At 43.2% G+C, this 216930-nt stretch overlaps 1 protein-coding gene across 6 annotated transcripts; it reads right to left on the bottom strand.

Moving 5' to 3' along the window:
- Positions 1 to 8281: 8281 nt before the first annotated feature.
- On the bottom strand, positions 8282 to 153200 carry LOC114792472 (roundabout homolog 1-like). Of its 6 annotated transcripts, XM_028983648.1 has the most exons (32): positions 153043 to 153200; positions 139882 to 140037; positions 118622 to 118708; positions 85125 to 85451; positions 41387 to 41544; positions 34759 to 34879; positions 34047 to 34185; positions 33500 to 33627; positions 28549 to 28557; positions 27233 to 27357; positions 26942 to 27113; positions 24979 to 25184; positions 24734 to 24815; positions 24384 to 24552; positions 24107 to 24273; positions 23458 to 23579; positions 21362 to 21596; positions 20380 to 20501; positions 19926 to 20097; positions 19136 to 19330; positions 18163 to 18189; positions 17257 to 17290; positions 16159 to 16313; positions 14365 to 14775; positions 13873 to 13989; positions 13296 to 13437; positions 12654 to 12881; positions 11940 to 12451; positions 11555 to 11683; positions 11111 to 11350; positions 10836 to 11032; positions 8282 to 9443 (listed from the first exon to the last, which is right to left on the bottom strand). In XM_028983648.1, exons 2-32 carry the CDS (start codon positions 139973 to 139975, stop codon positions 9429 to 9431), a joined length of 5037 nt encoding a protein of 1678 aa, XP_028839481.1. In that variant the 5' UTR covers positions 139976 to 140037; positions 153043 to 153200; the 3' UTR covers positions 8282 to 9428. The 6 variants fall into 6 exon arrangements, with proteins under 6 accessions (XP_028839481.1, XP_028839478.1, XP_028839479.1 ...); XM_028983645.1 differs by lacking the exon at positions 8282 to 9443 and having other exon boundaries at positions 10118 to 11032; XM_028983646.1 differs by lacking the exons at positions 8282 to 9443; positions 153043 to 153200 and adding an exon at positions 150996 to 151038 and having other exon boundaries at positions 10118 to 11032.
- Between the last annotated feature and the right edge of the window lie 63730 nt (positions 153201 to 216930).

Here is a 216930-nt window from a genome sequence, read left to right as displayed (position 1 = left end):
CTGTTTATTCAGTCGAGGCGTGGGGATGATTTGTGGACACTGTTAAACAGTCCACACACACACACACACACACATGCATGCATGCAGAAAACAATAACAGGGAGGGAGGGAGGGCAGCAACTACAACGTCGCCCCCTGGTGGTGGAACTGACAGCTGCCGTCCTTCTGCTCATCAGCCATCCTTTTCCCATTCCTCGCTTCTTTATTCACCGAGGAAAATTATCATAATGTGTAATGTGTGTGTGTGTGAGAGAGAGATGTCCACACTTCCACCATTTCAAAAAAGATTTTCTGGCACAGGAAAGAAGAAGGGCTCTCTCTCAAGGTCAGAGCTCTCTTTTGATGTTTGAGAAAGAGCTGCCAACACACACACACACACGGTGAGAAATGTGCGGAAATTCTACATGCATGAAAATCCACTCTTGTACATAATCACAGATTCATGTACAAAGGTGTGCAGGGACAGACACACACACACACACACACACACACACAGATATGCACTCACACTGACAACACACTGGGAAATTGAGTTCGGCTGCAAACACCACTTTCTATTCACAGGAAATATCTAGTACGAAAGCGGTTGTTGAATGGGAAGAAAATTTCCCTCCAACGCCACTGTCACTTTTGCATCCCCTCGTCCATTTCTACCAACCTTAAAAAACATGCCAAAGTTTCAGAAATCTTCACCCCGGTGACAAAGGGAAAAAATAAGAATAAAAACATGAATAAACGGGTGGAGAACCCCATTTGTTGGGGGTGTTTTGCCTTCATGGTTTGATTCCACTTGCCCCCTTAGAGGCTCACTGCAAATCAATACAAACTGATTGAGAACCTGATGGGGGTGCTGTCTTCCAGGAAGACAATGGCCTCATGGGACACGGGTGTCACTGAAATGCTGGTGAGCGTGAAAATGATGTAAATCACATGATGTGAAAGCTCAAATTGTCTCAAAAGGAACTGCTCCCAGTTCCCTGTTCTGTGGAGGGTGGAGGCAAATATTTATTCTCAACATGCAACTTTTGGCAAAATATACATTTTTGGTAGCATTGTTTATGATTATACATTTTTCTTGCTGGTTATAATGCCTGGATTTCTTGTGGTGGTTATTATATTTAAATGTCTATAAATGTAAGGACATATTCTGTATATACAGACAGATATTTAGCAGTAATCCTAAAATGAATATATATATATATATATATATATATATATATATATATATATATATATATATGTGTGTGTGTGTGTGTGTGTGTGTGTGTGTGTGTGTGTGTGTGTGTGTCTGTATACCATCAACACTTTTACAAATACAAATAATTTTACAATTCAAACAGTTCACATCCCTGGCTGAGACACTTCAAGTTGATATTTCCTTTACTTTGGTGTCATTTGCCAGCTGCCATGTTACTGTCTGCCTCGCAGTGCAGTGGTCCCAGGTTCAAGGTCAACATCATAAACACAACAGATACAACAATGAAGAGCCGGCTGAGATATCCTTCTCAGCAAGAGCTGTCTGGTACTGTTCTCATTTTATAAAAGCATATCAAATTATATATCTCTTTAATTTATCTTTTATGACATTACTTTCCACTGTCTGATGGGATCTGATGCAATTTCGGCAAGCTTTCATTTTTTTTTATTTGCTTTTTTGGAATCCTGTGAGATTTGCGGCTGTTGCTGACAGATAGAGGTGGTAATATAAACTGACACCCAGAATCCTTTAAGGAAGGGAGGGTCTTTCTCTGAGCCACACACACAGTATTGACCCCCACAGGGAGGAATTTTGCAGTAAAGCCGGAGTATTAGCTTGGCCTTTACCTCATAGGTAAAGTGTAATCCCTTCGATACAGACAAAACTGCAGTTTAAGATTTGCTAATTTCTTTGTTATTTCTTATTTCTCCATCCTCCCACATGAGCTCAGGGGCCAAAATCCCACAGGTAAGGCAGTCCTGACAGGTATTTTTGCAGATGTTTACTGCTCTTCTACAGGAAAAATTGTCCCAGAGCAGTGTATTCATGCTTAAACCATCATTATATTGTCAGAAGTCAGTTTACTAACCTGGTCCTCAACAGAATTAGCAGAGGCTGGGATGGTTTGGGCCAAAGTGAAGCAGGACCCATTCTGACCCATACCAAACAACATTCAAAAGTTTTACTATTTGGTGTTTTCATATATATTTTAGGGTGCCGCTTTTCAAAACTGTACATTCCCACCCCCAAAATGTTTTTATAATGTCAAAATAACAAACCTGGAAAAATGATGTATTCTGATAATATTTACTGGTTGCTCAACACTGACAGTTTTACATTATGTTTAAAACATTATCATAATCCCATGGCATCAAATATCAGAAATTATTTGTGAACAAAAATGACTGCATAGGAGGCGAAACAACTGCTTTGAACATACAGCACAGCACAATAGAACCTTCCAGAAGATATTAATCTTCAACAATCAACTAGCTAAGACACGAATTATCACCGGTGGCCAATGATACGTCTACCAGCGAGGCACCGGCTGCATTAACGGCAGCAGTAAAGGTGGCCTTGTTGGGAAAGTCATGACAACGTTTGTCTACTTTTTCTGTTCCTTTTGAATGGCTAAATCAGGGCCACTTAGCGCTCAGCTTTCACTTTCTGTTGACCAACTACATATCAGTTCTTGCGGTTCCATGTATCTGGATTCTTTGTCAGGAAAGTGTTCTGGTAAATCCAAACCCAAAGCTGTGAAATTTTGAACTGAAGGCAATATGGCGAGGATAAATTTGTTGTTATTTCTTCAGTCGCTGCAACCATGGCTGAATTCATCACACGTGAGAGTTTGATGTAAAAAAATACAAAACCAACCATGATTTCAGTACCATAAGTGTCCAGAAAAGGATATGATTGCTGCTTCAGCAACAGTATCATTCCTTGTCTTTTCAGTTTTCCAATCGATGGAGTAGCTGCAAATCATAAAATGGAGCATATGTAGCACTGTTCTGATTACAGTAGAATTTGATGTAAATAGCAGACTAAACAATTGATAAAGCAGAATACTGAGAGAAGCAAACTATATATATTAGACATTGATGTGGAAATATAAAAAAAAAACAATAATTTCCTCCAGAATTCAGTTGTTTTGGTGAATAAATCTGCAATGCATGCTTTTATGAGAATTTTGCAACACATTTATGCAACAGAAACATTTGAATCCATTGAGCTACCAGCAAATATCAATGTATCTGAATGAATCTTGGTGCAATTACTTAACAAAATACGAAATAGTAGGACCAAGAGAATTTAATGATCTATTTTTCCCATTTTCCCTTTTTATTTGTTTAAATGTCTTAGTTTTGAGTGCATTTAAACATTTTCATCTGGTTCAAATTCTGACAGTATAGCGAAAGGCAGATGCATCATAACAGTGAAGCACTGTGCTAAAAAAAAAAAAGGCTGCCCAGGAAATGATTCAACAATTAGCAGCATTTGCTCTTGCTCTGTTGTTTTAATTGTGCAAGGTTTTTGCTCACAAGCGGCCTGTGGGGGCTGTAAATCTCTTGTCATTGTTTAATTGACTCTGCGTGGAGACGCGCCGGCAGGAGACGATTTAATCCCATGCGCCGGCGTTTAATTGTGCAGGCAGCGGAGGGGCGGAAGTGATGGGGGGGGGGGGGATTAGCCAGTCTCCCGCAGAGTGGCGTCTCACCACACGGCAGATCTTCTCCCATTTCTGCACACACACACATTGCATTTTACAGGCTCTCCAAAAAAAAAAAAAAAGGGGCTTCAAATAGTTCTGCATTAAACTTGCCTGCCTGTCTGCCTGATTGCTTTTCATGCTTTAATGTGTGGTTGTCTGCGTAGGTCTGTCTGTCTGTCTGTCCATCCCGACTGACTCCACACCTATCCGTCCGTTTATTTGTCTGTTGGTCCTCCTGCTAGGTTTTCTTATCTCTTTCTGACCTTCTCTCTGTTGATCTGTCTGCCTGCCTGATTGTCCCCTGGTTGGTTTGTGTGACATCCTGTCTCCTCACCTTGTCTACCTGCGTATTTACTACGCTTTCTTGCTTTCTGTCTGCGTCTATCAGTCTTCGAGTGTGCACGCGCATCTGAGTTGAAGCGTCTGTTTGTCTCGCCAGCTTCCTGTCAAATTTTGATCTAAATGCCTCCCTGCTTTTCTGTCTATCTGTGACTGTGCATCCCAGCCGTATACCTGCCTCAGTCCACATAATCTTTATCTCTTTATACACCCGCCCACGCTGCTGTGCTGGGGTTGGAGTTGCTAAGTGTCGTGTGTGTGTGTGTGTGTGTGTGTGTGTGTGTGTGATGATGATGAGGATTTCTCTCTGTATATCAGGGCTGCAGTCGGGGTCTCTGAGGACGGGAGTAAAGCGTTGTGCGAGCGGCCGCCTCTGTCTGTGCCGCCTCTAATGAAGACAGATCGGCTGCGTTTATTTGCTGATGCTGACAGGAAGAGAGTGTTCATGAGCCACAGCCATCAATCATCAGAGCTCCTTTCACCACATACTCAGAGGTGGCCAGTCTTGGTCTTTTTAACCATGCAACGCACCAAACAAACAACAATTATGACAAAAGTGACTGTTTGTTATGTCATCATACATATGAATTAGTGAGGAAAACCTTCAGTGATGTTCTAGATCCATTTGGTAAACTGGCGAAGCGACTGGAACAGGCCTGACATGTGTGATGCAAACCACCTTATGGTTTTAATGAAATGAATTAATCAGTGGTCATTGGGCATGCAGCGGCGGGGTGCCGCGGGGGATGCTGTTGCGTCGCCATGGGAGACCAGGCTGTTGAGGGCAGAGTGGTTGCTGTGGTTATGGGAAGTTAATGACTGTGACCCTTCTGGCATTAAATTAGCCTTTTTACATGCCTGAGGGCCACGCGTGTTAATGGATACAGCTTCCACCTCCCCGCTGCTGGAACTCCAGTCGCACTCACAGCGACAGTTGCGGGCCATGCAAACCGGAAACATGCTTACAAAATTAACACGTCAACACAAACAGAAGAAATGTATCCCCTGGCCCTGGTGCCCAAAAGAGGCTGGTGTATTCCAAAAACTGGCCAGCACCAGTCAAAAAAAAGAAAGAAAAAAAGAGCATGCATAATTACTCCAATGGACCATTAAATGAGTGTAATTAATTCTATGTGGCAGACAATTTTGTGGAAAAAATCAATTAGTGACAACGGACTATTGACACATACACAGACAACAGCTGTTCTTGTGTTAACTGTAACAAAAAAAAAAAAGAAAAAAAAGAAACAGATTGAAGAGAAGTCTATTTGCTCACTTGTTAACCCCACCCGGCGATGCAGACACAGGTCTTCCAGCCAAGACTCCGGCTTCGAACAAATAAAAAAATTCTTCTAGTGAAATACTGAAAGTTTTTATGGTTGAGTTAAAGTAACAAAGTCTACTTTTCAGAGAAACAGGGAGAAAAGAGAAGGAACTAAACATCCCGCAAGCGGCCAGAAGGGGCGCCAGAGCTGTGGTAGAGACAATATGGTGTCCATGTTGTGGACAGATGATTGTTGGCACCTGTCAGTTAATGGTTACCTGAGGTATAAACTAATGTTATTCATTGCTGTGCTTAAGTATTTTTTTTGGGTAGCTGTACTTTACCAAAGTACATTACATTTGTGGAGACTTTTTATATTCAGTCCCGTACATTTCAATGTCAAAAATCTTTTCACTTAAATTTTTTTTTAAAAGTCTGTCGTTCCTTTTTTTTACGTTTAAAAATATGACTTTTGACCGGTTAGAAAACTAAGATACAGAGATGCGCGGATGTTCCGCGTCTCCTGCGACGCATCAGAAGAGTCCGACTATGGCAAGCCATCCGGCCCAATAAACCACACGTTCACCACAAGGTTTAGAAAAAGCAGTTCAAACATCCTCAACGACGTATTTTACGCCGCTTAGTGGGAATACGTGGTCTGAACACGCCTTCAATGTCGTTTTTTAGCTGTCGCGATTTACCCTTGTTGCTGTTTTCTTGTAATGGTGGTCCAGCGGTTAAGGAAGCGGCCCCGTAATCAGAAGGGTGCCGGTTCGAATCCCGATCTGCCAAGGTGCCACTGAGGTGCCACTGAGCAAAGCACCGTCCCCACACACTGCTCCCCGGGCGCCTGTCATGGCTGCCCACTGCTCACTCAGGGTGATGGGTTAAATGCAGAGGAAAAAGTTCACTGTGTGCACTGTGCTGCTGTGTATCACAAGTGACAATCACTTCACTTTTTTTTTTTTTTTTTTTTTAATAAGGTCTCTGCCCTGTGTGCTTCACAACCAATAAATAAGGACAGACTGATAATCTGTCTGCATGTTTTGTGCAGCCGTGTACATCCACAACATTGTTTTTTACGCTGCTTGGTGGTAAAACATCCTTAAAAACAGCTTTCATGTGCATACCCAGGATGGGTAAAAAAAATGCTATTTCCTTACATTATAATGATCTCCGCCCTGTGCGCTTCACAACCAACTGTTGGGACCCAATCAGTAACGTCAGACCACACCAGTCCAGCACAGATCTCCTACACTCAGAACAGTTGCGCTCTGATTGTACAATTCTCCCGTGTTTATGTGTGCAAAGCCTGAACAAAGGCATACAACAATTAGACAATATCATGTGTGCAACACAATATTATGTGTGCAACAAATAATCAAAATATGCCCCTTAATGTTGAGTCCTGCATTTTATTTATTTCTTGCCTATTGTCACCAGTTTCCATGAGAAACACTCTTGTCACAAACTCATTCACTGCTTTCAAAGGAGTGTGAGCATACATGTGTGTGCAGATGATTTCAAACTCTCAGTAGAAGAGAGGTTAATTAGACTATGTGACTCTCTAAAGTCTATCAAATGATTTATTAAAAATGTCCTTCCACTTATAAAACGAACCAAACTTACACATAATTACTTTGTGACAAAAGCCCCCTAATAAATATTGACTTAGGAAAAAGGGACTCAGAAATCTGGTTGAAGTAATTAGTCACGAACCTCTGCTTCATGGGCATGTTTGCTAAATTTTTCACTATTTAATTTTGACACAGTACATGTCAATTAAACATATGCAGGCCTTTGGTTTTGAAACAAAGGGGATTAAATAAACAAATGAAATTTGAAGTTTAAACATTTTTGTCTATTTTTGAATACAACACTGTTTTTAATATGTTGCGCATCTCTGTATGCTCTTCAAGTTCATAAGATCTTTAAAAGGTTCCAGATTTCTGCCTAAAATACCCCAGAAACTCTTCAGATTTTTATTCATCCTCAAACTAGATAAAGACTTATTACTTAAGTCGCATATTCAATATTTGTCACCTGTTTATCGAGGGAAGTATAAAGTAGGCAAAACATCTTAGATGAACAGTTAGTTTAGGAGTAAAATTAGAATTGGGTGTTTTATATTAATGTCTATTTAATAATAGACATATCAGAGCTCTGATCTTGTGACACATGCTTGTGGAAATCCATCGTAGCCTGAGAAGAAGAGATTTCTGAAGACCTGAGAAAATTAGTTACTGATGCCCATCAGACTGGAAAGGCTTACAAAACCATGTCTAAAGAGTCTGGACTCCACCAATCCCCACTCTGACAGAGTGCACAAATGGAGGAAATTGAAGATCACTGTTACCCTCCCCTGAAGTGTTTGACTAACAAAGATCACTCCAAAAGCAAACTGTCAGTAGTCCGTGCAGTCATAAAGGAGCCCAATATTGCCTCTAAACAACTACATGCCTTTTTTTTTTACACCGGGTAATGTTAGTGTTAATGGTTGTAGTCTCGCCTATGAACAAGAGGACCCAGGTTCAAATCGCACTTACTACCATTAAATGGTTCTGTAAAATAATGTAAAATGAAGTGTTTTCATCGTTCTGACAACTGTTTTAGAGAAGATGTAACTTTGTGTGTATAGAGACTTTCAAATTTGTTCAGACTATAATATTCAGACACAAGCAAACTGGCATTTTATTTTATTAAGTTATTTTAATAATAAATAATATGGAAAAATGACAATGTTTATTTTTTAAGTACAAGATCATCAGTAATGAAAAGTTATGGCTGACATTAAAGCGTTTGTCTTTTTTTTTTTCCTTTCTTATTCTTTTTTCCAAACATGGTAAACTCCAAAGACAGACACCACAATTTTCCCAAAGAAATAACATCTGAAACATCGTATTCATGAGCAATTCATCAATTATTTTACTGCTAAACGTGGACCACCCTGTCCATTAAAAAAAAAAAAAAAAAAAAAAAAACAGGTCTCTCACATACACAAATAAACTCCCGCAGGCAGGAGACCTGCACTTCTCCCGAAGACTAAATCCAGCCCAGCAGCAATGCTGACGGGATCTCATAATGTGCTATTCGTCATATGTTTACTGTCACCCGCCGTTCCTTCACTATTTGGATGAGTGTCACCACCAGGTGGGGGAGGGGTGTACACCTCCAGCACCTCCGCCAGCTTCCTCCCCTCCTCTAAGTGCATGTGTACACAAACACACTCCTGTCAAGATACTGCACCATATACAATGAGAGACAATCATTTTTTTGTGCTGTATCCATGCTTATACCAAAACTCTTGACAAGAGTCCAATTAGCTCCTTTGTCACTTGCAGAAACAAAATATAATAAGACAATACTCTCATCCACACACACACACACACACACACACACACACACACACACGACACACGCGCCGCACACAAAACATACAAGATTCCTTGGGCTCGTTCCTCAACTAATGTGGAACATTCAAATAGATTAAAAAATGGTCTAAAATAAAGTTAAGTGATTGTGCTTTTAAAACCAATTTAAGACAAAGGAAATACATCAACATTAACATCAATAACAGAAAGATAAACAGTGCTTTGCAAAAAAAAAAAAATTTAAGTAAATGGCCGCTTTTTAATTATTATTATTAAATATATATGTATATATTTTAACATTGGTGCAATTTACAAAGATGGCCGGATCCTTTACACAGTGTGGATAAATGGGAGAAATGTTGATTAAAAAAGGAAGACCAATTTTGAAGATCTACAGCACCGAGTGAGTCTGAACACTCTTGTTGTTACAGCAGCGGCCGGCTGCTTCAAAATGAGCAGAAAATCCAGAATCTGGATGCTGCAATGACCAACAGGCATCACAAGCAGCATCGTACCAACAATTAAAAAAAAAAAAAACTCCTGGAGTCTAAATTTTGTGTTTAACAAGGACGATGAGAAAGTACCATTCAGCAGCACCTGCCTGCCACAGTTCAAAAACACTAAAAAGAAAAAGAAATGGAAATATTATGCATTGGTCAGTTCTCTTCTGTTTTTTTTCCTGTTTCTGCGTCCGCACTTGGAATACAGACATTCCTGTCCTGTCCTGAAGGCTGTCAGGACTTCTCCAATGTGTTACGCCTCGCTTCAGCTTTCCAAAAGCTGTGGACAGAAAGAATATAATTAAAAAAAAACTCTTCAGACTCAAACTCTACACTACTTACAATAAGTTAGGGATATTGTTATGTCCATAAGTGCTTTTCACATGAGTGAATTTTAATAAAATAAGTAAAAGTTCCCTTTGATAATACTACTAATGTAAATGTATACCATTTTCATTAGTTTATTATTTATTACCCCGAAAAAAATTTAACAATAACATGGATAGCCCCAAAAAACAACAATTGACAATGTCAGCAGCGGCTGTTTCCACCATTTGCCGCAATGACAGCTTGACAGCGACGCCTCATGCTCCTCACTAGACTCATGATGATGTTCTGAGGCAATGCGTTCCACTCTTCCACAAGTGCTTCATACAGTTCTGCCAGGTCACGTGGGGGTGGGGTACGATCGTCCAGTCTCTGCTTCAACTGGTCCCAGACGTGCTCTATGTTGGTCAGGGGACATTGATGGCCAGACCATATGAGGCACTCCAGCTTCTGGAAGTCGAGCTGTGACAATACTGCCACGATGTGGTGGAGCATTATCATTCATGAACAGAAAGTTGGGGGTGTACTGGCGGAATTGGGGGATGATGATGGTTCTATGATGTCTCTGAGGTAAGAATTTGCAGTGACTGAGCCATATACAATAAACACATCTGTTTTGCGCTGACTGGTGAGGGTTGCCCAGACTGTTGCATCTCCTCATCCAAAGGAAACCCTGGGGACCATGTTGATTTCAGCATATCACTCACCTCGCCTTCTCCAGCAACACTGACGCAACACTCATCAGGTGACGCTTCTCGTCCGTTAAGTGACGTTGTGTATTCATGGCTGTTTGAATGATGATCTTGGAATGACTTACTTATAATACCAGCTTTTTATACCAACAGAATGTTGAAATTAATGCCACATTCAGAAAGGTTTCTGTTGGTATTGGCCCCAACATAAGGCAAACCTGTACACAATTAGACCATTACAATGAATGAGGTGTGTATCGCCTCAATAAAATTGCCTCCCTATCCCAAAAATGTCTGAAGTGAAACAAACACCATATGTATTAAATCCACTAAGTCTCTCACAATATCCCTAACTTATTGTGAGTGGTGTATGAGCCAATGAATTTAGACCACCCAAACCTGCAAAGTACTGAGGACGGTCTCTTCTCTTGGGGATACTGCACCTTAGTGTAATCTACAGCAGTGGGGTGTGAGTCTCATAAGCATAGAACAATTTTCTGTATTGAAGAAAATTCTGTGAATGGGAAATTAGCAGGGAAAAGCCAGAAAAGCCCAGAATTACGATGGAGTTGCTGATTTTGTTTGTCTATGATTTGATGGGAAATTACACAGATCACTGGAATTTGACTTCATGTCAACGTGTAATATTCTACCTCCAACTCCTCTTCTTCCAGCTGGAAGGACTCCATGCTGGGCATTCCGGCATCAGAGGCATTCCTACGTCCCACTGCGGCTCCCTCTCCCCTCTTGCGGCTCCCCGAGCTACGGGAGGATGCCGAGCTGGAGTTGCTGGGTCCTCCGAGTGCAGGGGGGAACAATGGCCTGCTGTAGGGGGGGATGTCATCGGAAACTGTGGGACAACAAAAGACTTTAGTGAGCAATTCAAAACACCTTACTAAACCTAAACCACACTCATGGCTCTTTATACCTGGGTGCTGACGGGGCTTACCCGCCCCTTTACCCTGCGGGCTCCGGTGCCTCTCCTGGCTTTCTCTCCGCTCCACGGATCCCTCTCTGGTGCGGTAGCCCCCAGCGCTGCCCCTCCGATTCCTCCCCTCTCCAGAGCCAACCTTGGGTAGGGTAGCCCCTCGTACCTCATAGCCACCCCGGGAGCTGTGGGGTGGTGAGTTTAACCCTGCTGCTGAGGAACTCAGGGGGTGAGATGCGTCTGTGTAGAGAAGAAATCAGTCGACATTACTACACTGCATTATCATCCTGAAGACACATGATGAAGGCTGTAGTCCACCAGAAGTCTACAGCCATGTCCATCCTTGCCCAATTTTGTAACAATAATCTTCTATGCTTGATAAATTGATTTGGCTCACATGGCTTCTAAAAATGAACTATGTCACAGCAGCGACTCTTGTCTCACCATCGGTGAAGTCCTGCTGCTGCTGTCGGTTCTTGTGTTTCCGTGGCGGCCGCTTCTGCATCACGGCTGTGCTCATGTTGCTGTCGGTGGACACAGGGCTGCTGGGGCGGTGGCTGATGTGGTATCGACCTGCGAAGCATGTGGACAAACACAGAATATGGAGTCTGGCGATAGCAAAAGATTTTATATTCGGAGATTTCAGCAAGTCCAACCTCACAAAACTGAAACCTTAACTCCCAACACAAAATACCACATAGTAACTCTGATATCTATGCAAATATTGAACAGTTTCTTGGATAACCATGTCCCAATATTTATGGACCTGACTGTATTCTGTGGACCTATTTGGTGATGCTGCTGACAGTTCTCTGCGTCCACCTCTTACCTCCTTGACCTGCTGCCATCTTGAGGGCGGCATACTCAGATGCAGATGCAACAGCACTGGCGAAGTCTGCATCGGTGAAGAAGGACCCGTCGGAGGAGCTGATGGCGCTGGAACGGCTTGATGAGACGTTGTCCTCCTCGGACGCGGAGCCCCAGCCGTTGATCATGGATCCAGTGACGGAGCTCTCCAGGTCCCCGGTGCTGGAGGCCGGTGTCTGCTGTTCCAGCCCACGGAGCTGTAGCCTTCGCTGGGCAGGATGCTGAGACGACTGCTGGGGCGAGGGGCTCTGGCGGTGGAGCTGCTGTTGGTGGTTGGGCTGGTGGTGGGGGTAGTGGCTGTGGCCCATGTCTGTGTCTGTCTCCTCCCCTCCTGCTTCGTGCTCTTCATCATCACGCTCCTCATAGTCATCGTCCAGGTCATCAGTGTCCAGCGCTAATGGACTGGAGATGTAGTCGTATGTGTGTGGGGGAGAGTGTGGGTGAGGTGGGGGTGGTGGGCTGGCTGTGTTCCGTCTAGGAACAAGACATTTTCCATTACCCATCAGTCCCTATTATTGAAACACACCACCTCCCTCACAAATGTTGAAGATTTTTTTGGGTGGTTTGATTGATCGTAACATGATTTGATTGATCATAAACATAATTCTAATATATTCAACATATTTTGAGATACGCTAGTATGTTGCTCATTGATGTCTATGTAAAAAGCACCAACCTCCGCTCCTCGTGTCCATTGTGGAATCCCCGCTGCACCTCCCCCTGAGGAGAGGGGGTGAGAGTGACTGTGGACTGAAGGCCATAGGAGACTCCTGCAGGGGAGGAGGCGGCCCCTCGGATGGGTGGAGTGGGGCATCTTTCTACCCTCTCTTCCTCCTGCTCCTCCATCTCTCCGGGGTGAAGGTACATGCGTGATGGGAGAATGGGGCAGGAATCTGGATCAAAGCTGAGGATGTCAGAGGAGAGGCGTCAGTGTGTTTCTACTGTAGATCCATGCTGCCATGTGTAACAATGTATGCATTTATGAAGGCACATTAATCGCTGAGTGTGTTATGTGTAAAAACATTTTTACATTTTATGTATTCGGACACTACATTTATACATTTTGTGTCTGAATGTATGTGTGTCTGTGCGCAAACAGTGTGCTGTTTCTGCAGGGTGGTAGTAGCCTAGTGGGTAACACACTCGCCTATGAACCAGAAGACCCGGGTTCAAATCCCACTTAATACCATTGTGTCCCTGAGCAAGACACTTAACCCTAAGTTGCTCCAGGGAGACTGTCCCTGTTAATACTGATTGTAAGTCGCTCTGGATAAGGGTGTCTGATAAATGCCATAAATGTAAATGTAAATGTAGTCACCTGTCGGCCTGGGTCAAGTAGTCTTCATTGATGTGGCTGGGTGGAGGGATGGCAGGAGCAGGTAGGAGGGGCTCCGCCCAGTTCACTGAGCTCTGTTTCATCATTTTGGGGGTTCGGGTCCCCTTCTTGTGACCCTGACTCCCTGAAACACCATATCATAAAATGAATACGTAAGTCACAAAAAGAGATTTTGCATCTGAATAAGATAACAGCTTCATTAAACTTGCAGCAACTTAGATTAACGGGAAATTATGGAAAACAGCCAGAAAATGGTCCAAAAAGTCCAAAGACCTCATGTTAAACCTCAGCAAACCCCACCACCGATTAACCACCAGCATAGCGTGACTGTACTGCTAATGTAAATGCTAATATTAGTACCTCATACACAGATACTGAGCATGGCAATTAAAGCTAATTAAAATAAACACTAAGCCATTACTAATGCATGTCACGTCAAATTTGGAGTGACATGAGGTCCAGGGCAGTGTGCTGCGTGTGTGTGTGTCACGTTCTTGAATAAGACAGATCAGTGTGTGTGTGTGTGTGTGTGTGTGTGTGTGTGTGTGGATGTGTATACCGGAGGTGCTGTTACTGCCTCTGTCAGAGCTGTGGTAGGACCCTGCGGAGCTGAGCTCATGGGTTTGGCTGTAAGGGATGGTGGATGGCAGCGTGGTGTCACCTCCTCTGTAAAGATCTTTACAGCAAAAAACAAGGGCAAGCGATAAATAGATGGATAGAAAGAGAGAAAGATGAATCCTAAAATCCAAATTAAAAGTGTTTATTTTTATGCCAAAAACATCATCCTAATTTACAACCAGAACAACACAAGGCCTCCTCGCCTTCAAAGTACTAAAAAAAGTACTCACACATACACACACACACACACACACACACACCCTGCAGTTTTCAAACCAGTTACGGACTGGTTGCAGCATCTTTCTGTGAATTGTTTTACCCAAATTTGAACACAGAAATGCCGTATTTTGTGTTTATTGTACACCATTACAAATTGAACAAAAAATTGAGAAAAAAAATTGACACAGACTCCAACCCCTGCTGCCTAACTCACCCTTGTTTAGCCTGTTCTGTTCCATGATGCTGTACTGAAGCTGAGAGGTCATTTCCTGAGGTTTTGGCTGATGCTGTTGCTGTTGTGGAGGTAGCGGGAGAGGTGGCTGCTGGGACGCAGGGGGCTTCCAGGCCCGTTTATCGTTGAGGTCAGGTGGAGACGGACCTGACCCGATCATCCCGGCGTTCTTGCTCATGATGCTGGACTGGATGAGCTGGGTGGTGGCGTAAGGGGTCGGCTCATAAGGCGTCGGGGGGCTTCCTCCTGGTCCCATGTAGCAGACGCTGTTGAAGGTCTTCATCTCGTTGAGCTTGTTGGAGAGGTCCACGTCGCTGTACACAGCAGTGTCTGGGCACAACAGCGCCCCCTGCTTGCAGTCCATCTGACTGTTGTAGTTGGCAATGCAGTCAGCTGCAGAGGCGCAGAAAAGAAAAAACTGTTTCAGCTTAAAAGCAACAAAAAAGCTTCCAGCTCTGGCAATGACACCCGGTGGGATTTCTGCCACTCAACAAATTAATTTCTGCGACTGCAGATTGTCAATGAATGGGCGCCACTGATACCATGAGACAATACGTTCTGATTATGACAGAACTTTCCCCCAAAAATATCAACAAACATACCAAAAGATTTCTACTAGCTCAATTAAATCTGATTCCATTAACACATTGGGGAAGTGTCTTGATTTTATTATGCTACATGATTTTTATGCTGTAAGAATATAGAACAGTTAACAGTTCAAGCTTACACAAACAGCAAGGAACATTCGTTTAACCTGTCAACATTGTGTCACACAATATTATTACGGTACACACATGTACTCTAGAGCCTGGGCCTGACACAGAATCCATCTATCCATTAAGCTCCGGAGCTGTTTTTTCCCACCTGCCCGCCCACACAATAACCTACGCCCCTGCTCCCACACTGATCCCTGCCCGTGCCTCACTGTCAATAAAACAAAATCTTATTCCACATCCACAGGAGACAGTAGGTCAGGATCAGGTGGTGAAGAAACCAGGAGGATCCAGCAGGGCTTACAGCAGCGCTTATCTTTGGTTAGAAAACAGTCTGGGGATTATGACATAGGTCGGCAGTGCGGCCGGTTCATCTGGTGCCTTGCACGGAACTTGCTGCTTTCCTCTCTCACCTCGTGAAAATAGAGTTTGATTTGTGACTTCTACTGCACCGCACTCAAAGTGTAAAACAAGGTTAAACTTAACTTAAATGAGTGTAGTATCCCATGATGCACCAGTTTCTACAAATTACAACCTCACTCCCGATTCTAAAGAAGCCATATGCATTTATGGAAAGTGCTGATGATGTGTCTGCATGTTTGGTTTGATAACGGGTGTGTTCCTCAGCGCACTATAACAGAGTCTTTTTTGGTGGGGGCACTGTGAAAAAAGGTTTATTATGAGATAAACAGAAGAAAAGCGACCCATGACCTTAGCGGCACCACATGTGGAAATGCTGTTTGCATTCATTTGTAAATGGACGTACAAATGTAAATCACTCAGAAAGATGAAGTAGGGTGTGTGACATTTGACATTTTAAAGCTTGTTTATTAAAAAACATACTTTAAGATTTCACACACCAACAACATATTTAGTTAGTTAGTTAGTTTATTCAAGATACATGTAACTAGCAAGAAGTTTTTATTACTTAATTTTTTATTTCTAAATCCAGAGGTCACACTTGACAACAGTGAACATGCCCCACAGATCCTGATGCTGGGACAAATACGTGACTTGGTTTTGGCATTTGGGAGGTTTGTTTTTTCTGTGTGTGTGCACTGACCTGGTCGGCTATAGGTGGTCATGTTGCTGTCGCTAGTTCCATTGCCCCCATTGCAACAGTTCATGCTCCTCTCTTTGTGATTGGAGCAGGCATTGGGCCAAGAATCGGCCAGCCACGGCTGATTTGCCGTCTCTCCCATGTTCAGCAGGCCAGGCCTGCAAAGGTACACACAAATCAGCACTGTAAACTACACACACACACACACACACACACACACATACAAACATGCAGACAGATGCTAAATTAACCAAGGCACACACTGGGATCTAAAACTTACGCATCTTTTACACATCTCACAAACTCTGAGCTTGTATTCCCAGAGGGATTTTAAACTGCTGGCCCATGGAGACACCAGACCACACACAAATAATTCTCTCCTGATTATTTAGTCTGAGAGCCAGAAATAATTCAGCCAGGACATAAGTACACGGTGAGATCCCAAAGGACATTCTGTCCAACAGCATCATCAGACCACATGATCCCATTCCTGGGCAGCTGAATGTTTTTGATAAATTGTTACATACATGTTTTTGATTACATTTGATAAATTTTGGACATTGTGATACACAGCAGCACACAACACAGTGTTACACAACGAAACGTGTCCTCTGCTTTTAACCCATCACCCTTGGTGAGCAGTGGGCAGCCAGTGGGCGCCCGGGGAGCAGTGTGTGGTGCTTTTGCTCAGTGGCACCCCGGCGGATCGGGATTTGAACCGGCAACCTTCTGATTATGGGGCCGCTTCCTTAACTGTTAGGCCACCTCACCTAGCGGTTACCTAGGCCACCGGTTAGGCCTCCAGTTGTTTTGTGTGTTGTGTTAAAGATATATAAAAAGGGATTTGTGTGGTTTTAAGTGTCAGTGCAGAGGTCAGGACTGAGCCTTGAATGATATGCTTGAACCCTGTCCAACACAACACAACACACAAAAACAACAGGAATGTGTGAGTGTGTGTAGAGTGGTGGGGGGTGTTCAATGCTGTATTATTATTGTTAGTTCAATAGCTCCCTCTGGTGTTCAAAATAAGGCAGTAGATTTAAAACAACAACTCCATCTCTCCCACAAACAGAAAGAAATACTTCTCAGACAGGCTTTTACCTGCAAAGTGCATCCCCTCCTCTCTGATACGCAACTGCAGCAGGAAAAACAACAAGCAAACATTAATGTGTATATTTCTTCACAAAACTCACCAAAGTGAAAGTGAATTGTTATTGTGAAATACAGCACATGGTGCACACAACAAAATATGTCCTCTGCATTTAATCATCATCCTTAGTGAGCAGTGGGCAGCCATGACAGGTGCCCGGGGAGCAGTGTGTGGGGACGGTACTTTGCTCAGTGGCACCTTTGGCGAATTGGGATTCGAACTGGTAACCTTCTGATTATGGGGCCGCTTCCTTAACCACTAGGCCACCACTGCTCCCGCATGTCATATACATGCATACACTCATACACATCTGCTCCAAAAAAAACAAGATATAAACGTAATAATTAAATCCAATTCCTCACACCCTGAGGCACCATGAGGCAAGATTGGTGAGCCTTCAGATGACGCAAAACCCCATCAAACTGCATTAGTCACGCCAGCAACACCTATGCAATGGCTGACAGTGGGGGCTTTCAAGGAGTGACATTGACTGTCTGGTTGGTGTAGATGGATATGAGCAATCCAGAGAGTGAAACCACATCAGAAAGTTGACTGCTGATTTTACTGATAATCTCACACAGAATCCGCCAAATAATTGTACATTCTCTCAAAACTGAGGTCACATTATTCTGCAACATCAGACATAATGTTCATATAATGTTTAGCATGGAAAGTATCTGAATATGTTGAAACCAACTAATTAAGGTATTATCCTTCATTTTTTCTTCATCATTTTATTATTATTATTGTATTGTTAAGCAATACAATCTTGTATTGCTTGTATTTGCATAAAATGTGCCATGTTGATGCTGTGGAAATAAGGACAGAGGAACACAAATAAATAAAAGCATACACACCTGTCGGAGTAAAGGTGAAGGATGGGACTGTGGTGAAAAAGAGAGATTACTGTTACTAAACCTGTCCACATCAATGCATTATATTAACACACACACATACACTCTAATTCGCACAGTTCCTGTGTAAACTGTAACAAGTTCATGTTGAGTGTTTCTAAGAAGGTCAGAAGGCCTCCACTCTTCAATTCCAATTGTGCAGCTGCCTTTCACACAAACACACACACACACACACAAAGAGAGAAAGAGCAATTCCCTGTGGCATTGAGGAGTAATGGAGGTTACTGTGGCTACAATGGTGGAGAAAATTGAGTTACAATCACACACTGGGCCGCAACACCAAAGGAGCGGGTGAATGTGACAGGATATGTCACCCTCTGGAAGTCAGGACAAGAGGAGGCGTCTGATCAACAGTGACAACTTCTGTGCTGAGTTGCTGTGAAGATTATCCTGAAAGCCGTACTGCCCAAAAACGGGTCTTTTTCTCTCATCTTATCAGGAAGCAAAAATAAAAATAAAATACATCCACGTCTATTACACATCTTCAGAGCTAGCCTAAACCACCTTCACCTAGATTTTTACACAATTAACAGGTTGCTCACTCATGATTTCCCAGATGAAGTCACATGCTTTTAGATCTGATAGCAAATTTCAACTTTCAGTTTTCACAGTTTATTTAACCTCCATCACAGCTCAAGTAAATGCTAAAAAGCTAATCAAGCTCTAACTTCAGGTGCAGGAGGACATTAAAAGTGAAGAGCATCAGGAGAACAGCTGGGTTCCCATCATGCAGTGTAGGGGAACGGACCTGATGAGAACATTATCAATCGCTGACAAAGGGCCAGTATTTGGGGACTAGAATCTGGAATTGCCTCCATCCAGCTACCATTACACACAGATGCAAAACGTATATGAAGTGTGTGTGTGTGTGTGTGTGTGTATGTGTGTGTCGAGAAGACTAGGCAGGTGATCTCACCTTTACGTATGCCTGCATAGCTACTCCTCAGGCCACTCCTCTTCTTGCGATGGCGGTACAGCCACACACTGAACACCATCAGGACAACCCAGCAGGTGGCGCCGATGCCTGCGATGAACGCCGGCTGCTTCACCACGTCTGATAGGCTCAGAGACTCCTTATCCAAGGCCGGCTCCCAAACCTGACCTGTAGAGTCTGAAACAAGCAATCTTCATTTCACTCAGCTCACACCACACCAGATTGTGCGATATTGAAAGACTGCACAGAACTAACAATGGTTGGTTGCAACCAGGACATCAGTGGGTCAGCTTTGACAATAGCTTGTAGGCTCTATCATGCTGTTGATGAGATTAACTCATTAGCCTCTTTAATGGCTGTTGACAGATCACAAAACAACACAGAACTCCCAGACCCTTGGTGGTCCGATCCTGCCAAGTCTGATAATAACCTATACAGAGCTCAACTACTTATGCCTACACACACACACACACACACACACACACACACACACACGGATGAACATGAGCACTTACAGTTTTATTAAGATCATTTACATGTTTTATGAGACGCCCCAGCTGTTTCCTTGTATTTGAATTCAGCGCGTTGCTCTGTATGCTCAGATTAAATCCATTTACAGCAGCTGCAGCCAGTGATTCAATGAGGAACTAATGGATAACATCACCTTCCACAACTAGCTCTATTAAGTACATTTAAACGATTAAAGAGTATGAGCTTGCAGTACACTCTGCATGAGAGAGTGTGTTTGAATGAAAGAGAAAGGCATCCCTACCCAACTGAAAGAAGGTAATGTCACTCTTGACCCCTGGACCAGCGCCATTACTTGCGGCAACCTCCACGCTGTATCGTATGCCGGGTGAAATGCTGGGGATAACAACAGAGAATGTGGAGCCGTCCACAGTACGGTTCACATGATAACGGCTCTCGTTCCCCAAACACCATATCTGATTGGAGAAAAAGCACACATGCACACACATCAAAATGACTATATTTGTAGTTCTTTAAAAATCATTAAATCCTACAAATCTTAAACAAAGCGAATGCAGACAGTAGTAAATACAGTAGTAAATCTCCCTATAGAGGGGACACCATAACTGGGTTAGTGGGACAAGGAATCGACCAGTAGAGGGTGGTGTGTCACCATTCGGAGCTCTGATCCTTTTTACAGTCCTCCGTGGAGTCATTTCAAGAATGAGAGAGAGAGAGATGGTGCTGTCTCTGTTCACCTTGTACTCCTGGACCACTCCGTTCTGTTGCTCCTCTGGAGGCGGTTGCCAGGCGACCAGAATGGCTGTCCCATTGGTGTCGCTCTTTGTCACGGTAACGCGACGTGGGGCACCACTGGGGGCTGTGACACAGGAAGAAAGATAGAAGGTTCAGCCTGGCTCCATATCCAAATGAAATTTAAAACAGTACACATCAATTAAGACACTAAAAACTATTATAGGAAGGGTCACATGACTTCACTGTGTATACGGCTCAAACTCTCACCAGGGGCCTCGTTTAAAAAGCCATAAACAGTGACTTTCCCAGCACAAACACACACACACACACAAACACACACACACACACACACACACACACACAGTGTGATCAGGAAATGTCTGGAAGAGCTGTTTGCACTCTACAGTCATGTGGTGAGTCAGTAAAGTCTGGAGTCTCAAAGATTCTGTAATCCCAGAGGCTTAAGGCGGGGCTGCTGCTTAACAATTAGCTGCATGACGTGCAGTTAACACCGTCGCAGTAAACGGCGCACGCCAGACATCACTCGCACACTCCCACACACACACACATGAGATCTGACACTTCCCAAAAGTTGTTTACCAGAATAAACACATTTCATATTCCCAGAATCAAAAAAGTTCCGTCTGAATCATGTGTCACAAACAAAAAAGTGTAAGACAGTTCTTACAGATGCCAAGACAGCTTATGCTAAAGAAACAGACATCCACCCAAAAAGCATGCGGTGCTGAACTCGTTTCACCATTTTAGCTCACTGACAGCACTGAACACTAATTCTAGCTGGAAAACTCCAACCACCCATCTATGGGCATCCCCTGGACTGGGCATCAGTTCAACAGAAGCTGCCCCAACCCATCTGCTAACTCTCACATTGTTTTTGAGGCGAGTGTGTGTGAGATTTGTTGTCAGTTGACTGGATTTCATGTCAAATATAAAGAGCCTATTGAGGAAAAAGTCACCACGAACCTTCTTCCAGGGTCCTGGCCACCTTCACCTCGCTGTCGGCTCCCTGGAACTCGTCGAAAAATGGTCGAACCTTAAACTCATAGGACACGCCTTTTTTCAGCTGTGGCACCACAGCTCGGTCTTCCCCAGGCGTACGCACCTCGAACATGTCCCATTGTCCCCGTTGCTGGCCAGTTTCAGAGGTTGGACGGTACATCACCTTATAGCCTTGGATGTACTGGGACTGCTGCTCCACCTGGAGGAGTGGAGGAACAAGAACAGTTAAAAGTTGCAAATCTGCATACGCATACTCAATCCGATTCCGACCAAGTTCTTGACTTTTACGAATCTCATCTAAAGAGGACAGGTATTACGATACGACAAGAATTAAATAGTTGCCTCACCATATACATATTAAAAAACAAACAGTAATTTCTATGTTCATCCCCCATTGACAGGTACAAAAGACATTTGTTGCCACACCTGGCGTTCCACAAAAGCTCATTAAGTTAATTATTGCTAAGATAATTAAATAATTAAAAACTCCTGTTATAACTGGTGTGTGGAAGTTCTGTGTTGTTAATATGTATTTATATTACAGTAAGGGACAGATGATGCTGGTTTCAGAAAGTGACCGTTACTCATTTGTGCTCATTATTTCCATTTCAATTGAAATTTTTGCATGTCAAAACAAAATGTGTTTTTTATTTTGCATGCCAGAAACCCTCAGGCTGTTTTCATTGTTCAGACACCCAGAGCCTCTGAAAAAGAATTCTGGGAAAGGTTCTGTGGCTCGGTAAATAGCGGCAGCAAACAGGGATCTCAGAAGCAGTAAACAGGAGAGCTGGTAACCGTGGTGACAGGAACATCTTGCTCGCATCGGCTTGTTCCTAGATTCCCTATCCCCACCCCCACAAATCATAGCACCCACATATATTTGTGTGATTCCTGTGCAAACAGACGCACACACAACTACAACTCCAACCGCTCTCTGTCTGACACATGGCCAACAGGACTTTCTTCTTACATTTACGGCATTTATCAGACGCCCTTATCCACAGCGACTTACAATCAGTATTTACAGGGACAGTCCCCCCCTGGAGCAATTTAGGGTTAAGTGTCTTGCTCAGGTACACAATGGTAGTAAGTGCGATTTGAACCTGGGTCTTCTGGGTGTGTTACCTACTAGGCTGCTATCACCCTGCCACGATTCTTCTCTACTGTTCACCAACAAACCACACCATGAGCTCAGCATGATCCATCCACTTCCTGCCATCCAATTGCTGGGGTTTGCTGAGGCACATCGCAGGGCCTATAGGATCACTGACCTTGAGCTTACCCTCCATTATTCACACCCTGACTTCAAACAACATGGCACCATACTCAAGACGGTTCATGCAATCCTAATGCACTGGTACCCAATGGGTGTAATTAGGTGGATATTTAAAGCTATCAGCTGGTTGCTTGTCCTTCCTGACATCTAAAACATCTCTCCTCAACATCATTTCCCCCTTAATGCCTTTAAAACCACGATGTGACCTCCAGTGCAGATGTGAGTGGTGAAGCTAAAGCGTCACCCAGCGAGCCAAAGGAAGTGGCTACTCAGCTCCAGTGGTGACCACCCTGCGTTTCATTAAAGAGCTTTGGTTAAACATTCCAGAGGCTGTGGTCATCCAGATGCTCTTACTACAACACCCCACTCGCCGTCACCATGGCTCAGCTAAACTGTTTACACTGGGATTCGGTGTTTATAGCCAAAGCCCTGACGTGTGTCTACGTTAGTCAATGCCGGCCCAGTCTGGCCCGTTCCTTGGTGGGGGAGCAGAACGAAAAGAATGCTTAAGATTGTTTAAGGTTGGCCATTCGGCACAACAGTAAAAATGTGGTCCTACAGCGCAGGTGGTCCTAATAAAACTACACGTCCACTGTGGCCATGGTCCGGATGCTGACGGAATTTGACAGTCCATATGTTCCTCGTATGAACTCTTACATATCCAGCTGCAGATACTCTGAAGATCTCCAGTTGAAGGCACTTTATATGCATGGGAGTTTTAGGAAGTGTGTACAGATTTGTATACATGCACAGCACATGTAGTGCACAGATTAAATTTACTCACAGTCCACTGCACCCTGACGGATGAGGAGGACAGGATCGTTGGGTTGTGCAGGTGAACCACCATGTCCCCCAGCTCCTTCTGAATCTGACGGTGATCCACGCCTTGTATGGTAGGAGGAGTGTCTGCAGAATAGGGAGGAAGGGGGTTACTTTAGTGAAAGTGAAGTGATACAGAGCACAGCACAGCACACATTGACACAACAAAATGTGTCCTCTGCTTTTAACCATCACCCTTAGTGAGCAGTGGGCAGCCATTAAAGGCACCTGGGGAGAAGTGTGTGTGGGGGGGCGGTACTTTGCTCACTGGCACCTTGATGGATCGGGATTACAGGGCCGCTTCCTTAACCGCTAGGCCACCACTGCCCCCTGCCATGATTTTAACCAATCTTAAATTATACTAGCTAGAGACAATGCTCAGAAAAAGAAAACATAAGTCATTTTAAGTTTATTTTATTTCCGTTTTAGTTATGGTAATGGCAGGATGTTTTATTAATAAAAAGACCAGATCATCTCCCTTTCACACCTCTGTCCCAGCCTATTTCCGACACTTATCTCAGAAATACTTTTAAATATGCATTATAGAAAAATGGACAAAAAGGTAATTAGGCAGGAGAAATGTTCACATTGATGACACCCCCATTTTATACCACCTTGTGTTCGGACTGCTTCACTGATGGGGCTGGGGTCACTCAGGCCATACGCATTGACAGCTCGCACCAGGAACAAATACACAGCACCGGGCTTCAGGCTTTTCAGCACAAATGACTCAGTCTTCACGTGATCAGCCAGGGTCACCCAGCTGCTGCCAGAGGCATGACTACATTAGACATTGGGAGAGCGAGCGAGAGAGAGAGAGAAAGATTGAATGTATCTGATACATTTTTAAAACAGAACAAAGAGAAACACTGAATCTTTTTCTTGGCTAACCTAAATGCTTCTATAATGTAGGATGTGGGCGTGGCCCCTGAATTTGAATTAGGCCTCCACGAGAGCGTGACAGACATGCGTGTTACGTCGGTGACCTCCGGTTTTGATGGGGCGCTGGGGATAAGATTGGGGTCTGTGGGTCTTCCAGGTTGAATAGCAACTCCAAACTCTGACAGAAAAACAAACCAGTTTAACCTGTACAGTTTTTATATGAAAAGTTCATAAAGCAAAATATCAAAACAAAATATGATATAATAAAAAAAATACATACATATTGTTTAATTTTATTAATAATATTATTTTGATTAGGAAAAAATATCACAATTGACATTATCAGTGAGGACCATTACCTTCCACCTCCAGGTGCGCCTTCCATGATGCCTCACCACTGGGGTTGGAGGCGATGCAGGTGTAGGTCCCAGTGTCTCCCAACTGAGTGGCAGAGAAAATAAGTTTTTTTTTTTTTTGTATTTTATTAAGAAATTATGACTTTCATAGAGACCTTTAGTGTTTACATAACTAGGATGGGTAATGAATTTGTAATATTCAAATTCACAGTTTTTGGAAGATGGTTAACAGGCCACACTGTCCCTACCTTTGCATAGCGTATCTGCAGAGCCCCATTGTCCATTTGGGAGATGCGGGAGTCGTGCATGGTGACAATCGTCCCATCCTTTCGCCAAAGTACCGTTGGGGGAGGACTACCCGTCGCTAGGCAACTCAGAACCACTGTCCCATCCACAGCAACCGTCTGATTGCTGGAACCTTGCTGAATGATTGGGGGTGGTCTGTCTGAAACAACTGTTTAAAAAAATATTCATTAATATCTGAAAGAAAGATAGACCAAATGAATCATTATGATACAGACAAAATGTGACAGATCCAGATAAGATCCAGGAAGCAAAATTGAAGCAGAAAATTAGGGAGTCAAGAACAAAAACAATGGAAACGGAGGAGGAAACAGGAAATGTGGTTAATATTCTGACCTTTACCACCAAACAGCTACTCCCTGGAAGTCTGTGCACATTAGTAGACTCTCACATCTACACATAGTTATAAAAAGTGCAAGACCACAGCCGCTATTACAGATTCAAATGCTTTTTAATAATAACAATAAACTTATTTAATTGGGACTCATAACATTATATTCTATTCTATACTTACTTATCTTCTATAATATTTTTATTGTTGGTTTATCATTGTTTTAATCATGATGCTCACTTCTGAACTCCAAGGACATCACAACACAATGTACTAATCCTCCTTTTATCAATGTTAAGGAGTTTCAAGGTACTTCACTTAATTATATTATATTATGTTATAATTTATTATGTTTGTTGGACTATAAAATGATTAATTAATTGTTTTTAAATACTAATATGATTATTAAAAAAACACATGAGATGAGAGGAGGCCTTGATCTTGGAAAGAGTAGAGATGACGCCAGACTCAGTGGCTGGCAGATTAAATCAAATAAGCTCCATCCTTGTTTCATTTCCATTAAGTGTAATTGAGTGTAGAGTGAGTATGTAACTCTCCCCATTCCAAATTTCCACTGCGGCAGGCAGTATTAATATGGCCATATCATTACCCATGAGCAGAAAAAATAATGATAATTAGTCTTCTGCTGTCCACCCTGCCGGTTAGGACTACAGGCAATTACTTCAATTAGATTACTACACAGACACACTCACTTTCTATTTGTTTATACAGAGATATGCTCTTGCTGCACCGTTGGCAGCAATGTGATGGAATTACTTTGGTGAGCCTTGCAGCAGAATTCTAAATTTATATTCTTCAGGAAAAGTAATGTCTGAAATTGTTTCTATTATCTTCACCATCCATCTGTTGGTAGCCTGAGAGGTAAAGCAAGGTGTCAATCATCAACCAGGGAGTTAGAGTGGTGATGTAGTATATGAATGAGTTTAGGTTTGGGACATAATGAAAAAGAAAAAAAAGATATTTACAACTTCCACACCATGAAACAGGTTGTTTCTTTTCTTTTCTTTTTTTATTATTTTTTCTAATCTTCAATTTGCAAGCAAACACACTCAGTCATTCCAAAAACAATCAGCAGCCAAAAAAATACTTGGCACAAACAGCGAAGATTGGGAGGGACCAGAGCAGTCCACAGAGGAACGCTGCACCATAACGCCTCTCAGATCATCTCTATATAGCTTTCTCCAGGTTCCATGAGGGACTCCAGTGGCCTGTGAATTTTTGTTTTGGAAAAGAGCAAACCAACATGCCAACATTCCTCATTTATGTTTTGAGGCACATTTGATTTGGCAGAAAACAAGATGACCGAACTGCTTCTGAACTCCAAGGACAAAATTTGATGGTGTGGCCCACACCAGAACTCTGGACTGGATCGTGCAGAACCGGATCAAGCCAGCCCTGTGTAGCCCTGCTATCACCACGGAATGCAGTGGTTCCAGTGGTGCTGGCCCACAGGCCGTGGTTCTCAGGAGAAGGGAGGTGCAGGACATTCTGTGTGTGTTGAAAGATCTGCTATATATTCGATGTGTGCTGACTGTGCATGTCAGTGACCTCCTCACCGTCAGTGACCTCCAGCAGTGCCTTGGTGATCACACTTCCGGCGATGTTGAGGGCCTGGCAGCTGTAGAATCCAGCGTCAGAGCGCTGAGTGTCAGTGATGGTCAGATCACCCGTCTGAGACACGGAGAGACGGCTGGATGGCTGAGGAGGCTGGTATGAAAACAACAGGTTCTGGAAACAAAGATGAGTAGAAGACACAGGACTGAGGACACGGTTATTAAATCATTTAAACATAAAGGCCAAAGTGTCACACAACCTGCATCAAAGAGAGACATGATTGGCAGGTTTACCTGGCTGCCCTCTCTCTGCCAGAAGATGGCTGGCTGTGGGTTTCCCGTAGCTTCACACTGGAACGTGACAGTTCTGCCCACTGCCACCACCTGGTTCCTGGGTCGCACCACGAATGCTGGAGGAACTGCAGAGTCACAAGCACAATTTTTGTCACAATTTTACAAAACTACAGCAAAGTAAAGAATTCTTAATGTCAATTCAATCGATTCAATTTGTTTATTTATTTATAATTTACAACAATATTCATAACAAAGTTGTCAAACATTGGTGACCATCTCCTTCTCACCCATTGAAAAAACATAATATTGTACAGGTTCAAACCTGGTTGAGAGAATTTTTAATGTTATTCTGCTATTTAAGGTCCCGACTGCTGACTGCTAGATCACAGATTGGCCTGATAATGAAAGGAAGAGAAATGCTTTTAATCTTTATGGTCTTTATGGTCATATTATTAAACTGTGATCTCTGGTTTCCAGAACCAGACTCTTAGGGTGGTTACTATGGTTACAGTGATAATTTTGATGGTTTCTGTTTTAAAATTACCTTGAAGGTCCCACTACACAATTAAATTCAATGTGTAGCTACTGTAAATCATTTTAAAATCATTTAATGAAAATCTAGTGAATCAAATGAACATTATGGTTACGCACAGATTTTCTACTCTACTCTGCTGAAAAGTAATGGTGAAAAATAAGGTCTTTTTCTACCAATAACACAAACTAGGTCCTAATGAGGTTACGGGTCTTAAAATGCATATAGTGGAGGGTTTAAATAAAAGATCAATACAAAGGAGGTAAAAAAACATTAAAACCTGCCTCTTCTGTTTACAAAGGCAGTGCAGTGGCAAACTAATGGTCTCATTTTACGACACCCTAAAAATCTACTTGCTAGTGTTTACTGAAGCCACGTGGCACCGGATCCTGTGCTATTTACAATCACAGAGGTACAGGGCACCAGACTTCACGATTATTTAATCAATTCTAAACTTTTTTAATTCAAAATACACTTTATATGATTTTCATATATCTTTATTCAGCAAATGTATGTTTTTCATCTTACTGATTATATCACGAGAATGAAACAGAGGGAGACTGATATCCATTTACTAAATGTTACATATTAAAAAAAAGATCATTTGTTCTACTCCCTTAATTACCCTCCGCTGTCATTACCATTGCTCATGACAACCAGCACAAGCATAGTGATTGGTGGATGAAGATGGGCGAAGAAGGAAGCAGGGCCGGAGCAGCGGCCTGAGAACTTCCTGCAGCAGTCAGAATGATGGATGAATGAATGGAGGATGATGAGGACTTACCAGTCATGACTACAAGAGAGGAAAGATAAAGAAAGACACAGGATGAATGTGTGGCTATTACAGGACACACCCACAGTCAAACTTCTGTCAAACAGTCACGTCACATGATTTTATTATAGTTTTTTTTATAGTAGTAACTATATATTCATTATCATTGCTCATACAATTATTGAATAACAATGTTACTAAACTAATTGCTGCTACAAAATCACCCCACTATGATCCCAAATAGATGATCCAGGCTTTCTTAATCTGTATATCTGATAGGCAGGTTGTATCCCTGACTGGCGTATTGGATGGAGAAAACAATGAAAAAATGGATTATGGAATGAAGGATCATCATCATGACATCAATATGTATTTATACATGATCTTGTAGCGACACAACATACAACTTACACACAGACACACCATTTGACAGGTAAAAGGTAATAAATGAAACTCTGAAGCTAGCAGTGGATGAAAGGCCTTGAAAATCCAATTATCTGTCGGAGTTGTGATTTACTGTGGACGGCGGAGTAACAGCTGAATCAGAGTCAGTCAGCCTTCCAGCACCGGCAGTCAGGCTGTAAAATAAGTTAAACGATAACTGCCAGACTCCGGCCCTAAATCTCCCCTCTCGCGCCCATCGTCTCCTCACGTCACGGCCAATGCGCTCTGGAGATACGACGCCTGAATTGTCTGAGTCGACCGCTGTAATACTCACCACCGACATCTGATCTCAAGAGACCAACATCTCACCCTTAAACACTCTCTGCAATTTTATCCTTGGAGGGACTGTGGACAAATCAGCCTGATCTTAATCACTGGGTGAATGTGAGTGAAAAGGTGCTGTAATCCAGCAAGGACAACAGTCTACTGATCGGTCAGTTTGCGACAGGAATATCACATTTTGTTTGGGATACTTTTGAAAATATGATTTCTGCTCATTTACAGCATTTATCAGACGCCCTTATCCAGAGCGACTTACAATCAGTAGTTACAGGGACAGTCTCCCTGGAGCAATTTTAGGGTTAAGTGTCTTGCTCAGGGACACAATGGTAGTTAGTGGGATTCGAACCCGGGTCTTCTGGTTCATAGGCGAGTGTGTTACCCACTAGGCTACTACCACTCCTCCTATGCATGTGCTTACATGCATACATTTGAAATTGGAATGGTGTTCATTTTTCAGTTCATTTTTCATTAGGTTATTACATACACAATAACCTAATGTATTATGTATGTAAAATGTATGTAAAATGTTATCTAAATGTTTGCATATTTATTTACATGTACAGATCGGGCAGACGTGTGTGTGACAAATGTCTTGCATTCATTAATGGAAATGACTGCTTCAGACATCCATAAATTTGTACATTTTAAAATTTGCCCTGTCTAAAACTGTCCCAATTGTTTTGCATTACCCTGCATGCAGACAGAAAATGAACAAGTAAACTTGACACAATGTGACTTGCTGGCTCGCCAGGTAGGCCACATGGTAAACAAGTGTCCAAATTAGGACTGGTGACCAGCAGTGATGATATAAAGCATCCATACACAACTCAGCGTGAACTCATGCAGTGCAGCCTGCTGCCAGCACTACTGAGTATCAAGGATAGAAGCAGTAGGGCCAACAGGAGGCTTGTTGTTCTTTCTGTGGTTGCTTTGGGATTTCCTCTAACCTCTGACCTCTCCCACTCACCCTGGATTAACATGCCCGTGGCAGATTCCCAGCATGCAACCGTTTGGGGTAAGGGCCAGGGCAGATTTTGACTGAGGCTGCATGCTGCTCTCCCTTACTGTGAGTTTCCACCATATTTCAAATCTCACTGGTCCCATTTAAACCCCACCTTCCACTGCGCAGCCTCTGTGACATGTTTTCATTGGATAAAGACCATCCCAGAGTTCAGCTTTTCATATTTCTTTCTAAAGAAGTTTATGTAGTAAAGTTCTATGGGATGGTAGTAGACACTGACCCTTAATTCATTTTATTGAGCCAACTGCAGCTTTATGATGGGGTCTAGTGGGGTAAAGGGACGAATTAGCAACTGTCTACAGACTAAACCACCAGAAGTGGTGTGTATGTTTACTTTAAAGGAGACCTGTTGGCCCGGCCCAGTCCCATCCCACCCCCAGGTGACAGGGACATGGTTGTGCTACGTGTGTGAAAAGTGTTTTGTTGGGGTGGGTTATGAGCTCGATGTGACTAAAAGAAGCAAGAGTTACTACCTCCCTTAAAGAGGATGACATATGCTGTGTCTGTGTGTGTGTGTTTTATCCTCTCTGCTCTCTCTGATATTAATGCTTTTTTCCTGACATTTCTAGCTCTCAAAACTCTCTCACACTGGCATTCCCACAATATTTGTTTATTTTGTTTTATTGCTATCAGTACCCACACACATGGTACTCTGGCATTTAAGCCTCAAGGAACAACATTTAAAGACATTCACTGAAGTGTCGTAGACCCCCAACTGAGCCGAAGTCTGAATGAAGACAAGTGCTTGCGCATAAGTGCCGAATTTCGTGAGAGTTCAAATTCAGTGGGTGTTACAGCGACATGGCAAGTATTCCCAAGATCAGAACAAGGGGCGCGAGGGAAACATTTCAGCAGATATCTGCACGGCCTGCAAGAGTTTGGCTATAATGGAGCGCCCTGTGACGTGTTTTGATATCTGCAGCTGATTGGCGCCAACCGTGACATGGCGCCGACCCCAGGATCTCTGCGATCTGGGATGTTTAGGCTCTGAGGTGAAAGTATCCAAATTATCTGAACGAATCTCAAAATGACAATCACAGAACAGAAAAATTCGGACAAGGACGTAATATTACATGGTCCACGGAAGAGAATCGCGATATATGAAACAGTTTATTGACTGAAGGCTGCAAGGTGTTTCGTTTTGAAAAACTTAGTTTTCATTCCTGGCGGCCTGAGCTGAAATGACTAAAACACAAATGCATTGGGAGAAATGGATTGTTCAGGCTTGCACTGATTCTGCATTATTGTATTAGATGCTTATTGTGATTATTATCACGTATGTGCATACAGTATATAATGAAGCCGATCTTTGACAAAAGAACCCTTGTCACGTTTGAAGAATGTTCAGCTGCAGGTTTGTGTTTGTTCTTTATTTACACTGAGCGAAGTGAATGAGGAAGCTGCTGCTGCTTTTATCTCTTCATCACAGCATCTATCTCTCTCGATGTGCCGACGTTGTTGTTGTGTCTTTTTTTTTTCCGCTCTACTCCCACCCTCTCGCTCTCTTAGACACCCCCCCCCCCATCTGGGCTGTGCAACACCAGGTAAAGAAACAGGACAAAAATGAGGTGGGGTGTGAAGGTAATGACTGCCCCCTCCCCCATTTTACCCCAAATCACACTCATCTGTTATCTCTCCTTCCTCTTCTTCTTTCAGGGCCTAAATTACCCCTATGTGCTCCCAAAGTCCTCTCGTGGGGGCTGAATTAGGCGGTGTAATTGGAAACATGTCGCATCCCAGCGTGAGCCAGGGTTGGGGCTGCCTTTAATTAGGCTGAGAGTATGGGCCGGGTTGTTGGAGGGACATGGTGGCTGAGGAGATGGAGGGAGACAAAATATGTTGCTTCTCTTTTCTCCCTACATATGTTTTTCTTAACGTGTCCTTATGTGCTTATTTATGATTTTTCTTTTCCTTTACCTGAATCATTGCCTGTATTGAAATGCATCCACCTAATTCATCATATTTAAAATGATAAATAAACAAAGATGTACAGAATGAATACTGAGGGTTGAAGACTAAAGAACAAAATATTAAATTAATAAGACACTTCTTTAACAAGGAGTAATGTGATTCGTATACGCTACAGATACTGTACATCATTAACAGAATGCATAGAAACAAAGCTTCATTTTACTGATACCCTTCTCACATGGTTTCAAAAGATTGATGATAAAATTTTGCTGTTTACTTGAAATTGAAATATCACGATTAGGGGAGTCAAAAATGTACACAGCTATGTCTATATATAATATAATATAATATATATATATACACACACACACACACACAAACACACACAAAGAGAATCAAAATTCATATATTGAATTTTCACCAGATTCTTACACAGTTGCACAGACCTAAACCTTATTGTATCAATAACAGCAATAAACTGAGCATCGCTGAATCAGCAGTGTCATTGAAGATTTCCTTTTTACTGTGTTAAGAGGTTAATTTTGTTGAAATGAAGGCGCTGTGCGGGACCTGTGGGAGCTGTATTTTAATTTGACTTTAATGATGCATTAGTAACACTGAATCTGAATGTGGGCACGAGGATAATTGAATTAAGCACAACAGAGAAATTAAGGGCTGAAAGACAGAGGGAGGGAGGGGCTTCCTGCACATTTCCTCTCTTCAAAGACCGCTGTTGTGTCTCCTCTGTCTCATATCCCTTTGCCCACGTGATCAGAGACCCCAGCATACCAGTGTCCTCCAGTAGACTCAGTTCCATTATCCTGCCCTAGTGGCAAATGTGTGCGTGGGTGTGTGGGAGTGTGTGGTGTCGCGCAGCGCAACTTCGGTGCCGAAACAGCGGGGCACTTTGCTCTGCTGGAACAGCTGTCACCGCCGTCACGACAGCCCAGACGGTCTGAGGGCAGAGGGGCATCCAGCTGGTCTGGGAACAGATCACCGTGTTTATTTATGTAGACGTGCCGCGAGCACAGCAGCTGCCCGCCACATTCGCCCCAGTCGGCACTTTTCTGCACATGGTGCAGCAGGTGTATGTGGGTGGGTGAGTGTGTGTGTTTATGAGCCGTGTCCACTGTGAAACCAAAGAGGTGTGTGAATGACAGAGTCCTACAGTATTTGTGCTGTGTATGTGGTCAGTTGCACAGCCTCACACAGGTAGACAGGTATCTAGATCTGTTGTTGTGTGTGTGTGTGTGTGTGTGTGTGTGTGTGTGTGTGTGTGTGTGTGTGTGTGTGTTATTTATTTACCGTGGACAGTGAGTGACGCAGATGCTTCTGCCTTCCCCACCATGTTCTCCGCCAGGCAGGTGTAAGACCCGACATCCGCTGGGGTGACTCGTCTTAGGTTCAGGGTGTTGTCTTCTAGGACCTCGTACCTAAAACAGATACAGAGAAATCATAAGAAATGTCCCCCTCACTGGCAACTTGAATTTCTTTTTGTGGGCACACCATGGCTCTCAACATTCATTCAAAATTTGAAATACTGGCAGCAGTTGCCCCTCTGTTCCACCCGAATTGCTTTATTTTGCTCCATAGAACAGCTGTATTCAATCTATTATTCATAAATCTACAATGTCCAAATAGATAAACCGCTTGTAAATACTGATAAGAAGCGTTTCATCAGACACATGTCTGATAGGTGGCACTGAATTTGGTCAACTGTGAAGACGTCCCGTGTCACAAAATCAAGATGAAGCTCAAGGACAAGTGGCCAGTTGGTGAACAGTTTATTTCTATAGACTGTATAAGCAATATGTGTCCGTATATTGCAGTGGTAATCGTGGAGATCTCCTACCTCCCTTTGGGAAGGTCCCCATCCTCCTTCCTCCAGCGCACGATGGGAACAGGGTCGCCCCGAACCTCACATCGGAACTCCACATTCTCGTCCGCCAAAGAGACTTGACTGACTGGCCGCTTGACAAAACTGGGGCGCTCTATAAAGGCCGAACAAACAGTGGTACTGCAGATGTTAATTATGTGGCTTTATCAATCATGAGATTAAAAACACACCTGTTATTTATCTTCACCCATGCTCCTTGCATGATTACATGCAGAATTTCCCAATCTCAACAATTTACACAAACATTTATATGTTTTTTTTAACAATCATAAGAAAATCTGAGGCCCAGAAAAAGGGGAACTTGCACCAAAATCCACTTCATAAAACTTTTAAAAGCTTGTTAAACTCTTACAGTGTTTCTTCCCACAGGCCCCGAGGAGGGGAAAAGATCTGTTTCTGCAATCAGCAGCATTTTTCTATTGCAGTTTACAGTTTCTCACTCGTGATCATGTGATAAGATGTCTGGAAGGAGTTGGTGGACAAGAAGAACAGAGCAAATGGGATGGAGACAGACAGGAGGCCATCAGACAGGAGAAGGACAGGAGGGGTAGTTGTACTGAGGGGGCTTGGTTGGTGGCAGAGGGGTTTCAGGGAGTTGGTGTCTGCGGGGTTGGTGTCGCACCCTAAAACGAATCCAAGTCTTAAAACTGATCAGAACAGCTCGTACCCAGCACGGTGAGTTCAGCTATCTCGCTTTCCCTCTCCCCAACCATGTTGGTTCCCACGCAGATGTACTTTCCCGCGTCACTCTTCCGAGCGTTGGTGATCATGAGTTTTCCACCTCGAATCTGAGAAAGAAACAAACAATGAAAGTAAGTGAACAGGCAAATAACTAAGTGTTTTTCTCCCTCAAATGATCTATGGCAGCATTATTTTTTATTTTTCCATTACTGAACAAATATTTCATCCTCTTTTGACCTCTTTTTATAACATTATTTAACATTGGGCATAAACTTTTTTTGGTTGTTTGCATGGTTTTTAGATTTATTTTTACACTATTTTAAATAATAAAATTGTTTGATGACAATTGGAATGTTATAAATATGAAGGAAATACAGTATTTCATAATATATGTCAAAACATTTTATATAACTGTATGCATGCAAGTCATTTTGGATTATTGTCCTGAACAGATTCCTGTTCTGTTAGGATTCCTTCCAAATTTTATATAATCTAAGTCAACAAAGACTGACCGAAAAAACTGTACTGACAGAGGAACCCTGAGGACCGGGTTGGGAGCTACTGATGTAGACGTCAGAACCTCCACAGCCTGCAGCTCTACCTGCTGTGAGCGGCTGAGGCCACAGGAAGGGAAGCAGCAGGATATCTGGGACAGGGAAAGAAACTATTTCTCACCTCCAGAGCTGTGACAGAAATACGACCTACAACAGCCAAGCAGACAGCCACCTGACAAGTTTATTCCACTGTATGTGTGTGTGTGTGTGTCTCCCACATGGTGCCTGAGGCTGCAGCTCAGCTCAGTTCATAACCTCCATAAAACACCGAGCCTTTGCACCCCCCTTGAGGCGGCACCAGGGACCCTTATTCATGTGCAGAGAAGCAGGGTGAACAAACAGAACCCGATAAAGCTCTGCTTTCTAAATATTTAATACACCCGAAGTAAATAATTCTGGCAAATATCTACCTGATGAACATGATACAGGAGGGCCACTGTACTCCGTATATATCTCACATAGCTGATATGAGCTCACCAGACTACGTTGCTCTGGATTCCTTCATCATGTTTCTCAGAATCCACCTCTGCTGTTCAATGTAAGATCATGTTAGATCAGTGTGAGAGGATGAGGCCTTGTCAATCGATTCTTCCATCTATGAACCATGAATTTAGAAACACCTACTGACACCCAGGTATTTACACGTATTTTACAAGTATTGCACTGTCTGAAAATGACAGACCAAACATCACTCACTCACTTTAAATAAACAGTCACCCTTGGACCCGGAACCTCACCTTCAGGTGTCAGGTCCTAGTTCTACACCATGTGGTTTCAGGTCTAGTATCATTGCTGGTCATCTTCCAACATGACAACTGGTCGGGATGTTATAGTGATGTAAAAGTTGAAATAACGGATGAACAGTGCTGTGCTGTATCTCAGCCACATCCCAGCAGCAGAAACCAGGAGGGGTTCAGCAGCGGGTCAGCAAGTGGGACACACACACACACACACACACACACACACACACACACACACACACACACACACACACACACACACACACTCCAGCAGCATCAGCAGCAGAAGCAGTGTGTGGGAGCTCAGGTCAGACTCCGAACACACATGAGTGTGTGAAGAGTCTCTGTAGAATTGGGGTCGAGCTATAGTTCTCCTTCTTTCATCACATGTATGTGTGGGTGAGATACTACAGTATTGCACTGTGTGTGTGCTCTCGTGTAGGTGTGAGTGTGTATTTAGATTTAGACTGGCAGATTTTGTGGTTGTAGGGTCGTCAGATGCATGGTGGGATTTATTTTCCTAATAATCTTACAGCTGCATACACTTATATGATGGAGGAGAACCTCTCACTGAAAGGTATCCCTTTAACTCCTCAAATCCCACTTTCCTGGAGCTATACCACTTCCATCAGACCCTCCAACCCTCTTCAAACTCAAGATGCTCACCAAATGACACTCCCACCTTCTCAAGCCCATGCCTAGCCACCTCCATCCTCCTCTCCCACCTCCTGTAAACCAACTCTGAATTTGTTCCACCATCTACAGTCTGGATCATGCAATGTGTGTATGCATTTGGGTTGGTTGTACTGAAGTTGAATCAGAGAATCAAAGGAAGGAACTGAAACATTTTAGAATCATAATCATAATTCTGCACAGGTGAAATTTCTTTCTGGGTCAGAATAAATAAAGATGAAATAGAGGAGCGATTGCCTAAAATTGTGTTTTTTGCTCATTTAGCCCCATTATGTATTTAGTAATATATATTGTTGCTATACGGATCAGCAGCATGCATACATTACTTTTTAGCCAGTATTTTGGGGATAAAATGCCTCTATTTTAAAGAGAAAATTGTACCTTTTAAAGATTTTGGTAAAATTACTTTTGTAATTGTCCTTTTCTTCTATGTGTACAGACATATTATTATTAAGTGCATTACATCAAATTTCTCAAAAATCTGCACGTGAGTTCATTGTTACTGTATAGAAAAAGTTGTTCACACTTTTAGTACTGTGTGTGTGTGTGTTCATGTTTGGGTGCTGTTAGGGGGCACACCCTCACCCTGCACTAACCAGCGGTGCTTTCTCTAGCACGAAAGAAAAGAGGAAAAAATGATGGCAAAAAATGAGATAGATACAGAGAGAGAGCGAGAGAGAGACCATCTTGAGATCTGCTTTGTTTACAGGGGCTGTAATCTTGCTGTGATTAATTATCTGATCTGTGTAATTACTGCAGCGCTGCTCACTCAACTGGGCTCTCAGCACCAGATCCGAACACATCCAGCACCGCCGACCCTACGACCTTCTTTCTATCCACCTCATTAAGGTATCCAGAACAATACAAAGCAAACACAACCTGGCCTGGCTGAAAAGCCCCAAATGCTTCAGAAACAGACAAAGGAAACAAAAAGAAACGCAGCGGCTGTCCCCATGGATACGCCCAAGCATCTCCTCCTCCAGCTGTCTGTCTGTCTGCAGCCAGCGTCTGGGCATCCATTAAAGAGAGCAAGCGAGAGAGAGAGAGAGAGAGAGAGAGAGAGGGGAGGAGGAGGAATCCTTTATGCTGTTTTTTAAACTCTTGCAATGGGGGGGTTATATTTCTTTATGCTGATTTTAAAAGACTGTCTCCCACAAACACACTTTAGTCTCTCCAAAGGAGAAAAAATGACAACGGGAGGAAAATGGTACAAATGACAGAACAGTGTGTCCATCACCTCTTCCCAGAGGGAGAGAAGGAAAAAACGAAGTGAGGACAGGAGAGAATAATACTTTGTAGATGAATGCAATGTCTAACTGTCTGAAACATCTGAGCTCTCACACACAGACACACTGTATACTCAAAATATACAGTACTTTGCCGTATAGGTCAGAATTAGCCCAGCCTTGGATTGAAAACATGACATTTCAGCACATTTATATAAAAACATTAGAAAAACTATAGATTTTTTGATACAAATATCCTGTGCTGATGAAGCTATGACATACTTAAAATGTTTCCATCATACTTTGCATGCAATTTACTAAATATAATCATGCATAAAGATGGAAGTAAAGACTCCCACATGCATGCACTTAAGTACTAACACAGTCACATTCACTTATACACGCACACACACACACTTGTATGTGCACAAATCATTAATCTGGCCCAGCCCCCCACTTAAAATCCCGCCTCCTCTGAGGTCCATATGCTGGCCTCTGCCACCACAGCAGATGAACACAGGAGATGATGTGATTATATTTATAAAACAGATTACTTGCTTGTTTCTTTTAATTACGACGCATGTCTGCCAAGGAACGGACTGGCAAGAGAAGTGGAGATATTGAACAAATTCGCTCTGCCGCACACGCATGCACTCTCTCTCGCTCTTTCTCTCTCTGACACATACGCACACATCTATCAGATGCATACATACATACACATGTATGCATACATTCATATACATGCACATGCACATACAGTACAAAAACACAACACAATCACATACTGAAAAGTGATCACACACACACACAAACACACAGTCCCACAAATGCTCATATTCACACCAGCAAATGATGAGATGAAAGTAGTGACAATTATTTATGTTGATATATAATGTTATACACAAACCCATAAGCCCACACAAACACACATGCTTACACACAGATTCGTGCACGCACGCTTCCACACACACAGATCCGGTCTGTAAGCATTGCTCTCCAGCCAAGAGTCGCTAATCTGTCTCCTTTCATGGGTAATTACAAGCGGATTTATCGGCTCCTCGGAACAGCACGACTCTCCACACACTCACTCAGCTTCAGCCGCTTTCCTGTGGTGCTAATCGAGCAGTTTTCTGTTTGTTTCTTTGTTTACATGGACCCGTGCGGGGGTCTCAGGGGGTGGGAGGGGTGGCATGCTGGACCGAGGCTGCAGGCCAGTGGCTCTGCCGCCTGCTGCTGCCGCCTCCTGCTCTCTACACTGGAGAGTCTGGACACACATACACACACACCTGTGCATCAAGCATCTCTGGCCATCCAAGACAAAACCCACTCACATACATTCACAGTTGCACATATAGAAGGACAAGCACACACAAACACACTACATTATTGCTAATGTTAATTTATATAGAAGAATTAGATAATAAACATGTACAAACATAAAGACAAATATATATCCAAAGTCTGTGTAACAGTTAGTCATTTTCATAAATATCCAGAAAAATTTTAAGATAGATTATTTTATATAACTGAACCATGTCACAATGAAACTGACTATTTAAAGGAAGTGACACAAAAATCTGTTTTAAATGTATGAATTTAGTAACAGGTTATATATAAAAGAGCAGATATTATGAGGACATACAACTTGGTAAATATGTTAATGATAAGCAAAACACCAAGGCAAGCATCCAATTTACACTGATGTTGTTGAAATGGCAACCCATTGTCATATAATACCTTGTCACATGACCAAACCAGGGAGTTCATTCAGTATGTGTCACTCAATTAGTTACATTTACAGATAAATCTGAATAAAGAACATTTTATATTAAAATGTATTTGCCTGCCATTGTGGTAGCCAGTATAATGAGGACACACATAAAACACGCCCATAGCAGGAAGCATTTCAACAGAACACACACGCTTCCATGATTCAGATGATAGACAGACAGGCAGACACACTCACACACACACAGACACACAAAGAAAGTCAAAAATGCAGACAGACACACACAAGACCTAAAGGTGCACGCACACGCACACACACACGCACACGCACACACACACACACGCGCACGCGCACGCGCTCACTCTGACGTGTGAAGCCCCGGCGGGCTTGTCAGTGGAGTCGGGATCAGTGCTGCCGGAGCGGGATGAAGGGGCGCCGCTCGTTAAGAGAGCCTCCGCTGTCCGGCGAGGTTACTCGCTCTAACGAGGGCCAGGTGTGATTGATACCGCCCACCCGTCGCCGTGGCGCTCTTAATTAAAAGCCACTAATTGGCTGCTGGCCTTCTTTCTGCCTGAGAAGAGAGCCCTGGAGACCCCTTCCCTCTCTCACCCGCTCTCATCTGTTGACACTCTGCCTGTTAGCCTCCCGTTTTCACGGCCTGCAGCGGTCACACCGTGTAGATTCCCACACAGCCCACGGCCGGCACACACTCACAAACACACAAACTACCGTAATTAAATCACCATCAGCAAGCAATTAAGAAAAATGAGAGACAACCCACCCCACAACCTCTTACTCTCCTCAGTGCTGTGGTCAGATCCCCATTGGCTGGGGGACAGTAAAAATCCTGACACCCATTCTCACCGACTGCAGGTCAAATGGTAAAATTATTTAAGGGACCACAGACATATTCTATTATTTTTTTCAATTGATGCCCTTGTCTGTGTTTCGTGTAAAACCAAATCCATAAAATCAAATCCATTTGTGAGCCGCATGGGTTCTCCAATTTCCTCCCGCCATACAAAGGCATGGACACTAGGCAGGTGTGAGTGAATGGTGTGTTGCGAGTTCCTGTCCTGTGCCCAGTGTACCGGGATAGTGAGAGCATGAAATCCAATCCTCATCAAAAACGTGTATTTTATTACCTGGTCAAAAACAGGGACAAGGCAATAATGCTGGACCACTCACTATTACTGATAACTACTGCATTATGTAACAACAACATAACGCTTTAACAGTCAAGAGTGTTAAATCCACAGCAGTTATTCTCAGACATTTCCACGTTTAACCAGACTGACATCTTTCCAAGAACACATTTGCCCATGTTGTCATATGATGTTCAATATATCATTGAACATGATAAAAAAAAAAAGACCTAGCAACACTTTAATATTCAGTAATTGCATGTTAATAGTGCATTAATTATGTAGACATTGTGCAGAGTCTCTGATTGGTCCCTGGACACATTAAGACTGTTTACAAGGTGACAGTAGCCTAGTGGGTAACACACTCACCTATGAACCAGACGATCACAAAAGTTGCAGCTTCAAAAATTAGAGCATGAGATTTTATCTCAATTTCCCCAGTGAGGACTGTTCTTGCAATTACTGACAGGGCATCTGCCAAATGGCATAAATGTGAATGTGGATGATTTCTTATTGATCTCTCTCACCGTGATTCGCTCGTCTCGGTCATCCAGGTTGGTGCCGTCCTTCCTCCAGGAGATGGTCGGCTCTGGGTGTCCGCGTGGAGGCTGGCATTCCAGCAGCACTGGCTCGCCTGCTGCCACCACCATATCTGATGGGTTCTGTCTGAAGTCATCACGCAGAACTACACATTAAAAAAAGAGGGGACGAAGTTATGGAAAAATTTCTCTCTTTATCGAAACGTTTTGGCAGAACAATGAGGACAATTAAACATACAAAAATCTCCAATAGCGTGAGTGGACAAGAATTCGAGGGCTCAACTTCAAGCATCAATGTAAATGAAAAACATTATGGGAAAGAAGAGCACAGATGTGAGGTGACAGAGGCAGGCAATGGGGTGCTTTACAAGATTACCACCCTTGATAGAGAAATTTGAGTGTGAACATTACATTACCCAGGACCCTTGGTCCTGCTTGGCTGTGACTAGAGGCACCAATGGCCAGTTATCCGTCTGGCTCCCATTAAGCACCTTCGTCAACTGTCCCATCCGGCGAAGCAGTCACTCCGGAAGCGTGGAAGAGGGTGCACACGCATGAGGTCAACTTCTTTGTTTTTCAGAGGCACATTTAAAATTGCACCCGAGATGCTTGAGGATGATTGTCACACCACTTTGTCACGGCATCTTTTATTTCATGGCGCACACTGTTTTATGTGAGATGCCAAATGTCTCCAATAGTTTTTTTGACAACAGTTAGCAGCCACAGAATAAAAAATAAAAAAATAAAAATATAAAAAATGAACAAAAGAAATGCTGGGAAACAGGAGCCGAGAGAACGGGCTGGGATAGGAGGACTGACAGCCCTGTGACCATCTGCTTCTCGATACAGTCCGATACAGTCTTAAGATGAGAGAAAAAAAAAAAATTCAGGCCAATTATGCAAACGTCCCAATTTCATGCCGGTGAGCAAATTGCATCATGTAGCGGTGACACCGGACTACTATGACATTTCCCAGATTTCTGAGAGGCGCTATCAGCACAGTGCTGCGGTTAATGAAAAAAGATGATAAGTATATCTCAGACCAAACCAGGACATGAGTAATTGCCTTTATTTACATTTAATTTTAGAGTGACATTTGAAAAAGCCCACTGTCCCCCGCATCGTTGGGGTGAAAATGCGCCTCGTTGATGAAAAAAAACTCATTTCATCCAAACCCTTTTTTCATTTAATCACAGAATTGAGAAGTCAATAATCACAATCCCCAATTGTGAGGACGCAGGTACAGGCCCGGTCCCACGGGACAGCTTCCCCACATCCATCCCCGCTCCGCACCTCTTCATCTCCTCTCCCCCTCTCCGGCGTCTCCCCCGACACCAGATTACATTACGCTGCTGCATTAGACCGCGATGCATTACCTTCCATTCAATTATGCCGCACTGTACCATGCGGCATGCATCTCTGTCGAGGAAAAGAGGCAGTGCTGTGAGAGTGTTCTGTGCCCGGTGGTTTCCTCATGTCTGTGTGCAGTTATGAGTGTGTAAAATGTACACATTCATCAGAAATGCAGAAAAAATGAAGGCACTTTTACAGCACACAAGGCTCACCAGCACACATGCTTATTTATGACAAAAACATTTTTTGTCATCTAAGTTTAAGTTAAGGACAGGCATGGATTTGTCACATGCTCAGCCCCTCTTCTGTCCCTGTATTGAATGTGAATTTTCTGTTGGACAACTGCAGCCACGACACAAAGCACTAGCAGGCAGGCCTCACGGCAGAAGGTGTTCTACATAAACCAGCCGATGCAAAGCCACAGCAGATGCAAAGCAGAGCCAGCGCAGAGAAATTACGATTTGCATACCAGTTAAAGTGAATAAAGGGCTGTGAGTAAACTCAAGATGGCCGATTCTCAACTCACACTGCAGTAAAATGTGCTGGAGTGGATCTGCTTCAGACTGTTTATATCTCAGAGGCTATAAATTATTCCAAGGGTTCGAGTGTTATGTGTGTTTGTGTACATTGGTCTTCTCCAGTCTCAATGGTCAAACAATCCCAGTTGACCAATGTTACACCTGGTGTGTTTTAGTGTGTGCGTGCAGCTACTCTGATTGGTTGTTCAGGATGTCTAATGTCTAACTCTATGCACTTTGGGGTGCAAATGAACTTGGTGCCTTGGCTGAATGAATGGATGGATGTCATGGGTCACACTGCGCCTCCACACCTGCAGGGGTGCATGAACACAACTCAGCTCAGTCCATGAGATCCCACCAAGAAGTCAAAAAGAAGAGGGAACAAAAACAGAGGCATTCCATGCTGATTTCAGGAATGCCTTCCCATGTATGACCCTGCCTGTTTTTGGATTATACCTACTGCCTATCATGGCTGCCCACTGCTCACTCAGGGTGATGGTTAAAATTTTCATTGTGTCACCATGTACTGTGCTGCAGCGTATCACAATGACAATCCCTTCAGTTTCACATGTCTAACAAATTCAAGATCTTACGCATTTTAACGTGGTCTCCCGGATGCTGTGTTTATTCACAGTTAGTTCAGCGAGTTACTGATAGACATCAGAGCGGAAACTAGACATTGAGCACAGCTCAGATTTAATAGAAAATCTCTCCAAAAACACAGTAAATCCAGCTGATCTTCCCAAATCCTCACTAGTGGAGAACATCTCCCAAAGCCCTGCAACAAAGCCCCCTGGCAACCGGACCCACATAACCAAACTTATCTGCCACTTTCACTATGGCCTGTTGATGTCTTCCTGTAAATATGAGTGTTGCTAATATGAGCGTAGATTTCCCCAGATAAGGAGGACAGCCTGGGCCCAGATCAGCTAGAAGATACATTCCAAATGCACGCAGTCATACATTCTGACGCAGGACTGGATCGGACATTTAGAGTGATTACAAAATGTTGTATTTGACTTGTCACGCCCAAATATCTTCTCATTTCTTCATGTTTGGCTAAGAGTTCGTAAACAGCACTGCAATGGTTAACAGCACTGACTTCTTTACATTATTAGAAATGCTTTTGGGACATTTTGGGAGGTTCTGAGTGCTGATTTGACCCGTTTATCTCAATGCTCAACCCAATTTGTAAGCAGCTTTGGGGAGAAGCCAAGAATATAAATGGAAATGCAAATAGATGGACAGTATATGTGATTTATCTGGCTTAAAGACCATCTATATACTGAACAATGTGTCCAGTCCTGCTGGGTTGGTGGAGGTGTTTTAAAATGGGCCCACCATCACATAAATGAAACATGTCAGCACAAACTCAGATTCTGTCTACCAAGATGCTTCTTGAGAACCTCATACACTTTCTCTCCTAACCAGGATATTGAAGGCAGATGTTGAAACATCAAATTAGGACGAGATCCCCCATCTGGCACAAAAAAACGCCCCAGACAGAGGAGGAGGAGCGAGGGCTACACCCACCCCATCCTGCACCTCCCACATCATCCAGCCACGAAGCAAGATGCAGCAGCGGAAACGGTCTGGGAAAATTTCAACACATAACTGTGAGGGGAAGGAACCATCCATATGCTCCCAGTGAACAATCCTAGATGAGAGAACTGACTTCAGTAGCAAATATTTAACCCTGCAAAATACCCAGGACCTACCCAAACATGTGATATTTAACAAATGCAGTGTTTTGCAGTGATTACTGCAATTTTAAAAAATGAATAATTAAAAATGAGCTGTCTGTAGTGCTGATCGCCATGGTTTTAAGGGTTTCAAAAGAAATATCATTATTGCCCTTAGCCAATACTAGTAGTAACATCATTATAAAATATGGAAGAGCATGGGACAAATCCCTAATTAACAAATCTTAAATAACGTGACAAAAATGATTTATTAAAAGGAATAAAAGGGTCTTAAAATCATTCGCAAGCAGGCGAAGAAATAATAAGGAGAAAAAGATGCAGCAGAGAGATAAAGAGAAACAAAAAAAACAAAGGCAGAGACGGCGAGAGGAGAGAAAGGCGGGGAAAGGCGGAGAGAGCACAAATGCGAGGGGAAGCGTTTAACACTCCTGCGGGGTTGAGTTGGGTGCGCTGCGCTAATTCGGCGTCTCTGCGCCGAACGGGTCGGGGCTGTCAGCCACTCGCCGCCATAAATAAGGAGAGGATTACAGCGCCGGCCAACAGGCAGGCGACGGCACACAGCAGGCTGCGAGCTCGCCGAGAGAGCAGTGCCGCGGTAATCTCTCCCAGATGTGCTGCGCAACCCCCGCCCTCCACCCACCCACCCATCCCTATCTCGCTCCCTTCCTCCCGACTGGAGGGAATGGAGGGGCGCAGCCCAGCCAGGGAACAAATTGAGGTGACCCTGTGATTGGTGTCTGATTTTGCCTATTCACCTGACTCGTGGCTCCCTTTGGTACAAAAACGTAGAGAGAGAGAAACCAAGTGAGAGAGAGAGAGAGAGAGAGAGAGAGAGGGCTGCAGAAACGGGATCCGGCCTGGTGGCTGATGGGAAACAGCTGGTTGGCTTCTCCCCAAACACACACCCCACCCCCTCTTTTTATGAACAGAGCATCTCCCCCATACATGCACGCACACACAGCATGTATGCATATACCTCCAAAAGCAAAGAAACAAAGTACATGTAATATAGAGATAAAGAATTATATTTGCACAAACACACACTCACACAAAACACAAACAAGAATGCATAATACACACAGACGTATTACAGACCAAGATAATGTATAAAAATACGCACGCACACACATTCATACTCATACAGGCACACGGAGGGTCAGAACCGAGACAAAACTTTCTCAGCTTTTCTTCCAACAGTCTCCAAATAGATGAATCCCCCCATCAGCAGTTTTCTCACTCACACACACGTCTACCTCCTTTTTCTTCTCTCGCATCACATTCTCTGTCCTCCCCTCTCTCCATTCATCTTCTCATCAACCCCCCCCCCCCCCCCCCCCCCCCCCACCCCCCCCCCCCCCCCCCCCCCCACACACACACACACACACCTCTACTAGTGTCCTGCTCTGATTCCACTAATCCGGAGAGTCTCTTCCAGTGAAATAGTGTAATATAAACCTGTCTCCTGCCAAATCCCCCAGCCCTGGTCTGAACAGGAGAAGAAGCGAGAAAACACTGAAAGGGAAGTGAACATGAGACTAAAAAAAAAAAAAAGAGAAAAAGAAAAAGAAGGGCGGATCAGTGGACAGTCTGGGAAAGAACAAACACACACAGAAAGTGAAGGGATTCACAACTGTGCAGATAACCCTCAGGTTACTTAGCCAAACTTCCATCTCTCTAAACCCTGGCCCAAGAGTTCCGTCCCACCGCCCAGCTCAAAGCACTGATCCCCTCTGAGAGCATTCGACTCTGAACCAGAGGTTTGTTGGGGGTTATGTCCCCTTAAATGGAAGGGTCACTAAAAATCAATAAAACTGATGGTGAGTGATCACCTTTATTCTACAATGAACCATTTTCATCCTGATGGGAATGCTGTCTTCCAGGATGAAGCTCATTCAAAGGAAACACCGGCATTACTACAGGAGTATTAAATAGGAACCTTGTGTCAACAGATCACAAGTTGGATGTTTTGGTGCAGCCTCTCAAACAGATGAATGATCCCACCAAGTTTGTGGGCTTTTGAGGTTCATTGCAAATTAATATGCCAACTTTCCTTAAAGAAAATTTAATTGCAGCATGCAATGTAGCGTAAGCAGGTGAAAATAGCAAGAAAAGTTGTGAAGAGTGCTTTTTTAATTCTCATGTCTCCTAACTGCATTCATGTGTGCAATTCGCCAAAATGTTATATAATATCAATACACAAAATGTCCCTGTGGAATATTAACATGGTGCAGTGGGATAAGCTCAATATGTTTCAAATCAGTGCTCGTCTGTTTTTTTATATACTCGATTTTATATGTTATATCCAGCATTATATCCAGGTGCTGGTCACCAGTAAACATGGTCACCAGCTGATCACCACCAGAAGCAGGGAAGTGGGTTTGCCTGCAATGTGGCAGACTGTGGATGCTAGACAACTGGCCACTGGTCGCATTTTCGGAAAGTTTGCGGTGATGGGATACAAGATGCAGAATTCGCAGGTAGGCTTCACAGGTTTACATTGAATTTACACTCGACACAAAATGTGGTGTTAAGGAGAATTAAAGCAGATTTGCACAAACATTACATTACTGTTTTTTTTCCCTGAAATTCTTCAAATGTTTTCATTAGACCTTTGCTCAGTGGGAGCACAGAACTAAAGATAAAGTGGTGCTGTTATGAGTAACTTTTAAATGAACAATAAAAAAAAAAAAGAAAATCTCATTTGTTATCTCAGTTTTTCCTTCACTTTTTACTCTTTTTCTCTTTTACACAGAGAATATGTGTGCAAATACACATACACACACAACATATGTGAACTTTGCATGCCTGTCCTGCTGGGCCCATTTTTTGCTGCTCACATTGTGATGTTGGCTTAGAGGTTTTCAGCAGTAGCCAGAACTCATAAACACAACGACTCACCATGGACCAATCACAGTGCAGGAGACTAATAAAAGCCCTCGACTCAAAAAGAGTTTCCGGGAATTGCAGACGCACCTCCAGACATCACTTTAGCCACTGAGCTGAACTCTGCCTCTTTCAGCAGGGAATTTACCGGATGTTTATTTGGCAACTGGCTCACAGACACACACATACACACATATACCACTGGGTCCCTTGAGCAGATGGCAGTTTCACTTTGCTCCGTGCCTTACCAGTTGGCACTGGCATTGTGCCACCGGTCACAGTGCCAATTAACACTCTGCATGAAGCTGCATGAAGAGGGGTGGTGGCACCAGGGACCAGAAACTGTGGGTCTACGCACGCATTCTGACTCACCCACACTAAAGACACGGAGCATACTGCAAACCGATAAACTGGCATGACACACATTTACATTTATGGCATTTATCAGACGGCCTTATCCAGAGCCATTTACAATCAGTAGTTACAGGGACAGTCCCCCCCTGGAGACACCTAAGAGTTAAGTGTCTTGCTCAGGGACACAATGGTAGTAAGTGGTGTTTGAAGCTGGGTCTTCTGGTATATAGGTGAGTGTGTTACCCACTAGGCTACACATGCATACAAACTCTTTTCTCCAGAGCGCACACACACACACACACACACACACACACAACACACATCTGAATACAGCACTAACAGAAACAGCCACTAATTTGGAGTTGTTGCATTTTTTTTGTTAGGTTTGGGGGATACTTGGCAGTTTAAATAAACAAAAGGGGAAAAGGGGTAGAGAGAGAGAGAGAGAAGAGAGATGATGAGAAAAATGCAGCGTGGATGAGCTGAACAGCAGGCGCAGGTCAGACAAACAGGCACTTCTCCAGTGCTCCGTTAAAACTGCGCTGGCCTCTCACTACAGGGGCACAAGCAGAGAGCATGAAAAGGGCTCCAGATTGATAAATGGTCTGGAAATACTCACCGGTGCCTGTACACACATAACCACTTTACTAGTATTTAAACCAAAGTCGAACTAACTGGATCCAAAAACTGGATCTATCTATAATCTGATAATATTAAAATGGTTAAATGTTCATAAGTAAATACATATTAGATGCCTAGCAACTGGCAGGTTTTTTTTTTTTTGGGGTCATGAGAGTGCAATGAGATCTCTTTTGTTGTCAGTGGACTAGATGTATCCACTGTAATCTGACTATAAAGAAAATGTAAAGACATTTTCTGTCTAATTTTAAGTGACAGTGCTTGTATGTCTGGTAGCAGCTGTGTTCAGTGCGCCGCTTCATAGTCCGATCTCGACCACACAGGGTGAGCCCTCCTAGACCCGCCACGGTTAGCCTGCGGCTGTTCTGATGGGGGCATTGCATGGCGAGTTATGGCATCATTGCCATGGCACTGGCAGAACTTGGCTTTTCCGACCCCAAAATTATGGTTAGTACGGTTTTTCCTGGGCACGTTCTCCACAGGGACTGTACCGGTACGACTAAGACACTGTTCCATTAACGAGAACCCAGAAGACACTCTGGAGCCTCGGTAAGCTGGAGATGACTACGGTTTTCACCACTGGAGTTATGGAAAAAATCTGGGCAAAAATCTAGTCAAAGAAGAGTAATTACAACCTTAATAAGGATTTGGACTGAGGTCTCCCTAATTCCATCATCACATAAGTCTCCAGCCTTATGCAGCACAGTCACTATTTTATTAGTAATATAATATGGAAAATGACTGTTTCCAATGCATTCTTGTCTAATATCACATCTACTTATAACAATATTTTCTATATTCTTCACAATATTAACTGAAAAATGAAAAATGAGGAAGTTTCATCATTTTGAATCTTCATCCACATTGCTCTTATTCCACCATTCCCTTGACGTCTTTTTCCCGCTTTATAACTCTTTAATCCTTCCACCACTGATCGCTTTCTCCTTCTGTGCTGTGCCGTTCCTCCCCAAAATAGGGAAGAGGAACATCTCAGGAGGACAAGGCTTCAGGAAACACAGATGCTCCCTGATCACACACACACAGGATGCAAGTCACATAACACACACATATTCATATAAAAACTGGTGGAAAAACAGCAACAGAAAATAAAGCGCAGACAGGGAAAGAGGGAACCTTGTGCTAGTGCTATTGATTTATATTGATAAAGGGAAAAAATATATAAATGCATAAGGGATGGGAGAGGAGAGGAGAGTCAGAAGAGGAAGCAGCTGAAGACTATGTCCATAAGGGACACACACAAAAAGTTAACCCCACCCCCTGTGCTCCCAAGAGACCCAATCAAAACTGGCCAGACAAGCAAAAAAAACGTAAAAAAAAGAAAGAAACAAGCTGAAAAGCACACACACTGTTGCACACAAGCACGCGCACATTTCCTGGCAGTTATTTGACTGGTTGGCCCTGCTGCTACTGTTTACAGTGAAAACATTCTCACACATGAACTGCATCCAGCTCCTCGGAGACGCTGAAGCGGAGGAGTGATGAAAGGTGAACTGCGTGGCTACTGGTTGTCGGCCAACAGAACGACTCTCCCTCGGGCCGGGAGGCTGAGGAAGGTTAGATGGAGAACTGCTGCAGGTCTCTACCACCCGCACACACTCTTCCAACCAAATCCCAAAACTTCCAAAGAACTCCATTCCAAGTGCCGCTTTCTACAGATTCCGGTGTCGGTGTCGCTAGCCCTATTGCGTACTGTCATTGCCGCAGGATCCTTCCCCTGATGAGCGTAGATGGAGATGATGGAGATCGCAAGGTGCTTGGAACTAAGACATGGCCGGCCAGGAGAGGGGCACAGTAAGAGAGGGCGTGGTGGCAGAATGGCAGGAGTGAGGGCTGGCCCGGATGATGCCAGGAGACCACCAGCATCTATTGTCTTGATTGGCTTTGTGTAAGCAGCAGGGAACTGAGCATGTCTGGATCACAACAGAGGGCTTCCTGCACAGTCACCAAAGCTTAGACAGACAAATAACAGAAAGCAGAGTGGTGAAGTGCACACATGTGGCTGTGAATGGATGTCTGTGTCTGTTTGTGCGTATATTCATATCTTTATGTAGACAAACCAATTTACTTTAAAAAAAAAAAATAAAATGTGTTAAATGGCAACACGCTAGCCTTCCCAAAAGAGAAAAATGTGTAATAAAAAGTATATTAAGATTAATATACATATATGTATTAAATGTTGGCTTAAGTGGGAAAATTTTGGGAAAGATTAGACATTCCTTTTAACACAAATGTTACATATTTACACTCCGCAAAAAAAAAGTGCCCATGTAAGTACCTCTCAGAATGTCACAACTTGTTTAGGCACACAGAATCAAAGTGAAAGTGAAGTGAATGTCACTGTGAATCACAGCACAGCACACGGTTTTAACCCACCTTTGCTTTTAACCATCACCCTTCGTGAGCAGTGGGCAGCCATGACAGGCGGCAGGGGATCAGTGTGTGGGGACGATGCTTTGCTCAGTGGCACCTTGGCGGATCGGGATTTCAACCGGTCACCACAGCCCCCACTGCCAGACACAACACAGAATGATATCTGTCTATTTTGAAAATGGAGTATCTCTCTGTTGTTACTGTTCCATCACCCTTTCTTTAATGGACAAACTTGAAGCACGCATACTGACTCACATGAACTCACACATACACTCCAGACACCTATCTATACACACACACACACACACACATATATACACAGTTACTCTGCTGTGTTAGTGCTGTCTTAGAACTTCATCAGAACTTTTGCTGCTTTTATCAACGCTTGTCCTCATTCATTCAGTAGTCTTAATTATCTCCATACTGATGAAGGGCCAGTTAGAATGGTAAAGGAGTCAGAATAATAAAGCATTAAACAGTGACAATGGTAAGTAACAGATAATCAGAAAAAAACAAAAAAAAACACTATGCCACCGCTGACTCAGATTAAACAGCTAACAGAGGTGACGTCATTAGAAGCAAGCAGGTTAGAAGGACATTAGTGTGAAGAACATGAGGTCTCATTACTGTGGCACAGGCCACCGGTGGCCCATCCCAGCATAGCCACTGCTCTAGTGATGACGAGCCTGGACACAATGATGCGTTTGTTCTTCCCAGACATTGTTTTCTCCATCTGTCATTTGCATTTGCTGCCCAGTAATCCAGGCCTTGGGGAAACAGAGGCGGAATTATGAAGTAAACACTTTTTTTTCCACTGTTGTGGGTACAAATGATGCCTTGGTTCTCAAGGTTATTTACTTCATTAAAATGGAACCGTGGCTCCTGCTTCCTGTCAGTCTTCACTGAGGAAATTGTCACTTGGCTCTCAGCCTGTCATTGAAAGACCTCTACAGGTTTCAGCTAATTGTCACAATGGGGTAGACAGGCATGCCAGTCTCACACACACACATTCTTGCCTGGGCATCCTGGCCTGGTACAGCAAAGGGGATGAAAATACAACATGTCCAGTAGCACGACAGACCTACATTTTAACATGTCCCAAACATGAGTTTCTCCAAACATGTCCCTACATGAAAGTGTGTTGGTCTGTGTGTAGCAGTCAAATTATCAGTTTGTAGAATGGGTCAAAAATGCAACTAAAAAATGAGAGGTCTATAATTTTCATCATAGGTACACTTCAACGGGGAGAAAATAAAAATACAGGAAATCAAATGGAAAGTGAAAGTGAAGTGATTGTAAAGGTCCGGCAACCTTCCGATTAAGAGTCTGCTTCCTTACCAGCTAGCAAATGTTCACCTCAATACTTTGTAATGTAACCTTGGCTGGCAATGACAGAGATCAAACGTTTCCTGTAGGTCTTCACCATATTTGCACACATTGCAGCTGGTATTTTGGCCCATTCTTCCATGCAGATCTCATTCTTCCATGTAGATCTCAAGAGCTGTGCTGTTTTGGGGCTGTCGCTGGGCACAGACTCTCTATTGGATTAAGGTCTGAAGACTGGCTAGGCAGTCCTTTATTGCCAAGGCTGTGTGTTTGGGATCATTGTCATGCTCCAGCCACATTACATCTTCAAGGCTTTCACTGATGGAAGATGGCCACATTAATCTTTTCCTTAATATGGATCAGTCGTCCAGTCCTCTTTGCAGAAAAGCATCGACAAAGCATACGACCCCATGCTTCACAGTGGGCTTGGTGTTCTTACTATGCAACTCAGCATTCTTCCCCCTCCAAACACGAGTTCTATTTTGGTCTCATCTGACCACATGACATTCTCCAAGTCCTCCTCTGGATCATCCAGATGGTCCCTGGCAAACTTTAGAAGGGCCTGGACATGTGCTTGCTTAAGAAGGGGGACGTTTTGTGCGCTGCATGAATTTTATTCTATGATGGTGTTACTAATAGAGGACTAGAATCCAATCAATTCAGCCAAACTATTCAGGTGTCAAAGTGCCATTCCAGCAAACAAAGGGATCTGCCATTAAAAACAGGCACAGCGGACACCCTGTCCAGATGCTGCAAGTCCACATGCCGCCCGCACACAGGCACAGCGGCCTTATTAGAATAATGTAGTGCAGCAGCAGTAAATGGCTGAGAAGGAGTCCACTTCCAGGCTCATGAATGAGAAAGAGGCTCTTTGAGAACAGCAGCATTATCATTTCAATGGCCTGACCATACGCAGCCGTGCCCGCACCACATAATTGGATGCATTAACAAATGGATAAATTAGGCGAGAGCTTGTATAGGCGCACTTGTGTGTACACGGCATGAGAATGGGTATGTGTTTGGGGTGCTCACTCGGACACAGCGGTAATGCATCATTATGACATGGAGAGCAGTCTGTAATTGGCTTTTATTTCTTGTGACTCAGGCTCTTGGCAGAGGAATTGTTGAGGTGTCGGAGCTCCGGGCTCACAGGGCAGGCAAACAGTGGCCTTTGTCAAGACTGACCTCTTTCTAATCTCTGAACTTACTTAACCTCTGACAAATAACACAATACAAGCAAACACACACAACAAACTACTGTACTGTACCACAATCAGACACTCTGACATGAACTCCAGACAATAATAGAGCATTATGAGATGTGTGTGTGTGTGTGTGTGTGTGTGTGTGTGTGTGTGTGTGTATATATATATATATATATATATATATATGAGATATATCAAATACATCCACACACACACATCCACATACAATTAACTGATCAAAGAAAACTATGAGACAGACAAGCTACATATACAGATCAGCCTGATTTCAGGTAAACACTATAAATCTCACCAAACAGCCCATACACACCACTGAGCATCATCTAAACAGGAGCCTATGTTATGCTTCCCCTCTTATTTTCAGCCAGGGTTTTGATTTGATAAAACTTCATGGGTCCCACAGGTGGGAAATTTGCATAGTTTCAGCAGCAAAGAAAAAATATAAAAAAGGTAGAAAGAAATGTCAGATGTCATAACTCAGTGACAGCATTTACATACCTTTGCATAAAACATCACCACTAAAATATACAATATGAATAATAACTTAAAATAGAGATCAAATTGATATTGTATTGTGCTCAATAGTACATGCATTGACATTGTCATTTATTTATTTATTTTTAAAACCCCTGCCCTCCATTCATATTGTATTTTTGTATTTTCTCCATTAATTAATGTTGTTTATTTATCATGCTACAGGGCACTAATAATGGATTGTATGCATAAACACAGCAGAGGCGAATCCTTGATTAAGTGCCTGATTTTCGGATGACCTCGGGAGCGGGTGATTAGAGTTGCAGACACCCCCTACAGCAGCAGACTGAACCAGTCCCACTAGCCTGGAAGATTTAAATATGGCTGTGGCGCGCATAACTCACACACTAAACTGGGACACACACCTCAGGGCATATGAATATCCTCCCACCAAGGGCCCTTCATTTAAGCAGCTCCAGACAGCACAGTGTGTATGGCATGTGTATGTGTGCGTGTGTTCATTTCCCTTGTGTGCCCAAGCCTACCTGCTCTTTGTGTGGATTGGAGTGGAGGTATTAAACACACTCCCTCCTGCTCTGGCAGAATCGTGCCCTCTCTGGGGCAGGGCAGCTGGGGGGTGGGGAATTTGAGATGGAAAGTGTGTGTGCCTGCTGAAAAAAAAAAGAGGGAGACGGGGAGCAAGGGAGCGGCATACGTGTGTATTCGTGAGACAGGGAAAGTGGAAAAGAATGTCTCAAACACTACCACATAAAAGAATCAAGAAAAGAGTGTAAATGGAAAAAAAAAAAAATAGGCACTCCATTCTGACTCAGTATCACATTATTCTATTCGATTCTATTCCAGCAAATACAGTAACAATGACCACTGAAAAGGCTGGACTCCTCCCACAGCCAATGAGAGCCCAACACAGCCTCCAATTACCACAGCACACAACCGTCCATCTGGCTCAATAAAGAGGCCAATTTAGGAGTAATGAGGAGGATGCCTCGGCTTGATAAGGTCAAGATATCGCGCGGTCTGTTCCACGGTGAGCTGCAATGGTCTGACTTGCAGTCAAAAGCAAAAAAAAAAAAAAAAACAAGGAGACAATGCAGAACAAAGACAGTGAGGTCTGCTGTTCACACCCCTGTACATTGCGACGCGCTGAACACAGTGCAGGTGTAAAAACGCTCCAGCCAGAGATTAAACAGCAGTGCCGTGTGTGAACGGGCGTGGCGTCATTTATTCATCCTCCAAGGAAAAACAGAAAGGTCACAGAATGGGCTATCAATGCTGAATGTCACATATTCAGCCCTTAATGTCACACATGTTCGACTCTGATCCCGTGTGTGCGTGCGTGCGTGTGTGTGTGTGTGTGTGTGTGGTGAATGCAAGTGTGCATGTTAATAACGCACATGATGCCATGGCACTGTGAAAACGATGGTTTCTAACAACTGGTGTGAAAGAAAGAACGATTTAGTGTTGCTGCTACCCATCCATGCACACATTATAGATTCTGGATTTCTGGCCATATTAGTTTCAATCAGCCTGGAATCGGGTAATTATATATCAAGCGAATCAATGGAGCAAATCGGTGTGTCTGCATGAGATTGTGTGTGTGTGTGTGTGTGCAGTGATTAAGTGGAAGTCTCTCTGTCTCTCTTTGTACACCATAAACATTTCTTTTCCATCTCATGAATGCTTTTTGCTTTGTTGGTCTCCCTTGTCTGACTTCCCTTCATCATCATCATGCCTCCTTTTAAATGGAACTCCTCACTACCCACAAACTACCCTCTCTCCATCACACACACACACATAATCATACGCACTGGATCATTTGCAGCATAGACATATAATTACCACATTCCAGGATTTCTCAGACTGATGGAACCGAATATGGGGGAGGGGGGAGACACCTCGACAGAGAAAAGGAAAAATGTATTTACGGTAATATCTTTCATCGCAGTGAGTCGCTCTTTCTGCCTTCTCTCTCTCTGAGAGAAGGAATAATCGAAGGTCTTAACACTCCAGCTCGCCCACAAAACGACTTCTCCACGGCGACCTCAAAAACCCCAAACAAAGACATGTCAACGGCTGCATTGCACAATCATCCACTCCTCTCTCCCTCTGATGATGCTGCCAGAGAGAGGAGATACAGGGCCAGATTCAGCAAAGGAGCTGATAATAGAGCTCTAGAGCCCCGAGCGTCATATTCAAATAAGGAGGAGAGGTCATACGGGTCATTCCTGAGCAGGAAGTGAAGGTCGGTAGAAAACAAGAACAGCAACAAGACAAAAGAAAGTGAGGCACAAAGACAAAAGTACGAGTGGGAGTGATTTCTAGAGATGGATTGATTGACAGGAGGCTCAGTCCCCTCATACTGACAGAACTCACGAATTGCATTTTGAAAGGAAAATGTAAAAAAAAGGTAGAGCAGACAGGTACCATACCCCTACTGCCAATCAGAACGTTAAACCTCTCTCACACAGACACACACATCCACTCTACCTCTCTCTATTACAGACATACCCCTCAACATTCACCAAGAGATTCAAGATCAAACATGACATAGTGGTCGATTCCTTCCCTGGACAGAAAACCCAACCCTGCTGCACACACACGGGCCTGCCTTGTCAAATGCACAGTAAAGTCTGGACATTGAGGGAAAAAAACAACTCTAATGTATGGATTTCATACAAAATCCTATGGATATAAAATAAAATTTAACATAAATCAGAAGCTCCGCCTCTTCTTTGCTTGCTCATGTTGAAGCTCCTAAAACTGTTAAAATACAAAAAATTGTTACCTACGCTAAAAAAGAACATTAAAATATGATTCAAAAGAACATTTACAAACATACACCTTTTCCCCTCATGTTATTGATTTAATGATTTATTGCTTTTTTTTCCCACTTTTGTTAAGTTTCGCTTTCATGCCGGGTATCCCCAGTCCCCTCCCCAGACCTCCTGCTTAAGGAGACCTGACCTGATGAATAATTTCACACCTTCTCTCCTTCACCCTCTCAGCCCAAAATTGATTATGGTAGCGCAGGCCTGCTTTTCACTGGCCCACAGGGTAATCAGCTCTTCAGAAGGCGGAGTGTGTGAAAGAAAGGAATGAAATGAGGGGTGAAGTAAAAAAAAACATGAAAAATTGATACGGGGCGCCGCCTCTGCCTGGTCCCTGCTACAGTATTCTATTTGAAGTGGTGGTCAAAGGGGCTGTTTCTGGGTAAAGCGAGGTAGTACACACCCTGAGATCTGCAACAAAAGACTGCTCTACACTCAGCTTGCGTATGGGTACATCTGTCAGTGTGCATGTTAAACCGCATATTTGTTTTGGCTCAACGATGCCAAGAGAAAGGTCGTTCAACATCTGAACTCTACGATCCTTCCAAAAAATAAAGGAAAAGGGTCAAATAGACTCTCTCTCACACACACATTAAGAGAATTCCACACAATTTAATGATATTTAGAAACAAGCATCATAAATATGCACCATGATTGGTTGTTTGTAATGGTAAATGTGGTGCAGATATGCTATCAATATCAATAATATAAACACCACACATAATGGCGAGGTCATCCCCAACCTCCAGGTCCAAGACATATTGTCCTCCCTGATCTCCATGAAGGTTCATATCAGTGCACCGTGTCTATTTACAGCCCTGTCATGCCCTGTCCTTGTCTTCCTTTACAAATGCATTGCAATTGGCAGTTTGTGTGGCAATAATTGTATATTTTGCAAATTTGTTAATATTTGTGTCAGATTTTCACTATAGAAGTTCTGAAGGTGGCGATGAGAACAGGAATGCATGGAGTGGCTGAGAGGTACAGGTCCACGCTCCCGACCTGTGGCTAATATACAGGCTCCCCATCTTATTCCAGCTTAATCCTGCAACAGCCCCCTGGGAGGCAATTACAGACCCCTGCAGACTTTTCATTCACATTCACAAGATGCATTCACTCAAACCCATGACACATTATTTATTTAATTTCATTTTTTTTACTCAGTCACTGAAGTGTGGAATGATTTGATACAGACGCGGGAAATCAATTTCTTTACCAAAATGGGCTTTTCATACATGAGGAAGATAACTAATTAAAAAATGCATATCATTAAATCAGTGATCTATGAAGAAGTATTGATTTTGAAAGGAGGAGGAGAGTGAAAAGAGAATAGAGGAAAGAAACAGTGATATACAGCCGTTGCTTGGGTAAAATGTTTGGACCAAAAGGGTTGAAAGTGTAATTGATAGCTGCTGCACTTCTATTATGTAGTTGCACAAAATGAAACCAATGTTGATAAAACACAACCACAAAATGACAGTTTTCCCCATGAAACTGTCCTCCTCTGTCCAGACATACCACACCATGTACAGAAAAAAAGGTGTTTCCATTGCACTTTTTTGGGGTTTTTTACATAAAACACAGATTTTATGCAAATTTCACGTGTTTCCATTGTACATATTTTTATTTGCAACTGAATTTGGACAGGGGTTGCTTCAAACTAGATTAATAATTTAAGTGTAAATTAAATGTCTATACCATGAACTGTAAAAAAGACAGTCTGGATAAAGTAAGATTTGAAAAACATCCGATTTTCAGATCTTAAGAATTTAATTATGACTGTTAATGTTTCCCAATGCAGAGATCACTTTTTTTCTTCTTGATCTGTTTTCCAGCAGAAATTTGTTTAAACTGTCACAAGCATTTGTGGTTACACTTGGGAATGCAGGAACTAACAGCCTTCTGGAACCAAACAGAGTCTGGAACCAAATTTGGGGAAATATTTTTGATTCATTGCTATAAAATGGAAGACGATGGGAGTCACGGCAACCATGCTTTTTTTCTTATAGTTGATAGTGTATAATCAAAAACTAATTTCCAGTAAAGGTGTGTGTGATTGTCTTCTTGAGTGTGCGGTTTCATAATTTTTTTGAGGTCAGACACGACTGTCTCTCTCCCAAACCCATTTTTCTTTCCCTGAAAGGTGAAAAACTTCACTGGCATCCTCAATGTGTCCATGTCTACTGTACACTGTCTAATTTCCTCAATGCTGAGTCCAAACAGAACAATATGATGGTGTCTGAATGACGCTTGCAGTGCCCCAGTCTCCAACATCTTAATCTAAATGGCTGAGAGGAGATTCAAGGCCTTGTCATTATCACCCATTTGTGTAGGGGTCTTGGCAGCTGCAGGTACTCACAGGCTCACAGGCTCACATGCTCACACACACACACACACACACACACACACACACACACACACACAGTTGTGAGGTATGGATCATACCAGATTCAGCCACATTCTTATCCTTTGCTGTCCTTTTACTTAACCCAGCCTCCATCTGCATTAACCATATATTTTCAAGTATAATGAGTAAAACAGTAAAATCTCCAACTGGAAACTACTTCAGCACAAAAATGTTTTTAAATGTGAAAAAACTCCCTTGGGTCCTCATCTGAAAGAAAGCATAAGCCCACACACACTTTGAACAAATGTTTTGAATGGCATTTTGGCTCAGCTTAAGATGATCCTATGTTCTCTGCAGGTTTTTAGTCAGTTGTGTATTACAGAGGTCATCATCAATGGCATACTTAGTATTTTGTGCTCTTTCATACTTAAAGTATTTTAATACACAATCTGTGAATGTATCAGGTAAAAACAACCCATATTACAAAAAGAAAAAAATCACTCAGGTGTCACATATACCACAACACTGAACATTAATAACAAATCCACAATTTTTGTAAAAGAAGTGGCTGCATAAAGGCACAAATCCGACAATTCATTCTATATTTCAATACAGGCGTTACATTTTAATATAACACAATGTGCTGAGATACTGTAGGTAAGGTGATATATAGCATTTAAAAAATCTAATTATGTGTTTTTTGTGCCCACTATGTGCATGAAGATATGACTATATATTATATATTTTATGATCCGGTGTCCAGTTGTCTTTTTGAAAATCCATATCATAGTGAATTTGAATCCCAGCTTGAACCATGTGTGATGCAGGTGTTGGTGAGGTTTTCCTCCGGGTTCTCTGGTTTCCTCCTCCAATCTAGGATGTAGACCAGATTGGAGACTTTGAATTGTTCTTAGGTGTGAGTGAATGCCCTGGGTGAATGTCCTGAGATGGGCTCCGATCTCCACGGCCCTGAGTAACGGGACTAAGTGGTTAAGCGAGATAGTGAGCGAGTGAGTGAGAGAGAGATATGTGCATGAAATACAGGGATGTATTGCTCCCATTCCCAACACATGCTTTGTCTCAGTTTGACATTCATTCCATTCTATCCTCAATTTCTCTGCTTTGTCTTCCTTCTGACTGGTTTCTCTTGTCTTCCTCACCTCCCCTCACCTTTCCTCTCTGATACTCTTCTATACTCTCTCACTCCCCTGACTCTCTTTCCACGGAATTCCTCTGGAAACTGAACAGCTGTTCTCTCTGAGCTCCATGACTGCCATTTCCCCCCTTTTCTAAAAAGATTGAAGCAGAAAGAAAGAATAGCAGCGATCGCCTGTCAAATTAAAAAAACAAAAAAACAAAACTGAAGCATGCTGACAGATGGTCCTCGCTGTTTATAAAGTCTCACTGGTGACCCCATGTCTGTGCAGTATGCGGCTAATGGAGAAAAGTCTACACGATAGTAAGTGCGCCACGTCCGGAGCCATTCATAGACAAAACACCCGAACAATTGGTGTTGCCAGGTATCGTTGGTACATGTTCCTGCTTTTTAGTGTTTTTTTAAATGAAAATAAAGCTTTAAAAAATCTGCACACTCAGCTGCGCACACATGCACGCACACACCAGGACTAGTCAAAAAATAAGGGACAAAAAAGACCTCTTCAAAACACTTGATTGAACAAATTCATTAAAGGAGGAGACAAGATCTCTGCCCGCTCAGTGTGTGTCTCCTGAAGGGGGGGGAGCAGTGGGAAAGCATATGATAGACTCGGTCTCTGTGTGATACTGACTGTGAAGCTGCAGGAGTGTATTTGCATGTGTGTATAATAACACTGATGCCAATTAAAATGGCTGCTCCATTCAACTCTGAGATTCTAGCTGTGTGTGTGATGTGTGTTTTGTAGTTATGACAGCATGGAAGGAAACACACACATGCAAACACACACACACACACACACACACACGTTCAACCACACAAATACACATTGCTGAAAAGAGGATGTAGCCTATTGTTATCTGTTTTTTATGTTACTGTACTTGTACTGTAATATTTAATAGATTGGAATGTATTTCCCAATTTCATTTATAGTCATTTTGCTGATCTTCACAAGGAGAAGAAGCTTATAAGAATAAGATGAAACTAATGATATTTTGACAAGATGTGCCTAATTACATATTTATAATACACATGTTACCGAGTTATTACCCTAAGTCGTATTATATACAAAAGTCTCCTAAAATATTTGTTTCCAACATCCTCAGCCCTTGTTGTAGCCTCACCGATCCGTAACCCCGTCCCATCTCGGCAGTCCCCACATATAAACCATATGGATGTGTGTGTTTTTTTCCCTGGTGACCCCTGGCTCATTCATCTCACCCAGGCCGATCTGACAGCGGGAGGAAGCGATCACGTAAACGAGTGCGGCTGCAGAACTGAAACGGCTGCTGCTGCTGCTCCATGTGTGTGTGAGCGTGACTGAAGGCGTGTGTGTGTGTGTGTGTGTTGGCCTGAGATTACAGTCAGGTTCGTAATGGGCTCCGATGTCTGTCTACACGTCTGTGTTCATGCGTGGAACTGTTTACATTTGTAGTGTGCATGTTAGACTGCTTACACACTCCTGAGGGGATAGATGTGTATGTATGTGTGTGTTCATGGCACTGGCAAGAAAATGGTTCCAAGAGCTGACTTGTCACATGGACCCTACAGTATAATAGCAGTGAATTAAGGACTATGGGAAAATCACCGGGAAAATCACCGGCATACAAAAAAAAATAATAGGTGCTCACAGCCTGTTGTGAGCCGTATCTGTGGAACTGTGGGCGGGGAATTCTCAATGGAGGGTCTGTAAGCTTCCAATATTATCAGCACCACTCATCCCTACCCACAATTCCATATTCCCTGTGTGGGGGAATATGTACCTCTGTACATTCAGTAAATGTATTATGGTGTGATCAATGATTTTCTGCATATTACATACTATCCATACAAAAACACCGGAAAATATATATTAACTGAATCCTGAACATATGGAATAAGCATAAACTTGCTTAGGGAAGTTTAGGACTAGTGTCCTACAAAAAAGTGTGTCTGTGCATACAAAAAGAAGAGGACATAAAAAGAACAGAGTGCAATGCCTCATATCGACCACATCACTTCTTTATTCCTTCCCCCTCTCTTTCTGCTGCACTGACAGCAGCATTAAACCCCGTCTCCAACAGGACAGGTGATGCTCTTGATGTACGCCTCTTAATCCATACGTTTAACCTGTGTTGGATCGCTTCACGTCCAGCTGAATAAATCTTAAATAATGCAGAAAAGCGTGATGATGTGTAAGTAGCCCGGTATGCGAGAGAGACTGTGCGAACTGCATGAATAATTGAATAAGCTCTTGTAAATTATGTATAGGTGATGTGTATGAACCCACAGTCGCTTTCTCTCTCTCTCATCTGTAGACTGATAAGTCTTACTAGACTCTTCACAGTTCACTTGGCCTAAAACACCACACTCCTTAATAAGCTGTCAGCAGAATTCACACATGCCCTTATGGGAAAACTAAAAATATATGAGGTCCAGCAAAATATTCCTCCTTTTTCTTAATTCCATGTTTTCCTTATCTTTGTTCGGATGTGTGGTCCTTGCGACACACACACACATAAGCGCATTATCTTACATGGACACTTTCTCCAACTGTAGACGACGCTTTGCCGTCACTGTGGGGTAGAGTTGCACTGAATCCATTCACAGCCCTTCAGACGGGAGACAGTTCCCTATGACATCATATCCTTTGTGAGCGAGGGAAAGACAGCGTCACTGTCAAGCATTTAAATCACAATTACAGATGTGGACAATTCAATTCAGCACAGTTCCATACTTCATAGACTGATGAAAATATTTACAGATTTAAAATGACACCATAAGGAGACAAATGAGTGTAAAGACACACACTGTTACCCATCCAGCAAAGACATTACTTTGGTCTTCAAACACTTCCATGAATTGATATAATGTTAGAGGGATGAATGGATAGCTAAGACTTAAATGCAAATTGAAGTATGGGCAATATGAGCAACATGCACGTCCTGTCAGTGACATCATGTCATCGTGTGAGTGCCACACTGTTATACAATTTGCATTGACTATTTCATAGAAATGTTGTGAAATGGGGAAATGGGCGGGGCTAGGCTGAACTGCATGTAATCAAGACTTCTATCAAGAATCTACTGAGAATGTAGCAGACTTCTTTTCTACAGTTATTTTGTGCATCATGTTGGGTGGGGCGCACCAAAGCAGGCTAGAAAGGCCACACTGAAACAAAATGCACGTTTGCTAACAACTTGCCAGTAAACTTTTTCAAAGAATGAGACCCATGCGCTTTGTACTACTATCGATCTTAACCCACACACTCACTCATTCACTACCTTTCCTTTCATAACCACTTAATCCACAGTACGGCTGTGGATTCTGGAGGTCAAACTTAGCGATGGGCAGGGACTTATGGCCAATTTTGACATCCACCTTCAGTGCATGCAAACTCCACTCAGACCAATGATAACCGCCATGCCGGCATGTGTCCCACACTGAATCTTGACCCTATTTAATAAACTCTGGTTCTCGTGACTCCTATTACCTTATATCTGCCATGGCCAGTCGGGAAACCAGGTTGAATGTGCTCCATGAATGGTGATGAAATTTTACATGCATGAATGTCTCTTCCGGCTGTTGCTAGACATTTCACTGATGCTCAGCCTTCAACAGTGCATGTCCGGGGGGGACTGGGTGTGTTGCAAATGCATAACTACAGATGTGGGGTCCCTAACCGCAGCTGTTAAGCCGTGATTGTTTGGGGTTCTGCGCTCAGCTCTCTATTAGAACCCCCCTCAGCCCCCCAGCCGGAGCAGGGGAACACGGCAGGTAAAAGCGGCGGTGCGGAGGCAATATAAAGCGAGCATGTCACTTAAACAGCTAAAAGCCAGCCGAACACATCTCCGCTGCCGCTTCCTGCGGTGCGACTACTGAGCTGTGAAGGAAATAAATAAAAAAATAAAAATGTCAAAGCTGACAGCGGCTGAACTCGATTACCGCCGACGGATGGGAGCTGGGCCAGAAGCGAGGGATGGGGTTTTGTTCGCAGACAGCGAGAAGAGGAGCGCTCTGTTTGGGGTGGGGGGAGAAGACAGTCCGGCGGAGCGCGCAAGGCCTGTTCTCGCTTCGGAAAAAAAAGTGTTAACCGACGGCAGACGAGCTCCTCGTGGCGCACGCAGCGAGCGCGTTTAGTCAAATCACCGCGCCGGCCGGTTTGTTGTTGAGGAAGCAGCGGGGTGCTTTCACTGCGACTCTGCCAGAGCATCGGCAAAATACATCAAAACGTCCTTTGAATTGAGGTACCCCCGACTGGAGATGTGTCAAAATCAAACTTCAAAACACGTTTCGCCAATTATGTATCAAAATGCAGAATTTTGTATTGCAAAAGTGTACAAAATATAAATATATATATAAATACACGTCCACTGAGACATGAGATTTAAAGCTTCTGTTGAAATCAGAGCGCCGATTCTCACATACACATAAAAACCTGTCATTCCCCAAGACAGCAGAAATTATTAATATATTAATATTTTGGCTGTCTTTCTAAACCTTTTTTATTTTTACTAGAATTGTATCCAAAATCCATCTATTCATCCATCAATCCACTCATCCGTTCATTAATTCATATTTTAGACCGGTTTGTAGGATCCTTACACTAATTTAAGATCCAAAATTTTATTAAGTTTATGAAATGTCACATTGGTCACCAGTCCAACTATATGCAGATGGGAGAGTGAACTTTTTAATTTGATCAAACAAAAAGAGAAGAAAAGAAAATAAAAATCATTTTGGATTCTTAACTGTTAAATTTGAGGTGCATCGCGTGCTTCCAGTCTCCCTTCCACCCCAATTATCTCAGTCAGATTTGTAGAGAAATTGGAGTCAATCCCAGCAACCTTCACCAGCAAGGTAGAGGCATTTACTGGTGTAACATATCCCCTGCAGTATTGTGCCACACAATTACACTAACAATTTAACCATGACCACAGAAGAGGAATGACAACCGTGGCTTTGAACAGAAATGCCTCTCGTGGCTGATTATTCTTCTCTTTATTCTGCACTCCGTTGCCCTCAGCGAGGAAACACTTTTCAAAAAGCGCTTAAAAATTACAGCACCGTACAAAACTGATTCAATATTTACAGAGTCCCATCCTTTACACAAACACTGACGGGTGGAATATGCTTTAAAAGGAGTAGCTTGGGACATTTTCGGTGGAAGGAGAGGGAAATTCAGCAAAACAAGTGGTACAGTGAGGAGAGAGGAGGATGAAGCGAGCCTGCAGGCTAATCAAACAGATTGTGTTTCAGCGTTCTCCGGTTCCTGCCTGTGGGGAAACACATTTCCACCAAACCTCAGGAGGAAGGAGGAGGAGGGGAAGGAGGAAGGAGAGGGCAGTTGAGGAGCTCCTCCGCCTTAAACATTCGATTCGAGCTGCAGCTGCACCGTGTAAGCTGGTGAACATCTTCATGCCAGGGAGGAGAGCCGAGGATCCGGTGGCGCGGGGTTACACCTAAACACTCATGCAGACATAGACACCTACACGTGCAGAGGCACAAATACACACACACACACACACACATGTGCACGCAGAGCCATACAAATGGGCACACACCAACACTGTACTGTAACAAAAATGATGCAAAATAGGAAAGTGCACAGTTTCCTTTTGCATGATGTCCATCACCGAAAGTGCCTACAGTGGCCACGTGGCATCAGAGCTGGACCACAAAGCAATGGAAGAAGGACGGACAGGCAGCGTTCTGCTGGGAAACTGTACCTTCAGAGGTCTTGCAGAAGAGGGAGGGAGACCATTGCCACACCAGGCAAGTGGTTTTAATGCTGTGGCTGGACGCTTTATTAGCATGCAAACAAACTCACACGTTCACAAAAAAAAAAAAAACAGGACTAACTATTTGTAGTTAGAATGTACTCACACACAAACAAACACACAAATGAAAGTGGCTGGGGGACAACTAATCCCTGTTGCCAGGATCGTATTACCACCGTCATACTGGGACACGAGCACAAACGCACACACTTTTATTTTATTTTGTACCACCCTGTTCAACATCCACGGGCACAGGCGCTGCTGATGTGAGCTGTCTAACAGGCATATCCACCAGGGAGAAGCACACAGATCTGAACTGTACCCTGCATCTGCCTTTCCCTCTCTCTCTCTCCCTCTCCCTCTCTCTCTCTCTCTCTCTCGGTGTGTGTGTGTGTGTGTGGTTTAGAAGTAAGGCTTATTTGTGCTAATGAGAGGATTAGATTATTGCCCTGCAGCTCTGGGACCAGCAGAGTCTTCAAAGGCCCCTAACCTTCACCCTCCCCGTTCCCCATAACCTTTCCTCAACCTCCCCTCAGCAGCCAGTGGGAACCCAGAACCCCCAAACATTCCCCTTCTACTTTAATATGGAAAAATCACACAAAACAATGGGGCGTAGGAGCAGCGTGTGTGCGGTGCCGCTGCGGAGGCTCGCGTGTGTGGGGCGTGTGACCCCTGCTCGTGTTTGTTTTTGATTAAAAGACGAAGGCTCCGAAGGTGTGAGCCGCACTGGCCGGCTGTTCCTAATCCGGTTAAAAGCAGATAACAAAGGAAGAAAGATTCCCACTGCGTCAGAATGTCAGTCGCACCTCAGCAGGTGGGGAGGCCTTGATGGATGAACTGAATCGAAAAAAAAAAAAAAAAAAAAAAAAACGCTCAGAATTGCAGACTGGCTGTCCCCTTCAGAACAGACGTTCCTTTCTGTTCGCAGTTTTATTCTTCGCTTAGTGACAGGTTTCTCGGGTTAGTTTGATGCCGTGATTTCGCTGTGACGGGTGGGCGGGGCCAGCGATATCCATGCTGTTTTTCTTTCTGACAATTTCAATAACAGGCAGGAAACACCTTTCCCAACACACAGTGCCCAATGAAATCAAACTATTTTTTTGTGATAAAGATGCAGCATCTACTATGGGTCCCCAGTTAATTATGATTTGGTAATTTGAGGGACAGACCCCTGCCTGAGGTTTAAGAATCCGTTGAATGTCCCGACCATGTCTTAAAAGAAGAATCATGCTCAAGCAAGTTTCTGAAACATCCCAGTTGAAAATCATTTAATAATGTGCCACCGACATGATGGTCAAAAGGATTTTTTTTTATTCCTGTGCCTAACTATAGCAATATTACTATAGATATTGTGCCCACAACGTATGTGGGCAGTGGTGGCCTTCGTGAGCAGCGAACCCTTTAAGAAAGTGGAAAAGGAATCGAGAGGTTGTGGGTTTGAATCCCGAGCACGCCAGGTCGCCACTGAGGTACTGAGGAGCAACAGTACTCTTTCCACACTGCTCACCACGGTTTAGGGCAGTGGCGGCCTAGCGGTTAAGGATGTGGCCCCGTATTTCAGAAGGTTGCCGGTTCAAATCCCGATCCGCAAAGGTGCCACTGAGGTGCCACTGAGCAAAGCACCGTCCCCACACACTGCTCCCCGGGCGCCTGTCATGGCTGCCCACCCATCACTCAGGGTGATGGGTTAAATGCAGAGGACAAATTTCACTGTGTGCACTGTGTGCTGTGCTGCTGTGTATCACATGTGACAATCACTTCACTATACTTCTAATTTTCTGGCCGGTTGCCAGACTTCAATGCGAAAGTATGCTTGCCTGCGCAGAGGGTGTCAGTGGAGTAATACAAGAAAGAACCAGGTTAATCAAACACAAAACAGACCTACTGAATTAAAATGCATTACCATCAGCAGCAACGTTCTCTCTCACACACACCATACAATAGAATCGATTTTTCCATGGTTTCATCCAGTGAGCGCAGTGAACTGTCTATACTGTAGTTAATACGTGCAGCCCCCATTTCCACCCTAAATCACACAAAAGCGTGAATCTGTGATGTCCTGTCAGCTTCTGTTTAATTACACGTTAGTCGGCCAGAGAGGGCGTTTAATAAGGAGCCTGTGGCTGTGTTGTCTTTGTGTGTGTGTTTACGTGTTGTTGCTGTACATGCCAGAATGCAGTGGGAAAGCCCACAGAGAGCAGGTTGGACTAATGGCAATGATGAGGGTGTCACACAGATGTCAAGCTGTGTGTGTGTGTGTGTGTGTGTGTGTGTGTTTGTGTTTGTCCAACTGTCCTTTTTAATCAACTCTCAGTGATGAACAAGCTGAATAATTAGAGCAACTGGACACACACACACACACACACACACACACACACACTGACCAGCACTGCAAATATTTACACAGAAAATGTCAGGCCCCCACAGACCCTGTGTCGTGCAGAATGAGGCGATAGAGTGAGGAGTTATATTAAAGGCTAATTTGTCTTTATTCTGTCTTTGTGAATGTGTGAATGCATGTGTGTGTGTTGTGGGGGAGGGGAGGGAGATATCTCTCTCACTATTGTGCAGTACGCATTACAATACACACCCTAATGCTGCTGACAGTGGGTGAAACTATCTGTCTTTGTCTCCTGATTCTTCTGGTCCTCATAAGGCTACGGCAGCGGTGAATGACTTTATAGAAGAAGACAAATGAACAGTGCTGGAAAAAAGGTGCTCCATATCTGCAAGAAATTAAAGAAAAAAGTGAGAACAAGAGAGTGAGACAGAGTCTGCAGAGGGGAGATAATTAAGCAAGGCCAATATTTAAGGCAAGACCAGCTGCAGCTATGGGATCTATTATTTCACATCCACACAATAAATATCTCTTACAAAACACACAAACCCCTCCACTCACCCTCCATGGTCTCTCACTCTCTATTACACACACTCCAAAACATACAGGCATTAATTAACAAGGCTACAGAATACAGAATATCCTGTTCACGATTAAGATAGAATCATTAGATACATCTTGTGGAGTTAACAAGATGAAAATCCCAGCATATTTGTGAATGTTTTTGTTCATGGTTTGCCTCCTTCTCTATGCGTCACTTCCGGCTCATTCCCAGTTACAACAGTGTGACAGGGGGTGAGGGGGTGGATCGGGGAAGGTTTTATGCCATTTGGTGCTTACAGCCCTATGCTGACGTCTGCTGTTCCAGGACTGCAGAAGAAGATGCACCAGAGCCTGTTAAACTGTAAGAGCCAATGGGAGAAAGCCCTCCCAATAAGTTAATATCCAAGCACTTGACATTTCTGGACCAATTTCAAAATGAATTGCGAACCTGAAATCCTGCGGTCCATAACGGTATATTGGACGGTGACGTTTGGTATTACAATTGCACTACACTACACACTAGTGTGTATAAAACAAATGATTTCCAAATCAAACAAGGGATTTCAAGTCGCTCTGGATAAGAGTGTCTGCTAAATCCTGTGAGTGTAAAATGTAAATGTAAGTGTATGCCCTGTGTTGGGATGGTGCCCCACTCTTGGTGTATCCCCATCATAGTATGGGTTCTGGCAACCGAGATCCTGAGTACCAGGACTAAGTGGTTAGGGAATGTGAGTGAGTGAGTGAGTGAGTGAGTGAGTGAGTGAGTGAGTGAGTGAGTGAGTGAGTGAGTGAGTGAGTGAGTGAATCTAAGCCCTTGAATCTAATTGAAACTAACATCTAAATTGAATCAGTACAAATAATAATTACACTTGGTCCACATACAGATATAAACGTACAAATCGATGTGCATCACCCACCATTCAGTCCCAACAAAAGCCCATTTAATTTTAAGTATCATCTCTCTATGCAGACACAACTAAAACTGAAAAGCAGAATAAAGACAGAATTGGATGCTCTGCATAAATCAATTGGTTTTAGCTACACAAAAAAAAAACGGTGAATAAAAGATGTAACGCAATCATGCAGCTGGTCTGTAGCAGATCTTTGCAATACACATATGCTTCAGATTCCATCAGAGCCGAAAACTCACACACGCACACACACACATACACACACAGAGAAAAAAGCAGGCATGCCTGACAGCTGAATGGATGTTTTGGGTGCCGCCAGGTGAAGGTTGGCGTGGTGGCAGCTTCCTGCCGAGAGACGCCATCCTTCCTCTTCTTTCTCCTCTCCTTTCCTGAAGAGATTACACTAAATGACACTAATGGCAGTCACTCACATGCCCATTCAGACCCAAACCAGCCGCTGGCTGTCTACTATCGCTGTCTACCCCTCTGGATTCATTTAGAGGGGTGTCCACATCTCATTTCCACACACACACACACACACACACACACAGACACAACTCACACAAAAAAGATAATGCTTGCAGGAGCTCATAACCCATTCTGTGTTATTATCAGGTTAGAGTTGCACCCAGATTTGTGTATGTGTGTGTGTGTGTGTGTGTGTGTGTGTGCGTGCATGTGTGTGTCTGGCTTCATTCTATGCCTCTAGCCTGTAAAAACCCAAGAGAGAAAGCGGTGAAGCAGCTGGTCAAACAAAAAAAACAATGGGAATATGAATTATTAGAATCCCTCTATATCCCTGGCCAAACCTCCTGTCCTCAAGACGTAGACACACACACACACACATATACCCCCACATCTTCTCTGCATATATGCATTCCACATCAATGAGTTTCAATACAGTCACTATCTAGCAATCGCATCACAGCACACACACACACACACACACACACACACACACACACAATGCCCTCTCACCTCACCATCCCTCTGCCTATGTACACTCCCCCAACACACCCCACTGGGGCGTTTCAGTGCAGTCTATATCCACAGGCCTCTCTCTCTCCCTTTCTCAGTCATACACACTCACACACCCTCCTTTGGGACAAACTCTCCACAGAGAGATAGATAAATGAGCTCTCTGCAAATGCAGTATTCATGTGAGCTCTCTGTTTCTTTATTTGTTTTTTAAAGCTACTTGTCAATCGACCTCTATAGACATAAAAAAGGGGGGAATGCAGACCAGAAGCGTAAAAAATAAACCACAGGATAAACCTCATCTTTCCTCATAAAATGCATGCTGTAACACAACAACACCAAACCAATCACTACACAAGCCCAAAGTAGGCCAGATCATAAATCACAATGTGTGTGTGTGTATGGCAGGATTCATGTCTCTGTGGACCAGTGGGAGACAGCGTTGCCCACAGCTGCTGTGTCTCAGGGTTTGTGTGAAGACATCTCACCTGTGATCCCACATCCCCCACCCCCCGCCTGAAAAAAATCCCCCCACTCCCCCTCTCAGACCGCGCCTACTGGGAGATCTTCTGCCCGCTTGTTTTTCCTCTGTGCTCGCTCTGTCTGTTCTATAGCATCTGAAAAATGATGGATGTTTTAATCCAAACGATATCATGGGAACAACAATTATCACATTGGCAAATTACTGCACTGAGAAGTTCAGTTTATGTCACTTAGGGATTTTTACAGATAAATCAGCATAAAGAAATTTGCGGCCAGAGAACATCCAAACTCCCACAATCAACTCCTGTCCTCCGCAGGACAGCATTGTGCTCCATATGTCCTTCTGTGTCGAAGTGACATATAGAGGAAATCCAGGGCCAGCCCCGCCCTGCTCCACTCTGGAATTTGAGACACGAAGGCCAGTGCTCATGGGAGACCAGAGGAAGACTGGGGAGGAAGCCTACCCATATCATTCAGCACAAAGGGGCAGAAAGGGCTACAGAACAGACAGTGACAGTCTCTATGCCTGGGGTAAAATTCACAAATGATAGGGGTTATATTCTCACTAACATCTATCAAAAAAATCTCTGACTGCAGTCAACTAGGACAGGCTCATATTGTCAAATTAAAGTTCTTAAAATCTCTGGAAGGATGTGCAAAGTCTGCTTAAAGGTGAACATTTTAACTAACCTCCAGGTCACCAAGAGGAAACATTGGAGGACATGCAAACTCCTCACAGGGACCAGTAAATACAGCAGAGATGGCCACTGCATTACTGCGACTCCTTGGCCACTCCTTGGACAACATTATAACATGATATTCAACAATATCAGAATACATCATATTTCACAAAGTGTTTTAATATTTAATATGTACTGCACAGTCTCAGACCTCAGCACAGAACTCGACTGGGTTTCATTAAGTGTCTGGTGCCAGTGTAAATGTCTGGGAGCACCCTCATCCACTCATTAATACACTACAGTAAAAACTGACCAGGTCCGGCTCGTGCCCATTACACCAGGAGAGCCACTGTGTTGCAGTGCTAATGCCTGCTGGAGTGGTGATTTTTCCACTTACTTAAGCTAACAATGCAAAAGTGAAGCATTCTCAAGCGGCTCGATGGCTCTCAGCATGCTTGTCTGCATCTTCTTTTTTTATGTTAAACCACAAATGTGAAATGCAGAAGGCTTCTGCATTCCTGGGTAATTTAGGTGTCTGGAAATGCTCGGAAGCATGCAGATGGGGGCGGGGATGAGATTTAATTGGTCCTTCGGTGCAATGACATGAGTTTTAATTACAGTAACAGTAGCTTGTGAGACTACAGAGGCTGCGAGTCACACGCTATTATTGACGCTTTGCATCAACTCGCGGTGCCTTTTTTACCGGTTGAACCGAATTTGGGAATCCATGCATGGAGCAGCGACCTCCCGGTCAGTGGAAAAGAACTAATGTTGTGTTGCCCTATCTTGTCGTCACATTGAACACTCCCTATCTGTCTCGCTTTAGACCCTGGCCACGTTTGCTTGCACAGAGATGAAACTGTAGATGTCACAAGCCCCGGGCGGAGACAACTTTGGCAGAGACAAGCATGACAGAGGTGACAGGCCCCTGACCTCCGCCACAGATAACAACAGGCCCACCATCATCACCGGTCGGACGCCGGCCTGTCAGGGCTGTGTGGGATTCTGTGGGAACCGAAGATCTGGTGCACGGGGTGGAGAGGTTAGACGGGGTCATATGATGTGGAGATGAGATGGATGACGGCCAGACCTGGTGCCATCACTGCTGCCCTATCCGGAAGGTTAACCAGCTCTTGCCCCGGCGCCCATCCATCAAACATGAACATAAACTACTGCTTGAGTGGAGGGACTGATATAATGGCTGAAGGGCAAGTAATTCACATGCAGACTTTTCACAGACCTGTTTAATGAATCACAGAGAAGTGAATAAAGTGAAAGTGATTATTTTGTCATTTTGCCACGGTTCCTCTTTCCCTTCCCCACCTGCAGGGGGCACGCAGGCGCCCTCGAGGATGACCACCAGGAAGTAAACGTGGAACCCACGCCAACCCATGCCCAAAGACTCCTCTCTCTCCTGCTCCTTTCGGAACTATTTATCTCACCGTGTGCTTGAACCGCCGCCCTGCCCTGCATGCCTGCTGTCCCTGTCCTGCCTCTCCAGCATTTCTGGTCCTCCCCATTACACATGTGTGATCACCCTTATTGAGCAGATATTACTATACCGGCCTTTACAATTCCAAGTGCAATCCTACTCTGGATCTGCATAAAATTCATCCACTGATTGAGATAAATAATGCAACACAAAGTCAAGTTCACCACTCAGGGTTAGAAATGTCAAGCACTGTGAGTGAAGCGGATTCCAATTAAACAAAATTTTATTGATTACACAATTGATTATGTTTATTTAAATCAATGAAAGGGTTTCTCTCTTCTCACATTTACCTTTAGGCTTAAACATATTCTTTTTTCTTTATTCCCCCTCCACTGTCCTAGCTGATTTATGTTGATCGTTTGTCCATCGCTAGTCTGAAAAGTCGGGGAAAAGATTGAAATGTGCTTTCATTAACAATGAAATGCATACTTTGAATTCTTAAGCAGAGCTTATGTTTTACCGCCAGGCGAGCACACAAAGCTCGGCTCCGTAAACACAGATGCCCTCTCCTGATAAGCTACCTTCTGATGTCCTTCCAGACCTCAGCTGCGCTGGGTTTGAGTTTGGGTTTAGCTCACGAGCGATGAACAAGCGCTGCTATTTCAGCAGAGGGAGGTCCGTGTCCACAGTGGTTGAAATGCTCTGGAAGACCACCAGGTGATAAAGGGGTGAGCCGGCTCCCCGTGGCACAGTGCAGACACCAGCCCTCGTCTCATGGCGACCCGGCGGTACCCATATCGTCGCCCGCGCACAGACACCCTATTGTGCTGATGGCTCCTCTCGGGCCGAACCAGGGCAGATATGCAAGCAGGAGGCTCCAGTCTTCTGCCACCAGCAGATAACCACTGCTGGCACACCACTCCACACCGCGCTTACGCTCGCTCTCAGCCCTCCCACACTCCCTCACTTCTTTGTCTTCTTCTCCCTAATGCATGCGTCTCACTGTATCTCCCGGCGACAGAATCTAGTACGCATTCCACTGTCGGATGGAGATGGGGGGGGGTGAGGAAAACGGTGTTTCAACAAAAGGAGGGGTGGAGTGGCACGGCGTCAGCGCCAGATTCTCATATTCTGCACACGCAACAGTAACACAACAAAGGCTGCGAGAGTCAGTGGTCCGAGACAGAAGCTCATTACACAACAAAACATTCAGACTGTTTTTCTGGGGACAAATTTGCATTTAGAAATAAATGTGACTTTTAAATCCACACTCCTAATTTCATGGACGTTTCATAAAATATTGCAAATACGAATGTATCGTGAAATAAATTAGCAGACTAAACTCTAAAACTGGTGCTGATATTAAAGATTCTTTTTTCCTAACTCCTAATTGAGTTTAGTAAAATATTGATCTGTGGACTCTTCCTATCGACACTGTGATAATTAACCCAGCTGGCAAAATTGAATTTTTTTTTTTTTTTTTTATCCTAGTGCTTCTGAATTAAGACCACGACTGGGATAACAATTACACATCTGCAGGAAACAGACCAACACAGGCAGACGTTTCACCCACGCTTTCAGCTTTCGTGTCTCATTTGCTGAGGCAAGGCATCTTTTGTGTCTGTGTGTGTGTGTGTGTGTGTTGGGTCTGTAGACAGGGCTTACAGACAAAGGCTGAACCTACAGACGAAAAGCAGTCCTCCAGCCGCAAGGCCAAGCTTTCACTCGTCCCGTTTCTACAGAACAATTTTACTGTCCGTTCACCAACAGCCTCAACAAACAAAAACAGCCTTTCCTGTAATAGACCCCACCGTTTATATAAGACCCCATTTATATAAGATTCATTATTTATTTTGTACCAGCCGTTCCCCGGCACCCTCTTCCAAGCGCGCACACACACAAAAAATATATGGTTTAATTGGCAGGGCAGAGCACGAATCCCACCTCTCCTTACACCACTTCCCGTTCCCCTGTGGCGCGCCATTCCCTCCCTGTCAGCAATTTATCCTCCAAACATGGAGAGCACAAAGACCCGAGCGGGAGGAAGAGGGGGGTCCGCCTCCACGTTTTTCATGTGCACCCTACACCAACCAATGCCGAGAGGAGTCCCACACTGCTGATAACTCACTATGCACAATGCCGGGCCATCTATCTTTATAGTGCATACGCTGCTGTGTGTGCGCACGCGTTAGGGCCAATTTAATAGAACTAATTCGTTACTGCTGGTCCCGGAACTCAGAGCAGTATTTATATTTTTTTTGTGCGCTGTGAGGATATATGGATATATCTTCAAAATGAATGTATTTCCTCTCTCTCTCAATCCCCCTCCTCTCTCTCTCTCTCTCTCTGATAATGGATTTACCAACCCCTCCAATTAGAGCCACACATGCCATGTAATGACTGCCACACCCACAGCGAAGTGGGAACAATTAGAAGAGTGAGACGCAAAACACAATCTAAAGCTCTGCTGATAGGCACCACATTGTGTGTGTGTATCATGGGAGGAATGAGATCTCTGCTTAAATACTGATGAAGGGGGGTGGGGGTTCTAACAAAAACCATTGAAGACCACACACACTCGCCACATGCCCTACATTCAACAATTTGGGATTCTCTCTGCACATAAAGCACAGAGAACCCTGAAACTGAGACAGTTGGACATAGGGGGAAGGACAAAGAGAGCACAAATAGTCAGGAATATATCTGTCTTGCTCTCTCCTGAGTGTGTGTGTGTGTGTGTGTGTGTGTGTGTGTGTGTGTGTGTGTATATATACACACACACACACACACACACACACAGCTTGCTAGAATGCATATAAAGCAACTATATTTAAAATACTGACCTGATCTGGATTTTATTATTGAATAAAACAGCTGGCAGAGTATGACAGTAAACATATATATTTTTTTAATTTCCTTTGATTTGTGTTCAGATTTCCATCTGGTCCCACCTGATTTGCACTGTCTGTGAACCTGAAAAAAAGATGTGTCCATCTGTAGCTCTACTTGAAAATAATGTAATATCAGGATTAGATTGAGACAGGAAGGCCTCTGGTCCCTCTTTCAGGACTGCATAGTCATAAAATGTTTCAGTGCACCTGAAGATCACGCAGGCAAGGTGACAGCACACACAAGCAAATTAAATGGGACAGCGGAGAACGAACTAGATCCACTCCCCGCGGCATCTCCTTCCATTTCAATGCCATTCACCCCCACCTGCCCTGCCTGCTGCATTCTGGAGACTTCGTCCAGAAAACGCAAACAGGCGTACAGCAACCACACAAACATGGAGGAGTCGATACAATCTCCCGTTCTCCTACTCTCCTAATCTGCGTGTGTGACTGTGTTAGTGAGGGGGGTTAAAAAGAAGACAATCAGAGAGAAAGGCACACAGACCAAAAGATAAAAAGACAGTGGTAGATGGGGGCCAGAGGTTTTGAAGGATTTCAGATGGTTTAGAGGATTTGAAGTGGATCAAATTAGCAAAACCTTGTGACTTAAGGTGCTGAATTCTATAGTATTTGAGATATTGTGGATAAAAGGTCAATCTGACAGTAGACAGCACTGTGAGAGACACCTGCAGAAGCAGGTGCACTAGGGCAGAAAAATCCCTACAACCTGCTGAGGTTCAACAGGGTTTGACCCAGGGGCTCAAGGCAATCAAGTCATTTCACACCAGAATGAAAATGTTGAGAGGCATTTAGCCTCAGAATTCAATTCAGCTCAATTCAAATCAATGCGATGATGATCCGTGTTCGCCCAGCGTGATCTCAGAATGTTACACACTGGGATGTCCCAAATTCCCCAATTTATTTCCTCTACAAAAAAAAAAAAAAAAGCAATAAAGGTCCTCATCTCCAAAGATGCCCCTTCTCTTTAGTTACCGGGACTCATGCACACTAAAGTATAATGTGACAGGGGGCTTCATTCTCTTATGGATCATGTAGCATGAATAATATTGAGCAATGGCCCTATTCAGCAATGAGATAGATGTACTGTTATATTATATGTATATATGTTCTTATTACTGTACTAGAAAGCAGGTGGCTATGCCGTGTGCAGGGTGACTTACCACGTTAGACATGGAGCCCTGCAAGTGCCACCATATCTCATAGTTAAGCTTTAAATCGGTGCGGGAAGCCATGGTTTGTGTGTCCTCTGTAATGAGCGCAGCCGTTTGTTTCCCGATTCGCCTGGGCAGCGCAGTGACCGGTGGCCGTCATCGGCGGGGCGGACCGGCCGTGACTTTGCATTCACCTCGATAAACAGCCGTATGATTGAATCAGCTACGTGAGGTCAGCAGGACACGCGCTCATTCCCCCCCCTCAACCCCACCAAATCCCCCAGGCCTAGAAAACGCTGAGCGTCCTTCTCTGACATTTATTGGATGTGAACTAGGTTACGCATCCCCTGCTCTTTTTCTCTTTTCTCCTCATGCTCCTCTCTCTTTTTTTTTTCTTCCTCTCCATCCCCGAAGAACAGATCCTCTCGTCTTGGTGAGCGTTTCTGCTTACCCTGCCGGATCTCGTCCTCGCGGTCACACTTCAGGCTCTGCCGGCCGCCACATCTGTCACTGTCTGCGGCTGTCGCTTCTGATCTCTGCGGCGCTGAGAAACGAGTCTCCTTTCTCAGTTCAGCAGAGGACAACGTCTCTCTCTCTCTCTCTCTCTCTCTCTCTCTCTCTCATGCTCACTCTCCCACTCCATCTACTCTGTTCCCAGTTATTGCACCCTCCACGCTTCTCTTACGCTTTTCGTCACCCTGCTCAGGTCTCGCTCTTGCTTGCTGAACTTTTTTTCTTGGGCAAAGGGGTATCTGACAATACAGATCGTTGAAATATCTTCTCGGCACACACACGCGTAGACACACTCTCTCTATAACCTGTGGATACCATCAGATCCTGCTGCTCTGACTCGTGTTCGATTTGACAACATTTCTCTTTCTGGAGCCTTGAAGATGAAATCCTCACACACAGACCCCTCTCGAGATAATCCGAGATCACGGCGACACACACAGATCATACACGTCTCACACACACCACTCCCGCTTTAACACAAACTCACACAAAGACAGGTGAACTTTGTTTAAGTGAGTTTGGTGGAGCAGTAAAACTGATGTCATCCGGGTGAAACCTCACTCCTACAAGTCAACAGCGGCGCAGGTCACTTGTCTGCCAAGTGTGGTTCATTAACGACGGGTTTGTGTTCTCAAACACACACATACACGTACACACAGGGTACCTGCCACTTTGACACTTTGTGTCTGATGAATGTTTATAATGTATGTGATACAGTTCTGGGCAATTACACAATCTCGATCATCGATTATGCTACAATTTTACACAGTTTGGGCATTTTTCATGATCACAATAAAAAAAAATAATTATTTAAATTGCAACTGTAACAAAAGCCCGCGTCTGAGACAATTCTCTGGAGATAGTTTAGTTTCAAAATTCACAAATATATATCACACCATTCACAAACATATTTCTTGATTCAGCAACAAATGTAACAAGATTCACAAACATAATTTATGACTTACAAATAAATGCAACACCATTCACAAATACATTTCTCGACTCAAAAAATGTCAGTGCAGTTACATATATTCACAATCCAATGACACTGCATTTACAAACCACCATATAAATTTGTGAATACTCCTACATCTATTTGTGGATTTTAAACTTCCCTGACTATGCATGATGGCTATGTACAATTTTTTGTTTCCCAAAAGGTAGCCAATCAAATGTATCCTGAGTTTACAGCCAATCACATTAACTGATGTTCAAGAGTTTGATTCAATGTATACAACATTGAGCTACGTTCGTGCATTGTTGTGGTCCCTTGGAAGGATTTGCAAAAAATTATTCATAAAAATTATGACAAAAGTCATAAATATGCTCCTCATCCAGGCAATGGTCATCTCTAAACTCGACTATTGTAACTCTCCTGGCTGGAGCTTCAGCAGTAACCATAAAAACCCCTCCAGATGGTCCAAAATGTGGCAGCCTGCCTCATTTTCATCCAGCCAAAACACACCTATGTCACGGGTCTTCTCACCTCTCCCCACTGGCTCCCGGTAGCTGCTCTCATTGAGTTTAAATCCTTGATGCTGCCTTGAAGCACTGTAAATGGAAGTGTACCCTCTTATATCAATACACTACTAGCTACACTCCTGCACGCCCTCTCAGATCTGCAAACGAAATGAGACTGAAAATTCCCTCTTCACGGGGTCTCCGATCCCAATTGAATCTATTATCCTTTGTTGTCCCTGGCTGGTGGAACAACTTGCCCTGCTACATTCGACTAGCAGAGACAACCACCACCTTTAAGAAACATTTGAAAACTCACTTGTTTAAAAAGTATTTCAAACGAGTCTAACACACACACACACACTCAAAAAAATAAAAAATAATTGTCTAGCACTTAACAATTCCATAGCATGTTCTATTCCTGACAAGTTAGGCCTTATCAATGCTCTTAGTTTTTTGACTCACAATCTATGAAAACCGAATGAGAACTGCTGGTGTCTTCTCCTTGTAAGTCGCTTTGGATAAAAGGGTCTGCCAAGTAAAGTAAATATAATGTAAAAGTAAATGTAAGGTAAAAATAAAGTGTTTTGTTGTGGTAGTAACAGTGTTTCTGCTGAATCGAAATTAAAGTTTCCCTGCTCTCCCAAGTCAAGTGTTGTCCATTGGTCAAACTCTGAATGCAATAATACGATTGGAAATTCTCATGAGTTTCCATGAACAGTCCATCTTATATTGCGTGTATTCGCTTCTGTATGTGCAGGGTCACCAGATTAAAATGTGACCCGACACAAGTTAACACGGGCACGTCCCAATAACCACGCAGCAGGAATCACCCACTTCACACCGACTTGCTTCATTCCATTTTTGGCGACTATGTGGTACAGCGCAGCTTTCGGAGTGCTTGCCACCATGCTCCCTCCACCATGTTTAACTGTGGGGACTGTGTTCCTAGGGTTGAAGTGGTGGGGCAGTGGTGGCCTAGCGGTTAAGGAAGCGGCCCTGTAATTAGAAGGTTGCTGGTTCGAATCCCGATCCGCCAAGGTGCCACTGAGGTGCCACTGAGCAAAGCACCGTCCCCACACACTGCTCCCCGGGCACCTGTCATGGCTGCCCACTGCTCACTAAGGCTGATGGTTAAAAGCAGAGGACACATTTTGTTGTGTGCACTGTGTGTATCACAATGATAATCACTTCACTTGTCTCTTGAAGACCTCTACCTTTCTTCAACAAACATAAGCAAAATCCAGTTCCAGGTTAGTCTCATCAGACCACGGTGTGCACCGTGTGCTGTGCTGCTGTGTATCACATGTGACAATCACTTCACTTTAAAGCACAGACTTCCAAAACTTGTCTTTACCTTTCAAATGTTCATGGGCAAATGAACATTTCAGTTGGGTGCTGATGTGCTGCACTTTGAGTAAAGGGGTTCCTCTGGGAAGCCCACCATGATGATGAGCCCTCACAACTGTGTTCCTTGAAATACTGACTCCTTGCTGATATCTCTGATTATTTTCCTCCCCACAGTTCTCGGGATCTTGAGCTTATGGTCTCCTTGTACTCGACAACAGTTTTAGACACGGAATTGCTTGGAGAAGGCAGCCTTCCCCTTACCATAAGTCTCTAGTATCTTCTTTGTGAGCTCCAGACTGGTTGCCTTTGTCTTCGGCATGGTGAGCAACAGTTGTCCCTCTCATGTGTTCAAGTACCCTGTTCTTTGGAGTCTTGTTATGCTGATTGAACGTTGTTAGGAAGGCAATTTCAAGTCTGATTTGTCACATCGCCCAGCCCTAATATCATTTAAACATGATTTCCACCAATTCTAGTACATTTGACACGTTAAGACTTGTAAGACTGTAACTTGTAATACTGTCTTAATAACTGAACATTTCATCCAATAATATCAAAAGACCCAAAAGAATGCAGTTTCATCCACTTTGTGGTTCTTTTTTGTTCACCATTCTGATCCAATCAAAGAGTCTCCAGGCAGTGGAGTCATCAGTCACACACGGTGACCCGGCGACTAATTTAGCAATGCTGCGCTCTTCAGTGTCATGGCACTCTTCAGTTAATTAAGCCTCGTTAAATCCAATTAATCCCCCCCCAGCCCCATTAGCAAACCGAGGTCAGCAAGAGTTTCGTACGCTCTGCATGAGCACACACATTCACACACATTCTGGTTCCAGGACCCCCCTGCACGACACTTGACCTCACTGACCTTTAAGCAGCGACCGCCTCAGCCTGAACCCAGTGTGATCGGCTGGGTTATGAGAGATCAGCAGGCTGTGAGCTGAACTTCCTCAGACGAAGGGCCCTGCAGACAGATGCCTGCAGCTGCGCTGTGTTAGTAAAGGATTTAACATTGCAGGCCTTTCACGTCACATTCACCCTGTGAGGGGAAGTGGCTTGACATGCTACCAAATTTTCGTGATAGTGACTTTTTCATCAAGCCTCACAAAACAGCCTAAAAGAAATGTAATAAAATATAGAGCAAAATATGAAAGACCATTTACAGATCATTTAATGTTTTAAAATACATGTCACAGCAGGTCTTGAAAAAGGGGGGATGATTAATGTGTTGCATTACATCACTGAGCATAAACGCAGTTATTTCCCAATGTTGTTTTGTTGACATTTTGAAAATATTGCTTTAGTTTTGCACAACTAATGTGGAAATGCAGCTTGTGTGAAGAACAAACACTGAACAGATTTTTTCCACATTCTTCTTTCAGAAATGCTGAACTAAACATGCACAATATTAGTCTTTTCATTACTTTCTTTAATATTAAGTAAACACTTACAGCTTGTGCTGTTTATATTTCACTGTTACACATTCGCTCGACTTTACGAGACAGGGTTTACTAAAACAACTTGGCACAAGAACAACACACAGGACACAGGACACAGACACTGACGTAGACAGGGAAACACATTCAATGACCAACAAATCTTATCCAAGACACGACAGGTGAACACACTATCAAGGGCACACATACACACAATACAAAACTCTGGTCCGTAATATGGGACCATGGGCACCTCCCAAGTCCGAGTCCAGACCATACACTATGTTATCTATGTGGATACTGTTAATACATCAAAACCACAGAAAAGAAAACTAAATTAACTGTGTGATATTATACTGAATGTATGCTAATTTTAAAACATACCATTAACCTGACTGGCCACTGCCCTTTGACCTCACAGCCCTATTTTTTGATCACACAAATAGCCAAGTACCTGGTGTTCTGTATTATTAGCATGCAGGGGTGCTCATTCACTCGACTTCAGAATTTAACTGGGGTGAAAGCTTGACCTTTCTGTGGGACGTGACCTTTCACTGGACCACAGTCAGCACAACACCCACCTGTTCATGCACAGACCCCACCCATCCCCCCGAATAGTTAAATCTTATGGAAATGTAAACATACACGAACAGATACACACACACACACATACTAATGTTTTTTTTGGACAGCTGAGCTGAACCTTTAAACAACCCCAAACTGACAATCAGTTGGAGCAATTCTCAAAGTCTCAGAAGCCTAAGAAGCAACTATCATGCACTAAACTGCTACGCCTGTCACACCAAACAACCTAACCAGCACTGCCTGGCCCATCTGCTGCTCGGTCTTTCTGTCACTGTGTACCCCATTTTATCAACGGTCAGAACGAAGGGCCTCTGCAGACCAGATCTACAATTCAATTGTGAGATGTTTCCACAGCTGTCAACACTGGTTTTACCAGTTGTACATCTACAGGTATGTAAAAGTATGGTTTCCAACATACACAATAGGGTCAGAGTGCTTAGGTAATAGCATTAATGAAGGCAAATGTCCTGGCAAGCAAACAATCACCTTCTATGATAATGGACCTGGGGGGCTGTGAGATAGGCCAGCTTCAGGCTTGGGGGTAAATTCAAAAACACGCTTTTGTTCCTTTGGCTAGAGAACTTACACATTTCCTCCCTTAACATCCCTGCATAAATCCTTTCCCCAAAGCCGCTTACAAAAATGCAGATACATTATAAAGTGCATTGAAATGATTATAATGACATATAAGTAATTCTTTGTTTAAGGCTGCTACGAGGGACAGCAGCAGACAGAGGAACAAATGAGATTCTAAGAGAGGGAACAGTTAGCCATTTGTGCGTTCCCGGTTACATTGCTATTATATTCCAATATTCTGCCTCATACAGTTTTCAATTTATTCATGGTCTTTTATCATGAATAAATATGAGAGTGAAAGAGAAAGTGAGAGAGAGACAGAAAGAGGATGGAGCCAAGACAACCCAGGGATTCTTTGAGTTTCTTATTCCTTGTTTCTATAAAATGTCATCTAGCCAACCAGGCAAAGATCAAACGGCTATGTGGGTCTCTAATTAGATTTGCCAGTGTTTCTATTAGGTGCGGGCTGCGGTGAATTAGCCGTCGATGAAAAAACATTCCTGACATGTGAGCGCAGGAAGCTCCCCTCAGACTACGGCTCTTGGTACCAGTATGTGCGCCCTATACAATCGTGGACATTGGAGAGACCTAACTTGATACCATCTGATGCACTGAATCCAGCATGTCACTTTTCATAGATGAATTTTTTTACCAGCCATGTTCTCCATGCATCTCCTTCAATTCACAACTAGTTAAAACCATCCATTTTATATTTAAATAAAATCCCAAAATATTATTATAAATTTAGAAAAAGAACAGGAGTAACGCAAGGATGCTCTACTAGATTGCCTGAACGCCCGTTTGAGAAAATGCAAATGCTGAGCAAGGTAACTTGACATACAGGCCTCTAACTTTTTTTTTTTACTCAAGGACAGAGCTGACAAAAATACTTTTTTAATAGTCAAATACCCCACAAATTTCACTTAACAGTGTGAGTGACTGAGAGCCATTTTCTCCATGCCAAATAACAGAGTTCAAACCACTTTAAAAATCATCCCACCCTATTTATCTTGTGTTAAAGACATGTTCTAGATCAAAGATAAAAATGTAGGTTGTGGTTTGGTCCTGCTTCATTCCAGCAGTCATGGGCCATGGGTTTAGAGTAAATTTTAGGCCTGTGGTGTGTGAACGTGTCATTATGGTCAGTTCGGCTTCCTACCTTTGTGACTGCTTTCACTTCACGGCCATGTACAGAAGCACATCAGAGCACAATGTCAAGCCGCTGTTTGTCGCAAGGACTTCTGAACAACAAGGAGCTGATATTCACTGATATTACCTCTGTTCCTCCATTAACGCACTGTCGCAGCAGAACAGTACCAAGTGTGTAGATTTGTGTGTAGACTCTAAACCCAAGAATGAACTGTAAAGGCCAAGTCCACCAGCAGACCAGAGAACAGACGGATGCACTTACTGGCTACTTCCAGCGATGCGTTGTGGCTGACGGCCTCTCCCAGGTAGTTTCTGGCCACGCAGACGTAGCTGCCATCGTCAGGCTTGCTGCGGCGGCCGTGGACGATGCGCAGGAAGAAGAGCGAGCCGCTCGGCAGCAGCATGCGGTGCGAGCGTGGGTTGTCTCGGTCCGTCTCCACCCGCTCGCCATCCTTGTACCACTCCACCGTGGGCGCCGGACGCCCCTCCGCCTTGCAGTTGAGGGTGGCCGGCTCCCCCTTGGACACGATGAGGTCCGAGGGGTGCTCCACGATCCGCGGGGGGGAGTCCTCCTGGCGCAGCCGAGACCCTGAGAAGGGAAGCGGAGAGGAAATACATTACAGCGGGCGTAATGGGAATAATATCATCTGCATCTCAGTCCATTTCATTATGATAAGCACTGCCTAATTGGCAGCACATGTCCTAAAGTGGTTTTCCCAGCGTGGCAGCGGCGTCTGGATGCGGTGCTCCCATCCCCCCCACTTCCCCCGAAGAGAGCTTGCTGACGGGGGCACGTTTGAGACCCGCTTCCTTATTACGGCGCAGTGTGTCTGGAAGCTGTGCGTCGGTTAGATTAATCATGTCGACTCGCGCGCCAGATAACTGTGATGTTTAAGATTAATTAAGTCACCTCTTGCGCTAACTCGGTCGCATATGCACGCTGTGTGTTATTCTTCTTCTTCTTCTTTTCTTCCTTTCTTTGCATCTTTCACATTTCTGCACACACCCACACACATGTTAAGGTCGAACGGGGTTACAGCAGCACAGATAACTATCTTAATAGCTACACATTTGTTGAAGCATTAATTAGATTTATTGCTGCCTCCTCAATTTTGTTTTATGATTTAAGACAAAAAAAAAAAACAATTATCCATTCAGTCCTTAGGATTCTAAAGTGAATACTTTTCCAAATTTAGATAATTCAATCAAATTTTCTAAATGCCCTCATTGTATATTTGAAATATAAATGCTAGGGAATTAAAACAAGACCTTATTTCTGTACTATTTCCAAAAAAAGTTACAATCACCACTTCAAAAAATATCCTAAATCTTTGGTCAAGTTTGTTCCTTCCTAAAGGCTGGTGACAAAATAATAAAAAGTCCTGACTGAACAAGCAGAGGAAATAATTTGGGTGGGGGTTTCAAAGAAATTTGGTCTGCAAGAGAAGTGTCCGAAAGTGTAGTATTTTTTTTTCTGTGGGAAAAATATGAAGAGTTGAATGAAAACCTCTCCCATGTTCAGCTCAGTTTTGCTACTAAACTGCACGGATCACTAATGATATCAAAAAGCAAGAAAGCAACCCACGCAGAGCACTAAAACTACTCAACAACATCTTAATTTAGACATTTGTCTCTTTTAAACTCATCTGATATTTTTTAGAACACATTAAAAGCCCCATCTTATCTCTGGAACACTAGGATCCTAGGAATGCTAGCATCACCAGTGGTGTTTGTTTCTACTGCGATATTCTCCACTTTGTTAAATGATTAGCCAGTATCTTACAGGTAGACAGCTAATTAGCAGAGTTGGGTGGTGGGAACGAAAATCTGCACTCAGGATTATCAGCACTCGAGGAGACTGACTAGATGCATAGTTATAATCTCTTTAATCCTTAGATCTTCCATAGCTCCTCCAGATCTCCGATATTCTCCTCCATGTTACAGACACCTTCTTCTCTCTGAACATTTTATTTGATCAAACATTTGAAACCTCAAAGGCATGTGAGGCTTGTTATGAATGCTACTATTTCAAGGGGCGGAGAGTCCTGGAGCTTCGAGAGAGGTCACATGCAGACCGTAATGGAACAGTTTCTCACTTGATATACATTTTCTTCAATAAATCTGCAAAGCCTTTCAGGGTCTATTTCATTCTGGCAAAGCACGAAGGCTCCTCTTTCTGCCCCGTTAATCAACTCCAATTTGTAGAAAGCATTCGAACGAAGGCTTTGATCCACCCCCGTGGATGTGGTTATGTGGAGATGGCCTTTGGTTGAAAACTTTGAGTAAGCACTAAGCAGAAAAGAGAACCTATGCCTGCACCGTCCGCTGTATCTTTTATTAACGAGAGCTTTGAAGCAGAAGTGTGCTCTGCTATCGGTCTCCACCTCCAACTAAATTATTTCCTTTTAAAAATACATATTTCTGCTGGGACGTCAGGCAGGGCTGCTGCTGGACATGCATTTATATTCCGCACAGTAAGAGCGGGAAAGATGCAGAGGACAGCACATTTTTCTGGCTGCTGGCACGGACAAGCGGGTCCTCACTGAAGATTAATTATGACACAGGAGCGGGTACCACAGCACACAACCAACACACACAGTGGTTCACTGCTCAAAGCTACATCCATCACCACTGAGACCAGCACACATTATACTGCCCAGTGCTTTACAAGAAAAGTGTGTCTGTCTTTGTATTCATTCTGTTTATGTACTGCAAACATAACTTTCTATAAGACTTTTTATAGGTTCCATATTAGTTCCAATTGGTTCCATTGGTTTTGTACTTTTTATAGGATCCAAGATGGTGGCGCAACAGTAGCTTGCTGTGGCCTCTCTGGTTCCACAATGGTGCTTTTTTTGTGTATTCTGTTTTTCAGCGCACCAGAAAGGACACATAGACATCGGGGAAACCGTCTACAATTGGAATAAGCCAGAACTAGTCTCTAGCTACTGTTCATCGCTGGTGGAGTTTGTGACTGTGAGATGCAGACCTTTATTTATTCACCTCAGTTTTTATTATTGGAGTGTACATTCCACCCAGCTCTAATGCGAAGGAGGTGCTCTGCATGCTGTACAGAGCTATTAGCGATCTGCAGAATGTACAACCTGATGGACAGTTCATTGTCGACGAAGATTTCAACCATGCAAATCACAAGTCAGTTATGCCTAAATGCCATCAACATGTGGACTTTGCAACGAGAGGGCATAACGTGCTGGATCTCGCTTACACAGATATTGCCAGTGCATACATGGCGGAGCCCCGCCCCATCTACGGCCAATCAGACCACATTGTTGTTATGCTAATTCCCGGTATATAGACCGCTCATCTGACACACAAAACCGGTTCTGAATCAGGTGAGAACCTGCCGGCAGGAGCAAGTTCTGCTCTTCAGGACTGTTTTGGGTGCACTGGCTGGCAAATGTTTAGGGAGACAAGTCCATCACCACACGATTACACAAAAAGTTGTGGATGACTGCAGAGGTACGTGAGCTGCTCAAAGCACAAGAATCCGCCATCAGGAATGGTGACAAGGTGGACCTAAGATCAGCAAGGGCCAAACTGTCTTGAGCCATTAGCACAAAATCCACAGCCACTTCCAGGACAGTGGTGACACAAGGCACATGTGTGGCAGGGCATCCATGCCATCACAAACTACAGGACCTCTGCCTGTGACAGTGACCCCTCCCTACCAGACGCGCTGAATGATGCGCTTCTACGATTCAACACACAGAACAATGTGACTGCAAGGATATCCAACCTTCCTTCCAGTGATCAGGTGTTGTCTCTAACCACGGCGGACGTGAAAGACTGCTGGACCAAAAAACATCCCTGGAAGATGCTCAGATAATGTGCATACCAGCTGGCAGATCTTCTCACCGACATCTTCAACATCTCACTGAGCACTGCCATTGATACAACGTGTCTCAAGGCCACCACCATCGTGCCCGTGCCAAAGAAGTCTTCAGTGTCTTGTCTCAATTACTACCATCCCGTTGCACTTACACACACCACGAATAAGTGCTTCGAGAGGCTGGTCATGAAACATATGAAGACCCTGCTGCCCTCCTCCATGGACACTGTGCAATTCTAGACGTCAGTTCAGCATTCAACACAATCATTCCTCATCACCTGGTCGAGAAGCTGAGACTGCTGGGCCTGAACACCTCCCTCTGCAACTGGATCTTGGACTTCCTAACTGAGAGACCTCAGTCTGTCCAGATAGGGAATAACATCTCCAGCACCACTATGTGCTCAGTCCAATGCTGTACAGCTCCAACCACATCATCAAATTTGCCGATGACACGACTACGGTGGTCGTGTTTCTATTTCTATTTCTGAACAAAACAAAGGAAATGATTGTTGACTTCAAGAGACAACAGAGGAACCACTCTCCACTGAACATTGACAGATCTTGTGTGGAGATTGTCAAGAGCACCTCGGTATTCATCTAAAAGAGAACCTCTCCTGGACTCTCAACACCAGCTCAACAGGCAAGAAAGCCCAGCAGCGTCTCTACTTCCTGTAGAGGCTGAGGAAAGCCCATCTACCACCACCCATCCTCGACATCCCTGTGTTGATACAATATAACCACATAAAATATAGCAATATATTATTGTATTGATAATTTCTAACGGCCCTACCAACTGGGTATCTCTACAGGGAAGCCATCTACCATCATAAAGACTTTTACCCAACCTCGAACCCTGTGTTCCTCCATATGGCTGCCATTGCCATTCCTACACATAAGGAAATCCCAGTCCAGACTGTTCTTGTCTGAAGTTTGCAGATGATGGAATGAGCAACATGAGCCATCTCCCTTCTATACTCATCTCTTCTGAAAGCAACTCTGTTCTTGAAAACCCCAAGATGCCTACTGAGACACTTTTTTTCTCTTCTCTAATTTAATTTCAAGTAAAGAAATGACTTATTTAGGTGTGAAGCTGCAGCTTTCCTAACTAATTACTAAACTAAAATGCATAAGAGGCATGCAAATTTCAAGCCGCCCATGCAGAATTTTTCATTTTAGTTTCGAAACACATATAATTACGTTAATTAACTGTAGATGTAGTTGATATACACTTTGCTTTCATACACTCTGACATTCAAAACACTGCAAATCCAATGTGACTCTTCTGGTCCTTATCAGGGCAACATTTAAATGAACGTCTGTTATGCAAACGAACGTGTGTTGTGGTTAAAGATTATTATATATAACGATAATGATTATTAATAGACTCCTGACACACAGAAAACTGCTAGCATTGTCCAACAGATTTTTCTTGGCTCAAGATAATTTGAGTGTTATTGGACTCCTAATTGGATCCCGCCCCTAAGTGTATAAGGGCTTATGTATGTAAATGTGTCTGAGAGCAGCAGCGTGACCACATTGTCATATAAAAAGAACTGGGAAATTAAAGTACGGACACCAAATGATGTCTGAGAGAGATGCAGGAGACTCCTGTCTGGTAATTGCTCCCCACCCCCGTGTGGGGGTCTCACCTGCTTCACAATGTACTGTTTAATGTGGTCGGGAGACTGACTGCACTTTAACATCCGCGGGGAAGTGCAGGATGAGATGCTGCGAAGCGGGAAATGCTTTTAACCTCAGACCTGTGTTAGAGAACCTTCTCCTTGTTACCGCAATGGATGTGTTTGACTGCAAAGGTTGTGTTCTAAATGTCATTATTTTTTGGAATGTTAGTGAGAAAAAGAAATAAATGCCTCCATTCCATTGTCTCCAGATAGCTCCTCTAAGCATTAAAATAGGCTGTCATTTGATTTAACAAATGAACAAATGAATCTAAATGAATTCTTAAGATATAATAATGCTGTGAACCTCATGGCACTGTGTTTGATTAAATAATTGTGCTGTGCAGATATGCTGTTTCAGGTTACATTCAGTAATTATTTGGCCTAATGTTTGCATGGTGCTTCAGTGGGACTGAATGCTTGGTTCTATTATGTTGTGCATTTCACATAAAAAGTCAGTTTTCCCAACATTTTCTCTAAAATGCAAGACATGCAACCTAAAAGAGCTTGCCCCACACACACTGAACTCCCAAATATAGACTCGACTAAAATCAGCTCTGCTGCTCCTCACACCCATCTACTGAGGGACCACGGCGGGGAGCCGGGAATGAGAGAGCGGCTCAGATCGATTCACCTTGGCTTCCAGTCAGGCTCAATATATCAGATTCTGGGACATGGGACACACACATAACACACACATAATATCTATTCAACAGGATGTGGTAAAGCTTATCTAACCAGGTGGTCGAACAGAATATTCACACCCTCTCACACACAGACAGTTCTCTTTTATAACCCACTGTACAGACAGTGTATCCACTAGATATGCGTCAGGAAGGAGGGAGTCACCAACAAGGGGTTTTAATAAAATAAACAGGGCATGCGGCCCTCACACAGACACCAATAATGCAGAAGAAACAAGGCAAAATGACAAATGACAGAACATGGACAGGACGCAGAAAGGATACATTTATACTAAAATTAACACATGATCACAATCAGGGAACACAAAACCTGGCAAATTCTAAACTCTGGGCATGGATACACGAAACCAGAGAACCAGGAAATGTCCAGAAAGTGACAATATGGTAATGGTGTAAAGTGTGGAATACCTAAAAAAAATCATAGCAACAGAAGCACCTATGAAAACAAAATAAAGATGTATGACAAAATAATAATAAAAAAAAAACTTTCTGGATTAACTACACACATATTTGTCCTTAATTTGTTTACTCAATGACAAGCGATCAAACCTCCCTCTCCGTGGGTGAATGGCAAATTATATATATATATATATATATATATATATATACACACACACACACACACACACACACACACACACACACACACACACACACTTACCAATTTTCTTTTTTTTTTTAATTACAATTAAACAAGTTAATCTGGCCCAAGGGAGAGAGAGAGAGAGAAAGAGTGTGTGTGTAGAGGAAGCATTTTCCGTCTGTAATTGCATTGGGACACAGCCTGGGGAAAACAGAGGTGGCGTTACACTGATATAGCAACACGGCCACAGGTGGCAGCGCATGCGCTCACAAAACACACCTTATCTTTAAAGAGCCAGCAGTACACACACACACACACACACACACACACACACACACACACCTTCAATGCATGCAGACAGCTTTAAGCAGACCAGACACACATACTCAACTACACACAAAAGACACATATAAGCGTCCACATCAACACATATGCACAGACAGGCATGATTTAGGTACAAATACTACTTTATTCATTAAACACACAATGAGATCATCAGCCATGGTTTATATGGGCATTTGAGGGAGACAAACACACACAGGCACCTGGACGTGGCTTTGAGAGATAAGTATGGATTTATACTTTATTCAACACAACCCCAAACATGTAGGAATCGCTCTTAGGTTCAAACATAGACTCAAACATGCATGGGTGGTGGTAGCCTAGTGAACCACAAGACCACAAAGCCACAGGTTCAAACCCCACTTACTACATTTGTGTCCCTATAAGTTGCTCTGAAAGTAAAGTGATAGTCATTGTGAAACACAGCCCTGCACAGCCCTGCATCACCCTTGGTGAGCAGTAGACATACATGAAAGGTGCCCGGGGACTAGTGTGTAGTGTGTGAGGATGGTGCTTTGCCCAGTAGCACCTCAGTGGCACCTTGGTGGTTTGGGATTCGAGCCTTCCAATTATGGGTCTGTTTCCTTACCTGCTAGGCCAACCCCTCTGGATAAAAGTGTCTGATAAATGCCGTGAATATAAATGTAAACCTTTTTCTGGACACACAGACACATTCAACCACAACCAGGAAGTAGCTGCTGTCTCATTTGTAGGATGTCCATAGTCAGGCTGAATGATAAAAATGGCTGCTTGACTCTCTGTTGATTGACAGGACTCTAATTGATGATCTGACAAATTCTGAGGGCAGCTTCCAAAGTAAAAAAAAATACCAAGAGTACTAAGAGTAGTCCAGCAACACAAGCCAGCCCGGAAGCACAAAGCTACACACCAATATCCATTACAAAACGTCCACAGAAGAATCTGTGTGTGTGTGTGTGAGTGTGTGTGGGTTTGTGCGAGAGAGAGCAAGAGAGAGAGAGAGAGAGAGCAAGAGAGATACTCGGTGGTCTTGGACCTGTCCCTTAAAACAATTCCTTTGTTGTTTTTTTTTTTATTTTATTTTAACAGATAAAATATCAACCGCAAATGAGTGCTGTAGCCATCTCAACCACACATTACCTTTTCCTTGAGGAAAAAAGACTTTCTCTCTCCCTCTCTCCTCATACACACACAAATGTCAGGAAATGAGACTTGTAACATGATCTGCCAATAAAAAAAAGAAATGAAGAAAGCGCAGCCCTCTGACAGGTTTGATCGGGTTTCGGCTGTGGCCGAAACACCTTTTTCAGCCCCCCTGGGAAACTGCTCCGCCCTGCACTGTGACTGACACGTGAAATGCCCTGACCCACTGGATACGCCTTGCGATGTGACATCATGCCTTTACAGAGCACAGGCGAGCCGATCAGAGGACAGCCGATGAGCAGAAAGAGGCCTGAGATGAGGAAGGGCCAGGCCCCTTTGCAGAGCTGGTGGGTGTAATCAGATCTCTCTCTTTTCTCCCTCCTTCTCGCTCTTCCCCTCTGGCAAAATGTCAGTGATGCTGATGTGTTTGACAATCAGCTTTAAACTCCTCTGCCTCTGCACACACCTCATACACTTTGTTCCGAGGAATTGATATGTGTAGGATAATGTAATCTACATTCGTAACAAGTAATCTCCCTGTAACAAGCTGCTTCTAGGATGATGTTTGTATGGCCTGGTTAACAAAATGTCAAGTTTTCCTACATTTTTGACCCACATTATTTTTGACCCACAGAAGACAAACTTTAAAAAGCAAAGGTGAAGATAAGAGAGCTAATTATTGGCCTAGTTCATCATTTAGGATGATTCAAACCATTTACATTTACATTTACAGCATTTATCAGACGGGCTTATCCAGAGCGACTTACAATCAGTAGTTACAGGGACAGTCTCCCTGGAGCAATTTAGGGTTAAGTGTCTTGCTCAGGGACACAATGGTAGTAAGTGGGATTTGAACCCGGGTCTTCTGGTTCACAGGTGAGTGTGTTACCCACTAGGCTACTACCACCCTTACCACCCAAACCCCCTCTTGTCAATCAGTCATACTAGTGAGGTATCTCAAAGCATCTCAACGCGTCCTCCACCATTTCCATCAATTTTCCATCAAGCGTTCAGATATTTGTGAACACGCCCCCAGTTCTTGAACAGCTCTCCTAAAACAACCCCAGTCAACAACTAAACAGGCAATTTCTGCACAGCCGAAGTCATGTCATGTAATGATGGATTAGAATTAAATCACTGAAGATTAACACTGCGCTCCGCCATCTTGATGATGGTCTATAATCTACGCCTAAGCAGCTACTTCTGGCGATGATGCAATGAAGCGCATAAAAAAAAAAAAAAAAAAAGTGAAAAGCTTTAAAAGTTGGCAGCAGGCTGTGCGCAAAGCTTGCTTCTCAGACCAGACAGGTTTCTCTTTTAAAGTACATTTTCTCTTTAAAAAGTCATTTTTGCTCTGAATGAATTGTATACAAAAAAAATCTTTAAAAAGTGAGCAAATGTTTAATGTACCTCTTCTAATCTTAACAGCCAAATGGTTTTAGAAGGCATGTGGCCACACCTCTATAACACACACACACACACACACACCCTGTAGCCTTGACACTGGGGTTAACGACCATCTGACACAATTACCGCTGCAGTAAAACACTCATGTTTCACTTTGAAGGAAAAAAAAAAAAAAAAAACATTAGTGCCAGAACAGGTCTAGTTCGAAACAATCCAATTTGTTAATAAAAACCGGGCTTTATCCAGTCGCCTCAGCCCGCTTTTAATGGAGCAAAAAGGGATTTACGAGCAGCCGCTGCGGTGAGATCACCTGGCAGTACAGATACCAGCAAACGCTCCGGCCGTAACGCCCATCGCTGAAAAACAAAATGGCGCTTGGGGTGAGGCTGCACACCGCTGTGAGGTAGAACACCCAGGCGCTTGGTCTTGTGCCACAGAGCAGGAGCGCCTGGCCGCTGGCGAGGGTAATGAACAGGCGGCCCCTGCGCCCTGTACTTACATGAGCTCATGCCGCTGGGAGTGTTTATGGAGCCGCCGTCTCAGCGAAAGGGGAGCGTTTCTCGCGGAGGAGCCGCGGTGCAGTTGCGTTAAGTGGTTTGTGTAAAGCGACCACACAGAACGACTTTCACTAAAACAACTCCCGCCACGTCAAGTCCAGTTGGGAATTATGGCATCATAAAGTAAGCTGAAGCACATCAGGAGATCCTGAGGACAGACTTGATTCAGATTTGGCGTGTGATGACGGAGGCGGAGTCAGGCGGAAAAGGCGCGGGTGTCAGTACAGTAGCGGAGTCTGCGTGCTTTGTGCAGAGTGGAGATTACAGCAGGTTACTGGAAAACAAGGCAGCGGAGGACGAGGCCGAGCTCGACCCCCACACACACACACACACACACACACTTCTCTTCCTGGGCCAAGTTTTTAATGAGTTTCTGCGAGTGTGTGGATTCAGCGGAAAACATCAAAGACTAGCAACTCGCACGTCAGTGGGAGCAACCGCACAAAAAAAAAAAAAAAAAAAGAGAAGAAGAAGAATCCACGTCCTTGGACAGAGCTAACCACGGCCTCATTACCCACAGAAATCACCTTTACTCTAAAGTCAGAGGCTTTCGGAATTGACACCAACGTTCATTCGAACATGCAAAGCTGCTGCAGCCATAAAGACAGGCGGCGTCCCTCGATGGAAGTTGCAGTTGCACGCAGGGGTGTTTCATGGCGGAGGGCTGAGGGGGAGCTGCGGGCGCCTGGCATTCCTCTCGAGGCAGTAAAAACTACAATTAGATGACAACCGAACAGAGGCGCCGAACGCACCCTCTTACTCCAGTGTACGCAGTGCTGGAAACACGGGTGGCCCACCGGGAGTGGCCGTCAACACACTCACAAACACACACACACTGAACTAATGCACAGTGACACCTGCACACAAGGACAATTTGAATTAATAAGAAGGTCCCCATTTAGCGGATCTTTCAACTATTTCTTTGAAATCGTGAGGGGGTGCTTCCATGGATCGTTCCTATTTCCAGTTTTCCTGTGCAGCAGGATGTGATATGCTGCTTAAAGAGGGCACTACGCTCAGAGAATGCTGTTTCCATCAAGGGGTCTACTTTCATAGCTGAACGATTTTACGGAAAAATCGAATTACGATTATTCGCTATATTATGTGTATTGAAAACTGTATTATAACCCTACATTGAAATATGAACTGGGCCGTAACTAGCATACCACGAGTTGAGCGCAAGCGTCCTTGCTCGCGTTTAGCATGTGCCACATCTGATTGGTGACCATGAATGTCTATCTTACAGGACCATCAGGGCAACGTGACTGCCTGCATCGCCCCGGGGGGGTCACCAGCGCTCATATCTCGACTTATTGTGATACTGTACATATTGCGATATTCTACAGTTCCCTAAAAATGTAGAAACAGAGATATACAAGATGTTGTGTACAATCTGTGTGGATCATATTACTTTAATAATTCAGCAAAAACAACATGACTCAGAACTGAATTTTTCTTTATTGTTTTTGCATTTTAACACACTAAACTAGAGGACAGCAAAAAGATAAAATGCATAAGGTTGAAAAGAATATTATTAAGAGCCCAGTCAGTTATCTAAGGCTGGTGTAATGTTTGTAGAGGACTGCACCTTATTTTTGTATACAAAAATATCTACATTTAAAGTTAAAGTGAAGTGATTTGTCACATGTGATACACAGCAGCACAGCACACGGTGCACACAGTGAAATTTGTCCTCTGCATTTAACCCATCACCCTGAGTGAGCAGTGGGCAGCCATGACAGGCGCCCGGGGAGCAGTGTGGGGGGACGGTGCTTTGCTCAGTGGCACCTCGGTGGCACCTTGGCGGATCGGGATTCGAACCGGCAACCTTCTGATTACGGGGCCGCTTCCTTAACCGCTAGGCCACCACTGCCCCAGTGTCCCTGTATTGATACAATATCACCACGTTAAAATATCGCGATAAATTGCTGTATCGATATTTTCCAACACCCCTAATGTGCAACAATGAGTCTTTGCCACCCATGAACCGGTCACCATTTCACTAGTTGTCCTCCCATGGACCACGTTTTGTAGGTCCTAGTAACTGCTAAGAAGGATCACATGAGCTGCGATTTTTAAAGTCTATGAGAAATCACTATCATGTTTCTCATGCAAACATGTCTCTCTGTGCCAGCACTAAATGTCAGAGGCCAACACAGACATGCTGCATCACAGATTTCACTCGAATGATGTTTAATCTACACTCAGCTCTGAGTCTGCTAAACACTGCGTGATTTTTCACAGTTCGGAACCTCCAAAAAAAAAAGAGCTGTGACTGGCTACCATACTTGCCCACCAACACTCCCCTTGAGCCACCAGCACATTTTCTGCCCAAACTACTATCACGAGCAACGCCATTTGGCATGGCAGACGGGGGACACAGGATGCAGACATACGGCTTCACAGAGACAAGGGGTTTGACTTCAGCACAGCATACAAGACGACATACAGCGACTGGCAGTAGAGACATCGGGAGAGGACTAGATACAAAAGGACTACTTATGTACAAGCAACGACGGCTGAACACAATTTGGAATTAGTCACACAACATGGACACCACAAAACCCCAGACCGGCACACGGATCCGGAGTAACCCCACAGTCAGCTATTCAGACTATAAAGGTTAACTAAACACCAGACAGATACATATCGATGCATATCGATGTTATTGAGTAAAATGTGAGGACAACAGAAGTTCTCTGTTGTCTTTTCCCCCACTCGTTAACTCGATCTACAACTCTACCCTCCACTCCGGAGTATACAGCCAACACAAAGCACAAGAGAGAATACACGCGCCGTCCTGAAGTGCTTTTTTACGAGGAAATGGCACTACGTCACGGTAAGCGGGAAGGTGGCTACAGTCGCAATTTACCATTGTCCCCACAACAGCCCGAAATCAATAGTAAGCACTCCTCCGTACCGCAGCGGCTTCTTAAAAGAACTCGGTGTTTTTAAGGAACTCAGTGGATACTGAAACTCTGCAACGTGGGTCTGTGCGACATATAACAATAAGCTCGGCATCAATGACTTTTATTGGAAGGTTCCCGCATTATCGCCAAGAAAGTGTGTAAAGAAGTAGTAGTTATACGTTCTGGCGGTTCAATTTCCAAACAACTTCAGTGCTGTTAAAAGCATTGTTCTGAAAAAAAAAAAAAACACTCAGCATGTAAGTTGTGGATATTACCGGATATTTCTTTAATGAACAGTTTTAAAAATCTTTCCTGTAACATCCTTCTTAATATCGCATGTTTCAACTGGGACATCTGCTGCTTTTAGACAAGTGCCTCTTATGTATGTACAGTTTCTTTTTTCTTTCAAAATTTGTAGGTGTGGCTTATATACGGAATTTCTACACAGGGAATGTACTGCAGTGTTATGTAGTTCATTTTACTTCAAAATCCTCAACTGAGCCCCTGACCCGCTGGTCATAGCGACACAGATGTTACACTTCCTGTCCTTTCTCTCTGTCTCAGCACGACACACAAACCGCATCCACGCGGCACGACAGCGGGAAATCCATTACCTCCACCCCCACCCCCGCCTGCCAATCCACCCCACTTCCCAAGGGCATTTCCACAAACACCGGACTGAATCAGGATAAATGGCCACCACGCTGGATGTTATTGGACCGAATGGGAATTAAATGGGACCATAAATCCCGACCAGGTCTGAGATTCCATGAGACGGAGCTGTTTTTCCGGGCCCGGCACTGTTCCCAGATGTGGGGGACCTGGCAAAAGTGAGGAGGGGGGAAGGAAAATGATCCACTGAGCTTGGGAGGACCTTAGAGAGAACAAGGAAAAATGGCACTGATCACGTTTACAGAGGAAAGCACGTATCTGTAAAGGGGAATAAATGGGATACTTAAATCCGTTGTTAAAGAGACATTTCTCTTTATCTAAGGAAGCGAATCAGTCTCTGAGATAACAGCAGGACCATCATCAAAATGCATCATCAGAACCAGGTTACTACTTAAATTGTAAATTGAAGAGGTGGAGCTCAACAAGACAAATTTCTCTGTCTAAACGTCACTGGAGCTCTACAGAATTAGGCAGAATATTAAACCTGATTGGATTACAGGCTTACATTCAGTGAAATGATCCTCCCGCTGACCCCTTCCGCAATCCAAAATGGTGATATTTTTTCATGCTATATTCCAATGCAGAATATAAATTGGATTGAATGGTTTAAACAGTATGGCACAAATCTTACTATAGCTTAACTAAGACAGAGGAGACCAATGTTCATGGCTTTATAATAGCATCATCCCTTGTGTAAACTCGTAGGGTAAAGCAGTTTGGATGTGGTATCCCTCTTGTGGTACTAATAAAAGAATTATCGGATCTCATCTTATCTTATCACACACTGCATACCAGTACTCAGTATACAGTACAGGTGGCATGGCCTCGGGACAATTTTTTCTCAGTCTGCATTCATTTCTGTCATGATCCGGACCGGCAGGGGTTACTCCGGATCCGGAGTCCGGACCGGAGTTTCATGTTTGTCCTGTGTAATGTTCCCTGATCGTGTTCACCTGGTGTATATTTATATAATTCCCCTGTCTCGTGTAGTTCGTATTAAACCCCTGTCCTGTGATCGTGCGAATGCGTCCTCCTTCATGCCATGTCCAGCCCACCCGTGACAATTTCGTTACACTAACATTCCTGCAAATACTACATTAAACACAATATCAAGTTATTTTCTACCACTTTGATCTATGATATAACAGGGATGTACTTCAATCAAAAAATGTAAAAAATATACACTGCTCAAAAAATAAAGGAAAAACTAAAATAAGACATCGTAGACCTGAATTAATCAAATATTCTTATTAAATATTTTCTTTTTTAGATAGTGCTGACAACAAAATCACTCAAAAATGTATCAAGCCAGATTTGGAGTCACACTCAAAATTAAACTGAAAAACACACTACAGGCTGATCCAACTTTGATGTAATGTCTGCAAAACAAGTCCAAATGAGGCTTAGTATTGTGGATGAGCTGCACTACCTGAGCCGCTTGTGTGGGCTGTGGACTCCATCTCATGCTACCACTAGAGCGAAAGATAATTGTCGAGAATTTCCTCCTGATGTCTATTCCATTTGAACAACAGCATGTGAAATTGATTGTCAATCAGTGTTGCTTCCGAAGTGGACAGTTTGATTTCACAGAAGTGGGATTGACTTGGAGTAACAGTGTGTTGTTTAAGTGTTCCCTTATTTTTTGTGAATATATAGAGCACAGTAATTAAAATAAAATTTCAGTCAAATAAATAATACAAAAACATGATTCTGAACCTCTTTGTCCAATTGAAAAAATTGACAAATTTCTCTACGATGCGAGCTGTGTAACACGCCCCGCATGCTTGATATTAAGTTGATCCGCTAACGTATATCCTTTGTATGTCAAACGCCTGTGAGGACAAACGACCCCCACATATTTAATCACCCCAAAAGCATAACTGCAGTCGCTTCATTAGGAGGAACTTTTCCAGAGGAATCTGGCAAATGTCAATCACCACCTCCGGCAACTCTTCCTCCAGATGGATGACATTTCCTGTCTTATTTTTCTTCCTATCCTTTCCCTGGCTTACAGTGAAAGTTTGTGCTGACATGACAAAAAGACAGCAGAAAGAGTAGACATGAGACAAAGGCCAGATTCGCCAAAACATTGAAAAAAAGGAATGCAATCAGAACAGGCCAGCTCAGAAGCACCCTGACTGTAACACGGTGAAGCAAAACTTATAGAGGAGAGGTGACGGTGTCTTTTGGTATCAGGCACAAGGAGGTTGGACTTTCCCAGCATGCCCCACTGCTTCACACATCATCCTGCTGAAAGGGGGCACTGCCATCATGGTGGTGGTGCGTGTCAAAGTAACACCCACATTTCCCAGTAGAACATTTGTTCAAGGCATCAGCTGTTCGGCGTCTTATCGCGGTGAGTCCTGTTGCCAATGCCGACACCAGGACAACTCAACATCCACATGTGCACCGTAACCCACTGCACTATTGCCTAGCTCTTAAACCCATGTGCCAATTGATGGCACTTTTGGTGGCTGCCTGTGTACTTGCTGTCTAATGAATCCCACACCATTGTCAAGAGATAATAAATGCAATTTACTGTTTATTGGGGGCAGTTGGTGGCCTAGCAGTTAAGGAAGCAGCCCCGTAATCAGAAGGTTGCAGGTTCGAATCCGGATATGCCGGGCGCCTGTCATGGCTGCCCACTGCTCACTAAGGGTGATGGGTTAAATGCAGAGGACACATCACACCGTGTTCACCGTGTGCTGTGCTGCTGTGTATCACAATGACAATCACTTTAATCCTTGAATTGTTTGCTGATGGCTATTTGCACATCAGTACAGCAGAAAAAAACCTATAGCGAGCTGTGGGGCATTTTGACCTTGTCTGTTTTTGTCCTCCATACGTGCACATTTGTGCACTGTGATCATCAAAAAAGTTTTCAAAGTCAATAACAGATCACCTTCACCATCTCCTCCTTATTAGTACACGTCCGAGATAAAACTTTACACACAGCTGATGAGAATCTCAGGGCGCCAGGCGGTTGTGGTTTGCTGCGGCTTCTGCAGTAAATGTCAGCGAGAGTAATGATGACCTGGCTGTTCTACACACCGCCGCCGAGGGAATCTCACACACATGCACATATCTGCTGATCTTCTGCCAAGATCTCTTATGACTTCATTACTTCCCCCCGGCAGCCCTCCGGGGAGCTGAAATGTCAGAGACTGGGGCCAAAAGTCAGCCGCCGCCCCGCCCGACCCCCGCCTCCCCTCCGGTTGTGACCATGAGGTGAGGTTTCTATTTCATTCCCATCACACAGGCATCAGATTCAGGCTGAAGTGGCGGTTTCAGGGCCCACACCTCCGCACTGGATGCTGGCGAGGAGCCACGTGCTGCGGTCGTCTCACAAAACCTTTTCCCACACGGCAGCGGCAGGAACTAAACCGCCCCTGGCGAAGAAGGGATGGAGTGCAGGGTTAAAATGCGGATCATGCAAGGAGCTGCATGAGCTACAGAAGGGCTGTAATGTGGCCAGCATGCAGTGAAGAGTGAATTGTGTATCTCGGGTACCGCGAGCTTCAGGGCCGATGAGCCGCACTAATGGAGTCAGCATCCACAGGGCCGTGCTAAGCAAACAGACCCATCATCTTCTGCACATACACAAACCGAGAATAAACTGAGTGGAAGGGAAGATATTGAGGCATCTAGCTGTCTAAATATACCTGCATTTACACACACACACACACACACACACATACACATTTCCGGCTTTTTCAATCTGTCCACAGCAGATGCACTCAAAGCGTGCACATCCCACCTCATTAATCCAAAGGTAATCAGATCCTCCCTTTGACAACAGCAATATTCATTTTTACAGGCTGGCAAAACCCTGTTTAAAGGCAGATGTGCACATGTGGGTGCTCAGCTACAGGACATTTAAAAAATATCTGTTAATGTGTAATTAGAATTTTATAGGTGTGTAGCTCCACAGCTGGGTGTTCAAATCCAGGTCCCTGCCAGGGACCTCTGGTTTCCTCTCACCAGGCCGTGATAGACCATGATGTGAGAGTGTGAGGGAATGGTGTGTGTGCCCTGTGGATGATAAGAATGAGTGAGTATAGTATCAAGACATGTTATTTATATGGCAAAAAAACTATCCGCTTACTAACAACAGAGCACTTCCAACAATGCAGAAACGTTCAATCAATCAATGATATTGGGCTGTATACTGCCTGCATCGCACATTGAGCTCATTCAATATTAGCAAATTATGCTCAACTGAAAAAAATATCAAAAAGTCATTTATTTATAACTGTCATTTCCATCATGGTCCATTTTCATTTGCATATTAAACCTCATATAAATTTGGGGCAGTGGTGGCCTAGCGGCCCCATAATCAGAAAGTCGGCAGTTTGAATCCCGATCTGCCAAGGTGCCACTGAGCAAAGCACCGTCCCCACACGCTGCTCCCCGGGCGCCTGTCATGGCTGCCCACTGTTCAATAAGGGTGATGGGTTAAATGCAGAGGACGCATTTCGTTGTGTCACCATGTGCTGTGCTGCAGTGTTTCACAATGACAATCACTTCACTTTCACTTTAAAGCGTCAACAAGTATTAATGTAAATTCAGAAATGCAACTAGCCGAATTTTCACACATTTTTGTCACACATTTTGAAAACACTTCAGGACCAATTGGCCACATATGAAATTGTGCTTCACAGTCCACTTTGGCATAAACCACTTGTGTTTTTTCTCTCAGGAGGAAGCTTTTTTGGCAGACCACTAAGAAAAAAAAAGAATGAACCCTCGCATCAGTTCATTCTAAAGGGGGTAAATTAAGCTGTCGCTCTGCTGATTTAGCAACGATAATGTTTCAGTAAGATAGCAATGTTGAATGACTGAATCAACAAAAATCTGCTTGATAATTAGGATGTCTCCAGGCATGCTTTTGTAAGTGTGATTCAGAATGGCAAGCCTTTCATAGAGTTTGGGATCATCGTGCCTCTTTTATTTCACCCACAACAAGCCAGCTGCCATTGTACATCCGAGTGATTTTAGTTGAGTGCCTTTGCTTTTATAACCGTTTTATAACCCATGGACACAGCAGGGACTGTTCACATAGGACCATAAAGAATAAAATAAAAAGCTTGCACACATTGCGCGTCTTAGCAATGACAGACAACAGATGATAAATAAGATAAAGAAAATTGACCATCTTCAGCTCTGCCTTGAGGTGCACAACAAGCCTCACCCACATACTTTTTTTTTTTTTTTTGGTTCACATTTTTATGTTCACACAGCAATATCTTTATTTTGCCTGGCCATAAATATAAACACACCACAGATGAACTCTGCAAGCCTGCCAACAAACTTTTCTCTATTATAAATTGTTCTATTCATCATTGACCATTAAGTTGGTCATAAACTGCATTTCTACTTTAGTGGCATTTTTTGGGGGGGGGTCTTATTCCATGTCTGATTCAATTTTCAAGTTTCTTATTCACATTCGACCAAAAATATTGCCAATGAAAGCAAAAGTGAAACAAAAACACCTGCTTTCAAAAATGATTGTGTACTCACATAGAATTTTTTTTTTTATTAAATTATTATTTCTGCAAATGAATCCACGACCCTGGGCTCCACATCGAGTCACAAACCACCACTGGAAGGCACCATGAGCCAAGGGAGGGGATATGAACATTAATTTTAAGCTCAGTCGTGCTTGTGGGAGATCAGTAAAATCGGATATTAAATCATTTGAGTCACTAATGACTGATGGAGGGAGTAAAAGAGAAAAAAGTTGTGAAATTCTTCCTTGACGTGCGCTGCGTTTCACAGTCCCTGATTAGAACGAATCCCCATTGTATGCGCGTTAGCGTCTAGCGTTAGCAAGTGTAAACGGTTGGTGTTGGCGATTGGACGAGTGAAAACAATTAGCGTTAGCATGCCGTTTTACGCCTGCGTGAGCATGCTGTGAGCATGTTCCCAGACAAAGGAGCATCCACCTGCAGCTAAAAGCCATTGATTCCAGCCCCGGCTCCGTGTCGAGCTAAACGGCCGCCCTGACCCCTCACCCCTCATATGCCTGACATTTCCAAGCTGCCCTTTCGCCGTTATCGAGTGAAGCAGCGTGGAGGTTTGTCTCTGACACAGTGGCCACGGCACCAGGCAGGGAGCCAAGCCAGGGGATAAAGGGGGGAGGCGGGCGGCCGATGTGGCCGCGCCGGGAGCGATGGGTGTTAATTGGGGCTCGGGGGTCCCGCCGGCCCCGCTGTCCCGGGCTGACAGGTGCTACGTGGGGGGAGTGAGCGTGGGTGAGAAATCCATTAAAGAAACCGTTATGAGCTTATCTGTGACTTTCTACTGTGAGCCGCTTCCACATGACATGACCTAATGGCTGAGGAGCAGGTTGAGTGTGTGTGTGTGTGTGTGTGTGTGTGTGTGTGTGTGTGTGTGTAGCAGTAGCTTAACCCCAGCACTGACCTCCGGCCAACAAATTATCTCTCCATTATTCTGTCTATCCATCTACCCCTTCAAAGGATATATATTAAGTCCCTAGACAGCTGACATTTCTGTTGGAGCCTTCCGTGGTTTATTTTCATAATTCCCATCTCACCTTCCAGGGGTGCTGTTCACCTGGGGTCAGGAACTCTAAAGGAAATCCGGGATTGAGCTGCATTAGAACACTCGGGCCTGTGGTTCCCCCCCGACGGTTTGAATTACCCACATAGTCCAGACTGTGCCTTCTGCCTGCAGGAGGCTCAACTCGGGTTCTCCGCGAGGTACGAAAAAAAGAAGAAAGGCTTGAGCCACGAGTTCATCTCGGAGAAACGCTCCATCTCTGAAGCACGGGCATGAGAGGAGGAGAGGATTACGAGATCATAAGCCTCACCAAAGAAGGACGTCAGCTCCCACTGGCACAGATCTCAGCTTCAGAGATTCCCTACGTTCCCCAGGCTTTATGGGTCCTTTAGGATGGTTCTGGCTCCTTTTTCAGATACTTGGAACTATTTGATAAGTTACCAATTGATGTGATGTGTTCTTCTTCTGTCCAAGTAGAACACATCGAAGGAACAGTTGGGGAAAAAAGGCATTGCAAAGGGACAAGATCTCATGTTGACTTGATCTGACAGTGACGCTGTTAAGACAGTCGAAGATCATACAAATTCCTGCTACCACCACTGCAGCATTGATTACTTTCAGTGTTTTTTCTACCCAGCAACAGAACACGTGCCGTTCTAATGCAGCCGGTCAGAATGAGAATCCTTCTGTATAACAGCATGAGCTAAAGAACACATCGATGTGTTCAGTGACTAGAAAGATGTCAGATTTACATAAATATGCTGAAGAAATGTGCACAAATTGATAATCAAGGGAGGGCAAACTTTTAAGCTCAGGGTCCACATTGACAGAATTTGTTCAATTTGTTAGCCAGCACCAGATGCAGACGTATCAGCCATAAAAAGGCATTTACATTCAGTTTTTACGGAACTGTGTTGCTTATCAGCCTTCACTTCGGAGAAAGGCTTGCTAGATTAAGAAAGAAAAAGAAAATGAGCGTGTTGGATGTAAATAGTTGAGATGCGTATTGCATGGCGGTAAAACACAGTTTAGTGTAGGTGGGCGGTTGGGCGCCGTCTCCATTGCTTGGCACCAGAGAGTAAGAGCAGCCACGTTCTCGCTATTCAGTAAGCAAAAAATGGGCGTGTTGTACTGTTGACTTCGGCTCCCAGCTTGTACAATATAAAAGGTCTTATTCCAGCCAGAACAAAAGCTTGCCGCATTATACGAATGCGCATGCACGCCGCTCTTTTACGTTGTTAAGAATATAACGTTTATAAATGAATTAACATCTCGTTCGAAGTTATCCCACGCCACAGACATTGCTTACATTGCCGGCGCAAGTCAGTGTAAAAATCCGTCGGGTTCGGGCAAAGATCTTCAGCGCGGAACGGCATTCTTTACAGGACAAGTTCAAATGAGAGGCGTCATAATTATGACCTTATTTCTGCAATTCTAACACACTCGCCTATGAACCAGAAGACCCAGGTTCAAATCCCACTTACTACCATTGTGTCCCTGAGCGAGACACTTAACCCTAAGTTGCTCCAGGGGGGGACTGTCCCCGTAACTACTGAATGTAAGTCGCTCTGGATAAGGGCGTCTGATAAATGCTGTAAATAAATATCTTCAGAGTGCTGGATAAAAAGGACCAACGGGCTGGATCTGGCCCGCGGGCCGTAGTTGGCCCATCCCTGGTCTAAAATAATGTGTTGCACAAACTGACAGATTTCGCTTTTACGTAGTGAGACACTGGAGAACCCACCACAAACAAAGCTCTTCTGCCAACAACGGCCTCTCTTTATTTACAGAGCGCATTCTTGGTAGCCGGCAGGACCTCGGGGCCAAGATAGAGCCATATCAGTGACAGACCACGAGCACTCAGGAAATGACAAAACAAATAGCCCTTGGCAGGGATAATCCTGTAAAATGGTCCTGGCATCAGGGGTCCGACTCAGTTCAACATCGCTGATCCAGCGGGGCAGAACAGCCCTCTCCGTAATGCCAGCTGTCATACACGCAACACTCAATCTAAATGAATTGGATGATTGGATGTGCTGTAATTAGTGAGAAATGAACTACAAAAAAAAAAAAACACAGCTAGGTCTGTTTGTTGAAACATTGTGCTGCCAATGGTGACAAATGATAACTTGAAAAGTAAAGTGGGTAACACACTCGCCTATGAACCGGAAGTCCCAGGTTCAAACCCCACTCACTACCATTGTGTCCCTGAGCAGGACACTTAACCCTGAGTGTCTCCAGGGGGGGACTGTCCCTGTAACTACTGATTGTAAGTCGCTCTGGATAAGGGCATCTGATAAATGCTGTAAAGCTTTCTCTGACGCCAACTAAAAATAAAATGACAAGTTATAATATAATTGCAAATGTATATCTAGTTTTATCTATGCCTTGACATGTTTAAGCCAAAAACTTCCCAATATATATATTTTTTTACCAAAATTAGCTAATAAGCGTGTAATTACGTTTACAAAAGGTTTTAAGGAAACTATTAGATTTTAAAAGTCAAGTGTAATTACATTTGAAAAGCAAGTGTCCAATGTCACAGTGGTAGGAGGAGCATGCAGAACAGCTCAGAAGGACCCAGGAAAAGAACGAGCAACCTGCGGGGCGGCGGACTGGGATGGAGCCCTGAGGTGCAGATGTGGGACGACTGGCGTGCTGACAAGGAGAGAAGGGCTCAGCAGGGTGCTGAAGAGAAGGGTGGTGACCTCATGACCTGGGCTGTTCGGAGGCATGAACCGCCAGCAGTGGTCTCTTTATTTCACACATGCACATCCTGCCACGGCTCGCTAAGCACAGCAGGAACAGGCACGCACAACACGTTGCAAAATCTGAAATTCATGAATGTATGAATGAATCGTGGTTTTAGTTTAGTTTTAGTTCAGCAGACACCCATATCCAGATCAGTAGTTACAGGAACAGACACTCAGGGTTAAGTGACTTGCTCAAGGACATGATGGTAATAAGTGTGGTTTGGACCGGTGACTTTGTGGCCTTCTGGTTCATAGGCGAGTGTGTTACCCGCCAGGCTACTACCACAGTAAATAGGCTGGGAATGGGTTTTAAATTCCAGTCACAAAATGTGTAAAAGCGTGTTCTCAAAATACTTTTAAACCCCCGACAAGCAGTTCACGGAACACGATACTGCATCCAGGGGATCAAATATTGCTCCTGAACAGCGGTTTAATCAAACCATGTCCTCTCTCTGGCTCTCTCACTCAGTCCCCCTCTCTCAGTCTCCATCAGGAATGTAACAGTATGTCTGGAGTAATGAGGTGCTGGCAGTTACATGTACGCCGGTGACGTCGGAACATTTCAACAGCACAAAAGCTGCTCCTCCTCTGCCTTAACTCTCTCTCTCTCTCACACACACACACACACACACACACGCAGAGAACCAACTCCTTTTAAAACCATCACGATGAGACCAAGGCCACAGTGATGGAGAGAAGCCACTGGCAGGAGGCAGGGAAGACAGACAAACGAGTGAACGCTACATTTAACATGAACCCCGCGCATTTCCTCCGAAACAAACAGAGCCGTTCCAGCCAGCCTGAATGAAAAACAGCTTAGGCAGAGTGGAGCATGAACGTGATTACGTGCGGAGAGCCTGCAACCCGTCAAAAACACTCATTCTGTTCTCTGGATCGACAGGAAAAAAAAAAGATTTTTAAACTGAAAACGGTTTTATGACGAAATTATCGAATGTTTTCATTAAAGCCATTTTATGCAAACTTACAAAATGTGGAAAAGTAAACCAAACCTCAGAACAGTTCCCGACATTCCAATATCAGAAACAAGCCAGAGTGGGTTTTCTAGAGAAAACTACCACAACCTTTCTTAAATTCATAAATGATAGAACATAACAGAACAAACGGCAACAAAAAAAAAACCCGCATTTGATTGGCACATTATGAAGTCTGTCTTCCCTTCCCAGAAGGCTGTGCTCTGATTGAAGCCATTACACCATCTGGAGCAGCGCAGTGAAAGACCATCAGGCTCCTCTCCCCATAAGCCTCACAGCATTCCCAACAAACGAGGCACAAGCCAGTCCGCCCACTCTCTCCCTCCCCACAATCAAAAAAAAAATCTCTCCCCCCTCCCTTCCTCTCTCCCTCTCGTCCTTCCTGTCTCGCCTTCCCTCGATTCTTGCGTTCATCTTCACAACGTTGGGGTTTTAAACAAATGGATATAGACGGTTAGGGTTAGGGGTTACTCTGGTAAGGCCCAGGAGAGTCTACTCAATCAAATCAATCTACTAAAGAACTCGGGTTGGTTCTATTACAGCCTTCAAATAAAATCTAGATCTCGTGATGTCTGACCAGGCTCAGTATAATACGACTGATAATAAGAGGTCGATACACCTCGTTTGGTTTATGCGTGCCGGTGACATTTGCCACTGGCACATGCTGCAGTGTTTTGTTCTTCTATGGTTCCTCGCATCGTAGCCTATGATTCAATAGGTGTCATCACCGTACAGGCATTTAAGTAACCAAATGTCCCAGTATGGTTCCACATTTTGGCAGAGGGTTCCAATTCTGTTTTTTGCTCCTAATAACCGACCCAGTCAATATATATTTCCTGCCTGGGAAGTCGCGGAAGTGTAACTTCTACCTTTCTACCGCAGTAATGAGATTACAGATGAAGTTCGTTCCCCTCAAGGACCTTAAAGCTGTGCTCTTTTCATTTAAATTGACCTTCAAAGACGCCTTTAAGCAGATGGAACATTTGACACCATGTCAGACATGTATTGGGTTTTGGAAAATGATGTTAAGCAGCTTGCTGGTTGCGAGTTTCTTGACTTCCCGAAGACCACACTGAGGACGTGCACTGGCTCTCAGCAGGGACAAATGGTTCCCCCTCTTTTTATTTTTCTTTTCTTTCTATCCCTGTGGGCGCCGCACAGGTCCCTGGCTGGATCGTAAGATCTATTTTTACCCGAACTATTCCTGCAGAGATTTATGAGTGCGTCTTTTTCCCGAAATCCCATCCATAACGACGGGGACAGCGGAGGGAAAACTCCAGAGTGGAGGAGTCTGACTTTGCTGTTTATATAGCAGTCATTAGGAGAGAGACGGAGCCACTTCCTATCAACTGTGGAGCGGCGGGTGAGGAGATGCTGAATGATGATGGGAAATAAACATCAGGCCTAATACATCCGCGTCCGCAGCCTTGTTTAACTCGGAGATAAGAGCCTCGGGAGCGGCGCGGTAAAAGGCTGTTAAAGCGCCGGCGCAACACACCTGCACACAGGTAGCCCGCCTGGGTCCCACCAAAGAGTCGCTAGGCAGTTGCCGGGGCAACAGGCCTTGAAATGGGCTCCGAGCAAACACAGCTGAAAGGGCTATTTGTTTAGAACAGTCAACGTACGGCGCTTTGAAGGAGCGGAATATGAAAGGATCGGAGGGCTGAAGCATTGCTAACACACACACGCACACACACACACACACGGTCCACCGGCCCCTGATCTCTGCACCGCTCTGCCATCAGCACATTGCTGTGACAACAGGTTACGCGCTGATAAGGGCCTCCAGCTGTCACACACCTGATAAAGCAGGTGGGCCGCGTAAAAATTCCGACACACACTCACCTGAGAGCCGTGTGAGAGCCATATCAGACACACACACACACACACACACACCAGCAGAGCTAACACACGCTCATTAATTCACACACAGAGTGAGGAGGTCGCGAGTCTGATCTGTTTGGAATCACTTTCGAAACTCATCCGCACGCTCTTTATCTCCCTCCTCCTTCAGCCCAGGGTGTGAGAGATAAATGACGTGTTGAGCAGGTAGTAAAAGCAGAAATAAAAGGCGCCTTATCGGTTTTTTTATCCCCCGTAATGTGAGTTTCGGCCTGTAAATCACACGTGGCGTGACCTGTCATGAGCTTTTAAGTCCAGCCGCAAGTGGCCCAGACACGCGGAAAAAAATGAAATCAATCATATTCCACACACACACTTCCAGAAGTCTACTTATCACTGTTCCTCTGAGTAAGCAGCGTTTAAACTGCCTCCGGAATGACAACCCGGGGCAATAAACATTTCCATTCGCAGCTCCCGGCCACTGCTCACGGAAAAACCCATCTGGGCCACTTCGGGCTGTGATTAGAGGTTCTTCACACTGAGCCACGGCCCTGGAGAATGATCACGTTACGATAAACCGAAGCCCCTTCCTCAATACCTTCGGCTCTGAGACGCCGGCGCAAATAAGCTGTCAGGTTTTATTGATTCACTCGGTGAAGCTGCACCCACCCCGGCCGATGGTGGGGTTTGAGGGCTCTTCTACTCGATCTCCTGTGAGATTAAACCTTATCTGAGGGATCTTGTTAACACATCTTCCCTTACCACACTTTAATGGTCCTTTATGACAGCGCTGGATGTTGGCAGCTACTTCACAAGGTAGATCACAGAACATCACAAAATAATGGTTTAAAAATGACAAAAATCAAGTAAACAGGACTGTGCAGGACTGTGACAGAAGTCACAGTTTCGATCAGTGCCACTCCCCTTAATTACATATAGAGCCTGTGCGTCACTTACAGCTCAGTGGCTGCATAGAAAAAGGTCAATATATCGACCCCAGATCTGATAGTCAGCATTAGTCTATGGGCACAAGTGAACTGGAAGGAGGTGTCTTCTCTGGGTTCACGTCCCGTAAAGTAGTTTCTGGTCAGACCCTTTACCTGATGAGAGGTGCAGTAATCCGAGCAGCGCGTAAACTCCAGTCCAGCGCCGAGCCATCGTCCGAACTCCCCTAAATTCCAGGCGCTAGAAATAAAGAAATAAAACAAAAGAAAACAAAAAAAAAAAAAGCGACTGTTCAAGTCTCTGAACCCCACGAACACGGAACGGGAGTCGGATTTAAGTCATGGTTCGGTCCCCTCCACGCCGCCGCGGCGCCCCAAATTTGCACGGAACAAATCGAGGCGGAAAACGTGCGCGTTCACGAGCGTCCGGTCCAGCGTCGCGCCCGCGTCCCTTGTCCCTATCCGGCGACGCGAGCGGCGTGAAGTTTGGGAGGAGACGTGGACCCGGGCAGAAGTCCTCCTGTCCCCGACGTGTTAATCCGCCGTTACGCGCGTCCGGGCGGGAGCCCCGAACTTAACTTCTGCGCTGCTGCTGCTGCTGCGACGTGGGTCTATTCACGCGTGGAGTAAAACGCACGAAACGAAGCGCGACACACTTCCACGTGGTCCTGGTACGTGGCACGGGGGCGCGCAAGGGTCCGTCCCCTGTTCCCGGTGAAGGGGGCGCGGATACTATCTTAATCCGACCATTAAAATGAGCCCGCAGCCTCCGTTCTTTTTTATTCAACCATTAAGTCTTTAGAAGAAGATTTCCGGGTGACCTTACGGACCACGGTGTAAACTGGAGGACATTGTGGAAGTTAAAACGAACATAAATGAGATATTCAATACGTACACAGAAAAAAAAAGACCCAAAAGATGCGTCTTAAACGCAAAATGCTTTAAAGTAGGGTTTAGGTCTGTGGTAGAAACACATCGCGTAATTGTTTTCGAACCCAATGTACAATAAATGTACCGACCCAATTAGTTTAATTGAGTAATTATAACCGCGGCATTGTCTCAGTCCCGCGGAGGCAATTTAAACTCAATTCGTCTCGGCGCCCGCGTCCAAGCTGACGTGCGCCCTCTATCGGCGGACGAGCGGAGGCGCAGACGATTCCAACGGGAGGATGGTTGTCGAACGAGGACAAAAAAAAGATGATGGCATATTTTCTATGGGTCATTAAACTGTCATTGAATGTTACATGTGCTGGTTTGCATCATATATGTACGATTTTATATACATATAAATGTAAGATTTATATGTACTTGTGTTAGTACTCCCCACTTACTACCATTGTGTAGTGGGGACTGTTCTTGTAACTATGATTGCAATTCGTTCTGGATAAGAATGTCTGATAAATGCCAGAAATGTATATGTATGTAAGATAAATGTATAAACTAGAGACTATCCCTACGATTTTAGCCTCATGGCCAATACAGAGGACAGGATGGCTTTGCTCTTCACGACCACAGACACTTCTGAAAACTCAGAAACATACACATGTACAAATATGTGGGCACAAACTTCAATCTCACACCCATAAATGCCCTCATGCTTTAGCTTTACAGAAATGGGAACTACCTCACATCTGAGTCAGAGTCGAGGTCTGTGGCTGCCTGTATTCATTCCTCATCGGAGGTCTACCATCTCTCTACCATTTTTTTGTGTGTGTGTGTGTGTGTGTGTGTGTGTGTGTGTCGGGGGACGCTCTGCTTTGTGCTGTTTGCCTCAGCAGCAGCATCCATATGCAGTGCCCAGCGCTCCCCTCAACCCCCTGGCATTCTGCCTCGCACTGGAGACACAGAGGGCATCGGCCTGCTCCCCCTGACCAGGCCTCTCACAAATCCTTTTAATTGCCTCCAGTGCCAGGGCCACTGGCGGCGGCGCTAAGTGCTCTCAGATGAATCGAGACCAGATCTGGAGCCAGAGGGCTCAGCGCGGCCTGTAAACAAATAGTAAAATACAGGCGCTTGTTTCCCGTCAGCACATTCCGCGTTTCTCTCTTGACGTTATTCAATTCCGCCTCCCCCAGGCAGTCTGCCTTCGATTCTCTCAAGGATGAAATCCTGCACACCCCCAGCGTGGCTGCCAGAAGCCAGCCAGCCAATAAACAAAGCCACAGACACACATCATGCATGGCACATCGCTGGCAGTGCATGCTGGGATGTGTACGAACGAGAACCTCCATCATTTTCGCATGCTTCATCTTCTCCCTCCTCGTTCTCTCTCATAGAGTGCCACTCAGAGGGGACAGCATCTTTGGAATCTTTGCCACCCCTCAGCATAGACCCCCCCCTCCCCCATGTTCTCTTTCCCCAGGCTTGTCTTCCATCCCCACTGATGGCATCTTCCTGTCACAATCTACAGGGGTAGAGGAAAACATGCTGAGCTGGGTTCAAAGAGAAAATACACTACCATATTTCACTCAGAACAGATGGCCGGCTTCCTCACACCTTGAAAGACACACTCATTTATACACTCACACGTTTATATAACACACACATCTACCAATATGTGTAAGGACACTTGAACAAGCTAAATGTCCAATTTCACACCTGTAAATGCTGTTTTACAGAAACAGGAATGCTGTAATGGAAAACACACTCCTATATCTCAAACACATTCATACAAACTCACACATATATGCAGGCATCACAGAAGTTTACACACAATGTCCAGTAAATGCATCAAAAATCAGATACTTGCTCACCTCAAAATGTGGCACATCAAGCACTACAGACAGTAGAAAAACTCTAGCACTAACTTCATTAACCACCCTCTTATTTCCAAAGAACATATTTAATATAAGTAAAGGGATCTCAGTCACCATATACAGTACAGGCCAAAAGTTTGGACACACCTTCTCATTCAATGTGTTTTCTTTATTTTCATGACCATTTACATCAAAACTATGAATGAACACATGTGGACTTATGTACTTGTGGAGTTATGTACTCAGGTCACCGGACCTGAACCCAATCAAGATGGTTTGGGGTGAGCTGGACCGCAGAGTGAAGGTAAAAGGGGCCAACAAGTGCTAAACACCTCTGGGAACTCCTTCAAGACTGTTGGAAAACCATTTCAGGTGACGACCTCTTGAAGCCAAGAGTGTGCAAAGCAGTAATCAGAGCAAAGGGCGGTGGTTTTGAAGAAACTAGAATATAAAACATGTTTTCAGTTATTTCACCTTTTTTTGTTAAGTACATAACTCCACATGTGTTCATTCATAGTTTTGATGCCTTCAGTGAGAATCTACTAATATAAATGGTCATGAAAATAAAGAAAACACATTGAATGAGAAGGTGTGTCCAAACTTTTGGCCTGTACTGTAAATGAGAAAACTTGTCATATATTACATTAACATCTGTAAATAACAATCTGAATGTGATAATGACCCCATGAGAGAGTTTCTCGTTAGTCAGAGGTTCACAGTCTGTAGACCAGTCAATTATAAAGCCATTAAATTACTAATGAACTTCAGGTCTCCCATTTTTCCCACATAAAACTATTCATTCTTGACTTAAGAGTTACCTTCACCCTGATTAAAGCACAAAAAAAAAGATCGCTAATTACTTCCATGGTGAGATCCATTAAACATTATTCCTGCTAGAGTGGGTGGAATCCATCTTTGATAATTGTGACCAGGGGGCCACAAACCACAACAGAGAAGCCAGGCCTTCCATCCCACCCAGCAGCAGGAAGCCCAGCCCCTCGCCCCGGGAGGCGGCTGCCAGATCTCACAGAGCCGGTGTGGCTAACGGGACAAACACTGTGGAGTGGGGTGATGGCGCGTGTGTGTGACGGAACGTGGACCTGGAACACACGGTGTGCGAAGAACAGCAGGTGCGGCGCACGTTCACGCAGCTCAACGCTTAAAGAACTCCCCGGAACGTCGCATCTGCGCGCCTCGCTTTTAAAACGCTTTACAGAGCTCTAATGTCAACATAGCACCAGATGGTGATGGAGACAAAGGGAACCTGTATTCAAATCACATCTGTATTGTTGTTTTTTAAAAAATAATGCTCTTATGCAAAAAAAGAAAATGGATGCTGTTTTTGTCCATCAAGGCGTCTCTACATTCACACTCACTCTCCAGTCAGAACATCTGCTCTCCTGGATCCAGAATTTCCCACTAGGCATCAGTTCCAAGTTACCATGTAAAACACCCAATTACAGCAGAGTGCTACGTTAGCATCAGCCATTCCCATGTTGGTCAGTCATAGTGCAGTGCGGTAGTCAGGGTGGCGCCATGGTGACATTGGGGAAGCAGTAACACTTCCTCTCTGTCGAAAACGCGGCCGGGACACAGTGCAGCACAAGGTCATATGGGAAAGGCGAGTATGTAACGGTGAAATTACAGCCAGCGGCCTGAATTATGGCCGGGCCTGGAATCGCTTTTGATGACTATGATGCCATCACTTGAGCTCTGCCGTCTTGTTTAGGGCTGTGCAATATGACCATGACTGAACAGTTTATAGTTGATGCAAGTGGAAATTACAGTTTTTTTTATATCTTACTCTTATTATTTATACATACATCCACACTGAAATGTTAACAGATCAGAATTTTGTTAGATAGCTGGATCTATCTAACTCTAGTTGTGCCACAGAAGGTACCTGTTATGTCCAAGCATATGCTAATCATTAAATTTTTTTTTAAATTATATTTGTATTTAGTCATATTGATTGTATAATCACTACGACCAACCCTAGTCCGGTCATTAATTCACTCCTTTGCTCCATCATTCTGTTTCATTTCATTTAGTCATTTATAAAGCACCTTTAAACAATCTCAGTTGACCAAAGTGCTATACAGGCTATAGCTTAAGGTAACATGACATAAATTAAAATGACAGAGCAATCAAATATACAAGAGCAATCGACAAAAGTGAAATTATACAATTCATGGGATCAATAAATCCTCATGCAAGTCTTAAAAAAACACATTAAAACCATTATGTCATCCTCTACCTGAGCCGAACACCAATTATATACAGATGTGGTTTATAAAGTTGTTTTTTTTTTATCTTCATAGTCCTGAACAGAACTCATTTGCATAAGGAGAATGTTCCAGAATCCCTGTCCACTTTTCAGTCTGGACCTGGACCTTGGTTTCATGACCTCAGTTGTCTAGAAGGCTCATGAGAGATTAAAAGATCTGCAAGATATGATGGTGCCTCTCCATTAAGACCTTTATAAAGCAACAACAAAAGCTTAAAATCAATTCTAAAATTGACAGGAAGCCAGCACAGGGAAGCCAACACCAGAGCAATAGAAGGAGGATCCGGTTTCCTGTTATATCCTTCCATCTCTCAGATTGCTATTACATTTCTCTCATCTCCTTGATCCCCGGTTCTTGGAAATGCCGACAGTCTCAGGGTCAGGAGCGTAGTCGGGTCGTGATGTGACAGGAACAGACCGAGTGCCGTTTTCCCTGACACTACAGCTCTACTGACTGACAATGCACATCATTCTCATTCCAGCACACTGCACTTCTGGGAAATACAAAAAGCAGCTGCTTCTGTGACGCTCCTGTTAATCATGGCGTACGCAGACGTGACAAGAGCGCTGGTCTGTAGGCCCGTCAGACGTCTCTCCATTTTTAATCCAGCAGGTAGCCCGGCGCAGAGAGGCACATTTCTCATACTTTGAAACCTGTCTGCTGCAGAACGTAATCAACTCTACTGCCAGGAATCCTATTCTGAAGATCCCCAATCGTCTGAGGACAGGAAGTTAAATCTTACTCCAGTTTGTTGTCCCTGGAAAAGGGGCTTTCTGAAGTCTGTGCATTCGAATTGACAGCTGTTCATGTTTGCTTGTGGTGAGGCTCCTAACTGTGGTAGCCCTGGGCTCCGTGAAACTCAAAAAAACCCGAACCATTTGGGAGGATTAACGTCATTCCTTGCTCTTGAGTGACGTTATTTCTTTTGGGCTTTTTAAGACACAGCAGCAAGGTTAAACCTGAACCCCCAAAGCACCAGTAGGCTTGCAAGTCTTGGACCACCAGGTCACCCCTGCCTCTCAAACAGGAATCAGCAGCTGGCAGCTTTATCCACTCAGGATAAAACCACTTTTTTTTTATTAAATCAGTCAATCTGGTTAACAGCAGGGGTTAGAATTTTTTTTTTCTCCACTGGCCCCTGTAGATGCTGACAGCAGCACAGCAGAGCTGGCCAACTGTCAAGTCTGAGGCCTGTGAGCCATGGGACTCACCTTCTATTTAACACATCAACACTACAACAACACTACACAGAAAATAAGGCTATTCTGAACTGCACATACAGCAAGGCATGTGCACTCTCTACAAATATTGCAAGACCTGTCAAATTAAGCAATATTTCCTTCTTCTAGTAGCATCAAGTCAAACATTTTCCTGTTGCATTGTGGCGAGAATGACAGTGGACAGTCAATAAAAAAATGAGCCTTTAACATTTTCAGTGACATGAACATAATATTTCATGAAGCAAGGTTTGGCCTGACCTTGTCTTTTCAGTATGTCTCATGGTCAGCCCAGATATTTTAACGTGCTGCTTTCCAAAGTACCAACAGCCCTACTGAAGACATGTCCCGGTGCTGCTGACTTGCACTTTCACTATGCATGCATCCATAATCTGTGCTAGCAACTGGATTAATATATAATTTACCCAGCATGTACAAAGCACAGACTTTGTTTCTTTATGGTAAGGGGAAGGCTATGCAGCATATCCTGCATAACAACGATGATTTCCATTCAGGATACTCTACGAAGTTGCTTTCACAGCTCTTTAACTTTGCATCATATCAGTTTACTGCTGTTAAAATGCTGTGCTTTTGTGTTCAGCAAATGTGACAAAGATCACCTGTATATCCTGGAGAGTTGTCTTCTTCCTGCTCAGCAGTCCTTGTGGGTGGGGCCACATCACCTGCCCCGCCCTGCGTGTGAACATCTGTAAGAGAGAAGGTAGGAAATCAGTTGGCTGAGACTAATTCTCACTCTCATAAACCAAAATGAATCAGAATGAGTTCCAACTGTGAGTAATTTCTCCTTTCTGCATTTTGCAGGAAAGCAAATTTCAGAGCAGCATGGGTCCTCTTGTAGTCCATAAACATAGAGGAGAGGAGAGAGTGGAAGAGACCCGGCTCTGCATCAATGACAGAATTCCTGGAACGTGACGTTCCTGCTGGTAAATGAATCTGGACCCCAGACATCAGCATGGTGCTGAACTGGTCCAGTGGTCCGGCCACATATCTGCTTGCATAATAACTATAATCACTGTTACTATTACTTGTAAAACCCACCATCAGTCATTATTTGTGGTTCTGGAACGTTTCAGTGGTCTAGAAACACTGATTCAGAACGAATTGCGATGGAGACTACCAGTGGCCTCAATTCTATTTTCTGCCTGCCTGGGAGTCTTTATGGTTTTTCTTTGGGGAAGAAAGACCATCCATTAAAAAACATTCCAGATTATAAACAAATTGTAGGCGATTGGGATTTGGTCTTTCTGAAAATCACATCCCCTTGGATTTCCTGCTTTTACTTACAACTCCTGTATGCTTAATTGTGCATTTGAGATAAGTAGCTAAGTGCATCCACAGAGATTTGGCTGTGGAACAAGTGGAAAACTTGTTTTTTTAAAAAGAGCGTGAGTAATTAACCTCCCGATGACTGACAGGGCTTGACATGTCAGGTACAGTAATGAGCATTTTAAACATCTTTCCTGGTTATGGTCAGGGTATTTCCATCTGTTTGCATGACTCAGTTATGAGTGTTGTTGTGATGAGTTATGTGATGAGGTTTCTGTCATTAGCTGTTTCTTTCTTCCTCATTTAAAGGCCTCATCTCCAGGATACAGTAATAAATACGGTATCACACCAAGCAAGGGGATTTTTTTTTTTTTTTTATCTTGCGCCGGGTAAATTACCCTGCGGTGACAGACATATTAGAGATTCCGCTAATCCTTTTCACTTGTCAGGGATCTGGTGTTTTAAGGCCTGACTCACGCAACATTTTCTCCCCCTTATCATGGATCGACAGCCAGGGTTCTCATTAGAGCATACAGTCACAACTCCAATCAATCAAATCTGCACATAATTGTCCTTAAATACCAGGGAAAAAGACCATTACTTATGGAGAAAGTATGGTGTTTCTCATGCTGATGACATATTTAATCAAGACCTGCAAGGACCTTGGGGCATTGGAAGATGACTAGACTTGCACTGAGGCTCTCTCAACTCATTGTCTTCAGTCCTAATGCCACAATCTCCCCAGGAAACAGCCCATTTGTCAGCATAATGAAGGCTACAGGCCTCGAGTGGAGTTTATTGTCATAAAGAAGTATACTGTGGCATGAGATGTCATTGTCTCCTGATTATCCTACACACACTCAAACCACACACAATCCCACAGATACACACAATGGTTTCAGATGACACAGCACAGGTACAGAACATAACACTATTTAATGCATATTTTATTAACCCTAAAGTGAACAGGCAAGTGCCAAAATATGAACTGTCAACATTTTAAACATCAAAACACAATGACCTCTCATTCATTTAGTGCATTATATCATTAGCACATTGTATAATTATCATTCAGTACATAACGCACTACAGAACAGTAGGGACTGACACCAAAAAGAAGTGTTCAGAAGCCGTACCCTACATTGGTCAACGGAGACCATCTTGTATTCATTTCACTAGTTCTACTCATCCAACAGATGGTGGATTTAAGAATCTCACTCAAACATTCATATTTTACAAATTATTAATGAATTACCAACAGGAAACAGAAACATTGAGATTTTGTTCCTTGGGAGGAAAATAGGTTCAGTTTAGAAGCTCCCTTTCAAGACATAGGTTTGCTTTTGACATTGTTGTGTTAACATTAGAAAAAACATTAGACTTTTTTTTTTTATCAAAATGATCTCTACACCATTTGCATGATCTTCAAATACCTGCTATAATAACAGCATTGAATCTTGTCTGGACATACAGTACAGGCCAACAGTTTGGACACTCCTTCTCATTCAATGTGTTTTCTTTATTTTCATGACCATTTACATTTGGTAGATTCTCACTGAAGGCATCAAAACTATGAATGAACACATGTGGAGTTATGTACTTAACAAAAAGTGGAGACCTGGCCTCCACAGTCACCGGACCTGAACGCATGGTTTGGGGTGAGCTGGACCACAGAGTGAAGGCAAAGTGGCCAACAAGTGCTAAACACCTCTGGGAACTCCTTCAAGACTGTTGGAAAAGCATTTCAGGTGACGACCTCTTGAAGCTCATCGAGAGAATGCCAAGAGTGTGCAAAGCAGTAATCAGAGCAAAGAAACTAGAATATAAAACATGTTTTCACTTATTTCACCTTTTTTTGTTAAGTACATAACTCCACATGTGTTCATTCATAGTTTTGATGCCTTCAGTGAGAATCTACCAATGTAAATGGTCATGAAAATAAAGAAAACACATTGAATGAGAAGGTGTGTCCAAACGTTTCGCCTGTACTGTATGCAACAAATTAAACACAAATAAAAAAGCGATATGACAGCCACTGTTTGGCCCGCATATTGAACCCATTACAGCGAGGCAGCGGCCTCTGAGGTTCCTCCCCCTCTTCCTCATCTTCCTGTGTAAGTCTGTACAAGCACACTGTAGTGTCTTAGTGAATTAGTTAATCTTCATCTTATTTCTTTCTTGAGATTTCCTTTACTTGTGTTTGGTACTGTATTCTGCAAATGAAAGTTTCACTGTTGTCCATGTCATTTTGAGGAACGTGTTGGAAGCCTAGGGTTGTGGTGGAGTAACTGACCTTACAGGAACAAGGCATATTATCATATATTCCACTTTTAGAACCCACTTCAGATCTATCAGCATCTGCTGGTAGGAGACCTGAAGACTCAGACCAGATCAGATCATTCCACAGTCCAGCGTTGCCAGAACATTATTTTAATCTGTTAATACATCCAATGTTATCCAGCGAAATCTTCTCACTGCTGGCTCAAGGGCGCATCGGCGCCTCCAAGAATTCTTGGTAAAGAAAAAAGGCTTCACACTTCATCTATCATGAGTCTGGGGCTCAAACCACAGTCTGCCTGTCTCCAGATTTCTACACAACCCAAAATCTCACTAAAATACACTTTTAAACACACTCTTAAATTCACACACTCACATCCACCAACTACCTGCCACACACACTATATGCAGGTTATATTCTTATATTCACAATGAATTACTCAAAAACAGATAAAAAACACACACACAAATAATAATCAAAGTCAAGAATGTCACATGGTCAGGTTGCCTGTGACACTGATGAAAACACGGTGCTTGTTTTGCAGCGTGTCCATAAGTGACATTGACACATTTTACATTCTTCCTCTATAATTAATGAATGTAAACAGAACGTCTTTGGCGCAGCGCGAGGCTGAAAACATCCCCGCTGTGTGAGGAACGGCTGAGCTTCCAGTTGAGCGGAAGACGGCTGACGGATGAAGCGTGATCTGCATTCAGAAAACCACTGACTTGGTCCGCAACTCCGGACTATTCTACCTGCACAGGAATCAGGGCTGACATGGCCGTCTCGACAACCCAGACACCGGGTCCTGAGGACAGTCGGGCCTTTCTGACACCGGCTGATGTTCGAATAACTCTCGCTGTTTCATGGAAAAATAAAACATTCGGTTTGGTTTGGTTAACCACAAACACTAAAAATGTCTTTCTTTCTCTTTAACACACACATGCACACATATCCTGTCTCCTTACTCAACACAGAGCTGGAGTCTCAGCTTTCCCAGGCCGTGTTTATTAGGCCACAGCAGCCCACATTTTCCAGCTGCTGGTTCAGCCACAGATGTGGCATTTCCTCACATACTTTACACATTACCGCAGTAAAGCTACCACACAAAGACAATCACTTACGCCGTTGCACACTCGCATCCTGTTATATGCATCCTGCTACATTCTGCCTCTACAGAATGCAGCAAAAGCAGATGAAAACAGAAAGGTGATGTTTGGGCCATTTATATGCAACAGCTCATCTCACCCATTCAGTCACTTACTCACTATACTAAACTGCTTTGTTCTACTCAGGGTCGTGGCTGCTGGAACCCAAGACACTGGGCGCGGGGCACACACACACACACACAAAAGCACAATTCAATGGACGGCGGGATGGAAACTGGAGAACCTGGAAGAAAGTCGCACCAGCACAGAGAGAGCATACAAAAATATTTGAGACGGGATTCGAGCTCACATCCTTGGAGGTGTGAGACCCCGTCACTAACCACTGTGCCACCTGAGACGATGTAGGAACTAGACATACCCTCATATCCAAAACGCAATTTCACACAAATCTACAATGAGCTGCACTATGCTATAGTGAATGAAATGATTATACCATGAAGTGTTCCATTAGAACATTGAATGCAAAGTGGCCACTAGATGGAGGCACAATGCCTATATAACTTCTCAAGGGCCCTCACCCTGCCACAGTCTTGCTGAAACAATGTTGAAATATCTGCATGTCACATTGGTCCCACACCCCTTGCCATCTCCAATTAAAAAAAAAAAAGACACCATGGATGTGACTCATGTATCAGCAGATTCCTGCAGCTGGACCAACCATCTCACAAGTGAAGTGATTGTGAAACATCGCAGCACAGAACACAACAAAATGCGTCCTCTGCATTTAACTTAGTGAGCAGTGGGCAGCCATGACAGGCACCCATTGATCAGTGTGTGGCAACGGTACCTTGCTCAGTGGCACCTTGGCGCTTTGGGATTTGCGAGGCCAGATTATGGTTACAGGTTCGTTTTTTCTTACTTGCTAGGCCAACTATTGCCACCAGGGTGCTGCCGCAGCATTTTGCTCAATTCAAAATAAGCAAAACTAAATAAAATTAAAGCATAACATGTGTCTAAAGTACTTCTGTTTATTTAGCATTTTTATTTTTATTAGTTTTTACTCATGTGTCGTGTCTAAATATGGCCACTAGAGGGCGACGGAGCTCCATCCGTCTGAACTGTTTCAGTTACAGTGTACCAACATGAATCCATCAGAAGCTCAGATCAACCGCAATCATTTTTGGCATAATGGGTCTGATAGTGCTGCACTGCTGCAATAAAAAGACAGATTAATTCTGTGTCTGTGTAAATGCGGTCTGTAAGCGAGTCTGCAGAGACCATATTCACACAAGGTTTTCTCATTACCACAGGCTGTTACCACACACGAAGATGACATGAATGATAAATATAAGCAATAAGCATGTGAGTGTGGTAATCCACATGGATTCACGCCGCAGATGAACCATGGCCCTGCATGTTTAATGAAAAGAAGTACGAGAGAGAAAGAAGACAAGGCAGAAAATCACTCAACAAATTACGGGAGCTGTAAACTGGCCCCCCTGCTGAGCTTATCAAAACTCCAGGCAATCTGTCACGTTCAACGTGCACATCACACAGAGGGAAGAGCTTGTTCCCGGGTTTGCGGTGGAAAGGTGCATCCAGAGCCAACTTCAGATTCCGCTCTCAGCTCTGACTGGGGATGATAGGCTGGGCAAGATGCTGCAGGCCCCCTGAATCAAACATCTCAGAGGATGGCGGTGTCAGAATTTCTGCGTCTGCAGTAAGAAGTAGCTGCAGGGCTCCAGAGAGAGTGAGAAGCAGAGGAGACAAAAGATTGAAGAATTTCATTTGAGGTGTGTGTGTGTGTATGTCTATTTATAGCTTAGTGGAGATCAGATGTACTCACTAAGAAAAACCTGAAGTTATAGTGTAAATGGGGACTTTTTTTATAGTAAAGATCATTTCTGACTTCAGTTATATATATGATTCCTTCCATAAGTCCATGTGTGTGTGCTTGTCAGTAAGGTCCAGGTACAAGTGCATTTATGAATCTACAAGTGACAGCAACAAGGATGTGTGTCTGTCTGTCTGTCTTTTGGTACCATATAAAATGTATAGTGTGAGTGTGTTTGTGTGTGTGTTAGAAGAGGGATGGAGGGGTTCCGTATCACGGTGTTGACAGCCGACAGCAAAGATGAGGGAGCTGCACAGATGGCTACTGCTTGCACACATCCCCACACACACTCACACACAGCCAAGAAGTAGGAGTAAACGCTTAATGTGTCAATCAAGACACACTACAGCCACATCTGAAGAAGTGCCCAACACACACACACACACACACACACATCCCACCATCCAACTGTGTGGAACTAATAAACGTGAAAAAACGTACACCAGCACATTACCACGCACAGGAGTAAACAAATGCAAACACACACACACACAAATTATGACTGATGACATACTACACGTGATATCATTTTTTTTCACTACCCAATTAGTAACTGCACCTTGTGTGTGTTAAGAGGAAGACAATGTGGTCCAGGTTTCATGCTTGCTTTGTGTCACCTTCATCTACCGCAAAATTCTGCTGGCTGAATTTTTTTGCGGCCACATCAGTGTGTCTCTGGTGTTGAGGATGTCCACCAGTGCTCCTTACATCCCAAATTCTCCAGGTGCAAGGGTCCACAGCTACAGACAGTTACTGCAAATATGCCCAAAAAGAGCCCAATAAAGCATCCCGCCATGAATCAGCACTCAGCACTCCCTCATTCGCACATATCCACACATGCACACACACACAACTGCTCTGGAAAACACACTTTCACCCAGGACACGAGTGGACAGCAACCAGCAGCAGGCAGAACCATGGACAGCTACCGGAAACCCGTCACTGTAGATTAAGATGAACGTCTTTTTTTAATGCATGGTTCAGAGAAAGTCAATCATTTCTTCTTCATTTGGCCTTTTCCGAAACACACAGCCTCGCACCGCGGCAAAATCACCGCCGCCCATTAACAGCAGCAACAGTTGGGAGCTGGGAGCCGGGGAGCCCATCAATCACATTTCGATCAGAAGACGCTCGCCCGCGGGCCCTCTCGTCACTGTGCCGCCACTTTTGTCCCAATGCGGCGGCAAACAGAACGCGCCATGGCCCTCCGGGCATCTAACCACGACTTTGAACAACAGAGACTCTTCAAAAACACACAGTAACTGCAGAGCCACTGGTGTTGTTTTCCCATCGCAGTTTCAGGCGCAAATTAATTCCCTCCTTTTGTAGACAGCAAAAGCAAATGAGTTTGGAGTGATACAAGCTGTCGGTCTGTTACCACACAAACACACACACACACACACATACTAATTCCAGACCACACGCTGAAACACGCATCGACATTTAGCTGATCTGCAGAGATGGAAATCAATTTCCAGCACTAATCTGATATACATATCTAATGAAAGGACAACGATAAGACAACGTATCGACCCTCATTCACGGAGATTGATTGCCCTTGAGCGCCAGCCACACCAGGCGCGGGGAAGATTATTTTCTGCTTCTTTTAAGTCTGTAGACGCTCTTTCACACTCTCACTGTTCACAAAGCAAGAAATCAGCCAGTGGGAGAAGAAAGGGAGGATGGGGAGATTTAATGAAATCCACACTGCAGCGCTGCACGCCTAATGAGCGGCGTTACAGTGGCTTCGGTATTCACCGGCGCTCGCGCCATCAAACAGTCACCTTCAGAGGTCATGTGGGGAAAAAACTCACAGAATAGAGAAAGTGAACGGGGGCTTCTCTTAAAAGGGCTCTTGAAACGCATTGGCGTATGCTCTTCATCCATGCACTGTATAATTTTTTGGAGAACCTGTCAGTGGTTGGTGATTGGCTGTCTGTCGTTTGTGTAGGATTTCTCTTGTACATCCTCACTGCCAATGACCGAAGCCCGTACTTGGTCGATCGCATCAATAAAGAAAAAAAAAAAACATGTAAGACAGGGGGTTCAGCCCACTGTTTTCTGACTGGTTTGGAGAACATGAGTCTTCAGAACCATGGATAATAGCCTATAATATGATAATGTCCATCGTTTTCAGCAGGACATCCTTCTTCTTTTGAGCCGAGCCAATATTCTTACTGAATTTTGACAATATCCTTATTTGAATTATTTTTGTTTGTTTGTTTTGATATCAAGCGATTGGTAATGTTGTTCCTCAATCATAAGAACAAAAAGTCAACTTTCAGAACCATGCACAGCAGCATTTATTTCTAATTTTAGAATGTGTCTCATTTTATTGCACTGGATCCACACAATGTTCTCACAAATCAGCCTTTTAAGTTTGTTCTGAGATAAAACTGCAATATAAAATTGCTGATGGCCCCGATGCATTGTAATGCTGCAGCATGAGACAGAGGCAGAAGGTGCCATAGCTTGCCAAGAGTATTATTTTTCACATGTGATTAAGAAAATAATCAATAAAAAAAAGCCCCAAAAAGGCCTGTTGAAGACCATCAGGTCAAGCAAAGACAAGATGCATAAGGCAGACCTTTATAAACTCTATAGTATAGTAGTACATAAACTGTATAGTAGCAGGGGTGGTAGTAGCCTAGTACGTAATGAACCACAAAGTTACAGCTTCAAACCCCACTTACAACCATTGTGTCCATGGACAAGACACTTAAACCTGAGTGTCTCCAGGCAGACTGTCCCCGTAACCACTGCTCTGGATAAAGGGCACCTGCTAAATGCCATAAATGTAAATGTAAATGGATGAAATTTTCATGGAACGTAGCGAGGCTACCCATCTGTCCAGGATATTGCTCATCCAGTGACAGTAAACTGGTGACCCAATTTTGCAGAATTACAGGATGTTCTGGCCCCTTCTAAGTTAAAGACAAAAGACAAAATAGTCTCTTAAAGCTGTCCCCTTTCCTCCCTCATTTTTCCACCAACATCTTGTCCTGTCTTTCTGTCACCTGTAGAATTCATTCATCACTCTTGTTGTCCTATAGCCCCTTCTTTGTAATTCTGCATCCCCTCTTTTCCAGTGGTTCCTTTACAGTATTTCTATCTTCTGCACCTCTTCTTGTCAACTAAAGAGCCAGTATAGCAAAACTGGGTCAAATTCTGTCTAGACTGCTTGTTGTTTGATGTGCAGACAGACCAAAAGTCCTCAAATGACATCCATCTGTGACCCAACATTGACAAAAAATTACTCCTTTAAAAAAATCAACAGCAATTTCAACAGCTAGCCAGTTATGTTATGTCCCTGACCTGGTCAATCTGTGGCTTTTACTGCAATTTACCACAATTTACAACCTTTACTCAGCATGGTGAGGAGACAGATCAGTCCATTCCAGTCATATTTCACACACATGCTGTGAACACCGTGTCCAGAAAGATCAATCCAGCCACAGTGAGAGCCGATAAATCATTTTAGTTTTGATGGCCATTTGAGTGATTACAAAAAATCACAATTTATACTGTAAAAGCAGCGTTCACTCTACCTCAGGGTTTGCCATGTGACTAATTACGGAGCCATTAGAAGATGTTGCCTTTGACTGGATGTTTTCACCTCCACTTATCTGCTCATCGGTGCCAATGTTTCAGTTTATTTAAAGCTGCGGTACGCTGTCAAAGGGCACACAGCCCACTGTGCCGAGATGCTGTCAGGCTGTTACAGCATGTAGTTAGAAGCTGTTAGTGTCCGTCGGCCTCCCTTACTGCTGCCTAAAGCGACTCGTCACATCTTTTAATGAAGGGGACAAAAAAAACACCACCCACGCAGCATAGAAGCCATTAGCAGCCCTCGACCCAGCAAAATGTTGCTGGCCGTTGCGAATGCGCAGCTCAGTGCCAGATATAAAACATAATGAAGGCAGTAAATCAAAGCTTAGTCGAAGGATCAATAACCCAGCCTCCAGCAGCATTTAGTGTTTGTCACACTGTAGCAACTACAGCGCTTAACAAGGCAGCGGCACAACAAAAAAAAGTCTTCCTTTCAAAACAGAGAAAGATTTAGTCATAAAGGCCAAAACTGAATCTCAAATAAGCAATGCAGTTTGTGAGCTCTGAGCTCATTTTGAGTTGAGTTAAGGGTATTAATGTCGTTCAACATCGACCCAGCAGCATTAACCAACGGACATGGAAAGGTCTTTGTCTCCAGGAGAAGAGTGTTTAACGTGAGTTGAGGCCAAGGGACAGATGAGGCTCCTGAAGGCCGAAGGGCTAGCAGTGACTGAGTTCCTTAATTCAGTCTTTTAATCCCAAATGACTGAGCAGGTGCATGTTGGGTAATCAATGGTGATGTGGTTTACCCACACGTAAAGCTCTGAAATGCAAGCCTTTTCTTTCTCTGTTTATGCATGTATGTGTGTGCTGTGTTTCCTAGTGACGGCCTGAAAAGGGCTTTCAGGGTCGATTTCATATCACCAGTCATACTTTTATGCCTAGTTCCATACACTGCATTTTCTGAACTTTTAAACATCTATATTTTGAACTTCAGCCATCTTACACATCAATGAACCATGTTCTGGGTTGAAACAGATCACGTGAGTATAATGAGCGGCACGTGTGAGTGATCCAGACCAACCTGGATAAGCCCAGTAGTAGAGCTAAGAGGGAGAGGTAATGTGCGGGTTTAAAACACAATCACCAGAGGCTGGCCTCCATTTCACCTCCTCCGCATCCATTTTAGCATCTCTCTCGTGATAATGAAAACGCGTCACCTGATGACGGTGGCCAGGAATAGCAAATCTATAGCAAATAAAATCTTAACATTCAATAAACCAAATTTACAACATATTGAAACATTTCTACCAATCCATGAAACCAATTTACCAGCAGTGAATTATACAGAAAGGATAGGTACTCTAGACTGAAAGTTTGTGTGGGGTTGGGTCAGATTTACAGCTTTACCCAGTAGCACCTAGGCTTAAAAGTGGGCAAGTGTATATGCAACTCAGGTTTATGTTGTGACATTACAATTTCTTTGTTTTTGAAATGACAGTGGACTTTTATATATGCTACTGATTATACATTGCTGTGGCATCATTTTCAGAGTCATTGCATGATTCTGTGAGAGCTACAAAGGAACACATAGGTGTGAATGTGTTTTTATAGCATAAATAGCCCAGTGTACACACACGTGTGCCAGGATGTGTGTTTCACAGGTACAAGGCCTGTGCACAGTGACATGTCATTTGCAGGAAGATGAATGGCCCGCCAGGCCTTGCTGGGGACACCACAGGCTTTGATAAGACCCAGAGGCCTCCCACAAATCCATATAGACGGAGAAGGGCAAGCCGTGCGTGTCTGATTCATGCAGCCAATCAATGGGCTGCTTCTAAGACGAGGCTTCTGTGACCACAAAAAGATCAGAGAGCAGCACAGACCTATCCAACAGAAACATAAAGAAATACGGCAACGTGACAGGTGTGTGTGTGCGTGTGTGTTTTCATGGTGCAACAAGGGATCTGTCCTGCTTGCCCTTTCTGAGGCCTTGATTTAAATTTCATGTTAGTTGACACAGGAATAGCTGTTTGCTATATACTACCCATAGCTGACACTTTAATATATCAGACAGTCAAATGATTTATTATTATAAGAACAACGTTTCTGTCCATAACCCCTCCAGAATCCACACAGTAGACCTCTTCTCTTCATTATTTAGTCGCTGTATCTAAATCCTAGATGTTAAGGGGTTAACATTATTATTGAGAATATTAATATGTAAATATATTGCAGACATATCTGTGAAGGCCTGCACTCGTTCCCACTCTGATGACTCAGACTTGTGGATGGATGGAAGTCAGAATCATGTTTACAGTTTGCTAACAGTTTTCAGTGCAATTCACAGTTCAATTTGAGCAGAAGACTTTGCCAATACAACCATCACTGAACATTCAGTCACCATATTTTCCTGCCATTTTCCTGCCACCCAGAAGATTCAATTTATTGATGTTTTCTGAAAGTTTTTGGTAGCTTGTATGGGTGAATGACAACTCTCACACACCCTACATCCTCATTCTCCAATCCAGTCAATATTCCAGGCCAAGGTTTGGTGCAGCATCCCACCTCCTCCATTCTCAATGCTCATAATATCCCTTGTCCACATGATTTAAAGACACCTGGGATAACATCAACTGGCACATAAAGATGACGAATGAACTAGTGACTGTGATGATACAGAACATACCTTGTGCGCAATGTCTTATATAGTAGCAGGAATGTATGGCCCTAGACTCAGGTTGTGCATTAATGGTATAATGACTGCTGTCAGAAAAGTGGCATAAACAGACATTCCAGTGCTTTTCAGAGATGGTCTACCACTATACACTGTGTATCTGTGGGAGGACCATCATTCCCATTTAACGGCCTATGAAACCAGACATGGATGTCTGCAACTAAGAAAAGAAGATGAACAGAAGTGGACAAACACGAAAGAGACAGAAGAAAGACCGACAGGCATCGGCTCACATGCTGTGTAAATAACAGGCCTGATGATGAACTGCCAGTCAACCCACCCCTCCTCCATTCCTTTCACTCCCCCTCTATCACACTCGTTCAGAAAAATCACCAGCGCAGCACAGTACAGAAAGTGACATGCATCACATTCATTCCACTGACCCCGCTGGCTTCACTGATCTCGGATGATTCAAGGTTCATTTTGGTCAGAGCTAAAAAGCTCCTGCAGATGTATGACCTTTGGGGTTTTTCATTATGGCAAAAACCATGGTGCGTACTCTCCGAACGTCAGACCCTCTGGGCTGCTTTTTAACAGTGCGGGGGGTGCATCATCATATTAAATTCATCCTCTGGGCTTTCAAATTGGAGGAAAGCCAAACTGACTTCTGTTCACTTTGTATGCAGGACCCTTACAGAGTGTATTTGCTGGTGCTTTTGGCAGATGTACAATGAGGCTGAGGCTTCAAAACACGCCCTCGACTCAAGGTAATTTACCCCAAAATTGCTTCTACGGCCAACATCTCACTGCTTGTCACCATATAAAGACTGCCTCTCCATTACTATCTGTATCAGCCTGAACAGTTCATTTCAGAGGTTCCTTCAACACACACACATACACACCGAGAAGTGGCTCTTCACCATTCGAGTGGCCTGGCAGCGTCTATAGCCGATGTTTATCTGGAGTTGAAAGAGACAGACTCATTGTTCCAGCATACGTTGCCTGGCATCCCAATGAAGCAATTAAATAATACAGCACGAAAAACAAAAAGCAGCATTTGCATTTATCATTCTTTCTTCGGTCTCCCTCCCCCTCATAAATATTGGGGCATGTTTTAGATGCTCCTATATTGTAGTAAAAAAAATTTTTATTTGATTTGTGTTTTGGTCCACACTAAAACGACCATCTATGTGATCTATGTAAATTCTTTCCCAGGATTATGTCAATTGGTGTTAATGTGTGTGTATGGTGTAAGAAATTGTGTAACACCAATAAAAATAAACCAATAAAAAATGTAAAAGATCATGTATTGATAGATCAGAATGTGAGCACTGGCAGTCTTGTAACACACGCAGATTCACAGATAGAGGGAGAGAGAGACGTTGAAAGCTTGTCCATGTCACACCTCCAGCCTCACTTACTCGTCCCGCTCTGAACGACGTCACCTGCACAGCTCGTCCCCAACACCGCACCCCATCACACAGCATACAGCGCACCACAAAAGAACTCCAACTGGCACCTGTCCTTGCCGCATAGTGCATTCTCTTTTACCAAGATCCTACCAAGATGCCTTTGTTGTAAATATGACTTTCACTGACAATTTTTGTTCCTCTTAGTCGTGACCGTCGGGTTTAACATTAAAGGTCCTAGATAGAAAATTAGCCGAAGAAATAAATACATTAGTAAATAAATGCATTTCAAAACATGGCTGAATGGTCTCTAAAGAAAATCCTCAGAACTGAGATAGAACTCATTACACTAAAGAATTAGTATGTATGAGTGTGTGAGAGCCACAGCCAGTTACATGGAATTCATTATTATTTCCCATCCTATACAATGTGAAAGCAGGCTAGGTGATCCAGAATAAAAAATGAAACTTAAGAAACTTTAATGGTATCTGTAGCACAAACAGCTGTTTCAGGAGCCAACATCTGCCAATATGATGAAAGACAAATGCTTGTCACACACGCAATATCCTTAATCGCTTAGTCCTTTCCGGGACACTGGGGACAGTGAGGGCAGACACACACACTCAATTTAGAGTCACCAATCAGTCCACCTAGTGTACATGCCTTTGTACAATGGAAGGATCCCAGAGAACCCAGCAGAGACTCACACCAGCACGGGGTGAGCATGCAAACTCTGCACACACAAGGACTCACAGCCACAAAGTCATGCTGCTATTCTTAAGAAATGTGTTATTTCACAATTTGATGATTGTACAGAAACCAATGATCATATCTGTTAAAATTGAAAAATATGGAAGGGTTCTAAACCAAAGACAATAATAAAGGAAAAAGTGTAAGATTTGTCTCCAGGAAGAAATGCCACACAAGAGCGAAACAGAGACAACTTAAATTCTGTGTCCAGGGAGACATCCTGTATTATGGATTATTATGGTCATACATCTGCTGGATTTAATGTGCATTTGGGCTGAGGCATGGCATGATATTTAATATCGAATATTCCCATCTCTCACATTCCTTTATTTAACCATGAAACTAAAAACCACTAGCAGAGCAATTTCATCGGTTTATTTCAGTCCATTAATTATTAGAGTAAGCTCACATGACAGTTTAACAATAGTAGATTTATTTTGAGAAACTGTAGCTAAAAATTTTTTAGTTAGATTTTGTGTTATGTAAATTGTTCTGTAAATAATGATTCTGCACCCACACAGTTAAACAGAAGCAGCAGCACAGAAAATATATGATTAAAATTAGGCGAGAATGTAATAATTGTGTGTTTATGAGATCTTGCCCTGGCTATTTTCTGAATATGCTGAATGTGTGTTTTGTGTTTGGATCAGGGTAACTCTGCGACCGTTCCACGTTTCGGTTCTGGAGAGAGGCTCGGCAGTTTGTGAACATGCGATCGCTTTGGCATGCGCCACATGGCCGATCACGGCGCGAGTCGCAAGTTTCACACTCTCCGAAGCAAGCGCACCGAAAAAAGCCCTTCGAGGAAGGATTCATTTTTGGCACATTCTCGTCCTTTTCCCGCGCAGGGGGCCTGATCCCGAGCTGTCAGCACCTCGGCGGTGACCTCTACAGAGCGCCGAGGTCCCGCTGTCCACCGCCTTCCACTCACACACCTGTTTGTCTCTTGGCTCTGCTGCGAACTGGCTAATGAGCGCAACTAATGAGTTTAGGCTCGACACGAACGCACACACTGAGCTCCCACCACTCCACCCACCACTCCACCCACGCTCCTCTCAGCGAGCCTCTCCCATCTGCTGAGATGTGCTGGTATCCTACACACACGCACGCACATGCAATCACACTGACATGACACAATATAACAAGGATTCATAAAAAATTTACTTCACCGTCCTGAGCAGCTCCAGATGAGGTCCTTTCTGTAATCTCAAACAGACCTGCACCGGTGAGGCCATGGTTCCTCATATATAACGTCCGATTCAGCTCATTCTCTAAGGAGCTGGTAATTAGCGGATGAGTTCAGTCGGTCGTGACTGAGCAGGAAAGTAAACATGGCTGCACTGTGATCTCTATTGCTCTCCGCTGCACGCTCTGAATTTAAAGCACCCTGCCGCAGTGTGAACCTGCAGCAGTTACCCTCAAACGGTTCTTCTTCAAACTCTATCCACATAGGCACGCCATGTTGCTAGGAATGACATTTTCTTTCAGTTTCACATCGAGCGATTGAGAAAAACAGCACCTTGCTCCAATTCCAGCCTTACTTATTACAGTGTGCTGCCTTAATAATGCCATTTTAGAGAGAAATGTACATGAGATTACTCATAGAGACCAACACAGTGTGTATTGGTGTGTGCTCCACCCAGTCTAATAATGTGCCTGGCCACGCCCCACTGTGTCAGCGCTTCTACCAAATCAACGTTTGGTCTGTTCCTTGTCTTGTCTCACTTAATTCTCACTTAATGCAGTTCAGTCAAGCTGTAATTATATCAAGAGTCGTTGTTCCAGCATACATGCACTTATTTAGTGACCGACATGCACGTCCAATTCTGCTGTAACAGGTGACAAGTGACAATTTGCTTGATTGCTTCTTGTGGTGTTTTTTTGTTTTTTTGTTTTAACCTCGCTCCTTATCACACAGCGCATCTCGCTCATTCAAGCCACCAAGACAGAACAGTACAGTATACACCTACAATGTCTGCCAACAACTCCTCTACTCCTTCCATCTACATATCTGTCGGGTTACAGGCATTTCTGCTGAAGCAAAATGACATATCAGTGGCACATTTTAAAATAGAACTAATGTTCTATTTGCCCACCAAGATTTATGTAAATCACCACAATTTTTAACATATCGTGTACTTTAGGTCAGGTGTATTTTGACATCAAACCTCACTGAGATGAAAGATTCTCTGGAAGGTCATTTTATTTATTAAGAACATTTTATTTCTTCCACAGGGAGACAATATAACATTTCATTAAATTATTTTTATTTCAGGAATTTTCTTATATACTACACACACACAGTAAAATGCCACACCTTGGGCCAACCTATTCACATGTTCTATATGTATGTTGCTTTAAAGAAGACACAAACTCCCATGTGTTTGTCGAACATTTCCATCGGCCTGTACACAAGCTGTTCCCAAGTGAGAAGTCCTGTGGGCAGATTCCAAACCAGTGAACCCAGGCCACACTGCCGGGAATGAGGAAGAAGTTCCCTTATCAAGAGCTCAGCCTACCCTCCGGAGTGGCTTAAGATGCAATTGATTACACAAAGGAAGCAGACAGAGAGAACGATGGGAAATTGTATCCCAAGACAATAGGGTTTGTAGCTATACATTGAACACATGCTTATCGACATATACACACTATTGCATTACATCAACACACACACACACTTAGCTCAGTGTCCAGGAACATACCTCCTGGCATGAAATGTCCCATACAGATTCATAAAAACCGTCTGTGTAAATTAAATCTGATTTGTACGCATGACTCACCTGCTTAGATAAAGTGATAAATAATTGATAACTCAAGCCTCCTACATTTAATCAGCAGAGCATCTTAAGGCTCACAGGGGAGATTAGAGTGTTTGACTTTGCAAATTCAGAATTTGTTAAGTATGCAAACAAATTGAACCAATATGTGAACAGGGACGTGTTCTTAATTTATGCCGCAATGAAATCCGGAGTTGCTTTCATGCAACAGGAAAAAGATAGGCAGAAAAAAGATAAAGATATTTGAATGAGTGCATATGCGTATGTGCTCAATTAAATAGTAAGGTCATGTGTACCTGTGTGTATATTTGTGCATGTAAGTGTGTGAGTCTGTGTGCAGTGGACTAATTAAATCCCACAGTCTGGTTGAGAGCAACTCCTTCCTCCTTGTTTAATCAATGTTGCTGTGATTCAATATGTGCCATTACATGAGCCACATGTACTGTACTGATACAGATGCTTATGTTCTGCTGCTCGGTATGCCTCTGTGTGTGTGTGTGTCTCTTAGTGTGTATGCACTTGTTCTAAATTAGGACTTTCAGGCTGCTTCACATAACTAGATCACATTTCTAGGTCTTTCTCTCATTTTCACATAGTGAAAACGTGTTTCAGCGAAAAGCAATTGAAATGTACTCAACGTCCAGCTCAACTGGACATCTGAAGCCTCCTCCATCTCCTCACCGATTCCATTACGGCCCGGGCCAACCCCTGAACTCAGTTCTTCAGAGGAGATTTACACACAGGCACACACACCATATTCCTGGGATTTACACCTAGACCTTTAAGGAAGGACCAGATATATTTTTTACTGCAAAGCTACATGAAATAAATAAATAAATCCAATCTGAGCAGAGGCGTGTTTTTCATTTTATTACTTTCCCTTTTCTTTTCATATAAAAATAGCTGCATGCCCAAGACACCCCTGGAAAAGGACAATGGCTTCATTCTTTAGAGAAGACAGGCAGATAACAAGCTTATTAGTATAAAGGAGCTTCCAAACACCAAACTTTTTTTTTTTAATGGCCAACATGAACAAAGACACTCAGAAGAAAAGGTGTTATTTATTTTACTGACTGACATCCAACCAAGCTGACAGGAGAATGTGTGAGCTGGATAAAAGTGTTTCAAAAGAGAAGCTCTTTTTGCAACAAAGGTAGGAAGCCAAGCCGTGCTTTCTTTAATGTACCTTAAATAAATAAACTGAAGAGGATTCTGTGTCAAGCTTTCACTGCTGATGTGACTTCCGTTACTATTTCTGCTGCTGTTGCAAGGAACCAATTAAAAGAATCTGTTGCAAGGCTTTACTTTATGTATCTTGGGTTTGTCTGAAAGAACGTAGCGCATTTGAAATCCACCCTAGTATGCCATTTGGTATCTGAAGTGCCTGCAGAAGTTTACCAACCAAGGAATGAGACAGTTCCTGCTTGCAAAAGCTAGACGAGCTGCAATCAGCAACCTCTCATCAACCTAGAAATCCGGCTAGTCTTATCAGACATGTTGTACCAGAGGGACTGGCCTGGTAATCAGTACCTTGCCGAACGAGTAAATGCAATGCGATGAAAAGAAGCCAATAATACTGGACACCAGGCTAATTAGCTGTAGCTGGGAGCAGAGGAAAAGCTACAGCTAACAACCCAGCCGGAACTCAGTCGCAGAGCATTCTTCTGGATAACAAGCAAGACCTACTGCATCCTGTTCCTGACATGTGAGCTTGTTTGCAGCATTCTTTGGCACCTTTCATATACTGCCACGAATCCAAGATTACTCCACTGTCAATAGTAACTATGGTAATGAAAATACCCTAGACTTGACCATGATATTAAAAGGCCTGCTTTAATTCTCCATCACTGTTGTCCACCCGGCAGCGGAGAAGAATGAATTTGTCCTGGCTCAGAGAAAAATGTTGTTGTTCAGTTAATGTGAACAAGTTTTTCATTTGCACCAGTAAAGTAGTTTAACTATTTTGCACAATGATGGTTAAATAATGAAATAATAATAATAAAAAAACTTTTTACAAGTGTCTTCTTACCGAAGAAAGAAAAAATGAAATGGCTGGACGTCTTGCAAGAAAATGATTTCTCATAAATATGTTTTTTCCCTTGTTCTTTCTCTCGTTTTTTGTGCCCTGGTAAGTGTTTGGCGTGTGATGAATCACAGCATGCAGGCTGGCTGACTACAGCACACAGGACACCAGCTCCACCGAACCCCCCGTAACCCAACCATCCCGTCCTCCTCAGCGTGGAGTCTGCTCTTCAGCTGGAGGAGCTGACTCATTAGAGCAATGGCAGAAACGAGGGAGGAGGACAGAAAAATCCCTTCTTTCACACCTACCAGAAGATAAAGGGCTGTTTGTGTGCACATGTGTCCGACATGTTCAGAAATTATACTGCTATGATGTACTCCATGTGTCGAGTGCAGCCTATCTGGAATCATCTGTGCCTTCTTCCAACAGCGTAATTGAGAAAATTTGTGGTATTAGTTGAAGAGAGAATCTGTGTTTAGGAATGTGTGTGTGTGTGTGTTGGTGTGTGTGCCACTCTAATGAGGCTCTCATGTACAGTGCATTCGGGAAATATTCACATTACCTTTCCCACATTTTGTTATGTTACAGCCTTATTTCAAAAATGGAGTAATTTTTTCCTCATAACTCTACACACAACACCCAATCGGATGTTCAATCCGAATCAAGTCTGGCCTCTGGCTGGGCCACTTAAGGGCATTCACAGAGTTGTCCTGAAGCAGCTCCTTTGATATCTTGGCTTTGTGCTTAGGGTCGTTTTCCTGCTGAAAGATGAGCGGTCAACCCAGGAGTTCAGGAGTGCTCTGGAGGAGGTTTTCATCCAGGAAGTCTCTGTATATTGCTCCCTCTATCCTGACTAGTCTCCCAGTTCCTGCAGCTGAAAAACATCCCAGAGCATGATGCTGCCACCACCATGCTTCACTGTAGGGATGGTATTGGCCTGGTGATGCGCTGTGCCTGTTTTCAACCAAACGTGACACCTGGCAATCACACCAAAGAGTTCAATCTTTGGCTCGTCAGACCAGAGAATTTTGTTTCTCATGGTCTGAGAGACCTTCAGGTGCCTTTTGGCAAACTCCCTCTAGAAGGTTCTCCTCTGTCCACAGAGGACCTTTGGAGCTCTGACAGAGTGACCATTGGGTTCCCCCCCCGATCGCTCAGTGTAGGTGGCTGGCTAGCTCTATGAGTCCTGGTGGTTTTGAACTTTTTCCACTTACGTTGTCGCTGTGTGCAAAGTTGAATCCATTTTGGAATAAGGCTGCAACATAACAAAATGTGGAGAAACCCATGCGCTGTGAATACTTTCCAGAAGCAATTTTGGACTTCATTACAGCCACAGGTTCACTGGTGTGTAAAAGTCGATGAAGGGATTGTTTAGGCAAAGAACATAGGACAAGGATTTCTTTGCTTTCATGGAATATTAATGTACAGGAAATCAGGAAATATTTCTTTGTGTACAGTATACCACAGATATTCACAATGTGATTGGTTATAATGTATGAAACAAGCAACTAACTGTTCTTTTATTGCTTTATTTATCTAATTGTCCTAGTCGCAATGCAGTGTAACAAGCACATGCCTGGCTGAATGATGCTGCTTAGCAACAGCTGGATCATACATGGGGCTATTTTTAATTCTGGAAACTAAATCTGGAGTTTCATCTTTATTCATTATGATGCCTTTATGTGCATTTCAGGCTTGCATTTCTAAAAGTGCATTTCTATATACATTTTTTGCACTGAATGGTAAAATATTCCCTTTATATTCATCAGAAATTAAAGCCTGTCACTGAGAAACATTTTGCAACTTTATGGTAAAACTGAACAGCTTCAGCCATAAGAGCATGGAAGAGGAATGCTGTGTTGCCACAAAGACTAGTGGACAAATAGTGTCTTGTTATTGCCGCCACAAATTGTTGACAGCACATACAGTTGCTGGCAGTGAACATTTCATTGTCTAAAATGTGCCGCGAAAACAAAAACCATTTTTCTTCATGGGGCCAATGAGCTGACAGTGTGAGAACTTCTGTTCTTATGAATGTCACTCATTAATAAATAAAGTCTTTTTATCATTCATATTTCTTTTACCCTGAAGACAAAGACGTGATGTGAATGCGCCATCGTGTCTTACCTGCTGACTGTGACATTTCCTGTGACTCTGCGCTGGTCAGCATGAGTACCATCACAGTGAAGAGAGATGAGGTTGCTGTCCATTTGACCGACATGATGTTTAGACTCCCAGCATCCCCTGCACTGACCCTGTGCTCCGTTTATTTAGGTGGGGAAACTGAAACACACAGAAAAAAAAGATGTTTTACTAAAAACACAAGATAATGTAATCATTAAGAGATGTGACGGGTGGTATATTGCACCAAACACACCCATAACCAAAAATAAGCTAATTTACCCATTTTTCCATATTTATCCAAGCTGACCTCATTGTTAAATCCTAGTTCTACTCATCATTTACTCCCATCCACCTATAAATCTATCTAAGTCCACTTATGTAGGTCAAGGCATGCAGGCTATGGAGTCTATTATTTCAGCTTTTGCATACAAATCTTCTACAGTGCATTTGGGCAGGGCCAATTTAGGGACCATCAAATCTGCTGGAGAACTTATTCTGCATTCCACACAAACCAGAAGCAGGCCTGTCTTTAAAGTTTCCTTCCAGAATAAATTTTATATATGTACTGGTAAAGAAATCTTCAAAGAGACAGCATATAGAAATGGCTGAAAAGAGAACACAGGTGGAACCACCATTCTCAAAAAACCCACACATCCACCAGAAGAGAGTACATTGTTTGGTGGATCCTGGGCTTACATTGAGGAACAGTGAAATGTGCATGGTCCTCCTTCCAAACCTGTGTTAGATCTCTCATCCATCTCATTAAATCTCTGTTTAAATGATAAAATCACATTCATGTCCTGCCTTCTCCGTCACACTGCTCAGAATCATTGGACAGAAGTACCGCTGTACTAGATAAAGTAGGGGGTGGGAGAGGTGGGTAGGTAAAAAAAAGATACAGTCCCAGTGTGTGTTTCTCCCTCTCTCTCTCTCTCTCTCTCTCTTTGAAGCCCATACACACAGCCCATGCAGGGCGAACAAGAGAAAACAGCTTGAGACCTGCTTGTGAGTGATGGCTGTGTGAGTGAGTCTGTCTGGGAGTGAACGAAAGCCAAAGCGAGGGGTACAGGCATGTACTGATGTGCACAATGGGAGGTAAGAGGGAGAGAAAATAAATTTGAGTCTGAACATGTATGTATGCGTGTTTGATTGCCATGCAGGAGAGGTGTAGCATGCATGTTGTTGCCAGTAAACCTGATGTAGGCTGCCAGACACACCGTGTGTTGCCACCCCCCCACACCCACTCTCTCATTTGATAAATCAATTAAAGGGGCTCTTTGGATGAAGTGCCACAGAAGTGGCCCTCTCTCCTACACACACACACACACACACACACACACACACACACACATCTGAGGTTTGGCTGCTCTGCTGGGCTGTGCAGTACCAGCGTCCAGTTGGTTGTACTGATTAGCCATCTGCGAACCCAAACTGTCTCTTCTGCTCCATGGTTCTTTAATCACAGAGCAGATTCCCTGGCTTTCGGGCAGCTCTGTGGGAGTTTTCCCAATCTGATACTTTCTGATCCCCACTTATGCGAAATAGTTGCTGGAAAAAATTGCTGAAAAAATAAGACAACATATAAGTGAGCCAGACTGTTTTAATCACTGTCATAACGTCTGAGATCAGTAGATTAAAAAGCATGGCTGTATGAGGAACCTTCAGAAGGTCTTCAGGCCACATCCAGTCAGACAGTGCTGTCTTGATAATCACATAGACAGCATCAAGCCCACTGGTAAAGTTCATGGCATTGGCAAAATGAAAAGGTGACTTGAATCTGACTTTAACCAACCCCTGTTCGTAAAATGATCACAAACTGTGACTAAATGTCACTGTATTTAGGGATTTGATCATGGAGTGCACACCTAAAAACATGAACACTTGCTAAACTTTAATCTGTCACACCTAATACAATAGTAAAAAAAAAATTGACGTAATCTGATGTAATGTTTAGCCAGTGTTTTATAGTGTATGGATGCATTGAAAAAGTAAACCATAGCTGTTGTTTGTTTAATTATTTTTTTGGCCCGGGCCGTAATGGAATCGGTGAGGAGATGGAGGAGGCTTCAGATGTCCAGTTGAGCTGGACGTTGAGTACATTTCAATTGCTTTTCGCTGAAACACGTTTTCATTACAGAAGAGAGAAAATATTAGTTTGTTCTTTTAAACTAAGCAGTTTGTTTGGTTTATTTGCATTGTGGCAATGCTAAAATATTAGGTGGGACAGATTGATTAAGTTTTAGTGTTTAGCTAATTTTCACTCTTTTCAGTGTAGGCACCACAGCCAACAACACTGATGGATTTTTTTTTTTTTTATAAATAAATAATGGCACTTCAAAAAGTCATGACTGATACAATCAGACACATTTTTTGCACATCTGTATTAGTACAGACCATTTCTGTTCAGCTCTCTTGTTGACCCATTTCATGTAATAATATGAATGCATCGGTTTGGTTTGGTTTGGTCATATATTGCTATATATTTCATTACATGCTATAAAGAAATCGAAATGCATTATAAGGAAAATAGTTTTTATTGAATTTAGGTGGTTCAATCAGCCCCATTGCCAAAAGGTGTAAAAAAATTAAGCTCCTGGCGACACAGTGTCCACTTAAGAACATTTGTGAAACACAACGGGTCTTTCTGAAGAGCTCAGGGACTTTAAGCATGGTACTCTGACAGGATTCAATCTGTAAGATGTTTCACGGTCAACTATTAGTGGTATCATTGACAAGCAGAGGCATTTAGGAATAACAGCAATTTAGCCATGAAGCAGAAAACCATGTAAAGTTAAAGTTGTGGTCCAGCTTTTAAGGTTCATGGTGAGTTAAATTCCCTAACACTCTCTTGATTCCATAGCTGAAGAGTTCCAAACTTCCACATGCATTAATAAAATCTGTGCGGCATGGATCAGGTTTCCATGGACGAGCAGCTGCACACACATATCACACCAAGTCCAGTGCCGAATGGAGAGTTTTTGGAAGTTTTTGGAAGAGGGATTATGGTGTGGGGTTTGGTTTAGGCCCCTATCAGTGAAGGGTAATCAGCATACCAAGACATTTTGGAGAACACCATGTTGCTCTTGCAGCTAAGAAAAATCAGTGCTGCCCATAAGACCTGTAAGAAAAGATGGGTGGAGATGTGTGCAGTCCCACAGCTCCAATGAAAACGGGCTCCTCTAATAAACTCTAAGAAAAGAATTATGCTTTCATGCTGTTATGTCTATGACTATGTCACCATAGCTTTAAGAGGATGTTATCGGAGATAACAGATTGTCATCTGATTAACTGATGTCACAGACTACGCTGACGTAGTCATGAAAGTCCAGATTACAAATAATCACACAGGCACAGTGACCCAGTGACTCCTTATTCATTCGTTATTAAAACCTCCTTGATAAAAGTGGATTCATATAATAAGAATGATAGGGAAAAAAAGTTCCTACGGGGAAGCACTGTGAATTGGCTGTAATCTCATACTTGGACAGAAGTGTTAAAGGCCGGGGCTACTATCTCCCCCACGAGGCCACAGCTTCAAAGCCGCAGAGAACTTCCTGAACGTCTCATCACCCCAAACAAAAATCCTTTGCACGAACAAGAGCTTCCTCCGCTTCCAATCTGCATAAGCCGGCACATCTCACAAGGATAAAAGAGCAACAGTTACTCCCTCTGTCTGTGGGACTGGTTTTAATTTAATTTTTTATAAGGACTGGGCTTCACACTTCGGCAGGAACGCTGAAAAGTATGGGCTTAAATAGGATGAGAAGCAGACAGATGGAACAAGACAAAAGCAGGACATGAGATGCTGTGTGAGAGGAGCATGTGTTTATATCTTAGCAGGGACCACATGTCCTCACGAGTGAAATATCAGTAAACGTGTGGAGGGAGCAAGTGGACTCCTTAATCCTCTCTGCCTTTGATTCAGCCTTTCCCTACGGATGCTTCGTAGCTACTGCAATTAGAAGGAGAGGGAGTTCTCAGAATTTCTGCCAAATACTTACCCTGTTCTTCTGTATTTTTAAAAACGCTTTCATTTCTTTCAGCATTTTCATATCCTACCCTGCATCCACCACCCTCCAAATAATTTAAGAGTAAATGCTATGTTGAGCAATATCCATGGGGCAAGCAATGAAAATATTGTTTATTTATGAATACCGTATTAAGAAGACTGTTTTCAAGAAAGTGGCGTACACATATTAAAGAGAAAAAAATATAAAAATAGTACAGGCCAAATGTTTGGACACACCTTCTCATTCAATGTGTTTTCTTTATCTTCATAACCATTTACATCGGTAGATTCTCACTGAAGGCATCAAAACTACGAATGAACACATGTGGAGTTATGTACTTAACAAAAAGTGGAGACCTGACCACCACAGTCACCGGACCTGAACCCAATCAAGATGGTTTGGGGTGAGCTGGACCGCAGAGTGAAGGCAAAGTGGCCAACAAGTGCTAAACACCTCTGGGAACTCCTTCAAGACTGTTGGAAAACCATTTCACATGTGAAGTGATGTATCACATGTGACAATCACTTCACTTTATTTCAGGTGACGACCTCTTGAAGCTCATCGAGAGAATGCCAAGAGTGTGCAAAGCCGTAATCAGAGCAAAGGACAGCGGTTTTGAAGAAACTAGAATATAAAACATGTTTTCACTTATTTCACCTTTTTTTGTTAAGTACATAACTCCACATGTGTTCATTCATAGTTTTGATGCCTTCAGTGAGAATCTACTAATATAAATGGTCATGAAGATAAAGAAAACACATTGAATGAGAAGGTGTGTCCAAAATTTTGGCCTGTACTGTGTGTGTCTGTGTGTGTGTGTGTGTGTGTGTGTGTGTGTGTGTCTGTGTGTGTATATATATACACACACACACATTTATATATAGCGAGAGAGAGAGAGAGAGAAAGCTATAGAGCTATAGAGATTTTTTACAGATAAAGTTGTTATTTAATGAAAAAAAGAAAAAAAACGCAATAAACAATATAGCAAAATCAATATTTGATCAATACCTTACATTGGGGCTTTTGTTCATTTACACAAATTGCTTACATCTTTGATAAACAGTTTTAGATTAAAAAAAAAAAAAGTATTTTGCTAAACATTGTATATTACTGAATCCTAATCTTTTTCACCTTTTACTGTTTATATATTCGGGTTCATGTGCATGTGGGGTAAAACCATGTATCTACTACCATGTATCTTCTACCAGGGTGGTAGTAGCCTAGTCGGTAAGACACTCACCTATGAACCAGAAGACCCAGGTTCAAACCCCACTTACTACCATTGTGTTCCTGAGCAAGACACTTAACCCTAAGTTGCTCCAGGGGGGGACTGTCCCTGTAACTACTGATTGTAAGTCGCACTGGATAAATGCTGTAAATGTAAATGTATTTTAGCTTTACTATTATGTAGTGCATGCATACTAGAGCATGCTTTAAATGCTTATTTACAAAAGAGAAAGACATTGGCTTTGGTAGTTACATTTATTACATAGTAATGTACTAGAACAACATGTGTGTGTGTGTGTGTGTGTGTGTGTGCTACTCTTTCCTTACAGACTAGTGATGGATGTACAGGTCCTTCTGAAAATACACAGCAGAACAATGTGTATTTGTGGGGGCACTGGGACATTGTAAAAGTGCTGCAGAATATTAGCCACACACACACACCTTATTTAGCTTGCTGATTTATCTGTAGATCTTGTATATATCCAAAAGCACAGAATTGCACATGCACACACACACACACACACACACACACACACACACACACACACACAATGTGTTTCCAATAAACTGACTTTCTTCTCCATGCATTTAAACATCTTGAATAAATAATGTGCAGAACTTAAAAATGGATATTCAGTGACTGGACATATGGTGCATAACGCAGTCGGAAAGGAAAGGCAGAGCGAACTAATTAAACCCACGAGAGCTCAACACAGAAAGAGTTTGTTAGCAGGTCAGCCAGGATGTGGGCCTCACTGTAGTTTGTATCTTACTGTAAACACATCCAGTCCATAATTAAAACCAGACTTCGTCCTGCAGCAAAAATGCCACCCCGGTGATTTGATGAAGTCGACGTGAGCAGCAGAATAAATCCTGAAGCAGGGGGTTGATTTTTGCCCAGCAAACCCATTCAACCCTGATCACTTCCAATCCGTTAAATCTGGACTTGTTCTGAGAGTAGAGGGGTTGGGTTCAACTTCACTCTCATCTACAAAATTTAAGGTCACATGAAAAAATGAAAAGGGGTTTATTTCCATTAGCATCTGTAAGTGTCAGTAACAACTGCATTCATCAGTGTATTGTTGGCTCAACTTGAATTTCCTCTACTGCTTCAGCAGCAAATGTTCTACTTGTACTTACGTTCTTCATGTAATTGTCAGACTATCAACGGTCTTGTTAAAATTATGCAACTGTCACATTCATGCACAATGAATGTACAGTTATGATGATCGATTTGGCTGAAGAAATTATTTTTTGATTAATTGATTCATTGGATAATTCAATTAGTTAGATAGACATGTAATAAAACAGGGAAAGACAAATGATGAAACATATGAGGCCGAATTATACACAATTATACACCGAATTAAACACAGGTTAAACAATAAGGGTAATGACCGAGACAAGGAACAGGCTAACACAATCAGGGTCAAAAGGTTAAGCATGTAGGGAAAGTGTTGGAGACAGCTTGGGGCAGTGGTAGCCTAGCGGTTAAGGAAGTGACCCTGTAATCAGAAGGTTGCCAGTTCGAATCCCGATCCGCCAAGGTGCCACTGAGCAAAGCACCGTCTCCCCACACTGTTCCCCGGGCGCCTGTCATGGCTGCCCAGGGTGATGGGTTCAATGCAGAGGCAATGACCAAGAGGACAAATTTCACTGTGTGCACCGTGTGCTGTGCTGCTGTGTATCACAAGTGACAATCACTTCACTTTACTTTTTACATGGTTAAGAATGCCAACATGGTACAGTTTGTTACATGCCACATGGCACAGTTCTGATATCATTCAGGTTCTCTCTGTGTTCTGCTGTCCAAGTTCATGAACAGGTTGGTAAGATGAAGAGGTGAAAGGGTTAGCTTAAGTAATTAAGATAACCATCCCAGGCCACACCAGTAGGTGGCAGAGGAGCACACCCGTACTTCCCGTGAGCAACGAGCTCGTCGCCAGCGTTGCTCTTTAATACAGAGTGAGTTTGAGCCCCAGGAAGTGGGAAGGCAGGAGACATGATTAACCTGCCTCAGCCCCCCACTGACAAGGGGAAGCAGCCCCAGTTCCCCTCCAACAGATTACCAATATGAGAGAGCAAAGACTGGAGCAGAAATAAATAGTGGGGTACGCACACACACACACACACACACACACACACACACACACCATGCAGGCCATGAAGCATGAAGCTGGGAAGGAGCAAGCTTTCCACTTCATTACATATACCCCATACAACTACCCCCACCTACACACGCTCTGTGTGTGTGTGTGTGTGTGTCTCTTTTCTACCTCTGCTTTTACTTCACATTTTCCCACATATATTTCCAAATTTCTCTTACACCCCAACCCCCAAATGAAGCGCCCATTACATTCTCTATAATCCTCCTATATTGAATTCTTAATCGTGGCCATTTCTGGACTGTCTTCATCCCAAAGACATTTTTTTTCCTCAGAACCTCAGGTTGCCTCTCCTGACCCATAGCGCCCATATGACAGTGAGCAACCTGCAGCTGATGCCAGCTGAGAAATGGGCACAGAGAAATCATGACAGGCTCTGTGCTATTAACAATCTGATCCAGCACATCCTCTTTAATTAGCAAGTGGTAATTACTTCTAAACTCCCCAACATGCAGAATTTATTAGTTAAGAACCCCTGACTTGAAATTTAAGTATAACTGATTCAGTTATACGATGCTGACCTCTCCCTTATTTATCCAACATACATGCTGCTCATGAACAGTCTACCATTTAATTAATGTCCAGACATGCTCCTCTATTTCATTTCTCTCTGGGCCGTATTTTACCCAGTTCACCAATGTCACAGCATTTACGTCTTCTGGATTTACTGAAATAAACAGATTCAGGACTGCTTGCCAGCAGGGGTTTTATAGGCATCTTGGGACCAGGCTGCTACCAACTCAAATATTTACACAGATTATCAGATCTCGAACTCAAGCACTACATTGTGTGCCTTATAGTGTTATAACTATTTCTGTCATCATAAACTCAGACTGCAATGTTGTTATCTAACAAGCTTTAAAAAGCAGGGAGCCAACATGCAAGCTGTCATCTGTCTTGTGAACTACTTCTGATTACTAGACAATGTAAACCTGCTCCTGTCAAACGGCTTCTTCTGGTTCATTTCCTTCCATTCTACATATGCTCTTTATACCCCTTGCACACAGAGTATGTCAGCAACAGATGCAGTCCCTGTTACAGTAATCTCTTTACAAATCTAAATATGTAGATCATCACTTTAATTCAAACACCACGCCCCTTTGTGTTTGACCCATTGTGCTTTCTTTTGTAGCCATATGAAGTGCAAATTTTGTATAAAATTACCCCTCCACACATGCAGACACACATACAGACACATGGTTAAGTAACGCTTAGAGTAAAATTTGCCTGAAATCACCATGTCCATGGTGTTTATATGGTATAGGAAGCAAATGCAGCAGCTTAGCATCTCATCAAGATCTTCATACAAATTGCAGAAACCTCCTTTCCTCTAAAACTGAGGCAATTTGAACACACGAGTCGTGCATGCGGGTGTTGGGTTGAATGTAAAACTGCCGTGGCCCTGGTCACAGAGGCCCATCCCCTTTAAACTGAGGTCAGAGTGTCTGTGACGCAACATGAAAGCCACACAGTGACCTGCATATTAAAGCCAATCCAAATCCACTCTAGAGCAATGTGCACCACAGGGCACCACCCCAGAGCCTGACCCTTGACCTGCTGTGTGCATCTGCAGACCCTTACAAACCTCTGTCACCCCAGTGGATCATATAGGTGGGGTGCAGAGTCACAGAGACCACAAGGTCCTGGATCATGGGTGGAATACACAAGTAAATGAGAACTAAGGGACGTCCATATATAATTAAAAAGAATTATAGAAATAAAAGAAAGCTGCTGATGTCCTGTACTCCTGACGATTAAGTAATTGGCAATAATATAAATAAAACTGTATAGCTACTTTGAGAATATTTTCTCTATAACCTCCCTGTAGGGTAGGTTTATTGTTAAGGCTAATGCAGTAAAATGCTATGAGAACATTACTGGAGACCTGTGCTCAGACAGTAAGATGAGGCCAGTGCATTTAGCCCTGCGGTGACAGTCTGAGGAGATAGATGGCACCAGGGCTCAGAGACACTCGACTGGCATTAAAAGAACCAATGGAGCATGACAGAAGATATGAGGAACATCAGAGAGATGGAATAGAGGCAATGGATGAGGATGATGGACAGCCTATGTCCTGCGAGGGCGCTAGCTATGGAAAGGCTACAAATAGTGTCCCTTGGTATCTGCACTCTGACCTCCTACAGCATTCTGGGACAATAGTATCCATATATGTGAAGCAACAGTGTAGGCAACAAGATGGGCGTCGACAGTGTCAGGGACTCATCAAATGGCAAAGGCTACCACAATTTAACAAGGTTACTCTGAGAGAATGCAGCATGAGCCCAGATCAGATACATGCTTCCTATTTTCTCTTGCGGTGATCATATGTGTGTTTTCATCTTGGTTCTCTATTGATACTCAGCAAATAAAAAAAATATATATATAATGTCTGAGAATAAAGTATCATAATCATCTTCAGCATTATTTAAGTCGCTTAGATAATGAAGGCTTGTAAAGCAAGGCTAGTCAGTATGGCCTTCTAACATATGGTCCAGTATAAGGCATAGGAGGATGTCTAAGACGCTGAAGGTAAGACTGTAGACAAGACGTAGACAAAATGAAGGGTTTTATTTAGTTTAAAGCTGTGTTAAGTGTTTGGTTTAACACAATCTAAAATGAAGTCTGATCCAGTATCTTTCAATTGCCCAGGAAATCTAGGGAAGTCTGAGCCTGAGCCCCAGCAAAGGTTCATCACTGTCACTGTCACCGGCACCGTCGGCAACAGAGCAGAAAGTGTCTCTGTGGTGTGAAATTAAACAGGAGGGGACGGTATGAAGCAACAATCACTTAAATGGGAATCCAATAAAAAGACACTCAATCAACGCGGGTGCGAATAAAAAGGCGCAGCTGTCATTACGAGACATTAAGGACGAAACCAATCGGGCCAGTGGCCAACACCACGACAATGGCTCTGGACAACGATGAGGTGAGATCCAGCAGAATGGATGTCCACGTCCCATCGATTCCCTGCGGGACGAACTCGATTCGGGCCCATGAATTACAACTCACTTCTTTCAGCCATAAAGGGACATCGAGTCCATCCGTCGTACAAGGGTCATTACCCGGAGCATCCATCTCCAACGGCGTTTGTACAAACCCAACAATAAAAGAGGAACCAAGGTGTCCTGGGCCAACAGATACCACTGACAAAGAAGAGTACAAAACTGCAGAATTCCTGGCCGCTTTTCCTTTATTCCGTCCCCTCAACACAAAGTTGGCGAAGACAGAGACTGCCCACCTCAGCGTTTTCCTTAATGACGTTAAACAAACCCGGCCGCCCAAGAACCATTTGCACGCTGTCGCACGAGTGTGCAAACTTGACATTAATCAGACATGCCTCCTCACCAAAGCCGAGTGCTGAAGCCACCAGGAAAAAAAAGGCCTCCATTTGTCCTCCAGTAGTAATATGAACACTTCGTGCCCTCCTGAATATGAATGCGGTCTTTACGCAAGGTGAGACGGCGCGGAAAGCGGCACCACGCTACGCTTGTTGTTTGGGACTAGGAAAAAAAAAATTCAATAAAGCGGGACGGACAGAACTGTGAGACAGGGGAAGAAACACACACACACACACACACACACACACACACGTAAGCCTCTCCGGGGAAATATTCCGCTGATGCGCTGAATACGCCGGAGGGATTGGGGGCCGCACACAAGCAGGCGTACGAGGCAGGCGGACGCGGTGCCGCTCGCGGAGAGGCGGAGCTCGCACCTGCGAAAGCGACTCAGTAAGCGCTGCTCCGCGCCTGCTACGGGCCGTTAAGGTTCTCGCACTAATGAGATCACATCCGACCTCCGAGCCCTTCTTTCCTTTCGCCTCTTTTCTGCCTCGCTGTATATTATGGATCATTAGGAGCCGCGCCCGCCTTCCTCTGCTGATCAAAAGCAACTGTTTGGCTTCTGAGGGAGGGAAGAAAAGAGAGAGGGGAAGCAGGGGAACCACTACAGTTCATGTCAGTCAATACCATAATGAAATGACCGGTCTGGGCGACACTGTGCCTCTCGGTCTCCAGTCATTACACGGCCCGGCTCCCTTCCAGCGTAAAGCAAATTGTATTATGCTACCATCAATAATGCAGAGTCACATTTTATTGAAATTCAATGCAGATTCCCATTCGCAATGATGGAGACTGCCTCATGTGTGTCTCCGTGGAGACAGTGAGTGATGGACTCACCGTGGACGAGTGCAAATCACCAAAATGAAATGAGCAAGATGTGTGTTTTAGGGAAACGGGGTTAAGGGATTGGGGTTAAAAGATGTGTGCAGAAGTGTGTCTTTTCTACACATTGTTAACTGATACAGAGCAAAAGAAATTTTGCATGCATGTGTGTGTGTGAATGAGAGAGAGAGAGAGAGAGAGAGAGAGAACATTCTACTACTGAGACAGTTACTAGACACTGATTTACAGAACTGCTGTGAATGAATGAATGAATGAATGAATGAATGAATGAATGAATGAATGAATGAATGAATGAAATGATTATTGTCCATAATGCTTTGCAGTGTTAGTGAACTAAAACTTCTCATGTGAATTACTAGCAGCCCCTTTTGTAGTGTGTGTTTGTAGTGTGTGTGTGTGTGTGTGTGTGTGTGTGTGTGTGTGTGAGGCCTGCAGCTCTCTTCCTGGGGTAATGGGCAGCTGGGTGACATAAAAAAGGGAACAAAAGGGAAGGGAAAGTATGAACGCACAGAAAAGAGGAGCCACTGTTGAATCTAAATGAGATGTGGGGCTTTGATGATTCTTTTCATTAAGAGGCCCTTAAATTACACTAACCACCGCTTTGCTCTGCTCCTGAGCGAGAACACTACACAGAAAAAATAAGCACATTCTATCAGGTGTAGAGTTGTCCTTCCAGGCTACACTAGGTTGTCTGATCTCAAGGCGGGCATGGAAGCGGTATGGCACTGCGCCACTTTCAGCACCCACTTTGGAGAGCTCTGCCAGTTTGCAGCGCGCAGATGAGCCACGGCAACCTGACAACATGTCTGATTCAGATCACAATTTACTAAAAGCTCGGATAAATTTGGCCATTTTGAGCAAGCTGTTCGTTGGTAATGTTTTGGTTGATTCACCGATTCATTCTAAACTCGCACAGTATGGATCCTTCAAAATGTAAAAAAAATTATAAATAATAAGGCATGCAGAACTCCTCGGGGGGCGATTAAGACTCCTACAGCAGAAAATCTCCCATTCTGAGAAATATTCCACCACGCCTACGGATTATTTAACCGCTGTGGGGACGATCAATGAAAAAAAATCGATGGAGGCGAACAATGAATTTTAATTAAACTTTGCCAGCAAATAGGAACACCAGCAGAAGTTTCTGGTGGCGCAGGGTTACGGGGGATGTGCGCGTATTTGCCGGGGCACCCTGTGCGTAAATTGCGCCTGGATTGGATCTTTGTCGCACCAGCGCCCATATCATCATCATCATCATCATCATTATCATTACAATGACCATATTGTGAGAACAGAATAGTCAGGTTCATGACTTTTTACGCACAAAATATCAAGTTATTTGCATCATATGTGCGGAACCATTTCATGATATAGTGTAAAGTAAGAATGCAAATTAAACTTATACAAACACGCAATTCTCGTCCGGTTAAGATCAGTTTCTCGACAGATCACGGAACATCTGGATTGCAGTTTCCAATCGGATCGTATAAAAGTTCCGTTGACACAAAGTTCGAGGATTATGACACTTTTCAAATAACTTCACTCTCGCTCACCAAGAGAAGACAGCGGCGAACTGACCGTGTTTCCCGTCCGACTGCAGCTGCCGTCCCACGATGCAGCTCACACGCGTTCCGCGCCCATCCTCGCCGTGCGCGCTCCCGGCGCTACCTGTGCGCTCCGAAAAGCCGAATGTTACCCCCAAAAAGAGACGGGGGACATGAGGAGCACGGAGATGTTTTAAGAAATCTCAAATGAAATTGTCCACGCCCAAGGGGCTCCTTGGAGAAGAAGGGGGAGAAAGATAGAAAAAATGTAAAAAAAAAAAAAAAAAAAAAAAAAAAAAAAACCTAAATCCCCGGGCAGATTGAAATCCAGACCCCGTTATCTGTACGGTGATGCGGAGAGCGCGCGGCCGGCCATACAAATCGCTGAGCGCGCACACTGCTGCGGCGGCGGCGGCGGCGGCGGCGGCGGCGCGCCGCGCTCCTCCGGGTCCTAAAACCTCCGCGCGGACCCACCGGGTTTTACCCGTTTCGAACTCTCACTGTCATGCAGCTACGCGGGCTTCGAAAGTCGACATAAATCCGACATAAATCTGAGAAGAAAGAAAAAAAGAAATTATGAAACCATTAATCATACAAAGGGAGTAACATATATTAAAATATTCCAGACGGTATATATTATGTTCATGTGGCATGTCATGCAGATGCACACCTACCACACAGACTGAGGAAAAGAGGCTGTAAAATGGACAGACCATTCTGCCCAAGTGGGTTTTTCAGAACTGATCATTGCCATCAATTCTTGTCATCAGTGTTTTAAATTGAGAATGTTGCATAATTCCCCTTCTGTAGTTTGAGCCCTTACGGTTATCTGGCGTAGTGCTACAGAACCTTCATTTCTTTTTCAGAAGAGACAAAGTGTAACTGTCACAGTCGTCAGTGTCCATACCGATCAGCCATGTCAAGTACAACTCAGCCTTTCCTGTCTTTCTGTCACCTACACACACACACACACACACACACACACACACACTCCCAGACATGCCAGAATTGCTCGATCTTGTCCGACACCGACGGAAGGCACCTGAAGGCACAATGTTCCTCACAATGATAGTGTTTGACAATGTAAAGACCCCCGCGCCTTACTGCCACTCTGCCCGGTCACTGTTGCCACTGTTAAAAAAAAAATTGGTTTGTGTGGATCAGTGGGCGCTGAAGACAAAAAGACATAAAAGAGCTGCTGACTACAGGCATGGTCATGTCTTTTCCTGATTTATTCATTCTTAAATTCAATTGTTGTTGTCACGGGTGGGCTGGACATGGCGATGATGGAGGACGCATTCGCACGATTTCACACGACAGGGGTTTAACACGAACTACACGAGACAAGGGACCATAAACACGCACAATGACCCGACGGCGAACAGACACGAACAGGATAGTTTTATACAATTATATAAATATACATCAGGTGAACACGATCAGGGAACATTACACGAGACTAACATGAAACTCCGGTCCGGACTCCGGATCCGGAGTCAACCCCTGCCGGTCCGGATCATGACAATTGTGTTTCATTTATTTGGGGTGCTATAGAGCTAAAATATTGTTGAGCTGTTTTGTCCAGAACAATGTGGGGTGGCTTGAGCGTACGGTATATGAAAGGATACCACGGAAGTCCGTTCTGACAAATCCCACTGGGCAGTGGGCCTGATACAAGATGATATCTCCCAGCTGGAATGTATCATAATGTGACAGACTGAACCGGAGGCCTTGACCAAGGGACCAATCCTCAGTGGACAATTCATTGTTCCTGACTGGTATGCTTTTTTTGGATTACAAAAAGTGGCCATAGTGAAATCCTGAACCATTTGAAACATTTCAAACTAAATTAAACCTGCTTGTGACCAAAAACGTTGGTTCACCAATTTATTTTTTATTTATTTATATATTTTAATTTTTACAGTGTTCTCTCAAACTAGTATCTGCCAGTGTCCCTAAATTATTCACATGCTCTTGGAGACAGTTTCTAAAATGAGAGGATTTTTCTTACACATGTAAATGTAGTCAAGTCAATTCTAACAACTACTAAAAATACACACAAGCGTTTCTGTCTCATTAAGACTTCTTGATTTTGAGGTGGTCAGATAGTTTATATGATCTGCTTATAGCTTCAAATGCAACTGCAGACTAAAGAGATTTGACCCAAGTCCAACAGATTCAAAGTGCAGACAACGTTGTGCTGAACCATATCTTATATATATAAAGTTTTATAAAGAACAACAGTGGTTCTTAGGCAGAAGTAATGTAGCAGATTCACCTCCACCAAATTACAAGATATCAATTTGGAAAAAAAGCTGTGTCACCAAGCAAATAAATTCATATCCCTAGTCAGCCTTATTTCAGTCTGTTTTGGGTGTAATTCTCTGATACCCTCAGCACAGGGCCATAGATCCACATTGGATCACAAGCACAATTTTCCAAAAGAGGTGAAGCAATTTATCAGACACATCACCTTCCAGTGAGGTGAAGAGGAAGATGGAACCGAACACAGACCTGTAAAACAATGAGGTCACAAACACTCATATTGCAGTGGATTGAAACCAGTAGTTCAGAGAGAAAAGGCCACTTTGTTAAGGCTTCAGCAACTGGTCAGGATCAGTGAGATAAGTGACACAGTCAGCAGACACAGCGCTGCCATTCTTATTGGCCTGAGGACAAGCTTGAGAGCGCATAACGATCCCACTTTTCCCTCCTGAAAGGTCTCACCTTTGCAGTTAAGGCTGCTGCAGAACAAAAGCCATGTCTCGGCATATTAATGTCAAGATGCCGGACCAGTTCTCGCCGAGAGTACTCAGTAATCAAATCGTTTCTCTCCATCACATTTCAAAGCCTGAATGCAAAGAGTCAACTTTCCCACAATTACGACACCAGCTTTAAGTTCAAGTGGTGATTGAATTGGCGGTCAGGCGGAAAATGAGTCAAGACCCCAGGTGATGTATATGCGAGCTCACACAAAAAGCCCAGAAACAAATACGGAATTAAATGATCTGGAGAAAAGTCAGCAAAGGTGAAGGGAAAACAAGTCGCTTGATGACATGACTAGAATTTTTTTTTCATCTGGAGCTGTTTTTCAAGGACATATTGGTTTTTTGAATGAAATGAGAGCGATAAAAGGAGAACATTAAAGCCTGCAGAGGAATAAGAACAGGGAGTGGAGGAATAGGAGAGAGACGGAGAAGGAGAGTCGTGTAGATCCCCGGGTTTAGTGGTCCATGGCAAGTCTCCAAGGTTCTCCAGGCATTGAGGATCCGTGAGTGCTGGCCTGATCCCCCATTAGCCTCGTCCTCCTGGGAGACCCCCTCTCAGGTGTGTGTTGCCTGGGCTGTAATTACACGGCAGCTCATCGCTGTTACGCTGGATCTCAGCCAACGGCCTGGGGCTTCGGCCTGGTTTCTTCAGCCGTCACCCCCCTCACAATCTGGGAATAAACGTTCCAAGATTCACAGTGCAGCGATAAGCATGGAGACTTCTGCTTCTATCTGAAAGATAATGAACCATCTCCTTTCTCCCTCCTCACCTGCAACTTATAACAATGAAGTTTTGAACCTTATTGAACACCCATGACTGACTGGACTGACTTCTTTAGACACTTGTCTCAATCTCTGTCACCAGGGAGAAGAACGGTGTCCATCACTTCAGTAGAGATTTCTTTGTGGGTTTGCAACATTTAGACATTTGAGTGGAGGCCAGCAGAGTACATGGGACCTTTGGACTACTTTCCTTGTGTTTTGTGGTCTCACCCATGTCAAGTTTCCCTTTTAATAATAAAGTGAAGTGATTGTCACGTGTGATACACAACAGCACAGCACACGGTGCACACAGTGAAATTTGCCCTCTGCATTTAACCCATCACCCTGAGTGAGCAGTGGGCAGCCGTGACAGGCGCCCGGGGAGCAGTGTGTGGGGACGGTGCTTTGCTTAGTGGCACCTCAGTGGCGAATCGGGATTGGAACCGGCAACCTTCTGATTACAGGGCCGCTTCCTTAACCGCTAGGCCACCACTGCCCCAACACTTTTTTTATATAAGCATGTATTTTCAATTTGTGAATAAAATTATTTGTTGCTTTTTTCAGTAATATGGTTTTTTTTTAAGCTTAAACACAACGTCCACCAGACAGTCACATAGAGAAACCAACCCCAAAGCATCTGCACTCTTCGGTCCACAAACAACTGTCTTTTATCCCAAATTTAATGTAATTATTCCAAAGCTTTGCCTCCCCACTTGTCTCTGCCTTGTGGCAGCCGCCCGGCTGCACAGCTTTGAGTCCACAGCTCTGCAGAACTTCTGATAATAATTTCAGAGAATGCCCCGAAGCTCGCCCCGGGGTCTGCCGAACGCCACCTGTCTGCACTGTGAAGGAGAAGAGTGGGCTGAGTCAAACAGAACCACTGGTGCTCGGCAGCATTTAAACCCAGCAGAGCCCGACGCCACAAATGAGCAATAAAGAGGCTCTGTCTGCATATTAATAGGGGACAGCGTCTCTGCGGTCAAAGTTGGGGGGACAGGGGTGTGCGGCTAATTACAGTATGAGGACACGAGTCAGCTCGTTAAGTAAATACGCGTTAACAACCCCCCACCACCACCTTCCCTTTTCTTTTTTTTTTTTTAGAGCTCAGAGAGTTTCCACTGGAATAATCATCCAGCAGTGGTCCCTTCAACAGATGAGAGACAGTAGGGCCATTTCACTGTCAACAATGGAGGCGCTTTATCACGTTTCCAATTAACGCTTACTAAAGCATGAGTGTGCGGCGAACACGTCCGTCCCGGAGGACTGATTAATACATTTGGATACCACGGGTGTGTGCACTGGCATGGCCTATTGTTCTGAACTCAGCCATCCGTTCCGCTGTGTGCAGAACAGAGATGAGAGGGAACTGCATCTGAGCTCAGACAAAGGCCCAGAGCTGCCAGTTAGCCCTCTGAGGCAGGTGAGATCGTTCTGGGAATTCTCAATTGAGGCCTTCAAGTGCACGAGGCACAAGGTGGGTATCAATTAAAATGATGTATGAGCTCGGCGCTTTCTAATTAGGCCGCGGCGATACATTTAATAACACCCATTAAAGCACTGATTGCACATTAATTGAAGTGTGTCTTGTTGTGTACTAAACAGCCTAAACAGGATGACGGAAAGAACATGTGGTGCTGCCCACATCTGAGAAGAACACCAAACCTCAGACAACCCGAGCATCTGATATCAATCACATGCATTGGAAGTATTTTCTGTGTATTTGACACCAAAACATGAATGTGATACATTAGATCAGAGTCTTCAGCTTAATTCAATACACAAGAAGGGGGAGAAAGAAGTGTAAAAAAAAAAAAAAAAACCTAAATCCCCGGGCAGATTGAAATCCAGACCCCGTTATCTGTACCCCGTTATCACCTTTTCAGGTGAGAAGAAATTTACAATTAAAATGCTTAATGTTTTCTTGCAGAACGCTCACTTGCAACAATTACATCAAGCCTACAACCCATATAATTGACCAGACTGTTTGTGTCTTTACTGGTTATGTGGCATTCTTGAATTGTTGTCTGCTTTTGCACGGTTTCTTCCTTTAATCCTCTCTTCAGGATGGTCAAATGCATAGCTAAGATTTAGTAGTTGTGTAGTTTGTATAATAAACAATATGCATGAATATTCAGAACCTGAGCATGGATGTATGTGTAGGACTGCAGAATCAGACCAGAGATGGGTGTGTCCAGGGGGTAAAGGGATGGGGCTTGAAAGATTGACTGCAAGCTTATTTTGAGAACTGGAAAAGTATTTCGAGAACTTTTTTGCTTTAATATTTGTACTAGTTTCTCATTCCAGCCACCCTCACACATCTTTGCGATTTGAAAACTTTATCTGGCAATGTGAGCCTGATCTGTATTGAATTATTCATGAAAAGGGTTATTTGTCTCCTCTATTATAAATAATAAGGATGTTTTGTTGTCCATGTATAAATGCCGCCTGTTTCACACTTTAAAGCTGAAGGGATAGTTACCAGTCCAATAAACATGGAGGCCATAACAAACTGTTGAAACTGCCAAGTCAATCTCCCCATGACTGCTAGTCACCTAATCACAGAGGACGCAGCGGGACCAGGAGGGGGGGACTGCACTGATATTGGTATCAATCACATTAGCAGGTGGCGGAACCGCTTGGCTAAACCTTTTTACCCCACTTGCTGGTAAAAGACAATCCTTCCATCGGGGCTAATTGGAATGGTGATGAGATGCATAACGGATTGAAGGGCGAGCGAGCGGTGAGCGCGTTCCAAAGATGTGAATCCATCATCGACGCTTGATCTGACAGGCATGTATCAGAGGACACATTCATTAGCGAGCAAAATGATTTTTGTGCCAAGGGAAACAATTGGGTGTCTGCCTTGGTGAACCCGAGAGCCAGTAGCTTTGTGTCTGATGTGGGCAAAACAGAAACAATGTGTGACTGATACCAGTGGGAGAAAAAAACAACTATTATTACTCACACTCATATCAGCCATAATTGCAACCCTTCAGACACACTCCTAATCAAAAGGCCCTCATTTAATGTCTATTATTTTACCATTTTCCTGTGAACTGTTGTTGTAATGTTCTGATATGTTGCTCTAAACAAGACCATCAGGAAGCTTTTAGATGTTTTTTGCAGATGCATCTTAGGCTCTTGGCATCTGTGATGGTTCTGTCACGTCCTGGTCTAGGGGTTGGGAAACATGACAGTAAATGAGGGGAATGTGTGCGGTGGGAATACACAGATACCAGGCCCAAGTGAAACATTGTGCTTTTATTTACAGTGAGCGGCGAACAACCAACCAAACCTAAAGTGCTATATACAACAACTACACAACAATCCACAGGAGGACAACACACCATGAAAGGAGAGACTACACAGATCACAATAAAGACACAACTAACCACTCTAACACACAACAATGAGCCTTGACTGGTGGTGGGAATGATCCATAAGTGCTCCCGTCCAGTGTGTTGATTGGCTGGCAGTTGACGAGGGACTTGGTGGGCGGAACCATAATCAAACAGCCTAAAAGGGAACACGCACAAACACAAAGCACCCCAAACCATTCTACGGCCCAAAGAACGTAACAGTTCAGGTGCTGATAGACTACAGAAAGTCCAGATCAAAAAATCCATTTTAGATACAATGCTAGGAAATGGGCAAATACAACAATTATTGTGAAGCCAGTGAAACTAAAACCTAAACTAATGATGCTTAAGCCCAGATCCATAAATCTCATTCGCAGCCACAGCCAGGTCATGACACATATTTATATTCATGTTTGATCAGTCCAGTTGTTAAAAAAATTCTGTTCTGGTTTTTTTTTTACTTCACATTGTGAAGTTTCTAATTGCATCTCTGTGTTTTATATCCACAACCATACTACAATTTTTTAGGATCTGGTCAGAAAAAGAGTTGAAAGAAATTAATTGTCTACCAAGACAGTTGCTTCTCTTACATTTATGTCAGAGGCTTATGCCAAGGCAGCTCAGTGGTTTTGTTTTGCAGAACAATTTTGCCAATTCCTCAGCACAAGACAGTAATTGGTTGTCGTGCATGTTTCTAGAGCTGCTAATATGTTCCTCTGATCTTTTGAAGTTGTACACCACATCTCTTCCTCTGCCAATTTCTGTCTGTGTGCATCCCTCTCTCTCCTTTTTCTCTGTCCGGATCCATGCAGCACTTAGGCTTGTCCAAACCCTGCCGGCGCCTGGAGCGATGTCACAGTGACGGTCACTAGAGACATCTCCAGCATGGCTAGGTTAAGTGTCTGCAGTGTAATGGAGCTTTGAAATTATTTATTTGTCAACCGTTTCTGCCCCTTCATCTCCCAGCTGACCAAGAAGAGGAGAAGAGATTCACTTTCCGGCCCTGCAGGAGAAGGGTGATGCCTGTGGGTGGGTGTACCTTTAACAGAAACCACCATGAATAATGTGAGATGAGCCACATGATCTTGTTTAAACACAGAGAGCTGAGAACAAGGACGGAGGAGCGCATCTTGCTGATAACTTATCTGCTCCACCTCGATGCTCAGAGCTAGAGCAGAGATAGAAACCAAGAAAGAATGATCCTGAGGGCATGGTTGTGGTTTTGCTGGTCTTTCTCTTCCTTTCTCTAAATCAGCACAATCATAACAGTTTTTTTTTTCATAATAGACAATGAAAATTTTATTTTTGGGTGGAAGAGCATAATCTGATCTGATTTATAGATTGATCATTTCTCATACAAGCTACAGTGTTTGTGGTATGTGGTAAGTGATTTATTCTCCACATTTTTATTTTTTTTAAAAAGGTGGTTTAATTTAAAAAAGAAGAAAGCTCTTAAAGTAAATGTAAGAACTTTTAAAAACATTATTACTTTTCAAAAGTATAATCTAACTGTCCTCTTGTCATACTCACTCATACTCATACCTCTACGACAGGTCCTTCAAGGTATCATGGGGAGGTGAGACATCTGTCCTCTCTAGGGTAACCACAGGGGTTCCACAAGGCTCTGTCCTTGGCCCCCTTCTATTCTCAATATACACTCTCTCACTTGGTCACATCATCCAATCACATGGCTTCTCCTATCACTCCTATGCTGATGACACCCAGCTCTATCTGTCATTCCCACCAGAAGATGCTACTATAGCAACAAAAATTTCGGCCTGCCTCTCAGACATATCGGCATGGATGTCTGAGCGACACCTCCAACTCAACCTATCCAAAACCGAGATTCTGATCTTTCCGGGCAACAATTCTCCTCAGCAAAACCTTTCAATTCAAATTGGATCGCTATTGTTAACACCCACGGCATCTGCAAAAAGCCTTGGGGTTTGGATAGATAACAAATTGAGTTTGAACCATCATGTTGCTGCGATCTCCAGATCCTGCAGGTTCACTCTCTACAACATTCGCAAGATTCGGCCTTTTCTCTCACAACAGGCTACGCAGCTCCTCGTCCAGGCAATGGTAATCTCCAAACTCGACTACTGTAACTCTCTCCTGGCTGGAGCCTCTGCAGTCACCATAAAACCACTCCAGATGGTCCAAAATATGGCAGCCCGCCTCATCTTCAATCAGCCAAAATACACCCATGTTACACCTCTCCTTACCTCCCTCCACTGGCTCCCGGTAGCTGCTCGCATTGAGTTCAAATCCTTGATGCTTGCCTACAGGGCTGTAAATGGAACTGCGCCCTCCTACATCAACACACTACTACCTAGATACACTCCTACACGCTCTCTCAGATCGGCAAACGAAAGGAGACTAAAAATTCCTTCTTCACGGGGTCTCCGATTCCAATCATGTCTGTTCTCCGTTGTTGTCCCTGGCTGGTGGAACAACCTACCCTCCTCCACACGACTAGCCGAGACTATCACCACTTTTAAGAAGAAGGTGAAAACCCTCTTATTCCAAAAATATTACAGACAAATTTAACACATACACATGCATACACATTTAACAAACAAATACAAAATGTATAAATACATTATAATTTTTCTTAGTCTAGCACCCAACACTCTCCGAGCATGTTCTTCAATGACAAGTCTAAGCCTTATCAGGGCTCTTAGTTTGTATACTTGATATTCTATAGAAATCGAACGAGAATTGCTGGTGTCTTCCCATTGTAAGTCGCTTTGGATAAAAGCGTCTGCCAAATAAAGTAAAGTAAAGTAAAGTAAAGTAAAGTACCATGCACTGACAGCGACAGACATCAAGACCGGACCCGGAACCCTAGTGCAGGTACACCTTTAAAGGAGAAAAAACAGGTGCAGGGAATCGGGAAAGGGGCGTGGCCAGCACTCAATGCCCCGGGGCCCACAATCGTGCCCGACTGACACCTCTTTCCATTTTTTTCCCCTAACGCTCCTCTTTCTTCCATCCTTTTTCAGAGCTGTCAGGCACACTGGAGACCAGATTTAGTCACCTCAAGTCACTAAATCCTCCGACCAATTAATCAATATGACCCTTATCATGACCCAAGATCATGAATAAATGTAATTTTAAGCGGGGCCGCTGTTAAAACGGAACGCCCCACTGACATGAGAGCACCTGTGAAGAAATTGAGTCTGTGTTCACATGACATGTTTTAATGTCTCGGAAACAGAATTACAGAGCGGCTCTTTAATGTGCAGGCAGCCATGATGTACAGCGAACATCATACTGACATTCAGCCCATCAATACAATGATAAGAAGAGAGAAAGAGAAACGGCAAAACAAAAAGGAAAACACGTTCTTCATGTCATATGACGATGGTGTGGGTGTGATGAATAAGTCAACTGTCATCAGTGTCACATGGACAGCCAAAGCAGTCGGAACGTAGAGAGGAAATGTGTTTCTCTCAAATCGTACACACACACACACACACACACACACACTCCTGTCTTGACCTCTCATTTGTTTGTATCTGATACAGTCATTTATATGGTAATATTCTGCAACCCTCATCCTCATCCTTCTCTTTTCATCTCTTCCTTCCTCCCTCCTTTTCACCCTCTCTCGGTCTCCTCCGGTCTCATACGCTCCGCCAGCAGCACCTATGAGGGGATGGAGATAAGGCTATTTAAATGGATTGGCCATTATACCCAGGCGGCACAGGGTTATCTGTGAGAATACAATCGCTCCGTCTGTAGCGGCAGGGCTTCTCTCCTCCTCAGTGATCATACCTCAGGATTCTCACTCCCTCTTTCTGCAAACCTAACACATCCACGACAGGAGAAATCCCTGTGTGGATCATGGTTGTGACTCGAAATCTGTCACCGGATTTAATGTGCATGACTGATCAGAGAAAAAGAAAGAAAGAATTTCCTGTCAGGCAAAATATGGCTAACTACATAAACGCTATCTGCATTAGCAGCTAACAAAGTTAAAAATAGATAATTACTGTAAAATAGAACGGGAAAACTTGGAAATTCCAGCGATGAAGTGTCGACACCAGAGAACAGATTGATGTTGTTAATCTGACTCCATGAATTATTAGCAAAACATTTAACTTGTCTGATGTGACATGGACATACATGAACATGGCACAATAGAAGTTACAGCAATGAACCATTTTTAATCTATAAACACAGGTAGATTACTGTCACAGTTACGTGGAAATATTGCATGTAGAAGTGGTACCAATGTTACAGAAAAACTGCTGAAACAGGAAAACATCCAGATCATGGCACCTCAGGCAGATTTTTGCCCTTTTGCCACTGTTGTCATATTTCTTGTTTGTGAGCAGAAGGCCACAGTTTGGAGATAAACTGGGAGTCATGGACCTGTAACTACTGACTGTAAGTCGCTCTGGATAAGGGCGTCTGATAAATGTTGTAAATGTAAATGTAGTTATATGCTATATTTATAGTTATGTTATTTTACATTTAAGAATTTCATGCAAAATCATGTTTCTGTGCTGCCAGGTATGCCTTCACCCAGATAGTTTTTTTTTTCTCCTTAATAGACCGATTATTTATTGAAAATCTAGAACAGAAACTTATATTGTTTAAATTCTAAAAATGTGTTTCTGGTTTCTTTAAACTGTTATTCATTTAAGCTGCAATCTGCAGACCTGTTGCTCAAAACGAAGTGGAAACAAAAATGTCCAATTCCCTGAGCCAGAGATCAAGAGCTCTGCAGCGAGCTGGCCGTGGCGTGGGTGATTTGGTTTATTTACCAAGAGGATGGTGTAGAGACGGGGCTACAGGTGAAAGTAACCCCACTTTAATTAAGAACTTGGAAAGCTCAGCGTTTTTCGGCCCTGGGAGGGAGAGCTCCTCCGAGAGACCCCACCACAGCACTACTCATTACTGAGAACTGAGCGACTGGATGAAGCTGAAGGTCATGCGCTCAAGCGCACATACACGTCGGTGGAGTAAAGAACGTAACCTGAGCTAGAAACAAGCAGAGGGGATGTTAAAAGTGAAGACGGTAAACTGAAAGACAGAATGCTTATTTTAGTTGGGAGCATTTAAGATCATGTTAAAATCCATATTTCTGCAATTTAACTCTAACTTACTTACTATTTCAGGACCCCAAAAGGTTAATTGATTGATGAGTTTGATGTTTGATGAGACATTACTACACCAGTATTACATTTACATTTACATTTACAGCATTTATCAGACGCCCTTATCCAGAGCGACTTACAGTCAGTATTTTACAGGGACAGTCTCCCTGGAGCAACTTAAGGTTAAGTGTCTTGCTCAGGGACACAATGGTAGTAAGCGGGATTTGAACCCGGGTCTTCTGGTTCACAGGCGAGTGTCTTACCCACTAGGCTACTACCACAGCAGTATTAACTGCTGTTCTTGCAAGTGCATTTCTTTTCGAAGACTGATGCCACATTTTGCCAGGAAGAATGAAAAAGATAGAAAATAAATTGAATGATTATGATCATTTTGAAAGTGTACTGAAAAAAAAAACACAATTTCCCAACATTAAAGTGCACACTTCTGTCTTGGACACATACCTGAAGAAGTGGTAGTAGGTTCAAACCCCACTCACTACCATTGTGTCCTTGAGCAAGACACTTAACAATGAGTGTCTCCAGGGGGACTGTCCCTGTCACTACTGATTGGATAAAATTGTCTGAAAAGTGCAAAAATGTAAATTTAAATGAAGGGATGCCACTGTAGTTTTTCTTGGTGCAGATATCAGGCCTAAGACCGCCTCTCTCATTAAAACACACATTTTCAGCGTTGAAATGGGAAAACCCCCATTGCAGTCCACAGCTCTGTAGCTCATGAATGAAAAGTAACTTCCTGTAATGGATTCGACGCAGCCCCTCTGCAGCATCTGCCCTGCCTGCACCCACCAAGCTTCACGCTCCATCCCCACACATTTTACACATGTGAGCATTCTCTGAGATGCACATAATATCCTACAAAATATTTCATCTGGCATAACATGCAGTAAACCTATAAAACATGTGGCAGTGCTCCAGGCACAACATTAAACAACATATGAGCAACATTCGATTTCCCTAAACACCCAGATTGTTGCAGCTCCTCTATAGGGAATGAACATTGCCTTACACAGTTTTTACACACACATCCATATACACACATGTTAGAGCATGTAAAGAACTCATGTACAGCAGTACCGAGAGCATAGCACGAATACATAAAGCTCCAATGGGCTGGCCAGATTAAATTAAAACACAGATGCAGATATTGGGATGAAAATGCCCTTTGTGAAGTCACACAAGGACGTGTGACTTGGGTGTGCAGGATACGATTGTGTATACAGCAAATATAGAAATATATTGGCCATATATATTCCTTATGGGTGCAGTATGTGTGTGTTCCTGTCCATAGACTCTCTTATATTGTGACCAAATGTATCATTTCGATAAAGGTGGGGACATTTTACTGGTCCCCATTGGGTAGAAATGAGTTGGAATATCTTGGTTGTCTTGCTACAGACAGGAGGTGTACAATACATTTACACAAAAACAAATAGTTGTGTGCCTGTGTTGTCTTTTTGTGTGACCTAACATGTCCATATCCCCTCCAGTGTATTTCAAACACTATCATTTCACACAGCTTCCAGCATCTTTCCATTTTTTTTACCCTTATCAGTCCATCCCATCCCTTTTTCTTTACGCCACATCTAATCACCCCATTCCTCAAACACACCAATCCCCCCCCCCCCCCCCCCCCCCCCCCCACACACACACACACCATCATATCTTTCATTTCACAACACTCTCTCCATTCCTTTTTTCTGCCCAATAACTCCTTCATTCTCTCATTCGCTTCACCACATAGACCTCTGGCTGTTTTAACCTGAGGCTGCGTGGGTTTTTTCCAATAGATTGACTGTTTGAAGGTCAGTGTTCATGTATAGATAGATAGATAGATAGATAGATAGATAGATAGATAGATAGATAGATAGATAGATAGATAGATAGATAGATAGATAGATAGATAGATAGATAGATAGATAGATAGAAAATTATAACAAAGACAGATGAAGGGAAGCGTGATAAAATAGAGATAAGGTGGGGAGGGGGAGAAAAAGAGAGATGGCAGAGGGCTTGACGCAGGAGCGACCCTCTGAATGATAAATATCTGATGCAGTGTTCTTGATGCCATTGCAATGATAATCACCACACCACACCACGCGCGCACACACACACATGCACACGCAGCAGAGCACACACACACTCATGTTTGTATATATGCATTGAAACACACTGCAGAGGTATCAGTAATTGAACAGCTAACACACATACACACACAAACTGTGAGCACACACAGGATCAGAGGGTTAATAACCATGAAATATTGCACACCCACACTGTAATTCAGGCTCACACACACCCAGCCAGGGGCATCCGAGGCAGACCTAAAATGCACACAATATTGTAAAATAGACTTATAAAAAACATTACACACATACAGCATACATGATAAAATTATTCCCTTCAACACATGTTTAAATACACAAATCCAGAGAACTTCAAACATTGTTTTCTCAACTGCTGCCACAAAGCAGACCCACAGCCAATCACTGCATCCTGTTATCATGTAAGAGAGAACATGCAATTAATCAGTCTGCTGTGTGTCGTTCTGCAAGCTAATGATTCCCGTTGTAGAGCACGGTAATGATCTCAGTGTCCTCATTCTGGAGAGAATCTGTCCATTCATTCACTTCATTAAGCCCATAAGTGTGTTTCTGCTGTGAGCATATTAAAAAGCAGACACCTCTTCTGCACCACTTGAGACCAGCTTAACTCAAGTGAGTGTGTTCAGGTACAATGCAGGAACTGTTTGGGGTGTGTGTACATGCTTGTATTTATAAATGCCCTGCTGGCCACCGCACTAAATACACTAATAGTTCTGGAGGGCTCTCATCTCACCTTTGTTCATGTGTGTGCTTATGCATGTGTCCTTCTATCATGTTTGCAAGCATCACAAGGACAGAAATTGCATTTTTAACAGGACAGATTAAAGGGAACAAAATACCTGGAGTGTTGTTTCTGCAGACTCCTTGCCAGAAATGTTGGGTGTGATATATACAGTGTTGGTATCCTCATGCATCATGTATAGTGGATTTTTGCATTTAGCAGAATTGTGAACCTTGAGAATTGCACCAGTCAAGACATATAGCACTATTTTTAAGATGGTGCTTAACTCAGCACTATGCATTACTTTTTTGTTTGTGTATCATTATTTCTGTCATCCAGAACACAATCTTTCAATGTTTGACAGCTATCATACACGCCACCCCCCTCAATACTTCAAATGCACATGCTTCATCCATTTATTTATGTAAAATCTCAGTGTCATTTGACAGTAAATAGGTGAACAAGCCCTACGCCTAAAAATGGTGCTATATAGAGTTAGCATAGTTAACTGCATATATGCATTAGTCAAATTGTATAATTAACTTACCTATGATTGTGTGTTGGTTTTTTTAGTTTTTAATGAATCTGTAGGTGATCCAGACACCAGTACCCTTTTTTTTACGTAGTAACTGCATCAATAATATCTACTAGTTCCTGAATAATAGATTGAAGCTGTCTATGCTCCTGATTCTTGGAATGGTCAGGGTTTAAGGGGTCGCTTCGATGCATGTCATTAGTCCTAATGACCTGTTTGTCTACTGGCCCAATCCTATCCCTTGACTTAGCCCACTGCCAAATGCATTTGCCTGCTTTTTCTGAGTTGAAGAACCATGCAGGCTTGTATGCATGATGAAAACGGGAATGCTGATGTTCTTCATCCTTCATAGTCTCTGCAGGTGAACATATTTTATTTATACAGATGGTCTGCAAAAACAACATATTTACAGATATGGTATTGGTGATTGATACGAACAACACATTCCAATGTTATATCAGCATATTACTCAGTGCAGCAAACAGTCGCAGTTCTATAACCCACTGAACAAACGCGAGGCATAAAAATAGGATGTGAGTAAAAAATAAATGTTTTGAGGTAGAGCTACTTGAAAGGTTTGTTTTCTTCTACACCTAACCATGACTGACAACACTGTCTTGATGCATATATGTTTTATCACTTTGACTACAGACATAGAAATCACAGTCTGCTCCATGAGTGGCCACATTTGCCTGTTCTCCAGCACACTAAATCGATGCAAATTTCACCTGAGAAAACAGCTCCAGGGAAACCACCCACACCTTTTCTGGGAAGAAGGGCAATATGATGGAAAATCCACCTGGTCTTAACAAGACCCCCGAAGCGAGAGCAAGGTACAAAGTGGTGTTATTTAGATAGATTTCACCATTGATCCACTGATTAATTGGCTCATCAAATCCCTGTGTACTGCATTCTCACTTCAAAATAAAATGTCCCTTCAAAAATGTCAATTTTGGAAGCAAAATCATTTTTATCATCAAAGACTTCAGCCTGAAAGTCCTTATTTATTTCCAGAAGGACCAGAACCAAACACAAGAATGATGATTATACTAGTTAGTCTGACATTGCATACACAGGCAGACCAGACACTTTTTGTGCAAAAGCCTATGTACAAATGCGAGGCATAAAAATAGTGTAATTAGTTTGTGCAAATACCTATGCTGAAATAAAAATTATTTCCTCTGGATTAGACAGCTTTGCCAAAAGAACATAGATCTAATTTGTTCTACTTGAGACTGGGGTATGGAAGGATGCATTCACACGACTCCATTGAAAAGACAAGGATTTAATAACAAGAACATGTCATAACATATAACGATGATCACATGCCTACTAGACACCTTCAGATGCTTACAGTTGAGCACAATCATAGCAATCCGGGTACAACGGACATACAACTTAAGGAAAACCTGGCTTGGAGTGCCAGGGACAGTTCGGGTCATGACACTACTCTTCGTAATGAAAGATAACCACATGAGAGGTCCTGATGTACCATAGGATGCTGGAACTACAGTCTAAAAATGTCATAAGTAGGGCTTATTCTGCTCAAACCATGCTCAATATGATGGAGCGGCATCACGACTGTTTAAAATGTGCTCTTTGGCCATCTGGAGCCTGTGGTTTGAGACTGTGTGAAATTATTTCAATGGCATTCACTTGCTTTTCACTGAGATAGTTACAGTGGTTTCAGAGATTGTGTCAATACCCTGTGGCTAGAAAGTTGATTTCTGTGACTGCATACTCAATTTTGATTGGCTGGTAACTGTCCATAGTAAGTGCTGTTGATGTTCAGTCGCAATTCTGAATGAATGCACTTGCATGAGATTGCAAACAAATCGATGAAACCATAGTAACCCTGCTGAAAGGGCAGCAAGTCTGAGTCTAGATTTAAACATTTAATTCTGTTTAATTGAAAAAGCCGTCAAGTAGTTTTTATTCCTTTTTAGTTTATGGGCAATTCTTTAATATAATAGGAGTCATCCTTTTTATGGTCAAGGACCTTGACATGACAGCTACCTTCCAAAATAAAAAAGCCTGATCGTTGTAAAAGAAGGGAGTAATCCAAGTTCAGTTTTGTTAATTGTAGTCTTGCTGATTTGTAAATGTGGCTACATAGATCAATTCTGTGAACATCTGGTTGATGCATCAATTCATTTCATAATAAAAAGCCACAGCACCGCACCCAATCAGAATCTGAGAAGCCAGAAAGACCATGATATTTAAGAATATTCAGGGGGGGCAGATCATTTGTCATTTGTGCATATTTCAGATCAAAATATGTTTTACCAAAACCAAAATTAAGAAACCTAGGTGTCTGTACTGATCAGAAAAGGTCACTGCAGGTCACATAAGGTGTCAAAATAATGAGGCACTCCCTCCATTTAATTCAGGGCAAATGTCTTGATTTAATCCTCCCTTCTTTTGAAGGGTTGAAGGTAATGGGCCTAATAGGTTGACAGCCTGCTCATTTTCTCTAATAATTTTCCCTCCTCAGTTGCGCAGCCCTTTGGCAAGGTACAGAAAACTCAATCCATTCCTCCATTACCAGGTCTGGTGATCCTGACAATGGCCATTCAGCCTCAACACAGCCTGCAGGAAGCAAACATCTGTCTGAAAGGTGCTCAGGACGCTTGAAGGAAAAAAATGGATAAATAATGTAAGTGTCCACAGAGACTCAATCAGCTGCAGGGCTGCACATTCAGTGTTGTTACTGCTGCGCACATTCCCATGATCCTCTCGGTGGAGTCACCCGTGAGCAGAGGGTCAGGGGGGATGCTGTTTGATGGGAGGGACTGTGAGCCAAGGTCAGAAAGAACTTCTGCAGCAGGAACTTCTGCAAAAATAAAGCAGACACTGAGAACTCCAAGCATGACCTGAACCCAGGAACTGCAACATTGTTGTAGTGCATCTCATTATGGGCGTTATTCTGGAGAATAAAACAGCTTCAAAAGCTGCATGGTTCAATGAAGTTGAAATTCACTAAAAACCTTATGAATCTGCTGTTCATAAGCAAATTAAATGCATTTGGGAACATTGAGATGATCGGTTTTATCAGCTGTTTATTGCGTTTCATACACACTAAACCTATGTTAATATCTGCTAACCCTTCATTAAAATATTTTTATACCTGTAAAAAAATATATATTTGTAGTTTATGACTGTACCATTAATCATTATTATTTTACTTTCATTACAAAATCCAAATATGATCATGCATAATGCTGCCATAGATTTGTACAAAAATACATTGTGCTACCAAAATGTTGTATTTTTTAATCATTGTCATGCACATGAGGACACATAAAGGGATTACATGGATAGTTATTGTGCTTTTCATAATTATTATTGTATTAGGTGTTTATTACAAACATTAATTAGGCGTTTATAAATTGTTAACAATGCCCTAATGATTCACTTTTTTTTCTTCAGGGACAAACACACACACACACACACACACACACACACACATACCACACTCACACATGCAGTGCAGAGAGAGAAGCTCAGAGCTTTACAGTAACAGGATTATTACTCGCACACATGGCAGGGTGAGACCAGTATGGATTTCTCGCCTAATCTAGTCATACCAACACAACCACTGCAAACACTGCCAGGGTCAATTACTTGGCATCAGATTGGGGAATCCGATAAACACAGAAGAACCAGAACATAGTGTGGGTGGAAATCCCCTTAGTTGTCTACTGACCTGCCATTGGTCCAGGCCATTAATATCAAGCCCAACAACAGGTCCACTGGGTCATAGATGCCCTCCTTTGGTTATTGGTTCCCTTAATTACACAATATATATAACGCACCATTTAAAATAATTTCATTTTGATAATAAAGTGTAGTTTCTGAGTAAAAATGATTTGCCATTTCCTAAGCCCATTAATTAAAACTCTTTTTAAAAATATATATAGCATACTGGGTATTTAATTACAATTCCAACAAATTATTTTTTTTCAGTAAATTAGATATTTTCTGTGCACTTTTTTCCATGTCAGTGTACCATGCCACTAATTGGCTCTCATCAGTGCTCAGCCTGGACTGTGATCCTTCACCAGAACACAGCGTTCATGCTGTGGTTCAATAAACCCCTGCACTTCATGTGTCTCATCTAGTCCCACGGGACTCCATTCAAGCAGTAAACAGTCTCCAAATCTAATATATACCTCAACAGCTCTGTCGGTTCAGAAAACCTTGTCTCTTCTCACCTGGGAATGGAGGAGCTTCTTTAAGGTTCGACCCACTTCCTTGCTGCGAAATCCCACACCAGCACTCACCTTTGAATGTTCATCACAGGATTACTCCCAATCTACAATTACCCTTCCATCAGATAGACCCAAATTCTTTAGTGACTACCCATAACGCATTTGTCCAGTTTGAGGATAGGGTGGGGACTCACCTTTGGTGGAACAACAGCCCAGCTCAGGGCGCACACACCACTCATTCACCCACTCATATTTAAAGTCACCAATCCACCCAGCATGCATGTTTTTGGGTGGCAAAAGGAAACCAAAAAAGTGCTAACTTTGCTGCAGTTTGTCAGTCGTGAATGTAGTTCTTTAATAATCATCTCAGTGGGTTCGTATCCCACTTCTGACATCACTTTAGGGGTAGTTTGTGGCCTAGCAGTTAAGGAAGTACCCCGTAATCAGAAGGTTGCCGGTTCAAATCCTAATCCGCTTAGGTGCCACTGAGGTACCACTGAGCAAAGCACCGTCCCCACACACTGCTCCCCGGGCGCCTATCTAGGCTGCCCACTGCTCACTCAGGGTGATGGGATAAATGCAGAGGACAAATATCACTGTGTGCACTGTGTGCTATGTATCACATGTGACAATAACTTCACTTTACAGTGTGTTCAGTGTAGTACACTGCTTTCTCTGTGTTTGCCTCATCTGAATGATATTTGCTGGCTTTTGCCGGATATTCATAAGCACTGCCGAGCTGCGGAGAGTACAGAAGAGTGAAGAGCACAGGTGCCTTGAAATGCAAAATTGTCTGGAGGGGAGTTTAACATCCTGCATTGACCTTCAAGAACGCTTCTTAGGAAGTGAAGACTAATTTAAGAACTCCTTCAGCTGCCAACTGTTGTCTCCTGTTCGGATTTCTAAAGCCCAGTCTTCACTTCCAAAAGGTTCTATTCAAAATTTTGGGGGGGTGTGCCTAAAAGCCTTTAAGAAAGCAGTGGCTCTCAGACTCACAAATTAACGGGCGGGGAGGCAAACTGCATTTGTCCCAGATGTGGGGTCTGCTTCAGCGAAGGAAGCGTGGAGAGATGCAGGAATGCTGATTGCTTTCTCCCTCCCCTCTCACGCTGCCTGTGTTTATCAGGGTTTTCTTATCAATAGCCAGAAAGTCCCCAGGGAAATAGGTGAGGGAAAGAATACTTCTGTAATTTAACAGAGTTATACCCAAGAGCTATTTCACATCTGAGAAACTAATGAAAAAGAAAGGAAAATGGCCCCTCCCTCCCCTCTCTCATATCTCCCTCCCTCTCGCCCGCTCGCTTCATCTCACCATTCTCCAGACAAAATCTGTTTCTCATCTGCAGACAAAAACACTTGATCGCTTTTCATCGTTATTGAAATGAATAGCCTCTTCGGCAATTTGCAGCCAATTTGCGGCAAGGGCAACAGCAGAGAAGCAATTACAGAGCGGCGCGCTCAAATGCCTAAACACCGCAGAAACACGGCCCCGGTTCATCATATATTACTGTGTCACTCACTGTTTAATGCAAACACATTAGGTGGCGAAATATGAGGCATATATATTACTCAAATCTGAGGAATGGCTTTTATAACTGTTATTATGCATTTCAGTTCTTTTGTTTGGTCCATCCAAACCATTACAGCCTGTTATTGTCTGGCAAATGTGGTTGGATGCAAAGATAAGATATGCAACATGTTGCATGTTGTGACATCCTGGTCCTAACAGCCCCAAACCACTCTTGGCCACCATGTGAACACAGAACATTAGACTTTGTTGCTTTCTTCTTTGGTGAGTTTGTCCTTTTTGTGATATTCTATCTACTTTTGGTTTCTTGCCTCGCCTCTTTAATTGTATGTGTGTCCACATTACCTCTGCACTAGAGCATTCCTTGTAGTTGTCTTATTTCTGCATTCCACCACATCCCCTTAAATATTAGTGTGTCAATAAAAAAATAACATTATGGAATTGCTTTGGAATCTGTTGCAAAAAGGTTTTATGACATTCCTTTTGGTAAAATGCTAATATTGTTGTGAAAGTGTTAGTGTTGATAATTTGTCAAGCAATTATGAAGATGCAAAAATTCCCAACCCTAGTGCCTAGTCAACATATTGCTGTAAAATAAGACACAGAAGTGGTGTGAAAATGCATTACCAGCGTTTCACCTGTTCTAATAAGAATTGTGTCCTCCCTTGTCCGATTCACCTGTAAGGATGCCGTAAACCCGCAGAACATTTTATTATAACAAACTTTCAGCAAATTTAAACTTTCAAATGCATTTATATTCATGAATGCAGGTATGAACAACAACGCTGTGCTTAATTTCTTTAAATCCCAATTCCATGTCATTCCATGTCTTTATTCCCAATACTAACCCTCAAATCGAGCCCATCAGGGACGAAGGAGGTCCAGGAACGTAACCATTTTAATTAATCTGTCAGCAGTGCAAATGGAAACTAATCAAAACTGCGAATCACTTTTAAATGCTAATGCTACCAGCGAAGGCTGTATTCGAAAGGGCTGGTGGGACCAAGTGCACGTTGCGTTTCATTAATATTACATTACGGCTTAGACGTTGTGGAGGATGAGGAATAAGAGGAGAGTAGCGGAGCTTAAATTTTAGGCAGGGAGGCGTGCTGGAACCTCAGGGCATGCTGGAAAACATGGGGCAGGTTACTGTGAGACATGATAGAAAAGGGGGGGGACAGCATTTGGGAAAAATGCATTGGAACTCAGGCTGGTGGAGGGTATGGAGGTTGCAGCTTTTGAATGTGTGTGCTGCTTGGACATTGATTATTCCTCTCATGAAACGAAGGCCGCAGCCACAGGATTATTCCAGCAAACAAAAACCGATCCGACAGAAACAAAGAGCTGAGTCCTGCTTTTTCTATTTGTGTGTTTTGTGTTTGGATGCATGCAGAAAACATGAAAACATTCAACTCCTCCTGTAGGCCTGCTGGGATCATCTTTGCAGAATAGCCTCAGAATGCAGAACAGACAATGCCTCACACCAAGCACAGATCACAAAAGGAATTATTTCACACAAAAAAAGATTCTGTATTGATTTACACCAAATTAATTTGTACATTGCAGTGACACCCAACACTCTTTAAAACGACTGGTGTATTACAGTACAGCTCCATGGCAAATATAATAAAAGTGAAGCCACAGTGAAAGACAAGACTGATCAAAAATTTGGGAAGAAGACAAGATCCAGCGAGAGCTTTGAGGAATTATAAAGGACCAGATTATTGTTTTTTCAGACAATATCAGACCATGATGGAATAAACATAAACCACAATTGTTTAAAATGCAGGATCAGTTATTGAATAGGACAATTATAGGACTATAAATTATAAACCATAAAGCAATACACAAGAGCCTATAAGTGGGGCAGTGGTTGGCCTAGTGGGTAAGGAAACCCATAATCGGCAGGTGCCACAGAGCAACGTACCGTCCCCACACACTGCTCCCCGGGTGCATTTATAGCATTTATATTAACAGCATTTATCAGGCGCCCTTATCCAGAGCGATTTACAATCAGTAGTTACAGGCACAGTCCACTTGGGCCAACTTTGGGTTAAGTGTCTTGCTCAGGGACAGAATGGTAGTAAGTGGGATTTAAACCTGGCTCTTCTGGTTCATAGGCAGGTGTGTTACCCAGTAGGCTTACTAACATGCCTTTCATGGCTGCCCACTACTCACCAAGGGTGATGGGTTAGAAGCAGAGGACACATTTCGTTGTGAGCACCGTCTGCTGTGCTTTATTCATCACCTTGAAGCAAACCATTGCTTCATAGAGAGAATGTTTTACAATGTTCATCACTTCACTTTCACTTCCCTAACTTCCCTTTCAGCATATTTAATTATACATTTTGGTCAGTGAGAAAGAAAACTAGATGAAAACAAATGTTACTGCAACCCTCTTTAATGTACATGACATGTACAGAAACACATAGTCCAGAAAAAGGACACCTTGAAACCCAGACATTGTTGTGGGGAGGTTACGAAAATGTGAAGTCTTTTGTAATATCCACAGACGAAAATGCATGAAAGAGTCATGGAGAGAAATAGAGAGAGAGGAAATAAGGGAAGTCTTGCTTTATTGGTTGGTTGTCAATGAGGCACAATGAAAATGTACCCGGTGTGACTAACATGGTAAAATTGACATTTCGGATAAAGGACAAACCAGACTTGTTAAAGAAATTGTTGAAATTGTTAAAGAGAAGTTCATGAGATCTGAGGCAGAGCCATGAAATTAAATTAAAGCACCGATGACGAGACGACATGCACAGATATGTGGTTTCATGATTATTTTACAACCAACTTATATACACTCCCTTGACACTGCAATCATAATTAAATAAGTAGATATTATCCATTTCCCATAACAAAGCAGAGGAACGTTGTAGAATATGAACATTGCATGAAGAAAACTTGATTTTGATGCATTATTCAATACCTTGAAGCAAACTAGTGCTTCATAAAGAGAAAGGAAGTTTATTCTGAAACCTGGAAGCTGTGTTTTCTGTGTTCAAAATACATGTCAACTGGTCTGTGGAGCTCAGCCTGCTGTTCAGCCCCATGTCCTGGGGTCCTGGGGTCATTTAGAAAACTTTGTGTAGAACTTATACTAAAAATGTACATACGCAAAGAAAATAGGGGTGGGAAAAGAACTCGATACTGCAATATATTGTTGTGCTCTCTGTCGCAATAAATAATCGATGCAAGGGTGGTAGTAGCCTAGTGGGTAAGACACTCGCCTGTGAACCAGGAGACCCAGGTTCAAATCCCACTTACTACCATTGTGTCCCTGAGCAAGACACTTTACCTTAAGTTGCTCCAGGGAAACTGTCCCTGTAACTGATTGTTAGTCGCTCTGGATAAGGGCGTCTCATAAATAATGTAAATGTAAGATACACTAACGGACAATATTGATCCGTGAAGCATTCCATATTTTAGGGGCAGAGGTGGCCTAGCGGTTAAGGAAGCGGCCCCGTAATCATAAGGTTGCTGGTTCGAATCCCGATCCGCCAAGGTAGCACTGAGGTGCCACTGAGCAAAGCACCGTCCCCACACACTGCTCCCCGGGCGCCTGTCATGGCTGCCCACTGCTCACTCAGGGTGATGGGTTAAATGTGGAGGACAAATTTCACTGTGTGCACCGTGTGCTGTACTGCTGTGTATCACATGTGAAAATCACTTCACTTTACTTTATTTTACCCAATATCTACCATTCTGTTTGCGGGGGCGCTGTTTGAGTAAACAGGGGTAAAGTGGCGCAAACAGCAACCGGTAAAGAACACAAGTTAACCAACAGAGAAGAAGCACAGAGAATGGCGGAAAATAATAAAAACAAATCAAAGACCCACCCGCTAGTTTCCACTCTAAAGTGTTTTACGAGACAGTTGACGGAAAGGCACTGGATAAAGACTATGCAATCTGCAAGAACTGCTTTGCAAAGATAAAATATAACAGCAACACAAGGAATCAGCAAGTGCACCTCTAGCTGTACAGACCAGGAGGCAGTGAGTTATTATGCAAATGCATATTTCCTTGCACAATGTTGGAAATATTGACATTAATAAATGCATACGATTTCCTTATTCCTTATTTTTCTTTTTCAGTCACATATATCATTGATGAAATTTCTTCCAATATATTGAATATCGTAGATATTGTGCATCGTGATATTATTATTATTGTGGGCCACATATCGCCACATAATTGAATCGGTATCGTCCCACCCCTAAAAGAAAATGTCAGATTTTTGAAAATGTGAACACACACACATCCGCATGCTCCTGCATGCTCTATGTGGGATTGTTTGACCATGGATTTCACGCATATTCAGCCATCTACACACCCCCCTTCAACCAAACATGTTAAATACAAATCATGTCATGAATCTCCAATGTAAACCTGAAAAAAAAAACTTCATCATGGTAACAGGGTTAAGTAAGAAGAGAATTTTTTCTGAAACTGAAATATATGTGCTTGTGGATGAAGTGGAAAGCCAAAAAAATTTGCTTGGTGGTCACAGTAGCAAGATGTCAAAAAAGTTGAGCCCAACCCAACCTAAACCTGACAGAATTTGGTCAAATCCGACCCAACTTGAAAAGCACTGCACTGTGCACACAACCATGGGGAGCTCCAGTGCTGAGTGTGGTGGTCCTGGAGATGCTGTCCCCGATCTGGACAGACTGAGGTCTCTCGTTCAGGAAGTCTAAGATCCAGTTGCAGAGGGAGGTGTTCAGGCCCAGCAGGTCCAGCTTCTCGACCAGGTGCTGAGGAATGATGGTGTTGAATGCTGAACTACAGCATTCGTGAGTATGTGTCCTTATTGTCCAGGTGGGTGAGGGTCAGATGAAGGGTGGTGGCGATGGCATCAGATACCCCCTCAGTCACACATTCTGGTGGCTCACATCCCTTTGAACAGTCCACTCGATGGCCCCAGCAGTTTCTACACAAGTATTGGTACAGTGCTTGGTCATTCAGCAAGCAGCTGCAAAGTCTGCATGCAGGATGGAGGCTGACCCTGGGTCAGTGTTTCAATTCCAGCCAGGCAGCGGCTAGAACAAATCAATGAGAAAATGGGATGAATGAGTACAGTAGCATTCCCAAATCTCCTGGATGGATTTTTATTAAGGTTAAAGAAGCAGGGTCACAGCAGGGCTGCAGTTTCAGGCACTGGCATCTGCACAGCAGCATATTTGAACAGAAATCAGATTTTTCTCACCTAGTTGTCCAACAGAGCTGTGAAGAATCAGAAATTCTCTGTAAGAAAATCTGAATATCTAAAATGCTTCACCTTTCAGAGAAATAAACTTCCATTGCCCCTACATCAATATCCATTAACATTAGTCACTCTTTACACGTTCAAATCTCCTGGGCAACCTGCCTGGAGACCCCCACCCAATCTTTTTATTCATCTCCTCTACATATTTTATACAGGCTCTGTGTTATCAGACAGGGGTGGAGTGGAGACAAGCGAAAAAGATGGTGAGATCAGTCAGTGTCGGGTACGGAGGAAGACAATTTCAGCTCGAACCAAAGCACAAACGGCAGCGCCTCAAATTTACACTTCAAAAGCCAACGAAGAGCATCAATGTTTGCCGACAAGTGCCCTGATCAAATTGGACTTAGCACATGAAAGCGATCCCCCCGAAATGACCTGCCATGGCTCCACCAATGGGAGAAGGCTGTGCTAACTGCAGAGGCGGGGCCAAGGGGAATCCAGCATAGGGAGAGACAGAAGGGTCAATAAAGAAGCGCAAATAACTCCCAGCTCAGGGGAGGCAAACAGTAAACAGTGAGAGAAGTAGCAGAAAAGTGCAAGTTCCTGCAGCCCCCTCCAGAAAGACTGAGGTTCCCATTCAAAGCATGTTTAAAGGAAAAAGCTTCTCCTAATAGCACGACACAAATTTACCTTAATATTCCCTCTTTTAATTAACAATCATAACATAGTATAGTCAGAGGGGACAAAAGTGTCAAATTCTCATTCGCTGCTGTCACACACAGAGAAACAGGGAGGTGCATCAGGCAAACAAATAAAGTATCTGGCCACATCCCATTGGCAGACCCTCCCGTCCAACTCATGTTAGGGTGGTAGCCAAGATGGAGCACATCCCAACAATCTTCAGACACATGGCAAGAACAGCCCCTGGAACGTAGTTGGAAACCTGAAAACCTGGTGGCTACACAGGGGAAAACACACAAATTCCAGCCAGAGAGAATTCAGGCCAGGCCCATCCTTGTTGCTAGGCAGCAGCGCAAGCCACTGTGTCACCACGCAAACCATCTTGGCAACATTTGTCCATGAAGTTCTATTATCTGGCTCCTTAATGCAGTCCCTGCCCAACTGTTTCTGTGAACCTCATTATGTGTCAGGCAAAAAGGTTGCAGTGCCATCAACGGGAGGTGGCAACCCAGGCTTCATTTAAAATTCAAGGTCATCATTGTTCTTTAAAATGAAAGTGTCTCATTTTTTTGTATGCTAGTTGTATGATTTTTCTAAATGTTTTTGGTAATCCTGGAGGAAGACAGCTGAGACACCTGTTGTTCTGCTTTAAAAACTGAGTCTAGTAACCCCACCAAACAGCAGGGAAGAGGATGGTAATGAGATAAAATGTCTGTACTTTACAAGGTTAAGGCTACTGGAATGATGGGGCTTCATTACGTTTAAGCAGTTAGAAGCAGAAACATGATCATTAAAAACCCTAGAGCAGATAAACGTCAGTAACTCTCAGCCACCTCATCCTCTGCTGGTAGACTGCAGCATCATCAACCCTCCCCAATTCATCAAAGCTTTAAAACCAGTGCGAACCTAAATACTTATTATTTGTGTAGCAGGTCTATGCATGCGAAGAGAACAATGAATCTGTGCAGCTGCCTAAAAGGCAACCAGAATTTTTTTTTGTATCTTTGTCAGGACCTATACAGGGAGTGCAGAATTATTAGGCAAGTTGTATTTTTGAGGAATAATTTTATTATTGAATAACAACCATGTTCTCAATGAACCCATAAAACTCATTAATATCAAAGCTGAATGTTTTTGGAAGTAGTTTTTAGTTTGTTTTTATTTTTAGCTATTTTAAGGGGATATCTGTGTGTAATAGGTGACTATTACTGTGCATAATTATTAGGCAACTTAACAAAAAACAAATATATACCCATTTCAATTATTTATTTTTACCAGTGAAACCAATATAACATCTCCACATTCACAAATATACATTTCTGACATTCAAAAACAAAACAAAAACAAATCAGCGACCAATATAGCCACCTTTCTTTGCAAGGACACTCAAAAGCCTGCCATCCATGGATTCTGTCAGTGTTTTGATCTGTTCACCCTCAACATTGCGTGCAGCAGCAACCACAGCCTCCCTGACACTGTTCAGAGAGGTGTAGTGTTTTCCCTCCTTGTAAATCTCACATTTGATGATGGACCACAGGTTCTCAATGGTGTTCAGATCAGGTGAACAAGGAGGCCATGTCATTAGTTTTTCTTCTTTTATACCCTTTCTTGCCAGCCACGCTGTGGAGTACTTGGACGTGTGTGATGGAGCATTGTCCTGCATGAAAATCATGTTTTTCTTGAAGGATGCAGACTTCTTCCTGTACCACTGCTTGAAGAAGGTGTCTTCCAGAAACTGGCAGTAGGACTGGGAGTTGAGCTTGACTCCATCCTCAACCCGAAAAGGCCCCAAAAGCTCATCTTTGATGATACCAGCCCAAACCAGTACTCCACCTCCACCTTGCTGGCGTCTGAGTCGGACTGGAGCTCTCTGCCCTTTACCAATCCAGCCATGGGCCCATCCATCTGGCCCATCAAGACTCACTCTCATTTCATCAGTCCATAAAACCTTAGAAAAATCAGTCTTGAGATATTTCTTGGCCCAGTCTTGACGTTTCAGCTTGTGTGTCTTGTTCAGTGGTGGTCGTCTTTCAGCCTTTCTTACCTTGGCCATGTCTCTGAGTATTGCACACCTTTTGCTTTTGGGCACTCCAGTGATGTTGCAGCTCTGAAATATGGCCAAACTGGTGGCAAGTGGCATCTTGGCAGCTGCACGCTTGACTTTTTTCAGTTCATGGGCAGTTATTTTGCGCCTTGGTTTTTCCACACGCTTCTTGCGACCCTGTTGACTATTTTGAATGAAACTCTTGATTGTTTGATGATCACGCTTCAGAAGCTTTGCAATTTTAAGAGTGCTGCATCCCTCTGCAAGATATCTCACTATTTTTTACTTTTCTGAGCCTGTCAAGTCCTTCTTTTGACCCATTTTGCCAAAGGAAAGGAAGTTGCCTAATAATTATGCACACCTGATATAGGGTGTTGATGTCATTAGACCACACCCCTTCTCATTACAGAGATGCACATCACCAAATATGCTTAATTGGTAGTAGGCTTTCGAGCCTATACAGCTTGGAGTAAGACAAAATGCATGAAGAGGATGATGTGGACAAAATACTCATTTGCCTAATAATTCTGCACCTGTAATAACAAACATGTACCAAATATACCATAAAGCTGAGGACAGGTGTGGCTGATCAGACGTACATGGCTGGAGCCCTGTCATAACCTGTTGGGCAGCAGACCAACGCTGCAACATTGATGTGGACAGTGCAACTCATGTGTGTAGTTGTTTTCAGTTCTGGCAATCGGCACACGCCTGCGGGTAAGTTTTTGTTCTCCTTTTTGTTTCCACTGTTTTTGGTCCTTGTGCTGTTTTATTGTGTTTAATAAATGCCATTTGCAAAATGTCCTGTCTCTGCACTTCCTTTCCCCATTAGTCCACGGGTGTGAAACTTTTGGACATTTTGGATGTTATTTATTTATTTATTTATTTGCCCATTGTTAAATGCAATTGTAAGATTGGACATCACAGGAGCATGCTTTTGTTTTGCATAGCGACCGTCTACAAGAAGATATGTGCCATTCCTGTGTCAATTGTTGTGCGTGAAGATTCAACACCTCTGTTTTACATGCCTTTTGTCTGACGGCAACGTGTGAAGTGTCAGCCATCAGGATCCCGACGTGATACCTTTGCTCGGATGTGGATCTGTGACCGTAAGTCTTTTTTATCTGAATTTTACTGCATAGGGAATAGAATCTATGTGCTTTAATTTAAATAAAAAGGATCTACATATCCTAAAAAGCCCGGGACCGTAGAAACCGAGGCATTTCTATATCCAGATCCACTCCGACAAGGTATAAAATGAACATAGCCAACATTACTGTATCACTTACAATGTGGTATGTAGATATGGCTGGCACAATAGATGAACTCACAAACCAAACTGTAACCAGTAATAACCAAGATTTGTGACATTTTAGATTACCGGTATTACATTGAACATCATAAATCATGTCCCACAGTGAACAATTTGATAATAACTGATCAGGGATTGGAAATTGTTAAAATTCATTGTTTACATTTTAAATTCATGTTTAGGATCACAATTTATGTTTATGTGAAACTGTTTTTTTGTGTAATTCTCTAAACACATGGCAACAAGCGGGACTTTTTATTTGTATTTATTTTTTCGGCCACTGTTGTTGATTAGACTCGATAAGTCGATGCAAATTGGCAGAGTTATGAATTCCCTAATAAAGGTGGAAATTCTCTAATCACATGGCAACAAGCGGGACTTTTTATTTGTATTTATTTTTCCGGCCACTGTTGTTGATTAGACTTGATAAGTCGATGCAAATTTGCAGAGTTATGAATTCCCTGACATAATTTTAAGCCTCCCACTCTCACCCCACACCACATGGTCTGTTTTACACAATCATGTAATAAATCTGTTTGTATTGCATGTACAAAAATGTCTTAAATGGGAAAAGGGACCAGCGCCATGGTCTATTAATAATTACCTTTAGCATAAATTAGGTTTTACAGGTTCAATCACCAGCAACAGATTTAATGTCTGTCAGACCTTCCATTTTAAAATATGGCTCTGTATCATTTCTTTCAACAAATAAAAAAAACAATATTTCTCCCTTCGACACCAATTGTTGGAAATCAGATATGGGATAAACAATCCCATGGGGATGCATAGGGGGGCAGCACTTTCACATAATTACTATCATTTTAAGCAGAATTGGCCAATAGCCAATAGAACAACACATATCTCACCCCATTTTTTTAAAGGCTCATGTAATTGGTTTAGCATGGCAGAAGAAGCAGCTTCCCAAAGGGTCTATGATTAATGTGTCTGTAATCAATGGCTGTCTGGCAGAAAGGCCTCGCAGGGTGCACGTCCAACACAGGGGGAGGCCGACCTTTCCACAGACAGGGTCAGAGGTCAGCAAAGGCCAATAGATCAAACAGGGTGAGGTAGGCTCTCTCAAAAACATCAGGATAAGGCCCAGCGGGGGCAGACAGACGTTGATTTCTGGTGGCATGTGGTCACTCTGTGGTGAAACATGAAAGGACAACAATAGAATCTAAGAGCTGTAGACAAACAAATGTCGATTGAAGTCAGTAAACAGGAGAAACGTAAAGACATGGTGCAACATGCACCGCACCACAGAGGGTCTAATAAGGTTCCTGGGTTTCTTTGTTCCCTCAAACAATTTTAGCTGAGCATGTGTAGTACATTCGCTGTAATACAAGTCATGCCTTTTTTATTGGCTCACAAATACACATGAACTGTTATTCTTCTTATCTGATTGTATGCCAGTTCCAATAATTTTTTTTGCATTATTTTATACATTATATAATTGCCATGTTTATGAATGGTTGCTGCAATGATAAACATGCTAATAAAAATTGGATACAGCTTTCATGCTGAAATACAGAAAAATTGTGATCAGTGCTGTTAGTGTTGCTAAGCAACGTCATAAACTTTATCCTGTGACCAATAAATGAGGTTTACTGATACTTAAGCAAATTTATTCCACCCAGTTATTCACAATGCAAGAATAAACTCATGTATCATTTTTAATTACAACAATTTTCTCTCTGAATAAAAAGCGTACGAACACTGTGCTGCTGGAGATTAAACGTTAAATAGAAATGTAATGTTTACAGAGGATCTCTTTATCTCTTCTCCCTCTCTGAGAGCGTATACAATTTCCTGGCCCTGCAGGACATTCCCGAGAATCTCTGGCTGGAGGCCTGAGGTGGAAATGTTCTACTGGAGATGTATTCAGGTGATGTTTCCTGAATGAGGACACAGCCTGCTGGGTGGCATGTATTCCTGTGTTGCCACAGACAGACTGTCACACGCAGGAGTAGCCAGGATCATCCATCCTCACTGAGCTGATGCTGCACTGATCCAGACACCCACGACATCCATACGCATATTTACCGACATGCATTAATACAGAGATAAACACCTAAACACATGCTTGTTTATATGAGTACACTTATTTGTATGAACGTGCCTGATTACAAAAACAACCAATAAAACACCCTGCCTGGAGCTAACAAGAAATAAGGAAGTGTGTGTGTGTGTGTGTGTGTGTGTGTGTGTGTGTTTGTCTGCTACAGAAGACTTCAGGGATGTAATGAAGATGTCATATGGGGTTGAACTGGTGAGCTGGCACATGAATGACTAAACGCATGTCCTATTGACATGAGAACATTTGCATGGATGTTAATGCGTGAAGGGAGCAGGAAAATCCATACGTGTCAACAAGTCGCTCACTCTCTCCGCCATCCTATACCCCAGGGGGAGACAGACCTTACCCTTCCATTCACACTAATTCTTAGGGTGGGACATAGAACAGTGTCACTAAGTGTTTCTGGATTGTGTTTGAGCATGCTTGATGTAATGAAGATCACTTTTATTGATCTCAGAATTCCAAGTTATGCCTGTGTGGAGCTTCAGCCTTACTTCAGATCCAACAGAACAGCCTGGAGAGTTTGGTAAGAGATGATTAGATTAAGTCTTACTCATTAAGGAGCAGTGGTGGCCGAGCGGTTAAGGAAGCTGCCCCGTAATCAGAAAGCCGAACCACCAAGGTACCACTGAGGTGCCACTGAGCAAAGCACCGTCCCCACATACTGCTCCCCTGCTCACCAAGGGTGATGGTTAAAAGCAGAGGAAACATTTCTTTGTGTCACCATGTACTGTGCTGCAGTGTTTCACAATCACTTCACTTTCACTTTAATTTTCATTACAAAAAGGACCAATCTGGCTCCAAAATCTGACAACATACCAGTTCCATTCCATTATATTTTAATGCAGAACATTGCAGTATGATTTATAACATATTACAAACAATATAATGTTTTTTTAATAACTATACTTCAGCCAGTAATCAATCATACTTTGGTAGGTGGTACAATAAAAACCTGAATCCATGTAGTGATGGGTGTATTAGTGGAAATTTGGTATGTCTACTCAATCATGAGACCTCCTGCATTAATGGTCTTTTTTGACAATGATAAGCAAAATACTAATATATTTCTTTCTCTTGCGCTGTCTCTCACTCACACACACACACACGCACATACACACTCTTCCTCAGGGAATGGATGTTAATGCTCATTGACAATATTCTTTCTCACACAGATGAGCCTCAGCTGATATCCCTGCTTCGATGGCCTGAGTGTTGCAGCTTCACAATCCAAAAAATCAGCTGTTCTCACACTTGTCTCTCAATACTTGGTTATCCTCATGTATTTGTGTATGTGCCTCTAGTGCTCATGAATACGTTTGACCAGTGGTGGATTGTAACAAAGTAAATGTAATTCATTAATATGCATCAGTAATTTTTGTGCAACTAAAATATTTACCTTTGTGGAGACTTTTTACTTTTACTCCGGTACATTTCAATGTCAAAAATCTCCACTACTTTTTCAAAAGTTGTTCCTTTTCCGAAGGAGATAAAAGGCTTGAGGAAAGGACATGAGGATGGTGTCGTGAGAGCAGTGATGGGTGCTGCGTCTCTACTCTATCCACGGGTGAAGCGTCCAAAGATGTTTGCATTCCAGAGAAACTGTTGCAGGTGTTTGAGCATTGTGGGTAGGGGCCACAACGCCACTGCCTCCAGCTTCATGGGCTCCATGGCAACACCCTGGGATGAGATTTTATACTGCGGTCCCTGGTAGTTGATAAATGATCATAGCCCTCCATCCTTTTTTGAAACACAGAAGAACCCAGCAGCTGCTGGTAAGGTTGAGGAACGGATGATGCCATTCTGCTCCATGGCCTGGGGTCCGATCTATAACTGTTGCCTAGCCATAAAATGGGACCTTAAAGATGCATACACCTCATTTATAATCGCTGCATACACAACAAACGGGAAAAGATTGGTACACCTCTTTCTATGCATTGTTGCGATCTTCAGAAAAGAATTTGATGGTAAATATATATAAAACATATATAAAAATTCCTTGTGCTAGTGAGTTACACACCATAAATTGCACAGTGTACGCCCAACTTAATTTTACATTTATATTTACATTTACAGCATTTATCAGACGCCCTTATCCAAAGTGACTTACAATCAGTAGTTACAGGGACAGTCCCCCCCTGGAGCAACTTAGGGTTAAGTGTCTTGCTCACGGACACATTGGTAGTAAGTGGGATTCGAACCTGGGTCTTCTGTTTCATAGGTGAGTGTGTAACCCACTAAGCTACTACCACCCCTTAAGTCTAGCATGCATAGCTGGTTATTTAAATAGCTGTACTTGTCGGGTCGGTATTGGACCGAATTCTGTCAGGTTCAGGGCAGGCCCAACTATTTTTTTTCTTTTTGTTTGTCACCCGGCTACTGTGACTACCAAACTATGGTTTTCAGCTTTCCACTTCACCCACAAAGGAAATTCAATTTTGTGTTTCTATTTCTAAATGTAAGTGAGCTCCCGGTAGGTGAGTGCCCCGGATTCTTGGCCGGAACCTTGGCCAGACAGCTTGGCCAGTCAGGAGTGAGAGGAGGAGGGTGTTTTGTGATCTGGAGATGGGGTAGCGGCTACGCTGAAACATGAGGGAGATGGTGGTTGACCTCCTGTGACACAGGCTCGATGACAGTGGCTTGCCGTATGACCGCGTCACACAATGCCGGGAAGTCCATGGGGTTAACACTGGGCTTAGTCACTCTGTCACAGGGTCAAGAGCAGATGTAGGAGGAAACAAATAACCTAATTGCGGCTGCAGCAAAAAGGGGAGGGTGACTTCACTTTCACTATATTCACGAGCGGGGACCTGCTCACGCTGTAACACCCACGGGTGTTGAACGCTTGTAAAACAGACACCAAAACAAGACAACACAGTTCAGGAACAAGGTAACATGGGAGAAAGACAAAGACGCGATGATTAGCTGAGTCGCCGAGTGCAGAGGCAAATAAAGACTAAGCGCTGTAGACTTGGCGCCTCCAGTTTAAATAGGCAGAGCATCACCCAGTTCCGCATCCCTATCGACACGTGTTAACATGTTCATTTCAACAGTTGGATGTCTTGCAAGAAGTGAGAAAATCCAAGCATTAATCAATATGGTATAATATTTACATTTTTATGTGCCTCAAGCAACCAAAAATATCAGCAGTTTTTGAAATTGTCTATTTCAGATAAAGGGAGACTTGTATCAGGGAAGCAGATATTGCAGTGTGGTATAAGGCAGAGGTGTATTCAATAATCCCCTGGATATGGGGTTCTGACCAAACCACAGAGAAATAAGTCAATATTTTCCCTAAGCTCGAGCTGGGCAGTGCAGCTGAGCATGAACAGCGATGTTTCATCATTACTGGCCACTCAGTCACAAGCACAATACAATCCTGCGGGCCCGATGCATCGGCCTCTGTGCGTTGGGTTATGTCACTGCCGTAACTGCGCGTATCAATCACATTTACTGTATCTTATTTATTTTACCAGCACTCTGTCTTTCCATCCATCATCGTACAGTCATCCATCTTTTTATCACTTCAGGCTACCTTCTGTCCATTGATCTGTCTGTCCATCCATGTGTTTGCATGAGCAAATCCACAAGATTTTTAAGACTGTGTGTATCAACATGCCCTTGTTTAAATGAAAAGATGTCTCTTTAATACAGCATCAATTTACCTCCTTAAATTTTAAATTAAAATTTTTAAATCTTAAATCTTCTTCTCAATTCTGTTCTTCTCAAACAGAACATTTTAAATCATGTGATGTCTAAAGGGTTAAGGTCAAAACCAATTACAGGAGCCTCAATAAAAGCATCCATATTCCTCAGTAATAAAACTAAATGAAACATGCATCTGCTCTAAGCCTGAAGCAGAATTTAGATACGATCTTTTAATTTCATGTTTAAACATATGAAAAAAACTGTTTTACAATATAATTACTAGGAAAGTAAAAGAAACACCGCTTTTATTTTTCAGTTTAATAAATTAAGAGGTATTAGTTTAGCATGACCAATTTTGGACATAGCTTTACATTAATATAATTTTCCATTGCCATTGCTAAACAAAATATATTTCCCAGGCACCCTCAAACACTGCCAACCCTGACTAACACAAGGTCAAAGTTCACTAGCATAGTGAGGTAGTGTTCGTATGTCTGCACCGACTCCTTCATAGGCATGTGCCATCACCCTTGTGCTTAATTAAGTGTCTGAATTATTGATATCCGTGGTGACTGAGTTAACCTTGCCCTGCAGTACAGTTTTACAGCTACTGAGTACTAATAATGAATGATTTATGATGGGAAATGCAAAGACAGAAAAAAGCAGACAAGCAGAGATGCTATTACAGATTCCATCCATAAATAAAGGACACAAGAGCAGTAGGTCGTTTGGATCCACACCCACATGCATTAGGACTCTAACACACAATTTGCATAAACTACAGACAGCGAATTAAAACTCTAATTGAGATTGGAGAGCAGTAAATAATACTTTAAAAATGTCTTTTTTGCAGCAGCATGTGATTTAAGTAGATAAAGTACATTCTGCTGCGGATTGACAGAATTGAAGATAAAATGATATTCCTGTTCATTATGATCCTGCGCAAATGTCACTTCATCAACGTGACTCTCATAAATTGGCAAGATGGCCACTGCCAGCCGCTCAGTCATTAATTGGCATTCATCCACTCTACTCGGCCCCTTCTTCACCTCAACTTGTAAGATCGATCCTGATCATCTCCTCACCTCTCCACTCTTCCTCTTCATCCTGTCCCTTACCCAATTCAACCTGAAACGCAAACGACAACATCCGTGTTGTGTTGCTGCTCGCGCCAGCTCGTTCACATATTAAAGCGGAGGAGACTTACCCGCCTCCTTGTGTCCAATAACACCGGGGTTTCTTGTTTCTTCCAACAAGCGCTCACGTTCTGGTGCCGTGGTGGTACGTGACATCCATAAAGTTTTCACAGCGCATCACGTTTTCCACATTTTGCATTGTTACAGTGTTATTCCAAAATGGATTAAGTCAGTTTTTTCTCAGAACTCTACACACAACACCAAATAGTAACAATGTGAAAAAAGTTAATTTGAGGTTTTGGCAAAATTATTTAAAAAAATTATAAAATAAGAAAGCACATAGCCTTTGCTGAATATTGTGTTCAGGCGCCTCCTGTTTCCCCTGATCATCATTGAAGTCTACCTGTGGACAAAACATGATTTGGGAAGGCACACACTTTTCTATACAAGGTCCCACAGTTGAGAGTTCATGTCAAAACACAAACGAAGCATGAAGTCAAAAGAAGACCTCCGAGACAGGATTGTCTTTAGGCACAAACCTGGGGAAGGTTACAGAAACATTCTGCTACTGTGAAGCTACTGTGTAAATAAGCACAGTGGATTCAATAATCTGTGAGTGGAAGAAGTTCAAAACCATCAGGACTCTTCCTAGAGCTGGACAGCCACCTAAACTGAGCAGTCAGGGAGAAGGGGAATAGTCAGGAAGGTGACCAAGAACACAATGGTCACTCTGTCAGAGCTTCAGCGCTCCTCTGTGGACAGAGAAGAACCTTCTAGAAGGACAACCATTTCTGCAGCAATCCATTAATCTGGCCTGTATCAGGCCGATAAAGTGGCCAGACGGAAGCCACTCCATGGACTCTCGATCCATGAGAAAGATTTCTCAAATCCTCCAGTCTGATTTAATTCTTTGGTTAGATTGCCAGGCATCACGGTTGGAGAAAACCATCACTGCTCATCACCAGACCAATACCATCCCTACAGTGAAGCATGGTGGTAGCAGCATCATGCTGTGGGGATGTTTTTCAGCTGCAGGAACTGGGAGACTGGTTGGGATAGAGGGAAAATGACTGCAGCAATGTCCAGAGACTTCCTGGATGAAAACCTGCCCCAGAACACTCTTTTAGCAGGACAACGACCCAAAGCAAGGTATCAAAGCAAGGACTGGCATCAGGACAACCCTGAGATTGTCCTTGAGTGTCCCAACCAGAGCCCAGACTTGAATCAGATTTAACATATCTGGAGAGATCTTAAAATGACTGTGCTTCCGACGCTTCCCATCCAAACTGATGGAGCTGCAAAAAGGAATGGGCCAAACTGGCCAAGGATAGGTGTGCCAAGCTTGTGGTATCATATCCAAAATGACTTGAGGCTGTAATTGCTGTCAAAGTTGCATTGACAAAGTATTGAGCAAAGGCTGTGACTACTTAACAAAACCTCAAATAAACTTTTTTTTTCATATTGTCATTATGGGGTGTTTTGTGTAGAATTCTGAATAAAAATGCATTAAATCCATTTTGGAATAAGGCTGTAACATAACAAAATGTGGAAAAGGGGAAGCACTGAATGAGTCGACCTTACAATGTAGAGTTGTGTTGAAATTGAAGGACAATAGATAGAGAACTAATTGGCACAATTTGTGCAAATCAGATATGTGAGAACAGATATGTCACTACAATCTCCATAAAATTTGATGTCAGGTCGGACATCAAATTGAATTTGAAATTGAATTCAGTTTTTTGGGACGCACAATCCAGGCCCTTGAGAAAAAGCAATCAAGCTCAAACTCCCAACAGAACTCATTTCCACGTTTACAACAACTCTACACCAGGCTGTCTGTGTTGACATGATCGACAAACACAGTTACTACAGAACACTGGAGGATTTGCATTATTTAAGACTTTTGTCCCAAACTTGCAGCAGGAGTCGCCCACATCACGTGCTTGATTCCTTTTCAGCGAGTCTGTGGTGCAGCATGATCAGTCGCAGCCTCCTGCTGCTGCATTCTGGGAATTTTGTGCTGCTGGAATTTTTTTATTTCATAAGGAACCGTGTTTTGAAAATATGTCTGTGTTTTGGAAGCAGCTTTAATAAAAATGGATGCAAAAAAATGTTTTATTTGATGACCATCCAGCACTTCATGTCTGAAGGTCTTCTAATCAGAAGGTTGCAGGTTCAAATCTCTGACCCGCCAAGGTGCCATTGAGCAAAGAACCGTCCCCATATATTGCTATCGGGGTGCCTGGCATGGCTGCCCACTGCTCACCAAAGGAGATGGGTTAAAAGCAGAGGACACATTTGAATATAAGGTACTATTTACAAAAAATATGCAAAATAAAGCAAGCAAAATTCCCCCCTACAGATGTACAAACAAAGCACACAAAAACACACACTCATAGGACTGGGTGCAGGATAATGTTTTATTCTGTTATAAACCATAGAAAAGACAAAGTCAGTACAAATAATAGGACTGGCCTCGGTCTCAATTATTATCTTTCTCATTTTCTCTATCTCTCACACACTCACACACAAACACAAAATTCTATGACTCTAACCTCTAGCCGCAGAGTCAAGCTTTTTTTTTTTTTTTTTTTTTTTTTTTTTTTTTTCCCTGCCTTTTTTGTTACATTCCTTTATGAATTTTTTCAATTGAAATTAATTAAGGACCATAAGGAGATAGAAAATGAAATTAATCTGCTGCATTCGGTGAAAGTATATAGACTATTCACACACACAGACACACACACAAACAGAGAAGTAAATATTCATGTATTTGTGCCATTCAAAGCCTCAAGGATGGAAATCTGTGGATGATGAGTTTAAATGATTCAATTTCTCTATGTTTTAACATTATCTCTTCAGTTAAAGTGGCTGCTTTTGTACCTCCAGTCATTTAAATTTTTTATTTTGTTCCTGTTGTTATGTTTTTATGTCTGTGTCTTTGTTTGACTTAGCTGAAGTCAGGCTGCTGTAGGGTTTTTTTGGTCGTCTGTGTTTCTGTTGTATTCCTGAAACACTTACATCCTGTCTGCAATTTAATGAGCTGAATGAACATTATTTGCCTTCATGTGTCATTATTTTTGCTCCTCAGCCCTTATCGCTGTTTGACATGTTCATTTTTATAGGCGCTCGTCTTGATTAAGTTTATTATGAGTGTGAAATTGCATGTCGTGTTAGACAAAAGCCTCTGTGGAGGAGCAGACGATAACCGCGCTAATCAGATCAATTCTTGCTTAATCACACCGCAACAACAACAGAATTCTACACGGAAGTGTTCACACATCACGACGATTCCAGCGCGGCCCTCTTATCAAGGGCTCATGTTATTCCACAAGGCTTTCTTCACCCTGCGCAGTGATGCATTATTATCACGTTATCCTGGGTTTGAACAGACATGCTAGGAAAGCAGAACGTGATTTGAAATTAATTAAGGACCATGTCTGTCGTGAAGAGGGAAAAGTGCATCAAGTACACACTTCACATGTTCCGCATTGTGAGAGGGCAAGGCTTTGCTTACTTGGCTTGCACAGACACTGCCAAATAGCATGTCAAACTACAGTAATTTCTAACTATCCAGATGATGTAGGAAAAAACACACACAAATGCTGATAAAACACGTGCTTACATTCACATCTAAACAGTAGCAGTATAGCACTGGTTGTCAAGTTACAGCCTTCAAATCCTGTCAGGCCTCCTAAAGTAATGTTTGAGGACCGCTGCAGCAAAGTAACAGGATAGCCTGGCATTGAACACACACAAATTAAAAATGTATTGATTTTTTAGATCTGTGTAACTCTCATATTTTGGTATGATGCATTCTGGGACAACATGTCAGTTTTCATAGTATGGGGGAGGGGAACCTGCAGCTGTTGGAAAGGAGATGGGAACACATGGAAGAAAAACAGACAAGCAAAATCCCTCCGATTGTCTACTGTCATTTATGCTTCGCATCATGCATCATATTCAGAGTTTCTCTTTTTTTTTCTGGGAGGCTAAAATGGATCTTAGAGTAAAAAAAATGTTGCATGTTCAATTCTACGAGAAACACCTCATCCGTCGAGCTCGGAACATAATGAAGGACTCTCACCACCACTCACATGCCATGTTTTGGCAGATGCTTCCGTAGCATGAGAACTGTAACTGCCAGACACTGCAAGAGCTACTTTCCCCAAGCAGTCAGGGCTCTCAGTGCACTCAATGCACTGCCATCAACAAAGAAAGGATAAACTCAACAACAATACACCTCCAGCCTTGTGCACCTGATAACATACTGACCATTTTGCACACCTCTATTCATTTTGCACATTTCTGCTCTTTTTGCACATTTCTTCTCATTTTGCACATTTGTCTTATCTTGTGTGTCCTGTTTGAAATCTGTTCCAACCTATCCACTTACAAGCATCCTATATGATGTTGTCCTGTTCATTAAACAGATCAGTACAGTATTTAAGTCCTAGTCTTAGTATAGTTTTGAGAAGTCTTTATATAAATATATATTCTTTTATGATTGCACTATGGGGAGGGGGGGTCAGTGTGAAACATTATTTCAATAAACGGTATACTGTGTATACTGTTTGTAAACAAATCTTGAATCTTGAATCTTGAAATAAGTGCAAAAGGAAATAACTGGCCATCATAATTTGTGCACTCACAAGCAAACACATTACACACAAAAAAGAGCTCGCTGCACATTTAACCATCTTAATTCCAGTGGACTCAAGGCTGCGTCCTATAGTCTTATTCCATAGGCAAGATGCAAGAAGCATCACTGTTTATTAGTGAAATTACATGCCAAACTGTCTGCCACCACAACAAAATTCTGATAAATGAGTGCAAATTTACCAACAGCAGGGATGGTAGAAAAAATTTAATAGAGAAAGTGAGTGCATGAGAGAGACAGACTAGTTTCACACAAGGCTTTTTAACTGCTTGCATGACAGACGGTGTTGCTGCGTAAGAACTTCTAGCTTACACGGCCAGTGTCTGCTTCCACTGACACTTAGTCAAAAAAATCATGTGGAAATGCCAGCCTGTGGTTTTTAACAAGATGTTGTAGGATAGAAATTATAAGGTTGGGAATATGCTTCCAGGCATTTGGTGGATGGCAAATTGTAACATGGCCTAATATTAAGCCTTAAACTGTCTTTAGGCCCCATTTTTATTGCTACTAAATAAGACTTAGCACATGGAGTACCCTTGGATTTCAGGTCATGTTGGTAGCTTGATATATTAGGATTTCCTGGTTTGACTGACACCAGAGATGAAACTGCATCCTCCCACCATCTCTAACAAACCATGTCATTGATGAGGCATGCAGATGGGCACCTTTTATTTGGGCCAAATGCAAGGTCTGCTAAAAGAAAACACAACCCTTTCTTTTAATTTTGACACTGGTTCGACTCATTAAAAATGTTACCCAAAGATACCGTTCTGACCATTCAGAATACAGAGCTGTACTTTTCCCTTGTCTACTCTGATCAATCTGCACTGAGATTTCAAATGGGGGTGCCCTGTCGGGTTTGAATTTCGAGACGAGACAGTGGCTTGTGAACCCCTTTCCAAGGTCACAGTGCATGTTTTGATTTGCTCTGTCAGCACATGCTCTCTACTTGCTTACGGAGTTCAGCATTTTATTAGGTTAGAGTTGAATCCAGACCTAACACAGCAGAACCTGGGCCATGCCGTTACAGAACTTGGATTATCAATAGCTCATCTTCTGTAGTGGGTTGTACATGCAATTCAAGCCAGAAACATAAATATCCATATCTAATCTCACAAGATGCTGAAGATGCACAGTCTGTCTGTGTTTGTATTGTCCTCATATCAATCTGTCAAATGTCTATTTTCGTAACTTTTTGCATATGTGTGTCTGGCAGTGGTGTCAGGATCCGGTCTGGAAGGGGATACTCCGGATCCGTGGTTCGGACCAGAGTTTTGTGTTTGTACTGTGTTAATATGATTCCTGATTATGATAAAGTGTCTGTTAGTGTCTGTTCTCCATTGGGACGTTGTTTGGTGGTGTTTCCCCTGTCATGAGCTTCTTGTAATAAATCCCCCATCTCGTGTTGTTGTGAATATGCATCCTCCTTCCTCGCCGTGTCCAGCCATTGTGACACTTGATGGCCAGTCTTACTGAAGATCACAAAAACATTAGTTATGTAGACTGTGCTCAGATTTTATGAATTGTGTTCTTTTCATATGAATCTGACATACAAAGAACTACCCATAAAAACAATACAATAAAAATGTCTTCTTTGCAATGTGGGCCACAGCGGGAATGTGAAAGCCTCATGTTTTTACTGTGCAAGCAGGCTTGTTATAGAAAGATGGCTGAAAGTGCTTGCATTTAATGTAATTATACATGTGCACTCTAGACGGCAATAAGCAAACCCGGCTGTCCATTTATGAGAGCATAAAGCTAGCATAAAGTGAGGCGCACTGCAAACCCCTACCAAAACTCAGCCTCATGCAGCAGATGATGAAGCCGAAGAAGCACCACTCACTGTTCCACGAGGCGTTGAAAGAAAAGAAGAGTCGTTTGCATGAAACAGTTCACTGCACCTCATCCGGCGCATGTCTGCGAGCGCATGTCCACGTCAGCGAGTGTTATTACGGTGTCTGGTGCGGATCTAAGGCTCTCGGCGCTCAATAATTCTATTCGGAGTTGACAGTGACAGAATGCAGGACTCTGACCTTGCCCCATTTAATGCCGCGCCTTCTCTAAAACAATATGAGTGCTGTCAGCTGCCTATCAGGCTCTGCTCAGCTACCTGGAGCATTGTCAGGTGTGGGAGAAACGGGACTGGGCATATTTTCTTCAATTCTTTGTCGCCGGAATGAGAAGGGAGAGACAGATCCTTTTCTTTAAAGATGTTACCTTAATTCCCATTTTACTACCGATTTTTCCCCATTTTACTGAATTGACTTGCAAAGCTGTCAGGTCAACCACTGTCTTTAAATTAGAGGTGGGCATAGATTAATTTTCTTAAACTAGATTAATCTCACTGTAATCTTGGAATTAATATAGATTAATGTAGAGTAAACTAAATTAATCTAGATTAATCTAGGTCGCTTCAGAACATCGCATCAGAACATCGCGTCACACTGCACCTCTCTCTACAATATACAGTATTAAAAGAACATAAAAAAAAATATTCACAAAATAACACACATGCAAAATATTCCTAATATGTACATAAATTAAAATGAAAGAAATAACTTTTTGCACACAAACCCCGCGCACCTCTCACAGCTCACGCCATGTGTCCAAGAGAGCTGAACCGGGTCTCAAAAACAAAATAAAAGAAAATAAGAAACTAAAAGTCCCTGCAACTACTGATTGTAAGTCGCTCTGGATAAAGGCGTCTGATAAATGCTGTAAATGTAAAAGACACAAGAAAGAAGAAATATACTCTAGTGTAACCATTTAACTCCGGCACAATAGCTTGCGTAGTATATACCCAGCTCCCAACCCAACTTTGTGAATAGATTAACAGCGATATTTTTTTTATCGCCCGATAAGAGTCTCACGTTAACACAGCATGTTTACGCCGATAACGGCCCACCACTACTTTAAATCCTCAAATTCTACAGCTTGAGAAGGAGAGAACAATAGTTTTATAGTAACAGACAGTGTAATTATGTGACATTTATGAGCTAAGTACATCCAGAAATATTTTATAATCTCATAGAAATGACTACTTTAAAGCAAACATCACAGAATGTACATCAGAAAGCATCTGGTCATTTAGGTTGGTTTCCTCCAGCTCATCTGGTTTCCCCCACCGTCTGAAGGCTCCAAATTGCCATTGGTTATAGTGTGTGTGTGAATGGTGTGTGTATGTCTTTGTGCCCTGTGGTGGGCTGGCACCCAGTTCTGGGTGAGTCCCTGCCCTGCACCTAGTGTCCCACGGTGGGCTCCGGCAGCCATAACTCTGAGTAATAGGACTTAGTGGTTAAGAACAGTGAGTGAGTTAGTGTGTGCTTGCCCATCCACTCCTAAGGTTTGCTAAACACCTTCTCCAGGTCAGGGTTAAAGGGTAACCCAAGCCTGTAGCTACAGTCCATGGGTTGTTGTCTTTAAAGTCAGACCTCAGGTAAAGAAACACAAAGATGAACTGTACCTGGAGTGTAGGAGGAAACCAGTGCACCAGTGCAGAAGAAGCGCATGTGAAGATGGATGGACCACTAATCACTGTGCCAGCAGGCAGATGAAAAATGACAGTTTATTGACCATCACTAATTGCTTACACCAGGAATGTTTCACTTGAATGCTGCTCGCACCGTGAGTCTGAAGAAATGCCAAATCCTGAATTAATCTGAACAGTTCACAGAACAGTTGTGGCCAAAAGTTTTGAGAATGGTTTTTACAAAGCTTCAGTGCTTTTAGATCTTTTTGTCAGTTGTTTCTGATGTGTATTGAAGTATAACTACAAGCATTTTATAAGTTTCAAAGGCTTTTATTGACAGGTACATCAGGTTTATGCAGAGAGTCAATATTTGCAGTGTTGGCCTTTTTTTCCAAGACCTCTGCAATTCGCCCCGACATTCTGTCAGTCAACTTCTGGGCCAAATTCTGACTGACGGCAACTGATTCCTTCATAATCTGTACACAAGACCTCAGTTGGATTAAGGTCCTGGGAGTTTCCTGGCCATGGACCTACAGTTTCAAAGTTTGTTCCCCAAGAAACTTAGTTCTCACTCGCCTTATTTCACGGTGCTCCATCATGCTGGAAAAGACATCGTTCTTCACCAAACTTTTCTTGGACGGTTGGGAGAAGTTGCTGTCGGAGGATGTTTTGGTACCATTCTTTATTCATGGCTGTGTTCTGAAGCAAAATTGTGAGTGAGCCCACTACCTTGGATGAGAAGCAGCCCCATTTCAAGCATCACCCTCCTTTTAAAGCATCCAGTCTGCTATTCTAACTCAGCAGGACAGAATGATCTCCAGCCTTGTGCTGTACTGTACTGTTGATGGAGTTCACAAAATATTTCACAAAAGAGACTGATACGTGTACTTGCTCTATCAAATGTATAGATGACAAAAATGTAGAGCAGAAATTTGATGAAACTGTATTATTGTGATGTAACTGAGTAAAGATTTGCTTTGGAATCTACAAAGACAATTTTTTTTAGGATATGAGGTGATTAGGTAATGAAGTGATATTGGCCATGGAGCATTACTAAATGGAACAGCCTAGTGTGAATTTGAAAAGAGGAGTAGGTGGAGCCAACAGCTTTGAGAGAAAAGAAATGGAAATTCTCACCATTCCACACATCCCACATGCTCTGTTCCTCTTTGGGCAAAGAAACTGACTCATCACTCATGTATAGGAAGGGTTGAACATCAGTAGCACCATGACCTTGAGGACCATGTTTTGGAGATTATCGCCTATATCCAGCATTCATCAGTCTGTTGAACCCTGTTTCATCTCGGCACCCATGTGTCATGGGCTACTAAATCTGAGTACCAGACTCACTGGATGACGGGTGGGGAATGAAAGAGACTTCACTCTTTGAATCACGTAGTAAACTGTTACTGCAATTTATAACCAGATCGAGAACTCAAAACAACAGCTAGACAGATTGCTGCTTCTCCCTCACACATTTCCCCCTATAAAACACATTATAGTCACATTGGTTCTGCTCCACAAACCATTTATTCTTAATTAATAAAAACTGCAGACAACATTCATCATTCCTATGGCAACAATAGTGCCAGAAAATGTTTTCTGTCTATGTTAAGATAAACATGTAATTTTTTTACATGTACAAAAACAAGAAATAACCAGGATTACACTGTCTAAATGTATTTACACCATAACAGTGGCATTGTCACTGATTTATCCTCAGGGTGGATGTCTCTAAATGAGCCGATGTCCATCACTGCATTTCCAGGAGCATTTCACCCCTTGGTGCCATCAGCTGCTGTCTCTCTCTGTCCTTCTCACTCTGTCCATCATCTCTCAGAGGTTTGTTTCTCTTTATTCATGGTCAGGAGGTGAATACAGACGTCCGTCACTTCCACCCAGACAAATATTAGGCTGTCAAACTCTCAGCTTTGTCTCTTCTTAAAGCGTTCTGCCATTTAAGCTCTAGCCTCTGCTCTAGCCTCTGTAATTATGCTGTTTTTGATTTGTTAGCTTGTTTCTTCTAAAAGGGTGATGGGCAGAGCAAGAGGTATGAATTAGTACAGCAAAATAAATTGAGAGAAAGGGAGATAAAGGAGCATTAAAAGAGAAGAGGAGAAGACAGGAGGAGAGGAGAAAAGAGCATTAGTCCCAAAATCAATGGGGAAGACGAAAGAGTGAAGAAAAAAAAATCCATGTTCTAATTAAACAGAAAGAAGGGAAGTGTTTGTGCCTAGATCAAAGTATTGATGGACTCAGCTGAAGCATGACTCCAGTAGAACTGTGAATTGCGCTTGAGCACACACACACACACACACACACACACAGTATTATGTGAAGGTCTGAGCTGTAGATACACAAATGCTTTTCAATTTGAGTGCGAAATGCACCTCAGTTCTGCCCGAAAATCACGGCACCCCCCATCCTGCAGTCACCATGTGAAGGTCGCTCTGTGTGAGTTATTGGCTGAGTGCGAGTGCCACAGAAGCTCCTCATTAGCAGCAGGAGGAGAAATTGACAGGCCTGCAGAGGGAAACATCAATTCATTAAACAAGAAGGTCCCAGCATGCCGCCTCAGAAAATGTTTATCTAATAAATTCTTGGCTGTTTTTTTGTAGTTTTGCATTAACTGAGAAAAAAAAATCAAAACAAGATGGAAAAGTTTGCTTTTTGCTCACTGACTTGATGGCCAAGATAAGTTGGGTGGGCGGTGGTGAATCACCACAGCTCGATACAAACAGCACACCGGGTCTTTCTAATGACTCATCTATATAAAAGCACGTCGACACTGCTGCTTGCCATTTATTTATTCTTGTTTTAGGACTAAAATGCAGAGTACAAAGAGCAGCCTGTGGTCTGGCGAGGCACCCTTTCCTGTCCTTGTTGTCTTTATGAATTCGGAGAGCAGTTCATGATGCAGTGAAGTAAAACTGTGTTAGCCACAGTGCTGACTAAACTGACTAAAATGCATCAAGATCTATGAAATACACCAGACTTATTATATAGATGAAAGCATCAGACAGTCAGTTTCACCCCTTTTTACAAATGAGGATCATGGTTACATGTGATCACTGAAATAGAATATGGGGGAAATAGAATAGTGTGGTAGTAGCCTAGTGGGTAACACACTCGCCTATGAACCAGAAGGCCCGGGTTCGAATCCCACTTACTACCATTGTGTCCCTGAGCAAGACACTTAACCCTAAGTTGCTCCAGGGGGGACTGTCCCTGTAAATACTGATTGTAAGTCGCTCTGGATAAGGGCGTCTGATAAATGCTGTAAATGAGTATACAGTGGGGCAGTGGTGGCCTAGTGGTCAGCGGCCCTGTAATCTGAAGGTTGCCGGTTCGATCCCGGTCCGCCAAGGTGCCACTGAGCAAAGCACTGTCCCCACACACTGCTCCCCGGGCGACTGTCATGGCTGCCCACTGCTCACCAAGAGTGATGGTTAAAAGCAGAGGACACATTTCACCGTGTCCACAATGACAAACACTTTACTTTCACTTTCAGTGCATACAGAAAGTATTCGCAGTGCACCAATCAACTCAATTCACATTTTGTTATGTTACAGCCTTGTTCCAAACTAGATTAAATTCATTTTATCCTTAGAATTCAACACACAAAACCCCATAATTACAACGTGACGTGTCCTGGAGGCAAATGTGTTAAACAATAAAAAACTGAGAAATCACACATAAGTATTCACAGCCTTTGCACAATACTCTGTCGATCTGTCGATGGACCTTTGGCAGCAATTACAGCCTGAAGTCTTTTTGAATATGATGACACAAGCTTGGCACACCTAGTCTTGGCCAGTTTTCCTCTTTGCAGGAGCATCAGGTTGGATGGACAGCATCAGCACACAGTCATTTTAGGATCACACCAATTCAATCAGATTCAAGTCTGGATTCTGGCTGAGCCAATGAAGGACATTCACAGAGTTGTCCACTCCTTTTGATATCTTGGCTTTTGCACCAGCAGGTTTTCTTTGAGGATGTCTCTGTATATTTCTGCAGTCATCTTTCCCTCTATCCTGACTAGTCTCCCAGTTCCTGCAGCTGAAAAACATCCACAGAGCATGATGCTGCCACCACCATGCTTCAATGTAGTGATGGTATCGGCCTGGTGATGAGTGGTGTCTGGTTTCCTCCAAACGTGATGCCTGGCATTCACATCAAAGAGTTAAATTTTTGTTTCATCACATCAGAGAATTTTGTTTCTCATGGTCTGAATGTCCATCTGGCCACTCTACCATACAGGCCTGATTAGTGAATTGTTGCAGAGTGGTTGTCCTCTGTCCACAGAGGACCTCTGGAGTTCTGACAGAGTGACCATCAAGTTATTGGTCAGCTTCCTGGCTGTGGCCCTTCTACCCAGATCACTCGGTTTAGATAGCTGGCCAGCTTTGGGCCTTGAGAAAATCCTGTGCTTTGTTTGTGCTATGACATGAACTCTCAACTGTGGGACCTTATATATAAAGGTGTACGTCTTCCCAAATCATGTCCTTTTATCCACAGGTGGGATCGAATTAAGCTGCAGAGACATCTCATGGATTATCAGGAGAAACAGGAGACAACTGAGCTCAATTTTCAGCTTTATGGCATCAGCTTTATGGCAGAGACGCACCGGCACCAATCTGGGCAGAAATAAGGAACTTCTGAGCAGCCATTCGGGGCTGCAACATTTTATGTGGACCCTGTTACTTACCTCATGTATCTTTTTCAGTTCCTGGCTGTCGCCACACACCTGCGGGTTTGTTTCTGTTAGTTCATTTTATTTCCCCTGTTATTGACCCATGTGCCATTTTATTTGTGTTTGTTATTAATAAATCCCATTCCCAGTATGTCCTGCCTCTGCGCTTCAGTCCCCCGTCAGCTTGTGGACGTGACAGAATGTCGCAGCCCACACCTGAAGCGCAGAGCAAAGAGGTAGAGGGGAACCACGGAGAAGAACTCAGCCAGTCGTGGTGAGTACGGGTGCCAGCAGGGAGCACTGGAGGAACACCCGTGAGTTCTGCGGTGAGATGTGGAAACAACTTCTTCCCGGTGATACGGGAGGAACTCTGTGCTCTGCTGGCAAGCCTCCCAGTGGACTGGGATGACACGGACGACGACAAGAGTGAGGAGTTTGTTATCAATAAATATTAATAAATTAATAAATGTCCCGCCTCTGCACTTCATTCCGCCGGTCAGCTTGCAGACGTGACAACTACCAAAAGTCAAAGCTTTGAATAAACCTACTAATAAGTCCTGAAGACTTTTGCTTAACACTTTCTTATTATTCACTCATGTTAATGAAAATCTCATGAAGTGGCTTTTGATAGTGAACAAAGCAGTCATGGAGGTGAAATAAGCCTTTTCTGGGTGGTAGTAGCCTAGTGGGTAACACACTCGCCTATGAACCAGAAGACCCGGGTTCGAATCCCACTTACTACCATTGTGTCCCTGAGCAAGACACTTAACCCTAAATTGCTCCAGGGAGACTGTCCCTGTAATACTGATTGTAAGTCGCTCTGGATAAGGGCGTCTGATAAATGCTGTAAATGTTTTCTTTTCCCTTTTACAAAAATATTTATTATGTTTCTTGCATTGGAATCTTCAAAATGGCTCTATCTTAGTCTGTATAACTGCCACAGAGTAGGTGCATCCAAACTTTTAGCTGTTAGAGTGCCTGCAGAATTAGGTAGTACTTCTGTGAAGCGAAATATACCAGCTATGTAATTAATAGCAAAATAGACTTACACTACTGTCATAATGGAGAGACAAATATTTCCTTTGAGGAGCACTGTAATAAACCATTAATCAAATAAAAAGCTTTTGTCCCTCTACATTCTTTTTTTGTCCCTCTCCATTCTTTATTCACGCTTCTAAGCCATGAATGGGGGAATGACACAGGTAGGATAGCATGCTGTTATCGATGCCTCACTGTATTGCAGAATGTATGGCCATAGCTTCCCTCGCCTCTGTTCATTTTGGTTTAGGTCAAGATGTGTTCTGAAGACAACTGGATGTCAAATAGAGCAGTCAGGCAAATGATGGCAGATGTCACACATCTTAAAAAATGCATCATGTCATCTCCCTAAGAGCCATTAATGAATTTAAAGGAACATCAGCGCAGATTCCGTGTGTGATAATTGCTGATTTCCGTACCAGAGTGGCTTCTTTTGTCATGAATCGACTGCTAATGAGAGTTTCAAGCTTCAACTTTCTGGGACTGTGTAAGGCAGAAGGTTTGGCAGTCAACGTTGGACCCCAAGCCTGTTGACTGACGGCACCCTGAAGAGGGAAGGAGGGAAGGCGAGACGATCGGTGCCCGGTCAAGGCTCTACGTTGTGCTGGCTGGCAAAGAGAGGTCGTGTCGTTCTCTCTTTCCACCTCCTACTGACACGTGCCCGTCTTTCAGCTTGAGCTGAGGTCCGGAGCGCCGTGGGCTCTGACCTTTACCTGAAGAAGGCAGGCGCCCTTCATTAGCGTGAGGCCGGCCGACTCTGATAACATCCTGTTGTCTGCAGTCGAAGGGGCTGACAGCTTCACAAAAACGCCCGGCTGCCTGGAGGACCGCGCCAATAGCGGCCATCTCCCTCTCTTTCTCCCTGTCCTTTGTGTTTGTTTCCTCTGTTATTTCAGGAGCTTTTAGATGGAGCCCTGTGCTCCTGGCTGAGAGGACTGACAAAGATTATTATTCTGAAGTGTTCGCATTTGCATATGTCAGACTGGGTTAGTGGTGGAGAGCAGAGGCCAAATAAGCATAATATCCATAATGATGACAAAAGATGAAGTGATTACTCAAGGCGTCCAAACCTGTCTGTCAAATAAAACAAAGGAACTGGCACTTTTTTATTATTATTATTATTTTACAGGAGCATTATCCGAAGGCTGCCTCCATGCTTCCTGTCATCTCAGTCCAGGTTTTCTTTTTTTTTCCCAGCACTTACCTGCAATGTTGGTATCAAATATTGAACATGAATCTTCCACTTCCTGCTGAACAGCCTTCTGCAGCACTGCAGAGAATGTTATACAATAGTTTATGGGGTTTTGGTAGTGTACACAGGAATCAAAAATTTCAGTTTAGCTCAGAACAGAACTGTAATTTTACATTCCATTCAGTGATCTGAAGTCTCTCATCTAATTAATATCAATTTAGAAGAATGGATTATAATGTTTATTTTTGATTTTTTTGACAGTCAAGCCTGTTACCTTAGTATCCTCTTAGTATCACCATGAAAACGCTGACGCCACACAGTGATACAGGCAAGTAAAAGAATTTTCTTCCTGAAGTCTAAGGGAATTTCAGCAGTTAGAAGCCACTCACTCTGGCCATGTTAATATTAGTAACAAGATATCAGCATTGAATCCAACTGTAATCCAAACCCAAACATTCTCATTACTAGACTGAAATCCAATTTCTTTGCATTATTGTGACAGATCTGATATTTTCAGTCCTGTGTGGACAAAAAATATGATCTTTCAAAATCAGATTTGAGTCACTTTCATTCTTCGTTCTAGATTGGATACATACATATCAGATTTGTGACTGTGTGACATGAATGAGAACAGTCAGATCATTATTCATCTGTTTTTCAAGTCCTCATCAGCCAGCACTGGCAGCATGGTACAATGATATAGCAGTGTGATCAAGTGATCCTTTTCACATCACACACCATACACTTGTATGTATAAACACTGAAACTTGTAATGTTAACTCTGAAGTTAGGGTTAGGCAAAGGAATTCCTTTAACACTGTCCACGTAGAACTGTACTCTATATGTCTATGGTTAAAAATTAGGGTGGCCTGGTGTTCCGATTTGTGTTGTACTGGGCAGCATTGGGACTCCTATATTGCATCCTATATATTAATGTTGCCAACATTGCCAACATTTGTTGCCAATCTTCTTTATTAAAAACTAATTATGCTGTTTATATAAAAAAAAAAAAAAAAAAAAAAAAGTGAAGTGATTGTCACATGTGATACACAGCAGCACAGCACACGGTGCACACAGTGAAATTTGTCCTCTGCATTTAACCCATCACACTGAGTGAGCAGTGGGCAGCCATGACAAGCGCCCGGGGAGCAGTGTGTGGGGACGGTGCTTTGCCCAGTGACACCTCAGTGGCACCTTGGCGGCTCGGGATTCGAACCAGCAACCTTCTGATTACAGGGCCGCTCCCTTAACCGCTAGGCCACCACTGCCCCTTCTGCTTTACTTCTGCTTTATCTGAAGCACCTGTCACACAAATGCAATACACATTTCTACACAGAGATTCTAACAGCGACGCTAGCATTCAGGAGCTGGGAGGAGAGCGGTGAACAGTCATGTGAATTGACAAAAAGTTTGCGTCTCAGCTCCATATTCAGCTGAAGTGATTGTCACTTGTGATACACAGCAGCACAGCACATGGTGCACACAGTGAAATATGTCCTCTGCATTTAACCCATCACCATGAGTGAGCAGTGGGCAGCCATGAGAGGTCCCCAGGGAGCAGTGTGTGGGGACGGTGCTTTGCTCAGTGGCACCTCAGTGGCACCTTGGTGGATCGGGATTCGAACCGGCAACCTTCTGATTACGGGGCCGCTTCCTTAACTGCTAGGCCACCACTGCCCCAGTGAGAAACTCACAAAATGAATTCGAATCTGGGCATTGGTGTCTGCCAAACAACATCATTTCAGTGTCATTGTGAAGCACAGCACACAACAAAATCTGTCCTCTGCATTTAACCATCACCCATGGTGAGCAGTGGGTAGCCAAGACAGACGCTGTCCAGCAACCGGCAACCTTCCAAATACGGTTCCATTTTCTTAACCGCTGCCCATTCAACATACAAAAGGAAAACAATATAAAATAGCCTAAAACTGTATACAATGGAGATCTTCTTTACAAACATACTTTACAAACATACTTAAAAAAAGAACAACACACTATACATAAAGGCAAACAATAAAAAAAGTGTGGCATGCATGAGATCAGACCAAAGTTCAGAACAGGAGGTCAGAGGAAGTGCAGCAGTGGAGATATGATCAGCAATTGATGAGGGTGAAGGCATGAGGAAGACTTCTGCATCGTCTGCCAGAGGAAACGAGTTCAAAAAGTATTGTGAGGGGTCTGTGATGATTTTTCCAGCCTTCTTGAGTCATCCCAAGTCCTGGAGGAAGGTCAGAGGGACATCAGCGATTCTCTCTGCAGACCTTAGGCTGCTGCAGCTACAAAACAGGACAGGAACAGACTGAATGGTGGACAGACTGCAGATGTATAAATACATGTTTAAACATACTGTCTGAGACCTGCATTATTTACTGGAGAACCTTTATGGAGAATGTTTTTTCCTCAGGACCACAGGCCCCAGGTCTGCATATGGAGCATTTGCCTTTTGACATGCTGTGTATGTAGCTGTACCACAGCGTGGTTGGATTCCTACAGATTCCTTTCCCCTCTGCAACCATTACTTTTTCATGGCCATTCCTCAATGTTATTGATTTTGCTCTGCATTTTGATTGCAGAATCAAAAAGCCATCTTCTGCATTCATGACAACTTGTGCGAATACAGAAAACCCCTCACCATCTTGAGTGCTGTTGGATTTAAAGCTGAAAATATATCCACCATTCTATGAACATATTTTATGCTTTTTGGGCTATTTGCTGGCTTTCCATAATAGGCAGTGATCTATAGAAGTTCTTTAACATTATTATCAACATTAAATTAAATATGATTCTATATTTGTTATTAGGATGCATTCACGTGTGATGGATCACAAAACATGATCTGTCATTTCTAACAGTAATGTATGCTGAATAAAGGGCCAGTGTTTTCAGGGGTGTAGTGGTGGCCCAATGGGTAAGGAAACAGACCCGTTATCAGAAGGTTGTGACTGAGCGAAGCACCGTGCCCTCGCGCTGCTCCCCGTGCACGTTTCATGGCTGCCCACTGCTCACTAAGGTTTAAAAACTAGGACTGCCAATCGATTAATCGCACATTTCGCAATGAATGAATTGCAATCCTAAATCTCCCTCTCGATCCATCTTCATCTGTATGTAGGGATTGACTCTGGCACAATGAATTTTACATCAGTGTCATAGGTCAGACCCACAGCTGTGTTGATTCTTTTATTATATTTAACCCCTTTAATAATTCTAGATTAATTACAGCAATTAAAACACATTCATTTGGACAGCAAATAAAGTTCAACACTAGCTGCTAAAAGGCAGCGGACCAGGAACCCAAATGTACTGATCACTGCTGTAATACCCAACACTCATTCTTGTGTGAAATATTACACCCAACTGTCCTGGCCATAATTGGACCACAGACCAATTAGTCAATCAGATCAATTACAAATTGTGCTACTTGCAATTGATTGCGCCCCTCCATGTGCTGACCTTTCTCACAGGCTTAGTGAAGCTTCCCTGCCTCATGCCGGCTGACTCATCCTCCCTGAGACAATTAAAACCTTCGCCAGACAGGAACCGATCAATGTTAAAAATGCTGTAAAAACGCTATTGAGCTGACAAGCCATGAAACCATAACGTGTTCAGTCTTCTGAGGTGCAAACCTCATGCTTCCAATGGTCATGTCAATACCTGTCCAAATGATGTGTGTGTGTGTGTGTGTGTGCGAGAGAGGTCTATGAAATATGAATATGTGCTGAAACATCTAAGGGTCAGTAGGATTATGATTTTTTAATTATATCAATAATGTGCCAGTGCAGTTTCAGAGTATGTGATTGCAGCCGTTGCTTTGTGAAGTGGAGCCCTGATGAAAAGGGAGACAGATCGTCGTCAAGTGTTCATCACCCACAACCCTTAGTGTGTTTCATAGAGGCAGGGAAAAAAAGAACTGGTCAAGTGGAGAGGTGCAATAAAACCTCTTACACGAACAGACTTGAACCGATGCAAACACACACCTTCCTCACACTCTCTGAGGTGTAAACACATCCCTGCCCAAAGAAACTTTTTCTTTGTGATTGAAAAGGCCAGAGGCTATATATATTAATATCTGTTTATACATTTTGTTTTTATATACAGTACAGGCCAAAAGTTTGGACACACCTTCTCATTCAATGTGTTTTCTTTATTTTCATGACCATGTTGTTGGCTCCTTTGCCTTTACTCTGCGGTTCAGCTCTGCCTTTACTCTGCGGTGACTGTGGAGGCCAAGTACATAATTCCACATGAGTTAATTCATAGTTTTGATGCCTTCAGTGAGAATCTACCAATGTAAAAGGTCATGAAAATAAAGAAAACACATTGAATGAGAAGGTGTGTCCAAACGTTTGGCCTGTACTCGCCTGTACGCACACACACACACACACACACACACGCACACAGTACAGGCCAAACGTTTGGACACACACACACACACACATATATATACATATAGCTGGATTAGTAAAGTGGCTGGTTGTTCACATCAAAGGTACCTTTTTTGTTATACGTTATTAATCCCGAAAGAAATTTCTTCTCTGCTTTTAACCCATCACCTTTGGTGAGCAGTGGGCAGCGGATGACAGGCGCCCAGGGAGCAGTGTGTGGGGACAGTGCTTTGCTCAGTGGCACCTCGCCAGATTGGGATTTGAACTGGCAACCTTCTGATTCCTTAACCGCTAGGCCAGCACTGCCCCAATTGAATCATGACATGCATAACATTGTAAGTTGAAAGTCCAGTCATTCCAAATTCATGAGAATTATATTTATCACAGCTTTATATGGTGTCTGACTTAATAAGAAATTAAAAGTTGATGGGGCAATTAAACCACAGGGGCAAATTACCACATCACAATAAATAAAACTAGGTTAGACAGCACTGTCAGACATTACCCACGCTCCACCTGTAATGAACATGCATGGTAATGAGGCATTCAACATCCTCTCACATTAAATATTTATCCCGGTGATCAAGAAGCCACGATCCCATTATTATTTGTGATTTCTGTGACAACAGGACCCACATCAAACCCAACAGAATAGGCTTTTCACACAAACAGGATGATTTCCCTCATTCCCACAATTCCAGGATCCATATAAGCAGTTTATAAGGACAGTGGTGATGAGGCTGGGAAGTACAAGCAATTGTGAGCAGGAGTATCCAGAAGGTAGGTGACGGTGAACGTGGCAATGAAGAAGAAGGCGCGGCACATCCTCGGTCCAGTTGGAAAGCTAAACTGTCCCTGATCTATTACCATCTTCATCTATGAGGATGTCGTTTCTTCTCCGCCCTATGCGCATGAGATCAGTTTTGTAGAAAATGTTTGCTCTCATTCTCATACATCTCCTTCTGCTGTATAATAGAATACATTGTTTTATTTTATTACATTTTTAGTTCTGTTTTAGTTCTGTTGTTTATGCCAGACTCACATTAGCCAGCATACAGGCATTCGTGTACAAGCACTGGTCATTATATCAGGAAATAAACCCTTTTATGCACAGATTTACCCAGCTTTGTAACAACAAAACTCAAGCAATGACAAAACGTTGATTTACTCACACTGTTTACTGTAAAAATGTCCTTGTTTTCATTAAACAATGACATTATGTGTACAGAGAAAGACATAAAAAGCCTCCACAGCAGTGACATCCTATTGTTCTCTGAGCAACAATACAATGTTGTTTTCCATCTGTAGACTTTTGCTTGTAGGAGATCATTCATTAGTTTACACAGTTGGGGTAGACCAACCTCCATTTCTACATTGACACTTTTTATTATTTATTATTTGTATTATTTGTTTATTATGTATTATTTTTCCTGATCAATTTCTGAGCTACTGTTGGGAAGATGAGGAATTTTGCGTCATGCTTGCATTCTGTTGAGGACATCGAGGCGGACTGAACCTGTTCAGTAAGCACTGCGCACTTTATGTCAAGCACGCACACCCATTGTCTTTCTTCACATGGCATGTATTGGTTTTCTCCTCGCGTGAAACCAGATGTGGAGACACAAAGGTTTTCCACACACAAATGCACACACACAATAGACACAGGTGCTTGCAGACAGAGCTGAGAATATCAATAATAGCTGCAGGATCCGCACCGAAGGAGACTTGTCGAAGAAGAAGGGGAGGGCACAAGCACACCTTTACACGCACACACACACACACACACACACACACACATTTAGAAGGAGGAGTGGGCCAGTTGCACTCCCAGCTCCTGTCAGAATGTAGCATCTGCCAGGACAGCTGGGCTCACAGCTTCCCTGTGTCCACACAACCACCACGGGGATTAGCAGGCTCCCACAGAACCCGGGGGTCCCCCACCCTGCAGCCTAAACACCGCACCGATCCCAAACATGAGCAGGCACAGCTGCATCGCATCATCTCTTCAGAGGCTTTGCATTCATCCGAAGCCCGGAGACTAACAGATGAATGCTAAGTGGAGAGGATTCGTCCGACAGTCTCACGTTTTACTGCAGTCTTCCTGCACCTCTCTGGGGAATAGCAAAGGAGGCTCCTCAGGATCAAGGGGTGGAACGCCGGTGACAACTGGTGGAACACTGCATTGTGTAACCATACAAGGTCACTCAGTTAAAGTAGTATTCCCACCAGCCTCCTGTCAGGGAACATTCCCTGAACATTGTGTTGGTCTGCAAGCTCCTTTAATGTTAATTGTTCATTTGATGGATGTGATGGTTTATCATCAAATGGTTCATCCTCTTTAGTACTTCCATAATAATATGTTTGTTTTGTAGATACATTTAATACATATAAATACAGTGATATTTCGGCCAGCAATGCAGTGGAGAAACTGGTTTGATAATAGCAATTGGCCATTTTGTCATCCAGCAGAACAATAATTCTAGGATGCAAAGAAGCAGTATCAAAAATTTTATAGTTACAGTAGTATAACTTTTTAAATAAAAAGTTATACTACTTTATGGTTCATAGTATGGTATAATAATGTATAATAAATAGAATATAATATATGTTCCTTCACCCAGTAGCAGCTAAGTACATTCATATAGCTTGATTATTGTGTTTTAAATGGATGAATGAAGTGAGCATGGTCAAACTGCTCTACACATTCTATAAAAATTGTTCAGGTCAACAGGTCAAGTGAGCACTCAGACTCATCGGCACAACTGAAGAGTCTTTACTCAAATCCTTGAGGCAACAAACCGAAAAAATACCAGCACTGTGCGCCCTCTAGTGTTCTTTTAACAGCCTGCGAGCAGAACTGTTTAGTCGTGGGGAACTGATTTCAAGCAAAAGCTCTGCACTGTACTTCCTCTCTGACAGGCAAATTAAGGAGAACCTTGATCCTGGGTCCCATGTGAGTGTGTGAGATGGTTACACTGCGCCTGGCATTCATCTACTCACACCTCTCATCCAGCACAGCTCTGGGGGGAATTTCGCTCTGCCCACTCTTCTGATCCAGAGCATTTTACTCCTGCACTTAGACACATAACGCTCTGTCAGGTCCTTTGTTTGATTGGAATCAAACGTCAGCAGCATAACAGTGCAAACGCTCGGGTCCCTCAGCGCTGTCAGTGTGAATATTTATGCGCAGGCATCTGTGCGGATCTCCCCTTGAAAGAGAAAAGAGAGCGTGTGTCGCTCATAAATAACTTTGCGGCGAAAGGCCACACCACATCCATCATGACAACGACAGGCAAACAGACAAAAGACCTTTATCGCTCTCCCCCTCCCTTTCAACCTCAACTCATCTCCCCAACCTTCCTTTCATCCCTACACTAAACAACTGGTTTTAAAAAGTTCATAAATCAAATTACAATAAAATAGAAGATTAACACAGAACTATTGTTTGCCAGGCTGTTTTTTTCTGCTATAACCGGAATGTCACAACAGGAAAAATTACAAAAAGTTGAGTTTCTAAATCCCATATTAAACTGCATGAGAAGCTGTCAGTAGATGGAATCATAAATAATATAAAGGTCAAAACTATTGAAAGAAGGGTGGAAAACAGAGCAGGATTCATCAATAATTTCTAAAAACAAACTAAAATAAATCAACACGTGCTTGATCCATGTTAAAGTAATTCCATTTGATAATCTGTCCACCCAAAAAAAAAAAACTCTATCTGCACCCATCAGCACATGGCCAGAATAGTAGGTTCCATACTGACACTTCTTCTACCACCAGAAACAGAGGATTGTTTGATTAGGTATTTTATTAATTTTCACTGTGATAGGAAAGGCGACAGACATGGCCAAACTCCTCATCACCTTCCTGTGCTTGAGTGGATCTATTGCTCATGTGGATGGATTAGCCAGATGAGGGTGTGCAGGTGATCTATGGTCCTCTCCAGCCCCATTTGCTGCGATTTGTTTTGTTGTCAGACACACTTTATGGTTTGTGTTCTTTGGGGCGTTCCATCCCTTGAAGGTGATTCTCAGGCCTGAGGGAGCCTTCTATCCGTCTAGCATAACTGATGAACCTGCCCCTAAGTTTTTAATCACTGCAGTTAGAGACATTTAGTCCTAATGATTTGATGCTCATAAGCAAATGGTTTTGTTTTTGGAGTCCCAGGAGTTGAATGAGGGTAAATACACATTCCAGATTGTATTTGGTGTTGGTTTGTTCAATAATGTCCACAAGTTATAATTATACAGCTCTAGTGACTGGAGATAAAAAAAAAAAGATAACTGTCGTTACACTAATGATTTCAGGAACATGGTGCACAGAGATTTCTTACTTGCTTTGTACACACAGAAACACACCTAATCATATCTAATGATTACAGTGACATAAAAGAATATTAAGAAGGAAACACAGTGAGACACAAACAACAGGTCTTATGTACGAGAGAGACTGTGTTTTGTTTGTTTGTTTGTTTGTTTGTTTGTTTGTTTGTTTGTTTGTTTGTTTGTTTTTAATGCTCAACCATAAAATTGCTTCACGATGTGTTCACAAAACACATAGACTGATCTTTACTGAGCTCTGTGTCTGAGTGGGAGTACAAAACACAAAACCCTGGTACAGGTGGCAGGGAGCTGTCCCCACCATGGAGTTCACCCATGTCTCCATCACCCCAGGCTTTGCATCCTGGAAGCATCAGGTGTAAATCTCGGAATAAGCTGCTATAAAAAAAAGACTATTATAAACAGCACATGCACCAACGGTACTGGGTGGTAGTAGCCTAGTGGGTAACACACTCGCCTATAAACCAGAAGACCCAGGTTCAAATCCCACTTACTACCATTGTGTCCCTGAGCAAGACACTAAACCCTAAGTTGCTCCAGTAACTACTGATTGTAAGTCGCTCTAGATAAGGGCGTCTGATAAATCCCTTAAATGTAAATGTAATGTAAATGTTACTGCAGTCCAATGTAAAAGGCTTTTCCTCATGCACACCAAAAGGCTGATAAACATGCGTGTTTTTTACGAAAGCCGGAACCGTGGCAGCGTTTGTCCAGATGCTATTTTTTGCTCGGACAAGCTGAGCCTCAGCGCTAACTGCTGAATGTGTGAACATGCTTGAGGATATCATCTCTGCAGATACGGGGAACTGGCTTCATGGTCGGGTTTGTTGTGTCCTGGGGGGGCAGCATTCTGGTTTCCTCTCCCCGCAGGCTCCCGCACACAACCACCCCCCTTTTGACAATTAATCATCATTAGTGGCTGATTTTCTGCCTTTTATTAAACTCACACATTTATATGCAATTAAGGAGGTCTCCCAGGAGTAGATGTTCAACTGAAAAGAGAGAGAGAGAGAGAGAGAGAGAGAGAGGGAGTTTCCTCAGCACCACCAGCAGAATGACAATGAAGCAGACGAGAGACCCAAACAGCTCATAAAATCTTCCTCACTTGTCCCTCACAGACACTTCATCAACTTAACTCACTGATTCCATCTCCATACCGATCCGGCCCGGGGAGGGCGCAGCAATAAATCACAACAATGGGGCGAGCGAAACGCACAAAGGGCTCTGCGGACAAATGGCTGCTGCATGAGGGGCGCCGGTGTTATCACGGCGCCACAGACCCCTGTCGTGACACATGGGAGGGCGTAGAGCCACGAGGACAGGTGGAGGTGTTGGGCTGTGGGCAGAGATGATACGATGCACCATACGATGCACTTCTTGCTGACCATAGAGAAGGGATGCTGAGAGAAGATGCTGGGAGATAATTCCAAGCGTTTTTAAAAATTTGGAACGAGCCGAATTCGAAACGAGTGCTTTTAAAGCACAAAACCAATAAAATACATGAATATGCGGCCAAATTGGAACATAGACAAAAGCAAAATCCATGCAAATCAAGTCAAGTCAGAAAGGAAACTATCCAAAATGAATTTGTAAAAAATGATGAGAATCTTTTTGAAAATCCTTCCTTCCTCTCTCACTCACCCACAAAATCATCTGTGCAATATCTTATATTTTAATATCTGTGCAATATATTGTCTACAATATTATTATTATATTCATATTATGGTCGTTTACACACATTTTATTTCATTTTTGAGTTCTTTTATACTTTTTTCAGATTTTTTCATTTAGCTTTTACGATTGCAGTTATCTTACTGTGTATTCTTACGTCGTTCTACTGTCTTGTGCCTCTCTGTGTCTGTGTGATGCCTTTTGCTGCCTTTCAATACCCCAAGTTCATGTTTTTGACACATTTTTAAACATGCACAGTTTAACACTTATAATCTACATCAAACTAAGAGCGTCCTCAACAGCACCGACATCCGATCAGAAAAACAGCAGAAAAATCCACCGTGTGTGTCATTTCATGCCCATGAAACAGTCGGCCTCCCTGCAGGCGCTGGAGATGTGTGGAACCGAGCCACCTGAACCCCCTGCTCCGCCATGACACCACGCTCTCCTGCCAATCAGAGCACTCGTAACGATGATGAGCCATGAAAGGAAGCCCAGCGACAGCAAAGGCCACAAAGTGCAGGGGAGCAGGAGACAGGGAGGCAGATACATACAGGGGGGGGGGTACAAAAGGATCAACGCTCAAGTGACAAGGCAATGTTTCCTCCACAAAGAATCAGATGGCTTTTGAAAGGGGCGAGCGACTTTCTTTGGCGAGACGCAGCGTGAAATAAGGAAATTATTATTCATGCAGTCTGTGGCGTGGGAGCTCAGGCAAGTGGCAGCTAAGTGAAAATAAAAGTGCGTGCAGCCACCAATTTGCGTCACGTCACCTACGAATCCAGTGCGTCCTGGCGTTCCCCCTCTTCATCTCCTCTAGCCCGTGACAGTCGCCAGTCTCCTCTAGCACTGGTCGCCCCTTTTGAGGGATTACAGACCCTCCCGCCCCATTGCTGGGACCCCCACCCCCCTGCTGAGCAGAAGCACAAAAAAAATGTCAAGATGTGCGTTTCCTGCAGATTAATAACAGCAGCAGGAGATGTGTGTCAGCATGCACTCTGTACAAGATCTCAGATCAAAGGAACAGGGAGAGAAAGAGCAGATGAATATGAAAGTGAAGTGATTGTCACTTGTGATACACAGCAGCACAGCACACGGTGCACACAGCGAAATTTGTCCTCTGCATTTAACCCATCACCCTGAGTGAGCAGTGGGCAGCCATGACAGGCGCCCGGGGAGCAGTGTGTGGGGACGGTGCTTTGCTCAGTGGCACCTCAGTGGCACCTTGGCGAATCGGGATTCGAACCGT

Source organism: Denticeps clupeoides, chromosome 6 (assembly GCF_900700375.1).
Source record: "Denticeps clupeoides chromosome 6, fDenClu1.1, whole genome shotgun sequence".
NCBI lineage: Eukaryota > Metazoa > Chordata > Actinopteri > Clupeiformes > Denticipitidae > Denticeps > Denticeps clupeoides.
This window is presented reverse-complemented; position numbering and strand designations above follow the sequence as displayed.

Bases quoted from the DNA above. Each gene is read 5' to 3' on its own strand.
- LOC114792472 (XM_028983645.1), bottom strand. From the start codon at position 139,975: ATGTCGGTCAAATGGACAGCAACCTCATCTCTCTTCACTGTGATGGTA. The intron at 23,580-24,106 runs GTGGTATAAAAT...CCTATTCTGCAG, and splicing joins TGAAGCAGTCCGAACACAAG to ACACTCCTCCTACCATACAA. The intron at 21,597-23,457 runs GTGAGTAAATTT...CCACTCCTCCAG, and splicing joins CCGTCAGGGTGCAGTGGACT to GTGGAGCAGCAGTCCCAGTA.